Consider the following 274,921-nt stretch of genomic DNA (forward strand, 5'->3'; position numbering starts at 1 on the left):
CATCGACCCCCCTTTGGGTGCCTTTGGGGGGCGACGCAGAATGAGTTTTGATGGAAGCAGGATTAATAATGGTGTGGATTCACCTCCCTCTATCTCTTCCTCTCCCTCCTCCCTGCTCCTTGCCTCTCTTCACCTCCTCCTCTCCACCCCAGACCCTTCTCTCTGTTCCTCCCAAACGGGTTCCCCTTTCTGCTCTGCCAGTCCTCAGGACAGTCCATGCCCGCTGCTGCCTGCGCTCTGGAGCCACCTGGGAGCCGCTGCCCCTCTCCAACACTTGTCCCCCCCCCACCCCAGCCTCCCCCCCCCCCCAACCAGGCTCAGCTCTGCTACTGTCCTCCCACCTTCTCATCCATCCCCATAGGGAAAAAATCCAGGCATTCCTTGGAGTTTTCTACTTGTTGACCTAGCTCCTTGTGTGTTCTTGGCTGCCTGGCTGAGTTGTGGAGAAGAAGAAGAAGCAGAATCCGGATACTTTTTTATTTTTTGTGTGCGCCCCTGTCTGCGGCCACCTTGGCCAGGAGGAATCATGGTGCCCCTCTCCAGGACTCAGCTGGGACTGTTCTTCATCCTCCTGTGTCCGGCCAACATCATCGGGCTGTGGTGGTGAGTAGACCAGGCTGGGATAACCCTGGATGACTTCTTCTTCTTTCATTCCGCAAGCTGCCACTTGTCCAACTTCACATGCCCAAGGTAATGGCAGAGCGGGGCGAGCGGGGGGAGCGGGGCGAGCGGGGGTCTGCTCTGGGTGAGATGTGCAATGACTTCCAGTATATATTCCTCCTAGGGTGACCCCCCCCACAACTTCCAGGTATATATTCCTCCTAGGGTGACCCCCCCCCACAACTTCCAGGTATATATTCCTCCTACGGCGACCCCCCCACAACTTCCAGGTATATATTCCTCCTAAGGCGACCCCCCCCCACAACTTCCAGGTGTATATTCCTCCTAGGGCGACCCCCCCACAACTTCCAGGTATATATTCCTCCTAGGGCGACCCCCCCCCCACAACTTCCAGGTATATATTCTTCCTACGGCGACCCCCCCACAACTTCCAGGTATATATTCCTCCTAGGGCGACCCCCCCCCACAACTTCCAGGTATATATTCCTCCTAGGGCGACCCCCCCCCACAACTTCCAGGTATATATTCCTCCTACAGCGACCCCCCCCCACAACTTCCAGGTATATATTCCTCCTAGGGCGACCCCCCCACAACTTCCAGGTATATATTCCTCCTAGGGCGACCCCCCCACAACTTCCAGGTATATATTCCTCCTTGGGCAACCCCCCCACAACTTCCAGGTATATATTCCTCCTACGGTGACCCCCCCACAACTTCCAGGTATATATTCCTCCTAGGGCGATCCCCCCCCACAACTTCCAGGTATATATTCCTCCTAGGGCGACCCCCCCACAACTTCCAGGTATATATTCCTCCTAGGGCGACCCCCCCCACAACTTCCAGGTATATATTCCTCCTACGGTGACCCCCCCACAACTTCCAGGTATATATTCCTCCTAGGGCGACCCCCCCACAACTTCCAGGTATATATTCCTCCTACGGCGACCCCCCCACAACTTCCAGGTATATATTCCTCCTAGGGCGACCCCCCCACAACTTCCATCCCGTCCTGGCAGAAAGAAAATAAAATAGGATTAGGCATTTCAAAAAGTTTCCTTTTAAAAAAATTCCTAAAGGTGTTGTCCCCCCCCCCCCTTACCTGCAGTCAGGTTTGCTTCCAGATACCAGGATCAATGCGACGAGTTCATTCTGAGCTCAGTGGGGGAGAAGCACGCTGCAACTTCTATATCAGAACACGACTACATGTGACCTGACCATACAGATCCATTTGCACTACTGCGATTCCCCCCCTCCCAGTGCTAACCTGCAGTTGGGTTTGCTTCCAGATACCAGGATCTATGCAGCGAGTTCATTCTGAGCTCAGTAGGGGAGAAGCGCACTGCGACTTCTATATCAGAACACGACCACATGTGACCGGACCCTACAGATCCATTCACACTACTGCGATTCCCCCCCTTACCTGCAGTCAGGTTTGTTTCCAGATACCAGGATCTATGCGGCGAGTTCATTCTGAGCTCAGTGGGGGAGAAGCACGCTGCAACTTCTATATCAGAACACGACCACATGTGACCGGACCCTACAGATCCATTCACACTACTGCAATTCCCCCCCTCCCAGTACTAACCTGCAGTTGGATTTGCTTCCAGATACCAGGATCTATGCAGCGAGTTCATTCTGAGCTCAGTGGGGGATAAACGCGCTGCGACTTCTATATCAGAACACAACCACATGTGACCGGACCCTACAGATCCATTCACACTACTGCGATTTCCCCCCCACCCCGTGCATCTGCCAGTGTGCTGACATGTGCGACAATGCAAATCGCATTATTCCCTGTGGTGTCTGTTCTACTTGGGGTAGTGCAATTTTTTTTCTTTCGAAGAGGTGCAGGTGCAGCATGCTGCCTTTTTTTTTATTTCAATGAGAGCGCATGAAGAACACATTAGGTTAGGTTCACACCTACACAGGTTGGCTTTGAGACGTTTCTGCATTGCGTTTTTCATGTGTTCTGTTTTTCTATTTTTCTTGTTGCTAGGCAGATTTAAAGTGCAAATCGCATTATTTCCTCGTGGTGCCTGTTCTAATCAATGCAACTTGGGGTAGTGCATTTTTTTTTTTTGGAGAGGTGCAGGTGCTACATGCTGCCTTTTTTTTTATTCCAATGAGAGTTCATGAAAAACGCACGTAAGTCTAGGTTCACACCTACACAGGTTGTGTTTGAGCCGTTTCTGCATTGCGTTTTGCTGCGTTTTTGATGTGTTCTCTTTTTCTTGTTGCCAGGCAGATTTAAAATGCAAATCGCATTAGTTGCTGTAATGCCTGTTCTAATCAATGCAACTTGGGGTATTGCAATTTTTTTTTCTCGAAGAGGTACAGGTTACAGCATGCTGCTTTTTTTTTATTTCTATGAGAGCGCATGAAAAACGCAGGTGAGGCTAGGTTCACACCTACGCAGGTTGTGTTTGAGCCATTTCTGCATTGCGTTTTGAGGTTTTGCTGCGTTTCTGCTGCGTTCTGTTTTTCTATTTTTTTTTTTGTTGCTAGGCAGAATTAAAATGCAAATCACATTCCCTGTGGTGCCTGTTCTAATCAATACAACTTGGGGCAGTGCAATTTTTTTTTCTTGAAGAGGTGCAGGTGCAGCATGCTGCCTTTTTTTTATTTCTATGAGAGCACATGAAAAACGCACGTAAGTCTAGGTTCACCTACGCAGGTTGTGTTTGAGCCGTTTCTGCATTGTGTTTTGAGGTTTTGTCACACTTTTGCTGCGTTCTGCTTTTTGTTCTATTTTTCTTGTTGCTAGGCAGAATTAAAATGCAAATCGCATTATTCCCTGTGGTGCCTGTTCTAATCAATACAACTTGGGGCAGTGCAATTTTTTTTTTTGAAGAGGTGCAGGTGCAGCATGCTTCCATAAGGCTGGGTTCACACCTATGCAGGTTGCGTTCGAGCCGTTTCTGCATTGTGTTTTGAGGTTTTGTCGCGCTTTTGCTGCGTTCTGCTTTTTTGTTCTATTTTTCTTGTTACTAGGCAGATTTAAAATGCAAAGCGCAGCAAAAATGCAATATATGCTTTTCTGCAGCATTTCCATTGAAGTCTATAAAAACGCAACTTTTTGCATTCAAAAAAGTCCCCGACCCTTTCCAAAAACGCAGCGGGTGAAAATGCGAAAATGTGAACGTGTCCCATAGGAAATCATGTTAAATGGACTGTAGTGCGTTTCTGCAGAAAACGCTTAGGTGTGAACCTCGGGTGAACACATTTTTAGTGCATTTTCAGTGCATTTTTCTGTTTTGTGATTAAAAGCCAGCCTCCTCCTTCTGCCAAAAAATAAACGCATAAAGCATGAAAGCATGTAAAAATGCACTGAAAGTGCATGATTATGCAGCATCACTGGGGTGTAAACCTAGGCTAAGGGGCAGGAGCGGACTGACTATTTGGAAACTCAGGCACTGCCCGAGGGCCCGGGGTCAGTAGGGGGCCCCATGAGATGCCCCTGGTACCTTTTTCATAGGCTTTTTTGAGTTTGGGCAAGGACACAGGGGCCCCATGATCCCCTATTGCCTGGGGGCCCCAAGATCCCCTATTGCCCGGGGGCCCCATGATCTCCTATTGCCCGGGGGCCCCATGATCCCCTATTGCCCAGGGGCCCCATGAGTTGTCAGTCCACCCCTGCTAAGGGGGTTATATACTAAAACCGGAGGGTGCAAAATTTGGTGCAGCTCTGCATAGAAACCAATCAGCTTCCAGGTCTTATCGCCAAAGCTTAATTGAACAACTTGAAGTTAGAAGCTGATTGGCTGCCATGCACAGCCGCATCAGATTCTGAGGGCTCCAGTAGGGCCAGTTCACGCGACATGCGTCTCAGTTGCTTTTTTTCTGCATTAAAAATGCACAGAAAGTAGGTGATATAGTTGTCAATGTCATAGTTCACATCAGTGCTTGCAGTAAAACGCATAAAAAATGCACCAAAAAAGCACAAAAAACGCACATGTCCCTATTTGAATTGAAAAAGAGAGGGCAAAAAAATGAACTGGAATGCATAAAAAACACACTGGAATGTGTCAAAAATGCGCATGCGGAGACGAATCTGGACTGCGTTTCTATAATGTGAACGGCCCTCAGTGATTCTCCCCCAAAGCTGCGTTCACACTGATTCGGTTTTCTTCCATTTTTGCATTAAAAAAAGAAAGAAAAATGCATGACCATGTATTCCTAATGGAATGCTTCACAATGATCTGTTGCGGGTCCGGTGCGTTTTTTAAAAATCCTGCGTGCTGAATTTTTAGTGCAGGTTTGGTGCTTTAAAAAAAACAACAACTCCTCATTGAAAATAGAAAACACGACAAAAACGCACCTACGTTGTGTTTTTCGTACGGTTTTTGAGTCATCTATCCTGTAAAAAGCACAGTAAAAATGCAGCAAATATACACGTGTGAAAAGTAGCCTAAAACCCCGGTCACACTGGATGTGAATTGGCATGCCATTTGCATGCCATGCGACTTGCAAATCGCATGCCAAATCAGAGCCTACTGTCCGCAATTAGAGCGGTCATATCGGTGAGGTTCAGACTTGGTCAGAGCCGCACCGATTTCTAAAGTAGTCCATGCACTACCTTTGGTGCGATTTGCAAAGACATCTGTGTCAGACGTCTTGCAAATCGCACCTGAAATTGGCATGTCATCCGACTTTGAAATCGTGCGACTTTGCTGCAAGTCGCATGATTTCAAAGTAGGGTTTGATGTGACCGGGGGGTGTAAGTCTCATTTCAGCCGTGTGCTGTATGTAGGGCGGCTCATTCATTTTAATAGGCTGCTCTACCCGCATGAATTGCAATCCTTTGTTCGAATTGTGCCGCACTGAACAGCATTGTGCTGCGGTACCTTGTGGTGGTTTGACACGTATAAAAATGCATGTGGTTGCCAATGCATGGGGAGGGCTGGGGGGGGGGCGGTAATATTTAATGGCTCTCCCGTGTTTCTGCTGAAGGGCAGTGCATGTCAGGAGCTCGCACGGTTTTGCAAGCGCTCCCAACACGCAGTAATGGAAATCTAGCCTAATGCACACAGTGCAGTGATCCGCCTGGCAGTACTCAGGTTGTCGGTTCGAATCCCAACCACAGCACCACCTGCCTGGAGTTTGCATGTTCTCCCTGTGCCTGTGTGGGTTTCCTCCGGGTGTTCCGGTTTCCTCCCACTCCAAAAACATGCTGGTAGGTTAATTGTCCCTAGTATGTGTATGTATGAATGTAAGTTAGGGACCTTAGATTTTACACCCCTTGAGGGTTAGGGCCCTTAGATTTTACACCCCTTGAAGGTTAGGGACTGATGTGAATGTACAATATATATGTAAAGTGCTGCATAAACTGACGGCGCTATATAAGTACCTGAAATAAATAAATGCCTTCCAGCAGTGCAAAAAAGATCGATTGGAATATTACACTTGCTTACCAAAATTCAATTTAAAAAAACCTCTTGGGAAGAACTTCTGAAGGATCGGAGTTGTTGAATCCTGATATTTGTATTATTCTTCGATTGATTCTTCTACAGGATCTCTATAGAGCCAACAGCTTCACTATACAGAGGGAGGCGGAGCAGGGACAAGGGGGATAGGAGGACCCTAAGCAAGAGAACTTGCATTCTTAAGTCACCCTCCCCATTTCTGGGGGGGGTGACTTAACTACAACACCTGAGTAAGGTGGAACACTTTACAATTGTTCCAGTCCAGGCTGCGGCCTCTGGGAGGGTCCTCACCTCCTCTCCCCTGGGAGGGTCCTCAACTCCGCCCCCGTCCCAGGAGGGTCCTCATCTCCCCCCCCATCCCGGGAGAGTCCTCACCTCCTGCTCCCCTGGAGGGTCCTCACCTCCTCTCCCCCGACAGGGTCCACTTCCTCCCCCCTCCCGGAAGGGTCCTCACCTCCTCTCCCCTGGGAGGGTCCTCAACTCCGCCCCCGTCCCAGGAGGGTCCTCATCTCCTCCTCCTCTGGAGGGCCCACACCTCTGCCCCCCCGGGAGGGTCCTCACCTCTGCTCCCCACGGGAGGGTCCTCACCTCCTCTCCCCCCGGGAGGGTCCAAACCTCCTCTCCCCCCGGGAGGGTCCTCACCTCCCCCCCCATCCCGGGAGAGTCCTCACCTCCTGCTCCCCTGGAGGGTCCTCACCTCCTCTCCCCCGACAGGGTCCACATCTCCCCCCCCCCCGAGGGTCCTCACTTCCTCCCCCCTCCCGGGAGGGTCCTCACCTCCTCCTCCCCCCCCCCCCCCCCCGGAGGGTCCTCACCCCCCCCCCGAGGGTCCTCACCTCCTCCCCCCCCCAAACCTCAGGGAGGGTCTAAACCTCCTCTCCCCTGGGAGGGTCCTCACCTCTCCCCCCATCCCGGGAGGGTCCTCACCTCCTCTCCCCCGGGAGGGTCCTCATCTCCCCCCCCCCCCCCACTCCCCTCCCTGAGGGGCCTCACCTCCTCCCCCCTCCCGGGAGGGTCCTCACCTCCTCCCCCCTCCCGGGAGGGTCCACACCTCCGCTCCCCGGGGAGGGTCCTCACCTCTGCTCCTCCCAGGAGGGTCCTCACCTCCCCCCCCCCCAGGGTCCTCACCTACCTCCTCCGCGGGGAGGGTCCTCACCTCCGCTCCCCTGTCTTCCTGCGGTGACATAGTTGCTCGGGTCTCAGGGCTGTTGACAGAGAAGGGAGCGAGGCTGTGGCAGCGCCGGGATTACCTGAGATCGGCACAAGAATAACAAATGTGATGTACAGATGATGGAGAGGAAACAATCCGCCGCCACCTCCCGGGGAACAGAGGAGGAGTCATGTGATCAGAGATAAAGCAACAAGGCTGTGGCTGTGAGCGGCAGAATAATATGGATTGCACAAAGTAGAATAATAATAGTCTGTGGAGTAGTATGGGTTGCCTGGAGTATAATAATGACAACAGTCTGCAGAATAATATGGATTACACAGTATATTAATAATAGTGATAAAGGGTAAAGCAACAAGGCTGTGGCTTTGAGCGTCAGAATAGTTTGGAGTGCACAGAGTATAATGATGATAATAGTCTGCAGAATACATTATTAATAATAGTCTGCAGAATAATATGAATTACACAGAGTATAATAATAGTGATCAGAGATAAAGCAACAAGGCTGTGGCTTTGAGCGGCAGAATAATACGAATTGCACAAAGTAGAATAATAATAGTCTGTGGAATAATATGGATTGCCCGGGTATAACGACGCTAATAATCTCTAGATTATATTATTAATAATAATAGTCTGCAGAATAATATGGATTACACAGAGTATATTAATAATAATAGTGATTGGGGATAAAGCAACAAGGCTGTGGCTTTGAGCGGCAGAATAATATGGATTGCACAAAGTAGAATTATAATAGTCCGTAGAATAACATGGATTGCCCGGAGTATAATGATGACAATTATCTGCAGATTATAATATTAATAATATTCTGCAGAATATTCTGAATTGCACAGAGTATATTAATAATAATATTGCTGAGGTAAAGCAGCCAGGCTGCGGCTTTGAGCGGCAGGACATCAGGACAGTATGGATGGCAGTCAGTACAATGGAAGAGTATCTCTATCAGGGTGCGGTTTAGAAACTCCACCCACAGATAAATGTGATCAATCCTCTATATAGGACTTGATAAAGTCCCGCCCTCCTTGTCAGCAGCAGATCTGGCCAATCCCAGCACATCATGAGAAGAATGATGAGAGTGTGGATTTGGGTTGCAGAATAGCTGGGATCTGTGCTGGCCCAGCCGTCACTGAAGGATTACACCCTGTGAGGAGTTCTTATTTATTAAAGGACGGCTCCATCATTGCCCATTGAATGTAAAACACAGGGGATGATTGGTTAATAGTTACACCTGACGGTGGTCCTGGGTTCAAATCCTACCCAGGACACCATCTGCATGGAGTTTGTATGTTCTACCTGTGCTTGGGTGGGCCCTCTATCTAGTGATAAATTCCTTATTGACAGTTATCTCATTAGCACCACATTGATTTCAGCATACTGCACCATAGAAGACCGCCAAGTGGCAGCACACTAGGCTATTGCCTTACTGGTGTTCAAATCCCAATTAGTACACTATCTGCATGGAGTTTGCATGTTCTCCTTGTGCTTATGTAGGTTTCCACTAGTTTCCCCCTACACTCTAAAGACATGCTTTCTCCTGCCTTGTAGCACTGGGCTCCCTGGTTAATATCCTCATCAGGATTCCATCTGTGTGGAGTTTGTGTCTTCTCCCTGGGTTTCCTCCCGCACTCCAAAGACATGCTGGCTCCTGCTTTGCAGCACTGGGGTTCTGGTTGATATCCTCATCAGAATGCCACCTGCATGGAGTTTGCATCTTCCTTGGTTTCCTCCCACACTCCAAAGACATGCTGGCTCCTGCTTTGCAGCACTGGGGTCCCTGGTTAATATCCTCATCAGGATGTCATCTGCATGGAGTTTGCATCTTCTCCCTGGGTATCATCCCACACTCCAAAGACATTCTGGCTCCTACCTTGAACACCCTTGTTCCCTGGTTAATATCCTCATCAGGATGTCATCTGCATGGAGTTTGTATATTTCTCCCTGAGTTTCCTCCCACACTCCAAAGACATGCTGGCTCCTGCCTTGAACTCCTTTGGTCCCTGGTTAATATCCTCATGAGGATGTCATCTGCATGGAGTTTGCATATTTCGGCCCTGGGTTTCCTCCAACACTCCAAAGACATGCTGGCTCCTGCCTTGAACCCCTTTGCTCCCTGGTTAATATCCTCATCAGGATGCCATCTGCATGGAGTTTGCATATTTCTGCCTGGGTTTCCTCCCACACTCCAAAGACATGCTGACATCTGCTTTACAGCACCAGGGTCCCTGATTAATATCCTCATCAGGATGCCATCTGCATGGAGTTTGCATCTTTTCCCTGGGATTCCTCCCACACTTCAAAGACATGCTGGTAGGGTAACCTGGCTTCCACCTTGCAGCACTGGAGTCTATGGTTCATATCCTCGTCATGATGATATCTGCATGGAGTTTGCATATTCTCCCTTTGCTTGCTTGGGTTTCCCCCTACGCTCCAAGCACATGCTAGTAAGTGAATGTAGTACGCAGGTTGGTGTATATCTGTGAGATGGGGATCTTAGATTGTAAGCTCCTTGGGGCAGGGAGTGACGCGAATGTCCAATATGTAAAGTGCTGTGCAGATTGTTGGATCTTCACAAATGTACTCGGCAAACGTCCATCTTCTGTAGGACACCAAGTCCCAGCATGGGGATCACGGATCGGGATTTGGGGCGCTGAATATCGTGGATTTGGGTTCGTTTGGTGTGCAAAGAGCGCAGTTCAAACTTTGCTGAAGTTTAGGTATAAAGCGATCGATCGATCGTGTTTGCAGAAATAATTGCGCCATGGTGAGGGCCCATTTGCAGCAAAACACACAGACTGTAATACGTGAAAACGCACCACGGTACCTGTTCATGTTATCATGCGCTGCAGCGTGCTGTGTGCGTTCCGATATGAGGCGCAAAAATGCAGGGCGCACAATTTTGATTTTTAGCTCACACCATTATGCCGGCCATAGATGGGTTGAAAATCGGCCGATATTTCGGCCGGAAAAAAAATTGTCCGATTTCCGCAGTTAGTGGGTTAATTGGTCGGCCGTTTTTCGGGCTTTTTGCACATTTTTTTTATCGGGCATGTTGGAAAATTCACGGCCGATTTTGACGATCAGCCGATTTTCCCGGCAATGATGGGCAAATCGGCCGATCGTTTTACCGATAAAAAATCTGCACATGAGCCGTGACCTGCAAGAGGAAGAAAAAGAAGAATTCCAGTCCGCTATTATATTTTATATGAAAAAGTCTTGCGGTTGCAACAATGTATCTATTTGTATCCAAATAAAACCATCTGTATCTGAAATGGATACAAATGGATACAAATGGATACAAATGGATACATTGTTGCAACTGCAAGACTTTTTCATGTAAAATATAATAGCGGAGCTCTCTGCAAGGACAGAAGTAATTATGGGGTTAAATGCCGGCCATAGACAGGGCGAAAATCAGCAGATTTTTTTACCGTTGGTGCTAACATCGGCCGATTGAATGACCGATTTTTTGTTTTTTGTTTTTTTTTTAAAACGTCCGGTTTTCAACCCATCTATGGCCTGCATAAGTCTAGGTTTACACTAGTCCGTTTAGCATGATTTCCTATGGGATACGTTCACATCTCCGCGTTTTCACTTGGCGCGTTTTTTTTTGGGAAAGGGTCAGGGACTTTTTTAAACGCAAAACGTTGCATTTTTGCTTCAACAGACGTCAATGTAGACACTGCAGAAATGCATGTAGTGTGTTTTTGATGCATTTTAATCTGACCAGCAAGAAGTTGGAAAACAAAACGCATCAAAAATGCATGTGCAAAAACGTACCACAAAAAGCACTGCAGAAACGGATCAAACACAAACTGCACTGGTGTGAAGCGAGCCTGACAGCTGATTGGTGGGAATGGATCCATAGAAGTCAAGGGGCTTGTCTCGATCTTGTGTCGGGGATACATTGGGGAACACAGGGCTACATGAGCCCCATAGGCAGTGACATCACTAGGGTTGGTGTCACCGGGTGCAGTAAAATATGGTGTCACTCCCCCCACCAATTATTTATTTTTGCCCTTTTATAATTGCCCCACGACATCCCCCCCCCCCCATTATAATTACCTCACACATGCTCCTCTGCTACATAAAATCTCTATGCAATCCCCCCCCAATTATACTTTCTCTGCAACCCCCCCAACCTTTCAATTATAATTCCTCTGCAACCCCCCCTCCAACCTTTCAATTATAATTCCTCTGCAACCCCCTCCCCCCCTTCAATATTATTTTCCCTTCCCCCACAATTATAATTTCCCTGCACCCCCCCCTTCATTTATAATTACCCTCCCCTACACAACTATAATTCCCCTGCAGCCCCCCCTTAATATTATTTTCCCCTCCCACAATTATAATTTCCCTGCACCCCCCCTCTTCAATTATAATTACCCTCCCCTACACAATTATGATTCCCCTGCAGCCCCCCTCAATATTATTTTCCCCTCCCCCACAATTATAGTTGGACAGAAAGAACGCGGCGAAATGCGTGCTGAAGGAATGCTGTGTAAGTCGATGGAAATGCCTTCCTTACACTTTTGTTGGATTATCCAGTAAAGCAGCAAACTCGATTGCCCAATCAGAGTTCTTCTTTTGCTGATCTGATGAACTAGAATGAATTCTGATAGGTTGGATTTGGCAGCTTGGCTGTCATGGCACTTCATGTCCCATAATGCTCTGCGATGGGTAACTCGACCACCATATTTGGAGTTCTTTGTAAACGCACTGTTGGGCTGCGTTAACTGACGTCATGCCGCAGGTTGAGTTGCGTTGCATCAGGCTGCCTGTTCATTTTTTACATCCGTTTTTATCCATTTACATCAGTTTTTTGTCCGTTTTCATCCGCTTTTCATCCATTTACATCTGTTTTTGTCAGTTTACATCCATTGTCATCCGTTTGCATCTGTTTTTGTCCATTTACATCAGTTTTTGTTCGTTTACATCCATTTTCGTCCGTTTACATCCATTTTTTGTCCATTTACATCTGTTTTTTGTCCATATACATCCGTTTTCGTTCGTTTACATCCTTTTTTGTCCGTTTACATCTGTTTTTTGTCCATATACATCCATTTCCATTCATTTACATCCATTATTTTGTCCGTTTACATCCGTTTATTTTCGGTTCCATTTATTTAACGGAAGAAAAATAGGGTTTTCTTCCATTCAAAATAACAGATGTTAGCAGACGCGGACATTAACAGATGATCATCCGTTTACATCCGCTAGTCCATAGAAATACATGGGTGTCCATTTTTCATCCATAAACGGACAGATGAAAAACGGGTTCTGCCATTTATGTCTGGAACTGACTGCGCTGGTGTACCGGGTCCATCTGAATACACGGAAAAGGCTGCGCATGCATTTTTGATGAAGAAAAAAGGCTCTGGACAGCATCTGGATATGGAGCAGCCCAAAAGCGCGCCTAAACGCAAATGCGCTTACAAGCGTTTGGTGTTTGAATCGCCGGTAAACTCTACTCCTGAACGCGATTTTTGTGCTTTCAAAAAAAATGCCTGTAACCTCAACTGTCTTCCCCCCAGCCCGGACCCCACCCCCCATTGACTTCTCCATCACATCCAACAACGCCACCATCAAACCCGCCCCGCAGGCCAGAGTACTTGGTGTCATTCTGGACTCCAACCTATCCTTCCAGCCCCAAGTCCAATCTTTAACAAACTCATGCAGACTTCACCTCCGCAACATCGCCAAAATCCGCACGTTCCTAACCCCAGAAACCACTAAACAGCTCATCCACTCCCTCATCATATCACGACTCGACTACTGCAACTCCCTCCTCACTGGCCTGCCTCGCCGCTGGCTATCCCCGCTTCAGACGATCCTGAATACGGCTGCCAGACTCATTCACCTTTCCAACCGCTCCATCTCCGCCACCCCCCTCTGCCAATCCCTCCACTGGCTTCCGATTGCCCAACGGATCAAATTCAAAATCCTAACACTGACGTACAAAGCTGTCCACCATACTGCCCCGAACTACATCACTGACCTAATATCCAAGTACCACCCAGCACGCACTCTCCGCTCCTCACAAGACCTCCTTCTCTCTAGTTCCCTGGTCTCCTCCTCCCATGCCCGCCTCCAGGACTTCTCCAGGGTGTCACCCATCCTCTGGAACTCCCTGCCCCAACCCATCAGATTATCACCTAGTCTCCTTATAATAATAATAATAATAACTGCCTGTAAATGACTGTGTGTACATGGACACATAGGAAAACATAAAGGAGAGTTCAGGGGCTGCTGAAAAAAAACAACGCACAACTGCGCCTAAATTTCGTTTTAGCAGCTGCAGTGTACATGAGCCCTTAAGAGCTTCTCCTCCCTGAAAAGAACATGCCGTGATTGCTTTTAAGATCGCTCTCTTTATCTTCATCTGGCCGTATTAATGATTACCGAAAGAAGTGTATCAAATAGAGTTTTACGGTGCAGGCAAGTCCAGGCAAAGGCACGCAACAAACGGGTTAAGCCACATTGTAGCAGAATTAGTGGATGATCTGTTATTGGCTGGAGATGGGGTTAAATGATTGCACAACTCGGAGAGATGCAGCCGCCTGATGTTCCTGGCAGGGCTGATCTTGTGGCCCCGGAGCCGCCGAGGATTCTTCAATCAGCAGCTTTTCATATTCAAGGCGAGAGGGCTGTGCGAATCGGGATTGGCGGTGAATTGCGATCATTCGCTTAGCTTGGAGCTACACCGGCCATTGGATTTGTTTGCTACAAAGTAATGTAACCAATTTATGCATCACAGACGTTCACATCTGCGCATTCACGGAAAGCGTGGAAAATGTGCGTCGTGCTTGCCGGGTGATTAATTGTTCATGGCGAACCAAACGCAGCCAGCAGACATGCATTTTCACACACATAATAAACATTCTAAAACATGCCGTAAGAAATGCGCCAAACTACGCTCGAAAAAAGGTGCAGGAGCTCTTCTGCTGAATTTGCAAAATGAAAGGGCTGCCTTAATGTGTGTCGCATGAAAAAACGCACGCCTAGCAAATGCTAGATGTGAATGCAGACTTATATTGAGCCATCTATTTATATATCATACATTCCCACCAGTCCCTGCCCCAAGGAGCTTACAATCTAAGATCAATATCCCGCGCACACACATGCTGGGGCCAATTTACACAGAAGCCACTTAAGGCCCCTTTCACAGGGGCGTTTCGTATGTCCGTTTTTCGTTTGTCCGTTTATGAATGAAAAACGGACACCCATGTATTTCTATGGACTAGCGGATGTAAACGGATGATCATCTGTTTACATCCGTTAATGTCTGCATGCGCTAACATCCGTTTTTTTGAATGGAAGAAAACCCTATTTTTCTTCCGTTAAAAAAATGGACCCGACAAAAAACGGGTGTAAACTGACAAAAACAGATGTAAACAGACAAAAAAAACGGATGTAAACTTATGTAAACGGACAAAAAACAGATGTAAATGGACAAAAAATGGATGAGAGAGAGAGAGAAAGTGGAGAGGAAAGAACTGGGAGGAGGTGAGCTGTGTTGTGTTCTCTGGGCTCTCCCTCCTGTCATCCATCCAGCACATGAGACATGATCACGGATAGATCGTATGGAACGGTACACACACAGTATGATTACCACCCCCTACCACCTCCAAGGGCTGCTGACCTCGGGGCAGAAGGAAATGTGGGTAGGGGGTGGTAATCATACTGTGTGTATACAGTCCCATACGATCTATCAGTGATCCTGTCTCATGTGCTGGATGGACGACAGGAGGGAGAGCCCAGAGAACACAACACAGCTCACCTCCTCCCGGCTCTTTCCTCTCTGTCACTTCTCCTCTCCCTGCTCCAGGCTGTCCCCTGGTCCTGGCTCTGAGTGCGGGCGAGGGAAGGAGCTCAAAGGAGAGCGGCCACTCAGGAACACCAGGGCACCCCCTCCATCCGGCCAGGTCTGTCTGTTTGTCCAGCAGCAGAAAGCCAGCAGGAAGGAGAGGGGGAAAGACCGGCTTTCAGCTGCTGGAGGGAGAGATACACGAGCATCGTTCTTCAACTGCTCTCCCCCACCACACCGATCCTCCTGCTGTCCAGACCAGGGGTGGACTGACCATTTGAAATCTCGGACACTGCCCGAGGGCCCGGGGTCAGTAGGGGGCCCCATGAGATGCCCTTGGTACCTTTTTCATAGGCTTTTTTGAGTTTGGGAAGGACACAGGGGCCCCATGATCCCCTATTCCCGGGGGCCCCATGAGTTGTCAGTCTGCCCCTGGTCCAGACCACCTACAGGAGAACCGGTGGTACCCCTCAGATGGCGGCCATGCATGGCTCTGTCCTCTGCTGCTCTCCAGGTCCCTTCTTCCAGGGAGTGGTGCCCCTAAAAAGAAACGTGACTGCCCCAGCAAATCCAGGACAGTTGGCAAGTATAGTGTAATGCAAGATTATCATAGGGCCCCTATGAACCTGGGGCCCCTGGGCAGTGTCCATGCATTAAGATGGCCCTGCTATGCGGGTTGATTTACTAAAGGCAAATAGACTGTGCACTTTGCAAAGTGCAGTTGCTCCAGAATTTAGTAAATGAGGTGAATCTCTACTGATTTCCATTATCCAATCACGTGCAAGCAAAAATGCTGTTTTTTTTAATTTTCCTGGCATGTGATTGGGTATTCTTTGCAAAGTAAAGCTTTACCTCATTTACTAAGCTCTGGAGCAACTGCAAAGTGCATCATCTATTTGGCTTTAGTAAACCAACCCCCATGTGTGGTACATTGCTGTGTTATTTATTGTGAATGGGACTGCATGGATTTGTACATTAGAGCCCAGCACACAGAGCACGGCACTGCATTACAACACGGATACCATTCATGCATAGTGGTGCATTGGCGGCCCTGCTATTCCTTCTGTACTGAAATGCATTGTAATTGTATTGTCTCCCTTATATTGTAAAGTGCTGAGCAAACTGTTGGCGCTATATAAATCCTGTATAATAATAATAATAATATAAATCCTGTATAATAATAATAATATAAATCCTGTATAATAATAATAATATAAATCCTGTATAATAATAATAATAATATAAATCCTGTATAATAATAATAATATAAATCCTGTATAATAATAATAATAATATAAATCCTGTATAATAATAATAATAATAATATATCCTGTATAATAATAATAATATAAATCCTGTATAATAATAATAATAATATAAATCCTGTATAATAATAATAATAATAATATATCCTGTATAATAATAATAATAATAATATAAATCCTGTATAATAATAATAATAATATAAATCCTGTATAATAATAATACTAATTCATAATAAATAATTTGCCTTAAAGCTGAACTTACCGGAAACTTGAAAATTCTCCCTTGCAGTGGAGCTGTACTGGCACTGCAAGGGTTAACTGTTCATTTAAATCTAGGAAAAGTAAAAGTACGTTTGCTTGCCCATTCCTCCATGCTACCAAACCGGTCCCCAAAATGTCTTCTCTCACATGCTCCAGAGGTTTATGGTCCAGATGTCACCAAGACCAACTGTAAAAAGACACACAGGGAGTGCACTAGCCTAGTGTATTATCTCAAGGAAAGTCTATTAAAATGCTGATAAAAATATACTTACAAACAGTGTATAAAAGCTTGCATGTCAAGTAAAGGTACAATGGTGAATAAGACCCAGTGGACCTTCTGACGCCAGATAGGGGTTGTCCAGGAACCAAAAAATGGCTGACATGTTTCAAAGGTAATCCTCTTCCCCAGAGCCAGAAGAAAAGGATCCCATAGGGTCTATGGTCCTCCACACTCATACGCAGGAGAATTCAACATTTTTATTTGTCATCAAGACCAATGCAGGGTCCATAGCTTTGCACTGGACAAGAGGGCGCCGAGGGACAGTTCCCTGCCAGAGCTAAGGGGAGTGCCGTCTGCCAGAGGAGCAGAAGATTAGGTAAGTAAAAGAGCTCTCCAATATAAATTTGATTTAATCTCCTTGAGGTTGAACAAAATTACCATTTTTTTGGTCTTTGATTGCTTTATGATTTTGAAAAATCTGAATCAAAATTAGAATCAAAAATTGAATAATCAAACTTTGTATGGCCACCATTCGGCTCATTCAGGATATCCATGGACATTTAGCTGCTTGCCCCAAAAAGTTTAGCAGCTTATCTTGGGCTATCTCATGCAGTCTCATGTGGCCTACCATCCTTTCCCACACCTTCCCATCCTTTCCCACACCTTCCCACACCTACCATCCTTTCCCACACCTACCATCCTTTCCCGCACCTGCCCCTTTCCTGAAAATCTGAATCAAAATTGGAATCAAAAATTGAATTGCCTAATCCAAGTTTGAATGGCCAACTCTCAGCTAATTCTGGATGTCCATGGATGTTTAGCTGCCCCAAAGAGTTTAGCAGCTTTTGTTGGGCTATCTCATGCAGTCTCATGTGGCCTACCATCCTTTCCCACACCTGCCCTTTTCCTGCCCAATCCCAAATTTCCTTTCTTTTGACTTTCCAGAAAATGTGACAAAATAATATACGTCTTGATCAATATAAGCCTGACGTGAGCTTCAAATAGGCCTTCCCTCAGGGAATTAGATCTTTGTGATGTAGGAGTGCTGAACCTTGTGGAGATGCGTTATATCCTAATGGGTGCTTTACGCTTAGCGCTTTTCTAGAGGCTGCTCACCAGCAACTGTGGGGTCTCGCTGGACCCCCAGAAAAATTTAACAAAGTTTTGAAAGGATGGGAGAATTAGGAGGGATGCCATTGATGACCACCTTCTGAAAATTCTCGGCATGTGGCTGTTAGGTTGCCCCTACCGGCTTCAATAAGTCACTGAATCAGAACAAGTATGCAGATTGTCAGTCAGATCAAAGTCAGAAGTCCTTCTCTGCATACATACTCTAGGTCACGGCTGTCAAACTGGCGGCCCTCCAGCTGCTGCCAAACTACAAGTCCCATGAGGCATTGCAAGATTGAAAGTTACAAGCATGGCTCCCAAAGGCAGATGTATGATGGGACTTGTTGTTTTGCAACAGCTGGAGGGTGGCTAGTTTGACACCCCTACTCTAGGTCATTGTCTCAGGTATTGAATAAGAGGTCCAACATGACAGCCAGGCAGCTAGCTATTGCAGAATGAGAGGTCAGTGATGGCAACTCTGGGTTTTCTTTACGTGTCTCAGTTGATCAGCTTATTTCTTGTTTGTTTAATTTTTTGGATCCTAGAATTCAAACTTTCATGTGTCGGGTAAAATTGTTGCAATGGCAGTGGCCAAATGTAGTTGTGGACAGAGGTTAGGGGATAGGCTTTATTGTAATGCTTAGCTATAATATGATTGGAGGTCCATTTATGATGATCTAGAAAGGAACCATAATGATGATTTTGAGGAACAGACGTGAGAGAGGAGCTTCAATGTATCATTAAGAGGTCCATATTATCTGCTGCACATGTAGCACTCTTAGGTATGGCTGTAGCACTCTTACATATGGCTGTGTCTGATTAGGGCCCAATTATGATGATCTAGAAAGGAAACATGATGATAATGGTGAGGAGCAGACATGAGAGAGGAGCTTCACCTGCTATAATGTATCAGTAAGAGGTCCATATTGTCTGCTGCACATGTAGCACTCTAAAGTATGGCTGTAGCACTTTTACGTATGGCTGTGTCTGATTGGGGCCCAATTATGATGATCTAGAAAGGAACCATGATGATAATGGTGAGGAGCAGATGTGAGAGAGGAGCTTCACCTGCTACAATGTAAGAGGTCCATATTGTCTGCTGCACATGTAGCACTCTGAAGTATGGCTGTAGCACTCTTACGTATGGCTGTGGCTGACTGGGGCCCAATTATGATGATCTAGAAGGGAACCATGATGATAATGGTGAGGAACAGACATAAGAGAGAGGAGGTTCACCTGCTACAATGTATGAGGTCCACATTGTCTGCTGCATATGTAGCATGACCTCTATGATCGGTGTTGCCCTCTTCTTCTTCCTTTCAAGACTGTTCTGGCTGTGGGAAGATGTGAACCATAATGTGTGTGATGGCAGCTCATGAACAAGGTGCTCAGGCCAAGGCTAATTTGGGTTAGGCCAGCCAAGCACAAGTCCTTTCCCATCTCTGTCCACTTCCTTCTATTACAACCATCCCATTATCCTTAGAATAAAAACGGGTAAGATCACCTTGTATGACTACATCAATGGTCGGTTTAGTAAACTCGGTGGAGATTTGTCCATCTGAAAGTGGAAACGAGCTACTAGTTGCCCTCACCACCTCTTCCAGCTAGTAATTCAGTTCCAACTTGAAGTGGACTTTCTACCAAGTTTATCATATGGCCACTTTGGCCATAACATGCAGGTCTACCTTGTAGCAATTGTTTGTATTGAGCTCCACTTTAACATTACAAAGGATATCTTTACACCTGAAGGAAATTATTTTTCCAGCTGAAACAATCTGGGCCATAATGGTTCAAAATATTTTTTTTTTGCCCTTCTTTGAGTCAATCATACTTTTAGGGTCTGAGAATGCAAGGTGTTATAATTTATTTAGTTGAACTTGAGAGACTTGCATATTCCTTACAACCTTACTATGTAACCATGTAATGTGACATCATTTTGTTGATTCTAGGTTGAGTTTTTTTGATGGTGGTTACCTACAAGTGCAGTGATCCCATAGCTCCCAACTGTCCCTGATTTCGAGAGACTCTTATTCGGAACAAAGTCCCACTGTTCCTCTTCATTGTCCCTCATTTCGGTCTGGTCCATTTAGTTGTATACAAAATGCACTATTTATCTATCAAAAAGTGTTTCACAGTGCTACATCTGTAATTTTCCAAAGGCACTAAAAAGGAATAGTAATGGTCAAAAAACTACTTGTGGGCTTTTTTTTGTATAATTCTCCTTTAACCACTTCTCGTCCGGCCCATGTTGATAACGTCCCCCCACATCCATTGCCTGGGAGTGCGTGGCACCACTATAGGTGCCTGCTGTGTCCTCTGGACACAGCGGAACACAGATCGCTGTACGGGACCTCTGTGTGAGGTCCCGATTCATTTGATCACTGATTGGCCAATCAGTGATCACATGAATAGTTGTAAGCAAGATGTCACTTCCTGACATCATTGCTTACTACTTGTGAAATCTGTGAATGATCACAGAGGTCACATGGTACAAGGCTATTCACAACAGCCTTGTACCATGTGACAAGCTGTGGCCAATCACAGCTCTCACAGCATCTCTCGATGGCTGCAGGAATGCAGCCAGAGAGAAGGAGAAATTATTGCTATTATAGCCTTTATGGTTGTAAAAGCAATCAGTGTAAAAAAAGTAAAAAAACCTTGATCAACCCCCACAAGTAGTGCAGTGTTACTATGGCGACACTGTACTGCTAGGGTCACAGTATGTTAAATAAAAACAAAAAACATAAATAATAATATAAACAAATAAAATAAAAATGTAAAAAACATTTTTTTTTAAATGATACTTTTTGGTTATAAACTAATTTGGGTTATTTTTTTTTTTACTAAAACGATGAATACATTTTGGGCAAGATTTATGAAGAAAGATTATTTATTTGCAAAATTTAATAAGAAAAACACTTTTTTTTCAAAATGTTTTAACTTTTTCATTTATATAGCAAAAGAAAATCCCAGTGGTGAATAAATACCACCAAAATAATAAAGTGTTATCTGTCTCAAAAAAATGCTAAAAAATGCATACAGGTACAGTGTTGCATGGCCACGCAATTGTCATGCAAAGTGTGATAGCGCTGAAAGCTGAAAATTGGCCTGGACAGGAAGGGGGTAAAAATGTCTGGACTTGAAGTGGTTAAGGGGGACGTGGCAGGGGGTGTGTCCTATACCTACATACTTTTGCTAATAGGTGTCCCTCGTTCCCATCTCAGAAAATTGGGAGGTATGGTGTTCCCATCCCATGGTTTAGTTCCAGCTGTATCTCCAATCCATTGTTCCTCGGTGGCCTCAAGTGTGGCACCAAAGCACCAATAATTCCCCGACCATGTATACAGAAACTATAACATACCCTCACACAAACTATTGGTCAGGTCACACAGATCTACTGTATTTTCCCACTGATGTCCCATGGAGGGATCATTCTGTCCTATGCTTGAGAAACAGGGAGACTATGTTCTTCACTGAGATCTAGGTTTCTGCAGATCAGCAAGGGGCACAGCAAGCTTCTGATACACTTTAAGTGAATCTGTTAGAATAAGAACTGCCTGAAGATCCTAGTTCTAGTTCCAAGGACAACATGTCAAGGTGCAGCACCAAGAGGTGGCCAATGGCAGCTTTGGATTCTGATTGAAAACATCTTCAATGACCAATAACACGTCTGGACTCAACTTTGCCTAAAATGTGCAAATAAATTGGTTAAGTGTACTCCCCAGGCCAGAAGGAACTGCATAGTCTATTGAGGGTAGAGTTATTCCTGAACTTCAAGAGGTAACATTAGATTCAGACTGAATTTCATGAGTTCAGAAGTTTCAAGCCAAATCCTAATTTCTGTGTTATTTTTGGCAGTTCCAATTGCTAAAGACTTTTGGGAGAGAGGGACCAAAGACTGATCCAAAAGCTGTTTCTGGCTTATATCTGCTTCTGCCGTTGCTTGAGCCTCCCCATACTTGACTGTTAGTGCCACCAGGTCCCACCTTTTTATGTTATCATCCCTGGTACAATTATCTAGGACAGCCCTTCTAAACTAGGGTGCCTACAGAGGTTGTAGGGGTTTGCTTGAGCTGTGGCAGACTGATGTCCCATTTGATGGTGCCTGCATGATGCTGGAGCCAATGCCACCTGGCAGAGCCAACTACAGGACATAAATGGTCTTTTCAGCTCTTTGTAAGGGTGGCATTTGGAACCACCATTGTAAGGGGGCAACTGCAAAGCATTCTTCCCACTGACCACCAATGTAAGGGACATTCTTCCTACTGACCACCAGTGTAGGTCTCTGACCAAAAGAAGGAACAATCTTCCTGCTGATCACCAATTTTTTCACATGACTACCAATAAAAGGGACAATCTTCCAGCTGACCACCAATGTAAGGGCCATTGTTCCCACTGACCACCAATGCAAGGGACATTCTTTCCACTGACCACCAGTGTAAGGAGCATTCTTCCCACTGATTACCAATGTAAGGACCATTCTTCGCACTGATCACCAATGTAACGGGTATTCTTTCCACTGATCACCAATGTAAGGGCCATTCTTCCCACTGATCACCAATGTAAGGAGCATTCTTCCCACTGACCACCAATGTAAGGGGCATTCTTCCCACTGACCATCAATGTAAGGGACATTTTTCTCACTGACCACCAATGTAAGGGGCATTTTTCTCACTGACCACCAACGTAAGGGGCATTCTTCTCACTGACCACCAATGTAAGCAACATTTTTCTCACTGACCACCAATGTAAGAACTGGAGCACTTCCCACTGATCACCAATGTAAGGGACATTCTTCCCACTGATCACCAATGTAAGGAGCCTTCTTCCCACTGATCACCAATGTAAGGGACATTCTTCCCACTGATCACCAATGTAAGGAGCATTCTTCCCACTGATCACCAATGTAAGGAGCATTCTTCTCACTGATCACCAATGTAAGGGGAATTTTTACAAAGACATCCCAATGAATTGGTTTTAGTAGGGATTGCATGAGACCTAAAAACTATTTCAAGGATTTCTCTGGGGTAAGAAGGCTGTTACAGACTTTCCCCTGGCTTCAACTGGACCTTTGGCTTTTTGAGGATTTTTTTTGGATTTTTGAGGTTCACAAATATTTTAAAACATTTGGTAGAACTGCAAGAGATCACACTTTGGTACTTGTTATGTAATCCTTGGACTCTAGCAGTCAGTAGCGGGAGCACAGATTTGTAAAGCGACTGCAATGGCAGTAATCTCAAGCAGTCTCTTGTACCATGTTGCCAAGTATTCTGCACCATGGTCTCCAGACTCCAACCACACCTGGCCTGTAACATGTTCACAGTCTCTGACCATCTCCCGTGGTATTAGGGTGGCCACCTCATCCGTTTAAAACCAAGCACACATTAATGACACAGGTTCTGAGGCTATTTTAATGCAGAAAAGGCACAAAGTAAGAGTAATTACCACCTTAATCAGCCACAGAACCCATGTATTTAATAAATGTTTCGGTTTTAAAGGGATGAGGCGGCAACTCTACATGGTGTGTCCACAGAAAGTTTAATATGTGCATCCCTTTGATGATGTCAGGGGCCACAGTTGAGGCTGTCTATATCTTGTAAGTTTGCAACCAAGGATGAGCTTAGGTTTGGTCTGAACTGAGTCTTTGGAGCGAACTGGGAAGGAACCAGGAACTGATACGAGGCATGGAGGAGATCAGCTATGAGGAAAGATTAGAGGAACTGAATTTATTCTCTCTTGAGAAGAGGAGATTAAGGGGGGATATGGTCTCCATGTATAATACATAAGGGGGGGAATATGATCTCCATGTATAATACATAAGGGGGATATGATCTCCGTGTATAATACATAAGGGGGGGGTATGATCTCCATGTATAATACATAAGGGGGGATATGATCTCCATGTATAATACATAAGGGGGGATATGATCTCCATGTATAATACATAAGGGGGGATATGATCTCCATGTATAATACATAAGGGGGATATGATCTCCGTGTATAATACATAAGGGGGGGTATGATCTCCATGTATAATACATAAGGGGGGATATGATCTCCGTGTATAATACATAAGGGGGGATATGATCTCCGTGTATAATACATAAGGGGGATATGATCTCCGTGTATAATACATAAGGGGGGATATGATCTCCATGTATAATACATAAGGGGGGATATGATCTCCATGTATAATACATAAGGGGGGATATGATCTCCATGTATAATACACAAGGGGGATATGATCTCCATGTATAATACATAAGGGGGGATATGATCTCCATGTATAATACATAAGGGGGGATATGATCTCCATGTATAATACATAAGGGGGGGATATGATCTCCATGTATAATACATAAGGGGGGATATGATCTCCATGTATAATACATAAGGGGGGATATGATCTCCATGTATAATACATAGGGGGGATATGATCTCCATGTATAATACATAAGGGGGGATATGATCTCCATGTATAATACATAAGGGGGGATATGATCTCCATGTATAATACATAAGGGGGGATATGATCTCCATGTATAATACATAAGGGGGGATATGATCTCCATGTATAATACATAAGGGGGGGGATATGATCTCCATGTATAATACATAAGGGTGATATGATCTCCATGTATAATACATAAGGGGGGATATGATCTCCATGTATAATACATAAGGGGGGGGATATGATCTCCATGTATAATACATAAGGGGGGATATGATCTCCATGTATAATACATAAGGGGGGATATGATCTCCATGTATAATACATAAGGGGGATATGATCTCCATGTATAATACATAAGGGGGGATATGATCTCCATGTATAAATACATCAGTGGTTCATATAGTGAACTCGGTGTAGAGTTATTCCCCCTGAGGTCATCACAGAGGACAAGGGGGTGCTCTTTACGTCTGGAGGAAAGAAATGTAATCTCCAAACACGGAAAGGTTTCTTCACAGTAAGTGCTGTGAGAATGTGGAATAGACTCCCTCAAGAGTTGGTTGTGGCCAGCTCAGTGGATTGCTGTAGGAAAGTCCTGGATTCTTTCTTGGATACACAGAATATAACTGGATATAACATTTATAGGTAAAGTTGATCCAGGGAATATCCGATTGCCTCTCGGGGGATCAGGAAGGATTTTTTTCCCTGCAGGAGCAAATTGGATCGTGCTTTGCTGGGTTATTTTTGCCTTCCTCTGGATCAACTGTGTGTGTTGGATTATAACTTTTTTTTTTCTCTGTGGTTGAACTGGATGGACTTTTGTCTTTTTTCAGCCAGACTAACTATGTAACTGGCAATTTTGCCAACTGATGTTCAATAGGGTTGCCACCTCATCCCTTTAAAACTGAACACATATTAATGACACGGGTTCTGTGGTTGATTAAGGCAGTAATTAAACTTACCTAGCGCCTTATCTGCATTAAATTAGTCTCAGAACCCGTGTCATTAATATGTGTTTCGGATTTAAAGGGATGAGGTAGCAACCATAACGCCCAATCAACTGCGGCCAGGGCAGAGTATATAAGGAGGGGGGTTGCCCGTGACATGCAGCCATATTAGAGCAATGATGTCACAAGAATCCCTGCACCTTTGGGGAATGCCTTGGGTGGTAGTTGATGGGGGTGACAGCCTCCTTCCAGATTTTATTTATGGTATTTATATAGCACCATCAATTTCTACAGCACTTTACATATATATTGTACATTCACATCAGTCCCTAACCCTCAAGGGGCGTACAATCTAAGGTCCCTAACCCTCAAGGGGTGTACAATCTAAGGTCCCTAACCCTCAAGGGGTGTACAATCTAAGGTCCCTAACCCTCAAGGGGTGTACAATCTAAGGTCCCTAACTCACATTCATACATACACATACTAGGGACAATTTAGACAGGAGCCAATTCACCTACCAGCATGTCTTTGGAGTGTGAGAGGAAACTGGAGTACCCGGAGGAAACCCACGCAGGCACAGGGAGAACATGCTAACTCCAGGCAGGTGGTGCCATGGTTGGGAACTGATCCAATGACCCTGAGTACTGCCAGGCGGAAGTGCTAACGATTTAGCCACCATTCTGTCGAGATTTGGGTCAAAACCCAAGTTTGGACCAACCCAAGCCCATCCTTCTTGACAACCACTGCTTTGTATTGTAAAACATGATATTATCTGTAACAATGAGCACAGAGATATCACCTCCGGAGTCCATATATGCCAAAGATTCCATTTATCTTATTTATTTATGCTGAACGACTGCAAATTGGAGTCTAATTACTAAAAATGTCACGTTTGAGTAAATTCCCTCCAGCGATGCTGGTTAGCAGGAAATATAACTCCTTGTGAGCAGAGGAACCTTCTGAAATAGGCCGGGCTCTGTGAAGGCAATAGTCAATGAGGGGTTAAATCTCCAGCTAAGGAAGGGATGCGAACGTTTTCATGTCAGGAGTCTTGCGAGGTTCGCATTACCCAAGGCTGTGCACAGTGTGCTACTGACACAATTAAGAAACAATTCTATGACAGCTAATCTGGCGATGCAGCAAGGCGGAATCCTTCTAGAGGCAGATCTGTTTAATTATCTGTGTTAACTCTTCTCTGCCTGACATACAGATTGGAGAGTGAGTTTCTCCAAGTCCTCCATTGCTACTCACCATGTACAGCAATGGTCTCCAAACTGCTGCCCGGGGGCCAGATGAGGCCGTTTGGGCACTATTTTCATCCAGTGATACCACAAATGGGACATAATTCCCCCAATGACATCAATGATGGGGCACTATATCTGCCATTGACACCAATAATGGGGCACTATTCCTCCCACTGAGACCAATGATGGGGCACTATTCCTCCCACTGACACCAATGATGGGGAACTATTCCTCCCACTGAGACCAATGATGGGGCACTATTCCTCCCACTGACACCAATGATGGGGCACTATTCCTCCCACTGAGACCAATGATGGGGCACTATTCCTCCCACTGATACCAATGATGGGGAACTATTCTTCCCACTGATACCAATGATGGGGCACTATTCCTACCACTGACACCAATGATGGGGCACTATTCCTCCCACTGATACCAATGATGGGGCACTATTCCTCCCACTGATACCAATGATGGGGAACTATTCTTCCCACTGATACCAATGATGGGACACTATTCCTCCCACTGATACCAATGATGGGGCACTATTCCTCCCACTGATACCAATGATGGAGCACTATTCCTCCCACTGACACCAATGATGGGAAACTATTCCTCCCATCGACAGCTATGATAGGACACTTTATAGTGAATACTTGTGAGCTATTATGAATCGAGGTGTTCAATAAACAACATAGAATGAAATCTTAAAGTGTATGGGGTGCGCTGGCACTTACACTGACTCACTTGCTTGTGTGTATGAATGGTAAAGGATGGATCTAATCAAATTCCCCCTGATGAAGTCACGTGACCCTGTGACGCAACGCGTAGGGAAGGGGCTCTGACGTCACGACATTGCATTGGAGAAGCGAGCTGATCCGAGCACAAGCGCAGGCAGACAGCACTGCAGGGGCAGCTGCAGAGTGGTTTCTTTTTACCTGTTGATTGCCATCTATGCTTGTTTGGATCACATATGAGCTGTATGCCATCGAGCAATACCTTAAATTGGCAGAAATAAATCCACTTTGTGTACAAGGATAAGACACTATGGTCTGCTTTTTCTTTTTGACCAAACACCCCACGAGCTGGCATAAGGAGGAGTGAACGAGGAAACAACTCCAGGAGGGCAATTGGGAGATCCCAAGAGAGCTGGTCGGTGTACTCATTGATACACAGGGAGACAAAGGAAATAACAGGAGGATCCATCTTTATGCATGTCCACCTTCTGGGACGGCTAGAGCAAGGGCATCATCCCATTTCATCTATCCTGGAAGGATAAAAAGCGTATTTGCCTGGATTTATTCAGGCAAATATAGAGGTGAGCATATAGGGAGACCATCTAGCACTCGGAAAGAAGGAACAGAAAATTCACTTGCACATTTATTTTGAAAGACTTTAATTTATATTTTATTTGTTTATTATAAGCACGTGCACATCTGTATATGTCTTTGCACTATAAGTATGGAGTGCACACAGCAATATAGAGGTGCATTATGGGTTTACACCATGGCACCCATTAAGGCACTATCACTTTAGGATTATCCACTATGCATGTCATCTATATGTATATTTTTATATATGTTTAGTGTTATAGTCACAATTCACAATTGTTGACATTGAAATTGATATTGATATTTTCTTTAGAAGTATAAATTGAATATATAAATATATAGGAGCGCGGCGCAATCCATCCTTTATGATAGGACACTATTCCTCCCAATCACACAAAAGATGGGGCACTATTGCTACCAATGGCACCAAAGATGGGGCACTATTCCTCCCACTGACACCAATGATGGGGCACTATTCCTGCCACTGACACCAATGATGGGGCACTATTCCTCCCACTGACACCAATGATGGGGCACTATTCCTCCCACTGACACCAATGATGGGGCACTATTCCTCCCACTGACACCAATGATGGGGCACTATTCCTGCCACTGACACCAATGATGGGGCACTATTCCTCCCACTGACACCAATGATGGGGCACTATTCCTCCCACTGACACCAATGATGGGGCACTATTCCTGCCACTGACACCAATGATGGGGCACTATTCCTCCCACTGACACCAATGATGGGACACTATTCCTCCCAATCACACAAAAGATGGGGCACTATTGCTACCAATGGCACCAAAGATGGGGCACTATTCCTCCCACTGACACCAATCAGAATGCCTGCCGCAGTCCCGATCGCCGTCATTACTAGCGAAAAAAAAAACTAATTCCATTATATATACCGCGATTTGTAGACGCTATAACCTTACGTAAGCCAATTAATTTAGCAGAATAGATTTTGGCAGACATTTATGAAGAAATTTTATTTTTTTTATTTTTTTAAATATTTTTAAATATTGTTTTTTTTTCTTTTTCCAAAATTTTTTTGTATATAGCGCAAAAAATAAATACCAAATACCACCGAAAGAAAGCTCTATTTGTGCGGAAAAAAAGGACATACATTTTATTTGGGTGCAGCGTTGCATGACCGCGCAATTGTCAGTTGAAATAATGAGTGCTGTATCACAAAAAATGGCCTGATCAGGAAGGGGGGGGGGGGGTAAATCCTCTGGCGAGTGACTGGTTAATGAAGCCCATGGCCATATCTTGTCTTGCTTTGTGATCCAAACAAATCCAGCTGACTCAAGTGGAAATGAAATTTGTATCAGTTCCATGTGACGCAGCCTCGTCGTTAATTATTACCACACTGCATGATGGGAAATGCCATAGAGTCATTTAGTTGGCCACGCCCCCTTCTGGAAATTAATCTCTGACTCCTCAAATGAAAACACATGCAGACATTGCACACGTGGACTTCATTAATGAGGCGACGAGTGACAGGCAAGGCACTGCACTCCATGTTAAAGTGGAACTCCAGCCATGTTACCTGCTACCTGCCTCCACCAACCCCTGAGGATACCCCAGAATGAAAGCTGCTATGCATCCCTTTTTTTCTTGCAGTCTTCTTGTTGGTTTGATAACATCACCTGGTCCGATGACATCACCTGGTCTGATGACATCACCTGGTCCGATGACATCACTTGACCTTATGACATCACCTGGTCCGATGACATCACCTGGTCCGATGACATTACCTGGTCCGATGACATCACTTGACCTGATGACACCACCTGCTCCGATGACATCACCTGGTCTGATGACATTACCTTGTCCGATGACATCACTTGGTCTGATGACATCTGGTCCGATGACATTACCTGGCTGATGACATCACCTGGTCTGATGACATCACCTGGTCCGATGACAGTACCTGGTCCGATGACATCACCTGGTCCGATTACATCACCTGGTCCGATGACATTACCTGGTCTGATGACATCACCTGGTGTGATGACATCACCTGGTCCGATGACATCACCTGGTCTGATGACATCACCTGCTCTGATGACATTACCTTGTCCTATGACATCAGCTGGTCCGATGACATCACCTGGTCCGATGACATTACCTGGGCCGATGACATCACTTGGTCTGATGACATCATCTGGTCCAATGACATCACCTGGTCTGATGACATCACCTGGTCCGATGACATCACCTGGTCTGATGACATCACCTGGTCCGATGACATTACCTGGTCTGATGACATCACTTGGTCTGATGACATCACCTGGTCCGATGACATTACCTGGTCTGATGACATCACCTGGTCTGATGACATCACCTGGTCCGATGACATTACCTGGTCTGATGACATCACCTGGTCTGATGACATCACCTGGTCTTCTTCTTCCAGCAGCAGCAGCAGGGGGTGGGCATTCTTCCAGGACTGAATGATGTGTGAGGGATGATCAGTCCTGGAATATGAACCCACCCTGGGTGATGATGTGCCCCCTGGGTGGGGAGAGGGCGGGAAGGGGGGGGGCGGGTGTAAATGCCAAGTTGGGTTTACCGGAAATGGGTAGGATGAAAGATGTGTCGTTCTACTCTGAAGAAGACGAGGGGTGCTCGACGGTGGAAGAAATTGGGGGCAACACTGCGGCGTGTCATTTACAACTTGGGGATTTTTTATTTATACAACCAAAAAAAAACCTTGGATTTCTGTCTTAACCAATCAGAATTCAGCTTATATCAATTTTAGAGCAGTTAGAACAATGGAAGGTAAAGGCTCATTGGAGGGTTATGGGGAGCATGCTTCACATATTGTAAATGGTATATTTTGAATGATTGCTATAAAATTTACTGTAAGGCAGTGTTGACTCTTCCCCTCGTTCATATCTATAGACAGAGAAAGTAGACTGCTGGGATAAAAATCATTTGCCCACCGAGATTCTACTGTACTCAACCAGACTAAACAGAGATAAAGAATGAATTTGCACCTGTGTGCAGACAAAGAACAATAAATGCAGTCACATATTCATAGCAAAAAAAAAATCCTTACCCTCACTGACCTCACTAGCAACAGGCTCTGTGGAGTAATTCATCTTCAAAAACCACAACAGAGTCCTTGAAGTCGGGGGTTCAGTTGGTTTCTAACAGCTCACAGTTTTAAAAATTAGACATCTTACAGGCTGCCGGGATTCTGCCGTCATAAACAATGAGAGTCGAAGAGGAAAGGTTTTTCAAATCTCTGTTGAAAACTTTGAAGATTAATTTTTTTGCTTTGTAAATACTTTAATGTGTACAGTCTGGGCGGAGGTTCATTGTAAAGCGGTTGTAAAGGCTCAAGGTTTTTTACTTTCATGCCGGTAAAAAAAAATCTCCAGTGTGTAGCAGCGCCTCCAGCCTCCCCTGAAACTTACCTGAGCCCCATCCTGGCCCAGCGATGTGCACCAGAGCCTCGGCTTACCCAGGCCTCTCCCTCCTCATTGGCTGAGACAGCAGCTGTAACCATTGGCTCCCGCTACTGTCAACCACAGCCAGTAAGCTAATGAGGAGAGAGCAGGGTGGGGGGGAAGGGAAGGGAGGCACACACAGAGCATTGGCTCAGGAGCGAGCCTGCTTGAGTGCCATCATAGCAAGCTGCTTGCTATGGGGGCACTAGGTAGGAGGGAGGGCCTTGGATTGGAGACCCAAGAAGAGTACCAATATGGAAGAAAGATATATTTGAAATATATTTTAAAAACATTCTTCCCAAATATATTGACATATATTTGAAATGCTACAATTTTGGCCATATTCAATATATTTCAATAAATAAATAAATATATATATATACACTGTATGTTGAAATGCATTTTTATTACAAAATATATGAAGAGTATTTTTAAAAATACATTCCAAATATACTGTGTGTCTTTAAAAATACAGATCTACATTTTTGGAATGCATTTACAAATATATGTAAAAATATATCTTAAAATGACTTTTTTTAATATGTTAAAAAAATCTGAAGAGTATATATTTTCAAAAATATATATTTTCAAAAATATACATTTCACCGTACATTATATATATATATATATATATACAGTATATATATTTATATATATAAAAACATTTTTTAATATATTGAATATGGCCAAAATTTTAGCATTTCAAATATATGTCAATATATTTGGAAAGAATATTTTTTAAATATATTTCAAATATATTTTTTTTCCATGTGGGTCTCAATTCATATAGTGAGCACTCCGTGACCACCTCAATTCATATAGTGAGCACTCCGTGACCACCTCAATTCATATAGTGAGCACTCCGTGACCACCTCAATTCATATAGTGAGCACTCCGTGACCACCTCAATTCATATAGTGAGCACTCCGTGACCACCTCAATTCATATAGTGAGCACTCCGTGACCACCTCAATTCATATAGTGAGCACTCCTTGACCACCTCAATTCATATAGTGAGCACTCCGTGACCACCTCAATTCATATAGTGAGCACTCCGTGACCACCTCAATTCATATAGTGAGCACTCCGTGACCACCTCAATTCATATAGTGAGCACTCCTTGACCACCTCAATTCATATAGTGAGCACTCCTTGACCACCTCAATTCATATAGTGAGCACTCCGTGACCACCTCAATTCATATAGTGAGCACTCCGTGACCACCTCAATTCATATAGTGAGCACTCCGTGACCACCTCAATTCATATAGTGAGCACTCCGTGACCACCTCAATTCATATAGTGAGCACTCCTTGACCACCTCAATTCATATAGTGAGCACTCCGTGACCACCTCCAAATAGTGATATTAACCATTTGCCTACCGAGCACTTATACCCTCTTCCTGCCCAGGCCAATTTTCAGCGCTGTCTCACTTTGAATGACAGTTGCGCGGTCATGCAAGATTGTACCCATATGAAATTTTTATCATTTTTTTCTCACAATCAGAGCTTTCTTTTGGTGGTATTTGATCGCCACTGGGCACTTTAGTTTTTGCGCTATAAACAAAAAAAGTGGAAAAAAAAAAGTTTCTTTGTTTCTATTATAACATTTTTCAAACAGGTAATTTTTCTCCTTCACTGATGTGCGTTGATGAGGCGGCACTGATGGGCACTAATAGGCGGCACTGATGGGCACTGATAGGCAGCACTGATGGGAACTGATAGGCAGCACTGATAGGCAGCACTAATGAGGTGGCATGGATAGGCGGCACTGATAGGCAGCACTAATGAGGTGTCACAGATAGGCGGCATTAATAGGTGGCACTGATAGACAGCACTGATAGGTGGCACTGACTGGCATCACTGCTGGGCACTGACTGGCGGCACTTCTAGGCATTGACTAGCACAACTGCTGGCCACTGACTGGCACAACCACTGGGCACTGACTGGTGGCACTGACTGGCAGCACTGCTAGACTGCACTGATGGGCACTGGTGGGTGGCACTGGTGGGCACAGGTGGGGGCACAGGTGGGCACAGATGGGCGCACTGCTAGGCACAGGTGGGTGCACTGCTGGGCACAGGTGGGCAGAACTGGTGGGTGGCACTGCTGGGCACCGATCATCAGGGCACTGATCATCAGTGCCCTGATGATCGGTACCGATCCCTGCTTGGACAACTGCCGATTCTCGGCAGTACTTTCCTCAGGCTCTGACAGTGTGAGGAAAGTGCAGCTGAGAACCGGCAATTGCATTTCCCGGTGATCAGCGTGTCATTGGACACGGCTGATCACGTGGTAAAAGGCCGCTGTGATTGGCCTTTTACCACATCACGTGATCAGCTGTGTCCTATGGACACAGCAACCACGGAGAGTGCGTTCTGGGAGGACGTCATATGACACCCTCCCAGAACTGGCCGGCCGCAGTGTAGCCGTCATTCATCTATCTGTGGTCAGCAGGTGGTTAAATACCGTTACCCTCAGGTTGTATTCACAAGCCTATCTCCATATCATGGTAATTGTACAACTTCTAAGCTTTCATTTACTTCATAAGCCCATCCTCCATATTCCTCATAAAGCAGAGGAGACTCATGTAATAGGTATTCCAAGGATAAGGATAATTTAATAAAATATCTTACATTGGAGTATAAATATAGCAGCTCTGTGGCAAACAAACCAGCCTTGAAGTCTTTAGGGTATAGAAACCACGTTTTCCAGCAATCAAAATGGGTCGCGGCGGCACTTCCGGTTTTGCGTGCGTGCGTCAGAAGTCGCGTTTCTAACGCGATTCGTCACTTCTGGACTTTATCTGATGCAAGGTTCCTGGGAGACCAGATATAGTGAATTCAGGGTCCGGGGAGACCAGATATAGTGAATGCAGGGTCCGGGGACACCTGTAATAGTGAATGAAGGATTCGGGGAGACCAGATATAGTGAATGAAGGGTCCGGGGAGACCAGATATAGTGAATGCAGGGTCCAGGGAGACCAGATATAGTGAATGGAGGGTCCTGGGAGACCAAATATAGTGAATACAGGGTCCTGGGAGAGCAGATATAGTGAATGCAGGGTCCTGGGAGAGCAGATATAGTGAATGCAGGGTCCGGGGACACCTGTAATAGTGAATGAAGGATTCGGGGAGACCAGATATAGTGAATGCAGGGTCCGGGGACACCTGTAATAGTGAATGAAGGATTCGGGGAGACCAGATATAGTGAATGCACGGTCCTGGGAGAGCGGATATAGTGAATGCAGGGTCCGGGGAGACCAGATATAATGAATGAAGGGTCCGGGGAGACCAGATATAGTGAATGCAGGGTCCGGGAGACCAGATATAGTGAATGGAGGGTCCTGGGAGACCAAATATAGTGAATACAGGGTCCAGGGAGACCAGATATAGTGAATGCAGGGTCCGGGGAGACCAGATATAGTGGATGCAGGGTCCTGGGAGACCAGATATAGTGAATGCATGGTCCTGGGAGAGCGGATATAGTGAATGCAGGGTCCGGGAGACCAGATATAGTGAATGCAGGGTCCGGGAGACCAGATATAGTGAATGAAGGGTCCTGGGAGACCAGATAGAGTGAATGCACCAATTCACCCAGCTGCCTTGGCCCCCCTGCTGGCCTGCGCCCTGTACAGGAGGTCTGCTGGTACCCCCTTATCTACAGCCTTGATTACCAGACCCACACACATGTACTAGGGTCAGTTTAGAGGCCAATTATCCTACCAGCATGTCTTTGGAATGTAGGAGGAAACCCATGCAAAGTGAGAACATACAGACTCCATGCAGATAGGGTCCTGGCTTGGAGCCAAAGACCCCAGTGCTGCAAGGCATAAGGCATAACTACTGAGCCACTCTCATTTTATATTTTATTAGCAGTGCCAAGTAGAGGCAGGAACCTGAGATTTATTATTGTTATATTTATTATTTCTTGATTATCATTTAATAGTCTTCACGCACACGGGACGTTTTTACAGCGGCTGTTTTTGGCTTTTGACATTTTTTCCTACAGCCAGTAACCCCCCAGCATGTTATCCTATGTGTCCATCCCCGGCGTGTTGTCCTATGTGTCCATCCCTGGCGTGTTGTCCTATGTGTCCATCCCCGGCGTGTTGTCCTATGTGTCCATCCCCGGCATGTTCTCCTATGTGTCCATCCCCGGCGTGTTGTCCTATGTGTCCATCCCCGGCGTGTTGTCCTATGTGTCCATCCCCGGCATGTTCTCCTATGTGTCCATCCCCGGCGTGTTGTCCTATGTGTCCATCCCCGGCGTGTTGTCCTATGTGTCCATCCCCGGCGTGTTGTCCTATGTGTCCATCCCCAGCATGTTATCCTGTGTGTCCATCCCCGGCGTGTTGTCCTATGTGTCCATCCCCGGCATGTTCTCCTATGTGTCCATCCCCGGCGTGTTATCCTATGTGTCCATCCCCGGCGTGTTATCCTATGTGTCCATCCCCGGCGTGTTATCCTATGTGTTCATGCACACATAGACTGGAATCAACATTTTTTGGCTGGAACCTAGAACTAGTGGGCTCCTGAAAAAGGTGGCAAAACGCGGTAGCATGACGCAAACAAGCGTTTTTGGACTTTTTTTGACCAAAAAAAAATGTTTATGGTAAAAAGAAGCTAAAAAATGCAAACGTGGAAAAGTGCAGAAAAACGCGTTACTTGCATCAAAACTTTGCAAAATGCTAATGCAAAAGCGCTAAAAAAGCTGAAAAACTCATGTTTTTAATGTGACTTTGCACAGCCAATGTTACCAGTGTTATCAAAACGCCCCGCAGGTGTCTATCGCCTCTTCACAACCGCCGCAATGTACTGAGGGCAGGCAATCGCTGTCAGCAAAGCAAAATACCAGTACGTTGCTTCCAAGATTGAGGCACGCGCCCCCCCCTGCCGGCACCCGCATTAATTGTACATAGTGGGTGTCTGTCAGCAAGTCCTGGCCAATGATTCACAGCTCTGTCCAATCACAGCCCGGAGCTCTGTGTTGACATTCAACACAGAGATCTGTACACAGGGAGCGAGCTGACAGGAAGGAGGACTGTAAACAAAACAGTCCTCCTCCTCGTCGTAGATCCTCAGAAATCATTGGGCGCCGGCGGGTAATTACCAGCCGGGGTCCGGTGATTAACAGCCGCAAATGGTGGCATGGGTAGGGCGCGTGCGCGGCTCATGCACGCCCCCTACCCGGAAATGCAAAATCACGTACTGCATATAAACGTGATTTTGCACACCGCTGTCGCCCTGTAGCAGTATTTCAGCTATAGGGCGGTTGGGAAGTGGTTAATGTGACCTATAAACTGTGCAACTCAGTTGAAAAACAAACTGAAATCTTTTAGGTGGAGGGAAGTAAAAATAAAAAACTACAATAATATGGTTGCATAAGTGTGCACACCCTTACATTAATCCTTTGGTGAAGCCCCTTTTGATGTGATTCCAGCACTCAGTCTTGTTGGGGAGGAGTCTATCAGCTCGGCACAGCCTGACTTGGCAATATTTTCCCGCTCTTCCTTGCAAAAACACTCCAAATCTGTCAGATTGGAAGGGTATCTCCTGTGTACAGCCTTCTTCAGATCGCCCAACAGATTTTCAATCAGATTCAGGTCTGGGCTCTGGCTGGGCCATTCCAAACCTTTCATCTTTTTCTGGTGAAGCCATTCCCTTGTAGATTTGGTTGTATGCTTTGGGTCGTTGTCATGCTGAAAGATGAAGTTCCTCCTCCTGTTCAGCTTTGCAGCAGAAGCCGGAAGGTTTTGTGCCAATATTGACTGGTATTTGGACCTGTTCATAATTCCCTCTATCTTGACTAAGGCCTCAGTTCCAGCTGAAGAAAAACAGCCCCAAAGCATGATGCTGCCACCACCATGCTTCACGGTGGGTATGGTGTTCTTTTGGTGATGGGCAGTGTTGTTTTTGCGCCAAACATATCTTTTGGAATAATGGCCAAAAAAGTTCAACCTTGGTTTCATCAGACCAGAACACATTTTCCCACTTGCTTTTGGGAGGCTTCAGGTGTGTTTTTACACAATTTATCCGGGCTTGGATGTTTTCCTTTGTAAGAAAAGGCTGCCATCTTCCTCTCTACCCCATAGTCCAGACATATGAAGAATGCGGGAGATTGTTGTCACTTGGACCACACAGCCAGTACTTTCCAGACATTCCTGCAGCTCCTTTAATGTTGCTGTAGGCCTCTTGGCCGCCTCCCAGACCAGTTTTCTTCTCATCTTTTCATCCATTTTGGAGGGACGTCCAGTTCTCGGTGATGTCACTGTTGTGTCCACTTGATGATGACTGTCTTCACTGTGTTCCATGGTATATCTAATGCCTTGAAAATTCTTCTGTACCCTTCTCCTGACTGATACCTTTTAACAATCCCTCTGATGCTTTGGAAGCTCTCTGTGGACCATGGCTTTTGCTGTAGGATGCGACTAAGAAAATGTCAGGAAAGACCGACTAGAACAGCTGAACTTTATTTGGGGTTAATCAGAGGCACTTTAAATGATGGCAGGTGTGTACTGACTCCTATTTATCATGATGTGGAACGTGTTTGCTTAATTCTGAACACAGCTACATCCCCAGTTATAAGAGGGTGTGCACACTTATGCAACCACATTATTTTGTTTTTTTATGTTTACTCCCCCCCTAAAAGATTTCAGTTTGTTTTTCAATTGAGTTGTACAGTTTATAGGTCACATTAAAGGTGGAAAAAGTTCTGAAATTATTTATCTTTCTCTTATTTTGTTTACCTCACAGAAACCTGACATTTTAATAGGGGTGTGTAGACTTTTATATCCACTGTATATTTCAAATGATTTCTATAACTCCTGCAAAATATCTGAAGGGCACCCAGGGGCGGATACATGGCTAATAAATGGCCAACTGATCATTTGTTGAAGGGAGGCAGGTGGTTTTAGGTTGATACAATGAACTGCCATAGGGATGAGTAGGACTAACTCCACCTGGGATACGACTAATCCAAGCCTGGGTTCTATCTCCTGTAATAAAGACCGCTCACTGCCTCTCTCACACATTGTGCAGGGTGACTGGTCTTGTCTCCGCCCCCTCCTGTAGTTTTCTGCAAGTAGCCTGTAGTGGGTGGGGCCTGCTGGATCCCTCCCACAGCTCTGCTCAGGCTATGTACAGCATAGTGATGATGTCATCACTACTTTTACAAGGTAATATCTGTATTTGCAAAGTCATTTGGTGCTTTTATACATTTATTAGAAAAATATATTTGAATGAAAGTTTTTGAAAGTTTTTGTGTCTGGAGTTCAGCTTTAGCCCTGGTTCACACTGGATGCGACTTGGCATGCAATTTGCATGCCCTGCGACTTGAAAATTGCATGCCAAGTCGCACCCTATTGTCCACAATTGGAGCGGTCATATCGGTGCGGTTCTGACTTGGTTGGAGCCGCACCGATTTTAAAAGTAGTACATGCGCTACTTTTGGTGCGATTTGCATAGACATCTGTATCAGATGTCTTGCAAATCGCACCTAAAATCGGTAAGTGCCCCGACTTTGAAATCGCGCGACGTCACTGTAATTCGCACTATTTCAAAGTCGGGCTTGATGTGAATGGAGGGCTAGTGTCCGGTCACACCGGTGCGATTTCAGGTGCGATTTGCAAATTGAAATCACATCTAATGACTGTGAATGTCAGAGTCTTAACACGTGCGATTTGCTGCAGCACAATTTCTAAAGTCGTTCTTGCATGACATTTTCTGCAGTTTTGTAGCGATTTTACATACATAGAATACAATGGAATTAAATGAAACTTGCAAGAAATGGGTGAGAATCTTCACAAGTAGCAATAAAGTCTTCAGAAATCGCACTTGAAATTGCGCTGAAATTGCACACAAATCGCAGCGGTGTGACCGGTGACATAGGGACCCAGTGGACCCATTGGAGTCTACCTTCCCAAAATCTGCTGACTGGAAAATGAAGAAGAAGCAAAACACTGACAGGTCATCCAGGGCCGGTGCTTCTACTAGGCCAGTGGTGGGCAACCTTTTTTTTCAACTGAGCCAAATCTCGCCAAAACCACGAAATTTATTTTGAGAGCAACATTTTTAGTAATTCATCCCCCATATAGTAATTCATCCCCCATATAGTAATTCATCCCCCATATAGTAATTCCTCCCCCATATAGTAATTCATCCCCCATATAGTAATTCATCCCCCATAGTAATTCATCCCCCATATAGTAATTCATCCCCCATAGTAATTCATCCCCCATATAGTAATTCATCCCCCATATAGTAATTCATCCCCCATTTAGTAATTCATCCCCCATATAGTAATTCATCCCCCATAGTAATTCATCCCCCATATAGTAATTCCTCCCCCATATAGTAATTCATCCCCCATATAGTAATTCATCCCCCATATAGTAATTCATCCCCCATAGTAATTCATCCCCCATATAGTAATTCATCCCCCATAGTAATTCATCCCCCATATAGTAATTCATCCCCCATATAGTAATTCATCCCCCATATAGTAATTCATCCCCCATATAGTAATTCATCCCCCATAGTAATTCATCCCCCATATAGTAATTCCTCCCCCATATAGTAATTCATCCCCCATATAGTAATTCATCCCCCATATAGTAATTCATCCCCCATTTAGTAATTCATCCCCCATATAGTAATTCATCCCCCATAGTAATTCATCCCCCATAGTAATTCATCCCCCCTATAGTAATTCATCCCCCATATAGTAATTCATCCCCCATAGTAATTCATCCCCCCTATAGTAATTCATCCCCCATATAGTAATTCATCCCCCATAGTAATTCATCCCCCCTATAGTAATTCATCCCCCATATAGTAATTCATCCCCCATATAGTAATTCCTCCCCCATATAGTAATTCATCCCCCATATAGTAATTCATCCCCCATAGTAGCCTACACACATCCTGACAGCCAATCACTAGCTATCAGGATGTGAGTGGCAGCGAGACTGGCCAATCATTGCTGGGCTAGCTGCAGAGTCCTCGGCCGCCCGAGAGGAGGGAGGGGAGCGGGCGCCCAACACACAGAAGAGCCGCATTAAAATGTGTAAAGAGCCGCATGTGGCTCGCGAGCCGCGGCTTGCCGACCACTGTACTAGGCGAACTAGGCGGCTGCCTAGGGTACAACTAGAGCGCAGCCACGGCTGCTGGTTTCCCTACTCTCCGCCATGGCTGGATCTAGGGGGTGCTGGAGTGGGCTAGCCCCCCCCCCCAGATTTCAGTTGTGTCCCCCCAGGCCATTCTTTCCACGGACGTTGTGCCCGGCCACCGAGTTCCTTCCCCCATCCCCGCACTCACGGCTAGGACAAGGGGAGAGCTGCCTGGAGCAGTGAAGCCTGCAAAGGAGAAATGACAGGAGTGAGGTGGGAGGTGCAGGCTGTGCTCTCCTCTCCTGTCAGTGGAGTGATCCTCCATACAGCAGATGACACAGGATGGCTCGTACATCGGCATGTTCAGTGTTTGCTTCATTCCCCGGCTCCCTGCAGTTGTTGCAGCAGATAGGGGGCGGGCTAATTAAACTGTGTACAGCCCAATCCAAGAGCGATCCTGTGTCATCTGCTGTATGGAGGATCACTCCACTGACAGGAGTGAGAGCACAGCCTGCACCTCTACCTGGCTTCCCACCTGAATTTTTTTTTATTGGGGGGGGGGGGCTTACAGGATGGGAGCACTGTACACAACCAATGGGGGGGGACAATAATTTGTGCTGAGATAAGAGGTTTGTGCAGGAGGGGGGATGTGGGCTATTCGTGCTGGGAAGGGTAATGGGCAGGGCTTGTTCTCAGTGGAAACTTGGAGGAACGTAGTTCCGGCACCTCCAGTACTAAATGCATGTAAAGGAAAGAGGGTGTGGGGTGTGCTAGCAGGTCTGTTGTTGCTGGTTGCTTGGGGATCTATTGTTGTGGAGGGATCTATTGTTGCTGGGGATGTCTATTGTTTCTTGTTGAGATCTATTGTTGCTGGGGGGTATTATGTTGCTGAGAGGGGTCTATTGTTGCTGGCTTCTGGGAGTTCTGTTGTTGCTGGCAGGAGTCTATTGTTGTTTGGGTGGATCTGTTGTTACTGGGGGATCTATTGTTACTGGGCAGGGGGGGATTTTGTTGCAGGGGTCTCCTGTTGCTGGGGATAATCTACTGTTGCTGGCTGCTGGGAGATCTATAGTTGCTGGCAGGGGTCTATTGTTGCTGGGGTGGATTATTGTTACTGGAGGAGTATTTTATTGCAGGGGTCTCCTGTTGCTGAGGAGAATCTATTGTTGCTGGGGGGATCTATTGTTGCTGGCTGCAGGGGATCTATTATACTGCTTTTCTTGATATCCGTAACAAATTCTATACAAATTACTTAGCACCACAAAATGATACTTAGTTCTGTATTTTCTAAAATGAGCAGCACTGAGAGGTGGTCAGGTGGTGGAACCTAGGGACGGTGCTCGGAGGTGGGTAGGAGGTGGAACCAAGGGACGGTGCTCGGAGGTGGGTAGGAGGTGGAACCAAGGGACGGTGCTCGGAGGTGGGTAGGAGGTGGAACCAAGGGACGGTGCTCGGAGGTGGGTAGGAGGTGGAACCAAGGGACAGTGCTCGGAGGTGGGTAGGGGGTGGATCCAAGGGACGGTGCTCGAAGGTGGGTAGGGGGTGTAACCTAGGGACAGTGCTCTGAGGAGGGTAAGGGGTAGAACCAAGGGATGGTGCTCGGAGGTGGGTGGGGGGTGTAACCTAGGGATGGTGCTCAGAGGTGGGTAGAGGGTGGAACCAAGGGAGGGTCCTCTGAGGTGGGTAGGGGGTGGAATCTAGGCACAGTGCTCGGAGGTGGGTAGGAGGTGGAACCAAGGGACGGTGCTCGGAGGTGGGTAGGGGATGTAACCTAGGGACGGTGCTCGGAGGTGGGTAGGGGGTGGATCCAAGGGACGGTGCTCGAAGGTGGGTAGGGGGTGTAACCTAGGGACAGTGCTCTGAGGAGGGTAAGGGGTAGAACCAAGGGATGGTGCTCGGAGGTGGGTGGGGGGTGTAACCTAGGGATGGTGCTCAGAGGTGGGTAGAGGGTGGAACCAAGGGAGGGTCCTCTGAGGTGGGTAGGGGGTGGAATCTAGGCACAGTGCTCGGAGGTGGGTAGGAGGTGGAACCAAGGGACGGTGCTCGGAGGTGGGTAGGGGATGTAACCTAGGGACGGTGCTCGGAGGTGGGTAGGGGGTGGAACCAAGGGACGATGCTCAGAGGTGGGTAGGGGATGTAACCTAGGGACGGTGCTTGGAGGTGGGTAGGGGGTGGAACCAAGGGACGGTGCTCGGAGGTGGGTAGGGGATGTAACCTAGGGACGGTGCTCGGAGGTGGGTAGGGGGTGGAACCAAGGGACGATGCTCAGAGGTGGGTAGGGGATGTAACCTAGGGACGGTGCTTGGAGGTGGGTAGGGGGTGGAACCAAGGGACGGTGCTCGGAGGCGGTCAGGTGGTGGAACCTAGGGACGGTGCTCGGAGGCGGTCAGGTGGTGAAACCTAGGGACGGTGCTTGGAGGTGGGTAGGGGGTGGAGATAAGGAGTGACTGGGAGAAGGGCAAAGTACCTGCACCTATTCTCTGGTAATGGGGAGGTGATTTTGTGCTAGGAGAAGGAGGGAGGTTTGGGGTGGGGGGGGATTTGTGCTAAAGGGGGGGATTTGGGTATAGTGGGAGACTTTTATGCTAAGAAGGGTAATCTAGAGGAGGAATTTGTCCTCGTTGGGGGGATTGAAGGAAGACGATTGGTGCTGGGAGGGGGGATTTGCTTTAGGAGGGGGTATTTGTACTAGGAGGGGAGATTCTGAGGGGATTTGTGTTAGAAGGGGGGATTGGGGGATGGAAATTGTGCTAGGAGGGGGGACTGGGAGGGGTTGTGCTAGGAGGGGGGGGGGGTTGTGCTGGGAGGGGGGATTTGAGTGGGGAGGAAGGATTTGTGCCGGGAAGGGTAAGTTTGAGGGGGTTTGTGTTAGGAGGAGGTATTGGAGGGATTTATGCTGGGAGGGGGGATTGAAGGGAGATTTGTGTTAGAAGGGAGATTGGGGGAGCGAAATTGTGCTAGGAGGGGGGATTTGGCGGGGATTTGTGCTGGGAGGGGAGATTTAGGGGGAATTTGTGCTGGGAGGGTGGATTTGGAGGGGGTTTGTGCAAGGAGGAGGTATTAGAGGGATTCATGCTAGGAGGGGGGATTTGGCAGGGATTTGTGCTGGGAGGGGGGATTTGGGGGGAATTTGTGCTGGGAGGGGGGATTTGGGTTGGATTTGTGCTGGAAGGGGGGATTTGTGCTTGGAGAGGGGATTTGAAGGGGTGTTGATGCTAGGAGGAGGTATTAGGGAGATTAATGCTAGGAGGGGGGATTTAGGGGGAATTTGTGCTGGGAGGGGGGATTTGGGTCGGATTTGTGCTGGGAGGGGGGATTTGTGCTGGGAGAGGGGATTTTAAGGGGGTTGATGCTAGGAGGAGGTATTAGAGGGATTAATGCTAGGAGGGCGGATTTGGGGGGGATTTGTACTGGGAGGGGGGATTTGGAGGGGGTTTGTGCAAGGAGGAGGTATTAGAGGGATTCATGCTAGGAGGGGGGATTTGGTGGGGATTTGGGCTGGGAGGGGGGATTTGGGGGGAATTTGTGCTGGGAGGGGGGATTTGGGTTGGATTTGTGCTGGGAGGAGGGATTTGTGCTGGGAGAGGGGATTTGAAGGGGGGTTGATGCTAGGAGGAGGTATTAGGGAGATTAATGCTAGGAGGGGGGATTTAGGGGGAATTTGTGCTGGGACGGGGGATTTGGAGGGGGTTTGTGCAAGGAGGAGGTATTAGAGGGATTCATGCTAGGAGGGGGGATTTGGCGGGGATTTGTGCTGGGAGGGGGGATTTGGAGGGAATTTGTGCTGGGAGGGGGGATTTGGGTTGGATTTGTGCTGGGAGGGGGGATTTGTGCTGGGAGAGGGGATTTGAAGGGGGGTTGATGCTGGAAGGAGGTATTAGGGGGGATTAATGCTAGGAGGGGGGATTTGGGTCGGTATTGTGCTGGGAGGGGGGATTTGAAGGGGGTTGATGCTAGGAGGAGTTATTAGGGGGATTAATGCTAGGAGGGGGGATTTTGGGGGGGGGATTTGTGCTGGGAGGGGGGATTTGAAGGGGGGTTGATGCTAGGAGGAGGTATTAGGGGGATTAATGCTAGGAGGGGGGATTTGGGTGGGATTTGTGCTGGGAGGGGGGATTTGGGTCGGATTTGTGCTGGGAGGGGGGATTTGAAGGGGGTTGATGCTTGGAGGAGTTATTAGGGGGATTAATGCTAGGAGGGGGGATTTGGGGGTTGATTTGTGCTGGGAGGGGGGATTTGGGGAGGGGGTTTGTGATAGGGTGGAACATTTGAATGGAAATAGGATGTGAAATAGTCCAGCACCGGCCTTCAGGTCATCAAATCTGGGCACTCTGCTCTCCTCCTGTTAGCACGTGTCTGATTGGCTGCTGGCTCTGCCCCTCCCTCTCCCTGCGAATGACAGGAGGCTGATATGAGAACAGATTCAGGTACTTATTCTTGCTGCATTGAAGGTAACTATAGTACTGTGTCATCATATGGTGTTATATCTGCCCGGGGTCGGCTTTATAACCCATACATGGCCAGACAAATTCTTCAGATCAGGCAGATCTCATCGCTGTTGCCGCAGCTAAATGTCGCCAATATTTGTCATGGGATCCTATGCTGCCTATGAGTGACAGGTAGAGACGCATGACCGACACGCGCTGACATCCCCCCCCTCCCCCCGGGGCGGGATCCTATTAGATTGTGCAAGAAGGACAAATTACAGAGAAATGTTGCCGCGGGGATAACGAGGCGATCGTCTCTCCTGCCTGCGACACGGGGAAGACTGCGGCCCAATATGTACCTAGTGATAGAAAAACACGTTTCCTCATATACAGTCAGACCAAAATCGGAAAAGAAATATATATACTTCCGGTGAATGTCACGAATGGGATCAATGCAGAGTGAACAGGACAATGCAGAAATTGCTTTGATTTTTTTGAAGTCCATCCGCCATTGCCGAGTAATCAGCAGTGGTACATGGGGGGGGGGGGTTTAAATCTTGGACAGACCTGCAATACGCCTACATAAAGCTTCTGATTGCCGTCCATGCATTGCATTGAGAGACGCGTGGAGGGCGGGGGGAGGGGGCGCTAAAGCCGACATTTGCACACGGAGTGCCCCAGCGGGCTTTCTGGGATCTTAAGCTGGCCATAGAGGGTTCGTTTTTTTTTCCAGTCTGATTTCACTGCACACTGTGAGCTTCTCGCAATGTGCATTAGAAGCTGCAGCAAGCCACATAGAGCTCCGCCTCATGTCCTGGCTGGAGGACGTCCAGCATCATCTAGTGCGTTCCTCCCCAGCCTTAGGGCCAGTTCCCACTACATGCATTCCAGTTGCTTTTTATCTGCATCCAAAACGCACAGAAAGTAGGTGATATGGTTGTCAATGTCATAGGTCACATCAGAGCTTGCAGTTCCAGTGCGTTTCGGGTGCAGAAAAAAAAGTAGAACAAGCTGCATTTTTCCTGCACAGATCTGTACTGAAACGCACCAAAACCGCACCAGATGCAACAAAACGCACCAAAACGCACCAAAAATGCACCAAAATGCACATGTCCCTATTTAAATTGAAGAAAAAGACAGAGGGGAAATATGAACTGGAATACATAAAAAAACACACTAGAACAGGTAAAAAACGCATCAAAAATGCACCGGAATGCACCAAAAACACACTGGAATGCACATGTCCCTATTTAAATTGAAGAAAAAGAGGGGGGGAGATGGAATGCATAAAAAACACACTGGAACACGTCAAAAACGCATCAAAAATGCACCGGAACGCACCAAAACGCACCAAAAACACACTGGAATGAGCATGTCCCTATTTAGATTGAAGAAAAAGAGAGGGGGAAAATGAAATGCATAAAAAACACACTGGAACACTTTAAAACGCATAAAAAATGCACTGGAATACAATAAAACTCACCAAAAACACACTGGAGTGTGCATTTCCCTATTTAGATTGAAAAAAAAAGGGGGGGAATGGAATGCATAAAAAACACACTGGAAAAACGCATCTAAAATGCACTGGAGCATGCCAAAACGCATCACAGACACACTGGAATGCACATGTTCCTATATAAGTTGAAGAAAAAGAGGGGGGGGGGGAATGTAATGCATAAAAAACACACTGGAACACATCAAAAACGCATCAAAAATGCACATGCAAAAACGCGTCACGGAGCACTGGAGTCCATTCAAATGAATGGTCTCACATGCCCACGCAAAACGCAGCCTGCATATATGTGAACCGAGGGTAATCAACGTTTTTTTGGTGCGGGCATTTTTTGGCTGGAAAAAAAACGAGGACTAGTTGGATTCTAGAGGAGTTTTTTAGCTGTAAAAATGCTCTAATGCTGAAAAACGTGGTAAAAAAATGTTTTGGGTAAAAAAAAAACCTAATAATGCAAACGCAAAAAAAGTGGGAAAACTCAGCTAAACGCTAATGCAAAAATGCTAAAAAATAGCTAGAAAACTCAACTTTTTAACTCTACACAGCTAATGTTACCAGAAAGCGCACCAAACCTGCTGGATATACTAGACGTGTGCTTCCCTGGATTGAGGTCGAAGGTCACAACAGAGGGCTCCAAGGGCCACAGGCTGAGCACCCCTGCCTTAGTGGCTTCTAAGTGGACTGTACTAAGAAGTATAGACAAGACGTTTATTGTCCTCTGATTATTGTGTTTCTGCACCAGGGGCGGACTGACCATTTGGAAACTTGGGCACTGCCCGAGGGCCCGGGGTCAGTAGGGGGCCCCATGAGATGCCCCTGGTACCTTTTTCATAGGCTTTTTTGAGTTTGGGTAAGGACACAGGGGCCCCATGATCCCCTATTGCCCTAGGGGGCCCCATGAGTTGTCAGTCCGCCCCTGTTCTGGAGTATCCCACAGTTCCCTGCACCCCAAGTTCAACTTACAATAAAGCATTGAAAGCAGCCCCCAGGCTGGCCATTGAGCCAGAAGAGCGATTGCAGTAGCGTGCCCGGCTGTTTTTACCCCAACTGGGGCCAAGAACCTGGGACTGCTCAATGGGATCTTTTGGGGTTCTAATTTAAGCTGCTGCAATGACCTCCCCCCCAGGTTTCCTGTTTTAGGGTGGCTCCATTTTCTTGCAGCATTCTATGGGGCCACCCTTTCGTTCAGGGACTAGAGTGTCTCCCTACACTGTGTGCATCAATAGAAACACACAGCTGCCTCTGATGACGGCACATGTCTAAACATGTTAGGTGGAGCAACGCTCTAAGGCTGGCCATACATTATACAATTTTCTTGAGATTTTTGCTTTAGATTTACCAAAAACCATATAATAGGAGGTCAAACCTAACAACACTTTCAATTGTATCCCATTAGGTGGGCCCTTGCACTACATAGTTGAAGGTAAATCTAAAGGAAATTGGGCAGAAATTGGAGAAAAAATTGTATAATGTATGGCCAGCCTAAGTGAAGTTCCTCCGAGTACGCTTTCACCCGCAGCCCGTGTTTGTGGCTGGACCTGGCGGCTTTACTGGTCTATGTGCTTACCTCCTTAGTGTCGGGCATGACACATGGCAATGTGAGCGTACCTGGGATGGTTTTTATTTATGTATTTATTTCAGGTACTTATATAGTCAATGTACTCCGTGCTTTACATATATATTGTACATTCACATCAGTCCCTAACCCTCAAGGGGCGTACAATCTTAGATTGTAAGCTCCCAGGATCAGGGCCCTCCTATCCCTCTTGTATTGAACTGTATTGTTGCTGTATTGTCTCCCGTTATAATGTAAAGCGGAGCAAACTGTTGGCGCTATATAAATCCTGTATAATAATAATAATATTATAAATCCTGTATAATAATAATAATATAAATCCTGTATAATAATAATATAAATCCTGTATTATAGTAATAATAATATAAATCCTGTATAATAATAATACTAATAATAATATAAATCCTGTATAATAATAATAATAATAATAAAAATCCTGTATAATAATAATAATAATAATATAAATCCTGTATAATAATAATAATAATAATATAAATCCTGTATAATAATAATAATAATAATATAAATCCTGTATACTAATAATATAAATCCTATATAATAACAATAATATAAATCCTGTATAATAATAATAATATAAATCCTGTATAATAATAATATAAATCCTATATAATAATAATAATATAAATCCTGTATAATAATAATATAAATCCTGTATACTAATAATAATAATAATAATAATATAATAAATCCTGTATAATAATAATAATATAAATCCTGTATAACAATAATATAAATCCTGTATAATAATAATAATATAAATCCTGTATAACAATAATATAAATCCTGTATAATAATAATAATATAAATCCTGTATAATAATAATATAAATCCTGTATACTAATAATAATAATAATAATAATATAATAAATCCTGTATAATAATAATAATATAAATCCTGTATAATAATAATATAAATCCTGTATACTAATAATAATAATATAAATCCTGTATAATAATAATAATAATAATATAAATCCTGTATAATAATAATAATATAAATCCTATATAATAATAATAATATAAATCCTGTATAACAATAATATAAATCCTGTATAATAATAATAATAATATAAATCCTGTATAATAATAATATAAATCCTGTATAATAATAATAATATAAATCCTGTATAATAATAATAATAAGTTCCGTAACTCACATTCATACATACACATACTAGGGCCAATTTAGACAGGAGCCAATTCACCTACCAGCATGTCTCCTATGTGTGGGAGGAACCCGGAGTACCCGGAGGGAACCCACGTAGCATAAAAAAAAATCCAGTATATATCCCATAGTTTGTAGGCGCTATAACTTTCACGAAAACCAATCAATATACACTTATTGGGATTTTTTTTTTTTTTTTTACTAAAGACATGCAGCAGAATATATTTTGGCAAAAAGACCAGACATTTGATTTAAAAATTTTTTTTTTTTTGGGATGTTTTATAGCAGAAAGCAAAAAATATTGTTTATCTAGGGCCAATTTAGACCGGATCCAATTAACCTACCTGAGTGTCTTTGGAGTGTGGGAGGAAACTGGAGTACCCGGAGGAAACCCACACAGGCACAGGGAGAACATGCAATGAATAAATAATAGATTGTTCTACACTATGAAACCTTCCTTTCTGTTCTTTGACATGTTGGCAAATGGTCTGTGAACTGGGAGATCCATGCAAGCCCATTGATGAAGAGAGAAAGGATCTATGAACCCATCGTTGGCTGTTAAAGGTTGCACTGTGCTCCAACGAGATAGGAAGTAGATTACATTGTATATGATACCTTTTAAAAGAACACATTTTTTACTTTGTAGTTTAAGTTGTGTGAATAGAGGTGAGCCATTTTTGTACAAATATATATATATATATATATATATATATATATATATATTTCATATATTGCACCTAATGGTGGACATGAAGGACTTTGTTTTTGTTTATTTGTATTCAAGAATAATTATTATCTGCTTCCCGACCGCCCTATAGCAGATATACTGCTACAGGTGGCACGGGTGCACAAAATCACATATATACGTGAATTTGCACTTCCTGGCAGGGGGCGCACGAGTCGCACGCCCTACCTGCACCGTCGTTTGCAGCCGAGGCTGTCAATCACTGGGTCCCGGTAATTACTCGCCAGTGCCCGGTGACTTCCAAAGATCTCCGATGGGGATGAGAACTGTTTTGTTTACTAACAGTTCTCCTCCGTGTCAGCTCGGGCACACTGCTCTGGATGGCTGTGCACAGCAAAGCCATCCAGAGCAGTGTGATTATTTATTATTATTATTATTATACAAGATTTATATGGCGCCAACAGTTTGCTCAGCGCTTTACAGAATGAAGGGAGACATTACAGTTACAATACAATTTTGTACAAGAGGAAACAGAGGGCCCGGCTCCTTAGAGCTTACAATCTAGGAGATTGATTACAGTGAAGCACACAGAGACCACCCCTAGTAAAACACTCCCCCCCCACACACAGTTAACCCTTTGATCACCAAAGATGTCAACCCCTTCCTGCCCAGTGCTATTAGTACAGTGTCAGTGCTTTTTATTAGAACTGATCACTGTATTGGTGTTACTGGGGATGACACCAAGTCAGTTCCCGCCCAGTGTCAGAATGCCCGCCGCAGTCCTGCTATAAGTCGCTGATCGCCGCCATTACTAGTAAAAATAAAGAAAAATATCCCAGTATCTACAGGTGAAACTCAAAAAATTAGAATACTGTGCAAAAGTTCATTTATTTCAGTAATGCAATATAAAAGGTGAAACTAATATATGAGATAGACTCATTACATGCAAAGCAAGATAGTTCAAGCCGTGATTTGTCATCATTGTGATGATTATGGCTTACAGCTCATGAAAACCCCAAATCCACAATCTCAGAAAATGAGAATATTGTGAAAAGGTGCAATATTCTCGGCTCAAAGTGTCCCACTCTAATCAGATAATTAAGCCATAACACCTGCAAAGGGTTCCTGAGCCTTTAAATGGTCTCTCAGTCTGGTTCAGTAGGAATCACAATCATGGGAAAGACTGCTGACCTGACACCATCATTGACACCCTCCATAAGGAGGGAAAGCCTCAAAAGGGAATTGCAAAAGAAGTTGGATGTTCCCAAAGTGCTGTATCAAAGCACATTAATAGAAAGTTATGTGGAAGGGAAAAGTGTGGAAGAAAAAGGTGCACAAGCAGCAGGGATGACCGAAGCCTGGAGAGGATTGTCAGGAAAAGCCATTCAAAAGTGTTGGGGACTTTCACAAGGAGTGGACTGAGGCTGGAGTCAGTGCATCAAGAGCCACCACACACAGACGGATCCTGGACATGGGCTTCAAATGTCGTATTCCTCTTGTCAAGCCGCTCCTGAACAACAAACAATGTCAGAAGCGTCTTACCTGGGCTAAAGAAAAACAGACCTGGTGTGTTGCTCAGTGGTCCAAAGTCCTCTTTTCTGATGAGCGCAACTTTTGCATCTCATTTGGAAACCAAGGACCCCGAGTACGGAGGAAGAATGGAGAGGCCCAAAGCCCCCGAGTATGGAGGAAGAATGGAGAGGCACAAGACCCAAAGTATGGAGGAAGAATGGAGAGGCCCAAGGACCCCAAGTATGGAGGAAGAATGGAGAGGCCCAAGGACCCCGAGTATGGAGGAAGAATGGAGAGGCCCAAGGACCCCGAGTATGGAGGAAGAATGGAGAGGCACACACTGCAAGATGCTTGAAGTCCAGTGTGAAGTTTCCACAGTCTGTGTTGATTTGGGGAGCCATGTCATCTGCTGGTGTTGGTCCACTGTGCTTCATTAAGTCCAGGGTCAACACAGCCGTCTACCAGGAGATTTTGGAGCACTTCATGCTTCCTTCCACAGACGAGCTTTATGGGGATGCTGACTTCAGTTTCCAGCAGGACTTGGCACCGCCCACACTGCCAAAAGCACCAAAACCTGATTCAATGACCGTGGGATTACTGTGCTTGATTGGCCAGCAAACTCGCCTGACCTGAACCCCATAGACAATCTATGGGGCATTGCCAAGAGAAAGATGAGAGACATGAGACCGAACAATGCAGAAGAGCTGAAGGCCGCTATTGAAGCATCCTGGTCTTCCATAACACCTCAGCAGTGCCACAGGCTGATAACTTCCATGCCACGGCGCATTGAGGCAGTAATTGCTGCAAAAGGGGCCCAAACCAAGTACTGAGTACATATGCATGCTTCTACTTTTCAGAGGTCCGATATTGTTCTATGTACAATCCTTGTTTTATTGATTGCATGGAATATTCTCATTTTCTGAGATTGTGGATTTGGGGTTTCCATGAGCTGTAAGCCATAATCATCACAATGATGACAAATCACGGCTTGAACTATCTTGCTTTGCATGTAATGAGTCTATCTCATATATTAGTTTCACCTTTTAAGTTGCATTACTGAAATAAATGAACTTTTACATGATATTCTAATTTTTCGAGTCTCACCTGTATACCGCCATTTGTAGATGTTATAACTTTCACGTAAACCAATTCGTTTACACGTATTGGGATTTTTTTAGCAAAAACATGGAGCAGAATACATTTTGGCCTAAATTTATGACAAAATTTGATTTTTCTAAATTTTTTACTGGACATGTTTCATAACAAAAAGTCAAGAATATAGTTAATTTTTCGAAATAATTGTTTTTTTTTTATAACACAAAAAATAAAAACCGTACAGCAGGGATGGGCTGACCGAGGGCCCGGGTTCAGTAGAGGGCCCCATGAGATGCCCCTGGTACCTTTCATAGGCTTTTTTGGGTGTGCTTTGAGTGTGGGCAAGGACACAGGGGCCCCATGATCCCCTATTGCAGGGGGCCCCATGAGTTGTCTGTCCACCCCTGCCGCACAGGCGATCAAATACCACCGAAAGAAAGCTCAATTTGTGGGGAAAAAAGGACGTAAATTTAATTTGGGTGCAGTGTTGCATGACCGCGCAATTGTCAGTTAAAGTAATGCAGCGCCGTGACACAAAAAATGGCCTGGTCAGGAAGGGGGAGAAATCTTCTGGAGGGTGAGGGGTTAAGGACACATTGTTTGTAAACTGAGCGGCACAATATTTTGAAATTGAACATTTTGTTGATATGTATTATTGTAACACTTTTTCCTGTTTTTGGCAGTTCAAGGCCTCATGTACTCTGGGCGTTATAAAGACTGTAGCTGTAGAATGACATGTTAAAAAAGTGAGTTTTGTTGCTTTTTTTAGCATTTTTACATTAGCGTTTTTCAGCGTTTTTTTAAAGTTTGCATTTTTTTTAGCAAAACTATACTCCCACAAAAGCTTGAGGCTCATAAATAGCAGATAGCTGCATATTTTTACAGCTGAAAAACGCCTCTTCAAATGCTGTAGTTCTGGGGGATTTTACAGCCTGAAAAAGCCCCTGATGAAAAATCCTGATAAACGCCTATGTGTGTATGGACACATAGGATAACACACTGGGGGCTTTACTGGCTTTGGAAAAAAATGCCTGATGCCCAAAACAGCCGCTCCACGCACACGGGACGTTTTGATAACGCTGGTAACATTAGCTGTGTAAAGTCACATTAAAAACATGAGTTTTCAGGTTTTTTTAGTGTTTTTGCATTAGCGTTTAGCAGAGTTTTTTCCGTGTTTAGCTGTGATTTTTTTGTGTTTGCGGTTTTTAGCGTTTTTTTTTACCCCCCAAAAAAATATTTGGGTCAAAAAAAGTCCAAAAACGCTGGTTTGCAGCTTTTTTCAGCGTTTTTTAGCATTAGAGCATTTTTACAGCTAAAAAACTCCTCTAGAAGCCCACTAGTTCTGGTTTTTTTTCCAGCCAAATAACGTCCCAGCCAAAAAACGTTGATTCCAGTGTGTGTGTGTATGGACACATAGGATAACACGCCGGGGATGGACACATGGGATAACACGCCGGGGATGGACACATGGGATAACACGCCGGGGATGGACACATGGGATAACACGCCGGGGATGGACACTTAGGATAACACGCCGGGGATGGACACATGGGATAACACGCTGGGGATGGACACATAGGATAACACGCCGGGGATGGACACACAGGATAACACGCCGGGGATGGACACATGGGATAACACGCTGGGGATGGACACATAGGATAACATGCCGGGGATGGACACACAGGATAACACACCGGGGATGGACACATAGGATAACACGCCGGGGATGGACACATAGGATAACACGCCGGGGGTGGACACGTAGGATAACATGCCGGGGATGGACACATAGGATAACTGCTCATGAGAAAAGGTATTTAGCAGTTTATATTTACTAAAATAATTAAATTTCCATGTTGTGTGTACTGTGAGAGACCAGATATAGTGAATGCAGGGTCCGGGGAGACCAGATATAGTGAATGCAGGGTCCGGGGTGACCAGATATAGTGAATGCAGGGTCCGGGGAGACCAGATATAGTGAATGCAGGGTCCGGGAGACCAGATATAGTGAATGCAGGATCCGGGGAGACCAGATATAGTGAATGCAGGGTCCGGGGAGACCAGATATAGTGAATGCAGGGTCCGGGGAGACCAGATATAATGAATGCAGGGCCCTGGGAGACCAGATATAGTGAATGCAGGATCCGGGGAGACCGGATATAGTGAATGCAGGGTCTGGGTAGACCAGATATAATGAATGCAGGGTCCGGGGAGACCAGATATAGTGAATGCAGGGTCCAGGGAGACCAGATATAGTGAATGCAGGGTCTGGGGAGACTAGATATAGTGAATGCAGGGTCCGGGGAGACCAGATATAGTGAATGCAGGGTCCAGGGAGACCAGATATAGTGAATGCAGGGTCTGGGGAGACCAGATATAGTGAATGCAGGGTCTGGGGTTTAGGAAAACATTAAGGCATGTTCACACTAGCTTTGTTAGTAGGTGTTTGGTGTTTGGTAACCTTTTTTAACGCTCCTCAAACGCCTATGAAAATTCTACTTCATGGCAAAATTGATGCCTCATGTCAAGTCAGGAGGAGCTGAAGCCTCCCATTCAAGTCTATGGTGATGCTCCTCAAACGCCTGACAGGCGGAGCGTTAATACCATTAAACGTCAATATAGGTGGGTTTTAACGCTTGGAAACTGCCTATCAAATGCATCAAATACGCGCATAGGGCATTTGAGGAGCATTTGAGGAGCATTAAAAACGCTTCCCAAACGCCTGTCTAACGCCTATCAAATGCCATAGAGGCACTTGGCAAGAGTTGGAAATTAGTCAAGTGTGAACGAGCCGAGCCCTGACTCTTGCGTTGAACACGTACTATATAAATGTAACTAGTGAACTACGGCATGCGTACTGAAACGCCATCACTACATCATCAAGGTGCAGGAACCATGAAGAGCACATTGGTGTGGACACAACCTAATCAGGTCCTCCGCTGTCTTGCCGCAGCTGGGTGATGGGCTGCAGCTGTGCTTGGTATGGTCTCCTCCTGCTGATAATGGTGTTGAAATGCTCATTCTCTGCACAGGGGAGTAGATGTGGCCTTGGCAATGCATACGCCGAGATATCAGGAACCGGCCATGGACAGCTTTAATAAAGCCGGGATTCCCAAGGTGTGTGCGATATGTGGAAGTTGTAGAACTCCAGATGGAACTTCATCCTATATGACTCTGAACCAGGGGCGGACTGACCATTTGGAAACTAGGGCACTGCCCGAGGGCCCGGGGTCAGTAGGGGGCCCCGTGAGATGCCCCTGGTACCTTTTTCATAGGCTTTTTTGAGTTTGGGCAAGGACACAGGGGCCCCATGATCCCCTATTGCCCGGGGGCCCCATGAGTTGTCAGTCCGCCCCTGCTCTGGTAAATTTCAAGTCCTCCTCCCTCACACCTAATTCCGGGAACAATGGATGGGAATCATAGAGGCTAATGCAGCCCATACACGGGTCGAATTCTGAACAAATTTTCTTTAGAAAATCTGAATTTTCGTGCATTTTGTAATGCGGCGCTGCCACCATTGATTTCAAAATTTGACCAACCAAGTTTTCAATACAGAAAAGAATTTTTCGTGGCCAAGAATTTTCTTTTCTTACCAGGTTGCAGCTCACGGTCGTTTCTTTTTCAATTATATTTCTCCCATCATTGATTAGAAATTAATTTGTTTTTCAAAAAAATTTCTAATGCAGGCCATAGATGGGTCGAAAACTGGCCATTTTAAAAAAAAAAAACGAAAAATCGGTCGTTCAATAGGCCAACGTTACCACCAACGGGGAAAAAAAAAATCAGCTGATTTTCGTCCCGTCTACGGCCGGCATTTAATTACTTCTGTCCCTGCAGAGAGCTCCGCTATTATATTTGACATGAAAAAGTCTTGCAGTTGCAACAATGTATCCATTTGTATCCATTTCAGATACAGATGGTTTTATTTGGATACAAATGGATACATTGTTGCAACTGCAAGACTTTTTCATGTCAAATGTAATAGCGGACTGGAATTCTTGTTTTTCTTCTTCTTTTTTTCTACTTCTTCTTGTTTTTCTTCTTCTTTTTCTTCTTCTTGCAGGTCACGGCTCATGCGCAGAATTTTTATCGGTAAAAAGATCGGCCGATTTGCCCATCATTGCCGGGAAAATCGGCCGATTTTTTCCAACTTCATCGATAAAAAAAATGTGCCAAAACCCCGAAAAACGGCTGACCAATTAACCCACTAACGGTGTGAAAATCGGCCAATTTTTTTTTTTATGCCGAAAAATCAGCCGATTTTTGACCCGTCTATGGCCTGCATAACATGCTGATCACTCAAATTTGATGATTGCACAAAAATAGGATGTTTCTGTGGGCCACTAATGGTGCGAAATTCGAACGAAAATTCTTAGAAACGATTTCAAAAGAAAATTATTTCGGAATTCGACCTGTGTATGGCTGGCTTAACCTCTTCACGCTGGCCTAACGCAAATGTACAGCCTTCTGGCATCTGGGCCTAGATGCTGAGCTGCCGCACATTTGCGTTCTATTAAAAAAGAACATATGTGCTGAGAGCGCGCGCCCAGCACACATGTCCAGTACCTACGGAAAGGTCCTGATCTCCTATTTCGATTGGGACCTTTCCCGATCATGTGACCGCCGTGACAGCGTGTCACAGCGGTCACATGATCCTAAACTCTGCACCGCCTCCTGGCTTCTGAAACCCTTAAAAGGCCAGGAGGCACCAGCACGAAGGGGTTAAGGCCGGCCATACATGGATTTTTCGTCCGAAAATCAGACCTAAGAATAATCGCCCGATTTTCGCTCTGTTAGTGGGTCAATGGCACCGGACGATTTTCGTGGTTCCTCCCCTTTTCAGTAATCGGGCATGTTGGAAAATTCATGAAAAATTACCGATTTTCGACTCAAATTGTACGATCGTTTTTCTGAAAAGAATATGCACGTGAGCCGTGACCTGGAAGGAACAGAAGTTTTGCCTGTTATATGGGGTGAACTTTATGACTTGGGCGGCCGATTTTCGGATTACCAAGGGAACGGCGTTTCCGATTTTCAGACGAAAAATCGTTCAGGATTCAAACCATGTATGGCCTGCATAAGTCTACCATAGAGGCTTGGTTCACATCTTTGCATGTTGGGAACACGCTTCTCTTTAGCAGACGTGTATAGGTGCCACTAATTCTTCGTGGTATCTTTGTGCATCAGTGAACACGTGTGAAACCACAGCACCATGCGGGTTTGTACGACATGATTTTACAAAGGGGTTGGGGACTTCTTTCCCAGAATTGAAATGGGTGGGCTGTGTAATGGTTGTGCACATTAAAGTTCCAGTCCAACTGACAGAATAAAACGTAAAAAAAAGGCACTCACATGTCTTTCGGTCCCGCGGTGTCCTCCCCGCAGCCCGTTTCACTGGCCGTCCGGTGTTCCGAGCGCCAGCATCTCCTGTGTGGGCACCCGGCTGTGACAGATTCACAGCCGGGTGCCCACTGCGCATGCGCAAGTTGCGATGTGCTTCATGAATGGTTCTGTAGTCTTCAGGGACCTGACACGTGTCCCAGAAGACTACAGGGAGGGAGGAAAGGAAGACAACTTCTGCTTCGGAAGTGGGAGCGGGTACCTGTCAATTTCGAGTACTCTCTCCCCCACCCCACTCCCCAAAGGTGCCAATCCTTAATGGGGAGCGGGGAACCACTCTTTAAAGCGGAACTTCCCCTTTTGGGTGGAGCTCTGCTTTAAGCACATGGAAGCTGTAGGCGACAGCCATCTTGTCAGGTGTCAGACATTTTTTTCCCTGAGCCCAGTGGGCTTACCCCCTCATTCCTCCTGCAAACCACACATCAAAAGAGCCTGTTATCTCAACTTAGAGACAGTAGACACCAGCACAGAGGCCTTTGTCAGAGCTGTAAACCACATTTGTCACAGACTGCCCTTAAATGCAATGTGGCTCGTTGCTGCATAGAGGTGCACTCATTCACCCTTGCGGTCAGGGGGCAGTAAAACCAGATGGCTGAGCTGTGATTTTATAGCCTCCTGACCACCCCCACTAGAACACTGCCATGCAGATGCTAAGGGCTGTACACATACTGCGCCCACAATGTGGTGCTTCAGGCCAGTGCCAGTGCTGGGACAAGGTCATCCAGCACCAGGGGCAAAGATGCCAAATTGCGCCCCCCCCCCCTCCGGTTCATGCTGTGCAAGCTAAGGGGATCCCACATCCATCAGGCACCCCTTCCTCCCACCCCTTGCCCTGCTTCAGGCCTGCTGCAGAAAATAAATAATGCAGTGTGTTTCTCTTGCAGGTTAGGAACATGCATGATTGTGCATGCGTTCCCTGCATGCAATAGTGTGAACTTAGCATTAATAAAGACAGCTCCCCTCACAGTTTACATACTATGCTTCAGTTATGAATGAACTGAATGGTCATTCATTGTGTTCATTCAGGAAAGCAAGGGGCTGATTTACGGAACCCCTCCCCCACTCTCCATCCTGAAGGATCGTGTGCTTGCAGTTGCTGGAGGGAAGGAGAGGAGGGAAGCCGGCAGCACTGTGGGTGTAAGGGGCACACAGGGGGGCAGCATGAGGAAACATAATGTGCAGAGGGAGGGGCAATTACTGGAACCGATCCCCTGTATGGCTCTCTCTGCAGCAGCTGAACACCAGCGGGAGGGAGAGGAGAGGAAGCCAGATTTCAGCTGCTGCAGAGAGAGCCATACAGGGGATCAGTTCCACTAATTGCCTCCCCCCACCATGCCGATCGCCCTCCTTGCCCACATCTGTTTTACTCGCCTTCCTGGGCCCCCCTGCTGGTCTGGTCCCCATACAGGAGGACTGGTGGTACCCCCTTGTCCACAGCTCTGCTCTTAGTAGTTGCTCTGAAATAGCCTATTCATTTTCATACCAAACCATTAATTCTCTTTGGTTTCCTATCTGTAAGACCGGTGGCTGCTATGCCCCCTATTCTCACAGCCACTGGTATTGGGACATCCCTTCTGTAGTTCTTTCTCTATGAAGCGGTGATGTCATTCAGTCCCACTTGCAGTGGTGGGTGGACCGAGACTCTCAGACTCATTCAACATATACAGGCCCAGTGCACCTGCCTGCAAAAAAAAAAAAAAATACAAATTCAATTATTATTATTGTTTTTTTTATTATTTTCACCTAAGAAATGTACCAGAATACATTTTGACCTACATTTATTATTATTATTATAGAATATTTATATAGCGCCAAAGGGTTTGCTCAGCGCTGTACATTAGAATGGGGGACAAGACATGAGGGTTAGAGGGCCCTGCCCTTTCGAGCTTACAATCTTTTATGAAGAAATGTTGTTTATTTGCTAAATTTTATAACAGAAACGGAGAAAAGTGCGTTTTTATTCAAAAGTTTCAGGTGTATTTAGTTTTATTTAGCAAAAAATAAAAAACTCAGTGGTGATTAAATACCACCAAAAGAAAGCTCTATTTGTGTGAAAAAAATGATAACAATTTCATATGGGTACAGTGTTGCATGACCGCGCAATTGTCATTCAAAGTGTGATAGCACTGAAAGCTGAAAATTGGCCTGGACAGGGAGGGGGTAAATGTGCCCGGTAGGCAAGGGGTTAAATATACCATGTAAAGTGGTACAGAGAAGAGTAGAGGGAGAGATATTCAGTAGTCCTGTCCTAAGGTGACAACAGTACTTTTCCATAGATTAGGTACAGTGAGTGAACGTTGTCACTTTATCACTCTAACACAGCGGTTCTCAACCTGGGGGTCGCGACCCCTTTGGGGGTCGAACGACCATTTCCCAGGGGTCGCCTAAGACCATCGGAAAACACATATTTCCAATGGTCTTAGGAACCGAGACACCGCTGCAGTCTCCGGCGATGTGTGGGCGGGATGATACGCTGCTGTCACCTGGCCACACCTCCGGGATCGCTCAGCAGCTCCGCCTCCTCGCCGCTGATTGGCCACCGGAACTGTAGCTCAGGAGAGGCACACAGGCGGCCAATCACCGGCGAGGAGGTGGAGCTTGGAGAGGAGGAGCCGAGCGGCAGCGCGCGTACATCAAAGAAGACCGAGGGAGCTGCCGGATCGAGTGAAGAGGAGAGCGGCCAGAGAAGGAAGACAGCTGACAGGTAAGTGAGAGAGCGAGCCCAGGCTGGAGCAGGGGTCAGCAAAGTAAGTATCATTGGTGTCAGTGGGAGGAATAGTGCCCCATCATTTGTGTCACTAATACCAACGATGGGGCACTATTCCTCCCCCCACTGACACCAACGATGGGGCACTATTCCTCCCCCCACTGACACCAACGATGGGGCACTATTCCTCCCCCCACTGACACCAACGATGGGGCACTATTCCTCCCCCCACTGACACCAACGATGGGGCACTATTCCTCCCCCCACTGACACCAACGATGGGGCACTATTTCCCCCCCCCCTGACCCCAACGATGGGGCACTATTCTCCCCTCCACCACACTGACATCAATGATGGGGCACTATTCCTCCCCCCACTGACACCAATGATGGGGCACTATTCCCCCCCCCCACTGACACCAACGATGGGACACTATTTCCCCCCCCCCCTGACCCCAATGATGGGGCACTATTCCTCCCACTGACACCAATGATGGGGCCCTATTCCTCCCACTGACACCAGTGATGGGGCACTACTCCCACTGACACCAGTGATGGGGCACTACTCCCACTGACACCAGTGATGGGGCACTACTCCCCCCACTGACACCAGTGATGGGGCACTATTCCTCCCACTGACACCAATGATGGGGCACTACTCCCCCCACTGACACCAATGATGGGGCACTATTCCTCCCACTGACACCAATGATGTGGCACTATTCCTCCCACTGACACCAGTGATGGAGCACTACTCCTCCCACTGACACCAGTGATGGGGCACTACTCCCCCCACTGACACCAGTGATGGAGCACTACTTCCCCCACTGACACCAATGATGGGGCACTACTCCCCCCACTGACACCAATGATGGGGCACTACTCCTCCCACTGACACCAATGATGGGGCACTACTCCTCCCACTGACACCAATGATGGGGCACTACTCCTCCCACTGACACCAATGATGGGGCACTATTCCTCCCACTGACACCAATGATGTGGCACTATTCCTCCCACTGACACCAGTGATGGAGCACTACTCCTCCCACTGACACCAGTGATGGGGCACTACTCCCCCCACTGACACCAGTGATGGAGCACTACTCCCCCCACTGACACCAATGATGGGGCACTATTCTCCCCTCCACCACACTGACATCAATGATGGGGCACTATTCCTCCCCCCACTGACACCAACAATGGGGCACTATTCCCCCCCCCCCCACTGACACCAACGATGGGACACTATTTCCCCCCCCCCCTGACCCCAATGATGGGGCACTATTCTCCCCTCCACCACACTGACATCAATGATGGGGCACTATTCCTCTCACTGACACCAATGATGGGGCACTATTCCTCCCACTGACACCAATGATGTGGCACTATTCCTCCCACTGACACCAGTGATGGGGCACTACTCCCACTGACACCAGTGATGGGGCACTACTCCCCCCACTGACACCAGTGATGGGGCACTATTCCTCCCACTGACACCAATGATGGGGCACTACTCCCCCCACTGACACCAATGATGGGGCACTACTCCCCCCACTGACACCAATGATGGGGCACTATTCCTCCCACTGACACCAATGATGTGGCACTATTCCTCCCACTGACACCAGTGATGGAGCACTACTCCTCCCACTGACACCAGTGATGGGGCACTACTCCCCCCACTGACACCAGTGATGGAGCACTACTCCCCCCACTGACACCAATGATGGGGCACTACTCCCCCCACTGACACCAATGATGGGGCACTACTCCTCCCACTGACACCAATGATGGGGCACTACTCCTCCCACTGACACCAATGATTGGGCACTACTCCTCCCACTGACACCAATGATGGGGCACTATTCCTCCCACTGACACCAATGATGTGGCACTATTCCTCCCACTGACACCAGTGATGGAGCACTACTCCTCCCACTGACACCAGTGATGGGGCACTACTCCCCCCACTGACACCAGTGATGGAGCACTACTCCCCCCACTGACACCAGTGATGGGGCACTACTCCCCCCACTGACACCAACGATGGGGCACTACTCCTCCCACTGACACCAACGATGGGGCACTATTCCTCCCACTGACACCAACGATGGGGCACTATTCCTCCCACTGACTCCAACGATGGGGCACTATTCCTCCCACTGACACCAACGATGGGGCACTATTCCTCCCACTGATACCAACGATGGGGCACTATTCCTCCCACTGACACCAACGATGGGGCACTATTCCTCCCACTGACACCAACGATGGGGCACTATTCCTCCCACTGACACCAACGATGGGGCACTATTCCTCCCACTGACACCAACGATGGGGCACTATTCCTCCCACTGACACCAACGATGGGGCACTATTCCTCCCACTGACACCAACGATGGGGCACTATTCCTCCCACTGATACCAACGATGGGGCACTATTCCTCCCACTGACACCAGTGATGGGGCACTATTCCTCCCACTGACACCAGTGATGGGGCACTATTCCTCCCACTGACACCAGTGATGGGGCACTATTCATCCCACTGACATCAGTGATGGGGCACTATTCCTCCCACTGATACCAACGATGGGGCACTATTCCTCCCACTGACACCAATGATGGGGCACTATTCCTCCCACTGACACCAATGATGGGGCACTATTCCTCCCACTGATACCAATGATGGGGCACTATTCCTCCCACTGACATCAGTGATGGGGCACTATTCCTCCCACTGATACCAACAATGGGGCACTATTCATCCCACTGACATCAGTGATGGGGCACTATTCCTCCCACTGCAAAATTACAGTTATGAAGTAGCAATGAAAATAATTTTATGGTTGGGGGTCACCACAACATGAGGAACTGTATTAAGGGGTCGCGGCATTAGAAAGGTTGAGAACCACTGCTCTAACAGGAACTGTGGTACTGGCAAGATCATCGGGTAAAAAAAATAAAAAAGGCTTAAAAAAGAATACTAAAGCAGTCACCACATCTAAGGACTGAATCTGTCATATATTACATTTGTTGGGGAGTTTCAATACACATAGGGGCCTATTTTTTTAAAAAAATTGCTGTGTGAATGTGTCAAGGATTTGCACAGCTGCCATGAATAATCCCATAATTTGCCTCATACACTGATCTAATAGGATCGTCACCTTCATCTAGTGGCCATAATGTGTCATTTTCCTGATTGAGAGACTGCGCAAAATCACACACACATATATATATATATATATATATATATATATATATATATGTGTGTGTGATTTTGCATTCCCGGGTAGGGGCCGCGCTGCCATTGGAGGCTTCTTCTGTCGGTCCCCGCCGGCACCCGGCGATCGCCAATTATCACTGACAAGGGAGAGACCTGTGTGTAAACAATATGTCAACAGATCTTTCCCGGTCAGCTCCTGCACATTGCTTTGTATGGCTCTGCATAGCAGAGCCATACAAAGCAATGTGCTTACACGGAAAAGCACACATGCAGTAAGGCTGCTTTCACACTGAGGAGTTTTTTAAGCATTTTTGCGTTAAAAAAAAGCACCTGAAAAGCGCAAGAAAAATGCTTCCCTATGTATTTGAATGTACATCTATGTATGTTTTCACACTGAGGCGTTGCGCTTGGGGTGCGGTGTAAAAACTCCTGCCTGCAACATCTTTGGGGCATGATTGCTGAGTTAAAAAAAAGGCCCCAAAAATGCCTCTTCCTATTGTAATCAATGGAAAACGCCTGAAAAGCACCTCAAAAATGCCTCTGAGAAGCGTTTTTGGTGCAGTTTTTAAGTCACGTGTCCTTTAAAAATGCTCAGAAAGTGCGGCAAAAGCATGGTAAAAATACCTATGTGTTTTTGCGGCGGATCAGTATGAAAGTAGCGTAAAACAGCACACAGTTAACCCTTTGATCGCCCCAGATGTTAACCCCTTCCTGCTCAGTGCCATTATTACAGCGTCAGTGCTTTTTATTAGCACTGATCACTGTATTGGTGTCACTGGGGATGTCAGTGACACCAAGTCAGTTCCCCCCCCCCCCCAGTGTCAGACTGTCCACCGCAGTCCCGCTGTAAGTCGCTATTCGCCGCCACTACTAAAAAACAAATTGCAGTATATATACCGCCATTTGTAGACGCTATAACTAAAGACATGGAGCAGAATACATTTTGGCCTAAATTTATGACGAAATTTGAATTTTTACATTTTTTACTGGACATGTTTAATAGCAAAAAGTCAAAAATATTGTTGTTTTTTTCCTCAAAATTGTCGGTCTTTTTTTGTTTATAGTGAAAAAATAAAAACCACAGAGGTGATCAAATACCACGAAAATAAATCTCTATTTCTGGGGAAAAAAAGGACATAAATTTAATTTGGGTGCAGCGTTGCATGACCGCACAATTATCAGCTAAAGTAATGCAACGTCATATCACGAAAAATGACCTGGTCAGGAAGGGGGGTAAATCCTCTGGAGGGCAAGTGGCTAAAGCGAACCTTCACCCTCCTCCTGAAGTTCCCTCCTCACAACCCCTCCTCCCCAACTCCACACAAATTAGGCAGTGTTTTTTTTCTTCTGCTGTCCTACTAACACTTAGCCAACAGCTAGCTAACACAACTGACAGAAGCAGCGTTGTGTTTCCTTCCAAAACTGAATTTACTTCTGAGAATAATTCTGTAAAACTGCAATACAATCATATAAACTAAAGCTACAATATGCTTGTAGACATGTCTCTCACAAATGCAATGGACACATTTCTAGCAAACATCTACCTACAAATTACATTAAATACATTTAAATGCGATCTATCTATGTATGTGACTTTAACAAACACAATGAAAGAACTTACAGACATATATGTATCAAAGGGAGAATGGAGGAGACCTTCACTTAGGAAGCTAAAATGGCTGCAGTGGTAGATGGGACACCTTTATTAACAAGACACTCCCTATTCTTGTTAAAAGGAAACATACAAACAGGTGCAGTTGCATTGAACACCCAATAGATAGCTCCCTACTCAACACAATGATGATATACAGAACTCTTTTATTTTTCTACCTTTTTTTTCTTTTTAAAAATGCTGCCCCGCCTCTCCCTGCACGTCCAGGGCGAATGAAAGGCATAGCTCTCACCGGGCCACCTGGGATATGCGTGTCACATATCGCGGGAGGCCTTGAGTTTTCCATTCAGCTAGTAGTACGGGGACGGGCCTAGCAGCGTGTCATTGTGAGGCCCCACTGGCGGAACCTGGAAGAGTTGGCAGGCCACCCGATGATGTCTTGAGTAAGATGGCAGCGCTGGACCAAGTTGTGCCTGGTCACAGAAAGTTGTCAGCGGGACAACGTTGGATCTGGTGGCTGGGTGAGTATCCATACTGTGCCTACAACACCACCATGTAAGCAGCAGTATAGAAAAAAAAAGCGGTATAGAAAAAAAAGCGGTATAGAAAAAAGAGCGGTATCACCAACCTCATCCACAGAAACTGCCCAAATCGCCCACTCCGCTCCTCCCATGATATCCTCCTCTCTAGCTCCCTCATCACCTCCTCCCATGCTCGCCTCCAGGACTTCTCCAGAGCCTCTCCCATCCTCCGGAACTCCCTACCTCAGCCCCCACCCTGTCTGCCTTTAGGCGATCTTTGAAAACTCACTTCTTCAGGGAAGCCTACCCCACCTCCACCTAAGAACTGTACTTGAATCACCTCCACCAGATCATCCCCCGCAGCTATCACCTTTTGTATCACCTCCCCCTTCCTTTAGATTGTAAGCTCCATGAGCCGGGCCCTCCTATTCCTTCTGTACTGAAATGTATTGTAATTGTACTGTCTCCCTTATATTGTACAGCGCTGAGCAAACTGTTGGCGCTATATAAATCCTGTATAATAATAATAATAATATAGAAAAAAAAAGCGGTATAGAAAAAAAAGGAGGGGAGGGGGGAAGCTGAAGGTCCTCTGTAAGCAAATTACGGGGATTAATTGTTCAGCACATTCACACAGCAAACATTTTATGAAATAAATCTTTAGAGTCCCAAATCCACCCTAAGTGGTTTTTATTGTTTTAGTGCAATAATTTTATTTTATTTTTTGCTGAGGCTGTCTCTCACTTCCTGTCCTGGTGACTACACAGGAAGTGAGGGCTTCATCTACCCAATGGGGACACCGACGACAACAAAAACCACCTGGCAGAAAGTCAAAGCTTAGAAGAGATGGATTTTTTTTTCTGCCTAAACAAGAATGTAGTTTCCCTTAAGACCGCCTAATACAAAATCCCTAAAATATACAACGCAGTTTCGGGTCATTCCCTTTGTAGAAATGTCACTGGCCACGGAAACCTCCCGAATTTCCAAAATCCAAAGGGTGCTTCATTCTTCCAGAGCTGTGCTCTGCTGGGGACAGGGAAGTGCGTAGAGGGTTTTCATTACACGGGTCAGATCCAGGCAGGGGGAAGCAGGTATGTGTCGAAACTTGAACTCTTTAAATCTATTAAGAATTTAAGCCACCCTTCCAAATTCGCGCTATTCCAGCCAGAACCTGCAATAGTACACAATTTATTATCTAAGGTGATCCGCGATCCAGATATCCTGGCTCGGATTCACGGCTTCCCCCCTCCTCCTCCTCCGCCCCTGCCAAATAAAGCTTCATCTAAACCGTTTCGATGGCTCTTATCCCAAAATGATTTATTTAATGCCACATCGAGCTGTGTTATTGCCAGAGGCACCGTCATGGAAACTCACATATGAAGAGAGGGAACGAGGCCTTCTGCTGGAGAGCAATCAGACGGCGAGGAGGGAAGACATTTCCTATAGTTCTACAATGAAGGCATCCAATGGAGCTCTCAGGTTGAAGCAGCTAAATGTATTCCAAGTGCAGCAAAACCGAGAAGTTCAAAGACGTGCAGTTCCTTTTTATTAGAAAGCAGCCACAGCCTGAGTAGAAAAGCCAATCCTCTGCCAGCGTGTTGCAGGTAAAGACACTTGTTCTCTTTGTGGAAGCAGTGGTCTCTCTGCAGAAGTCTGACACACCCCCTGCTGAGTCAGAGCTAGACCCATGTGGAAGAAAAATATATTTGAAATATATTTTAAAAATGGTGAAGAGTTTGGAATCTGATTGTTTGATTGCTCCTGTGGACAGGTGTATTTTATACAGGTAACAAAATGAGATTAGCAGCACTCCCTTTAAGAGACTGCTTCTAATCTCAGCTTGTTACCTGCATGAAAGACACCTGGTAGCCAGAAATTCTGCTGAATGATAGGGGATCAAATACTTATTTCCCTGCATTCACTATATCTGCTCTCCCCAGACCCTGCATTCATTATATCCGGTCTCCCCGGACCCTGCATTCACTATATCCGGTCTCCCCGGACCCTGCATTCATTATATCCGCTTTCCCCGGATCCTGCATTCACTATATCTGGTCTCCCCGGACCCCGCATTCACTATATCCGTTCTCCACGGACCCTGCATTCACTATATCCGTTCTCCACGGACCCTGCATTCACTATATCTGGTCTCCCCGGACCCTGCATTCACTATATCTGGTCTCCCCGGACCCTGTACTCACTATATGCGGTCTCCCCGGACCCTGCATTCACTATATCTGGTCTCCCCGGACCCTGCATTCACTATATCCGCTCTCCCCGGACCCTGCATTCACTATATCTGGTCTCCCCGGACCCTGCATTCACTATATCCAGTCTCCCCGGACCCTGCATTCACTATATCCGCTCTCCCTGGACCCTGCATTCACTATATCTGGTCTCCCCGGACCCTGCATTCACTATATCCGCTCTCCCTGGACCCTGCATTTACTATATCTGGTCTCCCCAGACCCTGCATTCACTATATCCAGTCTCTCCGGACCCTGCATTCACTATATCTGGTCTCCCCGGACCCTGCATTCACTATATCTGGTCTCTCCGGATCCTGCATTCATTATATTTGCTCTCCTTGGACCCTGCATTCACTATATCTGGTCTCCCCGGACCCTGCATTCACTATATCTGGTCTCCCCGGACCCTGCATTCAGTATATCTGGTCTCCCCAGACCCCGCATTCACTATATCTGGTCTCCCCGGACCCCGCATTCACTATATCTGGTCTCCCCGGACCCTGCATTCAGTATATCTGGTCTCCCCGGACCCCGCATTCACTATATCTGCTCTCCCCGGACCCTGCATTCACTATATCTGCTCTCCCCGGACCCTGCATTCACTATATCTGCTCTCCCTGGACCGTGCATTCACTATATCTGGTCTCCCAGGACCCTGCATGCACTATATCTGGTCTCCCCGGACCCTGCATTCATTATATTTGCTCTCCCTGGACCCTGCATTCACTATATCTGGTCTCCCCGGACCCTGCATTCACTATATCTGGTCTCCCCAGACCCTGCATTCACTATATCTGGTCTCCCACAGTACACAGAACATGGAAATGCAGTTATTTTAGTAAATATAAACTGCTAAATACCTTTTCTCAGCAGCAGTTAGACCAGTCTTGTGACTTCTATCGGTGTCCAGCAGAGCACTGGTTAAAGCTTGTAGGAGGAGTTTTATTTATGCTTTAGAAGGATGCAGGACCCCTGACCTCTGTCTGGGCAGTGCTGACCACCAACCTAAACAAGGGTATGCAGTTTCTCAGGGCCGTACACATACAAATGTTAAATGGCATGTTGCATTTGGCAGGCGGTACTGCCGCCGAACGTGACCAAATCAAGTGTCTGGGGGCCAGGATATCACCTTCTCACTGACTTTCAAACGGCTGTGGTGGATTGCTTTTCAGAGGCAGCTAGAGAGCCCTTATTTGCCCTGGAAGCATAAACTTGGCAGCTTTCCTTCCAACTGCAACCCAGCTTCAAGCATATGTACAGTCAAACCTTTTTTTTTATTATTTTGGATAGAGTATAGAAGGGTCAAATCATCTATCAGTTCATTTTTTACTATTTCTGTCCTGATGGGGTGGTAATTCATGTCTTGGAGATGCAACAGGATGTGAGAGGAAGTCTGCCAAGATGGTGACTGCGTCAGTGTGCACCTTCCAGCTACAGTGTATAGGCTAGCCAATGAGATGTGGTAGGCTGGATCTGTAGAGTAGGGACTAGGCTGGAGCACAGTGGAACAGGAAAGTCCTGGGAGCTGGACCAGGATCACACTAGAATGAATAAGACCTGGGAGTTGGACCAGGATCACACTAGAATGAATAAGACCTGGGAGTTGGACCAGGATCACACTAGAATGAATAAGACCTGGGAGCTGGACCAGGATCACACTAGAATGAATAAGACCTGGGAGTTGGACCAGGATCACACTAGAATTATTATATGACCTGGGAGATGGACCAGGATCACACTAGAATGAATAAGACCTGGGAGTTGGACCAGGATCACACTAGAATGAATAAGACCTGGGAGCTGGACCAGGATCACACTAGAATGAATAAGACCTGGGAGCTGGACCAGGATCACACTAGAATGAATAAGACCTGGGAGCTGGACCAGGATCACACTAGAATGAATATGACCTGGGAGATGGACCAGGATCACACTAGAATGAATATGACCTGGGAGTTGGACAAGAATCACACTAGAAGGAATAAGACCTGGGAGCTGGACCAGGATCACACTAGAATGAATAAGACCTGGTAGCTGGACCAGAATCCCACTAGAAGGAATAAGACCTGGGAGCTGGACCAAGATCACACTAGAATGAATAAGACCTGGGAGCTGGACCAGGATCACACTAGAACGAATAAGACCTGGGAGATGGACTAGGATCACACTCGAAACAATAAGACCTGGGAGTTGGACCAGGATCACACTAGAAGGAATAAGACCTGGGAGATGGACCAGGATCACACTAGAATGAATAAGACGTGGAAGTTGGACCAGGATCACACTAGAATGAATAAGACCTGGGAGATGGACCAGGATCACACTAGAATGAATAAGACGTGGAAGTTGGACCAGGATCACACTAGAATGAATAAGACATGAGAGCTGGGCCAGGATTAGCTAAAGTATGAAGATGGTCCTATGTGAGAGCAAGTGATGCGGGATCCTCCAAGACATGGTGCTGAACAGCCAGGTGGTATGAAAGAGGCACCCTCATGGGGACCTAAACATAACGGCGAGTTGACCTCAGGACATGACCCCTGGGTTCACAGTGCTCTAAACACCACAGAGCTTGGATAGCACATATCAAAAAGTAGGTCTTGGAGGGGATGGGAATTGCAAGTAACAGTGGAGTGGAAGATATCAACAGGATATGGACAAGAGGTCAGGGCAGGCTGCTGACACAATATTCAGGATACAAGCCAGAGGCCAGGGGAGGCAGTGAATACAATAGCCAGGACACAAGCCAGAGGTCAGGGCAGACAGCAGACACAATAATCAGGACACAAGCCAGAAGTCAGGGCAGACAGTAGACACCATAACCAGGACACAAGCCAGAGGTCAGGGCAGGCAGTGGACACAATAATCAGAATGCAAGCCAGAGGTCAGGATGGGCAGTAGACGCAGTAACCTGGACACAAGTCAGAGGTCAGGGCAGGCAGCAGACACAATATTCAGAAAGCAAGGCAGAGATCAGGGCAGGGAGCAACCACAATAACCAGGACACAAGCCAGAGGTCAGGGCAGGCAGCAGACACAGTAATCAGAATCTACACCAGAGGTTGGTACACAGTAATCAGTGGGATAAAGATACAATCCCCTCATGTTTTGCATTGTATTGGTATTGTTCTGTCACATGTTCTGTCCCCCTCTGTAATGTACAGCGCTGAGCGAACTATTGGCGCTTTATAAATACTGTATAATAATAATAATAATAATAAATATAAAATAGAAAGCATTGTGCAAGCAGAGAAACTGCCCAGAGTTTAAATAGACTGGATAGAGGAAGAAAGAATCCTTGATTGGCGGTGACAGGGCAGAGAGTAGATGGTGGCAGACATAAGAAGGGCACTGCTGACTGGCTGCAGCATGTAGGGAGGAAGGCACCATTCTGATTAGACATGGCTGCGAAACTCTGGGTAAAATATGGAAGTGCATGTGGCCGTGTTCCATAGGAGCAGATGAGGCACTGGCCCAGAGACGATAAGAGTGCTGGCAGTGTCTCAGAAAAGAAAGGAGGGAATCCCCACTTAGAAAGTTGTCACAAGAACAGGGGTCCCGTCTGGAAGATTTACCATGACCTCTTGTTTTGCTGACAACTCCTAAAATTTTGGATTTCTGATCACTCTCTTAGTGCAGTAACAATGGTCTCCAGAACAAACAGAGAAAGTGACTCATGTTTGGAAAATAATAAAAATTTGACAGAGGTTCCAATCCTTCCCTGCCTCAGGATGAATTGCTCCACAGTGCCTGCAGCTACTGATGTCAGTGATGGCTTTGGTAGTTTTAAAGCACATTTAGTATTTGTTGAAGCTGAAATTCTGCTTTTATTTTGCGTTCCCCGGTTCCTTGGTGTTGAGGTGAATTAGGAGGTGCAGAAGTTACACCATCTCAAGGTGGCCAATCAAGATAGGCAATGTTGCTATACCCAGAAGAAGACTGTGTGAAGATTAAAGCGGCGTTCCACTCACTCTAAAAAAATAAAAGTTAGAAGCTTCAAAAACTGTAGCTGCTGACTTTTAAAAAACAGCCACTCACCTGTTGCCCCCGCCGCAGCCCGTTTCACTGGCCGTCCTGTATTCCAGGCGCTGGCATCTTCAGTGTGGGCACCCGGCTGTGACAGCTTGCGGCTTCACAGCTGGGTGCCCACTGCACATGCACGAGTAGCACTGCGATCCCTGAATGGCCCCGTTGTCTTCTGGGACCTGTCACGTGTCCAACAAGACTTCAGGGAAGGGAGGGGGGAGGACAACTTCCGCTTCCTATCGCCTAGGTTTCCATTTCCGTCCCCCCCCCCCCGATCCCCAAAGGTGCCAATCCTTAATGAGGAGCGAGAGACCAATCTTTAAAGCGGAGCTTCCCCTTTTGGATGGAACTCCCAGTTTCAGATGGCAAAACGCGGACGTTGTATCGCCGGAATATGTAAAGTCTAGCTTTAACTTTGCTTAAAGTGTATGTCCATGCGTTACCCAAGTTTACCCCCCAGCCTCCCTCCCCCCTCTAGATCTTGTTCCAACATTATTTTTTTCTTTTATCTAGTTCCTATAGCAGGAAGTAGCTTTTCTTACTCATACAGTTCTTGCAGATGCAGCTACTTGTAGGCTGGTAGTACTGATGTATTACGCCCCCAGATCTACATCTCCCAGGAGCCTTTTCCCAGCACACATTGTGCAGGCCAGTTCTTGGCAGTCAAAGCAAGAGCAGCATTGTTTTCTAGGAAAGAGGCTATGTATGCCTGTGGAGAAAGGCCACAGGGTGGAGGATAGATGGAGTTCAGCAGGCAGGGCTGACAACCCAAACAATTAAAATTCTTAGCAGTTAGGCTATACAACGTAAATGCATCCTAAGGCTATATTGTCAATTTTGACTGGAGTTTAACTAGCAACACTATGTATGGCTAGGGGGCCCACTGAGCCCTTTCTAGTTCACAAAGGAGGAGGCAGCAACTGCCCATGGCAAAGGGCAGTTCATTTTGTAGATACCCCACCTGCTGGGGCACTGGTGGTACAAAGGAAACAAATGATGTAATAAAGTAAATAAATAGTTTGGACAAAAACCAATCTACTTCCATCTAAGGTAATGTAATTTTCCTTTACCTGCCCTCTATAGCAGAACAGCTGTCTTTAGGATTCAGGACTTGGTAGAATTCACAGTTATATATGTCAAGATTTTCCACTGACTTTAGGAATTTGAAGTATTTAACGTGATAATTTTTTTTCCTCCTTAATTGTCTTTTGAGTGGAAGTGTTTTAACTGTTTGTGTTGAATGCTCTTACCTCTCTCAGAAACCTAAAATTACAGTGTAAGGATGAGGCTTCTCAGTCTCAATGTGGTTTCTTAATGCTGAGCTCCCCACTGCCTTTCTGACATCAGGTGGGTGAGGTGACGGTGGCCGATCTGTCTGAATGGTTCTAGTACAGGGGTGGGCAAACTTTTTGACTTGAGGGCCGCAATGGGTTCATATATTGGACCCGGGGGCCGGACCAAGAGTAGATGAATGATGTGTATGTGTGAATTAATATAAATTTAATTAAAATTTGTAACATTAAATGTTTAGATTAATTTAAACACTACCATGTCATCCATAGTAAGTATAGTAATATTCCCCCATAGTAAGCATAGTAATTAATCCCCCATATAGTAATTCATCCCCCATAGTAATTCATCCCCCCTATAGTAATTCATTCCCCATATTAATTCATCCCCCATATTAATTCATCCCTCATATAGTATTTCATCCCCCATAGTAATTCATCCCCCATATAGTAATTCATCCCCCATATAGTAATTCATCCCCCATAGTAATTCATCCCCCATAGTAATTCATCCCGCATATAGTAATTCATCCCCCCTATAGTAATTCATTCCCCATATTAATTCATCCCCCATATTAATTCATCCCCCATATTAATTCATCCCTCATATAGTATTTCATCCCCCATATAGTAATTCATCCCCCATATAGTAATTCATCCCCCATAGTAATTCATCCCCCATAGTAATTCATCCCCCATAGTAATTCATCCCCCATATAGTAATTCATCCCCCATAGTAATTCATCCCCCATATAGTAATTCATCCCCCATATAGTAATTCATCCCCCCTATAGTAATTCATCCCCCATATAGTAATTCATCCCCCATATAGTAATTAATCCCCCATATAGTAATTCATCCCCCCTATAGTAATTCATCCCCCCTATAGTAATTCATCCCCCATATTAATTCATCCCTCATATAGTATTTCATCCCCCATAGTACTATTCCCCCCCAAGTAGTAAGCCAAGTCCCCCCTGTGTCAATTTGCTTACCTTTGCTCCGCGCGTTCCTCTCACCGAGTTCCCGCGCCGTTCCGGTCTTCAGGGCGGACTGTGAGAGGAGCCTAGCTCCCCTCACGTTCGTCACGCTGCCCCGCCTACACACATCCTGACAGCCAATGTTTGCCTGCCCTGGCTGTTTTTTTTTCTTATCACGCTCCGCGGGCCGGATTAAAAGGTCCACCGGGCCTTAGTTTGCCCATTGCTGTTCTAGTAGCTCGAACTCGGAGGTGGAGGGTCCAAATGGTAGTGGTGCATAAGACCCAACTGTGGGTCCTTGTATACCTGGCTCCTGGAGAAACCAGCCACGGTGTTCATTCTTCAGCAAAGTAAGTGACGCTGGAGAACACCTTCTACAAGGAGTCATACAACTTGGTTCCAATATTTATTGGTAGCCACATAAAAATACAGCCAACACATTCAGGGAATAAGGCTCTCTGGCCTTCAGGGCTCTGGGGGATGATTAATGCTGGAATCTGTGCTGGATTGCCCCACAGCTGACACCGGTATACACTGGGTAAGCCAGAACAACCCAGGGGGCAGCTCTAGCTCTAACATGGATTTCACCATCAAACATTCCACAAAACCTCAAAGAAAAGGGGTGCCCTTACCTCTTGAAGCATGTTGGCAGCAGGGGCAGACTGACAACTCATGGGGCCCCCAGTGATCATGGTGATCTCTGTTAATTGCTCTCCCTGTTTGTGTCTGTCAGACCTGATCTCACCCGCAGAGCACTAGATTGTGGGATATGTAGTTTCTTCACAGGAAGTGTCAGTCCTCACACTACAGACAGAGGTCACACATTAACCTGTGCAGTGCCATGCCTCATGTTTCAACAGAAACCTCTGATGCAGCAATGTGAGGATTTGCTCTAATATAGGCTGTTTGTACAGCAGGGGCGTCCCTAGGGTTGGTGTCACCCGGTGCGGTAACACTTGGTGTCACCCCTCCAACGATCCCCGAAGGATGGATCGGATCTGCGGATTGAGCATAATGGATCGGAGTACGATCCATTATGCTCCCCAATCCGCAGATCTGATCCATCCTGTGGGGATCATCGCAGGGGTGGACTGACAACTCATGGGGCCCCCGGGCAATAGGGGATCATGGGGCCCCTGTGTCCTTGCCCAAACTCAAAAAAGCCTATGAAAAAGGTACCAGGGGCATCTCATGGGGCCCCCTACTGACCCCGGGCCCTCGGGCAGTGCCCGAGTTTCCAAATGGTTAGTCCGCCCCTGGTTGGCAGTCATTTTTTTGTGACTATCAGAAAAATTTGATCTTACACATGGTATCATACTAATCAACTGCATCCCTGCTACACATTTGCAACCTTTTTTTTTGGGAGGTGGAGGAAAATACCATTTTTCTGCAGGTACTCGCTCCTGCACATCTCAGGAGGCTTTAGGACATATTTCCTTGGTCAGTTTGAAGGCAAGGTAGGGGTTTATTGGGTTCTTCTGTGCCATGCTAGGCACTGTGGGTGGGGTCATTTGCCCTGCATATGGGGTAGCTCTGCTGTATTGCGCTCATCATTCCCCCGTGACAACGCGGGGACAGCTTTCAAGGAAAACCAATCTTAAGGCAGTCTTCCAACTTAGAGATGGACCAATACACCATGTACATCGAGTGAATAAATCAGACTCTGGTTAACCCTCTGGTCCCATATCAATGTGCATCCTGACTGTAACTGATGGATTTAGGAGGGACACTTGGAGCCTAGTAGGGACCTCATGCATGCACTTTGTTCCTCTTCCTCTCCCCTACCTGGTGGCTAGGCTGAGGGTCTCCATGGTGCTGATCTTGCTATGGGAGATGAAGCCCCAGAAGCTAACCCCCTCACAACCGGAAGACACCTCATCTAGCTCAGGTACCGCACTTCTCGACAAGCTGCTTGTACTGGATAGCCTCTAGTTGCTCTTGACAACCACTTTCTTCTCTTCCGAACCATGCTGACTCTTGAAGAGACTGACTTTATACCCCAAGCTTCAAGTGTCTATGAGGTTGATTTACAAAAGGCAAATAGACGGTGCACTCTGAAAGTGCAGTTGCTCTAGAGCTTAGTAAATGAGGTGAAGTTTCACTTTGCAAAGTATATCCAATCACGTGGAAGGAAAATAAAAAAAACTGCATGTTTGCTTGCATATAATTGGATGATGGAAGCCAGCAGAGCTTCTGCTCACTTACGAAGCTCCAGAGGAATTGCTCTTGCAACTGCACTTTGCAAAGTGCACAGTGTATTTGTCTTTAGTAAATCAACCTCTATGTGTGTTGTGCCGGTTACTTTCATAACCCCTTTAGAATGACTTCAGTCATACTAACTAACTCATGCAGACTCCACCTCCGCAACATCGCCAAAATCCGCACGTTCCTAACCCCAGAAACCACTAAACAGCTCATCCACTCCCTCATCATATCACGACTCGACTACTGCAACTCCCTCCTCACTGGCCTGCCTCGTCGCTGGCTATCCCCGCTTCAGTCCATCCTGAATACGGCTGCCAGACTCATTCACCTTTCCAACCGCTCCATCTCCGCCACCCCCCTCTGCCAATCCCTCCACTGGCTTCCGATTGCGCAACGGATCAAATTCAAAATCCTAACACTGACGTACAAAGCTGTCCACCATACTGCCCCGAACTACATCACTGACCTAATATCCAAGTACCACCCAACACGCACACTCCGCTCCTCAGAAGACCTCCTTCTCTCTAGTTCCCTGGTCTCCTCCTCCCATGCCCGCCTCCAGGACTTCTCCAGGGTGTCACCCATCCTCTGGAACTCCCTGCCCCAACCCATCAGATTATCACCTACTCTCCTCTCCTTTAGGCGCACCCTGAAAACCCACCTCTTCAGGGAAGCCTACCCCACCCCCTGCTAACTTGCCGACCTCCTCCACTCTTCCTACCACTCCATCCCCCACAGCTATCTCCTCCTGTGCCACCATCCCCTCCCTCCTAGATTGTAAGCTCCAAGGAGCAGGGCCCTCGATCCCCTCATGTTTTGCATTGTATTGTTCTGTCACATGTTCTGTCCCCCTCTGTAATGTACAGCGCTGAGCGAACTATTGGCGCTTTATAAATACTGTATAATAATAATAATAATAATACTGATAAACTCAGCATGACAGTTTTACAGGGAAAAGTCTTTTCACTATTTCACTATCTAATCCTAACTGTGGCTGCCCCAGCATACCTGCATAGATCCTCTTACTCTGGCCATTTGAAAATCAGAAAAGAAAAAAAATCATACTGTAGTGCTGGAACATCGAAAGGGTCAATGTGGGCATTGGTGGTCCCTTTGGGGAAATCCTTGTCTTCGCCTGGTGCAAGCCTAGTCTGAATGGGATAGGCAGCGAACCTGGCAATCCTGAATATCCAGGAAAATTTGTTGCGCTTTACCATGGACTTTAATTGTGGATTTTGGCCATTTTTGGAAATCTCAAGAAGACAGTGGGACAAAAAGGTTTATAAAAAGAAAAGCAGGATGATGTTCGTACATAGCTGGCAATAAATTTCTGCCTTTTTTGTTGGACCTACCCACAGGGTCTCATGTGGCTACTGGACAGGCAGCCTTGCTTGCAATGTTGGGGTCCTGGCTTTGATTCCCGTCAGGTGTATTGTCTCCAAGATGTCTGTATGTTCTCCACATGTGTTGTTTGACTTCCCTCCCATAACAAATACAAAACGACAGAACAGGTAGAACTAATATCTAACCAAAATGACCGTAAGAGTGTAGTAAGGACCTTAGCCTGTAAATAGGAAAGATTGTATGTGCTATATATTGTGTGCTCTGACCTGTTTAATTTTACTTTGGCACCTCATAAAGGCTGCAACCCCACTCATGCTGCACTTTGATAAGTTGCACTGGCGTCCAATGCATTCATCAATGCCTTAGAACAATGGACTCCAAACTGTGGCCGGTGGGCTGGATGTGGCCCTTTGCTTGCTTTTAACCCGGCCCTTGGGGCGATATTTCATTCTCTGACACAAATAATGGGGCATAATTCCCCTCACTGACACCAACAAAATGGCACAATTCCTCCTACTGACACCAACAATAGGGTACATTTCCTCCCAATAACACTGTTGATGGGGCACAATTCCTCTCAGTGACACCAATGATGGGGCACAATTCCTCCCACTGACACCAACAATAGGGTACAGTTCCTCCCACTAACACTAATGATGGGGCACAATTCCTCCCACTGACACCAATGATGGGGCACAATTCCTCCCACTGACACCAACAATAGGGTACAGTTCCTCCCAATAACACTAATGATGGGGCACTATTCCTCCCAGTGGCACCAGTGATGGGGCACAATTCCTCCCACTGACACCAACAATAGGGTACAGTTCCTCCCAATAACACTGTTGATGGGGCACAATTCCTCCCAGTGACACCAACAATAGGGTACAGTTCCTCCCAATAACACTAATGATGGGGCACAATTCCTCCCAGTGACACCAATGATGGGGCACAATTCCTCCCACTGACACCAACAATAGGGTACAGTTCCTCCCAATAACACTAATGATGGGGTACAATTCCTCCCACTGACACCAACAATAGGGTACAGTTCCTCCCAATAACACTGTTGATGGGGCACAATTCCTCCCAGTGACACCAATGATGTGGCACAATTCCTCCCACTGACACCAACAATAGGGTACAGTTCCTCCCAATAACACTAATGATGGGGCACAATTCCTCCCAGTGACACCAATGAAGGGGCACAATTTGTCCCAATGGTGTCACTAGGGATATCAGTGACACCAAGTCAGTTCCCCCCAGTGTCAGAATGCCCGTATCTATACCGCCATTTGTAGATGCTATAACTTTTACGTAAACCAATTAATTTACACGTATTGGGATTTTTTTATAGCAAAGACACGGAGCAGAATACATTTTGGCCTAAATTTATGATGCAATTTGATTTTTTACATTTTTTTACTAAACATGTTTCATAGCAAAAAGTCAAAAATATTGTTTTTTTCATCAAAATTGTTGGTCTTTTTTTGTTTATAGCGCAAAAAATAAAAAAAAGCATCAGATACCATCGAAATAAAGCGTCATTGGGAAAAAAAGGACGTAAATTTCATTTGGGTGCAGCGTTGCATGACCGCACAATTTTCAGTGAAAATAACGCAGTGCCGTAATGCAAAAAATGGCCTGGTCAGGAAGGGTGGGGGGGGGGGGGGAATCCTCTGGAGGGCAAGTGGCTAGGGTCCCATTAAAAAACAGTTTTGCTTGCCTTACACCTCGTTTTTCCAGCAGCCAGCGCTCTCCTTTTCTTTCCCACGCCTGGGGTTGTGGCTGGGGTGGCCACCTCATCCCTTTACAGTAAATCCGAACACATATTAATGACACAGGTTGTGAGGCTGATTTAATTTAGAAAAGGCACTATCAGGGCGGAGTGACAACTCATGGGGCCCCCGGGCAATAGGGGATCATGGGGCCCCTGTGTCCTTGCCCAAACTCAAAAAAGCCTATGAAAGAGGTACCAGGGGCATCTCATGGGGCCCCCTACTGACCCCGGGCCCTCGGGCAGTGCTCGAGTTTCCAAATGGTCAGTCCGTCCCTGGGCACTAGGCATGTAATAACCCTCTTATCAGCCACAGAACCCGTGTCATTAATATGTGCTTGGGTTCAAAGGGATGAGGTGGCAAGCCTAGGTGTGGGTGGCCTTCAGTGTCCCTTTTTTTTATCCCTCACTCCTGCAGGTTCCTCCTCTGCATGCAACGGGGCCCCCAAAGCCACTTCATTTCCATCGCACTCTAACGCCATCACGTACAATGCAGGTCCAGCAGTCCTGCATTGTAAGTGAAGATGCCAAGGGCCCACCCACAACCTGAGACGCAGGAAAGAAGGGGAGAGCCCCAGGGGAGTAAGGGGGTCATGCTTAAAACGGGTTTTTAAAGGCTATTTTCTCACTGATCCGTGGTAAACATGCATATTTGTGCACTTTTGCTGCGTTATTACCGCATTTGCAGTGCATCTTTAACATGACATGCGACTCAAAAAATGCTAGATAAAAGTGAGTATTCAGCCCGGGTTCACACTGATGCGGTGCGGCACATCGTATGTGATTCGCACACGAACCGCACCGCATTCCCGTGCAAATCACATGCGATTTCTCTGCGGTGCAATTTGAGCCGTACATTTTGTATGGCTCAAATCGCACCGCATCCGCACCAAAAAGGTGCAGGACTCTTTTTTGCCCGCACCAGAATCGGATCGCATGGTTGTTTACACCTATGCAATCCGATTCTGCACATCGCACCGCTTTTTACGAACTGATTTCAGGGTGTTGATAATTTAAAATGCACACCTGTAGCGATTCGTATGAACGGGATGCGATTATGATGCGGTGTAGAAATCGCACAGAAACCGCTGCGAATTCTGCACATCAGTGTGAACCCTTAAAATTACAATAATCGTCTGAAATGGAAGTGTAGGCAAATAGAACCCAGGCTTAAACTCTTACAGTATGGGGGACTGACTGCAAGGGAGTTCTGATGTGTTCCCAGAGTTCAGGTTTGGGTTCACAAACATGCGATCCGATTCTGCTCATCGCACCGCTTTGTATGAACCAGGGGCGGACTGACCATTTGGAAACTTGGGCAGTGCCTGAGGGCCCGGGGTCAGTAGGGGGCCCCATGAGATGCCCCTGGTACCTTTTTCATAGGCTTTTTTGAGTTTGGGCAAGGACACAGGGGCCCCATGATCCCCTATTGCCTGGGGGCCCCATGAGTTGTCAGTCCGCCCCTGGTATGAACTGATTTTGGGGTGTCGTTAACTTAAAATACACACCCGCAGCGATTCGTACAAACAGGTTGTGATTATGATGAGGTGCAGAAATCGCACAGGAACCGGTGCAAATTCCACACCACATCAGTGTGAACCCTTAACATTACAATAGTCGCCTGAATTGGAAGTGTAGGCAAACACTGTAGAACCCAGGCCTAAACCCTTCCAGTATGAGGGAATCCTGACTGCAAGGAAGTTCTGATGTGTTCCCAGAGTTCAGCTTTGGGTTCACACTGGTGCGGTGCAGTACATCGCATGTGAGTCGCACAGGACCCCGCACCACATTCCTGTGCAAATCACATGTGATTTCTGTGCGGTGCAATTTGAGCCGTACATTTTGTATGGCTCAAATCGCACCGCATCTGCACCAATTTTAGGACCGTTTTTTGCCCGCACCAGAATCGGATCGCATGGTCGTTCACACCCATGCGATCCGATTCTGCACATCGCACTGCGTTTTATGAACTGATTTCGGGGTGTCGTTAACTTAAAATACACACCCGCAGCGATTCGTATGAACGGAGTGCGATTATGATGTGGTGCGGAAATCGCACAGGAACCGCTGCGAATTCCACACCACCACGGGCGGACTGACCATTTGGAAACTCGGGCACTGCCCGAGGGCCCGGGGTCAGTAGGGGGCCCCATGAGATGCCCCTGGTACCTTTTTCATAGGCTTTTTTGAGTTTGGGCAAGGGCACAGGCCCCATGATCCCCTATTGCCCGGGGCCCCATGAGTTGTCAGTCCGCCCCTGGTAGTAACTGTGAGGGATGGACTGGTTGGAAGAGTAGAAGATTCCATTATTAGCTGAGGACAGGATAGGCTTCCCTGAAGAGATCGGTTTTCAGAGATCGCCTAAAAGTGAGCAGAGTAGGCGATAGTCTGATAAATTGGGGTAGAGAGTTCCAGAGGATGGGGGAAGCTCTGCAAACCCTTAACATTAATTGTCTGAATTGGAAGTGTAGGCAAACAGAACTCAGGTTTAAACCGTGACCCCCCGTTCGCATCTCTGCGGCCATGCGGGTCACGTTTAGCACAGGCACAAGAGCCCATTCATTTGAATGGATTCCCGTCCCCCGGGACACGCAGGGAAAGAAGTCTACATTACTCTGGAAAACGCAGCCCGCTCCAGAACCTCGGTTCTCAGTACGGTTGCGTTTTCCAGTGCAGGCCATTAGAATTAATGGCACCTGCCCGCGGGTCCGCATTTCTCTGTGCGGGTGGTGCGGCTGCACGGGTTTTCGTGCGGATCCACAGCGGCACCACCCACACAGATGTGAACCGGGGGTTACAGTATGCAGGAAGCCTGACTGCAAGGGAGTCCTGACGTGTTCCCACAGTTCAGCTTTGGGTTCACACTGATGTGGTGCGGCACATCACATGTGATTCTCATAGGAACCGCACCGCATTCCTGTGCAAATCACATGCGATTTCTGTGCGGTGCAATTTGAGCCGTACATTTTGTATTGCTCAAATCGCACCGCATCCGCGCCAAAAAAGCACAGGACCCCTTTTTGCCCGCACCAGAATTGGATCGCATGGGTGTTCACACCCGTGCGATCTGATTCTGCACATTGCACTGCTTTTTATGAACTGATTTCAGGGTGTCGTTAACTTAAAATACACACCCGTAGCGATTCGTATGAATGGGATTTGTATGGCTCAAATCGCACTGCATCCGCACCAAAAAAGCGCAGGACCCTTTTATGTCTGCATCAGAATTGGATCACATGCGATCCGATTCTACACATCGCACTGCATGTTGCGAACTGATTCTAGGTGTAGTTTTGATTGCGAGCGTCTTTAACTTAAAACACACACCCGCAGCGGTCTGTATGGGATGCGATTATGATGCGGTGCAGAAATCGCACAGAAACCTGTGCAAATTCTGCACCGCATCAGTATGAACCCTTAACATTCCAATATTCATCTGAATTGGAAGTGAAGGCAAATAGAAAAAAAAAAACCCCATACTGTAATCCCTGGTGCACACTGCTGAGCCTTCTGGTGCGACTTGCTGCGATGCAGAAAGTAGCAAGTTAAGAAACACATTCATTTCAGAGGGTGCCATCTTAATTGCTGCAACTCAAGTTGCAGCGACAAAAAAAAAATAGCTCCTGCACTACTTTTCTGCATCTTTGAGTGCCATCGACTGAAATGTTAAAATCCCCAAAGTCCCAAGGTAATCGTATCTTAGACTAATTTTTGCAACTCTGGCTGCGACATCAGAGGGTTTTGCAAGTCGCAAAAGCCACATTGATATTGCAAATAAGTCGCAGTGCCGTCGCACAACTTTGGGGTCGCAGCAGTGTGAACCGAGCCTAAGTGCCAAAAACGTGGCCTAACTTTCCTCCATTGTAGTTAGAGCAGCTTGGTCACGCTAGCCCAGCAATGGGCAAACTACGGCCCGGCGGACCTTTTAATCCGGCCCGCGGAGCGTGGCAAACATCGGCTGTTAGAATGTGTGTAGGGGGGGCAGCGTGACGAACGTGAGGGGAGGGGAGCTAGGCTCCTCTCACAGTCCGCCCTGAAGACCGGAACAGCGCGGGAACATGGCGAGAGGAACGCGCGGAGCAAAGGTAAGTGAATTGACACAGGGGGGACTTGGGGACTTAATATGGGGGATGAATTACTATAGGGGGATGAATTACTATGGGGGATGAATTATTATGGGGGATGAATTACTATATGGGGGATGAATTACTATAGGGGGGATGAATTACTATGGGGGATGAATTATTATGGGGGATGAATTACTATATGGGGGATGAATTACTATGGGGGATGAATTACTATATGGGGGATGAATTACTATATGGGGGATGAATTACTATATGGGGGATGAATTACTATGGGGGATGAATTACTATAGGGGGGATGAATTACTATATGGGGGATGAATTACTATATGGGGGATGAATTACTATGGGGGATTAATTACTATATGGGGGATGAATTACTATATGGGGGATTAATTACTATGCTTACTATGGGGGAATATTACTATACTTACTATGGATGACACATACACATCATTCATCTACTCTTGGTCCGGCCCCCGGGTCCAATATATGAACCCATTGCGGCCCTCAAGTCAAAAAGTTTGCCCACCCCTGCGCTAGCCTGTGATTGGATAATGAGGTCATACACTTTGATTTTTGGGGTGTCTTTGAATTCAGTCCTCTATAGGTCGATCATTTTCATTTCATTCCCAATTGTATATATATACAGTTCTGCCCCCCCACAAAAAAAAAAAAATTGTTATATAAAAACAAACAAAAATAAATAAATAATTACAGTGGCTAAATGGTTAGCACTTGTGCCTGGCAGTACTAGGGTCCTTGGTTTGAATCCCAACCACGGCACCACCTGCTTGGAGTTTATATGTTCTCCCTTTGCCTGCGTGGGTTTCCTCTGGATACTCTGGTTTCCTCCCACACTCCAAAGACATGCTGGTAGGTTAATTGGATCCTGTCTAAATTGTCCCTAGTATGTGTATGTATGAATGTGAGTTAGGGCCCTTAGATTGTACGCCCCTTGAGGGTTAGGGACCTTAGATTGTACGCCCCTTGAGGGTTAGGGACCTTAGATTGTACGCCCCTTGAGGGTTAGGGACTGATGTGAATGTACAATAGATATGTAAAGTGCTGCATAAATTGATGGCGCTATATAAGTATCTGAAATAAATATATAATACCTGAGCTCTCCTATTGGCCGACTCTGTACACAGTGCTGTATGAATTTATCGATTTTTTTTTACACATTTTATCATGGCAATTACATTCAGAGTGATGATAAGAGACTTCTCAGTCCTCATCAGCCACAATAAAACAGTCTCCAGGTAAGAAATTAGAAGCGGTAAAACCCTTTGGCTGCCCTTTGCTTGACGCCTCTTCGGTCAAAAGGAAAAAAAAAATCTGCTAAACACGATGACTCGAGACACCGACGTTTAGTCACTCAAATGAAATATTGATTAATAAGCATGCTCACTTCAGACGTCTGTTAAAACAATGTAACGTGCCAAATACAGGCAGATTCCTCTGTGATTACCGACTCTTCATTCTACTGATCTGCATGTACCTACGGAGGAAAGTATGTTGGTTTAAAGGGATAGTTCACATGGAAAGAAAAACTGCACAACTCCAGACAAGTAAAATCATTCAGCATTATAAACCTTCCTGCCTGCACATTTCACCTCTGCATCCATCCCTGTGGTTTCATGGTGTCATTTGTTGCCCTGTACACCAGTGGTGTCCCTAGGCAGGTGTGGGGGGTGCGTGCTGCACCGGGTGACACCTATTGCACGTGGTGACACCGGACCCTCTCCACAAGCTCCACGAAAAGGAAAAGATTTAAAGCAAGCCGACGATCCCCGCAGGATGGATCGGATCTGCGGATTGAGCATAATGGATCGGAGTCTGATCCATTATGCTCCCCAATCCGCAGATCCGATCAGGGGTGGATTGACAACTCATGGGGCCCCCGGGCAATAGGGGATCATGGGGCCCTTGTGTCCTTGCCCACACTCAAACTACACCCAAAAAAGCCTCTGAAAATGTACCGGGGCATCTCATGGGGCCTCCCACTGACCCCGGGCCCTCGGGCAGTCCCCGATTTCCCGAATGGTCAGTCCGCCCCTGGATCCGATCCATCTTGCGGGGATCGTCGACTTGCTTTAAAACTTTCCTTTTCGTGGAGTTCCTGGAGAGATCAGTTAACCCCATATAGGCTGCAAGCCGATGATCCCCGCAGGATGGATCAGATCTGCGGATTGAGCATAATGGATCAGAGTAAGATCCATTATGCTTCCCAATCCGCAGATCCGATCCATCCTGCGGGGATCGTCGATTTGCTTTAAAGTGTTCCTTTCCATGGAGCTCGTGGAGAGATCAGTTAACCCCGTATAGGTTATAAGCCGACAATCCCCGCAGGATAGATCGGATCTGCAGAATGAGCATAATGGATCAGAGTCCGATCTATTATGCTTCCCAATTCGCAGATCCGGTCCATCTTGCGGGGATCGTGTCGACTTGAATTAAAACGTTCCTTTTAGTGGAGAGATCACTTAACCCCGTATAGGTTGCAAGCTGATGATCCAGGGGCGGACTGACCATTTGGAAACTCGGGCAGTGCCTGAGGGCCCAGGGTTAGTAGGGGGCCCCATGAGATGCCCCTGGTACCTTTTTCATAGGCTTTTTTGAGTTTGGGCGAGGACACAGGGGCCCCATGATCCCCTCTTGCCCGGGGGCCCCATGAGTTGTCAGTCCGCCCCTGCGATGATCCCCACAGGATGGATCAGATCTGCGGATTGGGGAGCATAATGGATCGGACTCTGTGATGACCCCGCCTCTGCAGAGCAAGCATGTTGAATGCTGCTAGTGAGAGGTAGTATGCTGCCTCCTGTGACTAACAGCCAAACAGGGGAAGGACAAGAGCGCAATATGTTTGCTGAGAGCTCATCCTTTTATAGCAGTGGTCTCCAAACTCCAAACCCCGAGGGCCAGATGCAGCCCTTTGCATACCTTTATGCAGCCCTTGGGACACTATTATTCCCACTGATATAAAGCTCTATTCATACCACTGACACCAACGATGAGGCACTATTCCTCCCACTGAGACCAACAATGAGGCACTATTCCTACCACTGACACCAACAATGAGGCACTATTCCTACCACTGACACCAACAATGAGGCACTATTCCTCCCACTGATACCAATGATGGGGCACTATTCCTCCCACTGATACCAACAATGAGGCACTATTCCTACCACTGACACCAACAATGAGGCACTATTCCTCCCACTGATACCAATGATGAGGCACTATTCCTACCACTGACTCCAACAATGAGGCACTATTCCTACCACTGGCACCAACAATGAGGCACTATTCCTACCACTGACACCAACAATGAGGCACTATTCCTACCACTGACACCAACAATGAGGCACTATTCCTCCCACTGATACCAACGATGAGGCACTATTCCTACCACTGGCACCAACAATGAGGCACTATTCCTACCACTGGCACCAACAATGAGGCACTATTCCTACCACTGACACCAACAATGAGGCACTATTCCTACCACTGGCACCAGCAATGAGGCACTATTCCTACCACTGGCACCAACAATGAGGCACTATTCCTACCACTGGCACCACTGATGAGGCACTATTACTCCCACTAACACCAACAATTGGGCACTATTCCTCCCACTGACACCAATGATGAGGCACCATTCCTTCACTGACACCAAGAATGAAGCAATTTTCCTCCCATTTACACGAACCATAAGGCATTTTTCCTTCCACTGACACCAATGATGAGGTGACATTCTTCCCACTGAGACAATTCCTTCACTGACACCAAGAGTAAGGCACTTTTCCTCCCACTGACACCTCCCATGGTGCATTTTTCCTTTCACTGACACCAACAGAGGGGGATAACTCCTTCCACTGACACCGAGGATGAGGCAACATTCCTCCCACTGACACAAATCAGGAAGCACCATTCCTTCACTAGCACCAAGAGTGAAACACTATTCCTCCCACTGACTCCAACCATAGGGCATTTTTTCAGTGGGGCACTATCCCTCTCACTGACACCAACGATGGTGTGCTATTCCTCCCACTAATATCATCGATGGGGTAGCAATTCTCCTTTTACTGATCACAGGTGCTATGTAATGTTTTTACTCCAAATGACCACCACTGTACTGACCACCACTGTACTGACCACCACTGTCTACTGACCACCACTGTCTACTGACCACCACAGTCTACTGACCACCACAGTCTACTGAACATCACTGTCTACTGACCACCACTGTCTACTAACCACCACAGTCTACTGACCACCACTGTACTGACCACCACAGTCTACTGACCACCACTGTCTACTGACCACCACTGTCTACTGACCACCACAGTCTACTGACCACCACAGTCTACTGAACATCACTGTCTACTGACCACCACTGTCTACTAACCACCACAGTCTACTGAACATCACTGTCTACTGACCACCACTGTCTACTAACCACCACAGTCTACTGACCACCACTGGACCTTTGTTTAGAAAGTTTGGAGACCCCTGTTTTATAGTCCAACTTGATTGAATTATTGGCTCTTAGAGACGTAAGGGCAAGGACCAGTCAAAGGATTATGGGTTTGGGCACAAATTTGCGAACAAAAACCTCAGAGGAACCGTGTAACCAGAAGATCTACCTCAAACCCAAGGTGGCACGCCACTCCAACCCTTGTCCCTAGTCCTATATAATAAAAAACTGTGCATAGATGATAGATGACCTTTACTCTGTGTATTATCCATGTGACCCACATAGCACAACCTGGAACATGGTGCACAGCAATCCCTCTCTCTTGGGTTAGTGAGTGGCGGGACACCTGTTGGGTAGAAGGGGTTAAATCTTGATTACAGGGGTGGAAGGGCTCAGGGAGAGAGGCGTTGAGACAAGCTTGTCATGATAATTATAGATTTTGGATGGCTCCTAAAAATCGTGTCATGGAGAACAAGCTTAGACAGACCCGGAGCTACTGGTAGAGCGGGAGAAATTGGCAGCTGCACCGTGTTCCCCCCCTTTGCACACACGAGTACACTGATATCACACAAACAGCTGCGCACACATACATGCACACCACGATACGCACACGCTTTTTTTGTACATACGTCCAAATGTACTGGTAGACAGTGGCGTCCCTAGGCAGGTGCGGGGGGTGCGCACCGCACCGGGTGACACCTACCGCACGGGGTGACACTGGACCTGCTCCATGAAAAAGTAAGTTGTAAAGCAAGCCGACGATCCCCGCAGGATGGATCGGATCTGCGGATTGAGCATAATGGATCGGACTTCGATCCGTTATACTCCCCAATCCACAGATCCGATCCATCCTGCAGGGATCGTCGGCTTGCTTTACAACTTACCTTTTCGTGGAGCCGGTCCAGTGTCACCCCGTCTAGGCTGCATGCCGACGATCCCCACAGGATGGATAATTTCTGCAGATTGGGGAGCATAATGGATCAGACTCCGATCCATTGTGCTCAATCTGCAGATCCGAACCATCCTGTGGGGATCATCGGCATGCAACCTATACAGGGTGACACTGGACCGGCTCCACGAAAAGGTAAGTTGTAAAGCAAGCCGACGATCCCCGCAGGATGGATCGGATCTGCGGATTGAGCATAATGAATCGGAGTCCAATCCATTATGCTCCCCAATCCGCAGAAATGATCCATCCTGCGGGGATCATCGGCATGCAACCTATACAGGGTGACACCGGACCCGCTCCGCAAAAAGGTAAGTTGTAAAGCAAGACGACGATCCCCGCAGGATGGATCAGATCTGCGGATTGGGGAGCATAATGGATCGGACTCTGATTCATTACGCTCAATCCGCAGATCCGATCCATTCTGCGGGGATAGTCGGAGGGGGTGTCACCAAGTGTTATCGCACCGGGTGACACCAACCCTAGGGACGTCCCTGCTGGTAGAGACTTGTGTACAAGGGGAATAACCGATAGCGGCTCAGGCACACACCAGGCTTTCAAACACTTATGCAGGCCATAGATGGGTCGAAAATCGGCCGATTTTTCGGCCGAAAATAAAATCGGCCGATTTTCGGATCGTTAGTGGGCTATTTGTTCGGCCGTGTTTCGGTATTTTGGCCGGTTTTTTTAATCGGGAAAGTTGGAAAAAAATCGGCCGATTTTGACGATCGGCCGATTTTCGCGGCAATTAGTGGGCAAATCGGCCGATTTTTTACCGATAAAGCCTGCAAGAGGAAGACAAAAAGAAGAAAAAGAAGAAGAGGAAGAGGATGAAGAAGAGGATGAAGAAGAGGAAGAAGAAGAGGATGAGGATGAAGAAGAAGAAGATGAGGATGAAGAAGAAGAAGGAGAAGAAGAAGAGGATGAGGATGAAGAAGAGGATGAGGATGAAGAAGAAGATGAGGATGAAGAAGAAGATGATGAGGATGAAGAAGAGGATGAGGATAATGAAGAAGAAGAGGATGAGGAAGAAGAAGAAGAAGATGAGGAAGAAGAAGAAGATGAGGAAGAAGAAGAAGATGAGGATGAAGAAGAAGAAGAGGATGAGGATGATGATGAAGAAGAAGAGGATGAGGATGAAGAAGAAGAAGAGGACGATGAAGAAGAAGATGAGGATGAAGAAGAAGAAGCAGAAGAAGAGGATGAGGATGATGAAGAAGAAGAGGACGAGGATGAAGAAGAAGAAGAGGATGAGGATGAAGAAGAAGGAGAAGAAGAAGAAGAGGATGAGGATGAGGAAGAAGAAGAAGAGGATGAGGATGAAGAAGAAGAAGAGGATGAGGATGAAGAAGAAGAGGAAGAAGAAGAAGAAGAAGAAGAAGAGGATGAGGATGAAGGAGAAGAAGAAGAAGAAGAAGAGGATGAGGATGAAGAAGAAGTAGGATGAAAATAAGAGGAATTCCAGTCCAGCAAAAAGTGTCTCTGCAGAGAGCTCCGCTATTTCTTTGACAGTTCTCTGACAGTTCCTTGACATTTACAGCGGTTGCAACATTGTATCTATTTGTTTCCGAATAAAAACATCTGTATCCTAAATGGATACAAATAGATACATTGTTGCAACCTCTATAAATGTCAAGGAACTGTCAAAGAACTGTCAAAGAAATAGCGAAGCTCTCTGCAGGGACACTTTTTGCCAGCTGTAGACGGGATGAAAATCGGCCGATTTTTTTACCATTGGTGGTAACGTCGGCCACTTGAACGACCAATTGTTCGTTTTTTTAAAAGAAAAATCGGCCGATTTTCGACCCATCTATGGCCTGCATTAGGGTCCTTTCACACGGGGCGGAGCCATTTAGAAAATTCGCTTGCTCAGCGGGGGATCTCTCCGCTGATCCCCGCTGAGCAAGCGGATGACAGCTCTGTGTCCGCGCAGCTGCTGCAGAGCGGACACAGAGCAGCTCGCTCTCCTCAATGGGCGGTCAGATGAAAACGCACCACCTGTTTGTTTAGGTTTGACCTAATATTATATGGTTTTAGGTAAATCTAAAGCAAAATTCTCAAGAAAATTGTATAATGTATGCCCAGCCTTAGACAGAAAGCAAGGGGGAAAATGCAACACCAACACAGACAGAAAACCCTTTACTAACAGCGTAGTAGGGCAGGCTAAGAACCCCTGTCAGATTTTTTTTAATTTTTGTGTGTGTGGATCACTTTCTCTCTAGGCAAACTGTTGTCACCAGGACAGAAAGTGAGGGAGAATCTCTATATCAAGGAGCAGTAAAAATCGAATAGAGGTTCTTCCCCACCCCATCCAAACTAAAAAAAACAAACCAAATACAAAAGAAAAACATTTTTGGGCTACAGGAAAAGCATAAAGCAGCTGTCTCCAACCATTCCTCTCACTGACACCAATGATGGGGCACTATTCCTCTCACTGACACCAATGATGGGGCACTATTCCTCCCACTGATACCAATGATGGGACACTATTCCTCCTAGTGATACCAATGATGGGGCACTATTCCTCCCACTGATACCAATGATGGGGCACTATTCCTTTCACTGACACCAATGATGGGGCACTATTCCTCCCACTGATACCAATGATGGGGCACTATTCCTCCCACTGACACCAATGATGGGGCACTATTCCTCCCACTGACACCAATGATGGGGCACTATTCCTCCCACTGATACCAATGATGGGACACTATTCCTCCCACTGATACCAATGATGGGACACTATTCCTCCCACTGATACCAATGATGGGGCGCTATTCCTCCCACTGACACCAATGATGGGGGACTATTCCTCCCACTGATACCAATGATGGGGGACTATTCCTCCCACTGATATCAATGATGGGGCACTATTCCTCCCACTGATATCAATGATGGGGCACTATTCCTCCCAATGACGCCAATGATGGGGCAGTATTCCTCCCACTGACACCAATGATGGGGCACTATTCCTCCCACTGATATCAATGATGGGGCACTATTCCTCCCACTGATATCAATGATGGGGCGCTATTCCTCCCACTGATATCAATGATGGGGCACTATTCCTCCCACTGATTTCAATGATGGGGCACTATTCCTCCCACTGACACCAATGATGGGGCACTATTCCTCCCAATGACACCAATGATGGGGCACTATTCCTCCCACTGACACCAATGATGGGGCACTATTCCTCCCAATGACACCAATGATGGGGCACTATTCCTCCCATTGACACCAATGATGGGGCACTATTCCTCCCACTAACACCAATGATGGGGCACTATTCCTCCCAATGACACCAATGATGGAGCACTATTCCTCCCACTGACACCAATGATGGGGCACTATTCCTCCCACTGATATCAATGATGGGGCACTATTCCTCCCACTGATATCAATGATGGGGCACTATTCCTCCTACTGATATCAATGATGGGGCACTATTCCTCCCACTAACACCAATGATGGGGCACTATTCCTCCCAATGACACCAATGATGGAGCACTATTCCTCCCACTGACACCAATGATGGGGCACTATTCCTCCCACTGATATCAATGATGGGGCACTATTCCTCCCACTGATATCAATGATGGGGCACTATTCCTCCCACTGATATCAATGATGGGGCACTATTCCTCCTACTGATATCAATGATGGGGCACTATTCCTCCCACTGATATCAATGATGGGGCACTATTCCTCCCACTGATATCAATGATGGGGCGCTATTCCTCCCACTGACACCAATGATGTGGCACTATTTCTCTCATTGATACCAATGATGGGGCACTATTCCTCCTACTGACACCAATGATGGGGCACTATTCTTCCCACCAATACCAATGATGGGACACTATTCCTCCAACTAATACCAGTGATGGTGCACTATTCCTCCCACTGATACCAATGATGGGGCACTATTCCTCCCACCGATACCAATGATGGGGCACTATTCCCCCCACTGATACCAATGATGGGGCACTATTCCTCCCACTGACACCAATGATGGGGCACTATTCCTCCCACTGATACCAATGATGGGGCACTATTTCTCCCACTGACACCAATGATGGGGCACTATTCCTCCCACTGATACCAATGATGGGGCACTATTCCTCCCACTGACACCAATGATGGGGCACTATTCCTCCACTGATACCAATGATGGGGCACTATTCCTCCCACTGACACCAATGATGGGGCACTATTCCTCCCACTGAAACCAATGATGGGGCACTATTCCTCCCACTGACACCAATGATGGGGCACTATTCTTCCCACTAATACCAATAATGGAGCACTATTCCTCCCACTGATACCAATGATGGGACACTATTCCTCCCACTGATACCAATGATGGGGCACTATTCCTCCCACTGATACCAATGATGGGGCACTATTCCTCCCACTGATACCAATGATGGGGCACTATTCCGCTCACTGAAACAATGATGGGGCACTATTCCTCCCACTGATACCAATGATGGGGCACTATTCCTCCCACTGACACCAATGATGTGGCACTATTTCTCTCATTGATACCAGTAATGGGGCACTATTCCTCCCACTGATACCAATGATGGGGCACTATTCCTCCCACTGATACCAATGATGGGGCACTATTCCTCCCACTGATACCAATGATGGGGCACTATTCCTCCCACTGACACCAATGATGGGGCACTATTCCTCCCACTGATACTAATGATGGGGCACTATTCTTCCCACTGATACCAATGATGGGGCACTATTCCTCCCACTGACACCAATGATGGGGCACTATTCCTCCCACTGATACTAATGATGGGGCACTATTCCTCCCACTGATATCAATGATGGGGCACTATTCCTCCTACTGATATCAATGATGGGGCACTATTCCTCCTACTGATATCAATGATGGGGCACTATTCCTCCCACTGATACCAATGATTACATTACATTACATTACATCGAGTTTATATAGCGCCAAAGGGTTTGCTCAGCGCTGTACACTAGAGGGGGGGACAATACATGAAACATTACAGCAACTATAAACAGCACACGAGGGGTAAGAGGGCCCTACTCTTTCGAGCTTACAATCTAGGAGGGAGGGGTAGTGGTACAGGAGGAAGTGGCTGTGGGGGATGGAGTGGTAGGAGGAATGAAGGAGAGCAGCAGTTAGGTGAGGGTGGGGTAGGCTTCCCTGAAGAGGTGGGTTTTCAGGGAGCGCCTGAAGGTGAGGAGGGAAGGTGACAGTCTGATGGATTGGGGTAGTGAGTTCCAGAGGATGGGGGAGGACCTGGAGAAGTCTTGCAGACGTGCGTGTGAGGAGGAGACCAGGGAGCAGGATAGAAGGAGGTCCTGTGAAGAGGGAAGGGTACAGGTAGGGTGGTACTTGGGAATCAGGTTGGTTATGTAGTTAGGGGCAGTGTTGTGAACGGCTTTGTAGGTCAGAGTGAGTAGTTTGAATTTGATGCGTTGGGCGATAGGGAGCCAGTGGAGGGAGAGGCAGAGGGGGGTGGCAGAGGTGGAGCGGTTGGTGAGGTGGATGAGTCTAGCCGCTGAGTTCAGGATGGTCTGAAGCGGGGAGAGCCTGCACTGGGGTAGGCCGGTGAGGAGGGAGTTGCAGTAGTCAAGGCGTGAGATGATGAGGAAGTGTACGAGTAGTTTAGTGGTGTCTGGGGTAGGGAAGGTGCGTATTTTGGCGATATTGCGGAGGTGGAGCCTGCATGTGCTTGTAAGTGATTTGACATGAGGTTGGAAGGAGAGGTTAGAGTCCAGAATGACCCCAAGGACTTTGGCTTGCTGGGCGGGATGGATGGTGGTGATGTTAGTAGTGATGGATAGGATGGGGGGGGGGGCACGGGCAGGGGGGAAGACGAGAAGCTCGGTTTTGGAGAGGTTAAGCTTGAGGAAATGGAGCGACATCCAGTCAGAGATGTCGTTTAGGAGGTGAGTGATGCGGGCGGAGAAAGTGGAGGTGAGGTGGGGGGTGGAGAGGTAAATTTGAGTGTCATCGGCGTAGAGGTGGTAGTTGAAGCCGTGGGAGTGTATGAGTTTGCCAAGGGAGGAGGTGTAGATGGAGAAGAGAAGGGGCCCGAGGACAGAGCCCTGGGGGACCCCAACAGAGAGGGGGAGGGAAGGGGAGGTGGCACCATTGTAGGAAACGCTGAAGGAGCGTCGGGATAGGTAAGAGGAGAACCAGGAGAGAGCGGTGTCTCTGATGCCAAGGGAGAGTAGTTTATTAAGGAGGAGGGGGTGGTCAACTGTGTCGAAGGCCGCGGAGAGGTCCAGGAGGAGGAGGACAGAGTAGTCGCCTTTGGCTTTGGCGGTTAGTAGGTCGTTGGTGATTTTGAGGAGGGCGGTTTCGGTGGAGTGTAGGGGACGGAAGCCGGACTGTAGTGGATCAAGGAGGTTGTTGTCAGTTAGGTGGGCGCTTAGGCGGTCGTAGACTAAGCGCTCCAGGAGTTTGGAAGTGAGTGGCAGCAGGGAAATTGGTCTGAGGTTGTTTGGGTCAGAGGGGTCCAGGGAGGGCTTTTTGAGTATGGGGGTGATGTGCGCATGCTTTAGGAGGGAGGGGAATACGCCGGTAGAGAGGGAGAGATTGAAGATGTGGGTGAGGGAGCAGATGAGGGAAGAGGGGGGTGACTGGAGGAGTCGAGAGGGGATAGGGTCCAGGGGGCAGGTAGTGAGGCGGGCTTCTGAGAAGACCCTGGTGACTTCCTCAGTGGTAGCGGGGCTGAAGGAGTGCAGAGCTGGGGGGGTTACGGTAAGCGGGGTCTTGGGTGTGGAGGGGGGCAGTGCGGTTGCGAGGTCAGAGGAGGGAAGAGATGAGGGGGAGATAGGGGGGGGGAGGCTAGGTGGGGAGGTAGATTGCGAGTTGACTATGTTCTGACGGATTGCATCAATCTTGTTGTGGAAATGAGTGGCAATTTCGTGGGCGGTGAGTGAGGTACTGAGTGGAGGAGGGCACTATTCCTCCCACTGATACCAGTGATGGGGCACTATTCCTCCCACTGATACCAGTGATGGGGCACTATTCCTCCCACTGATACCAAAATGTATGAGCATTACAGGTCAGCAATAATCCCCTCCTCCTCCCTAAAATTTGAGCACTAATCTATTACCTCCTAAGCATAAATTCCTCCTTTTCCCAACACAAATCCCACCTTGCTGAAATCCCACCTCCCCAGCACCAAATTTGTGCCCACCTCACCCCTGCTCCCATCAGATTGGGACATTATTGGGTTTGCTTACCCGTCTCCTACCAACATTCTATGCTAGGAGGGGATGGGGGCAGGTAAGCAAGCCAAGCACAGTCCTGATCTGACAGTCATGATCCAGGAGTGCTGCAGTAGCTGGAGAGAGGAGCTAGAAGGAAGAGAGAGAGCACAGCCCACACCTCCTCAAGGCTCTTTCCTCTCTTCCAGTGCTAAGCTGACAGGAGTAGTGATGTGGTTCACTCCTTTCAGCTTATAGTGGCAAGAACTCTCACTACAGTCCCACCCCCACCTCAAATGACACTAGAGCACCCAGGGCAACCACCCCTCCCCACCCCCTTGTCCTGGCCCTGCTTGTAATGATTAGCCCTAATCACCAATCCATTCATATACTTCACATACATTTACAAAATGTTTTCTTTGATGGTCATGTGACTGCCAATACTTTGCTAAAACTCCTCACTTTAAACATTTCATATGTATAATAAAAATAAGACATGGATGGATACATAAAAGTGGAATATACAATGGGTGACACTTAAAGAGGAACCTCACAACCTTTAATGCCGGCCTCTCCCTCCTCACTGGCACTGCCATCTTTGAGGGTCTGACGAGTGTGCAGATGTGCCGAAGAGCTCTGGCCAGCCTATGGGACCTGCTGAAGATTTATGCAGTTTTGTGCACATTTGCAGACAGAGGTCGGAGACCTCCTGAACTGTGCCTTCAGTAGACCTCCTGAACTGTGCCTTCCATAGACCTCCTGAACTGTGCCTTCCGTAGGCCTCCTGAACTGTGCCTTCCATAGACCTCCTGAACTGTGCCTTCTGTAGACCTCCTGAACTGTGCCTTCCGTAGACCTTCTGAACTATGCCTTTCATAGACCTCCTGAACTGTGCCTTCCATAGACCTCCTGAACTGTGCCTTCTGTAGACCTCCTGAACTGTGCCTTCCGTAGACCTCCTGAACTTTGTCTTGCATAGACCTCCTGAACTGTGCCTTCCATAGACCTCCTGAACTGTGCCTTCTGTAGACCTCCTGAACTGTGCCTTCTTTGCATGTGCTTCTAAATCCATACCTTGCTATCTTGCGTAATACAAAAAATAAAGTGATAGGTTTACTATATATGCACAGTATATGATCTGAGAGCAGGATTGGGAGAAATGGGGTGATAATATGAATGGAAGTGGCGTATTATTGGAGTACTCAACAATAATGTGTAGCTAAGATACTGTATGTCATGGTTACTTTATGGGTGTTTATGTATTTTTGACTGATTTTAAGAATCTTTAAACAAAAGACAGCTTCATTAAAATTTCTTTCCAAAAAGACATGGTTTGATGAGTTAAAGGTGGAGGAACCCAAGTGTCCTGCACAGAACTCTGACCACAGCCCTACTGATCACCTTTGGGATGAATTGGAATGAGCCAGGTCTTCTCATCCAACATCTCCATAAAAACATGGTTTTATAAGTTTGGGTGGGGAATCTTGAGTGTCCTGCACAAATCCCTGACCCCCAACCCTGAATACCTTTGGGATGAATTGGAATGAGCCATAAAGACGTGGTTTGATGAGTTTGGAAGGGAAACTTGAGTGGCCTTCACACATTTCTGAACTCAACCCTTCTGGCTACCTTTAGGATGAATTGGAACTCTGATTATGAGCCAGGTCTTCTCATCCAGCATCAGTATCAGCATAGTTCCTATGGCTCAGTGGGCCCCAAAATTCCACCAGACACACTCCAAAACCTTGTAGAAAGATGGATTTAGAAGATTGCTATAGACACAGAGGGAGCCAACTCTATATTAATAGCCATAGTTTTGGAATGGGATGTCCAACAAGCTTGTAGAGGTATGATGGTTGGGTATCCACAAACCTTTGGTCATATAAATGTACTTTTCTTTACTTTGCTCCTCACTGCTTTGTTTGGCATTAGTAGCTGAAGGAAACACTTCATATTTTAGGTATGGAAGAGCAATTGACTCACTCCACGTGACAGCGTTGGGCCAATCATAGCTCATAGCCCTATGTAAACTACAACTCCAGTGACTTGTGGTTTATACAGGACTTGCCTTTGCTTGTGACAGTTGAAAGGAGCAGCAAGGGATCAAAAAGAAAGTAAATATGAACTGATGAAGACAGGGGCAGCGAAGAGAGCCTGGTGCCTTACCGTGCATTGACAGTATGGGTTCACTTTAAGGAGGCCATTCACTGCAGGATGTGGAGTTCAATGACAGGTGGGAAATCATTCATCTGTGTTTCTCTCTGGCTTCAAGTCATACACCAAATTGTGGTAACTGGCAATTATGTAAACGCAAAGCCCAGTTCTTAAATCTGACCTCCGGCCTTACCTTCAGTCTTGCAGAGTTGTACAGACTCCTCTCCTGTATTGAAATTGCCCTGATTTCACTGCACACTGCGAGTTTCCCACAATGTGCATTAAAAGCTGAAGCAAGTCAGATACAGCCCACTTCATTTTCTGACCGGAGGACATCCAGTATCATCTAGCCTGCATCTCATCTTGACTGCCCCTGGCCCGCTGTTACTACAGCAATAGCAGCTGTATTCCAGATCCCAAGCCGAGCGCCTGTCCTACACACACACATGGAAGAAAAATATATTTGAAATCTATTTTAAAAATATTCTTCCCAAAAATATTGACATATATTTGAAATGCTACAATTTTGGCAATATTCTATATATTTCAAAATATATTCCATTATATATATATATATATATATATATATATATATATATATTATTTCAAATACATAAAGCAAAGGCCAATTGTGGACTTTATAGGCACTGCGACAAAAATATATTTTTTATTATAGGAGTATATACCATACACATCAGTTACATATATGTTGTTCAGCTAAGAATACAGGACTCCCATAAAGGGACGTATGTAACTGATGTGTATGGTGTTATGTGTTTGAATTATTATATTTAATGTTATAGGACATGGCACATAGGAGCCTATCATATATTTTTACATATATTTGTAAATGCAACCCAAAAATGTAAATTTGTATTTTTAAAGACATACAGTATATTTGAAATGTATTTTTAAAAATATTTTCATATATTTTGTAATAAAAACGCATTTCAACATGCAGTATATATCTATATCTATATATATAATATATATAGATATATATATATATTTATTGGAATATATTTTGGAATATATTGAATATGGCCAAAATTGTAGCATTTCAAATATATGTCAATATATTTGTGAAGAATATTTTTAAAATAGATTTCAAATGTATTTTTCTTCAATATGGGCAGTAACCACAGGGGGTTGCTAACATGGCACTCTCATCTCAATGAATACAAGTGTTCCCCGATTGGATGAGATGGAGATTGTGATGTCACCCATGTCATCCAACCACATAAAAAAAAAAATGCAAGGTGTCTTATGAATGGTGGCAGTGCCAAGCAAGTGACCCCCTCCCTCCTAGGTTACTCTGCAGAATTGTATCTGCTCTGCATTGGACCAGAAGACTGCTCTTATACAGCAGTAGCAGCAACTACTATAGTGATTCTCCACTTCTCTATATAGCGCCAACAGTTTGCTCAGCGCTGTAAAATATAAAGGGAGACAATACAGCAACAACACAGTTCAATAAAAGAGGATTAGTCCTCATGCACACTGGGGGGACGTTTTGATAATGTTGGTAACGTTAGCTGTGTAAAGCCATGTTAAAAACGTGAGTTTTTCAGCTTTTTCTAGTGTTTTTGCATTAGCGTTTAGTGGCGTTTAGCGGCATTTTCCCGTGTTTTTCCGCATTTGCGTTTTTAGCTTTTTTTTTTACCAAAAAAAAATATTTTTGGGCTCAAATAAACATCCAAAAATGCCGGTTTGTGGCGGTTTACCACATTTTGCTGCGTTTTTCAGCATTGGTGCGTTTTTACAGCTAAAAAACCCTTCTAGAATCCCACTAGTCCTGAGTTTTTTTTCCAGCCAAAAACCACCCCAACCAAAAAACATTGATTCCAGTCTATGTGTGTATGGACACATAGGATAACATGCCGGGGATGGACACATAGGATAACATGCCGGGGATGGACACATAGGATAACATGCCGGGGATGGACACATAGGATAACACGCCGGGGATGGACACATAGGATAACACGCCGGGGATGGACACATAAGATAACATGCCGGGGATGGACACATAAGATAACATGCCGGGGATGGACACATAGGATAACACGCCGGGGATGGACACATAGGATAACACGCCGGGGATGGACACATAGGATAACATGCCGGGGATGGACACACAGGATAACACGCCGGGGATGGACACATAGGATAACATGCCGGGGATGGACACACAGGATAACACACCGGGGATGGACACACAGGATAACATGCCGGGGATGGACACATAGGATAACACGCTGGGGATGGACACATAGGATAACACGCTGGGGATGGACACATAGGATAACACGCCGGAGATGGACACATAGGATAACACGCTGGGGATGGACACACAGGATAACACGCCGGGGATGGACACATAGGATAACATGCTGGGGATGGACACACGGGATAACACGCCGGGGATGGACACATAGGATAACATGCCGGGGATGGACACATAGGATAACAGGCCGGGGATGGACACATAGGATAACATGCCGGGGATGGACACACGGGATAACACGCCGGGGATGGACACATAGGATAACATGCCGGGGATGGACACGTAGGATAACATGCCGGGGATGGACACATAGGATAACACGCCGGGGATGGACACATAGGATAACACGTTGGGGATGGACACATAGGATAACACGCCGGGGATGGACACATAGGATAACACGCCGGGGATGGACACATAGGATAACATGCTGGGGATGGACACATAGGATAACACGCCGGGGATGGACACATAGGATAAAATGCGGGGTATGGACACATAGGATAACATGCCGGGGATGGACACATAGGATAACACGCCGGGAATGGACACATAGGATAACATGCCGGGGATGGGCACATAGGATAACATGCCGGGGATGGACACATAGGATAACATGCTGGGGATGGACACATAGGATAACATGCCGGGGATGGACACATAGGATAACATGCTGGGGATGGACACATAGGATAACACGCCGGGAATGGACACATAGGATAACATGCCGGGGATGGGCACATAGGATAACACGCCGGGGATGGACACATAGGATAACATGCCGGGGATGGACACATAGGATAACACGCTGGGGATGAACACATAGGATAACATGCTGGGGGATTTACTGGCTGTAGAAAAAAAATGTCAAAAACAGCCGCTGTAAAAACATCCAGTGTGCATGAGGGCTTATAGGGGGGCTCAGGAAATTAAGGGCTCATTTACATATGCAGTTTGGGGGGACAGTAAAACCCCATAGTTGAGATCTGTTTTTATCCGCCACCACCTCCACTGGTCTAGCGCCCCATTCTCCAGGGGGCCCATGCGGCCTCCCTGTCACTTTCTGTTTTATAATTTGGCAGGAGGAGCGGTGGAATACACATACTCTATTTTCCTCCTACAATGGCTGAAACCCATCTTCTCCTCCTCTCCCTCCTGCCGGCATTCAGCAGCTGCAGGAGGTAAATATCTATTATGCTATTCAAAATAAAAAAAAAAAAACGAAATTCTGATCCATTTAATTTCAAAAGCCAAAAACAGTCGCTGTAAAAACATCCGGTGTGCATGAGGACTAAGGAGGGCCCTGCTCCTTGGAGCTTACAATCTAAGAGGGAGGGAGTGTATACTTACAGTACATTGGTCCAAGCTGGACCAATGGAACGATGCAATAAAACTTCAGCTTAAAAAACATTTTTATTTGTCGACAGTGACGGCTGATCAAAGTAGAAAAAGGCTCCAGTCCATAAGGGGTATACGGGTGCAAGCAGGGGCGGACTGACAACTCATGGGGCCCCCAGGCAATAGGGGATCGTGGGGCCCCCGTGTCCTTGCCCAAACTCAAAAAAGCCTATGAAAAGGGTACCAGGGGCATCTCATGGGGCCCCCTACTGACCCTGGGCCCTCGGGCAGTGCCCGAGTTTCCAAATGGTCAGTCCGCCGCTGGGTGCAAGAGATGAAGCAGTTAATAATGGCTGACAGGTTCTCTTTCCCTGTACATTGTTCTGTATGGGTTATCAGTGACCTTGATTCAGGTTGCACCGTGATGAATGTAATACAGCTCAGCTGTAAATTAAAGTCATCCGATGCTGGAAAACCCCTCTAAAGCCACACCCACTTCTCGTATCACCCATTCTGGCTCTACAACTGATGCAATACCTTCCAATCGTTTTCTCATATATAAATCTTATTTCCCTCCAGGTTACATTTTGTCTCTTAACATCTGAATGTCAAATCCTCCTATTTATAGAAGAAAGAAAAAAGTTTGGCAAACTCACAAAGAAAAAAAAATATTTTGTGATTGGATCCTCAGTGTCACAGTTCGCCCCCTTTCTAGCTAAAATATGTAAACCCAATCACCTAAATCTTATTCAAGTTTTTTTTTTAATCAATATTAGCAAAATGATCATTTCCAGACTGACGGCAATACTAAACCTGCCTATTTATTAATGTCATATTATTCTGAGTATTATTATCAGAAGTCGTAGTAGTTATAGTAGTATCAGGGATTTATTTCAGCAGGAACGAGGGGGAACGCCGTTGCGGCACCTCCAGCACTGAATGTAGTTTATGGCAAGGGGTGCTGGGGTGTGCTGGAGGGTCTATTGATGCTGGCTGCTGGGGGAATCTATTGTTACTTGGGGATCTATTGTTGTTGGGGGGACCTATAGTTGCTGGGGAGGTCTACTGTTTTTGGGGATGAGGTCTTCTGTTGCTTGGGAATCAATTGTTGCTGGATGGGATCTACTGTTGAGGGAGGGGTCTATTGTTACTGGCTGCTGTAGGGTCTATTGAAGGGCCCACTTGGTTCTGTTTTCTCTATAAGGGTTGGTAGTGGAAGGTAAGTAGGGGGTGGAACCAAGGGACATTGCTCAGAGGTAGGTAGGGGGCAGAGACAAGGGGTGAGTACCTGCACCTATTCTCTGCAAAGAAAAAGCCCTGAGTAGTGTACTACTATTATTATTATATCCTTATTTTATGATATATTATTATTATTATTATTATTATTAATAATAAAAAGTTATAATTATTATTAGCAGTAGTAATAGTAGTATAGCACTATTATTATTATTAGTAGTAGAAGAACACTATTATATTATTATTTTTTGCATTATTACTATTAATAGTAGTAGTAGTAGTATAATGCTATTATTATGAAAGTAGTACAAAATCATCATACTAACGTTGTTGTTATTATTATTATTAGTTGTAGTTTAACACTGTTGATATTGTAATATTCTTTTTTTCGTGATATTATCATATTATTATTATTATTATTAGTAGTAGTATAGCACTATTATTAGTAGTAGTAGTAGAACACTATTATATTATTATATTTTGTATTATTATTAGCAGTAGTAATAGTAGTATAGCATTGTTAATATTAGTAGTAGTAGAACACTATTATATTATTATTTTTGTATTAATATTATTATTAGTAGTAGTAGTAGTATAACGCTATTATTATGAAAGTAGTACAAAATCATCATAATAATATAATTACATTGTTATTATTATTAGTAGAAGTAGTAGAATAATACTGTTGATATTGTAATATTCTTTTTTCATTATATTATCATATTATTAGTAGTAGTAGTAGTAGTAGCAGAACACTATTATATTATTATTTTTGGCATTATTATTATTATTAGCAGTAGTAATAGTAGTATAGCATTGTTAATATTAGTAGTAGTAGAACACTATTATATTATTATTTTTGTATTATTATTATTATTATTATTATTATTAGTAGTAGTAGTAGTAGTAGTAGTATAACGCTATTATTATGAAAATAGTACAAAATCATCATAATAATATTATTACATTGTTGTTATTATTATTATTAGTAGTAGTTGTAGTATAACACTGTTGATATTGTAATATTCTTTTTTTCATGATATTATCATATTATTAGTAGTAGTAGTAGTAGTAGAACACTATTATATTATTATTGTTTGTATTATTATTATTATTAGCAGTAGTAATAGTAGTATAGCATTGTTATTATTAGTAGTAGTTGAACACTATTATATTATTATTTTTTGTATTATTATTAGTAGTAGTATAACACTATTATTATGAAAATAGTACAAAATCATCATAATAATATTATTAAATTGTTTTTATTATTATTAGTAGTTGTAGTATAACACTGTTGATATTGTAATATTCTTTTTTCATGATATTATCATATGTTTATTATTTTTATTATTATTATTATTAGCAGTAGTAGTAGAACACTATTATATTATTATTTTTGTATTATTGTTATTATTAGTAATAGTAGTAGTAGTATAACGCTATTATTATGAAAATAGTACAAAATCATCATAATAATATTATTACATTGTTGTTATTATTATTAGTAGTAGTTGTAGTATAGTACTATTATTATTATTAGTAGTAGTAGAACACTATTATATTACTATTGTTTGTATTATTATTATTATTAGCAGTAGTAATAGTAGTATAGCATTGTTATTATTAGTAGTAGAAGAACACTATTATATTATTATTGTTTGTATTATTATTATTATTAGCAGTAGTAATAGTAGTATAGCATTGTTATTATTAGTAGTAGAAGAACACTATTATATTATTATTTTTGTATTATTATTAGTAGTAGTATAACGCTATTATTATGAAAATAGTACAAAATCATCATAATAATATAATTACATTGTTGTTATTATTATTATTAGTAGTAGTTGTACTATAGTATAGTAGTACTGTTGAATTTGTAATATTCTTTTTTCATGAAATTATCATATTATTAGTAGTAGTAGTAGTATAACGCTATTATTATGAAAGTAGTACAAAATCATCATAATAATATAATTACATTGTTGTTGTTATTAGTAGTAGTAGTTGTAGTTGTAGTATAACACTGTTGATATTGTAATATTCTTTTTTCATGATATTATCATATTATTATTATTATTAGTAGTAGTATAACACTATTATTATAAAATGATTATGATATTGCTATTATACTAATTTGTACTAGTAGTATATTATTAGTAGTAGTGTTATAACAATATTATATTATTATGATTACTATTTGTATTATTATTGTAACTAGTTATACATTATCTATTGTCTCTTTCTCTGCCTGGGCCATTTTCCATGGTTTTTTTGTGCCCATGTGTTAAAATGCACAGGTACTTAGCACCCCTAAAATATATTTGTCTGATAGCAGATACCCCTTTTACAATAACAAGGTGACAGTTGCAATTTTTTTGTCATGCAATTTGAGATACTGTTTATTAAATATATATTTTCAGTAAGAAAAAAAAATTTAGTGCTTGAAAAAACAATATGATGTTCATTTTTTGGGGGTTAAAACCTAAAAATGAGGTTGCATTTATTTAAAAAAAAAAATACAATATATGTCAAGCATTTGTGTGCTACCGTCAAATGGCAAAAAACTACAGTGCCCCAAATTGTGCATAGACAATACTTTGGAAGCCTTTGCCTTTCACCAATATTGGGTTAACCGTGGCCGAAGGTCCTTTAATTATTTCTCTGATGTTGGCATATGCGACAATACGGGATGTGGGTGGGGCAACTGTCTTTTTCATACATGTGTGCACCCGACATGCACATTGGAATTTGTATGTGCATATATGTGGGGGGCAAGTAAACTTGGGGTGTTTTTTTAATGTATTTTTTTAAACTTTAATGTTTAAACTTTTTTCAAACTTGACTTTATTACTATCACAAGGGGGCTGAAAAGCCCCTTATGTCAGGGGTGGGCAACTGTGGCCCTACGGCTGTTGTTGAACTACAAGTCCCATGAGGCATTGCAAAACTGACCGTTACAAGCATGACTCCCAAAGACAGAGGACTTGTAGTTCACCAACAGCTGGAGGGCCACAGTTGCCCACCCCTGCCCTATGTGATAGCATAGTACACACAACAGGTTCTCTTTAAGGAGACTTCAGGGCTCTATTAGACCCATAGGGTTTTGTTTGCTACAACTGGAGAGTGCAGAATCTGGTGCAGAAACCAATCAGCTTCCAGGTTTTATTGCCAAAACTTGGAACAATCTGAAGTCAGAAGCTAATTGGCTCCCATGCACAGCTGCACCAGATTCCGAGTGCTCCAGTTTTAGTAAATCTTCCCCAGTATGTCACCCCTGAACGCTGTTGAAGCTGATCAAGTACAGACTCCTCTTGTTACATTCTCCATATTAAAGAATAAATAGAAAATCCTGCAGAGATGGTGGGAACCCCTCATAATGGGCACAGCTGGTGTGCAGACCTGGGAACTCAGCACAGGGATGGTGGGAACCCCTCATAATGGGCACAGCTGGTGTGCAGACCTGGGAACTCAGCACAGGGATGGTGGGAACCTTATGTCAGGGGTGGGCAACTGTGGCCCTCCAGCTGTTGTAGAACTACAAGTCCCATGAGGCATTGCAAAACTGACCGTTACAAGCATGACTCCCAAAGACAGAGGACTTGTAGCTCACCAACAGCTGGAGGGCCACAGTTGCCCACCCCTGCCCTATGTGATAGCATAGTACACATGATAGGTTCTCTTTAAGGAGACTTCAGGGCTCTATTAGACCCATAGGGTACAGACCCGGGACCTCAATGCAGGGATGGTGGGAACCCCTCATAATGGGCACAGCAGGTGTACAGATCTGGGAACTCAGCACAGGGATGGTGGGAACCCCTCATAATGGGCACAGCAGGTGTACAGATCTGGGAACTCAGCACAGGGATGGCGGGAACCCCTCATAATGGGTACAGCAGGAGTACAGACCCGGGAACTCAGCACAAGGATGGTGGGAACCCCTCATAATGAGCACAGGAGGTGTACAGACCTGGGAACTCAGCACAGGAATGGTGGGAACCCCTCATAATGGGCACAGCAGGTGTGCAGACCCAGGAACTCAGCACAGGGATGGTGGGAACCCCTCATAATGGGCACAGCAGGTGTACAGACCTGGGAACTCAGCACAGGAATGGTGGGAACCCCTCATAATGGGCACAGCAGGTGTACAGACCCAGGAACTCAGCACAGGGATGGTGGGAACCCCTCATAATGGGCACAGCAGGTGTACAGACCTGGGAACTCAGCACAGGAATGGTGGGAACCCCTCATAATGGGCAATGCAGGTGTACAGACCAGGGAACCCAGTGGGGATGGTGGCTTGTACAGACCAAGCAGGGATGGTGGCAACTTTTCAAATTGGGCACAGAAGGTGTACGGACCCAGGAACTCAGTACATGAATGGTGGGAACCCCTCATAATGGGCACAGCTGGTGTGAAGACCCAGGAACCCATTGCAGGGATGGTGGGAACCCCTCATAATGGGCACAGTAATTGTAGAGACCCAGGAACCCATTGCAGGGATGGTGGTAACCCCTCATAATGGGCACAGTAAGTGTAGAGACCCAGGAACCCATTGCAGGGATCCCACCAATAGAATCCCTGATACACAGCATAGACTGTCAGGTGGGCTAACTATCCAAAGCTAAGATATCAGTTTGAGTGAACTGACCCTTTCCATGCCCCAGAGCTCCCCTGTGTTCCCAGAATGGGGAACGTTCCCGGACGAGTGATGTGCGGCGCTCGCCCCTCTGGGAAAGGGTTAATACCGGGGCTGGCGTTCAGGCTGAGCGCCGCTCCTGGTCTTACGGGAAAACAGATGCATTTGTTATTCTGTAGTGGGCGCCCTGCCCAGCACCAGGCATGGGTAATTGAGTGAGAACACACGGCTGCGCGGCACACAAACAGATATGTAGTCACCATTACTCACTGCGAGGCGGAATCATTTCATACAGCGCTGAATCATTAAACAGAGGATAGAAGAGATCACATCACATAATCCCTGGCAGCGCCACCAGCCCAGTGATGAATTGCAGGGGGGCGGCAGGACCTGGGAGAGGGAAGGAAAGGGGTCTGAGCTGGGGAACCCTGGAGCGAGGTTAAGAGGTGACTTACGCAGGCCATAGACGGGTCGAAAACCGGCTGTTTTAAAAAAAAAAAAAAAAAACTAAAAATCGGTCGTTCAACAGGCCGACGTTACTACCAACGGAAAAAAAAATCGGCCGATTTTCGTCCCGCCTACGGCCGGCATTTAATTACTTCTGTCCCTGAAGAGAGCTTCGCTATTATATTTGACATTAAAAAGTCTTGCGGTTGCAACAATGTATCCATTTGTATCCATTTCGGATACAGATGGTTTTATTCGGATACAAATAGATACATTGTTGCAACCGCAAGACTTTTTCATGTCAAATATAATAGCGACTGGAATTCTTATTCTTCTTCTTTTTCTTCTTCTTTGTCTTCTTCTTCTTTGTCTTCTTCTTCGTCTTCTTTTTCTTCTTCTTTTTCTTCTTCTTCGTCTTCTTATTTTTCTTCTTCTCCGTCTTCTTTTTCTTCTTCTTTTTCTTCTTCTTGCAGGTCACGGCTCATGCACAGATTTTTTATCGGAAAAAAGATCGGCCGATTTGCCCATCATTGCCAGGAAAATCAACCGATAGGCAAAATCGGACGATTTTTTTCCAACTTCACCGATAAAAAAAATGTGCCAAAAACCCAAAAAACGTCCGTGTGAAAATCGGCCGATTTTCGACCCTTCTATGGCCTGCATTAGTGCTGGTGGCTGAGGAACTACTAGTCCCAGTATCCCTCGTCAGCCGAAATACAAAAATGTGTCGCGCTCCACTAATATAAAATAAAATATAATTTGCTCCCAAAATATATAAACCATAATAAATTCAAATATATATATATATCTCAAACAATATAGTTTTTATACAGCATACATGCTGCAAATCCCTCGTCAGCCGCTTTGTACTTTATTGCCAAAATGTTTCTTTTTTCCATTTGGAAAAAATAAACATTTCGGTATATTCTTTGCTGTCTGTGTCCCATTGGGGTGATTTCTCTTCACTTCCTGTCTTGGAGACACAACAGGAAGTGAGAATTAATTTCTTAAAAGTTGGGGGAGGGAGCGGATCTGCTCTTGCTACCAGACCAGGGGCGGACTGACCATTTGGAAACTCGGGCACTGCCCGAGGGCCCGGGGTCAGTAGTGGTAGTAGTTTGCTGTGTCTCCCAGCACAGTCTCAAGAGCATGGAGGAGATTCCAGGAGACAGGCAGTTACTCTAGGAGAGCTGGACAGGGCTGTAGAAGGTCCTTAACCCATCAGCAGGACCGGTATCTGCTCCTTTGTACAAGGAGGAACAGGATGAGCCCTGCCAGAGCCCTACAAAATGACCTCCAGCAGGCCACTGGTGTGAATGTCTCTGACCAAACAATCAGAAACAGACTTCATGAGGGTGGCCTGAGGGCCCGACATCCTCTAGTGGGCCCCGTGCTCACTGTCCGGCACCATAGAGCTGGATTGGCATTTGCCATTGAACACCAGAATTGGCAGGTCCACCACTGGCGCCCTGTGCTTTTCACAGATGAGAGCAGGTTCACCCTGAGCACATGTGACAGACATGAAAGGATCTGGAGAAGCCGTGGAGAACATTCTGCTGCCTGTAACATGGTTCAGAATGACCGTTTTGGTGGTGGGTCAGTGATGGTCTGGGGAGGCATATCCATGGAGGGACACACAGACCTCTACAGGCTAGACAATGGCACCCTGACTGCCATTAGGTATCGGGATGAAATCCTTGGACCCATTGTCAGACCCTACGCTGGTGCAGTGGGTCCTGGGTTCCTCCTGGTGCAGTGGGTCCTGGGTTCCTCCTGGTGCAGTGGGTCCTGGGTTTCTCCTGGTGCAGTGGGTCCTGGGTTCCTCCTGGTGCAGTGGGTCCTGGGTTCCTCCTGGTGCAGTGGGTCCTGGGTTCCTCCTGGTGCAGTGGGTCCTGGGTTCCTCCTGGTGCAGCCAATGTCCGGCCTCATGTGGGGAGAGTATGCAGGCAGTTCCTGGAGGATGAAGGATTTGATACCATTGAATGGCCCCCACGCTCACCTGACCTAAATCCAATAGGACACCTCTGGGATGTCATGTTTCCATCCATCCGACACCACCAGGTTGCACCTCAGACTGTCCAGGAGCTCAATGATGACCTGGTCCAGATCTGGGAGGAAATCCCCCAGGACACCATCCGTGGTCTCATTAGGAGCCTCCCCCGACGTTGTCAGGCATGCATACAAGCACGTGGGGACCATACAGACTACTGAGGACCATTCTGAGTGGCTGCAATGACATTTCAACAAAATGGACTCGCCTGCTGCATCATTTTTTCACTTTGATTTTTGGGGTGTCTTTGAATTCAGTCCTCTGTAGGTCAATCATTTTCGTTTCATTTCCAATTGTATATATATACAATTCTGCCCCCCCACAAAAAAAACAAAACAAAATTGTTATATAGAAACAAACAAATGAATAAATAATCACAGTGGCTAAATGGTTAGCACTTCCTCCTGGCAGTACTAGGGGTCATTGGTTCGAATCCCAACCACGACACAAACTGCCTGGAGTTTGTATGTTCTCCCTGTGCGTCAGTTTTCTCCAGGTACTCCGGTTTCCTCCCACACTCCAAAGACAGGCTAATTGGCTCCTATCTAAATTGTAAAGTGTATGTATGAATGTGAGTTAGGGACCTTAGATTGAGGGTTAGGGACTGATGTGAATGTACAATATATATGTAAATTGGCGGTGCTATATAAGTAATAAATATAAGGGTCTCTTTTTTTTCAAGCTCATCTCTTGCAATCAGCTCAAGCTCCCACTGGGACAACATCATATTCCCTGAAAAAACTGGTCTTATATATTAGTAAAGATGAGCTAAGGATCAGGGGCCACTTTGGAGGCCTCCCCTCCCCCCCCCCCCCCCCATACAGGTTCCTTCTACTTTACGTCAATGTTACGTAAAATCCTGCGATAACGCGACAAATAATTTCATCACAATGTCAGCTGGACCCAAACAAACTTTTATTTTCCCGTGTTCCCAAACATCTAATCTAAGATCAGTGCAGCTCGGGCTGACCATTCATCGTTCTGCTACGCTCGGCAGAGAAAGAGTTAACCCGGCAACCACTTATTATACCGAAATACAGAACAAAGGGCGAGTTCAGAGGAAGGGGAACCAGCTCCGGAAAATAAATTGTTTTTAATATACTGGGAGCAGTTTATCTCTGGCCAGAGTCGCGCTCCCAGCATTTGTTTTCCTCGTGGTTACAGGATTTTGCACAACGTCGTTAACCCTTTCCAAGCTGGCCGTCACAAACGGGAAAAAAACACTCAGGCTTCCTCCATGGCCGAAACTGGCTCAGCATTCTTCTTCTTTGTTTTTCTTTTAATTTAAAGTATATTATTATCATTATTATACAGGATTTATATTATTATTATTATTATTATTATTATACAGGATTTATATTATTATTATTATTATTATACAGGATTTACCGTATTTTTCGCTCCATAAGACGCACCTGACCATAAGACGCACCTAGGTTTTTGAGGCGAAAAACAAGAACAAAAAATATTCTGAACCAATGGACTGCAGACACAGTACAGGAGATGACCAGAGACTGCGGACACAGTACAGGAGATGACCAGAGACTGCGGACACAGTACAGGAGATGACCAGAGACTGCGGACATAGTACAGGAGATGACCAGAGACTGCGGACACAGTACAGGAGATGACCAGAGACTGCGGACATAGTACAGGAGAGGACCAGAGACTGCGGACACAGTACAGGAGATGACCAGAGACTGCGGACATAGTACAGGAGATGACCAGAGACTGCGGACACAATACAGGAGATGACCAGAGACTGCGGACACAATACAGGAGATGACCAGAGACTGTGGACACAGTACAGGAGATGACCAGAGACTGCGGACACAATACAGGAGATGACCAGAGACTGCGGACACAGTACAGGAGATGACCAGAGACTGCGGACACAGTACAGGAGATGACCAGAGACTGCGGACACAATACAGGAGATGACCAGAGACTGCGGACACAATACAGGAGATGACCAGAGACTGCGGACACAATACAGGAGATGACCAGAGACTGCGGACACAGTACAGGAGATGACCAGAGACTGCGGACACAGTACAGGAGATGACCAGAGACTGCGGACACAGTGCAGGAGATGACCAGAGACTGCGGACACAGTGCAGGAGATGACCAGAGACTGCGGACACAGTGCAGGGAATGACCAGAGACTGCAGACACAGTACAGGGGATGACCAGAGACTGCAGACAGTGCAGGTGATGACCAGAGACTGCAGACAGTGCAGGGGATGACCAGAGACTGCAGACAGTGCAGGGAATGACCAGAGACTGCTGACCTTTGGGGAGGGAGGGGGAGCGGGTACCTGAACTTGACAGGTACCCGCTCCCACTTCCGCGGAGTTGTCCTTCGCTCTTCTTCCCGGGCCGGCTTCTGTGACATCCGGGTGCCCACTGCGCATGCGCGAGAAGCGCTGCGCTTTGTGAATGGCCCGGCGCCTTCTGGGACCTGTCATGTGTCCCAGAAGACACCGGATCATTCACAAAGCGTAGCGCATGCGCAGTGGGCACCTGGCTGTCACAGAAGCCAGCGCGGGAAGACTGTGCAGCGCTGGAGGGAGGAACAGGTAAGGCCCTGCAGGAGAGAACAGCTGAGCGGTCGGCCCGGTATTCTGACATGGTGGCGGCAGAAATACCGGACTGGCCGCTTTATATTCGCTCCATAAGACGCACTGACATTTTCCCCCCTTTTTTGGGGGGAAAAAAGTGCGTCTTCTGGAGCGAAAAATACAGTATATAGCGCCAACAGTTTGCTCAGCGCTTTACAATATAAAGGGAGACAATACAGCAACAATACAGTTCAAAACAAGAGGGTTAGGAGGGCCCTGATCCTGGAAGCTTACAATCTAGGAGGATATGTAAGCCCCCACCTTGTAAAACCACCCATTCAGTTTAAAAATAGAAATGAAAGACAAAACACTTGTGTACAGATATATAAAAGCATAAATACCTCTTTTCCTGTTTTTATTAGTGGTGATGTTCCCTCTGTTCTCAACTGCAATAGAGAAGGTGAGGGCGGAGGAACAGCAGCACACTGGTCTTCCCACTAACCCCTGGTTTACATATGTGCGGGTCGCAATTTGCGCGGGCACGAGAGCCCATTCATTTGAATGGACTCTCATGCCCCGGGACATGCAGGGAAGAAGTCCCTGCACTTCATCTGAAAACGCAGCCCGCACGGGAACCTCAGTTCCCAGTACGGCTGCGTTTTCCAGTGCGGGCGGCGTGCCATTAGAAGTAATGTAAAAATGTAAAGTCATTATCAGGGGCAGACTGACCATTTGGGAACTCGGGCACTGCCCGAGGGCTGGGGTCAGAAGGGGGCCCCATGAGATGTCCCTGGTACCTTTTTTTGGTGTGGTTTGAGTGTGGGCAAGGACACAGGGGCCCCATGGTCCCCTATTGCCCGGGGGCCCCATGAGTTGTCAGTCCGCCCCTGCGGGGTTCGGGGAGATCAGATACAGTGGATGTGGGGTCCGGGGAGATCAGATACAGTGAATACGTGGTCCAGGGAGACCAGATATAGTGAATGCAGGGTCCGGGGAGACCGGATATAGTGAATGCTGGGACCGGGGAGACCGGATATAGCGAATGCAGGGCCCAGGGAGACCAGATATAGTGAATGCAGGGTCCAAGGAGACCAGTTATAGTGAATGCAGGGACCGGGGAGACCGGATGTAGTGAATGCAGGGTCCGGGGAGATCAGATATAGTGAATGCAGGGACCGGGGAGACCGGATATAGTGAATGCAGAGTCCGGGGAGACCAGTTATAGTGAATGCAGGGTCCACGGAGACCAGATATAGTGAATGCAGGGTCCGGGGAGACCAGATGTAGTGAATGCAGAGTCCGGGGAGACCAGTTATAGTGAATGCGGGGTCCGGGGAGACCAGTTATAGTGAATGCAGAGTCCGGGGAGACCAGTTATAGTGAATGCGGGGTCCGGGGAGACCAGTTATAGTGAATGCAGAGTCCGGGGAGACCAGTTATAGTGAATGCAGGGTCCACGGAGACCAGATATAGTGAATGCAGGGTCCGGGGAGACCAGATGTAGTGAATGCAGAGTCCGGGGAGACCAGTTATAGTGAATGCGGGGTCCGGGGAGACCAGTTATAGTGAATGCGGGGTCCGGGGAGACCAGTTATAGTGAATGCAGGGACCGGGGAGACCGGATGTAGTGAATGCAGGGACCGGGGAGACCAGATGTAGTGAATGCAGGGTCCGGGGAGATCAGTTATAGTGAATGCGTTTTCTGTGCGAATTCCACACCACATCAGAATCACACCCCAATCATACGAACCACTGCAGGTGTGTATGTTCAGTTAACAACACCCCAAAATCGGTCCGCAAAATGCGGTGCGATGTGCAGAATCAGATCGCATAGGTGTGAATACCCATGCCATCCGATTCTAGTGCTGACCCAAAAAAGGGTCCTGCCCCTTTTTTGGTGCGGACGCGCTGCGATTTGAGCTATACATAATGTATGGCTCAAATCGCACCGCACAGAATTCGCATGTGATTTGCAGAGGAATGCGGTGCGGTTCCTGGGCGACTCACATGCGATGTACCACATCGCATTAGTGTGAACCTATCCTGAAATGACAAAACGTGGATTTTTCCCAAACTGCTGCGCAAATACAGTGTGACATAAAAAACTGCAAGACCCACCATTCTATTCTGCTTTGGAAAAAAATATATGTTTGTGGATTCTAAGTAATTTTCTAGCAAAAAATTAAAAATTGATTGTTTCACGTGAACAGAAAAAGCCTGAGGGTTGAGACCGTATAATCTGAATTTATATCGGAAATAGGAAAAAGAAACTCGGCATTAGTACATGACTCTCATGGTGGCACACATTGTGTTTTCACTAATCTTTGCACCCTGATAGGTGATGTATTGAGGGCTGATGAGTGTGAGTGATGGCATGTGCCCCTGCAGGAGGGATTATCGCCTTGCAGGTGGTCCCTGGAGAGCGCACAGTGCCTGCAGGACAGTCACTTCAGATTGATTTGCCAAGTTCTCATTTTTCTTTCCAGAAAATGTAACCCTTTGGAGGGGCCAAGTTTTCACATGCCTATAAGCCACATTGTACTACTCCACTTATTCCATACAGCAAAGAGCAATGTATGAGTAGTGACCTGAAGCAACCAATAAGAAACCAGCTTTCAGAACTCCAGCAGAAGGAAATATGATTGGCTAGAGCAGGAGTCTCCAAACTTTCCAAGAAAGGGTCAGCTTTCTGTTCTTGAGACTTTGGTTCGGGGGTCTCTGTCCAGTGGGAGTAAACAATGCCTGATCAGTGGTATTGAGAAATAGTTGGTGTCAGTCAGAGGAACAATGCCCCATCGTTGGGGTCAGTGAACGGAATAGTGCCCCATCGTTGGGGTCAGTGAACGGAATAGTACCCCATCATTGGGGTCAGTGAACGGAATAGTGCCCCATCATTGGTTTCAGTGGGAGGAATAGTGCCCCATCATTGGTGTCAGTGGGAGGAATAGTGCTCCATCATTGGTATCAGTGGAGGAATAGTGCCCCATCATTGGTATCAGTGGGAGGAATAGTGCCCCATCATTGGTGTCAGTGGGAGGAATAGTGCCCCATCATTGGTATCAGTGGGAGGAATAGTGCCCCATCATTGGTGTCAGTGGGAGGAATAGTGCCTCATCATTGGTGTCAGTGGGAGGAATAGTGCCCCATCATTGGTGTCAGTGGGAGGAATAGTGCCCCATCATTGGTGTCAGTGGAAGGAATAGTGCCCCATCATTGGTGTCAGTGGGAGGACTAGTGCCCCATCATTGGTATCAGTGGAAGGAATAGTGCCCCATCATTGGTATCAGTGGAAGGAATAGTGCCCCATCATTGGTATCAGTGGGAGGAATAGTGCCCCATCATTGGTATCAGTGGAAGGAATAGTGCCCCATCATTGGTGTCAGTGGGAGGAATAGTGCCCCATCATTGGTGTCAGTGGGAGGAATAGTGCCCCATCATTGGTGTCAGTGGGAGGAATAGTGTCCCATCATTGGTGTCAGTGTTTTTAAAAGAAGTGCAGGGTCTTCTTCCTTGTGTGTCACGGGCATGGGAGTCCATTCAAATGAATGGGCTCTCGTGCCCGTGCAAAACACGGCCCGCACGGCCGCATAGATGTGAACTGGGGGTCAGGCTGCAGCAGGTGGCTGATCTGTGTCAGATATTTGTGATCACCAGGGGCAGACTGACAACTCATGGGGCCCCCGGGCAATAGGGGATCATGGGGCCCCTGTGTCCTTGCCCACACTCAAACCACACCCAAAAAAGCCTATGAAAGGTATCAGGGGCATCTCATGGGGCCCCTTACTGACCCCGGGCCCTCGGGCAGTGCCCGAGTTTCCACATGGTCAGTCTACCCCTGTTGATCACTGCAAAGATTTGCCAAGGTTCCTGGATTTACATGGCTGTGTCATCTCTGAACGAGCATCTCAGTCCAGTTAGAAGATGGTGACCCTGGATGATGCCCAAACAGAGATGGCTCTGCCCTTCTCGGTTCTCAGTACAGTTGCGTTTTCCAGTGCGGGCGGCGTGCCATTAGAATTAATGGCACCCGCCTGCGGGTCCGCATTTCTCTGTGCAGGTAGTGCGGCTGCACGGATTTTCGTGCGGATCCGCAGCGGTACCACCCACACAGATGTGAACCGGGGGTCATAGCTTGTGACATCCCAGAAAGTTACAGTTTTACAGTGCAATCACCGGGGGAGAGGAGACTGAGGAAATGCTTCCTCCTGCCTGCAGCAAACTTACTAGACTGGATCTCACCCTAGGTTCACACCTAAGCATTTTCTGTGGCATTTTTGCAGAAACGCACTACAGTCCATTTAACATGATTTCTTATGGGACACGTTCACACCTGTGCGTTTTCACCCGGTGCGTTTTTTGGAAAGGGTCAGGGATTTTTTTGAACACAAAACGTTGTGTTTTTGGTTCTATAGACTTCAATGGGAACGCTGCAGAAAAGCATGCATTGCGTTTTTGCTGCATTTTTGCCGCGTATTTGATGCGTTTTGCATTTAAAATCTGCATAGCAACAAGAAAAATTAAAAAAATGCAAAACGCATCAAAAACACAGCAAAAACGCAACGCAAAACACAATGCAGAAACGCCTCAAACGCAACCTACATAGGTGTGAACCTAGGGTAAGAGAACACTCATTTCCTTACAGGTGGGTGGAGGGGTGGTCTCTGTTAATTATCTGTCTGGTATGTTACCTGGCTGCTAAAAATAGGACTTGTTGGTAATGTAATTATAGGAAGAGATCACATGGCTGCTATTTTTATCCATCAGTGTTTCCAGCAGAAGGCCCCATGCACAGCTCTTCTGAACGCCTTTCTGCTGGCAGGAGAAAATCCACATCAAAGAAGGACCTTGGGCTAGGCTCACATCTATGCAGGTTGCTGCGTTTTTGCGGTGTGTTTTGCGTTTTTGACGCACTCGTGTTTTGCAAGGGGGGGGGGGGTTGGCTAATAGGAAAGTATGACATTTCTTTTCCTGTAGTGTGGCTTGGATGCAACTTTGATGTGACGTTATGCTCATTGGCACTTAAGTAGCATCAAAGTCGCACCGCCATACGCAGCCGCGGATGTCTATCACTGGGTTCCGGCCGGTGATTACACGCCGGCGCCTGGTGATTACTGAGGAGTAAGACTGTTTTGTTTACAAACAGTCTTCCTCCCTGTCAGCTTGGGCACACTGCTCGGGATGGCTGTGCACAGTGGAGCCATCCTGATCAATGTGCTTACAGTGAAGCACACCCCCTAGTAAAACACTCCCAGCACACAGTTAACCCTTTGATCGAACCTCACATTAACCTCTTCCTGCCCAGTGTCAGTGCTGTTTTTTAGCACTGATCACTGTATTGGTGTCACTGGGGATGTCAGTGACACCAAGTTAGTTCCCCCCAGTGCCAGAATGCAGTCCTACTTAATGTCGCTGATTGCCGCCATTACTAGTAGGAAGAAAAAATCCCAGTATCTATACCGCCATTTGTAAACGCTGTAACTTTCACAGAAACCAATTAATTTACACGTATTGGGATTTTTTTTTCGCAAAGACACGGAGCAGAAAACATTTTGGCCTAAATTTCTGACGAAATTTGATTTTTTAAATTTTTTTACTGGTTATGTTTAATAGCAAAAATTCATAAATATTGTTTTTTCTCAAAATTGTCAGTATTTTTTTGCTTATAGCACAAAAAATGAAAAACGCACAGGCGATCAAATACCACCAAAAGAAAGCTCAATAAGTGGGAAAAAAGGCCGTAAATTTCATTTGAGTGCAGCGTTGCATGACCGCGCAATTGTTAGTAACGTAGCAACGTAACCAGGGGCGGACTGACCATTTGGAAACTCGGGCACTGCCCGAGGGCCCGGGGTCACTAGGGGGCCCCATGAGATGCCCCTGGTACCTTTTTTCATAGGCTTTTTTGAGTTTGGGCAAGGACACAAGGGCCCCATGATCACCTATTGCCCGGGGGCCCCATGAGTTGTCAGTCCGGCCCTGGACGTAACACAAAAAATGGCCTGGTCAGGAAGGGGGGTAAATCCTCTGGAGGGCAAGTGGATAAAATCAGTTTTATTGAAAGTACTAATAAATATATCTTTAATTCTATCAGCTATTTGTACTTTAATTCTTGAGAGTAAGTGCGTAAATTGGGACAGGCTTGTAGGGGCCCCAGTGCATAAAACTTAGCCCAAGGGCCCATGATGCTATGAAGGTGGCCCTGTATTCACCCCTTCTGTTTGTCCTGGTGACATATGTCAGGCAGAAAGTGATGGCCAATCCAAAATGTTACAGTTGTCACTTAACAAAGAAAAGAGTGAAAATCTTCCATTGGGGACACGTGTTTGGTGACCCCTTATAGAATTGTTACCATTCATTGACTTTACAATTTTTGCTTTTTGAAAAATGTCCATTGGCAGGGTCAGTTCTTCCTTCTTTTCAATTAAAAGAGGAAAGGAAGGTGTTAACTGCATGTGTGCCACTTCAGCCTATCAGGTGGGTCACAAAAGAAACAGTTCTATGATAGACGTGTTAGTTGAGTGCCAGACCAAAGGTAACAAGAATAGGGCTTTCCATCGAAATTTTAGAGCAGCTCTCTGCCAGCTGAGGTCTACTCTGGAGGAACCTTAGGGTTCCTTCAGAGATTGCTAGGTGTTCCTTGAGCTGTGGCTGATTGACATCCCATTTGATGGTACCTGCATAGTTCTGAGGCCAATGCCACTTGGCAAAGCCAACTACGGGACACCAATGACCATTTGGCTTATTATGAAGGTGCCCTTCTGACCCCCACTGTAAGGGGGGCACTCTTTCCACTGGCCACCAACGTAAAGGGTGTTTTTTTCCTCTAAACTCCAATGAATTGGTTTTAGCAGAGGTTCTTCAAGACCTAAAAATTATTTCAAGAGTTCCTCTAAGGTAGCCTCTCTCAACCTTTTTTTTTACCTAAGAGGAACCCTTGAATTAAAGAGGACGTACACCAACAAATGGAAGCTCTGCCTATCTGCCTCCAAACCTCTCCCCCCCCCCCCACTGCCACATTTGGCACCTTTTGGGGGGGTAGGGGGGAGCGGGTACCTGGTTTTGACAGGTACTCTCCCCCACTTCCGGCTCAGTTTGCTGTTCCCCACCACCACCACCCTCTGGGAAACTCAACAGGTCCAAGAGGACTGCGGCCCATTCACAAAGCACATAATGCACATTAGGAGACCGGTTGTGAAGCCACAAGGCTTCACTGACGGTTTCCCTTAGTCAAGATGGTGGCGCCAGCACCCAACAGCTGATTAAAAAATCAGCTTGGGGTGAGGACATCACCGGACCCCTGGACAGGTAAGTGCCCTACTATTAAAAGTCGGCAGCTACAGTATTTGGGGGCCTGAACTCCTCTTTAATTTTCAAGTCTTGGGAAACTCCTGCTAAAACCAATTCATTGGCGATCAGTGGGAATAATGCCTCTTATGTTGGCTGTCAATATGAAGTATGACCTCCCCTGCCTTACAGTGATGATCAGAGCACTACCCTCACATACAGCTAAATAGGCCATTAGTGTCCTGTAGCTTGCTCTGCCAAGTGCCATTGGCTCTGGAACTACAAAGGAACCATTAAATGAGAGGAAAATCAGTCACAGCTCAAGAAACCTCTGTAGGAACCCTAAAGCTTCTTCAGAGGTTGCTCGAAGTTCCTTGAGCTGTGGCTGATTGACGTCCTATTTGATGACACCTGCATAGTTCTGGGACCAGTGTCACTTGGTCAGTGAGAATAATGCCCCTTACATTGGTAGTCAGTGGGAAGTTTGAGCCCCCCCACTTCCCCTCCCGGCCTTGCAGTGATGGTCAAAAGGCTACCCTTATATACAGCTAAATAGACCATTGGTGTCCTGCAACTGGCTCTGCCAAGGGGTTTTGGCTCTATGAAGGCATCATTAAATGGGAGGGCAATCAGTGACAGCTCAAGGAACCTCTGTAGGAACCCTAAGGCTTCTTCAGAGGTTGCTAGAAGTTCCGTGAGCTGTGGCTGAATGACGTCCCATTTGATGACACCTGCATAGCTCTGGGGCCACTTGGTCAGTGAGAAAAATGCCCCTTACATTTGTAGTAAGTGGGAAGTACAACCCCTCACTTCCCCTCCTGGTCTTGAAGTGATGGTCAGAAGGCTACCCTTATATACAGCTAAATAGACCGTTGGTGTCCTGCAGCTGGCTCTGCCAAGGGCTTCTCGCTCTATGAAGGCACTATTAAATGGGAGGGCAATTAGTCACAGCTCAAGGAACCTCTGTAGGAACCCTAAGGCTTCTTCAGAAGTTGCTAGAAGTTCCTTGAGCTGTGGCTGATTGACGTCCCATTTGATGACACCTTCATAGTTCTGGGGCCACTTGGTCAGTGAGAAAAATGCCCCTTACATTGGTAGTAAGTGGGAAGTACGACCTCCTACTTCTCCTCCCAGCCTTGCAGTGATGGTCAGAAGGCTACCCTTATATACAGCTAAATAGACCGTTGGTGTCCTGCAGCTGGCTCTGCCAAGGGGTTTTGGCTCTATGAAGGCACTATTAAATGGAAGGACAATCAGCCACAGCTCAAGGAACCTCTGGAGAAAGCCTAGGGCTCCATAGAACCCAGTCTGAGAATGGCTGGTGTATAAAAGCATATATAAATATGGGGGTGAAGGAGCTGGAACGGCACAGGCGATAGTTAGACACTGCCAGAAACGGGCTAGGGCATACCGGGAGGGAAAGGGCTGTACTTGGGAGCTTAATCTTCATGGAGTAGTCAAATATTCTAGAAAGTTAAGAGACACATTGCAAGTAAGTCAGTCAGTAAGAAATTGCTTATGGAAAGGAAAAATGCTACAAGCAAGCAATTATTATTTCCTGGTTTTCTGTACGTTTAACTGACATTTGGTGACAGGGTCTCTTTATAGTCCATTAAGTACAAACAGCACAATCCATGGATCTACGGTGACTCGGAATTCCAGCACTTGTAGAGTTACCTGCGAAGAATACAAACAGCAGCTGGAGCTGATGTCTCATTAACGCTTTGTCTGCTGTCTGCCCATCTGTCATGTGCTGTCAGTGTCAGCGCTGGCCTCAGGGATCAGACAGTTTGTATGCATTTTTTAGAGGAAAGGTGACACAAAAAGCAAAAAACGTGAGTATAGAGCGAGGGGGGCAGGCAGACGGTACATTAAAAAAATAAATATCCCCTCCAGTGCAGGATTTTCAGCAGCTGACTGGCAGGTGAACACTCATCACTGAGATCCTAACTTACAAAAAGTTTATCTCGCTTGATAGAGTTTAAACTCCAGGAGGATATTCAGCCTAAAACCAAAAATATATTGCAGCTTACCAATCATTAGATGTAGTGACTGCATTAGATTTCTTTTTTTTAAGGCTCCCCCCCCCCCCTCTGTTCTCACCTGGTGATCTGGCCAGCAATGCACCTCCTGTATTAGAGCGTGCACACTCTGGATGAAGGAGCACAGGAGCCACAGCGGACAGCAGCATTGTCATTCTGGAGGGGAGTATTAGACCGGCCATACATGGGTTGAAATTCAACCAATTTTTCATCCGAAAATCAGACCTAAGTATTATTATTATTATTATACAGGATTTATATTATTATTATTATACAGGATTTATATGGCGCCAACAGTTTGCTCAGAGCTTTACAATATAACAGGAGACAATACAGCAACAATACAGTTCAATACAAGAAGGATAGGAGGGCCCTGATCCTGGGAGCTTACAATCTAGGAGGATAATCGGCTGATTTTCGCTCTGTTAGCAAGTCAATGGCACCGACCGATTCTCGTGATTCCTCCCCTTTTTGCTGATTGGGCATGTTGGAAAATTTGTGAAAAACTACCGATGATGGTCAAATCGTACGATCATTTTTCTGAAAAGAATATGCGCATGAGCCGTGACCTGGAAGGAGCAGAAGTTTTGCCTGTTATATGGGGTGAACTTTATGACTCGGTCGGCCTATTTTGAAATCATTGATGGCACCGTTGGATTACCGAGCGAACAACGTTTTCGATTTTCGGATGAAAAATCGTTCGGAATTTGAAGCATGTATGGCCTGCATTCGTGTATCTAAATTTTCTAGTACATCTAACATATTGAGGCTCCATGCATACTAGCACTTTTTTTTAAGCTCCTAGAAGCTAAATAATGTTATCCTTTGTGTCCGTTCACACTACTTAAGACTAGGTTCACACCTATGCAGGTTGCGTTTGAGTCGTTTCTGCATTGCGTTTTGGCACTTACATTTTTGCCACTTTTTTTGATGTGTTTGATGCGAAAATGCAAAACGCAATGCAGAAACTCCTCAAATGCAACCTGCATAGGTGTGAACCTAGACTTAGTCATGATGACAGCACTGTTTTCTGCAACATTACTTACCCCAGGTTCACACCTAAGTGTTTTGTGTTTTTAATTTTTTACATTTTTGTTGCTAGGCAGATTTAAAATTCAAAACTCCGCAAAAACACACTACATGCTTTTCTGTGGCATTTCCATTGAAGTCTATAGAACCAAAAAAGCAACTTGTTGTGTTCGAAAAAGTCCCTGACCCTTTCCAAAATACGCACCGGGTGAAAACGTGAACCTGTCCCATAGGAAATCATATTAATTGGACTGTACTGCGTTTCTGCAAAAAAACGCTTAGGTGTGAACCTCGGGTAAGGCAGGTAATCTGGAGGCTGGAGTTGGGCCTAGGCAAAGTCACTGGCCTGCAGTGCCAGGCTGGAAGTCTAGTGACTGAAGATGGAGCCAGGGGCAGACTGACAACTCATGGGGCCCCCGGGCAATAGGGGATCATGGGGCCCCTGTGTCCTTGCCCAAACTCAAAAAAGCCTATGAAAAAGGTACCAGGGGCATCTCATGGGGCCTCCAACTGACCCTGGGCCCTCGGGCAGTGCCCGAGTTTCCAAATGGTCAGTCCACCCCTGGATGGAGCCTTTGTGGCAGAAACACGGAGAGGTTCACATCTCAGCCTAGAAGACGGAGGACACCTTATGGTAGAGAAGAGGTACTGCGAGGGGCCAACTCTATATTGAAGGTAAGTATACATCAACTGCGATTTTTTTTAATTTTTTTTTAAAGAACATCTTGGGGACATTTTTCTAAATAAGTTGGACTTAAAAGAAGAACTCTAGCATAAAGCATTTCATTGCAGAATTTGTGATGGAGTTGCTGCCACTAAATCTCACTGTCTGCAGGTTTCCAGTCCCTGAGTTCTGTGGGGTTTTTCAGAGGTGTACGTGTAACCGGCAGTTTGTACTTCCTGATTGTTGCAGCAATAAGCAGAGGTCATTATCCATTGCTCAGGATATGACTAATTGACGAAAAAAATATTGAAGCGCCTATGTGTCTAGACCGGCCTTTGTCAACTAGGGTTCATCCTGAGTAGGGATGAGCCAAAGGTACCTGGGTTCAGTTCAAGGTGGATTCTGCAAATATTGCCAACGTTCAGGTGCTGAATCCAAACCCCTTAAAATTGATGGGAGCTGAATGTTAAAAAAATCAGTAATGGACATTTTCTAGACCAGTGGTCTCCAAACTGTGGCCCTTTGCTTGCCTCTATCCAGCCCTCAGGGTATTATTCCTTCCACTGGCACCAACAAGGAGTCACTATTTCTTCCACTGGCACCAACTATGGGGCATTTTTCCTTCCACTGACACCAATGATGGGGCACAGCTCCTCCCACTGATATAAACAATTAGGTACTATACCTCCAACTAATACCAAGGAGGGGCACTATTCCTTCCTCTGATACCAATGTTGGGGTACTATTCACCCCCCTGATACCAATGATGGGGCACTATTCCTCCCCCTGACATCAATGATGGGACACTATTCCTCCCACTGATACCAACAATGGAGCACTATTCCTCCCACTGATACCAATGATGGGGCACTATTCCTCCCACTGACACCAATGATGGGGCACTATTCCTCTCACTGACACCAACGATGGGGCACTATTCCCCCCACTGACACCAATGATGGAGCACTATTCCTCCACCTAATACCAATGATGGGGCACTATTCCTCCCCCTGACACCAATGATGGGACACTATTCCTTCCACTGACACCAATTATGGGGCACTATTCCTCTCACTGACACCAATGATGGGGCACTATTCCCCCCACTGACACCAATGATGGGGCACTATTCCCCCCACTGACACCAATGATGGAGCACTATTCCTCCCACTGACACCAATGATGGGGCACTATTCCTCCCCCTGACACCAATGATGGGACACTATTCCTTCCACTGATACCAATGATGGGGCACTATTCCTCCCACTGATACCAATTATGGGGCACTATTCCCCCCACTGACACCAATGATGGGGCACTATTCCCCCCACTGACACCAATGATGGAGCACTATTCCTCCACCTAATACCAATGGTGGGGCACTATTCCTCCCACTGATACCAATTATGGGACACTATTCTTTCCACTCACACCAATGATGGGGCACTATTCCTCCAACTAATACCAATGATGGGCACTATTCCTTCCACTGACACCAATTATGGGACACTATTCCTCCCACTGATACCAATGATGGGGCACTATTCCTCCCACTGACACCAATGATGGGGCACTATTCCTCCCACTGACACCAATGATGGGGCACTATTCCTCCCACTGAAACCAATGATGGGGCACTATTCCTCCCACTGATACCAATAATGGGGCACTATTCCTCCCACTGATACCAATGATGGGGCACTATTCCTTCCACTTTTACCAATGATGGGGCACTATTCCTCCCACTGACACCAATGATGGGGCACTATTCCTCCAACTAAAACCAATGATGGGGTGCTATTCCTCCTTCCACTGACTACAAGCACCACGCCATTGTTTTACTCCTGCTGACACTGGGACATTTTCTACTCCCACTGGCCACTCTGGCCCTCCTAAAGTTTAAAATACAGTAAACCGGCCCTTTGTTTAGAAAGTTTGGTGACTCGTATTCTAGACTAACAGGCAAGGGATTGTCAAACGAATGGTGCTGGGTGGATATGTATCAAAACAATAGAATATTTTAAAAATAACATTTAGCAGGGAGCAGGGATTTCCTAATATTTTAAGGACAAAATTAAAGTGGAACGTCACTCTGTCAATCACCATTGACTATTTCTAATCCTGATGCTGCTAGCATTAGTAAATGGATAAGAAAGTATATCATATTTACTTGTTTTAAACTTTTTTTATTATTTCTTCAGTTACTTCCTGGTTTCCATGCCTAAGCAAATTATGTCATACATCCCAGGAGTCTTTAGGAGAGGAGGAGGAGCTTTCTCATCTAAGCACACCCTCCTGCTTGCATGCCTGAGCTAAAGGTAAATGGTTTCCAGGAAGTAAATGCTATATGAATCATCTGCCCTTACTCAAGATGGCCACGATCAGAAATGTTAGGGGGGTGTTTTTGTAAGTGATTTCCCAGTAAAATAAAGCATGGAGGCATGGATGGATGGAGGAGTTTGCGTTGCATATTAAAATGAATGAAATAACGGTTTTGGTTTGTAGTGCTGCCCTGCCCTTGAAGTGGACCATTGGTCTGATGAATAAAACTACAGCAAAACTGAAATTTAGAAAGAAAAAAGATCAATCATTGTCAATGACAGCTTCAGCCGTGTTACTTTCCTGAGTTTTTTGCCTTCCTCTGGATCAACAGTGGGTGTAGGATTAAAACTGTTTTTTTTTCTATGGTTGAACTGGATGGACTATTGTCTTTTTTCAGCCAGACTAACTATGTAACTTCTAATTGTGAACAAAGCAGCCAGGGATTTGTTTCATCTATTCCAGACCCTTATCTTAGATCAGTGGTCGGCAAGCCGCGGCTCGTGAGCCACATGCGGCTCTTTACACACTTTAATGCGGCTCTTCTGTGTGCCGGGCGCCCGCTCCCCTCCCTCCCTCCTCTCGGGCGGCCGCCCCAAAAGTCAGGACTCTGCAGCTAGCCCAGCAATGGGCAAACTACGGCCCGCGGGCCGTATACGGCCCGGCGGACCTCTTAATCCGGCCCGCGGAGCGTGGCAAACATTGGCTGTCAGGATGTAGGCGGGGCAGCGTGACGAACTCCTCTCACAGTCCGCCCTGAAGACCGGAACGGCGCGGGAACACGGCGAGAGGAACGCGCGGAGCAAAGGTAAGTGAATTGACACAATATGGGGAATGAATTACTATAGGGGGGATGAATTACTATAGGGGGGATGAATTACTATAGGGGGGATGAATTACTATATGGGGGATTAATTACTATGGGGGATGAATTACTATGGGGGATGAATTACTATATGGGGGATGAATTACTATGGGGATGAATTACTATATGGGGGATTAATTACTATGGGGGATAAATTACTATATGGGGGATGAATTACTATGGGGGATGAATTACTATATGGGGGATTAATTACTATGGGGGATGAATTACTATGGGGGATGTATTACTATGGGGGATGATGGGGGATGAATTACTATATGGAGGATGAATTACTATGGGGGATGAATTACTATATGGGGGATGAATTACTATATGGGGGATGAATTACTATGGGGGATGAATTACTATATGGGGGATGAATTACTATGGGGGATGAATTACTATGGGGGATGAATTACTATATGGGGGATGTATTTTTAGTTTTAAAAATGTGGCTCTCAAAATAAATTTCAATCGTGGTTTTGGCGAGATTTGGCTCAGTTGAAAAAAAAGGTTGCCCACCACTGTCTTAGATGAATGTCTGGGATAGATGTTAATGTGGGACCTCTACACAGAAATAAAAAATGGCATGGGATTGCCCCTAAAAATACATACCTTTATATTTGATGAGGGTCTGCTATGAATGTCAAGGGGGACTCTAAATTAAAAAAGAACAGCACAGAGACTCCCCAAGAGCAAACCCTATACAATAAACAATGGAAAAAGCTGAAGTTCCCCCCAAACAATCCAAACCAAACCCTTAGGTGAGCATGCAACTTGGGAAGCCAGGAAAGGGAAGGGGTGCCAGCATGCCCCTCCCCATTTTGAACCATACCAGGCCATGTGGCCTTAACATTGGAGGAGCCCCCTGGCTAAACTACCTTGTCCTCGTGTTGATGAAGATAAGGGCCTCCTCCCCACAACCCTGGCTTGGTGGTTGTAGGGGTCTGCAGGTGGGTGCTTAATGGAATCTGGAAGCCAACAGATACCAGTTCCCCTTATATAAATGAGTAGGGACTGATGAACCCAACCTATCCTAACAGCTGCTTTTGCCAAATTACATCATTTGGGCCCCCGACGCTAAAAGTGAACAAAAAGGGCAGGATCTCTCGGGTGAGGTCCTTGGCCAAATACAGCCATGGCTATATTTGTATGTTTGGTCACTGTCATTACCCAGATATGACCATGTGGCCATATTTGGACAATGATCTCAGACCTATCCCCACCCCTTTGGTTGCATGGGACGGTTTCAGGTGACATCACTGGTTGCCAGCACCCGCCGCTTGCTTATCCAAGAATGACAGGAAGCTGTCAAAGAAAGTAATGATGGAAATACCACTACTAAGCATAAGATTAAGCTCCTGCCAAAGAGATAAAAAGTCTGGTATCTGAACGCGTGCCCAACCAGCCAAAGTTTGGTCGCTGAGGCTGCTAGAAATTCCTTGAGAAGGTTCATTGGTGACCTGATCTTCTACCTACTCTGACAATGTAGCTACACTAATGTGAGGAGACACCACAATTTTATTGGCTGCACTTCTTTTCTGTTCTTATTCATTTAATTTCAACTGTATTGCTTGCTCACAGCAGGAGAGTGTAAAAAATGATCAACCCAGGGTGTCAGATATGCTAGGTATGCCAAACTATTTATACTTAGACATTCTACAATTTAGCAATCACATTAATGTACTGTGAACTGTAGATATAATCATTTATAGCAGAGGTTCCCTGGGACCACAAAATATTTCAGGGGTTCCTTGGGGATAAAAAGGTTGAGAAAAGTCTGTTCCAGACAAACCCATTTTGACCAAGGTTGGACTGACCATTCGGACACTTGGACACTGCCCGAGGGCCTGGGGTGAGTAGGAAGCCCCATGAGATGCCCCTGGTACCTTTCATAATCTTTTTTTGGGAATGGTTTGAGTGTGGGCGAGGAAACAGGGGCCCCATGATCCCCTATTGTCCGGGGGGCCCATGAGTTGTCAGTTCATGTCAGGAATCTGGGTATGACCAGAAATGTGTGGACTGACACAGGGAAACGCAGGCTTACGGTATAGTATAAACAATACAATTTATTAAAGACTAACAATACATAAACACAGTGCAAAACATAACACAGTGCAACAAACCAAACCTCCAACAAACAACCATACATACAACACTAAACGTAGTCGGGCAGGCCGGGTCGGTAGCAAACGGGCAAACAAGGTACCAGGAGCAGGCGGGAGAGTGGTCAGGACTAGCCGAGGTCAGTACAGGCAGAGTTCGTGCAGAATCAGGATAGAAGCAAGCAGGATCAGGATACCGGGGCCAAGCGAAACAGTACAACAAGGCACTGACTGCAGATCTGGCCATTCCTTAAATACACCTCCTGCAATCAGCCTCAGGTGATGGCTGATTGCAGGAGTGAGCTTCTGGTTGCTGAGAGCACCCGCTGGCTAGCCCAGGTACTGCAGCCCACAAGGCAGGTGAGTCCCACCACCATTGGCGAGTCCATTCCTGACAGTCCGCCCTTGGTTTTGACCATCTATGTTTGGGCTTCCTTCTTAAGTGCCCTTGAAGGTAATTCTCTTTCTGTGTATCCAGAACTGGATCCACTTCTGTCTTACCTATTTAACTTCAACCATCTGCCAGGCTCACTTACTTTCCAAATTTCAGAAGAATAATTAGAAGGATGTGTAGAATTAGGGACTTTTGGGTATATAAGAATTGGGGGTCAGAACCATCAATTTACCAGTCTGGCAGAACTAGGTTTTCTTGCCAACGGCATAAAGGTATATGACTGCAACCAGCTAAAGAATATGATTATTGCCAACATGTCACTTACAATCTGTGAGTGGGAAATGTTTAGCACTTTACCGCAGAGCAGTGCTTTATCCTGTCCTCATTTCCTCTCCACAATTCATGCCTTGTGCATATTCACACATTGGTCCTACATGCCAACTGTCCTGGATTTGCCAGGACAGTCTCTCATCTTGTACTTTCAATGCTGTATCCCGGGCCATGTCCTGCGACCACAGCATCAGCCTTATTTCATTTACTGCCCATGCATGAAGGCATTCATTGCAGGAATAAGGGCTGCAAATTAGTGACCCCCCCACAGGACCAACCCATGATGCATATATAGAGGTAGGGTATATGTGGAATCGACCAGTAAAGTAGACATGGTAGGCAGTCCCTGCATGTAGAGGAGGGTTTTGAGTAGGACCAACCCATAAAGTGGCCATGATGGGCAATTTCTGCATATATACAGGTACGGTCTGTGTGGAATCAACCAGTAAATTGGGCATGGTGGGAGATCCCTGCATATTTAGCGGTGAAGTCTGAGTAGGATCAGCCCATAAAGTGGCCATGATAGGCATTCTCTGCATATTTAGAGTCGGTCTGTGTGAGATGGAGAAGTAAAGTAGGAATAGTGGGCATGGTGGGAGATCCCTGCATATTTAGAGGCGAAGTCTGAGTAGGATCAGCCCATAAAGTGGCCATGATAGGCATTCTCTGCATATTTATAGGCAGGTCTGTGTGGGATGGAGCAGTACAGTGGGCATAGTGGGTGATTCCTGTAGATTTAGAGGTGAGGTCTGCATAGGACCAACCCATAAAGTGGTAGTGATGGGCAGTCTCTGCTTCTATAGAGGCAAAGTCTGTGTGGGCTGAACCAGTAAAGGGTGCATGGTGGGCAATCCCTGCATATTTAGAGGTGGGTTCTGGGCAGGACTAACCCATAATATGGCCATGATGGGCAGTTTTTGCAAATTTAGAGGCAGGTCTGTGTGGGATGGACCAGTAAAGTGAGCATAGTGGTCAATCCTTGCATATTTAGAGGCGAGGTCTGCATATGGCCAGCCCATAAAGTGACCTTGATGGGCATTCTCTGTATATTTAGAGGCAGGTCTGTGTGGGATGGAGCAATAAAGTGGGAATGGTGGCCGATTCCTGCATATTTAGAATCAAGTTCCGCATAGGACCAACCCATAAAGTGGTCATGATGGGCAGTCTCTGCATCTATAGAGGAGGGGTCTGTGTGGAATCAACCAGTAAAGTGGGCAATCCCTGCATATTTAGAGGAGGGTTCTGGACAGGACCAACCCATAATATGGCCATAATTGGAAGTTTTTTAGAGGCAAGGTCTGTGTGGGATGTTCCAGTAAAGTGGGCATGGTGGCCGATCCATGCATATTTAGAGGCAATGTCTGCGTAGGACCAGCCCTTAAAGTGGCCATGATGGACATTCTCTACATATTTAGAGTCGGTCTGTGTGAGATGGAGAAGTAAAGTAGGAATAGTAGCCAATTCCTGCATACTTAGAGGAGAGTTCTGGGCAGGACTAACCTATAATATAGTCATGATGGGCAGTTTTTGCAAATTTAGAGGCAGGGTCCTTGTGGGATGGACCAGAAACTGGGCGCAGTGGCTGATCCCTGCATATTTGGGGTTGAGGTCAGTGTAAGACCAACCCGTAAAGCGGACATGGTGGGGTCTGTATGGAATCAGCTGATAAAGTGGGCATGGTGAGGTCAGTGTAAGACCAACCCATAAAGTGGGCATGGTGGGGTCTGTGTAGAATCAGCTGATAAAGTGGGCATGGTGAGGTCAGTGTAAGACCAACCCATAAAGCGGACATGGTGGGGTCTGTGTGGAATCAGCCAGTAAAGTGGGCATGGTGGGGTCTGTGTAGAATCAGCCAGTAAAGTGGGTATGGTGAGGTCAGTGTAAGACCAACCCATAAAGTGGGCATGGTGGGGTCTGTGTGGAATCAGCCAGTAAAGTGGGCATGGTGGGGTCTGTGTGGAATCAGCCAGTAAAGTGGGTATGGTGAGGTCAGTGTAAGACCAACCCATAAAGTGGGCATGGTGGGGTCAGTGTGGAATCAGCTGATAAAGTGGGCATGGTGAGGTCAGTGTAAGACCAACCCATAAAGTGGGTGGGGTCTGTATGGAATCAGCCAGTAAAGTGGGCATGGTGGGGTCTGTATGGAATCAGCTGATAAAGTGGGTATGGTGAGGTCAGTGTAAGACCAACCCATAAAGTGGGTGGGGTCTGTATGGAATCAGCCAGTAAAGTGGGCATGGTGGGGTCTGTGTGGAATCAGCCAGTAAAGTGGGCATGGTGGGGTCTGTGTGGAATCAGCCAGTAAAGTGGGTATGGTGAGGTCAGTGTAAGACCAACCCATAAAGTGGGCATGGTGGGGTCAGTGTGGAATCAGCTGATAAAGTGGGCATGGTGAGGTCAGTGTAAGACCAACCCATAAAGTGGGTGGGGTCTGTATGGAATCAGCCAGTAAAGTGGGCATGGTGGGGTCTGTTTAGAATCAGCCAGTAAAGTGGGCATGGTGAGGTCAGTGTAAGACCAACCCATAAAGCGGACATGGTGGGGTCTGTGTGGAATCAGCCAGTAAAGTGGGCATGGTGGGGTCTGTGTGGAATCAGCCAGTAAAGTGGGTATGGTGAGGTCAGTGTAAGACCAACCCATAAAGCGGACATGGTGGGGTCTGTGTGGAATCAGCCAGTAAAGTGGGCATGGTGGGGTCTGTGTGGAATCAGCTGATAAAGTGGGCATGGTGAGGTCAGTGTAAGACCAACCCATAAAGTAGGCATGGTGGGGTCTATGTGGAATCAGACAGTAAAGTGGGCATGTGGGTGGTTTTTGCATATGTAAAGGCAGGGTCTGGGTTGGACCAACCCATAAATTGGCCATGAATTGGGCTAACACCCAACTGGAAAGTAGGCAGATGAACTGTGTCCTATGGACAGAGTTAATAGTGTCTGCAGGTCTGGGACCATAATGTTGGTAAGCATGAGTAGTGATGAAAGTACTACTGAAAAGTTTGATCAGCTGTGGTCCCAAATAATGCTGTCAGCCCTGCTCAGTTTTCTACTCCTGAACTACAGTACACCTACCCCTCTCTTCCTTTCTTTATCAGAAGGAGGAGGTGTTCTGTAGTCCGGCAGGGGAAAACCGAGCAAGCGTTTGAGGTTTCAGTACAGCAGAGACATTGGGGTTTATTTACTAAAACTGGAGAGTGCAAAATCTGATGCAGCTCTGCATTGAAACCAATCAGCTTCCAGGTTTTATTGCCAAAACTTAATTGAACAAGCTGAAGTTAGAAGCCAATTGGCTGCCATGCACAGCTGCACCAGATTCTGAGTGCTCCAGTTTTAGTAAATCTCCTCCCACTGTGTTATCAGTTCAAATAGGAATGTAGGAGCTCTCTGGATTTCTGGCAGATCAGGTGTTTTCTGTACTTGAAATGTGCAATGTGTTGTAGAGATGGACTGGATGTGTGTTTTTTTTTCGTTTTGCCCAGACATACCCTCTACACCAAGCACAGACAAGAAATGTTTAGAATGATCTAATTTAGGAGATCATCTCTCTAAGCAAATAGATCTCAATGATTCATCATCATAAGCCAAAACCCATTTAAAACAAAATGCAGTTGTAACACGGCTCAAATGATCTGATGCGGTCACATGGAGAAAACAATGGCTGGACCGTTGGGACAGGGAAAATATTGCTTTGTGTTGATATATTCCGCTAATATTATTGCACTGCTCCCAAATAATACAGCGCTCTGTCTGGTTTGTTGTGCTTTCCTCCGTTCACAGAGGAGAGGCGGGGCGGGGTGTCGGGGCGAGGAGGAGAAGAGACAGCGGGGATCGCTGTTCCTCCGGCCGCAGAGATCGGAGGTCCTTTGGCAGCGTGCACGATAGTAAAACACTGGCCAGCTTGTAAAGAACATTCCAAAAGATACAATAAAAAAAAAGTTTAGATTCCTTTTTTTTTTTTAAAAGGTAAAATAGCTTTACCATAATGATTGCTAACTGCCTATAGAGGAGACTTGCCAAGAGTAAGGATGGGCCAACTTGTGAAGAATTTGATCGGCTGTAGTTTGGGCAAACTTTTTAAAAAATCGTGGAACCTCCGTAATTCTGAAAAATGGAAGTTCAATTCAGGAGAATGAAAATCCAAACGCATATTACAGGGCGGCAGATGGTTTGGGAAGCTCCTGGCATGACTCAAGCTCTGGAGATGACGAAAAAAAAAGATGGTCCATGTAAAAATGTTACCAGGAACAAGATAGAAGGGTGGGAGCTGGAGATACCGGTGGTCAAGTTAATATATCACAATCATATATATATGATCCATTAAAAGCCCCCCTGCCATGCCGATTACCCTCCCTGCCCACATCTAATTCTCCCAGTTGTCTGGGCCCCGTACAGCAGGACTGGTCAGCAATGTATTTACCACAAGACAAACAAGGCATTTGCCTAGGGTGGCAATTTTTAGGGGGGCAGCACCGCTCCCCGGAAGAAGGGACCTGGAGATCAGCGACGGACTGAGTTATGCAGGGCCACCATCTGAGGGGTACCACTGGTTCTCCTGTAGGTTGCCTGAACAGCAAGAGGATTGGTGTGGTGGGGGAGGGCAGTTGCAGAGCGATGCACTGTGTATCTCTCCCTCCAGCAGCTAAAAGCCGGTTTCTCCCCCTCTCCCTCCTGCCGGCTTTCTGCTGCTGGAGGGAGAGACAGACCTGACCGGATGGAGGGGGTTCCCTGGTTTTCCAGAGTGGCTGCTGAGCTCCTTTCCCCACCCGCACTCAGAGCCAGGACCAGGGGACAGCCTGGAGCAGGGAGAGGAGAAGTGGTGGAGAGGAAAGAGTCAGGAGGAGGTGAGCTGTGTTGTTTTCTCTGGGCTCTCCCTCCTGTTGTCCATCCAGCACATGAGACAGGATCACTGATAGATCGTATGGGACTGTATACACACAGTATGATTACCAACCCCTACCCACATTTCCTGCTGCCCCAGGATGAGCAGCCCTTGGAGGAGGTAGGGGGTGGTAATTATACTGTGTATATACAGTCCCATACGATCTATCTGTGATCCTGTCTCATGTGCTGGAGGGATGACAGGAGGGAGAGCCCAGAGAACACAACACAACTCACCTCCCCCCGGCTCTTTCCTCTCCAGTTTTTATAGGAAGTGTAATGAGGATTTGGGGGGGGGGTATTTTCTAGGAGGAATGGGGGGAATAGAGAGAGAGGGTGGAAGAAGGAGAGAGAGAGGGAGGGAGAAGGAGAGAGGGAGAGGGAGAGAAAGAGAGGGAGAGAGAAGGAGAAAGAGAAGGAGATGGAGAGGGAGAGAGAAGGAGAGGGAAAGAGAGAGAGAGGGAGTGAGAGAGAGAGGGGGGAGAGAAGGAGAAAGACAAGGAGATGGAGAGAGAGAAGGAGACGGGGGGACAGAAGGAGAGGGAGAGAAAGGGGGAGAGAAGGAGAGGGAGAGAGAGAAGGAGATGGGGGGAGAGAAGGAGAGGGAGAGAGAGGGGGAGAGAAGGAGAGAGAGAAGGAGACGGGGGGAGAGAAGGAGAGGGAGAGAGAGGGGGAGAGAAGGAGAGGGAGAGAGAGAAGGAGAGGGAGAGAGAGAAGGAGAGAGAGAGAGATAATCATATACATACACACACTTAATGAACTCTCTCGATCTCTCATGGGGGTGGGGGGGGGCACAATTTTTGTATTGCCTAGGGCAGCACAAGACCTGAATACACCACTGAGAAAGGTGTTACCCCCTTATCCATTGCCCTGCCTCTAGATATCCTCAGTCTGATGTCCAGCTATTCATCTAAGCCTAGGTCATTTTGGACCCACCCCCAATCTTTGAAAAGACAGTAAAAGAAGAAGCCATGCAGTGATGAGCTCATCTTTCTGTCACTCTGTGCTCTCCTCCTATCAGCAATCTTCTTGTCAGCACTTGATCCGATTGGCTCTTTGTGCTGCTTCTCACACACACCCTGCTGCACAGGGACTGCAAGAGGCTGATATCGGGTCACATTCAGGTACTTGCACTGCTGGTATTTTAAAAACTTTTAGAGCTGTGTTCATGATTACAGAGTTGCATTAATCTGTGTCTTTTATTTTTTTTTTTTTTCCAAGAAATTTTTATTGAGATATGAAAGGCATAACAAGTCATAAACAAATACGGATCGCAGTCCGCGCAAGTCTTTAAGCATGTTCTCCCGTAACGCAGACGGGTTCAGGACATATAAGTAAATCGTAGCACAACCTGAAATAATCTGTGTCTTTTATATGTGCCTAGAGTTTAGTTTCAACTTGTTGCTTTGCCCTACATGGGCACTACTATGGCACGATCAGCACGCATCTCATTTTTTGTCTTTCTTTTACGGATTTGGCAGGGCAGTTGGAAGCCCCCTGGTGATGGACCCCAATAGCATATGTCGCAAAACCAAGCGCCTAGCGGGTAAGCAGGCGGAGCTCTGCCAGACTGAGCCGGAGATCGTCAACGAGGTGGCTAAGGGCGCCAAGATGGGAGTGCGCGAGTGTCAGTACCAGTTCAGGTCACGGCGGTGGAACTGCACCGGTCACAACAAGTACTTTGGAAAGATCCTTCAGCAAGGTAAGCACATGTCATCACCACCCCTGAGAGGTGTCAACAATGAGGATTAGGAAACGAGCCAAGTTGCAGGTCGATGGTGTTAATTAGCAGCAAGGTAGAACTCAACATTATTTATTAGGGAGTTCGATGTAGCCCTGAGCTAGAATAATTCAAACTCTTTTTGCAGTGCTTGTTATCGTGCTTTCATGTTATCATAATTAAGGGCTAGAAGAGCCAGCGATGACATGAGATATCTGCGGCACATAAAATGATATTGAGGTGAGAAATGTCACCACAAGATGAATGAAGATGTCATGATATATTTAATCTTGTGCATTTACAGCAGATGTCGGCCAGTGGCACACTAGCAATCCTGTCACTGGTGACAACTCAATAGTAATCCTACCTCTGGTGACAACTCAACTTTCTACCATTCCATGTGTAGGATGAGAGCAGGTCAAGACCCCGTTGGTGAACCGAATGGCAGAGGTGCCCAGTGTGATGTGTTTAAGGATGAGTCAGAGTCACCAAGTTTGGCAAACTTCGAAAAGTTTTATTTCACCAAAAGAAAAACTATAACTTGCCACTTGCACATTTTATGGTGATACAGTGATGTTTGACATTTCTCAGTTTATTGGCCCACTTAAGTGTGTCCGTGTGAGTTGAAATACTTTTCTCTCTTTCTACTGCTACTCACATAATGAAAAGCCTAGGCATTTGGTTGTGTGACCTTTGCTGAAAGGAAGGTGAAATTTAGAGTGGCTGATGCTCTACTTGATATCATGTGACCAGATGCCTAGGCATCTATGTGACCAGCACGGGAGGGAGCACTAGCTCATATTTCAAACCTTCTATTAGTCTATCCCAGCCTTTCTCAACCAAGGTTTTGTGGAACACTAGGATTCTTCCAGAGGTTGCTAGGGGTTCCTTGGGGAATTTTTGACTCTCAGTTAAGCAACCACTGACACCAGTGATTGTTCCAGGTATCAATGAAAGCTGATATATGGAACAATCTTCCCAATGTCCACCAATATATGGAGCATTATTTCCATTGATCACTATGTAAGGAGCATTCTCTCCAATGACCACCAATATAATGAACACTCTTTCCACAGACCACCAATGTAAGGGACATTCTTCCCAATGACCACAGATGTAAGGGACATTCCCACTGATCAGACCAACAATATCGGGAGATTTCTTCACACAGATTACCAATATAAGGGGCATTCATCCTAATGAGCACTAATGTAGGAGACATTATTCCCACAGACCAACAATATAAGGGGCATTCATCCTTATGACTACCATTGTAAGGGGCATTCTTCCCAATGACCATCAATGTAAGGAACATTCTTCCCAATGATCACCAATATCCACCAATATATGGAGCATTTTTTCCATTGATCAACATGTAGGAAGCATTCTTCCCAATGACCACCAATGTAAGGAGCACTCTTCCCAATGACCACCAATATAAGGAGCACTCTTCCCAATGACCTCCAATGTAAGGGACAATCTTCCTAATGACCACAGATGTAAGGGTCATTCCCACTGATCAGACCAACAATATTAGGAGATTTCTTCCCACAGACCACCAATGTAAGGGGCATTCATCCTTATGACCACTAATGTAAGGGGCATTCTTCCCAATGACCACCAATGTAAGGAACATTCTTCCCAATGATCACCAATGTAAGGAGCATTCTTCTCACTGATCACCAATGTAAGGAGCATTCTTCTCACTGATCACCAATGTAAGGAGCATTCTTCTCACTGATCACCAATGTAAGGAGCATTCTTCTCACTGATCACCAATGTAAGGAACATTCTTCCCAATGATCACCAATGTAAGGAGCATTCTTCTCACTGATCACCAATGTAAGGAGCATTCTTCTCAATGAACAGCAATGTGAGGGGGTCCTTCTTGCACTAATAGTCATGTAAAGGAGGATTTCACTGACCACCAATATAAGTTGGCTCTTTGAACACTGGTCACAAATGTAAGGGTGCACGTTGATATTGACCATCAGGCAGGCATCTCTACACTGACCACCAAAGTAACAGTAAAAAATATCAATATCTGCTATCATTAAGTGTCGATTATTATTCTTTTTAATCCATTATTATTGCTGGAAATAATTGTGTCATATAGAGCAGCCCCGGGAGTTAAATACACTAGGTTTACCAGATTATTTATTCTATTATTTATTATTATATCGCAGCTTACTGGTCATGCTAATGTACCACATGCTTTAGATATAATAATTATGAGCATTGGGTTCCCTGAGATCTGAGAGTTATTTCCAGAGTTTCCCCATGTTATAAAGGCTGAGTAAATCTGATCTATCATTCTAGTGAGTCTGTTAATATAGCTTGGATAGAGTCATCATTAAAGTTTTACTAAACCAAAACAATAAAATCAGTCTGTATTTGCAGTAAAGCATGCTTGTTATAGGGTTAATCCTCTGCATTGTGTTAGTCAGCTGTTTGATCCTGTCTTCTCTCATCCTCCCCTTCTTCTACTGTCTCCAATCCATCTGCTGATAGAAAAGGGCCTTGGTGGCAAGTTGCACATGCTTAGTTCGGTGTATTTTTCGAGAGTTTTATTTTTGCATGTGATCAACACAGGGACAATCAGCACTGTCCAGACAGAGGGTCGGGGGTTATGCAGCCTCCTAGGACAGTCAGAACAGAATGAAAACTTTAACCAGCGCTAACCAGTGCTCTGCTGGACACTGAAAGAGATCACAAGACTGCTATATACTGCTGATGAGAAAAGTTATTTAACCATTTATATTTACTAATATAATTGTATTTCCATGTTCTGTGTACTGTGGGAGACCAGATATAGTGAATGCAGGGTCCGGGGAGAGTGGATATAGTGAATGCAGGGTTTAGGTAGAGCAGATGCAGTGAATACAGGGTCCGAGGAGACCGTATATAGTGAATGCAGGGTCCTGGGAGAGCGGATATAGTGAATGCAGGGTCCGGGGAGACCGGATATAGTGAATTCAGGGTCCAGGGAGACCGGATATAGTGAATGCAGGGTCCAGGGAGAGCAGATATAGTGAATGCAGGGTCCGGGGAGACCAGATATAGTGAATGCAGGGTCCAGGGAGAGCAGATGTACTGAATGCAGGGTCCGGGGAGAGCAGATATAATGAATGCAGGGTCCGGGGAGATCAGATATAGTGAATGCAGGGTCCGGGGAGAGTGGATATAGTGAATGCAGGGTCCGGGGAGAAAAGATATAGTGAATGCAGGGTCCGGGGAGACAAGATATAGTGAATGCAGGGTCCAGGGAGAACAGATGTAGTGGATGCAGGGTCCGGGGAGAGCAGATATAGTGAATGCAGGGTCCAGGGAGAGCAGATGTAGTGGATGCAGAGTCTGAGGTTTAGTAACACTTTAAGGGACAACTTGGCTTTTGTTTAAAAAATAGATCTACATTGCTGCTCTAGAAATGCTTTTGTCATTTAATATTGGTATCCATCTAAAATCACAAAAAGAGAGCCTGCACTGGCCTCATGCACCACCTTTGGCACCACTTTATTTAAAAAATAAATAAATAAATAAAATTCACAAAAGTTCTAAAATAACAGACATAAAGCAAAATAGAAGAGACATAAAATAATAATCCATCAGGCCCCATAGACAGGACCTCCTCACATCTTTATCAGATACATGTGTGATAATGATATTGTCAAACTGACAGCTTGGTCCTGCAGATTACACAGGAATATCGGGGTTCTCCCAGTGTAACCAACGGCACTCCAATGTGACAACCGCCGACTCTGTATTTGGAGCTCTGTACACTCCTAATAAACAGAGCACAGCTCCTGAATGTCACAGAATTCTGATGATTACACAGTGAGAGCTGCATTCTCCCTGTGTAATCTGCAGGACTGAGCCACCATTGTGACAGTTCAGGTGCTGCTCTGCATTCATTTATGTATGAAAGCTTGTATTGAATTGTTTATTCATCTAGTAGGTTTAAAGGTCCTTTAGCCTTATCCATCCCTACCGCCATCTTGTTTTTTATTGTTTTATGAAATAAAAGTTACAAAACGTAGCCTCTGGGCATTCCCCGGCTCAAACAAAAAAAACAGACAATCACATTAACCCCCGTAGTCCAGACCAACCCGAACAATCCTCAGTGTTGATGGCAGGAGTATACTCGGTGGGATTGGAAACAATCAGAAACAGAAATTTGGAAATATTCAAGAAATACCCTTAGAGAGATCAGGTACCTAATGAGTATATTGGACCATATTATTATTATTATTATTATACAGGATTTATATTATTATTATTATACAGGACTTATATAGCACCAACAGTTTGCTCAGCGCTTTACAATATAAAGGGAGACAATACAGCAACAATACAGTTCAATACAAGAGGGTTATGAGGGCCCTGCTCCTGGGAGCTTACAATCTAAGATCACAAAGAGTACGGAGAATAAGTGCCCCACTACTTCCTCCCACAAAGGGGTTGGGTATGGCCAGGGGCGGACTGACAACTCATGGGGCCCCTGGGCAATAGGGGATCATGGGGCCCCCGTGTCCTCGCCCACACCCAAAAAAGCCTATAAAAAGGTACCAGCGGCATCTCATGGGGCCCCCTACTGACCCCGGGCCCTCGTGCAGTGCCCGAGTGCTCAAATGGTCAGTCCGCCCCTGGGTAAGGCAGGAAGGGGACATATAATGGAGACCCCAGACAACAACCCTTCACCAATCTCCCACCATGTAGGGATATTTATGTAGGGTTGAGCATGAGATTAAGCAAAAACGACACGCCGCTCTTCAGCATTGGCAGTAGAGGAATATTCCAACCAGATATCCCAAAGTTTATGAAATTTATTTGGGCAACCTCGGGAGGGGTATGTCATTTTATATTGGGGAATTACTGCGTTGACCTGCTTCTCCCAATGGTTTAAGGTGGGAGGGCTATCAGATTTTGCAGGTCAACACAGTGGCCTTCCTAGAATAAAAAGGAGTAAACTTAGTAATATTTTGGAAGCCCTAGAGAAAGCCAGCTGGTCGACCAGACACAGTAGGCAAACTGATACCGTTGAGGGGACAGAAATTGTGGTGACCAAGCAAATGAAGCATCCGTTCAAAATGTTTGAATAAGGGGGCAGGACCAAAAAAATCTGGAAGAAGTTCACAGGGGAGTCTCCACACCTTCAACAGTTTGGCTTTATGGTATGGTAAATTCTATGGAGGCACTGCGTGGTGAAGTATGCCATATTAAGTATTTTGAACTGAATTAGCTTGTAGCTACCAGGTGGGAAAAGGGGTATTCCCAAATGTCTTCCCAATCTTCCCCATCCTGCTTCGGCACCTCCGCCCACCACCTCTGTTGAAGGGACTCAAAACCAGTATAGATGGAGGGCAGAATAGCTTTATAGACTGCGGATAGAGGTTTAGTTAGGTCATCAGCCCATAGTAGGGTCTCCATATCGTCAGGAAGTATATGGAGTGTGTCAGCCTCAAATTGCGAAGAGTAGGCATGGCGCAGTTGCAGGAATCATAAAAGCAAAGAATTTTGGAGGACATGGAGTTGTTTCAATTTATCAAAGGTGATAATATTACCTCTGTCACAGATATCTGTCAAATATTTAATCCCCCTAAAGGCCCAAAGAGAGGGGTCTGGGATGCAGAGAGTTGCGGGTTGAACCATAGGGAAGTATATGGCAACCAGGAGGTGGAGGCCAGAGGGGCCGGAGGGACGACAAGTTTCTAGACCCAGATTACAGCCTTCATGAAGACTGTGAGGCGATGAAATGGGAGTCTAGGACCACGATAAGAGCTTTGTGTGAGCCAAGGAAAGAGGCTTCGAGGACCACTGATGCATTAGTGTCGTTAGTGCTGACCCAATTATGTGCATGAGTGAGTAAGGCCACCAAGAAATATTTGTACAGATTTGGATACGCCAGGTCTCCTTGCGTCCAAGGCCAACAAAGTATTTTTTTTACCAAATCTCAAGGGGCAAGCTCTCCAAATAAATGAACTTATTAGAGAGTGGAGATGACCAAAAAATGTTTTGAGGATCCAGATCGGAGAATGCCACAAGGCATATAGTAACACAGGCAATACTTTCATTTTGACTAGATTTATACACCCGATTATGGTGAAGGGGAGATTATCCCAGGCCCTTAGCCTCTGCCTAATGGTCTGCACAGCTGGTTCTAAATTTAATCGGCAAATGTCTTGCACGTCAGGGGAAATAATGCCCAAATGCTTCATGGAGGTAGTCCACTGTAGGGGGAGGTCTGGGTCAGCAAAATTAGCGATTTGTCCCTGTTAGTGTGGAGCCCAGAATAAGTGGCAAAGGTGGAGAAAGCCTCCTGCAATGATGGGACTGCATCTTGCAAAAATAGTACTAGGTCATCCACATATAATGCCAATTATTCAGTGATATTAGCTACACATATATCCATCACTTTGTCAGACTGACAGAGCCTCTCAGCAAGTGGTTTCATGGCAAGCGTGAACAGTGCAGGGGCGAGAGGGCACCCCTGCCGTGTCCTGCCTTGGATCTGAAAGCAAGGGGAAAGCTCCCCCACCAGTCTGATCCTCACAACAGAGAACCTTAAAGCAGCCAAATCCATTTCTGGAATACTGGGCCAAAGCCAAAGTAGTTCAGTACCTCACCCATGTACCTCCGGGAGACCGAATCAAAGGGCTTCTCAATATCCAAGGCTACCAGTATTCTGGTGGTATAATCCTCAAAAGGGAGCTGCAGGTGGGTACATACCCTTCTCAAGTTGATGTCGGTTGATTCACCCTGCATAAACCTGGTTTGGTCAATATTAATTAAAAAGGGAAGAACCTTCATAAGGACGACTGCCAAAACCCTGGTCAATATTTTGAGGTCATAATTTAATAGGGATATAGGCCTGTAGGAGGCACAATGATGTGGATCTTTGCCTGGGCTGGGAATCAGGACAATGCCTGATACATGGATGGTGGCAGGTCATCTTGATTCCAGACAGGCCAAGAACAACTGTTGTAGTATAGGTGCTATAAGGGAGTCAAGCTCCTTGTACCACTCCCCAGGGAAACCATCTGGGCCTGGAGATTTGTTGTTAGGAAAGGAAAAGATGGCAGTTTCTATTTCCAGGGGGGATATCGGAGCCTCCAAACTCTCCACCTCCTCATGCAAAACTTTTGGTAAAGAAAGTGAGGTCAACAAATCATTAAAGGCATCGTCTAGGGCTACCCCTGAGTCAGTGTACAGGGAGCTAAAATAGTTGTTCCAATCGGATCTCTGAGGGAACCATGGTACTAAGGCCTGTTGACATAATCAGTTCTGGAACCACTGTTTGGTAACATGGGTCTGCCACTAGATTTGCCAGACGTTTTCCATTCTTATCCCCAACTCAAAGAGCTTGCCAGCAAAATTTTTAAGGTCGGAATGAGTCAAATGGATCTGCAGTTCCTGTCTAGCCTGTTACCAGAGAAAGTGTCGGCGGAGCGCGCGCCGCATAGGCAGCAGCTACCTCCATTTCTGCCCCCTCCAGCTGGCCGGTGAGAGAAATATGATCTCTGAGTGACGTTCTATGGCAGAAATATATTCACCTCGAGACATGGCCTTAAAAGCCTCCCACACCATTGAAAATGAAGCAGAAGACTCATTATCATCCCAGTAACTGGAAAGATTTGAAGACACAACTTCCTGTACCTTGGGGTCCTGTATCCAGCACGGGGCTAGCTTCCAGCAACCAGGGTCTTTCCACCCCCCCACCCCCAGAACCAATGCTAGGGGGGAGTGGTCTGAGAGATAAGCCGGAATGTAGGAGACTGAGTCCACCTGGGCTAAAACAGGAGTAGTACCAAATACCTAGTCCTTTCTAGATCCAGACCTGTGAGCAGCAGACAGATGAGAACAGAATTGACTTGACAAATTTTGATTAAAAATAAAACAACGACTTCAGCCAATCAGATGCAGTCTTTATTCAGGTATTCTGACAGCCCTGGCCTAACTGAATGCAATTGCTGGCAGGTGAGATTTCTGTTTAGCGTCGATGTTTTAATCCTTTAGAAGTCTACACATGTATGACTTGCATTAGGACTAGTATGCACTATTAGAACATTGGATGAAGATGTCCATATTTGGATGTTCTGTTCATTAGTACACTGCTTTCGAGAGCCAATATGGACTGTTCAGACGAAAATGTCTGATAGGACATATTGGAAAATTGTTCTCAATAACTAGTATAATGTCCGATTATTATTTAATTAGCACAGTATTCGTCCCATAAAAAAATTAATGAGCAAGTCTGAGCATGATCAGAAAGAAAGTATGTCCATAGAGTAGACAAGGCTTTCTCAACAATTTCAACACAGAGGAACCCTTGAAAAAACTTTCGGGTCTCAGGAAACCTCTGCTAAAGATTACTTTATCTACAGCTAGAATGTTCCTTAAATTGGTGGTCATTGTGAAGAGTGTCCTTTACATTGGTGGTCAGTGGGAAGAATGCTGCTTACATTGGTGGTCAGTGAGAAGAATGCCTCCTACACTGGTGGTCAGTCGTAACAATTACCCCTTAAATTGGCGGTTAGTGGGACGAATGTTCCTTATATTGGTGGTCAGTGGGAAGAATGCTCCTTACATTGGTGGTCAGTGAGAAGAATGCCCCCTACACTGGTGGTCAGTCGTAAGAATTCCCCCTTACATTGGTAGTCAGTGGGAAGAATGTTCCTTATATAGGTAATCAGTAGGAAGAATGCTCCTTAAATTGGCGGTTAGTGGGAAGAATGTTTCTTACATTAGAGATCAGTGGGAAGAATGCTCCTTACATTGGTAGTCATTGGGAAGAATGTTTCTTACATTGGCAGTCAGTGGGAAGAATGTCCCTTACATTGGTGGTCAGTGGGAAGAATGCCCCCTATATTGGTGGTCATTGGGGAGAATGCTCCTTATATAGGTGATCAGTGGGAAGAATGCTCCTTAAATTGGCAGTCAGTGGGACGAATGTTCATTGAATTGGTGGTCAGTGGGATGAATGTTCATTATATTGGTGGTCAGTGGGAAGAATGCTCCTTACATTGGTAGTCAGTGGGAAGAATGTCCCTTACATTGGTGGTCATTGGTAAGAATGCTCCTTTCATTGGTAGTCAGTGGGAAGAATGCCTCCTATATTGGTGGTCATTAGGGAGAATGCTCCTTATATAGGTGATCAGTGGGAAGAATTCTCCTTAAATTGGCAGTCAGTGGGACGAATGTTCATTATATTGGTGGTCAGTGGGACAAATGTTCATTATATTGGTGGTCAGTGGGAAGAATGCTCCTTACATTGGCGATTTATGGGAAGAATGTCCCTTACATTGGTGATCAGTGGGAAGAATGTTCCTTTCATTGGCAGTCAGTGGGAAGAATGTTTCTTACATTGGTGGTCAGTGGGAAGAATGCTCCTACCATGGGTGGTCAGTGGGAAGAATATGGCTTAAATTGGTGGTCATTTGAAAGCATACTCCATTTTTTGGGGCTTTTGGAAAGAAGTGCCCTCTTACAGATAGCTAAAAAGATCAAAAGTGTCAGTGAGAACTTATCTAAGAGGCAAAAAGTGCTCCTTGCTCAAGGAAATCTAGCAACCTCTAGAGGAAGCCTGGTTGAGAAACCCTGCAGTAGACATAGACTGTAGCTATATAAGTTGTCCTCCGTCGCTCGACAATTTTTGTACCATTTCAGGCATTCTCATTTTCAGCATGGGCTGAGGACATGGGAAAATGTGAATGATCATTCGTCCAATGTTCTGTAGTAGGCTTTTGTTTTTTAGCACACTTTGGCATCCTCACATTGGGTGTCAGAGAATCTTGTCCAGGCTTTGAGCTACGTCATATCTAGTAAGCCAATTTGGCCATTGCCGTTCGGGAATCGGAGGTCACTTGTTCTTCAGCCCAGACAGCTGTAAACACAACAGGCAGCTTGTTCCGGGATCTCGGGATGTTTTCGGAGTTTGTTGTTGGAGGGGTAGAAGAAGTTTCTCCGCACGCTGCGTTCTCTCTCCCCTGCAGGCAGAAGTCAAATTATTGCTCCGTTTTACATAAGTCCCTGGCTTTATTGCTTAGACATGTTCCCCTGGTGTGTAATGAAGTCATTATGAATGCTCCAAGACAATGTGTGGGTTTAATAAAGAAAAAGAATGTTTTCTTGTCTGACGCATGATTTACTGTGCAACCCCCCTTCCCGATCAGAAGCCTCGGTGCTCCCGATCTGTGTCCTTCATGGTGTCCCACACCATGTCTCAGCATTCCCTGGGAGCTAGTCATTATGGCTTCCCATATCTAATGGGACTAAGTGCAGTTTAGCCACCATTTACACATCAAAAAACACTCATTGGGGATTTATGGCTGTCTGATGTGTAAACGCACATCTCCTTTAATGATTGACTTTTGAACTTGAAGCAATTAGAGCATTAAAAAAAAAAAAAGTTCAACCCCTTAAAGGCTTCTGAAGTACTTATTTCAAGGAGGACCACCCTGAGCTCCATAGCTTTGTACAGTGTACAGAAGGTCCAACGGGAACTCTAGGGCTCATTTGGATGTGCAAAGAAATTTGAGTGCCAATTAACGCAGCTAATGCATTAACAGGCGTTGACGGTGCGTTGTTCTCGTTGCATTAAAAATGCTTGCCAAGCACCCCCTCTGTGTTGGTTTTCTATTGTATGGATTTTTGTATTAGGCTAAGTTTACACTAGCTTCAAAAGCAGGCATTTCATAAGCATTTCTGAAGCTCCACTAACGCCTGTCAAAATTGTGTGCATTTCAGAGCCTGGTGTTATTCACATGCAGGGGAGGACTGACAATTCATGGGGCCCCCGCGCAATAGGGGATTATGGGGCCCCTCTGTCCTCGCCCACACCCAAAAAAGCCTATGAAAAAGCCAATAAAAGGTACCAGGGGCATCTCATGGGGCTCCCTACTGACCCTGGGCCCTCGGGCAGCGCCCAAGTGGCTAAATGGTCAGTCCGCCCCTGTTCACATGGTTGCGTTAGGATCACATCATGTTGCATTGTGTCGCAATTGGGGCGGACTGACAACTCATGGGGCCCCCGGGCAATAGGGGATCATGGGGCCCCTGTGTCCTTGCCCAAACTCAAAAAAGCCTATGAAAAAGGTACCAGGGGCATCTCATGGGGCCCCCTACTGACCCGGGGCCCTCAGGCAGTGCTCGAGTTTCCAAATGGTCAGTCCGCCCCTGGTCGCAATTCACCCAACATGCGTCATTTGTCAGGCTTTGCTGCTTCCCAAACACTTCCAATGATGTCAATGTAAAAGTGCTCCAAACACACTGCAAAAAAGTACAACATGCCCCTGTGGCATTTGCAGTATGTTTGAGATGCACTTCAAAAGTGTTACTATCCAAGATAATAATGAAAAAATCCATACAATAAAAAAACGAATACAGTTTTTTAACGCTATGCAAATGCATAAAAATGCACCACTTGCTTGCCTGGAGTTCCCTTTGTAAGCACGACCCTGGCAATTATTTTTGTATATTAAATAACACTCCAATAGGTGTCAAAATTAAAAACTTCAGCTCAGTTTGCCATACCCCTCTTCAGTCTAAAGATGTCTGCCCTGCAGTACCTCTTTTTCACCATAAGTTGTCCCCAGTCTTCTGAATTAATTGACACAGTTACTCATCCTAAAAGACTGAGGAAATACTGTGAGCGCAGGGTGTCATGGAACCGCCCCCAAGGAGGTGTCTCCAGGATGTCCTTCGCAGATACTCTGATGCTCTCCACATTATTCAGGACCTTTCAACCCTACATTTCATGTGACCGACCCAAAGACTTTGAAAAAGGTTAAAGTGGTTGTAAACCCTTACATATACCCAGTGAAGTGACTAGCCTCAGGTGATACACAGAGATGAAAGCTTGTCTGAGAGTTCAGAAAAAAAAAGGGCGGGAGCTGAAATTAAACACTGCAGAGCTCAGTGAGGAAAGTTCTGAGAGCTGATTGGAGGGAAGGGATACCCCCCCCCTCCACACAACTCACAGGAATAGAATTGAGGCCGTCAATCTGGTGTAGCTTTCTCCCCCATCACCTTTCTTCTCTTGGTGTCAGGAAAACTTTTCAGAAGTGCCTCATGCTGATAGCAGAAGAAGGAGGCAGCAGACAGAAATGACACTTAGTGTTCTTAAGTACACACTATAGAAAACAAAAGTCTAGTAGACTGTCTTTCAGACTGTGGGGGGCTGGACTGAGGCCAGTGGGAGTAGAACATTTCCTGGTGTCAGTAGCAGTAAACAGTATCCCATCATTGATGTCAGTGGTAGGAATAATGCCCCATCATTGGTGTCATTAGGAGGAGTTTTGTCCCTTCATTGGTATCAATGGAAGGGCATATGTCCCATCGTTGGTGTCATTGGGAGGATTTGTGCCCCATCGTTGGTGTCATTGGGAGGAGTTTTGTCCCTTCATTGGTATCAATGGGAGGGCATATGCCCCATCGTTGGTGTCATTGGGAGGAGTTTTGTCCCTTCATTGGTATCAATGGGAGGGCAAATGCCCCATCATTGGTGTCATTAGGAGTTTTGTCCCTTCATTGGTATCAATGGGAGGGCATATGCCCCATCGTTGGTGTCATTGGGAGGATTCATGCCCCACTGTTGGTGTTATTGGGAGGAATTTTGTCCCTTCATTGGTATCAATGGGAGGGCATATGCCCCGTCATTGGTGTCATTGGGAGGAGTTTTGTCCCTTCAAAGGTATCAATGGGAGGGCATATGCCCCATTGTTGGTGTCATTTGGAGGAATTGTATCCCATTGTTGATGTTATTGGCAGGAATTTTGCCCCTTCATTGGTGACAGTGAGAGGGCATATGCTGAATTGTTGGTGTCAATGGGAAGATACACGCCCAATTGTTAGTGTCAGTGGATGGAATAATGCCCCATGGGCTGGATAAAAGCAAACAAAGGCTGCATTTGGCCCCTGGGCCACAGTTTGGAGACCACTGCTATAGAGGGATATGCTTTGTTCATATTTGATGTCTGAGGTTTACAACTACTATGAAATAAAAAAACAAACTCTCCATGGGGGGGGGGGGGGGCACTGGGGGGTTCTTACTTTTATTTCACACAGTCCATCTTGAAATTTAGTTTTTTTGATCTTTTAAAAGACAAGATATCCAAAAACAAGTAATGTTGTATTGTACAAGAAGTAGAAGGGGAAAAAGAAAACTCAACCATTTAAAATAGACTGACCTCAGCTGTGATAGGATCTTTGCACCTTATCACAGTTATCAGTGGCAGTCCCTGGAAAACAGCCTGTGAGTTATATTGTAGTGCCCCTTTAATAAGGACCCCAGGCCTGTGCACACATCGGGCTCCCAGGTTAGCCTGACCTTGGAGTTTTGGATGGCACAGCTTTTACTATGGCATTTAAATAGCTTAATAGCTCCGTAATGGAGGGAAACCACTCACTTTTCAAGCTGCCGCTTCCTCCACTGATCCCTGAAAAGCAATAATTTGGGATATTTTTAGCAGCATCTACTAAAGGATTTGGCAAAGGTAGTATTTGATTTGGATGACAAAGCAAAGGTGCGTGGTACAGCGGAAATGCTCCCCGTACACCGGGAGACAGGAAAGATCGCTCTAATGAGCAGAGATGGCTTCCATCCCACAACGGCCAAACTATGTCATTTTATACAGTGACAAGGGAAGACGGGGCATTTATTAAATCTGATAGACTGACCAAGAACAGCAAATGTCTCCTTAGAAAACACAAAAGATATTTCTGTAGATGACAATTACTTTAATGTCAGTGTTTATTTAAAGGTTCATATTTTTTATAAATAACAAATATGTTATACTTACCTGCTCTGTGTAATGGTTTTGCACAGAGCAGCCCAGGTCCTCCTTCTGGGGTCCCCCCGCCAGCGTTCCTGGCCCTCCCCCCTGCTGAGTGCCCCCAGAGCTTACACAGAGCACGGCTCAGTACACACAGAGTATGGCTTGGTCCTACCCCTGCTTCTTCCTCCTCACTGGCTATACCTCAGCCAATGAGGAGAGAGAGGCCCGGGAGAGCTTCTACTCTTGTGCACATCGCTGGATCGGGATCAAGCTCAGGTGAGTATTGGGGGGGGGGGGCTGCACACTTAAAGTTTTTACCTTCATGCATAGAATGCATAATTGTGAAAAAACTTCAACCTTTAGAACCACTTTAAAATACTATTTATCTATCTATCTATCTATCTACCTATCTATAGTCTATCTATCTATCTATCTATCTATCTATCTATCTATCTATCTACCTATCTATAGTCTATCTATCTATCTATCTATCTATCTACCTATCTATCTATCTATCTATCTATCTTTCTATCTATCTATAGTCTATCTATCTATCTATCTATCTATCTATCTTTCTATCTATCTATAGTCTATCTATCTATCTATCTATCTATCTATCTATCTATCTATCTATAGTCTATCTGTCTATCTATCTATCTATCTATCTATCTATCTATCTATCTGTAGGGCTTTGCCCCTAAGAAGCCATGGATGTTGATGTAGCACCCACCTAGTGTAGCGCAGGCTGTTAGGTAAATTTAGTTGGCTCCTCTGTAATCAATGGAGCAGGGGTTGATTGCCTAGGGCTGCTCAGTGTCTCACAGTCTGCTGCTCCCATTCCTTTCCCCTGTATTCTAAAGGATTCTAGAAATATAGTAGGAGGAAGGACAAAGCATGTAGCCTGAATATTTATGGAACCCCAGCCAATTCTTGGGGAGGCGTGCCCAGTAGGTGGTGAGGGATCCCATAAATATTCTGAGACATGAGGCAGCTGGTACAGAGTTCCTGGGTCCAGTCCTGCTGGAGGAGACCCCTGTGTAGGGGTCTCTGCCTCTGGGGCAGAATACCAGTAGGAGCCATCAGGAAGACACCAAGGTCCCATCTAGGCTTAACTGGGGGGCCTACTTCCATACTTAAGCCCTAGAATCAAGTTGGGTCTGGAGAAGCTAACTGGAGAGATCCAGAAGGAAGTTGGTGGAAAGGAGTCCAGCTGTCCTATGGTGGTGTGAGTCTGCATCACCTTCACTGAGAAGAGCCTGGTGGATATCAGCAAGATGCAACCAAAGATCCTGTGGCTATGTGAGTAAGTGACCCCAGTGCTGGAAAGCCAGTGACTGTGTGTAGCTTTTAACTTCTGGAAGGAGTACTAGTAACTGTCAACAGAGATTCAGTGGGACAAGATAGCTAAGGAATCCTCAAGTTATCCAGCTCTTCCATTTATCGGGGTATCCCATGCTCCCCTAATCCCATCCAGGTTCTAAGTTCCAATAAAAAAAAGACACCCCTAGACTGTTCCTCTGAGGCAGTGGAAAAATGAAGAAAATGCTGTGTGCCTGGCTGTGAGTGCTCTAACTGGGAGAATGGGATCATGTTTACCAGCGGCATATTAGAGGGTGTGCTACATTTGGACTCCTTTGACCCACCAGGCAGTATCACACTCTCTTACACAAAGAGAAGTCCTGCATTCCGTGTATTCATCTCTGAACGCATGGGGACCTGAACGTGAAGAGATCAACTGCAGCCTGCCATAGATTAGACACTGCACCTGCCCCCTCTAGGTGCACTAAAACCTTGGGAGGGATGCACTGCTGATAGATGGCCATGTGTGCAAGTGGCCTAGTGGGTACCCAACAACCTACTTCAGGTGCAAAGTTCAGACCTCCTAGGCCCTGCCGTAAAGGGCCCCCTGACTATGGGAGATACACACAGGACTATAAAACACAGTCCCTACTAATTCTACTTCCACTGGCCATTGGTAAATCTCTGTTTTGTTGTACCAATAGAAAAATCTCCAAAGAATAAATCTCTGGGGGTCTCAGAAAGGGGTAGTCCTTTTAGACAGTAATGGTGGCCAAAGGCCATCCCAAAGATTCCTCCCTCTCTCGGGACATATGACAAGGACATCGTGACACTTACAGTTCGTGGTGGTGAAGGCAATGGTCCTGAACACAGCAACAATGACTCAGGATGGAGCAGTAGATGTCCTGGTTGTAGATGTTCTCCCTTGCAGCAGGCTGAACCTTGCGGTCCCATAGCAATGCAGATCTGGATGCATAACTTCAGCAGGGGCCCACATGGGCAGGAAAGCTGGGAAACAGTCTCTCTCTAACATTGTCCTCTGCCCCCAGCATTGTGGGTTCCTCTGTTCCCAGGCACTGTCCTCATGGCAGAAGAGATCTCTGAGCGTGTGCAATAGTTCACCCTTTAACATCGTTAAATCTGCAGCTCTCATTAAAATAATACCTTTTGATCCTGCCATGAAGGTCCTGGCTCAGGCAATTCCTGTTATAGGGTGGCATTGCTCTGTCCATGTCTCCCATTTGCTGTCCTGCATTGTCACCAGGTCACAAGGAGACTGCAAGCAGCCATGCTCACACACAATGCGCAGGCATGGTCTTCCGATGTGACCTCGGGAAAGCTAGTCCGGAACAATGATGTGCAGCTAACACTCCAGGTGATCGTGGGGGCCATCTTGGGTCAAGCAGAATCTATTTAACTCCCTGTCCCCAGGTTTTGGCTTGCTTCGGTGAAGTGGGTAGTATAGGGAGAGCACCCATACCTGTCAGGGACAGCAATAGCGATAGGGATTTGTTCCAAACGAGCAGGAAAAGAGGGCCTTTCCTCACACCTCCCCAAGCTTCCTCTTGTGTTGGACCAGGCATGCTGCACTCCACCTCTCTTGGCAATCACTCTCTTTGGCTTGGGCCTCTCTACCTCTGACCCTTCGTTGCATTGACTGTGAGTTCCCGGTTGGGCGTTCCACCCTGCCGACTGTTCTGCCAGTTCTTCAATACGCCTTTTTCTGCACTCCGAGCCTCCGTGAGATTAATGGTGTGCACCGCGCTGCACCTATTCCACATGTTGCTCTACATAAATGGGGATCTAACAATCGCTATTGCCTGGAAGAACCCAGTGACCTCTTAACCTATGGTCAAAAATAGGGGGTCTTGGATAATGACCTATGAAAATTTAGCCAGTACACTAAAAGACAAACAACAACATTTCAAAAATATATGAAACCCCTGGATTGAATTCATTGCTGGTGCTTGAAATCATAGCATTGTGTTTACTCCTGGGCCCACTTCTTTCCTCCTTCAAGATGGGGCACTGCACATTCTTCTTCTTACTGGTCTTTCTCCTTTGTTTTTCCTTTCTCTTATTCTTGGGCTACTGGCCAATCTCAGTTCTCCCATGGTTCTCTCCTCTGACAATCATGCTTCCATTGAACTGATCAAAACCTGTATTGCCTTAGCAATGCTTCCTAGGCATCTTTTTGGTTGCACTGGGCAGAGAATAGGTGCAGGTACTCTCCCCTTCCATGTCACTCCTTGTCTCCGCCCCCTACCCACCTCTGAGCACCGTCCCTAGGTTCCACCCACTACCCACCTCCGAGCACATCCCTAGGTTCCACCCCCTACCCACCTCTGAGCACTGTCCCTAGGTTCCACCCCCTACCCACCTCTGAGCACCGTCCCTAGGTTTCTCCCCTACCCATCTCCGAGCACCGTCCCTAGGTTCCACACCTACCCACCTCCGAGCACCGTCCCTAGGTTCCACCCCCTACCCACCTCCGAGCACATCCCTAGGTTCCACCCCCTACCCACCTCCGAGCACGTCCCTAGGTTCCACCCCCTACCCACCTCTGAGCACCATTCCAAGGTTCCACCCCCTACCCACCTCCGAGCACGCCCCTAGGTTCTACCCCTACCCACCTCCGAGCACCGTCCCTAGGTTCCACCCCTACCCACCTCTGAGCACCGTCCCTAGGTTTCTCCCCTACCCATCTCCAAGCACCGTCTCTAGGTTCCACACCTACCCACCTCCGAGCACTGTCCCTAGGTTCCACCCCCTACCCACCTCCGAGCACGTCCCTAGGTTCCACCCCTACCCACCTCCGAGCACGTCCCTAGGTTCCACCCCCTACCCACCTCTGAGCACCATTCCAAGGTTCCACCCCCTACCCACCTCCGAGCACGCCCCTAGGTTTCACCCCCTACCCACCTCCGAGCACGCCTCTAGGTTCTACCCCTACCCACCTCCGAGCACCGTCCCTAGGTTCCACCCCTACCCACCTCCGAGCACTGTCCCTAGGTTCAACCCTCTACCCACCACTGAGCACTGTCCCTAGGTTCCACCCCCTACCCACCTCTGAGCACGCCCCTAGGTTCTACCCCTACCCACCTCCGAGCACCGTCCCTAGGTTCCACCCCCTACCCACCTCCGAGCACCGTCCCTAGGTTCCACCCCCTACCCACCTCCGAGCACCGACCCTAGGTTCCACCCCTTACCCACCTCCGAGCACCGACCCTAGGTTCCACCCCCAACCCACCTCTCAATGATACCCATTTTAAAAAATATAGAACTAAGTGTCATTTTGTGGTGCTATGTAATTTGTATAGAATTTGTTAATGATATCAAGAAAAAAAGTAAAATAGATACCCTGCAACCAGCAACAATAGATCCTCCCAGCAACAATAGATTCTCCTCAGCAACAAAGAACCCCCCTCCTCCCAGCAACAACTGATCCTCCCAGCAACAGTCGACTTCTTCAATAAAATACCCCCCCTCAGTAACAATAGATACACCCCAGCAATAATAGACCCCTGCCAGTTACAACAGATCTCCCAACAGCCAGCATCAATAGACCTTCCAGCAGCCAGCAACAATAAGACCCCCCAGCAACAATAGACCCCCATCAGAAAGAATAGACCCCCCCAACAATAGATCCCTCCACAACAATAGATCCCCTAGAAGCTATCAATAATAGACCCCTCACTCAACAGTAGATCCTCCCCAGCAAGATAAGACCCCCTAGTAACAATAGATCCCCACCAGAAACAATAGACCTCCCCAGCAACAACGGATCCCTTTGCAACAATAGATTTCCCAGCAGCCTGCAACAAAAGACTGTCCAGCACACCCCATCCCCTCTTGCCTTTACATACATTCAGTACTGGAGGTCCTGGAACCTCCAAGTTCCCACTGAACAAAAGCCCTGGTACTGGGTCATATACAGGGGCAGACTGACAACTCATGGGGCCCCCGGGCAATAGGGGATCATGGGGCCCCTGTGTCCTTGCCCAAACTCAAAAAAGCCTATGAAAAAGGTACCAGGGGTATCTCAAGGGGCCCCCTACTGACCCCGGGCCCTCGGGCAGTGCCCGAGTTTCCAAATGGTCAGTCCGCCCCTGGTCATCTATGGTTATTGTCACATCTTTTTATACAAAAACTGCGTTAAAATCATTGAAATAAAAAAAAAATGTTGGGGTTTATATGAACGATCCGTGGCCCCTTGGCACACTTTTGTGATTCTGCATTTCACAGACTGAAGTCAGTTTTCCCTTTACCTCCCCTTCATGTAAACCCATTCTGACGCTGTAGAGGATTTTCGCCTTTTCAGCACGGAATTTGATGGACACGCAGAGTGAGTCTCTTAAGTGAGCATGATGTGTGTGGAATGTCCCTGACGCCTTGCGATATGTCTGACTCCTGAGTTATATCTTTGCCTGGGGCACCTGCTGAAGGATCCCTGCAAGACTGAGAACCTTTCAGAGGCAAGAAACACAAACAGGGCCAGAAGATGAGGGCTGTCCAGACCCTGATCACCGGCACCTCCACCAAGGTCGGCCCGTAAAGAACACCGTGAGGTCCTCATAGGACAGTCTTAGGCAGGGGCGGACTGACAACTCATGGGGCCCCCCGGGCAATAGGGAATCATGGGGTCCCTGTGTCCTTGCCCACACTCAAAGCACACCCAAAAAAGCCAATAAAAAGGTACCAGGGGCATTTCATGGGGCCCACTACTGACCCCAGGCCCTCGGGCAGTGCCCGAGTACTCGAATGGTCAGTCCGCCCCTGGTCCTAGGTGTTTGCTGGGTGCTGTAGGATAGTAAAAAGGCACAACGTTCAATGTTCTAAGAAACGTGATTCGAGTTGTTTTTCTGCCTAAGGCGTCAACTGGAAAAGGCAGCTTTCTGATCACCTTGCTGTGATATTTGCATGATCATGGTGTGAAACAAGGAAAACAGAGGTAACATTAGGCCTGGTTCACACTTATGCAGTTTGCTTTTAATTTGTTTTTGCGGTGCATTTTGCCTTTTTGCACACGCGTTTTGGATTCGTTTTTAACGCGCTTTTTGATACGTTATGCATTTTGTAGGTTTTTTTTTTGGCCAAATTATTGTTGTTGGGAAGATTAAAAAACATAAAACGCATAAAAAATGCACTGTGTGCTTTACTGTAGCGCCTCTTTTGAAGTCTGTTGAACTAAAAATGGACCATTTTGTGACTCTAAAAAAACGCAGCAGCTGAAGAGCAGCAATTTATAGGCCACATTAAAGATGGAAAAAGTTCTGAAATGATTTATCTTTGTTTAATTTTTTGACATCACAGAAACTTGACATTTTAACAGGGGTGTGTAGACTTTTTATATCCACTGTATATGTTAAAGCATAACTCCAAGCAAACCATCAAATACACGTATAAAGCTTTACCTGTCAACAGGGTCCTCCCTAGGGTTGGTGTCACCCGGCGCGGTAACACTTGGTGACACCCCCTCCGACGATCCCCGCAGGATGGATCGGATCTGTGGATGGAGCATAATGGATTGGAGTCTGATCCATTAGGCTCCCCAATCCGCAGATCCCATCCATCCTGCGGGGATCGTCAGCATGCAACCTATACGGGGTAACACCGGACCCGCTCCAAGAAAAGGTAAGTTGTAAAGAAAACCGACGATCGGATCCATCCTGCGGGGATCGTTAGCATGCAACCTATACGGGGTAACACCGGACCCGCTCCAAGAAAAGGTAAGTTGTAAAGAAAACCGACGATCGGATCCATCCTGCGGGGATCGTCAGTATGCAACCTTTATGGGGTAACACCGGACCCGCTCCACGATAAGGTAAGTTATAAAGAAAGCCAACGATCCCCGCAGGATGGATCGGATCTGTGGATTGAGCCTAATGGATCGGAGTCCGATCCATTATGCTCCCCAATCCGCAGATCCCATCCATCCTGCGGGGATCGTCAGCATGCAACCTATACGGGGTGACACCGGACCCGCTCCAAGAAAAGGTAAGTTGTAAAGAAAGCCGACGATCCCCACAGGATCTTTTGGCCTTCCAGTCCTGAGATTTACACAGACCTGATTTTTCTTTGCTGAAGTTAAAGAGGATCTTCACCCTGGAAAGAAAAAAAAAAAAAGTACAAATACTGTAGCTGCTGCCTTTTAATAAAAGGACACTTACCTGTCCAGGGATCCAGAGTTGTCCTGAACTGAGCTGGGTCTTTGCCGGTCTTCGGGTCCCCGGCGCCGGCATGTTTACTGTGGGTGGCCGCTGTGACTCCTTGCGGCTTCCTCACGAGCCTCACTGTGCTTTGTGAGGTGTCCCTCTGGAAGAAGTTCCACTTGTAAGTAATGTGCAGGTTTTGTCCCTCCCCCAGCGTGTGATTGGACAGTGAAGGAGAAGCAGCAGATTGATGAGCTCTTCCCTCTGTCACTCTGCTTTCTCCTCCTATCAACCTGGCAGATGACTCCACTTACTATGTTATAATTATAGACTGTAGAATGGAAACAGTGTTTTCCTCTCTCCAACCTGAACCTGCTAATTAGACAGGGAAAGAACAGCAGAAGATTGATGTGGTCATCTGTTCACTCTGCTTTATCCTCCAATCAGCATGCTCCTTTTATTAATATGCAGAATATGTGATTGGCTCCTGGTTCGATCCTTCCTCTCCCAGTCTGAGCTGTGCTGTATAGGGACTGCAAGAGGCTGATACCAAGTAAAACGCAGGTACTTAAAACTCTTGCATCATTAAAATACATTTATTGGATGAATGAAGTGGCCATACCTTGTGTATATAATGACAGCACAGAGTACAATAGTGGTGTGTAATGTACAGCATAGTGTATAAAGGGACTGGTGTGGATAATATTATGCACAGCAAAGTGCATGGAGAAGTGTGGAGTATATGATATACAGCACAGTGTACGGAGTGGAGAGGTGTGGAGTATATGATATACAGCACAGTGTACAGAGTAGAGAGGTGTGGAGTATATGATATACAGCACAGTGTACGGAGTGGAGAGGTGTGGAGTATATGATATACAGCACAGTGTACAGAGTAGAGAGGTGTGGAGTATATGATATACAGCACAGTGTACAGAGTGGAGAGGTGTGGAGTATATGATATACAGCACAGTGTACAGAGTGGAGAGGTGTGGAGTATATGATATACAGCACAGTGTACGGAGTGGAGAGGTGTGGAGTATATGATATACAGCACAGTGTACAGAGTGGAGAGGTGTGGAGTGTATGATATACAGCACAGTGTACAGAGTGGAGTGGTGTGGAGTATATGACATACAGCACAGTGTACGGAGTGGAGAGGTGTGGAGTATATGATATAGAGCACAGTGTACGGATTGTAGAGGTGCGGAGTATATAATATACAGCACAGTGTACGGAGTGGAGAGGTGCGGAGTATATGATATACAGCACAGAGTACAGAGTGGAGAGGTGTGGAGTATATGATATACAGCACAGTGTACAGAGTGGAGAAGTGTGGAGTATATGATATACAGCACAATGTGCAGAGTGGAGAGGTGTGGAGTGTATGATATACAGCACAGTGTACGGAGTAGAGAGGTGTTGAGTATATGATATACAGCACAGTGTATGAAGTGAAGAGGTGTTGAGTATATGATATACAGCACAGTGTACAAAGTGGAGAGGTGTGGAGTATATGATATACAGCACAGTGTACAGAGTGGAGTGGTGTGGAGTATATAATATATAGCACAGTGTTCGGAGTGGAGAGGCGTGGAGTATATAATATACAGCACAGTGTACAGAGTGGAGAGGTGTGGAGTATATGATATAAAGCACAGTGTATGGAGTGGAGAGGTGTGGAGTATATAATATAAAGCACAGTGTACAGAGTGGAGAGGTGTGGAGTATATGATATACAGCACAGTGTACAGAGTGGAGAGGTGTGGAGTATATAATATACAGCACAGTGTTCGGAGTGGAGAGGTGTGGAGTATATGATATACAGCACAGTGTACAGAGTGGAGAGGTGTGGAGTATATGACATACAGCACAGTGTACAGAGTGGAGAGGTGTGGAGTATATGACATACAGCACAGTGTACAGAGTGGAGAGGTGTGGAGTATATAATATACAGCACAGTGTTCGGAGTGGAGAGGTGTGGAGTATATGACATACAGCACAGTGTACAGAGTGGAGAGGTGTGGAGTATATGATATAAAGCACAGTGTACAGAGTGGAGAGGTGTGGAGTATATGACATACAGCACAGTGTACAGAGTGGAGAGGTGTGGAGTATATGACATACAGCACAGTGTACAGAGTGGAGAGGTGTTGAGTATATGACATACAGCACAGTGTACAGAGTGGAGAAGTATGGAGTATATGATATGAAGCACAGTGTACGGAGTGAAGATGTGTGGAATATATTATATACGTACAGCACAGTCTATAGAGTGCAGTGTATAATGTACAAAGTGGTGTACAAAATGGAGAGGCTGACTTTTAAAATGTACAGAATAGAGAGGTGTGAGGTATATAATGTATAGCGCAGTGTACAGAGAGGTCAGGTTAAGGTTTATAATATACAGAACTGTGTAAAGAGTAGATCAATGTGAATTATATAATGTACAGCACAGCGTACAAAGTGATACAGTGTGATTTATAAAGTATATTGCACAGTACACCATACACCATGAAGCTGTCCAGAGTATATAATATTCAGCACAGTCTAGAGAGACGAACCATGTTATATATACAATGCACAGTACAACATACAGAGTAGAGCCAAACCACGATACAGTATACAATGTATAGCACAGTATACAGAGGGGAACAATGTAAAGTATAAGTGCACAGAGTGAGGTGATATTCCGTATAATGTACAGGTTCGAGCTTTTATATTGTATTCTGTGCATTATAATCACCCCACTATATACGAGGGGCGTTCAAGTCAAACCGGGACTTTTCATTTTCCAGGTTTAAAAATGGATGCTAGCGTGGCGGTACTACACGCCGTAGTAAGTGGCAAGTGTGTCCTATTACTGATAGGCGGCGCACATGTCGCGGGCCAGTCCAGAGACCGCTAATCAAGATGGCAGACAACAGTGTTAGTGCGTGCATGGAACAGCGTGTGGGGATGAAGCTTCTTGTGAATGAAGACTCGCCGAGATCTCCAGAAGACTTCAAGCACAGTACGGGGATGTGATCTTCTGCCGCAGTAAGACATTTGAATGGTGGAAACATGTTAAAGATGGCCGTGTGTCTATCAGTGATGATCCCGGCTGTGGTGGTTTCCAGCCTACAGCAGTCATTCCTGTGAACATTCGGTGCGTGGAACGCCTGATCCTGGATAATCGACTCATAACCTGTCGAGAAGTCGCACGAGAGACAAATCTTTCTGTGGGAATGGTGAACATAGTGATGAGGAAGTGAAGCCGGCTGTCCAAGGATGGTTCAGGCGTACTGACAAATCTTTCATGTCGAAGCTTTCCAGGTATTATTTAAACGCTGGGATAAGTGTATAAATGTTTCCACTCCTTGAAATTTGTTCTTTTATCATAAACTCAAAAGATCGGGTTTGACTTGAACGCCCCTCGTATATCCTGAAAGTTTGATTCAAGTGGGACACCAGCCTAAACATTTGGGAAGATTTCCCATCACATCCTTTGTGAACGCAGATAAAACAGGGAAATATCCCCAATGGGCCTAGGCAGCATAAAAACCTGGTAGAGCAGCCTTTTTCAGCCAGGGTTTCCAAAGAACTTTAGTGACTTCCCTCAGGTTTCTAGGGGTTCCTTGAGCAAGGAGCAAGTTATGCCTCTCAGATACATTTTCACTCACACAAAAGATCTTTTCAGCTATCTGTAGAGGAGGATGCTTCCCAATGACCACCAACGTAAGGAGCATTCTTCCCACTGATCGCCAATGCAAGGAGCATTCCTCCCACTGACCACCAATGCAAGGAGCATTCTCCTTATTGACCACCAATGCAAGGAGAATTCTTCCTGCTCACCCCAATGTAAGGAGCATTCTTCCTACTGACCACCAATGAAGGCCATTCCCTTCATTGACCACTGATGTAAAAAGAATTTATCCCGCTGACTCCAATGTATGGTGCATTCTTCTTGTTGACCCCAGTGTAGGATCATTCTTCCCACTGACCACCAATGCAAGGAACATTCTCCTGATTGACCACCAATGTAAGAAGCATTCTTCCTATTGACCACCAATGCAAGGAGAATTCTTCCCACTTATCCCAATGTAAGGAGCATTCTTCACACTGACCACCAATTAAGGCCATTCTCTTCATTGACCACCAATGTAAGGAGAATTCATCCCGCTGACTCCAATATATGGTGCATTCTTCTTGTTGACTTCAGTGTAGGAGCATTCTTCCCACTGACCACCAATGCAAGGAACATTCTCCTCATTGACCACCAATGTAAGGAGCATTCTTTTTATTGACCAGCAATGCAAGGAGAATTCTTCCCACTGACTCCAATGTAAGGAGCATTCTTCACACTAACCACCAATGAAGGCCATTCTCTTCATTGACCACCAATGAAAGGAGAATTCATTCCACTGTCTCCAATGTATGGTGCATTCTTCTTGTTGACTTCAGTGTAGGAGCATTCTTCCCACTGACCACCAATGTAAGGAGCATTCTTCTTGCTGACCACCAATGTAAAGAGCATTCTCCTCACTTACCACCAATGTAAGGGGTGTTTGTCTCACTGACCATCACACCAATGCACAGTGAGCTGTACCCCAAGCCCAGAAAGTTATTTCAAGGGTTCCTTGAAGTGCTAAAAAGGCTGAGAAAAGCTGTGGTAGAGGTTCCAACTAAAACTAAAAAAAGAAGAGATTTGACTGGAGCTCTGCTGTAATAAAACTCATTATACAAGAAATGGCGGAAGCAGTTACACTAAACTGCACTTGATTATATAGAGTCGGTTAGGATTCAGTTGTACAGGACAGCGAGTCTTTGTTTAGTTTTAGCAATCAATCAGTTTCAAGATCCTAATTTTCAACATAACTTGTAGCTGCAATTTACACATTGCTCCCTGGCTTGTAAATAAAGCTCTGGTGTGATATTCCAAATTCCATCAATTGCTGTAACATATTCATTTGACTGTTCAGATAGACGCCTTTGTCTTCTCCAAATGAACAAAGTGTTATTAGGGGGGAGATGAAATGAGGGAGTCAGTGGATTGTACTATATCCTGTTACATTTACTATACTCCGTGGCCCACAATGGCCTCCAGTTGGCAAAACCAAAACCCAAAAGCGTATGGACTCCGGCCAAGAGAGTGGAGCTATCGCATGACACAAGAAAATTAGCAATTTGCTCCCGTTTAGTTCGGAGCTTGTAGAGAACATATCATTTCTACGAGATGATTAGACTGAATGACAGGTGAATATTTCCAAATGTCTCCAGCATGTTATAAATTTAATTTCACTTTCTGTGATCTGTTGCCTGCAGATATCCGGGAGACGGCGTTCGTCTACGCCATCACCGCTGCCGGAGTGATCCATGCCGTGACCCAGGCCTGCAGCATGGGAGAGCTGATGCAGTGCGGATGTGAGGTGACTCGAAACTGGGGGCCCCCTCCGCCGCTGGCCATCGGACCGGGGGCTGACGGCTCGGCCTGGGAGTGGGGGGGCTGCGGAGATGATGTTGAATACGGCTACGAAAAGTCTCGCCAATTCATGGATGCCAAGCGGAAGAAGGGGAAAAGTGACATAAGGACCCTCATAGACCTCCATAACAATGAGGCTGGACGACTGGTGAGTGTGAAAAAGTGCAAATGGGAAAATCAGTTCATCCTATTAGACGTGCCAGAAAATTATATAAGAGTGGCATATTTTGGTAAAGTAATCTGGTCACAAACCTGGAATATTCAAACTAAAAGGTTGCCTCCCGAAAAACCCATAAATTCTAGAGATGGATCCAGAAATACAGGCAGCTGAAGTTGGGCTCAAATTTTGACATTTTCTGTAAAAGTCAAGCTTAGCTCAGCCCCTTCCACCTCCAAGGGTTTTCTATTGGTCCTTTAGTGTGATAGGCAGCCTTACTGACCAAAAAGGAGGTATTTACCTACTTTGTACATATATATATACATATAGGGGCAGCACAGTGGCTAGCACCACAGGCGTTGACGGTTCGAATCCCAAGCATGACACCACCTGCCTAGAGTTTGCATTTTCTCCCTGTGCCTGCGTGGGTTCCCTCCAGGTACTCTGGTTTCCCCCCACACTCCAAAGACATGCTGGTAGTTGAATTGGCTCCTGTCTAAATTGTCCCTAGTATGTGTATGTATGAATGTGAGTTAGGGACCTTAGATTGTACACCCCTTGAGGGTTAGGGACTGACGTGAATGTACAATAGATATGTAAAGCACCGTGTAAATTGATGGCTCTATACAGGTACCTGAAACACCTAAATATAATTTTATATATATATATATATATATATATATATATATATATATATATATATATATATATGAGAGAGAGAGGTTACATTCTGAAAATCCATAAATTCAATTTGTAGATCCAAAAGTATCTGCAGCAGAAGTTGGGCTCAAATCTTGACTTTTTCTGTAAATGTAAAACTTGGTTCAGCCACCTTCCACCTCCCAGGGCTTTCTATTGGTCAATTGGTATGATGGCCAGCCTTACTCACAAATAGAGATTACCTTCTGAAAACCCATAAATTCAATTTGTAGCTCCAACAATGTCAGCAGCTAAACTTAGGCTCAAATCTTTTTCTGTAAATGTCAAGGTTATCTCCGCCACCTTCGACCTTCCACGACTTTCTATTGGTTTTTACTGTGATCACTGGCTCACTGATCAATAGGGAGGCATATATACTGAGATTCTCTTCCGAAAACTCATAAATTCCTTTAGCAGATCCAGAAATACCGGAAGCTGAAGTTAGGCTCAAATCTTAACTTTCGTTGTATAAGTCAATCTTAGCTCAGCCACCTCTTAAGGCTTTCTGTTGGTCCTTCAGTTTGATGGGCATCCCTACTGACCAATAGGAAGGTATATATATATATATAAATGAGGTGGTATCAAAAAATTTCAAGACTAGTTTTGCAACACTCCAACAGATGGCAGCACAAGGCTGCACGCACAGTCACAGAGAGCCTGCAGCATTTCACATTCTCTTTCTACTAACTTGCTGCCCGTGATGAAATAGCACACGTGGTAATGCACATGGTCAGATTAGCACCAGTTGCACAGCTCCCGATGTACACAGGATGATGTCTTTTGGCACACTGACTTATGAAGGTCGGTGCTCCCTGTGACTGTGCAAGCAGCCTTGTGCTGCCATCTGTTTGTGTTGTAAAAAACTAACTTGAAACTTTTTGATACCACCTCGTGTATAGAGGTCACCTTCCAAGAATCCATAAATCTGATTAGTATATCCAGAAATACCAGCAGCTTAAGTTACGCTCAAATCTTGACTTTTCCTGTGAAAGTCAAGCTTAGCTCACACACCTTCCACCTCCAAAGGCTTTCTGTTGGTCTTTTTAGGTGATAGGCAGCCTTACTGACTAAAATGGAGGTACATATCTATCTATCTATCTATCTATCTATCTATCTATCTATCTATCTATCTATCTATCTATCTATCTCTCCATCTATCTCTCCATCTATCTATCTATCTATCTATCTATCTATCTATCTATCAATCTATCTATCTATCTATCTGTTCTGCATGGAACCTGTCCTATTAAACCGCTGTATGGTCTTGGCCACCATGCTGCAGCTCAGTTTCAGGGTCTTGGCAATCTTCTTATAGCCTAGGCCATCTTTATGTAGAGCAACAATTCTTTTCTTCAGATCCACAGAGTTCTTTGCCATGAGGTGCCATGTCAAACTTCCAGTGACCAGTATGGGAGAGTGAGAGCGATATCACCAAATTTAACACAGAGTTTGGAAAAATTTTAAACAATCTTTGTGGACTCATAGGTCTATGAGTGGGTGAACCAGCTGGTGATGAATTTGCTGAGCAAAATTATCCAAATAAAATCCAATTATAGATTAATGAGTCCACTTATATTGTTTCACTTTTTCCAAGCCCTGATGAAGGGGAAGTATAGGTCCTGAAACGCGTTGGCTATACAAGCAATTTATCACTGGAATATTGCTCACCATTTCAGTTTGATCGCTTTTGTTCAGCCCTTGGGCTAACCAAGATCAGAGTCCTTCTTCTATGATGAACTGCAGTGTGCACTGCCAGATATTGAATTTAAGCGACTGCAGCAGCCATGGCTGCCTAAGTTCCCGAATAGTGGCTGAATCTGATAGTATGCAGTCCTGGCTCCTTCAGTTACTCAATCAAGTTTACTCAAGCTGGGTGGTACCAGTGGGGCCACTGAAAACTTGCATTTTGGCCAATTCCTGCTGAATCGTATGTATGGCCATTTTTTACCTGTATTCAGACTTTATGGTGTGGAACTTCAATCCAAATGACCTATCCTTTGTTTCCAGCATCAATGCATGTTTAAAATGTCACGGAAATCTTCATCTCCCTACTCCTGTACGATGTGCATGAGAGCAGAAGCTTTCCTGGGTCTATGACTCCTCATTGGCTGAGACACAACAGCGGCAGCCATTGGCTCCCACTGCTGTCAATCACAGCCAGTGAGTAGAGAGCAGGGGGCAGGGCATCACCATGCTCTATGTATCTCATAGATATACAGAGGTGGCTTAGGAGCGAGCATGCATAAGTGCCCCCAGAGCAAACAGCTTACTATGGGGGCACTCAGCAGGGGGGAAGGGGCCAGGAAAGGTCAGTGCCTGACCTCACAAATGCACTTCTGGAAGAATGGTCAAACCTTCCTAAAGCTTGTGGACAGACTTCCCAGAAGAGTTGAAGCTGTTATAGCTGCAAAGGGCGGGGCCAACTCAATATTGAACCCTACGGACTAAGACTGGGAGGCCATTAAAGTTCATATGCTTGTAAAAGCGGGCATCCCAATACTTTTGGCAATATAGTGTATATACTCTGGCATAAATGGGTGTAGACACCTTAATTTGAACAATAATGGCTTAGATGCGAAGAGGTCCCTTTAACTAGAAATAGCAACGTTTGTCCTTAGATGTTTAAAGTTACTGATGCGATAGCAGCTGTTGTCTTCTGCTAGCAATGGTGGGGCCCATAAACAGTATTGAGCAATGGTAATTCGATGAAAAAAAAATGGTAGATTCTGGTGCTGGTCAAAACAAAGATCTCTTGGCACTGAGGAGTAAAGGTGTCTGCATGCAGTGTCTCTAGAGTGATGGCAGAAAGAGGTTGGGCATCTGTCTGCTCACCAGTCCAATGGATAGCACAGCCTCCTAGGAACAGGGCTCTTGCACAGGCTTCTTGGCTGCTCACAAAGAAGTACAAAGTTACCACCTGATAGCATGTTGGTGCAGCAAGCAGAGATGACTGACTGAAGACTGGATAGTGACAGTCCCGATGCAGACAACCTGATGTGATCCTGGTTGGAGCCCAATCGATCCTAGTTTTTGTCCAATCAGCACTCAGGAACACAGGATGTACTGGCTATAAATCTACAGATCCCAGAATGCTCAGCTATACAAGAGCTGTATCCACTCTGCTAACAGGAAGTGATGTAGCAGTCCAAGTGCAAGTGGGCAGTAGGGGGAAAAAAGGATTAATTGTAGTCCCATTTATAAGTGTCCTTAGATGGCATAATGATATAAGAAGGAATAGTGCCCTATCATTGGTGTCATTGGAAGGGATAGTACCCCATCATTGGTGTCAGTGGGAGGAATAGTGCCCCATCATTGGTGTCATTGGAAGGGATAGTGTCCCATCATTGGTGTCAGTGAGAGGAATAGTGCCTCATCATTGGTGTCATTGGAAGGGATAGTGCCCCATCATTGGTGTCATTGGGAGGAATAGTGCCCCAACATTGGTGTCAGTGGAAGGAATAGTGCCCCCTCATTGGTGTCATTGGACAGAATAGTACCACATCATTAATGTCATTGGGAGGAAGAATGCCCCATCATTGGTGTCATTGGACGGAATAGTGCCACACCATGGTGTCATTGGAAGGAAGAATGCCCAATCATTGGTGTCATTGTGAAGAATTGTGCCCTATTATTGGTGTCATTGGAAGGAATAATGCCCCATCATTGGTGTCATTGGTATTGGAGGCATAGTGCCACATCATTGGTGTCATTGGGAGGAAGCGTGCCCCATCGTTGGTGTCATTGGGAGGAATAGTGCCCCACTGTTTGGTCAGTGGGAGGAGTGGTGCCACATGGGCTGGATAAAGGCAAGCAAAGGGCCGCATTTGGCCCACGGGCTGCAGTTTGGAGACTGCTGCTCTAGAGGCAGGATGGAGTATTTCTGCAACAACACAGATCTGAGAAACTGCAACCCTGTGTCCTTAGGTCCCATTTACACTAGTGTAATGCTACATTGAGCATTATGCATATGTATGTGTTTTTGTGTGTTGTTGCACTTCACAAGTAGGGTAGTTCATTAATTTCAATGGGCTTCCATACATACAACATTAGGGCTCATTCACACTTGCTTTGGTCTCTGAAGAGCAATCAGTGTTTGGTTCGCTCTTCAGAGAGTATTTCACAGACAGTGAGGAGATTTGTATCATCTCCCCGCCACCTGCTTTAACCTGTAGAGTCCTGCACTACCGTGGCACAACCACGTGCCTTGTGCTTGGTCCTGGGTATTTGCAGAGCAGACCTTTTCACTTAAAGTGTCACTAAATGCACATCATTAAAACCTATCAATAAATTCTGTATCACATGCTGATCACACTTACTCAGTCACTATGGGATTTATTTTCTGTATTCTGCAAAAAACCTGGTTGATCCTGCTGTTCTCTATCCTCCTCTTCTGTCCATGTCCCCAATGCAGTTGGGGATTTTGCAGAGCAGTGTTGGCAGCTACTGCACATGCTCAGTTTTCAGTGAGTTTTTATGCAGATCATTTCCTCCCTATCACATCTGAGCAGTTCATGTGACTATAGAGTCACACATGTGGGTGTATACAAAGTGGTAAAATGACAGGCCACTCCCCCATTCCTACTCCATGCTCACTAACCAGCTAAACACAATGGTGGTGGGATATTACATCTTCATTGATGGCAGCTTCACCTCCCTGTTTTTCTAAGACACAGGCTGGAGGGGCGTGACTGGCAGAAATCCATCCACACCATGTTATTGCCAAAAACAATAAAGATTTGATTTCAAACATATATTTCTATGATGATGTAAAACAGTTTATTGATATCCGTTTATTAATTTTACTCTGTATCTCAAAGGCTTCTTCTTTTTTTCTTTTTTCCTTTTTGAACATGTGACCAGCAGCAGAGGACTAGAAGCTCCTGCTGCCACTGTTTCCCTGCAGACAGGCTGGGAAAGAGCTGGGTCATGTGACAGATATATATCAATTAGGAAAAAGGTACAGTGCATGTTGGTTGGGGGGGGGGGCAGGCTAGGCGGCTGTAATGACATTGGGTATAATTCCAGTGGTGTCTTTTGGTTTTGTACTGCCCTAGGCAATAGGGCAGTACCCCCAGAAAGACAGCCTGACACTGACCCCCAACACCACCCCCTTCCCCCCGGGAAAGATACTGATATTGACCAACACCACCCTTGCCTCTCCCCCACTCGAGAGCCTTCCACTTACATACAACTCCCCCTTTCCGGGGAGAGAGAGAAAGACACTCACCTTCACAGCACCGGACATCCCTGAGAAGAAAAGAGTTGGGCTCTGCATACACCATCAAGGAGCCTGCAGCCTCTCTCAGATTCCACCTGGTCCCCATGCTGCATGTGTCCCTTCTTCTGTCCCTTCTGCCCCCCAAAAAATGCAGCCCTAGGCAAATGCCTTGTTTTCCTTGTGGTAAATACGCCCCTGTATAATTCAGCAATGAATGCAACCGCAAACCTGACAAAATGTTTGTTGCACATATAAAATAGCGTGATTTTGTTATCATGCTACACTCGTGTAAATGAGGCTCTAATGCAGGGCTTCTGACTGAATCTGTTGGATGTACAATCAGCCACCAAATGCAGAATCCACAAAGCAGTACATGAAACACAGCATAAAATATAGAGAAGCAAGGCAGTAAAAAAAAAAAAAATGAAAATGAAAAATTAAACTTTTCAATGATAATGTGCATTCTATAATATTCCCTACAGTTCTTCTTTAAAACTTAGTACATTGATATCCTGGATATACGCTGTTTTTCCATATATGTATGTCATTTTTGCCTCTGTCCATTTGATACATTCCACTGTCAAATGCTGTCAAAATAGGTGATGTCATGACAAGGGGCGGGCGTGTTTGTTTGGTACTAGCAGACAACTATGTCAAGTATTTCGTTTTCTGTTTTCTCTAATGTACTTTATACATTCTATACATAGAAGTCTCAACTTTTCCTATCACCTTTCTATATGCCCGAATGTGACACGCTATATCCAGTTTCCCGACACAAGATTAATCTGTGTACATATCAGCAGTGCTCGGCTTTTACAGCATGGCTTCATTAAGTAAAGAGTTCTTATCATAAGTGCTAAGTCTTAAAGCTGAACTCTGGTATTCTGGGACAAAATCTACCCTTTGCAGGGAACACCCCCCCCCCCCCCACAGCAGAGGGTTAAATTCCCCTTGGGGTCTAGGCAGTGGTGTAACTAGAGCCTCCAGGGCCCTGGTGCAAGAGCTGACCCCTGGCTGGGGCCATTCCCTACAAGCCCTGTGGCCGAATACCAGGTCCCGGTCGGTCGCAGGTGTGACCTTTGTGGCCCTGGTAGTTCCACCACTCGTGTCAGTAGTTTTTAAAAAAAATTTTAATCATTTAAAAAAATATTTTTTTACAATATTTAAATAAATTATTTTTACAATTTTGTTTTAGGAGCCCCAAGGGCTTTGGTGAAATATCAGGGGTCTAAACAGACCTCTGATGTTCCACCTTTGGAACAGAGAAAAAAGATTGAGGATACAGCCCTCAATCTCCATCTCTGCATCCTCAGCTGTACAGAATGAATGGACAGGAATAGCTGTGTACAGAGCTTTCTGTCCATTCATAAACTGAAGCATAGTAAGCACCAGGGGCGGACTGACAACTCATGGGGCCCCCAGGCAAAAGGGGATCATGGAGTCCCTGTGTCCTTGCCCAAACTCAATAAAGCCTATGAAAAAGGTACCAGGGGCATCTCATGGGCCCCCTACTGACACCGGGCCCTCGGGCAGTGCCCGAGTTTCCAAATGGTCAGTTCACCCCTGGTAAGCACTATGTACTATGTATTTGTTATGAATGGACAGGATCAGTGATTGGTACCGATCACTGACTGTCCATTCAGAAAAAGAATAGACAGATACCCTGCAGCAGCCAACGGGAGAGGGGAGGGGGAAATCGGCAGAGCTGCAGGGGAGGATGGAGGGGGGAGTGTGGGGAGCAGGGGAAAGGCCAAGAAGCACAGAGGCAGAGAACACAGGGGGCTGGAGGGCATGAGGAGGAAGAAAGCACAGGGGGCCTGAGAGCATGGGGGGGCAGAGAGCATGGGGGGGCAGCGAGTACAGGGGGCCAGAGAGCACAGGGGGCCAGAGAGCATGGGGGGGAGCAGAGAGCACAGGAGGCCAGAGAGCATGGGGGGGAGAGAGCACAGGGGGCCAGAGAGCACAGGGGGCCAGAGAGCATGGGGGGCAGAGAGCACAGGGGGCCAGAGAGCAGGGGGGGGGGGGCAGAGAGCATGGGGGGGCAGAGAGCACAGGGGGCCAGAGAGCATGGGGGGGCAGAGAGCACAGGGTGCAAGAGAGCATGGGGGGGGCAGAGAGCACAGGGGGCCAGAGAGCATGGGGGGGCAGACAGCACAGGGGGCCAGAGAGCATGGGGGGGCAGAGAGCACAGGGGGCCAGAGAGCATGGGGGGGCAGAGAGCACAGGGGGCCAGAGAGCATGGGGGGGCAGAGAGCACAGGGGGCCAGAGAGCATGGGGGGGGGCAGAGAGCACAGGGTGCAAGAGAGCATGGGGGCAGAGAGCATGGGGGGGGCAGAGAGCATGGGGGGGCAGAGAGCATGGGGGGGTAGAGAGAGGGGGGGGGGAAGGGGCAGCAAGAAAAAAATCCAAACCATACCCAAACCTTGTGTGGTGTAGTTGATCCTCAAAGAGGAATGGAGGGGATATCTTCCAGTGGAGACACGTGTTCCAGTGACAACTGCTAGGGTTGAGCGTTTTCTTCATTTTGGGGAGATTTACTTCCTCGACAAGAAATGCACTGAAATCCTAAACTTAGAATATCAATTTGATAATAAATAAAATGACTTTAACCACTTCAGTTCTCACACTTGTGCACCCCTATGGAGCAAAACAGTATTTACATTTCTGCTCTGGTCCTGTTTATTTGGGAATAACTGTCATTGCTTAAAGTGGCTCTAAAGCCTCAATGTTTATTATCTTAAAGCGGAGTTCCGGCCCCCGCCACCTCCCAAAAAAAAAGTAAAAGTCAGCAGCTACGAATACTGTGACTGCTGACTTTTAATAGAAAGGCACTTACCTGTCCATGCGTCCAGCGGTGTCCTCACTCTGAGCCGATTCTTCAATTGGCTGCTGGGTGCTGGTGCTGCCATCTTGACTAAGGGAAACCACAGTGAAGCCTTCCGACTTCACTGCCGGTTCCCCACTGCACATGTGCAAAGCGTGCTGCACTTTGTGAATGGGCTGCAGTTGTCTGGGACCTTGAAAGTGTCCTAGAGGGCTGGGGGGGGTGCCAAACTTCCGGCTCAGTTTGCTGCGAACCTGTAAAAACCAGGTCACTGCTCCACCCTCCACCCAAAAGGTGCCAAATGCGGCAGCGGAGGGGCAGAGGAAGCAGAAAAGCAGAGCTTCCACTTTTGGGTGGAACTCCACTTTAATTCATTCTATGCATCAAGGTAAAAAACCTTCTGTGTAACAAACTCGCCCCCTCACCCCCCCTTATACTTACCTAAGCCCTATTGCTATCCAGTACCGTGCATGAGAGCTGCAGCACTCCTAGCTTTGTCCTCCCTCACTTGGCAGATTGATATCAGAGGGAGCCATTGGCTCATGCTCCTGTCAATCAACTCCAGTGACGAGGGAGCAGAGGCCGGGGCCCAGTCCCGCTGTCTGTGTCAATTGATGCAGCAGCAGGGCTAGGGAGCAAGCCTGCACAAGTGCCCCCATGGGAATTGTCTTCCTATTGGGGGCACCAGTATGAGTGGAGGAGAAGGATCGGGCCACACTGTGCAATTCTATTGCACAGAGCAGGTAAGTATAGACATGTTTGGGTTTTTTTAATTCCTTTACAACCCCTTTAAAGTAGAACTGAAGGCAAAATTTTTCATTTTGGATGGAGTAATGGAGGGTTATAGGCCCTGTCAGTGTTGACTTTACCATTTGTGTCGCACTGGAGAGATTTCCCTTTACTTCCTGTCCCATAGCCAAAACAAGAAGTGAGAGGAAATCCCTACAAAATGAGGCAATCCCTGGTTATCACCAGAACTAGTGTCCCCATCAGCAGATTTCCACTCTATTCCTGTTCTGATGACAGCACAGGGGTTCTAATCCCTCTTCATGCTATCCAAGAAAGAAAAAAAAGCTTCAGCATGCGCTGACCCCGCTCTGTCATGTGACGTGGCCTACCACTTAGTGGCTGAGTGGCTGTTGCTCCCAGTTGCTTCCACTTTGTTATAATACCACTAACAGTTGAACGTGGAATATTTAGTAGCCAGGAAATGTCACGGATGGACTTATTGCACAGGTGGCCACCTATCACGGGACCACGCTTGGAGTCACTGAGCTCCTGAGAGCGACCCATTCTTTCACCAATGTTTGTAGAAGCAGTCTGCATGCCTAGGGACTTGATTGTATACACCTGTGGCCATGGAGGTGATTGGAACACCTGAATCACATGATTTGAGGGGAGGTTCCCAATACTTTAGGCAATAGTGTATGTAAATGGGGGGCTTAATTTTAAAAAAAACTGTGGATAAGCAGTATACATTTTAGGTTCCTTTCACATGGGGCAGACTTGTTTAGCAGATCCTCTTGCTCAGTGGGGGATCTCTCCGCTGATCCCCACTGAGCAAGCGGATGACAGGTCTGTGTCTGCTCCACTGCTGCAGAGCGGACGCAGAGCTGTTCGCTCTTCTCAATGGGTGGTCAGATGAAAATGAGCTGCCAGTCCGTTTCCATCTGACCCAATCCAACGGACAGAAGGGAATTGTATCCCCATCCGTCCCTTTTTTGTGGGTCATATTGGATTGGATGTCAGCGGGTGTAAATAGACGCATGTTTGTGTATACTCGCCACTCCATAGAGGAGAATGGAGGTTCCGAACAGGTCCGCCTGAGAAATGTGGGCAGGCGGACCCTATCAGAACGTCCATATGAAAGAGCCCTTACTCTACTGACACTAAAATTATGATCCTGGTACAAAGCGTTGCAAGTTATTTACAAATTAAATAGCTTTTTTTTGTTTTTTTCCCCAATTTTGCACTTTTAATAATGTAACACCAGAAAATAAAACAAATTAATTTTTTTTTAATATTGTCAGGTTGCTTTAGCTGACATATGCACATGGAGCTCATCCCTTTGATCTGCAGATGAATGAGACTTAAGTAGATACAAAAGTAACAATTGATACTTTGTATCTTTCTCTTTTCTCTCTGAACAATGTTGATAAACAATCAGAAGGGAAGTTCACACCACGTGGGTTCCAGTGTTTTTTTTATTTCTGCATCCAAACATAGAAAGTAGTTTACATGATTTCCAATGGCATAGTTCACACTAGTGCTTGCAGTTCCAGTGCGTTCTTGTTCCAGAAAAAAAAAAGGAAGGACATGCTGCATTTTTCCTGCTTACAGCTGCACTGGATCATGGTAAAGTGCATCAAAAATGCACCAGAATGCACCTACATGCATCAAAAATTCAACGGACCCCTGTACAGTGGGAAAAAAACAGGAAAAAAAGAAGAAAAAAGCATAAGGAATGCATCCAAAAACATAAACCATAAAAAATGCACTGGCACACATCAAAAATGCATTAAAAAAATGTACATGCAGAAACGCATCAGAATGGATCTGGAGGATGTTTGTTTTTGTGGTATAAGCTAGCAAGTCAGACTTTTATTTTAAGCACTTAACCTCCACAATGTCTTACCCCCCTCATGATCAGGTCATTTTTTGCTATTCCGCACTTTAAGTGGCAATTGCTCGGTCATGCAACACTGGACCCAAATTCATTTTATATCCTTTTTCTCCCGACAAATAGAGCTTTCTTTTGGTGGCATTTGATCACCACTGTTTTTTTTGTATTTTTTATTACATAACCAAAAAGACAGAAAATTTTGAAAAAAAGGGTTGCACCAATACCTGCATTGGTATTTTCACAAGTACTCGTTTTCAGCCAACAGCGGGCTGAAGTCCACTGTCCACTGATGTTACTCAGCTGATCCAGGCTAGGGAAAGATCCCGACTTTAATGTCGGGATCCACCCAGATGTCTGGACCAGCAGCTGGCTCAGTCTCTCAACAAGCATCTGAGAGGCTGAGCCAGCTGCTCCTGCCCCCTCCACAGCTCCTTGCTCTAGTGAGCGCTGGTGGGCAGAGCAGAGAGCCAGTGATTGACATTCACTTCTCTCTGCTCAGTGAAGGTGGAGAACTGAGTGATCAGTGGTGTTTGATCACTTAGTTCTCAGTCTTAGAAGCAGCGTTGGGACAGATGCAGCATCGGTCTTATGCAGGGGCGGACTGACCATTTGGAAACTCGGGCACTGCCCGAGGGCCCAGGGTCAGTAGGGGGCCCCATGAGATGCCCCTGGTACCTTTTTCATAGGCTTTTTTGAGTATGGGTAAGGACACAGGGGCCCCATGATCCCTTATTGCCCGGGGGCCCCATGAGTTTTTCAGTCCGCCCCTGGTCTTATGCTGCATCCATCTGGGTAAGTATGATTTTTTAAATTAAAAAAACCCTCATATTTCTCAATGTACTTACGTATGTTCATACAAAGCATTAAAATCCATGCTGTATATTCATAATGTAAAAACATTATTTTAAAAATGAAAGAAAAATCTATAAAAAAAAACAAACAAACAATGTTCTAATAACTCCATGTAAAAAGCAATCTTCATACTGTTATAACATACCATGAGGTTAGGGTGACCAAAATATCCAATATTGTTTACAAAGACAATAAAAGAAAATTGATAAAGAGAAAAATAAAAATAAAGGAAATCTGTTTTATTTATTTTATTGCATTTGTAAACAATATGGTATTGGTTATGGTATTACAACATCCTTTTTTTTTTATATTAACATTTATATCACACTAACAAGATCGTAGGGCATAGCCCCATAGGGTGCACCAAGCTGGGGATGGAGAGACTGCAAAAGACAGTTTAGCCATTCAGCCATTGGCAAACCTACAGCTAGCAACTAGAACAGAGAGGTGAATGAACACGCCTCTCTGATAACAGGTTGTTCTCATTGTATGGAGCGAGAGTGGTAGAACTGTAAGCAGGGGTGGACTGACAACTCATGGGGCCCCAGTGCAATTGGGGATCATGGAGCCCCTATGTCCTTGCCCACACTCAAAACACACCCAAAAAAGCCTATAAAAGGTACCAGGGGCATTTTATGGGGCCCCCTAATGACCCCGGGCCCTGGGCCAGTGCCCGAGTGCTCAAATGGTCAGTCTGCCCCTGACTGTAAGTACACAGGATATTATTCCACCAATGAAAACTGTGAGGGAAGATTGAGGATCTGTAGTTTACAGCACAGGAATTGGCTGCTGATGGGCAGCTGTCCTGGATCTAGCAAGACTGTCCAGGTATCTCAACAGGACTTTGTGAGTCTTGGGCGAGTCCTGCCACAGATTTGAATGGCCAGATGCCAAGCCATGCTACCTGCTATAGAAGTGAATGGGTGGCTACAGAGCCATGCTATCCACCATAGAAGTGAATCATCAGCTGCCATGTAATGCTATCCAGCATATAAGTGAATGGGTGCCGGCTGAACCATGTTATCCACAATAGAAGTGAATGGGTGGATGCCGAACTATGCTATCCACCATAGAAGTGGATGGCCAGCTCCCAAGCAATGCTATCTACCATAGAAGTGAATGAGTGGATGCTGTACCATGCTATCCACCATAGAAGTGAATGGATGGCTCAAGATCATAGTTTTCTCAGACACCCCTACCTTTCTTCAATGTAACTGTCTATCACGCAGTTGGGTGGAGGCCAAACTGATGAGAGGCTTTCCCTTACATTTCTGGTCCAATTACCCCTGGAAATGGTGAAAGGGCACAACATGGCACAGATGCCGAGAGTTCAGTTCACAGGTGATCATTTCTGGTAGGTAATTTGGCAGATAGGTACTGTTGAAGACTGCTGAGAAGACCACTGGAGAACTGGGTGAAGTAGCCATGGATAATCACACTGGTACAACAGCTCACAGAGGCACCAGAACCCATGACAGGCTGGAGGTAAACTCTGGCCAGTGGTTGCCAACCCAAAATGCAGGTATCATCCAAGATGGAATGCATAGTCGGGGGCAAGCCGAGGTCAACAAGGGGAAGGCAGCAAGAACATTGTCAGGAAGCATGGTCAGCAGTGGGTAATCAACAGGGTCATGGTCAAGAGACAAGCCAAGGTCAGCAACAACTAGTCAGCAGAGCAATGATCAGTATGCAAACCAAGGTCAACAATTGGTAATCAATAGGATCATGTTTAAGAGGCAAGCCAAGGTGAGCAATGAGAAGTCAGCAGGATCATGGTCAGTAAGCAAGCCAAGATCAGTAATGACAAGATAGATGAGCCAAGGTCATTCTCTTCTCATTTTCCTTTCAACAGTCATCAAGACACTCCTCCCCCCCACTCGAAAGCAGGAAAAGATGCTACCCAAAATTTCAGAAAAAAACTTTTTTCCCCAAAGTTTCTATAATATCATAGTTTTCTCAGACACCCCTGCCTTCCTCCAATGTAACTATCACGTAGTTGGGTGGAGGCCAAACTGATGAGAAGCCTTACATCTCTGGTTCAAACACCCCTTGAAATGATGACAGGAAGTGAAAGGGCACAACGGGTTACAGATGCTGAGCGTTCAGTTCACAGGTGATCACTTCTGGTAGGTAATTTGGCAGATAGGTACTATTGTAGATTGTTGAGAAAATCATTGGAGAACTGGGTGAAGTAGCTATGGAGGATCACACTGAAACAACAGAGGCACCAGAACCCATGACAGGTTGGAGGCAGAATTGGAGTTCACCAGTGGTTGACAACCCAAAAGTCAGGCATCATCCAAGATGGAAGGCATGGTCAGGGGGCAAGCCTAGGTTAACAAGGAGTAGGCAGTAGGAATGTGGTCAGGAAGCAAGGTCAGCAACAATCATGGTCGAGAGGCAAGCCAAGGTCAGCAACAACTAGTCAGCAGAATCATGGGCAGTTAGCAAGTCGAGGTCAGCAATATGTAATGAACAAGATTGTGGTCAAGAGGCAAGCCAAGGTCAGCAAAGACTTGTCAGCAGAATCATGGTCAGAAAGCAAGTTGAGGTCAGTAATGGGTAATCAACAGGATCATGGTCAAGAGGCAGCCAAGGTCAGGAAACAAATAGTAAAGATAATAATGGTTAGTAAGCAAGTCAAAGTCAGCAATGGGCAATCAACAGAATAAAGGTCAATAAACAAGCCGAGGTCAGCAAGGAGTAGACAGATGAGCCAAAGTCAGAATCAAGCTAGGTCACAAAAGGAGATCAGAGCAGAGAAAAATCCAGAAAAAAGCAACAGGAATTTAGAAGGAAGCACAGATTCGGGACATAGGGAACAGCTGAAGATTATCTAGCAACCTCTAGTACTCCTCTTAAAATCGGCTATCTGGTACCAAGTCTAGAATCAGATGCGTGTGCCCTTGCGTCTGCACGCATGGACGTGCATGCAATATCCCCTCGCACACGCACAGGCAAATGCCCACATAACCATGGTCCTTGTTCTGAATATTTCAGAACATCTCTTCCTGATACCAACCTGACAATGTCTCTTGACATTGTATTGTCAAGTTTGAAATGGAATGGAGGCACCACTTTTTGTAACCATGTTACCATTTATGTTGGTCTGACTGGAAAAACATCAATTAAATATTTATCAAAAAAAATAGGAGTGGAGGCCACTGTGACCTCTCCAACGTCTGATCATACCAAAGCCAGAATCCCCCAGGAGCACCCCTAACCATTGTGTTTGGCTGCGGTCTCCTGGGCTTGTGGTTTCCCATTTACTGTTGCAGATAACTATTTTAATTAAAGAGCCAGACAAGGAGAAGGCCTTCCATGAATCATGAATTAATTAGCGAGGAGCGATAGATGGAGAAGGAGGCAGCCTTGTAGAATTCCTGGGGGTGGCGAGTTTGTGCCTGCAGGGAAGGAAGACACATTCCAAGGGGAGAAGCATCTAGTCTTATCTAACCCATCTATCTTCCTCTCCACCTCCTCCCCTGGCCCTCGCCATCTCTCCCTCGGTCTCTCCTTGTTCCTGTCTCTTCCCTAACACTTCTTACCTTCTGTCAATTATCCTTGTCTCTTCCAATGCATCACACTGCTCTGGCCTAAAGGAAAAAAAAGGTTATTGTTCTCAGTGCATAAGGCCAAACTGATTGACCTCCCTGCCCTGAAAAAAAATCAGTATATACCGGGGTGGACTGACAACTCATGGGGCCCCCGGGCAATAGGGGATCATGGGGCCCCTGTGTCCTTGCCCAAACTCAAAAAAGCCTATGAAAAAGGTACCAGGGGCATCTCATGGGGCCCCCTACTGACCTCGGTCCCTTGGGCAGCGCCTGAGTTTCCAAATGGTCAGTCCACAACAGCTAATCTCTTAAGCTTCATTTTTTAGGGCGTGTCTCCCTTAAAGTGCACCTATTATTAGGTCTTCTTGAGTACATCCACTTGAAGGCCAAGCATTTTCTGGCCATTTTGTTCACAAGATTAAATCAGTATTTTTTGGTAGAAAATTACTTGTAACCCCCAATCATTATATATATATATATTTATTTATTTTTAATTTTTATTTTTTTAGCAAGACCCTAGAGAATGGAACAGCGATCATTGCAATTTTTTTATGTCACATGGTATCTAAGCAGCGGTATTTCAGACACAATTTGTTGGAAAAAAATACACGTGAATGAATTATAAAAAAACCAAAACACAATATATACCCCATGTTTTTTGTAAAATATGCTAGAGGATATTACGGCACGTAAATACATACCTAACATGTCACACTTTAAAATGGTGCGCGCTCATGGAATGGTGACAAACTACGGTACATGAGCGTACTTCAGCGCTGAGCAAACCCTTTGGCGCTATATAAACTCAATGTAATAATAATAATAATACTTAAAAATCCCCATGGGCGACGCTTTAAAATTTTTTACAGGTTACCTGTTTAGAGTTATGCCCCATACACACGATGAGATTATCGGACCAACGAGCGGCCGTTTTTTTCCGCCTGCTAGTCTCACATCGAAAGGGAAAAGGTTACCAAAGATACGAAAATTCTCCTATGAAAGAAAAGAAATTCGAAAGTGATGTCATGTATTGCGTTGTATTTGTATTGTATTTTCAGATGACTACTGTACAAGGGCGGACTGACAACCCATGGGGCCCCCGGGCAATAGGGGATCATGGGGCCCCTGTGTCCTTGCCCAAACTCCAAAAAGCCTATGAAAAAGGTACCAGGGGCATCTCATGGGGCCCCCTACTGACCCCGGGCCCTCGGGCAGTGCCCGAGTTTCCAAATGGTCAGTCCGCCCCTTCTACTGTACTGATTAAACGAAAATCATGCAATCTGGTGTTGTACGAGAAAAATGTTTGCGCTTGTCCCTTCGGATATTGTCGTACGAATTGTCGTGATCGGCTCTCGAAAGCTGTGTACTGACGATCCGATTATCGGACGATCGGTCCTCGTATGAACATTTTTGTACGATTTTCTGATAGTGTGTATGAGGCATTACAGAAGAGGTCTAGCACTAGAATTATTGCTCTTACTCTAACGTTTGCGGCGATGCCTCACATGTGTGCCGTGAACACCGTTTACATATGCATACGCGACTTACTTATGCGTTCACTTCTGTACGGAGGGCGCTATAAAAAACAATTTTCTTATTTATTTTATTTGTACACTTTATTTTTTTTTGGTTTATTAATTTTTTACCTGTTACATGGAATGTAAACATCCCTTGTTATAGAAGTAAGCATGACAGGTCCTCTTTAAGGAGAGATCTGGGGTCAAAAAGACCCCAAACCTCCCCTTTATCTTTAAAAGCAAAATATAATAAAAAAATGTTTTTGATCTTTTGCTTTAAAAAAGAAAAAAAATGGTTTACATCTGCCCCGGACCGAAAGTGCAGACCAGGATATTACCTTGTAAAAGTAGCATCACTATGCTGGACATAGCCTGTGCAGAGAGAAGAGCTATGGGAGGGGTCCAGCAGGCCACACTCACTATATAAAACTACAGGAGGGGGCGGAGACAAGACCAGTCCCCCTGCACAAGGAGAGAGAGCAGCAGTGAGCGGTCTTTATTGCAGGAAGGTAAAGCCTCACACTGGATTACTGCACAGATCTGCAAGAAATACACAAAGCATGCCAAGGCTCAAGAATACACATGAGCAGGGCTTTTTTTTCAGTGGGAACTTGGAGGAACGCAGTTTCGACACCTCCAGTACTGAATGTATGTAATGGCCAGAGGTGGTGGGGTGTGCTGGAGGGTCTATTGTTGCTGGCTACTTGGGGATCTATTGTTGCTGGGGAGGTCTATTGTTGCTGGGAGATATCTACTGGTTAGGGAGGGGTCTACTGTTGTTGGAGGCTCTATTGATGCTGAGTGCTGGGGGAATCTATTGTTGTGGAGGGATCTGTTGTTGCTGGGGGGTCTATCATTTCTGGTGGGGAGCTATTGTTGCTGGGGGGGGTCTTATGTTGCTGGGTGGTATCTACTGTTGAGGGAGTGGTCTATTGTTGCTAGCTGGTGGAGGGTCTAGTGTGGCTGGCTACTGGGGGATCTAATGTTGCAGAGGCGTCTATTGGTGCTGGGGAGGTCTATTGTTTCTGGTGGGATCTATTATTGCTGGGGGCCTAAATATGTTGCTGGGAGATATCTACTGTTTAGGGAGGGGTCTACTGTTGCTGGGGGGGTTTATCATTTCTGGTGGGGAGTTATTGTTGCTGGGGGGGTCTTATGTTGCTGTGAGGGATCTACTGTTGAGGGAGTGGTCTATTGTTGTTGGCTGCTGGAGGGTCCATTGTTGCTGGCTACTGGGGGATCTATTGTTGCAGAGGCATCTACTGTTGCTGGGGAGGTCTATTGTTTCTGGTGGGGATCTATTGTTGCGGGGGGGATAAAATATGTTGCTGTGAGATATCTACTGTTTAGGGAGGGGTCTATTGTTGCTGAAGGGTCTATTGATGCTGACTGCTGGGGGGAATCTATTGTTGTGGAGGGATCTATTGTTGCTGGGGAGTTCTATTGTTTCTGGTGGGGGGATCTTGTTGCTGGGAAGGGGTCTTACGTTGCTGGGAGGGATCTACTGTTGAGGGAGAGGTCTATTGTTGCTGGCTGCTGGAGGGTCAATTGTTGCTGGCTGATGGGAGATCTATTGTTGCTGGGGGGTATTTGCTACTGGGGAGAATCTATTGTTGCTGGGGGGAGATATTGTTGCTGGCTGCAGGGGATCTATTATACTGCTTTTCTTAGTAACAAATCAGTAACAAATTCTATACAAATTACTTAGCACCACAAAATGATACTTAGTTCTGTATTTTCTAAAATGAACAGCACTGAGAAGTGGTCAGGTGGTGGAACCTAGGGACGGTGCTCGGAGGTGGGTAGGGGGTGGAACCAAGGGACGGTGCTCAGAGGTGGGTAGGGGGTGGAACCTAGGGACGGTGCTCGGAGGTGGGTAGGGAGTGGAACCAAGGGACAGTGCTCTGAGGTGGGCAGGGGGTGGAACCAAGGGATGGTGCTTGGAGGTGGGTAGGGGGTGGAACCTAGGGACAGTGCTCGGAGGTGGGTAGGGGGTGGAACCTAGGGACGGTGCTCAGAGGTAGGTAGGGAGTGGAACCAAGGGACGGTGCTCGGAGGTGGGTAGGGGGTGGAACCTAGGGACAGTGCTCGGAGGTGGGTAGGGGGTGGAACCAAGGGACGGTGCTCAGAGGTGGGTAGGGGGTGGAACCAAGGGACGGTGCTCAGAGGTGGGTAGGGGGTGGAACCAAGGGATGGTGCTCGGAGGTGGGTAGGGTGTGAAACCAAGGGACGGTACTCGGAGGTGGGTAGGGGGTGGAACCTAGGGACTGTGCTCGGAGGTGGTCAGGTGGTGGAACCTAGGGACAGTGCTCGGAGGTGGTCAGGTGGTGGAACCTAGGGACAGTGCTCGAAGGTGGGTAGGGAGTGGAACCTAGGGACGGTGCTCAGAGGTGGGTAGGGGGTGGAACCAAGGGAGGGTGCTCAGAGGTGGGTAGGGGATGGAACCTAGGGACGGTGCTCGGAGGTGGGTAGGGGGCGGAGACAAGGAGTGACTGGGAGAAGGGGAGAGTACCTGAACCTGTTCTCTGAGAAAAAAAGCCTGGCCCATGAGGAATGGATTTAGACAATATTCAGGAATTCAGCTTAATAGAGCAATAATATTTTTATTTTGGGAACTGCTCCTTTGTAACGGCAGGAAAAATATTTCTCCACGGTTTTGCTTGAATGGGTCATGTTCTCATGGCCGCCCCTACAAATAATCCCCAACATTTATCATATTTATAATACAATGTTACATTCATTAAAGGATAACTCCGCTTTTTTGGGTTTTTTTTATTTTTAATTAAATTTTTAAAAATACTATAGCATATACAAAGGAGACACAAGTCCTTCTGTAATTAAATGTTATTAAAACATTCCTTATCAATCTGAGGCACCGTAATTTTCTGTAAAATGCAATATGGCTACCTGGAGGAGTTCTGTACACAGATGGTGTATGGAACTCTCCCCAGGAATGTCATTACCTGCTTGTGTGATTGGCTGACTGATTTCCCAGAAGTCTGCACTAAGATACAAGTCAGATATTAAGCATCCCCGGCAGCAAAAATGTCATTATTGGTGCGATACTCCCAAAGGGAAAAACACGTCTAAAGGGATGCAGACCCTGCCACTTTCCTCATTAGAGCCCTGCAGGTACAGCAGCTGATTGACAATTGTGAAGTCACTCCCATACAGATTCATTCTGCATATGGACACAAACAGCTATTTCTTCAGAATAACAAAAGCTAAAAATATGCAGCAAAGCTTGTCACATCCTTGCAATATAGACCATATAGAATATAGACCAAACATAGATCACCCAGAGGGGAATGGTTTTTTTTCCCAACAAAAGTGGAGTTACTCTTTAACGTGATTTTAAAGGATCAATAAAAAAAATGTTCTACTTACCTGCCCTGTGTAATGGTTTTGCACAGAGGTGCCTCAATCCCCCTTTTCTTGGGTTCCCCCTTGTCTCCTCCTCCCTGCCGAATTCCCCCATTGCAAGCTGCTTGCTATGGGGGCACTTGTGCGGCTTGCTTATGAACCACGCTCTGTGAGTCCATTGACACACAGATTGTAGCTCAGCCCCACCCCTGCTCCCTCCTCTCTGGCTGTAATTGACAGCAGCGAAAGCCAATGGCTCCCACTGCTGTATCTGAGCCAATGAGGAGGGAGAGAGCAGAGAGAGCTGCTGCTGTCGGTCACAGCACTGGATCAAGATGGGGCTCAGGTAAGTATGGTGGTGGGGGGGCTGCATGTCTTATATCTTAATGCAGAGAAAAAAACTTCAGCCTGTATAAGCACTTTATTGGTGATCCACTGTTAATCTCTATAAAACCTTAACCACTTGCGTACAGTGGTGATTTTTTTACACGCATTAGAAATCTGCCTTTTTGCTAGAAATTACCCCTAAAAAATAGTGTGGGAGGCAGGAGGAGGATTCAGGCTTGACTTTTACAGGAAAAGTCAAGATTTGCATATAACTGCAGCTGACTGTATGTGAAGATCTACTGATCATTTTAGCATGCTTTATTCAGTGAAGGCCTCTAGTTTGTTCTTTATTATTGTGTTTGTGACTTTGTGACAGGTGTACTGCACTGAAAATCATGGCCGTTTTATTAGCATCATGGGCCCCTGGGCAAAGTAATGCTCTGGGGCCCTTGCCAGCGTGTCCTAATTTACACACCTACTCTCAAGAATTAAAGTATAAATAGTTGGTAGAAATAAACATATAATTGTTAGTACTTTCAATAAAATGGATTTTAAACGAGAAGAAAACATGCCATAAATCAAAAACAAACACAACACAAAGGGCACAGTAAGGGGGGCTTTGGCAGCAGAGCACAGTACAGGGGGAGTCAGGAGGGCACAATACAGGGGGAGTCAGGGGGGCACAATACTGGGATCAGGAGGGCACAGTACAGGGGGAGACAGGGGGGCACAATACTGGGATCAGGAGGGCACAATACAGGGGGAGTCAGGGGGGCACAATACTGGGATCAGGAGGGCACAACACAGGGGGAGTCAGGAGGGCACAATACAGGGGGAGTCAGGGGGGCACAATACTGGGATCAGGAGGGCACAGTACAGGGGGAGACAGGGGGGCACAATACAGGGATCAGGAGGGTACAATACAGGGGGAGTCAGGGGGGCACAATACCCAGATCAGGAGGGCACAATACAGGGGGAGTCAGGGGGGCACAATACCCAGATCAGGAGGGCACAATACAGGGGGAGTCAGGGGGGCACAATACTGGGATCAGGAGGGCACAATACAGGGGGAGTCAGGGGGGCACAATACTGGGATCAGGAGGGCACAGTACAGGGGGAGACAGGGGGGCACAATACTAGGATCAGGAGGGCACAATACAAGGGGAGTCAGGGGGGCACAATACTGGGATCAGGAGGGCACAATACAGGGGGAGTCAGGGGGGCACAATACCCAGATCAGGAGGGCACAATACTGGGACCGGGAGGGCACAATACTGGGATCAGGAGGGCAGAATACAGGGAACGGGAGGGTACAATACTGGGATCGGGAGGGCAGAATACAGGGAACGGGAGGGTACAATACTGGGATCGGGATGGTACAAGGGCACAATACTGGGACCGGGAGGGCACAATATTGGGATCGGGAGGGCACAATACTGGGATCGGGAGGGTACAATACAGGGATCGGGAGGGCACAATACTGGGATCGGGAGGGTACAATACTGGGATCAGGAGGGCACAATACTGGGACCGGGAGGGCACAAACATGGGATCGGGAGGGCACAATACTGGGACCGGGAGGGCACAATACCGGGATTGAGAGAGCACAATACCGGGATCGGGAGGGCACAATACTGGGATCGGGAGGGCACAATACTGGGACCGGGAGGGCACAATACCGGGATCCGGGATCAGTAGGGCACAATACAGGGATCGGGAGGGTACAATACTGGGACCGGGAGGGCACAATACTGGGACCGGGAAGGCACAATACAGGGATCAGGAGGGCACAGTACAGTTTCCGGGATTGCTGCCCAGGCCATCCTGCGACAGCTTAGTAAAAAACATGACTGACTGTCCCGGCAAATACGGGGCAGTTGTTGGCAAGTATGTTGTAATGCAATGTTATCATGGGCGTGCCCGGGGGGGGGGGGTGCATTAAGACTGCTCTGTTAAAATGATTCTTTTATCTCATTGTTATCAGTGAACATTCAAAATTGCTATTTCTGTCTTTTGCCTCAGTGCACCATGTCTCCCTCTAGCGGCTAACATTGTTTACAACAACAAATACTTCCCAAGTCAGCTGAGCCAATCTGGTTTGCCAATTGCAGCAAACAAATAAATATCGGGAGTTCACGGTCTGCCACCAACCGATGGATGGAACATTTCATTGTCATACTAACTCTAAAGCAGTGATTGACTGCACAGTAATCTGAAAGGGCTGCGACCTAACTCACCAATGACCTAACCTACCACTGCTCTCCTAGTAACATCCTTAATGGGACAGAAACCTTGAAATTCTTCTTATATATAGAAACCAAAAAAAAAAGTTCCTTACTGGTGCAGAAATTGGCAACACTTTGAACGCAGTGCATGCCGTCCAATAGAGAACGCAGTGCATGCCGTCCAATTGAGAACGCAGTGCATGCCGTCCAATAGAGAACGCAGTGCATGCCGTCCAATAGAGAACGCAGTGTAAGTCGTCCAATAGAGAACGCAGTGCATGCAGTCCAATAGAGAACGCAGTGCATGCCGTCCAATAGAGAACGCAGTGCACGCCGTCCAATAGAGAACGCAGTGCACGTCGTCCAATAGAGAACGCAGTGCATGTCGTCCAATAGAGAACGCAGTGTACGTCGTCCAATAGAGAACGCAGTGCATGTCGTCCAATAGAGAACGCAGTGCACGTCGTCCAATAGAGAACGCAGTGCATGTCGTCCACTAGAGAACGCAGTGTACGTCGTCCAATAGAGAGCTCAGTGCATGTAGTCCAATAGAGAAGGCAGTGCATGTCATCCAATAGAGAACGCAGTGCATGTCGTCCAATAGAGAACGCAGTGCATGTCGTCCAATAGAGAACGCAGTGCATGCCGTCCAATAGAGAATGCAGTGCATGCCGTCCAATAGAAAACGCAGTGCATGTCGTCCAATAGAGAACGCAGTGCATGCCGTCCAATAGAGAGGCATCCTCATTGTTGGGAGGAAGTACGGCGTTGCTAGTTATACAGAGTGATATTAGAGTCAGGGGCTCAGGAGAAGATCCAGCTAGAGCTATGTCATTATTTTTTTTCAGTTTTGGATGGAACAAGGAAGGGTTAGAAACATCTGTCATGCTTTTCCCCACTGGTGAGTTCCTGTCACATTTTACCCTTATTGTAGGTGTCACCTTGGCAGGAAGTGAGAAAAATTTCCACAATGGGGACACAGCAATAAAAGCCTGGCAAAGGTTCTGTTCCTTCCCACTGATGATCTGAGACTAAACATGCACAAAGCACAATGCAGGATTCCTAAAAAGAATTTAAAAAATGAATTAAATAAAAAAAAATTAAAAATGTCTGATACACCATCACAGATACTAAAAATAAGGGGAGTATTCTTCATTTCAGGGTAGTGGCCCTGCACAGCACAGCATAGTGGATTAGTGGTTAGCCCTTGTAGTTAAGTCGTCTTTGGGTTTGAATTCCAACCAGGACCGTGCCTGCATGGAGTTTGCATGTTTTCCCTTTGCATGGCCTGCTGGATCCCTCCCACAGTTCTGCTCTCTGCACAGGCTATGTACAGCACAGTGATGATATCCCTGCAACTTTTGGCCAGAGGAGAGATCTGGGGGAAAATAGACCCCAGATCTCTCCATAAAGAGGACCTGTCCTGCAGCCAGTGGCATCCCTAGGCAGGTGCGGGAGGTGCGCGTTGCACCAGGTGACACCTACCACACGGGGTGACACTGGACCCGCTCCACGAATAGGTAAGTTATAAAGCAAGCAGACGATCCCCGCAGGATGGATCGGATCTGCGGATTGGGGAGCATAATAGATCGGACTCTGATCCATTATGCTCAATCCGCAGATCCGATCCATTCTGCGGGGACCGTCGGCATGCAACCTATACGGGGTGACACCAGACCCGCTCCACGTAAAGGTAAGTTGTAAAGCAAGCCGACGATCCCGCAGGATGGATCGGATCTGAGGATTGGGGAGCATAATGTATCGGACTCCGATCCATTATGCTCAATCCGCAGATCCGATCCATTCTGTGGGGATCATCGGAGGGGGTGTCACCAAGTGTTATCGCACCGGATGACACCAACCCTAGGGACGCCCCTGCCTGTATGCCTATGTAAACGGTGATCGCATCACACATGCGAGATATCGTCGCGAATGTCAGAGTGAGAGCGGTAATTCTAGCGCCAAACCTCCTGTGTGACTCTAAACTGGTAAACTGTAAAAGGTTTTAAAACATCACCTATTGAGATTTTTAAGTACCGTAGTTTGGCGCTGTTCCACAGATGTGTGCAATCAAAACCATGACACGTAAGATATCTATTTACTTGGCTTTTATATTTTGCGAAACCATTGAGTGTTATATTGTGTTTTTGTGCATTAAAAGTAGAGTGTATTTTTTCCAAAATAAATGCGTTTGAAAAACTACTGCGCAAAGACCGAGTGACATAAAAGAGATAAAATTCAAAACATTAACAATCACATATAAAGCCATTTATAACTCTGCCCCAAATTACATCACCGATCTTGTCTCCAAATATCACCCAAACCGTCCTCTCCGCTCCTCCCACGACCTCCTGCTGTCTAGCTTCCTTGTCTCCTCCTCCCATGCTAATCTCCAGCACTTCTCCACAGCCTCCCCCATCCTCTGGAACTCTCTACCCCAATTTATCAGACTATTGCCTACTCTGCTCACTTTTAGGCAATCTCTGAAAACTCTTCAGGGAAGCCTATCCTGCCCACAGCTAATAATGGAATCTTCTACTCCTCCTACTAGTCCATCCCCCACAGTTACTACCTTTTGTACCACTAGCCCCTCCCTCTTAGATTGTAAGCTCCCAGGATCAGGCCCTCCTATCCCTCTTGTATTGAACTGTATTGTTGCTGTATTGTCTCCCGTTATATTGTAAAGTGCTGAGCAAACTGTTGGCGCTATATAAATCCTGTATAATAATAATAATATATAAATCCTGTATAATAATAATAATAATATATAAATCCTGTATAATAATAATAAATATATAAATCCTGTATAATAATAATAATATATAAATCCTGTATAATAATAATAAATATATAAATCCTGTATAATAATAATAATATAAATCCTGTATAATAATAATAAATATATAAATCCTGTATAATAATAATAATATATAAATCCTGTATAATAATAATAATAATAATAATAATAAAAAATTGCAGCAACAACTATTTTATTGTCCAGGGCCTTTGCTTAAAAAAATATGTAATGTTTGATACTAAGTCATTTTTTGGCAAACAAATGCTGAGAAAGGTCAGAATTGGCCCAGATGGGAACTGGTTAAAAAAAGAAAAACGGCAGGTTGTCTGCAGGTAGTGACCGGGCTGAGCCTGAATGCCAGACAGCTCAATGATAATGACTTGACATATATATCTTCTCCATGGAACCTTTGCTGTAGCTTTCAGTATTCCACCGAATGTCCTGATAGTTTATCATTCAGGCAAATTCTGCCCTAAAGAGATCTGCGTGTTTTCTTTTTACTGTAAGAAACATTTTGGAAGACGCTCACTTGGCACGGCCGCCGTACCCCCCTGCAGGCTGTCTCTCTCTTCCAGTTCTAAAATTTGTATGTCAATATAATTGTAGGTTTAGCACTGTTCAAACTTGTTCGACTGAGAATATAAAAAGTGCAGGAACTCGACTTTCCAGGGGACACGGCACAACTCTGCTTCTCAAAGAATGAAGGAAGGAATGGACGCCGTAATAATGGATCCCATCCTTCACTGCCAGGGTGTACTGTACTTTTATCGTATGCAGGGTTAGGCCTCTCAAAATTAGAGGTTTTTGCTTCCCCAAAACTCCAGGTTAAAATTGAAAGATTTCTGTGAAATTTTGCCATGTAGGCTTTGGAGTCAAGGAATGGGCAGGAGGGGCGGCTGCCCTGGGCGCAGTGGTATCATGGGAGGTGGAGGAGGGCAACGCTTACAGGGATTCCCTTCCTCTGGATAATGGTTCAAACTTGTGATCTCCAGCAGGGGCGGACTGACAACTCATGGGGCCCCCGGGCAATAGGGGATCATGGGGCCCCTGTGTCCAGACTAAAAAAAAAGCCTATAAAAAGGTACCAGGGGCATTTCATGGGGCCCCCTACTGACCCCGGGCCCTCGGGCAGTGCCCGAGTGCTCGAATGGTCAGTCCGCCCCTGATCTCCACTGGCTTTGAAAAGTTAATGGCTTCATAAAGAAGCCATAAGAAAGGTGCCCATAGTGTAGTACTTTTAAAGTGAATTTATTTAATCCAAGAAATGACAGTAGTAAAAACAGGTACACTGACCATGAGTAAAGATGGCCGCCGGACCAGCACGTGGCTCCAGCGGCGTGACGTCACAATGCGTTGAGGGAACCTGTAAGCAGGTGGCTGACCCTATCCATCCTAAAGGGGACCTCTGGAGTAAGCAGACGTCATCCATTGACCGCAGAGCTGCCCATTCCTAGACGGATGTCCTACATATACCTACCGTACCTCATAACCTAAGTGCCCTATATTATATGGATGGATATATTAATGCGCATCTGGTAAGTGCGCATTCCTATGCGCATCTGGTAAGTGCACATTCCTATCATTTCTTCAAAACATCAGCATATTGATATCTGCTCACTTCTGGATTCATCTCACTATATATGCATAGACTTATTCGCATTTGGATTTTATTATTTTTATTGTGACTATATTTATTTGAGCGCTGCACTTCATGATTTATATTGTATATCTATGTATGTTTTCACACTGAGGCGTTGCGTTTGCGGTGCGGTGTAAAAACTCCTGCCTGCAGCATCTTTGGGGCATGTTTGGGGAGTTAAAAAAAAAGCCCCAAAACTCCTCATCTCATTGAAATCAATGGAAAAACGCCTGAAAAATGCCTCGGAGAAGCAGTTTTGGTGCATTTTTTCAGTCACGTGACCTTTACAAAAAAGCCCAGAAAGAGCGGTAAAACCTTGCTGTGTTTTTGTGGCGGATCAATGTGAAAGTAGCCTTAGTCACCGCTCTCCGTTCTGCTCCTCCAGTGCTCACTGGAGCGCCAGGCTGGCTCTGGCTCTCAGCTGAACACTGAGAGGCGGAGTCACCTGTCAATCAGGCAGCCAAGTGGAACCCGACATTATTGTCGGGATACTTCCCGAGCGTGGTGTGGCTCTGCCCAGTCAGCTAGTAGTGGACAATAGCCCACTATCAGCTGACTCTGGGTCACAAGAGATTAAAAAGTAAATGTAATCCTGTAACCCACAAGAGAAGTATGGTCAAAAAATGGATTGCCATTTGTACTTCGTCTAAAATCAGGCTTACAGCTTTAGGTGGAGCTCTTGTTAAAGGGATGTATTCAATAAAAAAAAAAACTGCCCTGTGGAAATATATGTGCAATTGTGCTGTGTGAATAGGAGCAAAAACAGATGTTATCAGGCTATTTTCCCTCAAGGTCAAATGTTTCTCAATTTTGCAGAATCAAGAAAATACCAAGTTATAGCCACTAGATGGTGCTGATGATTCTTTGAAGTCAATACTTATTTGCAGTGATCATCAGCTCCATCTAATGGCCATAATGTGTGCCCACTGTTGTCACCATCAGGGAACCCTCCGGGAGACATCGCTGGAGTGCATGTAGACAGGAAGTAGCTATAAAGAGGTGGCAGGAGATCCGCAGCACTGAAATGCAATGCATATAAAAAGGTGAAAATATGTAATTTTGTGTATAAAAAAGGGATACCTGTTTATATTATAATTATTATTATTATACAGTATTTATATAGCGCCAAAAAGTTTACTCAGCGCTGTACATTATAGAGGGAGACAGTACATGAGACAATACAGTAACAATACAGAACGCGAGGGGTTCGAGGGCCCTGCTCCTTGGAGCTTACAATCTAAGAGGGAGGGGATAGTGAGGATGATATGCTGTGGTTTAGAAAACAAAAGGGTTTACATTTACTTTAAAGTGGTTGTAAACCTCAGACATGAAATATGAACAAAGCCTATCCCTCTATAGAAAGCACCATGTTTTCGCACTAAGCGTAATTTCTCTGTGTCTCATTCTTCTGCTCTCAGCATGAGTCACTTCTGACAAGTTTTTCTGACACCAAGACTAAAAAAGGTGACAGGGGAGGGAGTGCCAGCTGATTGACAGCCTGAGCTCTGTCCCTGTGTGAAGGGGGTGTGTCCCTTCCCTCCAATCAGCTCTCAGAGCTCTACTCACTGAGCTTTGCAGAGTGTGACATCAGATCACCGCCCACTGCTTCTGGAAGATGAGAAAAGCTGTGTAAATTCTGCACTTTAAATGGATGTAGAGGAGAGAGAGCTGCAGATAAACAGGTACAACTTAGGTAGGAGCAGGTCGGACTGACCATTTGGAAACTCGGGAGCTGCCCGAGGGCCCGGGGTCAGTAGGGGACCCCATGAGATGCCCCTGGTACCTTTTTCATAGGCTTTTTTGAGTTTGGGCAAGGACACAGGGGCCCCATGATCCCCTATTGCCCGGGGGCCCCATGAGTTGTCAGTCCGCCCCTGGGTAGGAGGAGTTGTTTCCTCTCTGTGGCCGGTCACTTCACTGGGTATATGGAAGGGTTTACAAACCACTGTAAGTCATCTCTTACACTTTCCTGTTTTCTTGACCGCAGGCAGTGAAAAATTACATGAGGACGGAGTGCAAATGCCACGGCCTGTCCGGCTCCTGTACCCTGCGCACCTGCTGGAAGAAGATGCCCCACTTCCGGGAAGTCGGAGACCGACTCCTAGAGCGCTTCAACGGAGCCTTCAAGGTCATGGGTGGGAATGACGGCAAGACCATCATCCCCGTCGGGCACAACATCAAACCCCCCGACAAACAGGACCTCATCTACTCCGCCGACTCTCCCGACTTCTGTCAGGCCAACCGAAAAACCGGCTCGCCAGGGACTCGGGGCCGCGTGTGTAACAGCACGGCGATGGACGTGGGAGGATGCGACCTCCTGTGCTGCGGCAGGGGGTACCGGGAGGAGACTGTGGTGGTGGAGGAGAGCTGCCTGTGCCGCTTCCACTGGTGCTGCGTGGTGAACTGCAATAAATGCACGGTGAGAAAAGAGCTCAGCATGTGCTTGTGAGACGGACTCCGGAAAATGCGAGCGCGGCGCGCGTCTAAGTGGACCGCCAATATGGACTCCCGCTCCGCCCCCTCTACGTTTATAAAAAAGGAGGAAAGCTTTTGCTGGATGTCGCGTGATCCGCCGTGGCGCGGATCATACCTGAGCAGTCACTTGACCTCTTCAGCCTTGGCGGGACGCAGATCAAAGTTGATCAATAAGGGGGCGATCAATAACTTTTTATAGGTTATCTCCAGGACAGCACATATATACAGAACCGTATCCATAGACAAAGACAAAATATTTTTGTGGATAAAGCTGATTTCGATCACTTTCACAGAGTTGTTCCAAGGCGTTCAGACCGTTTTCCTCCATCACATGGCAGAATGAAAAAAAAAAAAACCTCCATGTGTAACCACATTACTCCATCCAAAATAGAAATGTCAGTTGAAAATGGACCTATATTGGTATTCTGCATTTTTGTAATCTGCAATGGGGCTCCCTGCTGCATATCCAACCTTACAGAATAGAGGGGGGCTGAGGACTCCTGCACCCCCACTCTGCTGCATGTCCAACCTTACAGAAGAGAGGGGGGCTGAGGACTCCTGCACCCCCACTCTGCTGCATGTCCAACCTTACAGAAGAGAGGGGGGCTGAGGACTCCTGCACCCGCCACTCTGCTGCATGTCCAACCTTACAGAAGAGAGGGGTGCTGAGGACTCCTGCACCCGCCACCCTGCTGCATGTCCAACCTTACAGAAGAGAGGGGGGCTGAGGACTCCTGCACCCGCCACTCTGCTGCATGTCCAACCTTACAGAAGAGAGGGGGGCTGAGGACTCCTGCACCCGCCACTCTGCTGCATGTCCAACCTTACAGAAGAGAGGGGGGCTGAGGACTCCTGCACCCGCCACCCTGCTGCATGTCCAACCTTACAGAAGAGAGGGGGGCTGAGGACTCCTGCACCCGCCACTCTGCTGCATGTCCAACCTTACAGAAGAGAGGGGGGCTGAGGACTCCTGCACCCGCCACTCTGCTGCATGTCCAACCTTACAGAAGAGAGGGGGGCTGAGGACTCCTGCACCCGCCACTCTGCTGCATGTCCAACCTTACAGAAGAGAGGGGGGCTGAGGACTCCTGCACCCGCCCCCCTGCTGCATGTCCAACCTTACAGAAGAGAGGGGGGCTGAGGACTCCTGCACCCGCCACTCTGCTGCATGTCCAACCTTACAGAAGAGAGGGGGGCTGAGGACTCCTGCACCCGCCCCCCTGCTGCATGTCCAACCTTACAGAAGAGAGGGGGGCTGAGGACTCCTGCACCCGCCACTCTGCTGCATGTCCAACCTTACAGAAGAGAGGGGGGCTGAGGACTCCTGCATCCCCACTCTGCTGCTGGCCCTGTGTTTCTGTGCTTTAGCAGTGTGCTAAAAGCCTGTAGTAGACATGACTGGGAGCCATCCAGATCTTACACTGCATAAGGAACTTTAGTTATCTCACATGTATTCTGGGTACTCCATCTAAAATCAGACTTACAGCTTTAGGTGGAATTCTTGTTTAAGGGGTGTATTTATTAATAAAAAAAACCAAAACAAATGCACAGCTATTCGTCTTCTAAAAATGTCATGTTCTGTGCAAATGGGGCAAATGGGACAAATGTTATTAGGGTATTTTCTCTCCAGATCAAATATTTTTCATTCATGCAGAATGGAGTACATGGGGAACAAATTGTATTATGGCCAATAGATGGCGCTGATCATTGAATATAAATGCTCATTTACTATGATAATCAGCTCCATCTACTGGATGTAATGGGCGCTGCACTCTGGGGAAAAAAAGGGACGTTCTATTTATGTGTAGTGTGTTCTGGCGCGCTGTAACAGGAAAAAGATTAACATAGATGAAAAAAAATAAAAGGAAAAAGAACCAGAATGAATGGAGTGCAACACTGTGCCACACCCAGGGGCGGACTGACCATTTGGAAACTCAGGCACTGCCCGAGGACCCGGGGTCAGTAGGGGGCCCCATGAGATGCCCCTGGTAACTTTTTCATAGGCTTTTTTTGAGTTTGGGCAAGGACACAGGGGCCCCATGATCTCCTATTGCCCGGGGGCCCCATGAGTTGTCAGTCCACCCCTGGCCACACCACATGGCATTGCACATGCATTATGTGCATGGTAATGCAAGCTTTATGGTGTAAATGAGCCCTAACCAGGGGCGGACTGACCATTCCATCACTCGGGCACTGCCCAAGGGCCTGGGGTCAGTAGGGGGCCACACGAAATGCCCCTGGTACCTTTTATAGGCTTTTTTGGGTGTGATTTGAGTGTGGTCAAGGACACAGGGGCCCCATGATCCCCAATGGCCCGGGGGCCCCAGGAGTTGTCAGTCCTCCCCTGGCCCTAACCATTCCACACGCTATCCATAAATATTATTAATGATCACAATAAAAAGATTTGGATTTACCCCAGGTTCACATTTAAGCGTTTATTCGCCGCATTTTGCAGAAATGCACTACAATCCATTTAACATGATTTCCTATGGGACACGTTCACATCTGTGCGTTTTTACCCAGTGCGTTTTTTGGAAAGGTTCGGGGATTTTTTTTAACGCAAAAAGTAGCGTTTTTAGTTCTATAGACTTCAAAGGAAACGCTGCAGAATAGCACATAGTTTTAAATCTGCCTAGCAACAAGAAAAACAAAAAACACAAAACACGGCAAAAACTTATGTGCAAAATAAACGCAAAACGCACTGCAGAAACGGATCAAACACAAACTGCATAGGTGTGAACCTAGCCTTAGATAGGCGTCATATGGAGGGACTGATTTACTAAAGGCAAATAGACGGTGCACTTTGCAAGTGCAGTTGATCCAGAGCTTAGTAAATGAGCAGAAGCTCTGCTGATTTCTATCATCCAACCACGTGCAAGCAAAAATGCTGTTTTTTATTTTCCTTGCATGTGATTGGGTATTCTTTGCAAAGTCATGCTTTACCTCATTTACTAAGCTCTGGAGCAACTGCACTTGCAAAGTGCACCGTCTATTTGCCTTTAGTAAATCATCCCGCAAGGCTTTGTGCACACAGGAACGTGCATACATTGTTATTTTGCATCCAGGAGGCCGGCGAGCTGCATACAGCTGTCTATAGAAATGAATGCCCTGATATACTCGCACCACTTCCAGCGACATCCTTCTCCGACTTGTAAAAAAAATCTTTTTTTTTTGTTTGTTAGAAAACTAATTAGAAACCCCAAACATAATATTTTGTAAGCAGAGGCCCAAGAGAATAAAATGGTGGTTGCTGCAAATTTTTAATGTACATGATATTTACCCAGTGGTTTTTCATACGCATTTTTTTTTTGAGCACCATCCCTTGGTCCAACCCCCTACCCACCTCCAAGCACTGTCCCTTGGTTCCACCCCCTACCCACCTCTGAGCACCATCCCTTGGTTCCACCCCCTACCCACCTCTGAGCACCGTCCCTTGGTTCCACGCCCTACCCACCTCTGAGCACTGTCCCTAGGTTCCACCCCCTACCCACCTCTGAGCACCGTCCCTTGGTTCCACCCCCTACCCACCTCCGAGCACTGTCCCTAGGTTCCACCCCCTACCCACCTCCGAGCACCATCCCTTGGTTCCACCACCTACCCACCTCCGAGCACCGTCCCTTGGTTCCACCCCCTACCCACCTCCGAGCACCATCCCTTGGTTCTCCGCCCTTCCCACCTCCGAGCACCGTCCCTTGGTTCCATCCCCTACCCACCTCCGAGCACTGTCCCTAGGTTCCATCCCCTACCCACCTCCGAGCACTGTCCCTAGGTTCCATCCCCTACCCACCTCCGAGCACCGTCCCTTGGTTCCATCCCCTACCCACCTCCGAGCACCGTCCCTAGGTTCCACCCCTGCTCAGTATTTCTCCTTTTAGAATAGACAGAGCACAGTGATATTTTGTGTTGCTAAGTAATTTATATAGAATTTGTTAATGATAACAAGACAAGCAGTAAAACAGATTCCCCGCATGCAGCAGCAATAGACCCTCCCCCCCAAGCAACAGTAGATTCCCTCAGCAACAATGCCCCCCTGGCAACAAAATACAATCCTAGAAACAGTAGACCCCCAGCAGTAATAACAGATCTCTCCAGCAGCCAGCAACAATAAACCCCTCCCTTAATAGTAGATCCCTTCATGCAATAATTTCCCCCCAGCAACAGTAAATCACCCATCAGCAACAACAGACCTCTCCATCAGCAATAAACCCCCCATGCAAAAAGTAGATCCCCTCCATAAACAATAGATCCCCCAGCAGACAGCATCAATAGACCTTCCAACACACCCCAGCACCCCTTGCCATTACATACATTCAGTGCTGGAGGTGCCGGAACCGCGTTCCCCCATGTTACCGCTGAAAAACAGCCCTGCGCACAGCCATTCATTTGTATGGGCAGCTGTACACAGCACCTGGGTGCCTGGTTTTCTGCTGTACGCAGCCCTATGCACCCGTGAGCATTAAAGTGTTACTAAACCCACAACAGTACAATCAGTCTGTAGATGCAGTAAAGCATGCTTGTTATACTCACTGTGGAACCTAAGGGGTTAATCCACATTGTGTAAAAATACTTTTTATGATCCTGTCTTCTCTGATCCTCCCCTTCTTCTACTGTCCCCAATCCATGTGCTGATAGAACAGAGCCTTGGGGGCAAGCTGCACATGCTCAGTCTGGTGTGTATTGCTAGAGAAGTTTTTTTTTTTTTTCTTGAGAGACAGCATGTGATTAGCACAGGGCCAATCAGCACTGTCTAGACCGAGGGTCAGGGGTTTTGCAGCCCATAGGACAGGCAAAGCAGAATAAAAACTCCTACAAGTTTTTAACCAGTGCTCTGCTGGACATTTCCATGTTCTGTGTACTGTGGGGGACCAGATATAGTGAATGCAGGGTCCAGGGAGACTGGATATAGTGAATGCAGGGTCTGGGGAGACCAGATATAGTGAATGCAGGGTCTGGGGAGACCAGATATAGTGAATGAAGGGTTCTGGGAGACCAGATATAGTGAATGCAGGGTCCAGGGAGAGCGGATATAGTGAATGCAGGGTCCGGGGAGAGCGGATATAGTGAATGCAGGGTCCTGGGAGACCGGATATAGTGAATGCAGGGTCCTGGGAGACCGGATATAGTGAATGCAGGGTCCGGGGAGAGCGGATATAGTGAATGCAGGGTCCGGGGAGACCGGATATAGTGAATGCAGGGTCCGGGGAGACCGGATATAGTGAATGCAGGGTCCTGGTTTAGTAACACTTTAAAACCTCATCCCCACAAAAAAAAAAACTATAGCACCCCCTACTTTCTATGCAGAATATGACCTGGTCTGAAAGGTGACCAGTGCACTTTAAACCCCATCATTTAGATTTCAGACCACACAGGAGACCGGAATTCTCATTAGGAGGCTGAGCAAGTCAGGACAGAGGTAACCTTCGACCTTCGTTTAACCTGAGAATGTTCAGGTCACCTGATGGAAGATTTACAGCCAATAAAATGACATAATTTGTCTAGAAAGATATAGAATCTCCAGTACAGGCCCGTCAAGGAGTTCCATTTAATGGAGGGAGTTATTCTGTTCATGTACAGCAAGGGGGGGTCTGAAATGATTTCTGTATCAAGGTCTGATTTGGCAAGGGAGAAGCAAAGGAAAAAAATATTTATAATAAAATAATAAATGCAAATTCCAGGAGCCCGACCGCCACAGACCTCAACCTGATGCCAAACTTTACAACTTGATTATAATATACTGTAAAAAATACAGCTCATCTATGCAATACATGCAGATTCCCCCATGTTTTATGCTTTACAGACCCTTACAGCTAATACCCATTGATTGATCTGAAATGCACTCAGCTAATAAAGAATAATTTAAAAAAATTTAAATAAAAAAAATGCATACACTGCATTGCACACACCCAGTGCAATGTACATTCTCGGCTCAATCCTGGCATTTGTTGGGTACCTGGAGGGGATGATGTAACTTCTGTGCGCATGCACAGGAGTCACGTCACCAGTGGCCGCCCAGTGGCCAAAGAGGGTAATTGCAGGACCCAGACGTATAAACAGCAGCAACAGGGGCCGCAGTGGTGACAGGTGCCTTAACCCATTATCACTGGAGGACAGCACAAAAGGAGGTAGGCATTCACTATGATCCAAAAGTATGCTATGCATAGTTGTAGATCATGGCAAAAAGACAACCCTAACAATGCCAGCATTTTTTGTGGATGAAATGGTGTCAGCCCTGCCCATTGTTTTTTGCTATACTACTCAACCACTCTCGGATCTGTCCAACATAAAAGCTAATACTTCTGTAGTCCAAGAACTAGGAGGGTTCTTTGAGATCACATACGAGATGTGCATATCAGGAGAGCAGCCTAGGGTGACAACCTTACACCTATATAGATACAGTGCCTTGCGTAAGCGCTGTCACCCTAGGACAGGAACTCTGTTACTGGTAGGGTCACCAGGTGAAAGTATAAGAAATGTACGCTCATGCAGTCACTCCATCTAACGCGTATATACAGTGACCAACAAAACACCTGTGCAATGATGCACCACAGTGTACAGATGTGGACGCATGCGTTGAGGTACATTTCCCACTTCAAATTAATGCAATTCCATATGGAAGAAAAATATATTTGAAATATATTTAAAAAATATTCTTCCCAAACATATTGACATACATTTGAAATGCTACAATTTTGGCCATATTCAATATATTTCAAAATATATTTCAATAAATAAATTAAAAAAATAAAATATATATATATATATATATATATATATACTGTATATTTGAAATGTATTTTTAAAAATATTTTTCATATAAATTGTAATAAAAACGCATTTCAACATGCAGTGTGTGTGTATATATTTTATATACATATATATATATATATATATATATATATATATATACATACATACACATACATAGACATATACACACACTGCATGTTGAAATGTGTTTTTATTACAAAATATATGAAAAATATTTATAAAAATACATTTCAAATATTCAGTATATGATATATATATATATATATATATATATATATATTATACTGTATATTTGAAATGTATTTTAAAAAATAGTTTTCATATAAATTGTAATAAAAACGCATTTCAACATGCAGTGTGTGTGTGTATGTATATATATATATATATATATATATATATACACATACACGCAGACATATACACACACTGCATGTTGAAATGCGTTTTTATTACAAAATATCTGAAAAATATTTTTAAAAATACATTTCAAATATACAGTATATATATATATATATTTATTTATTGAAATATATTTTGAAATATATTGAATATGGCCAAAATTGTAGCATTTCAAATATATTTCAATATATTTGGCAAGAATATTTTTAAAATATATTTCAAATATATTTTTCTTCCATGTGGGATGCAGTGAATGCAGAAAAATAATGTGAATGGGTTCAAAAGCAGTGTGAGCACTTTTTAAAACTGTTCAAAGCCCGACTTCTGGAATCAAGCCAGGCTTACCCACCCAGTGCAGCTTATGTTTCTACCCAATCTATATATTATATATGGACACACAGCTGTAAATTGGGATCTGCTTTGTTTTGTAGGTTATGCTTAGACCAGGGCAGGGGCGGACTGACAACTCATGGGGCCCCCGGACAATAGGGGATCATGGGGCCCCTGTGTCCTTGCCCAAACTCAAAAAATCCTATGAAAAAGGTACTAGGGGCATCTCATGGGGCCCCCTTCTGACCCCTGTCCCTCGGGCAGTGCCCAAGTTTCCAAATGGTCAGTCTGCAACAGCTAATCTCATAAGCTTCATTTTTTAGGGCGTGTCTCCCTTAAAGTGGACCTATTATTAGGTCTTCTTGAGTACATCCACTTGAAGGCCAAACATTTTCTGGCCGTGTTGTTCACAATTTTAAATCAGTAGGGGATCATGGGGCCCCTGTGTCCTTGCCCAAACTCAAAAAAGCCTATGAAAAAGGTACCAGGGGCATCTCATGGGGCCTCCTACTGACCCCGGGCAGTGCCCGAGTTTCCAAATGGTCAGTCCGCCCCTGGACCAGGGAACATCACAACTCCTATTTTTCCGTTTTAAGCAGGGCTGGGACAAAGGAGGGGGCAGGAGGGGCAGCTGCCCCTGTTGTAGTGTTTTCATGTGGGGAAGGAGGGGTGGGGTACATGTTCTGTCTTCAATTTTGCCTGTGGCCAATCCAGCGCTATTCACAATCAGTGCAAGGAGACCAACAGAGGCAGAGAACACAGCAGGAAGGTCCCACAATGTCACTGTGCACTTCCGGATTCACATAAATCACAGTTGGCTGATCCAGAGCTACACAATGATGCTGAGACAAGCGTGTGCAGGTGGGGCAGCTGCCCCGGATTTCTATAGGTTGGAATAGATTTCATTTGGTAGGTTATCCTTCCATAAAGGAACATCACAACATCTATTTTTCCTTTTAAGCAGCACTGGACAAGGGAGGGGGCAGGAGGGGCAGTTGCCCTGGGTGCAGTATTTTCATATTGGACAAGGAGAGCATAGCCTGCCTTTTGCTTTGCCTTCACCTGGACCGGTGCTATTCACAAGCAGTGCAGGGAGACCAACAGAGAACGCACAGCAGGATGGTCCCACAATGTCACTGCGCACTTCCAGGTCCATGTGAAAGCCATTTGGTGGACCTAGACACTGGGACAAGCACATGGTGGCAGCTGGGAGTGGGATCCCAGCTACAGAAGACAATCAGGCATGCACATCATAGAGTGGGGATGGGGGAGTTTGGCATCTTCATCCCGGGCACTCGATGGCCACTGGTCCCGGCACTGGTTCTAAGCACTTATAATTCAGAGTCAGAGGTCTATTTATACAGAACACTGTGTATTGGAGTCACCTTGATTTTAGTGGCATCCTCCACCCTTCTGTTATGATCGATGCCATTGACTGTGAATACAAATACTTGTAATATTCATTTTCTGTATTTCCAGCCCTGGGCCCTCTGTATATTTTATCTACAGATTTGTAAGCCATTGTTGTTTATTGTCATATCATAAAACAGTCAAACAAAATCTCCACATGGATGTAAGAATAAAAGGGAAGCAAACAAGAATAATAAATGTTGATTCAAACGTCAATGAAATGCATTTGGAGGTGGAAACCACCTTAAGGAGGACTTGTCTGTTCTAGTCGAAACACTTCATAAATCGCGATCGATGTACAGCTTCACAAAACAGCGCTAGGAGGAAATGTGTGTATCATAATATTTTATTTTTTACTAATAAAGTTATTTAAGATGGTGTCTCTGATATTCACTGGTGTCAGTAACCCAAAAATATTTTTTGTGTCATTGGCTCTATACTTGGTTGATCCCGCTATTTCCCTTTACTTCCATAGTCCTAGTGGCAATGCTATTCTAGCATTCAGCATTGCTCCTCTCATTGAGCATCCCCTGGTAGGAAGCTCTGCTCTGAGCCTGAGCGTTATATAAAAGAACACATCCATGGATTCCCTTTAGAGGTACATGTTCCTCCCTGTGGCAACTGAGTGTTGCAGACATTAACTGTTCAATCTGCTCCAACAGCAGGTCCAAAAGTGTAGTTAAGCAACTTCTTAGAAGATTGCACAGCTAAAGTCTGTAGCACCCAACATCTAACAGCGAAGAGTGCGTAAATCCAAAGGGATGCTGGGATTTGTTCTTTCATATAAGGCTCAGGGCTCAAGCAACTGATCAACAGATTTCCCAGCTGTTTCTTTTCCTCTCATGTCTGCTGCCTTGGGAGGGTGTGCTGTGTTACAGAAACCCAGGGGGAGGGGGGCATAAACACAGCAAAAACACAGTCAGGGGTTATAATAAACATCCAAAAGTGTCTTCCATGCTACAAAGAGTCAAGGAGGTGAAATTCAAGTCCATTGAGTTACCTAGGGGAGCTATACAATGCCAGGCAATAAATGGGCAATATGTTAGCACAAAATGGGCAACTGTTATTGTATGCAGGCAACAATTGGGCAAATATTACTATATGAATGTAAGCCACTGGAGGTCATTATGGCCACATTTGCGGCTAGAGGTCTTACCTGGAGGAAGGCTTCAATCTGCTATAATACCTGTGCCAGGCTGCAAAGCGGGGACTTGGCTCCATTATGTATTGCATTTCAGGAGGCAAATTGTAGAGCCCAAAATTTCCTTCCAGTTCCCAGTTACAAGAGCAGGGTCCACACTAGCACAAGGTCAGTAGCCAAACATTAAACATGAGCAGATGCAAGGCCATGCAAATCTTGTGGTTACAGGCTGGGTGCCTATGTAGGGTCCTTGGCCATGGACGATTACTGGTAACAGTAGCCCAGGTGAGATGCATCTTGGACCTCACAGAGCACATCTCCATCAGAGCCCACCATCATCCTTGCACCACCACTCCTGTGCTGAGCTGGCTGCGTTCCCCCTGCCCAACCTCCAATAGTCAACTACAGGTTCAGTATGCTTTCCATGTGAACTGGAGGGGGCTTTGCTGCGGTGCACTACCGTTCTCCCAGACTCAACTCAAGTCCATATAATGAAATCTCAACCCCCATAAGAGAGGGCTTGCAAAGGGGAGACAAATGTCCATGCCCATACTTACCTGTTGTTTCCAGGAGACTCCCACCTTCCCATGTCTCTCTCCCCCCTCCCTAGTTCCTACCCCGTTAATACAGTCTCAGCACAAAGGAGAGGAGGAGACCCCTTTGACATACAGGCAACAAATAGGCAATTGTAGCTCTAGGTGGGAAACAAATGGGCAATTGTTACTTTATGCGGCCAAAAGAATGACAATTATTACAATATACTGGCAACAAATATGCAGGCCATAGATGGGTTGAAAATTTAGATCGTTAGTGGGTTAATAGGTCGGCCGTTTTTCGGTATTTTGGCAGATTTTTTTTAGCAGTAAAGTTTGAAAAAAATCGTCCGATTTTGCCGATCGGCCGATTTTTGCGGCAATGATGGGCAAATCGGCCGATCTTTTCACCGATAAAAAATCTGCGCATGAACAGTGATCTGCAAGAGGAAGACAAAAAGAAGAAAAAGAAGAGGAAGAAGAGGAAGAAGAAGAAGAAGAGGATGAAGAAGAAGAATTCCAGTCCGGCAAAAAGTGTCCCTGCAGAGAGCTCCGCTATTTCTTTGACAGTTCCTTGACATTTATAGCGGCTGCAACAATGTATCTATTTGTTTCCGAATAAAAACATCTGTATCGGAAATGGATACAAATAGATACAATGTTGCAGCCGCTATAAATGTCAAGGAACTGTCAAAGAAATAGCGGAGCTCTCTGCAGGGATACTTTTTGCCGGCTGTAGACTGGATGAAAATCGGCCGATTTTTTTTACCGTTCCTGCTAACGTCGGCCGATTGAACGACCGATTTTTCATATTTTAAAGAAAAATCGGCCGGTTTTCTCCCCATCTATGGCCTGCATTACTCTATACAAGAAGCAGTTAGACAATTGTTACTATATGCAGAAGACAAATGGGCAGTTGTTACAATATGCTGGAAATAAATGGACAATTGTTACTCTATGTAGGAAACAAATGGGCAATTGTTATTATATGCAGGAAACAAATGGGTAATTTTTAGTTTGAGTGGGCAAAATATTGGCAATTGTTACAATATATGGGAGAGACCACTCTTACATGCAGACAACAAATGGGTAATTGTTACTCTAGGCAGGAAACAAATGGGCAATTGTTATTATATGCAGGAAACAAATGGACAATTTTAACATTATGTGGGCAACAAATGGGCAATTGGTTCTCTAGGCAGGAAACAAATGGGCAATTGTTGCTTTGTACAAGAAACAAATGGGCAGTTGTTAATATATTCAGCAAACAAATGGAGAATTGTTACTATATTCTGGAAACAAATGGGAAAGTGTTGCTCTGTTTAGGAAGCAAATGGGCAATTGTTACTCTATGCAGGAAACAAACAGGCATATGTTTCTATATTCAGGTAACAAATGGGCCATTGTTACTTTATGTGGGCAACAGGTTGGCAATTGTTACAATATAGGAGCAACAAATGGGCAATTGTTGCTCTATACAGGAAACAAACGAGCAATTGTTATCATATGCAGGAAACAAATGGACAATTTTAAGATTATGTGGACAACAAATGGGCAATTGCTACTCTAGGCAGGAAACAAATGGGCAATTGTTGCGTTATACAAGAAAATAATGGGCAATTGTTAATATATTCAGGAAACAAATGGAGAATTGTTACTATACGCGGGAAGCAAATGGGAAATTGTTGCTCTATTTAGAAAACAAATGGGCAATTGTTACTCTATGCAGGAAACAAACAGGCATATGTTTCTATATTCAGGTAACAAATGGGCCATTGTTAATTTATGTGGGCAACAGGTTGGCAATTGTTACAATATATGAGCAACAAATGGGCCATTGTTACTTTATGTGGGCAACAGGTTGGCAATTGTTGCAATATAGGAGCAATAAATGGGCAATTGTTGCTCTATACAGGAAACAAACAAGCAATTGTTATTACATGCAGGAAACAAATGGACAATTTTAACATTATGTGGACAACAAATGGGCAATTGCTACTCTAGGCAGGAAACAAATGGGCAATTGTTGCGTTATACAAGAAACAAATGGGCAATTGTTAATATATTCAGGAAACAAATGGAGAATTGTTACTATATGCGGGAAGCAAATGGGACATTATTGGGAGCCTGAGGACAGTAATTGGGGGGAATGAGGAGAGTAATGGGGGGGACTGAGGACAGTAATAAAGGGCTGAGGACAGTAAAGGGGTCACTGAGGACATCAATAGAGGGGGACTGAGGACAGTACTGTGGTCACTGAGGACATTATTGGGGGGGACAGAGGACAGTAAAGGAGGCTGCTATGACCGGCTGCTATTCACCTCCCACCAGTCCTTGGTTACCTGTGACAACTACTCCACCAGCTCTGGCTCTTGATCCCACTGTGGACATCAGCGGTTTAGGCTCCTCCTGCCACTCTCTCCGTGTGATGGTGCTGACCAATCAGAAGTCGTCTAGCCCATACTGTCAGCACTGCAAGGAGAGGAGAGAAAGCCATGGGTATTTCAAATCCCCCGGACCTGTGAAGCAGCTTTTCATTGTCTGACAGCGGGGGATTGACAGTCTGGTGCAGCTGGACCAGAATGGATGGGGAGGGGGTCAAGTGGATGGCTGGAATCGCTGGAGTCTGGGGGAAGAGAGCTACTGGAGGCTGGGGGAAGAGAGCTACTGGAGGCTGGGGGAAGAGAGCCACTGGAGGCTGGGGGAAGAGAGCCACTGGAGGCTGGGGGAAGAGAGCCATTGGAGGCTGGGGGGGAGAGAGCCATTGGAGGCTGGGGGAAGAGAGCCACTGGAGGCTGGGGGAAGAGAGCCATTGGAGGCTGGGGGGAGAGAGCCACTGGAAGCTAGGGGGAGAGCCACTGGAGGCTGGGGGGGAGAAAGCTACTGGAGTCTGGGGGGATAGAGCCACTGGATGGTGGGGGAGAGAGCCACTGGAAGCTAGGAGAGAGAACCACTGGAGGATGGAGAGGAGAGAGCCACTAGAGGCTGGGGAGGAGAGAGCTACTGGAGGCTGGGGAGGAGAGAGCCACTGGAGGCTGGGGAGGAGAGAGCCACTGGAGGCTGGTGGGAGAGAGCCATGGGTGAGGCAGGAGGAGCCAAGCAACAGTTGCTGATGTCCACAGTGGGAGCGCTAGCCAGAGATGGTGGAGCCCGTCATGCAGGGAGGGTTCCTGCACCACTCCAGTGTAAACTGAAAGTCACTATGACAAGCCTGGGTTCACACAGGAGCTGTGCAGGAAACTGCATGCAATTCGGACAGGAATCACACAGCATTCCTCTTCAAATTGCAGGCAATTCTTTGCAGTGCAGTTTGAGCCCATTCATTTTGTACGGGCTCAAATTGCACTGCAAAGGTGTTGGTTTCAGGATCGGGAGTATTTGCATGAGACCTTGTGCAAGTACTCGGTATCGGCACCTGTACTGTATGGACCTTACAGGCCCTGTTCTTTCATACAGTGATGTGAAAATGGAAATCCCAAATACTCCTGCACTTAGGGATAGTCCCTATGTCATAGGGATCACACAACGAGTGTCTTGGAATATGCGCGCCTTGTTGCCCTCAAAGAACCGGGGAGTCCAAAAGTACTAATAGAGAAAAACAAAACAGAGGGCGCACCGGCCTTGTGCATTACCTTTACAAGTATGATTATTAAATATAAAAGAAGGTATTCTACTCACAGAAGTACATGAATATAAGCACATCATATGAGACCGCTCTAAATTACACTGCGTTTCTGAATGGTGATGAGAATGATGGACGTCCAAAATGGCTGACGCGTTATGAGGACTAGGCTCCTCCTCAGGCTGGTGGCCAGTGTCCACGCTCTGGTGGTAGTGTCCACGCTCAGGTGGTAGTGTCCACGCTCAGGTGGTAGTGTCCACACTCCGGTAGTAGTGTCCACGCTCCGGTGGAAATGTCCACGCTTCAGTGGTAGTGTCCACGCTCCGGTAGTAGTGTCCACGCTCCGGTAGTAGTGTCCACGCTCCGGTGGTAGTGTCTACGCTCTGGTAGTAGTGTCCATGCTCCGGTGGTAGTGTCTACGCTCCGGTGGTAGTGTCCACGCTCCAATGGTAATGTCCACGCTTCAGTGGTAGTGTCCACGCTCCGGTAGTAGTGTCCACGCTCCGGTAGTAGTGTCCACGCTCCGGTGGAAATGTCCACGCTTCAGTGGTAGTGTCCACGCTCCGGTAGTAGTGTCCACGCTCCGGTAGTAGTGTCCACGCTCCGGTGGTAGTGTCTACATTCTGGTAGTAGTGTCCATGCTCCGGTGGTAGTGTCTACGCTCCGGTGGTAGTGTCCACGCTCCAATGGTAGTGTCCACGCTCCGGTGGTAGTGTCCACGCTCTGGTGAATCCCTTCCAGAACTCCAGTCTTCTGTGGACCTACATGGTGCAGCAGCCCCTCTGCAGTAATCCCATATGCAGGATCCTTTCAGGCCTGGCCTTCCCTCTATTTATATCTGAACAAGGAAGGAAAGCAAGACCCAAAAAGCCTGGGAACCTAGAAATCCCCACACTTAACCCCTTCTCAGCCTAGTCAGATCAACTAACTCAATTACACACAAAATCCCCCCATGTAGAGGATGGGAACCTCTCCCATCCTCTGGAACTTCTTACCCTAGTATGTGAGGTCAGCTACTATCCTGTCCACCTTTAGGCGATCCTTGAAAAACTAATTTATTCAGGGAAGCCAACCCACCTCCACCTAAAAAGCCGCACTCGAGTCACTGCCATCAGATCATCTCCTGCAGCTATTAGCTTTTGTACCACCTCCGCCTCCCTTTAGATTGTAAGCTCCACGAGCCGGGCCCTCTGATTCCTTCTGTATTGAACTGTATTGTCCCCCTGTATATTGTAAAGCGCTGTTGGGGCTATATAAATCCTGTATTATAGTAATAGAGAAGGCACCTGACTACATGGAGAATTCTGGGAAAATCAGGAAGCCAATGACACAAGCAGGAAATAACATTTTAAGGGGTGTTCTGTCCCCCCAAGTTTCCATATTGCATTGAACAGAAAATGACAGCGGCCATGAATTGAAAAGGAAAGGTCATTTTTAATAACAATATGACTTGTGTAGCAATTGTATATGCTACAGTTGCAAGAAAAGGTTTGTGAACCCCTTGGGACTACGTGGAGTTTTACATGAGTTGGGCATAAAATGTGCTCTGAACATCATCTAAGTCACAACAATAGAAGAACACAGTCTGCTGAACATAATACTACACAAACATTAGATCTTGCCATGGTTTAATTGCACATAACATGTAAACATTCACAGTGCAGGGAGGAAAAAGTATGTGAGGCCCTAGCTTAATGACTTCTCCCAGAGCTAATTGGAGCCAGGAGTGAGCCAACCTTGACTCCAATCAGTGTGATGATATTGTATGTGTTGCTGACAGCTGTCCTGCCCTTAAAAAACTTACACCTGTTTTGGGTTTACTGGTTTCAAGAAGCACTGTCTGATGTGAACCATGCCTCGCAGAAAAGAGCTCTCAGAAGACCTACGATCAAGAATTGTTGACTTGCATGAAGCTGGAAAGGGTTACAAAAGTATCTCCAAAAGCCTTGATGTTCATGTGTCCACGGTAAGACAGACTGTCTGCAAATTCCTCTTTACCTCATGCATCATTCTGCGCTGTGCTCTGGTAGTCATTTTTACAGGACGACCACGCCTAGGGAGAGTAGCAACAGTGCTAAACTTTCTCCATTTGTAAACAGTCTGTCTTACTGTGGACACATGAACATCAAGGCTTTTGGAGATACTTTTGTAACCCTTTCCAGCTTCATGCAAGTCAACAATTCTTGATCGTAGGTCTTCTGAGAGCTCTTTTCTGCGAGGCATGGTTCACATCAGACAGTGCTTCTTAAAACCAGTAAACCCAAAACAGGTGCGTGTTTTTTAAGGGCAGGACAGCTGTCAGCAACACATCCAATATCATCACACTGATTGGAGTCAAGGTTGGCTCACTCCTGGCTCCAATTAGCTCTGGGAGAAGTCATTAAGCTAGGGCCTCACATACTTTTTCCTCCCTGCACTGTGAATGTTTACATGTTATGTGCAATTAAACCATGGCAACATCTAATGTTTGTGTAGTATTATGTTCAGCAGACTGTGTTCTTCTATTGTTGTGACTTAGATGACAATCAGAGCACATTTTATGCCCAATTCATGCAAAACTCCACGTAATCCCAAGGGGTTCACATACTTTTTCTTGCAACTGTATGTGTTTTTTTTTTACTTGCTATTTGTTCCTAAAAAAAGACACTGGTTCTGCTCCATCTCTTTTCTTCAGCAGCATTATGACCTTTTTTTAAAAATATTTACAAATTAGACACTTCTTTAACAAAAAAGTTATCCCTTTTGTATAGAGAAGCGGGGCGCAGTGTTTGAGCGAACGTGTGATTCCTCTTCTGGAGATAGAGGCACTATATCAAACATATATAAATTATTAAACAAATACAACCTCCCAGCCAAATCTTCTGCAATGTTGACCTGTGAGGCCAAGAATTCTCAGCTGAGGATTGGGTTGATATGCTTTCCAACATGCACACGAGTGCTCGCTCTATTGCTATAAAAGAGACGTTGGTCAAATTACACACCGGATGGTATTATACTCCGGCTAAATTGCATAAGAGGTTTCCTCTGGTTTCAGAGGTTGCCCTGACAGGAGGACACATCTCCATATCTTCTGGAACTGTAACGCCCTCAAACCCCTTTGTGTGGCTTCGGCCACAGTAGCTAAGGCCTCTGGGATTCAACGTACCTACTATTTGCCGACCTACCTGAGGTCTCACACCCTACTCAGAAACTAGCCCACACTTTGATTTAGTGCGATTCATTGGGCCATCGCCTTAAACTGGCGCTCCCCAACAGTTCTGTGGTCCCAAGTTATTCAGCGTATGGAAGCGATCCAACTGATGGAAAGGATTCACCATGCTCTCATGGATACTTTGCATGTTCACCACCGAAAATGGTCCTCCTGGTCTTCATTTTGACATGATCATGACAATTGGTATACTAGCTGTACTGTATTTTGATCCTATGACCTTACCATTATTTATTATTATTTATTCCAGGTACTTATATAGCGCCATCAATTTACGCAGCACTTTACATATATATTGTACATTCACATCAGTCCCTAACCCTCAAGGGGCGTACAATCTAAGATCCCTAACTCACATTTATACATACACATATGACGAAAAATTTAGACAGGATCCAATTAACCTACCAGCATGTCTTTAGAGTGTGGGAGGAAACCGGAGCACCCAGAGGAAACCCACGTAAGCACAGGGAGAACATGCAAACTCCATGCAGGAGGCACCATGGTCGAGAATCAAACCCATGACCCATTTACTGCAAGGCAGATGTGCTAACCACTAAGCCACTGTACCATAGCTTTTACATATCTATGTTTTTCCTTACTGTATGATTATAAGGCATCATTTTTTGTTTCTAAATGTATAGAGTTCTACTGAGTTCCCTTTTTTATTGCATCTTACTATGGAAAACTATGGTTGAACTTTTGTCTTTTTTCAGCCAGACTATGTAACTATATGTAACCATGCTGTATTAGGCAGCTTGTTTGGTTCTTTTTTCTGCCTGCACACACTTTACCTATACTCTGTATATATATGTATTTAGTACAGGTACTTATATAGCACCATCAATGTACTCAGTGCTTTACATTTATATTGTACATTCACATCAGTCCCTGACCCTCAAGGGGTGTACAATCTAAGGTCCCTAACCCTCAAGGGGCGTACAATCTAAGGTCCCTAACCCTCAAGGGGCGTACAATCTAAGGTCCCTAACCCTCAAGGGGTGTACAATCTAAGGTCCCTAACTCACATTCATACATACACATACTAGGACCAATGTAGACAGGAGCCAATTCACCTACCAGCATGTCTTTGGAGAATGGGAGGAAACCCACGCAGGCACAGGGAGAACATGCAAACTCCAGGCAGGTGGTGCTATGGTTGGGATTTGAACCAGCGACCCTAGTACTGCCAGGTGGAAGTGCTAACCATTTAGCCACTGTGTTTTATATATGAAATAATAACTCTCTCTATGTAATAATAACTCCCAAACAAAAAAAGGCATAAGTTATCTAAAATAAATTCACTTTTTGAATTAAATGTTTATTATTAAACAAATGAGACTAACAATGGTTTTTTAAGAGTGTTAACAGGTTTTAATTATTGAAAATTATCATTAATTAATTATAAATGCAAAGAATAAACAGAGAACGTGATTGACGAGCCCAAGTTCTTAATCTACGCACGTGTAATTTTTGTTTACTTTAATAAAAATCTACAATGTAAAAAACTTATGTGAATGTACAATATATATGTAAAGCGCTATGTACATTGATGGCGTTATATAAGTACCTGAAATAAATAATATAAAATGACTGGGAGTTATTATTTCATATATAAAAATGACTGGGAGTTACAGGGGTGGACTGACAACTCATGGGGCCCCCGGGCAATAAGGGATCATGGGGCCCCTGTGTCCTTGCCCAAACTTGCAAAAAAGGTAACAGGGGCATCTCATGGGGCCCCCTACTGACCCCGGGCCCTTGGGCAGTGCCCAAGTTTCCAAATGGTCAGTCCACCCCTGGGGAGTTATTATTATTTGGGAGTTAACATACTACACCAGCATCTGAAATCCCCAATGTCATTCCTATATCCACCACCAGAGGGAGCTTTCCACCTGCTTATATACCTAACTGCCATTTCCTTCTCCCTTACATTGGGTGTTGCTAACAATCCGAAATCTGTTTTTTTTTGTTTTTTTTTTAATTTAACTCTACATTTCCATGGCGCAGCGTTTTAGCCCAATGCCCCCGAATAAAGCGATATATTAAGCTGTCCCCTCCGCGTCAACCCTTCCTCGGGCTTCTGGAAATAAATATGGATCGCCGTTTTAATAAATGTAATTGTGACCCTGAATATTGGCAGGGGAGAGGGTTACACAATAGAATGGGGAGTGCCAGAGGAGAGCCAGCAAACACAATCTCCTTCTAATGTCACAGAGGGAGTTTTCGGCTGCGGCTGCCAAATCGCAGAAATCATACAATGAGAAAAGTGACATGAGCTGGATTCCCGCAGAGCCCGCTGTGAGCGCTGGGCCGATCAGGACATCGCGGTCCGGCATCTTCCATAGGGTGGGTCCTGTGTGATTTACAGGCATGTAGGGGTGGGTCCCACCGATGGAATGAATGCACTTCATGAAGATAAAGCTGAGGTTCTTGGCAAGGTCACTGGATGTCCCCAACGCACTAAGGCCGCGTCCGCAGGTGCTGGGCGCAGATTATCCGAGGTTGGAGCAGGGGCGGACTGACAACTCATGGGGTCCCCGGGCAATAGGGGATCATGGGGCCCCTGTGTCCTTGCCCAAACTCAAAAAAGCCCATGAAAAAGGTACCAGGGGCATCTCATGGGGCCCCCCTCTGACCCCGGGCCCTCAGGTAGTGCCTGAGTTTCCAAATGGTCAGTCTGCCCCTGGGTCGGAGTGAGTCCTTCCTGAGGTTATCATCTGTAATCTGATGCCTGGGAGATTGTAGGGTGCAGTGAGGGTCTACCCATCTTCATATGGTCTCCTATACTGCTGGGGGGCACGGGGAGAGCCTGACACCAACCAACACCACACCCCCATGTGAGAGAGCCTTCCACTACCACCCCCCCAGTGAGAGAAAGACACTCACCTTCATAGCTCCAGACATCCCCTGGAATGAGGGTCAGGCTCTGCATACACCGTCCACTATCAAGCAGCCCGCAGCCTCTATAGGATCCCACCTGCTCCCCGTGTGTCCCTTCTTCTGTCCCTTCTTCCGTGGAGCGGTGCTGCCCCCCTGAAAAATGCCACCCTAGGCAAATGCCTTGTTTGCCTTGTGGTCAGGGGCAGACTGACTATTTGGAAACTCGGGTACTGCCTGAGGTCCTGGGATCAGTAGGGGGCCCCATGAGATTCCCCTGGTACCTTTTTCATGAGCTTTTTCAAGTTTGGGCAAGGACACAGGGGCCCCATGATCCCCTATTGCCCGGGGGCCCTATGAGTTGTCAGTCCGCCCCTGCTTGTGGTAAATACACCCCTGGGGGGGGTCCCTGTTTCTTCTTTGCCAAATAATGGTTTGGTAACTTGGTTCTTTCTGGATGTTAGTGAAATTTTTAAATAAATTCCTGCCATTTTCCCTACATGTTTTATTTAACTACTACCCTTGTCATCACTGGGTCTCTGTTGTTCTCTGTGCAATGCAGGCACATCATGGCTGGTGTGGGGGAGGGGGGCAGCAGGGTGCTGTACATAGCTTCCTTAAAACGGAACAGCATGCTGCCTTAGTACTCCTCTCAAGAACCTTCAGCCCTAGTGCAAGAAGTTGGCTGGCCCCTGGGAGGATTTCATTCCCCTGCTATCTGCATGAATAACTTCTGACAAGTTTCCTGACACCAAGAGAATAATGGTGACAGGGAGGGACCTCCAGCAGATTGGCAGCTTCGGCTCTGTTCCTGTGTGCTGTGTGTATGTGTGTGTGTGTGTGTGTGTGTGTATATGTGTGTGTTTATGTGCGTGTATGTGTGCGTGTATGTATGTGTGTGCATGTATGTGTTTGTATATATATGTGTGTGTGTGTGTATGTGTATGTGTATATATGTGTGTGTGTTTGTGTGTGTATATGTGTGTGTGTGTGTGTGTGTATATGTGTGTGTGTGTGTGTATACGTGTGTATATGTGTGTGTGTGTGTGTGTATATATGTGTGTGTGTGTTTGTGTGTGTATATGTGTGTGTGTGTGTGTATGTGTGTGTGTGTGTATGTGTGTGTGTGTGTGTATATGTGTGTGTGTGTTTGTGTGTGTATATGTGTGTGTGTGTGTGTATGTGTGTGTGTGTATATGTGTGTGTGTGTGTATATGTGTGTGTGTGTATGTGTGTGTGTATATATGTGTGTGTGTGTGTGTGTGTGTGTATATGTGTGTGTGTATGTATGTGTATATATGTGTGTGTATATGTGTGTGTATATGTGTGTGTTTATGTGTGTATATATGTGTGTGTGTGTATATATGTGTGTGTATATGTGTGTGTGGGGGGGGGGGGGAATTTCCTTGAATCCTGGACAATTCTTCTGTCAGTTATGGCTGCAATCTTTCTTGGTCTACCTGACCTTGGCTTGGTATCAAGAGATCCCCGAACTTTCCACTTCTTAATAGGTGATCTAACAGTACTGATTGACATATTTAAGGCTTTGGACATCTTTTTATGTCCTTTTCCATCTTTATAAAGTTCCATTACCTTGTTATGCAGGACTTTTGACAGTTCTTTTCTGCTCCCCATGGCTCAGTATCTAGCCTAGTCAGTGCTTCCATGTGAGAGCTAACAAACTCATTGACTCTTTATACACTGACATTAATTGCAATTGGAAAAGCCACAGATGTGGGACATTAACCTCTAATTGGCATTTTAACCCGTGTGTCCCCTTGTGTGTCTGTACCAAGGCCAAACATTCCAGGGGGTGGAGACTTCTGATCCAGGGGGCGGAGACTTCAGATCCAGGAGGCGGAGACTTCTGATCCGGGCCATTTGGGTGATTTCTGTTATCATTATGATTTAAAAAAGAGCCAAACAACTATTGGATAATAAATGGCATCACATGATCATCATCCTTCAATAAAAGAGCATTTTTTGGCATGATCAGTCATATTTTCAATATCAATGCCAAAATTTCACAATTTCTGCCGGGGGGTGCAAACTTTTGAGCACAACTGTATAGACGCCACACATGGTCCCTACAAGGACACGATCACTATACATTCCTGCTGTGTGATGTCAGGCTGCGGCTGTGAGCTGCATACACGCTGTGCTCTATGGTGTGTGTTGTGTCAGTATTGGAGACAGTTAATGATGAATCCCCATCGTCCTGGGAGGGGATGAGCTCTGCGTTCCGTTCATCAAACAATTAAATATGTATTTCTAAATGAGGGTCGTGACACGGGACCACCAGCCTCCATACTGCAGGAATAACCAGGATTAGACCTACACAGCTGCTGAATTCCACCATTCAAAACATTCAGACATTTATGTCCTCAGAAATCCCCCCAATTCTGTACAAACCCAACTCCGGTACCAACTCTTTTTTTTGAATAGAGTAAAATAGTACGGAGGGTCTTCAAAACGTTTCACCTCTTCTGGGAAGGCCGTCCACAAGGTTTAGGAGGGTGTCTATGGGAAGGTTGGACCATTCTTCCAGAAGCACATTTGTCAGGTCAGGCACTGATGTCGGGGGAGGAGGCCTGGCTCACAGTCTGCCCTCTAATTCATCCCAAAGGTGTTCTATGGGGTTGAGGTCAGGACTCTGTGCAGGCCAGTCAAGTTCCTCCACCCCAAACTGGCTCCTCCATGTCTTTATGGACCTTGCTTTGTGCACTGGTGGGCAGTCATGTTGGAACAGGAAGGGGCCATCCCCAAACTCTTCCCACAAAGTTGGGAGCATGGAATTGTCCAAAATGTCTTGGTATGCTGACGCCTTAAGAGTTCCCTTCACTGGAACTAGGGGGTCAAGCCCAACCCCTGAAAAGCAACCCCACACCATAATCCCCACCTTCACCAAACTTTACACTTGGCACAATCCAGTCAGGCAAGTACCGTTCTCCTGGCAACCGCCAAACCCAGGCACGTCTATCGAATTGCCAGACAGAGAAGCGTGATTGGTCCCTCCAGAGAACATGTCTCCACTGTTCTAGAGTCCAGTGGCAGCGTGCTTTACACCACGGCATCCGACGCTTTGCATTGCACTTGGTGATGTAAGGCTTGGATGCAGCTGCTCGGCCATGGAAACCCATTCCATGAAGTTCTCTACATACTGTTGTTGTGCTAATCTGAAGGCCACACCAAGTTTGGAGGTCTTTAGCTATTGACTCTGCAGACAGTTGGCGACTTCTGCGCACTGTGCGCTTCAGCATGCGCTGACCCCGCCCTGTCATGTGACGTGGCCTACCACTTGGTGGCTGAGTGGCTGTTGTTCCCAGTTGCTTCCACTTTGTTATAATCCCACTAACAGTTGAACGTGGAATATTTAGTAGCCAGGAAATGTCACAGATGGACTTATTGCACAGGTGACCACCTATCACGGGACCACGCTTGGAGTCACTGAGCTCCTGAGAGCATTGTGATCCTGCCTTCTCTGATCCTCCACCTCTTCTACTGTCTGTAATCCATCTGCTGATAGGACAGAGCTCTAGGAGATACTCTGCACATGCTCAATTTAGTGTGTATGGTTAGAGAGTTTTTTTTCTCTTTGGGAGGGTGCATGTGATCAGCACAGGGCCAATCAGTGCTGCCCAGACAGAGAATCAAGGGTCATGCAGCCTCAAAGGACAGTCAAAGCAGAATGAAAACTCCTCCTACAAGCTTTAACCTGTACTCTGCTGGACACTGATAGAAGTCACAAGGCTGCTTTATACTGCTGATGAGAAAAGGTATTTAGCAGTTCTTATTTACTACAATAATTGTATTTCCATGTTGTGTGTACTGTTGGAGACCAGATATAGTGAATGCAGGGTCCGGGGAGGATGGATATAGTGAATGCAGGGTCCGGGGAGAGCGGATATAGTGAATGCAGGGTCTGGGGAGACCAGATATAGTGAATGCAGGGTCTGGGGAGACCAGATATAGTGAATGCAGGGTCTGGGGAGACCAGATATAGTGAATGCAGGGTCTGGGGAGACCAGATATAGTGAATGCAGGGTCTGGGGAGACCAGATATAGTGAATGCAGGGTCCAGAGAGACCGGATATAGTGAATGCAGGGTCCGGGGAGACCGGATATAGTGAATGCAGGGTCCGGGGAGACCGGATATAGTGAATGCAGGGTCTGGGAAGACCAGATATAGTGAAAGCAGAGTCTGGGGAGACCAGATATAGTGAATGCGGGGTCCGGGGAGAGCGGATATAGTGAATGCAGGGTCCAGGGAGACCGCATATAGTGAATGCGGGGTCTGGGGAGACCAGATATAGTGAATGCAGGGTCCAGGGAGACCGGATATGGTGAATGCAGGGTCCGGGGAGACCGGATATGGTGAATGCAGGGTCCGGGGAGACCAGATATAGTGAATGCAGAGTCCGGGGAGACCAGATATAGTGAATGCAGGGTCCAGGGAGACCGGATATGGTGAATGCAGGGTCCGGGGAGACCGGATATAGTGAATGCAGGGTCCGGGGAGACCAGATATAGTGAATGCAGAGTCCGGGGAGACCAGATATAGTGAATGCAGGGTCTGGGGAGACCAGATATAGTGAATGCAGAGTCCGGGGAGACCAGATATAGTGAATGCAGGGTCCGGGGAGAGCGGATATAGTGAATGCAGGGTCTGGGGAGACCAGATATAGTGAATGCAGGGTCCGGGGAGACCGGATATAGTGAATGCAGGGTCCGGGGAGACCAGATATAGTGAATGCAGAGTCCGGGGAGACCAGATATAGTGAATGCAGGGTCTGGGGAGACCAGATATAGTGAATGCAGAGTCCGGGGAGACCAGATATAGTGAATGCAGGGTCCGGGGAGAGCGGATATAGTGAATGCAGGGTCTGGGGAGACCAGATATAGTGAATGCAGGGTCCGGGGAGAGCGGATACAGTGATGCAGGGTCAGTGGTGTATTTAGGTTTTGTGCTGCCATAGGCAACATAAAAATCGTCTGCCCCCACAAACTTAAACCAACACCCCTCCCGTGGAGACAGCCTGACATTAACCAACACCCCCCCTGATAGAGAGAAAGACACTCGTCTTCACAGATCCAGACATCCCCAGGAACATGAGTAAGGCTGTACATACACCATCAAGTAGTCCGCAGCCTCTCTTGGATCCCACCTGGTTCCCTTGGCATGCATGTCCCTTCTTTCATCCCTTCTTCTGGGGGGAGGTGCTGTCCCCCCTGAAAAATGCCGCCCTTGGCAAGAGCCTTGTTTGCCTTGAGGTGAATACGCCCCTGTGCAGGGTCCGGGGAGAGCAGATATAGTAAAAGCAGGGTCCGGGGAGACCAGATATAGTGAATGCAGGGTCCGGGGAGACCAGATATAGTGAATGCAGGGTCCGGGGAGAGCGGATATAGTGAATGCAGGGTCTGGGGAGACCAGATATAGTAAAAGCAGGGTCCGGGGAGACCAGATATAGTGAATGCATTTGAAGATTTCTCCTCTTTTCCTATTCTGGTGACAACTCAAAATCTCTTACTTTCTGTTATTTTTGTTGATGTGGTCACCAGGAAAAAATAGGGATCACTTAAAAATGAATAATAGTTTTAAGAAAAGTAATGCTAAAATCAAAGCACGCCTACACTAATAACAACAATAATAATCATTTAATAATAGTACAATCAATTATTAATAATATATATTATTATTTATCATATTAATCAATTTGGGTTTTTCTTTTACTTTCACTTTTAATGATGGTGGTCACCAGGAAACATAGGGATTCATAATAAATTAATAATTGTAATAATAATAATAATATTCAATATACAATCAATATACAAATGATAACAATAATAATATTCATCATCATCATCATCATCAATATAAAATGATAATAATAATAATAATTAATAAATTGATAATAAATGAATAAAACTTGTGTTCCCATTGGAAGATTTCTCCTCTATCCTTGTTCTGGTAAAAACTCAAAATTTGGGTTTATACCTTTTACTTCCACTTTCAGTGATGGTGGTTACCATTAAGGAAATGGAGATTAATAATAAATTAATAACTGTAATAATAATAGTAATCATGATTAATAAATTACTAAAACCAGTGTCCCCATTCGAAGATTTCTCCTCTATTCCTATTCTGGTGACAAGTCAAAATTTGGAAGTTTCTCTTACTTTTTGTTATTTTTGGTGATGGGGGGGTCACCAGCACCAAGAACCTGATGTGGGTTTTAATACTTGAATTTCTGAATGGATGCAAGGAGTTACAAGTCATGGAGGAAGCATCTTTCACCAGGCTGGGGTTAGGTTGGCACAGGTAGAGTAATCCTTTGCCTGCCTTCCTGTTGGATGTGTGCGGGTTGAAGTCAGGCATACTGTACATGTAATCCCGTCCTCAGCAATGAGAGCTCACACTGATGGAATCAGCCAATCCTCCCACTGTGCAAACAGAAATATCACACGAGAATGGCCTTGGCAGAGGGTCATGGCTGACGTAACCCCTTCGGTGCTGGAGAGGCATGGCATGTAATGGGCCGGCTGTACATCACACAAGCAGGGGCGGACTGGCAACTCATGGGGCCCCTGGGCAATAGGAGATCACGGGGCCCCTGTGTCCTTGCCCACACTCAAACCACACCCAAAAAAGCCTATGAAAGGCACCAGGGACATCTCATGGGGCCCCCTACTGATCCCGGACCCTGTGCCGGAATGGTCAGTCCACCCCTGCACATAAGTCACCTAATATCCAGATAGCGGGCAGAGAGCACCCAAAATTTGAAGAAAAGGAAAAACAAAAACAAAAAGGATTTTGAGTACTGGCATGTACATGAAAAAAAAAATGTGTGTTGCCCAATCAGCAATCCCTACAGAAGGAGCAGAGAGGGCAAAGAGATTTCTGTCCCCCAGCCTGGTGACCGTTTACAAAACTTGGCCGGGTTGGTCCATAAATTGAATGCTGTTATAATTATTTATTATTATTTCAGGTACTTATAGCGCCGTCAATGTACGCAGCACTTTACATATATATTGTACATTCACATCAGTCCCTAACCCTCAAGGGGTGTACAATCTAAGGTCCCTAACTTACATTCATACATACACATACTAGGGACAATTTAGACAGGAGCCAATTCACCTACCAGCATGTCTTTGGAGTGATGGAGGAAACCGGAGGACCTGGAGGAAACCCACGCAGGCACAGGGAGAACATGCAAACTCCAGGCAGGTGGTGCCATGGTTGGGATTACGAACCAATGACCTGAGTACTGCCAGGGGGAAGTGCTAACCACTTAGCCTCTGTGCTGTCCATTTATATTCATGGATAATATCCGGCCCGTAGAGAAAAAAAAAGGGGAACATTCAATTTTGTCCGAGTCACACAGAATGAATCTACCAGCAGTTTTCCTGCACAAAAAACTATGCAAACTACAGGGGATCAGGAAGGATTTTTTTCCCTGCAGGAGCAAATTGGATCATGCTTTGCTGGGTTTTTTTTTTTTTGCCTTCCTTTGGATCAACTGTGGGTGTAGGCCAGGGGTAGGCAAGCTGCGGCTCTCTAGCTAATGTGGAACTACATTTCCCATGAGGCATTGCAAAGATTACAAAACTGACAGTTACAGCTATGACTTGCAGAGGCATGATGGAACTTGTAGTCCTGCAGCTCTCAGGTTTCCTACCCCTGGTGTAGGATTATAACTTTTTTTTTTTTTCTATTGTTGAACTGGATGGACTTTTGTCTTTTTTCAGCCAGACTAACTATGTAACTATGTAACAATTTTTAAATACAAATAAATAAATAATTTTTTTTTAACCTCTTCATGCCGGCATCTGGGCCTAGACGCCGAGCGGCCGCACATTTGCGCTCTATTACATGTGCTGAGAGCGCGCGCCCTGCGTGCTCCCAGCACACATGTCCGGTACTCACGGAAAGGTCCCGGTCTCCTCTTTCGATCGGGACCTTTTCCGATCATGTGACCGCTGTGGTCACATGATCCCTAAACCCCGCCCCGCCCGTCCCATCTCCCGGATTCTGAAACTCTTAAAGGGCCGGGAGGTGCTCGCGTGAAGGGGTTAAACTGCAAGAATTGTTTGTACTATAATCCCCTATTCTCATCAGCTCCATCTAGCGGTGATAATGTGGTATTTTCCTGGAATATCTGAATTTAAAAAAAAGTACCATACTATGACCCATAGATGGTGCTGACGATCATAGGAGATAATCATATTACAGAAAACACGGAGATCATTGGAATGCTTAAGACATTCGAACAACAGATTTTTTTTTTTTGAATACACATTAAAAATAATAATAATAAGGGATCTGATTGGCTGCCATGGGTGACATGGACAATTTATCTGTCAGCAAGCCTGTGTGTAGGCTGAAATGTCCAGAGCCAGGAGCAGGGTGAGGATGGACCCGCTCTGAGGTTCCCCCGATTCTTCCGATTCTATTTTTGTGTCTGCAGGTTTGGATCAGAGATCTGCTGAAGTCGGCAGGCCAGGCACCCCTATAATTGTGGTCGGAGCATCTGCTTCCACCATCCCACCGGCACAGCTGTGTCCCCGGCACAGCCAAATACATGAAATCCGGGGAGAGTCTGCCAGAGGATGGCGGGGGAGGGGAGATGAAAGGGGGGACATGCCGCCTCTGGCGATATTAAAGGTGCAGTCTGGATGGTTTGCAATCGCTGGCAGGAGAGAGATCTGCGCACTTCGCAAGAGAACCTGTATAATGGCAAAACTCCGTCTGTGATCACAGAGAATCTATCTTTTCTGTGCACCCAGAAGTGACATTTTCCTGTTGAGCAGACGCTGGAGAGGGAAACCCCCACCTTTTATATTTCTGTGGGACTCTATTGGTGAAATCATCGTGCTGAGTTCTCAGGTCTGTACACCTGCTGTGCCCATTATGAGGGGTTCCCACCATCCCTGTGCTGAGTTCCCGGCTCTGTACACCCGCTGTGCCCATTATGAGGGGTTCCCACCATCCCTGTGCTGAGTTCCTGGGTCTGTACACCTGCTGTGCCCATTATGAGGGGTTTCCACCATCCCTGTGCTGAGTTCTCGGGTCTGTATACCTGCTGTGCCCATTATGAGGGGTTCCCACCATCCCTGTGCTGAGTTCCCGGGTCTGTACACCTGCTGTGCCCATTATGAGGGGTTCCCACCATCCCTGTGCTGAGTTCCCGGGTCTGTACACCCGCTGTGCCCATTATGAGGGGTTCCTGTCATCCCTGTGCGGAGTTCCCGGGTCTGTACACCCGCTGTGCCCATTATGAGGGGCTCCCACCATCCCTGTGCTGAGTTTCCGGGTCTGTACACCCGCTGTGCCCATTATGAGGGGTTCCCACCATCCCTGTGCTGAGTTTCTGGGTCTGTGCACATGCCATGGGTATATATGGAATTACACCCCAAAACACATTCTGCTACTTCTCCCAAGTATGGGGATAACACACGTGAGAGACTGTCTGGCAGCCTATCCACATACAGGTCCCCAAAATCCAATGAGTACCTTCAGCCCTTTAAAAGGCATAATTTCCTCCTATCACTTCCTCACTACCTCTCACAGTTTTGGATGCCCTAAAATGCCAGGATAGTACAACCCCTCCCCCCCATTTTGCAGATCTCATTTGTTTCCACAAGTTTTTGAAAAATGAAGAATGAAAATGTATTTTTCTTTTCTTTTTCAAAACCCTGTGACAAAAACGATATCTGCAAATCACTCACCGTGCCTCTTATTCCTTGGGGTGTCTGTTTTCCAAAATGGGGTCATTTGGGGGGGGGGGGTGTTTGTACTACTACTACGTACTATCCTGGCATTTTAGGGCCTCCAAAACTGTGATAGGTAGTGAGGAAGTGATAGGAGGAAATATGCCTTTTAAAAGGCTGAAGGTGGTCATTGGATTTTTGGGGCTTGTATGTAGTTTTAAATTCAGAAACCGTGATCGGTTTCCATGCGAATTGTCTGACAAGAGCTGAATTTGGGTGGGCGGCCATGTATTGTGCCTATAAATTGCCTTGGCCCACAATCAATTGGTACAAATCTTCTGTGAAAACCAGTGGAGGGGCTAAATGCTAGTGCCGGCAGCGAACGGGGGCTGATCCTGCTAATGCCGGCCATACATGGGTTGAAATTCGACCGATTTTTCATCCGAAAATCGGACCTAAGCATAATCGGCCGATTTTCGCTCTGTTAGTGGGTTAATGGCACCGGCCGATTTTCGTGGTTCCTCCCCTTATCGGCGATCGGGCATGTTGGAAAATTCGTGAAAAACGACTGATTTTCGACTCAATGATGGTCAAATCATACGATTGTTTTTCCGAAAAGAATATGCGCATGAGCCGTGACCTGGAAGGAACGGAAGTTTCGCCTGTTATACGGGGTGAACTTTATGATTCGGTCGGCTGATTTTCTAAATCAATGATGGCACCATCGGATTACCGAGCGAACGACGTTTTCGATTTTCGGACAAAAAAAAATCGCTTGGAATTCGAACCATATATGGCCTGCATAACTCTGCGGTTTTTGGGACACTATACAAAGGAGCCACTAGTATAATTCTGTTCATGATCAGTATATTGATCCATACAAACACTATACTAGTAATGGCGGTGATCAGCGACCTATAGCGTGAGTGCGATAGTGTGCGGGCACACTCTACTCATCTTTTCTGACTGTTTTTCACTAGTTTTGCATTTGGCTAGGGTCAGTGTCACTACTGGTAGCATGAGGAGATACCTGGACCCCACAGAGGTTGCACAGGCAGTCCAACTCCTCCAGGATGGCACATCAATACGTGCCATTGCCAGAAGGTTTGCTGTGTCTCCCAGCACAGTCTCAGGAGCATGGAGGAGATTCCAGGAGACAGGCAGTTACTTTAGGAGAGCTGGACAGGGCCGTAGAAGGTCCTTCACCCATCAGCAGGACCGGTATCTGCTCCTTTGTACAAGGAGGAACAGGATGAGCCCTGCCAGAGCCCTACAAAATGACCTCCAGCAGGCCACTGGTGTGAATGTCTCTGACCAAACAATCAGAAACAGACTTCATGAGGGTGGCCTGAGGGCCCAACGTCCTCTAGTGGGCCCTGTGCTCACTGCCCGGCACCATAGAGCTGGATTGGCATTTGCCATTGAACACCAGAATCGTCAGGTCCACCACTGGCACCCTGTACTTTTCACAGATGAGAGCAGGTTCACCCTGAGCACATGTGACAGACGTGAAAGGGTCTGGAGAAGCCGTGGAGAACGTTCTGCTGCCTGTAACATGGTTCAGGATGACCGTTTTGGTGGTGGGTCAGTGATGGTCTGGGGAGGCATATCCATGGAGGGACACACAGACCTCTACAGGCTAGACAATGGCACCCTGACTGCCATTAGGTATCAGGATGAAATCCTTGGACCCATTGTCAGACCCTACGCTGGTGCAGTGGGTCCTGGGTTCCTCCTGGTGCACAACAATACCCGGCCTCATGTGGGGGGAGTATGCAGGCAGTTCCTGGAGGATGAAGGAATTAATAACATTGAATGGCCCCCACGCTCGCCTGACCTAAATCCAATAGAACACCTCTGGGATCTCATGTTTCGGTCCATCCGACGCCACCAGGTTGCACCTCAGACTGTCCAGGAGCTCAGTGATGCCCTGGACCAGATCTGGAAGGAAATCCCACAGGACACCATCCGTTCTCTCATTAGGATGCTCTGATTCATACAAGCACGTGGGGGCCATACAGACTACTGAGGACCATTCTGAATTGCTGCAATGAAATTTCAGCAAAATGGACTCGCCTGCTGCATAATTTTTTCACTTTGATTTTCGGGGTGTCTTTGATTTCAGTCCTCTGTAGGTTATTCATTTTCATCAAACGATGGGGCATCCTTACATTCCTAACACATTACCCCGTCCATATCAGTATAGAGATCCAGCAGGAGATTCTTCCCCATTGAGATCTGTTTTTTCAAAGTGTTCCTTTCATTTTTTTGAGCTGTGTATATACTGTACACCACAGTTTTTGGACTACACAGACTAAATAATAAACACTGATTTGGGTTATTTTCACCAACGAAATGCAGCAGAATATATTTTGGCCTAAATTTATGAAGAACAATTATTTATTTGCAAAATTTTATAACAGAAATAGGAAGCCTACTTGGATGTTGCAAAAAAAAAAAGGAGCTGAAGGACTCTTAGTGGGCTTTCATGTGTGTTGCATGGAGGAGAGGCTTCTGCCTAGTCACCCTGCCACAAAGCCCAGATGGAGGGCTGTAGTGATGGTTGTCCTTCTGGAACTTTGTCCCATCTCCACACAGGATCTCTAGAGCTAAGAGTGACCATAGGGTTCTTGGAGGGCTGCAGTGATGGTTGTCCTTCTGGAACTTTGTCCCATCTCCACACAGGTTCTCTAGAGCTAAGAGTGACCATAGGGTTCTTGGAGGGCTGCAGTGATGGTTGTCCTTCTGGAACTTTGTCCCATCTCCACACAGGATCTCTAGAGCTAAGAGTGACCATAGGGTTCTTGGAGGGCTGCAGTGATGATTGTCCTTCTGGAACTTTGTCCCATCTCCACACAGGATCTCTAGAGCTAAGAGTGACCATAGGGTGCTTGGAGGGCTGCAGTGATGGTTGTCCTTCTGGAACTTTGTCCCATCTCCACACAGGATCTCTAGAGCTAAGAGTGACCATAGGGTTCTTGGAGGGCTGCAGTGATGGTTGTCCTTCTGGAACTTTGTCCCATCTCCACACAGGATCTCTAGAGCTAAGAGTGACCATAGGGTTCTTGGAGGGCTGCAGTGATGGTTGTCCTTCTGAAACTTTGTCCCATCTCCACACAGGATCTCTAGAGCTAAGAGTGACCATAGGGTTCTTGGTTACCTCTCTTACCAAGGCCTTTCTCCCCCGATTGCTCAATTTGGCCAGGCGACCCCCTCTGGGAAGAGTCCTGGTTATACCAAACCACTTCCACTTGAGAATTATGGAGACCACTGTCCTCTTGGGAATCTTCAGTGCAGCAGAAATTTTTTATAGCCTTCCCTAGATCTGTGCCTTTCAATAATCCTGCCTCTGAGCTCTGCAGGCATTTCCCTTGATCTAATGGCTTTAGCTCTGATACAGTATGCAGTGAGGTCTTTTATAGAGAGCTGTATGCCTTTCCCAATCATGTCGTCAGTTTAATTTACCCCAGGTGGACTCCAAGCAAGGTGTAGAAACATCTCAGCAACGATCAAGAGAAAATGGAAGGCTCCGGGGCTAAATATCAAGTGTTGTTACAAAGGCTCTGAATGCTTATACCAATGTGATATTTCAGATCTCTATTTTTAATAAATTCACAGACATTTCTAAACTTCTGTTTTCACTTTGTCATAATGGGGCACTGAATGTAGATTAAAGAGAAAAAAAAATGAATTTAGAGAACTGTAGTATGAGGCTACAATATGACAACATTGAAAAAAAGTGAATGGGGGTCTGAATACTTTCTGAATGCACAGTAGTTGAGGTAAGGTCCATTCAATGCTGTATGATGGGTTCTCTTGAAGGCTGGGTTTGCGTCTGAATGTTTGCAAACTGGAGGGAGTTGTTCTATAGTCTCCGCGCCAGGCAATCACTGAGAACTATGTAACCTTTCTGAATGTTTATCTAATGAGATTAGCCAGCGGGAAAGGCAGATCCGGTCTAGTTTACATGGCTGAGAGGAGACAACAAACAGGAGAAGCCGACCATCCAATCCTACCGACAGCATTCACTACCGCCTGCTAGCAGGGTGCAGGACACCCACATCGATGGGGCGATGAAAGCATTGATGCTGCTTTGGAGTGTTCTCTGGCCAGCTTGGCTTGTATTTATTTATTTATTTATTTGATTTGATTCAGGGCCCATTCAGAATTTGGCATCCTGGTGCATTGCCTAATTGCATGTGGGTAAGGATGCACCAGGATGTCAAATTCTGAATGGGCCCTGAATCAAATCAAATAAATAAATAAATAAATACAGGCCAAGCTGGCCAGAGAACACTCCAAAGCAGCATCAATGCTTTCATCGCCCCATCGATGTGGGTAACGATGCACCAGGATGTCAAAGTCTGAATGGGCCCTGAATCAAATCAAATAAATAAATTAAAAAGGGTGGCCCTTTCATCCCAGGTTCACACCTAAGAGTTTTCTGCAGCGTTTTGCAGAAATGCAGTACAGTCCATTTAACATGATTTCCTATGGGACACGTTCACATCTCCACGTGTTCACCCGGTGCGTTTTTTGGGTAGGGTCAGGGACTTTTTTGAACGCAAAAAGTTGGGTTTTTGGTTGTATAAACTTGAATGGAAACGCTGCAGAAAAGCATGTAGTACGTTTTTGCTGTTTTTATATGCATTTTTGATGCATTTTAAATCTGCCTAGCAAAAAAAAAAAAAAAAACAGGTGCAAACACGCTAAACACAATGCAAATCTGCCTAGCAACAAGAAATAAAAAACGCAAGTGCAAAAACGTAAAACACATTGCAAAAAGTTGCGTTTTTGGTTCTATAGACTTGAATGGTAATGCTGCAGAAAAGCATGTAGTGCGTTTTTGCTGTTTTTATATGCATTTTTGAAGCGTTTTGCATTTTAAATCTGCCTAGCAACAAGCAAAAAAAAACGCAGGTGCAAAAACGCAAAACACAATGCAAATAGTTGCATTTTGGTTCTATAGACTTGAATGGAAATACTGCAGAAAAGCATGTAGTGCGTTTTTGCTGCGTTTTTATGCATTTTTGAAGTGTTTTGTGTTTTAAATCTGCCTAGCAACAAGAAATAAAAAAACACAAGTGCAAAAACGTAAAACACAACGCAAAAAGTTGGGTTTTTGGTTCTATAGACTTGAATGGAAATGCTGCAGAAAAGCATGTAGTGCGTATTTGCTGTTTTAATATGCATTTTTGAAGCGTTTTGCATTTTAAATCTGCCTAGCAACAAGAAATAAAAAACGCAGGTGCAAACACGCAAAACACAATGCAAATAGTTGCGTTTTGGTTCTATAGACTTGAATGGAAATACTACAGAAAAGCATGTAGTGCGTTTTTGCTGCGTTTTTATGCATTTTTGAAGCGTTTTGTGTTTTAAATCTGCCTAGCAACAAGAATAAAAAACGCAAGTGCAAAAACGCAAAACACAACGCAAAAAGTTGCGTTTTTGGTTCTATAGACTTGGATGGAAATACTGCAGAAAAGCATGTAGTGCGTTTTTGCTGTTTTTATATGCATTTTTGAAGCGTTTTGTATTTTAAATCTGCCTAGCAACAAGAGATAAAAAACGCAGGTGCAAAAACGCAAAACACAACTCAAAACGTGATGCAGAAATGGTTCAAACGCAACCTGCATAGATGTGAACCTATCCTCAGACCTTGGAGTCCTGGTGCATTGTGTTATTGGATGCTTTTTTGTAGCGTTTTGACTTGCATTAGGGCAGCCTATTCAACGTCCCCCCCCCCCCCCCAAAAAAAAAAATTTTGCAATACAGCGCACCACAACACATGGCTGCGAGTTGTAGTATTTTGGGGTGCTCTGCAAAGCACGTGTATTGAACTGCATTGTCTAAATGCACTGGAGTGCCGCTTAAAATGATGTGCACTGCAACACGCTAACGCATATGGTGTGTTTTAGCACGTGCTGCATTAACGTGCGCACTGCCATGGAAAAGTGTGTGTTTCACCCTGAACTGGCCATGAAATATCCAAAAAAACAGGTATGCACCATTTTTGCCCCTGCAGTGCACCACAACCTATTGTAGTGAGTAGGGGTGGACTGACAACTCATGGGGCCCCCGGGCAATAGAGGATCATGGGGCCCCTGTGTCCTTGCCCAAACTCAAAAAAGCCTATGAAAAAGGTACCAGGGGCATCTCATGGGGCCCCCTACTGACCCCGGGCCCTCGGGCAGTGCCCGAGTTTCAAAATGGTCAGTCCGTCCCTGGCAGTGAGTTAGTGGGCACTGTGCATTGGAGCTGTTTCGCCCAGTGTTGGAGCGCCATTCAAAATAAATGGCATGCAACGTGCTGACGCTTATAATATGTGATATCGCGAGCCACATTCGCTGCGGTGGAAACATATGTTTCACTCCTCAAAGTCTGCCCCAAATTCCAGAGCAATTAAAAATTCCAAAAAATGATTGTTTCAAGCGTCTATTTCATCTAAAAGCAAACATTTATTATATCGCAGCTTACCAATTCTTAGATGTGACAGCTGCATTAGAGCTCATGTACACGAGCAACTGCTAAACTCCAGTTTAGGAGTTTTTGGCATTTTTTTGCCAAAGCTCCTAAATTCAACTCCATAAAATACACATAGGCTTTCAGCTGCCGCAGTTAGGTGAGGTTAAGTCCTCATGCACACGGGATGTTTTTACAGCTGCTGTTTTTGGCTTTTGATGTTTTTTTCTACAGCCAGTAACCCTCCAGCATAGAAGACGAGCTGTTGCACGGAGCTACATGCTGACATCTTTATACTGGCTTACACCCTAACTGTATACCTGGAGAGGATATCGCCACCAATATGCACATCCCTGAGAGGGAGATCGTTGCAGGGAGAGGTATCCTGTGACAGAGGAATCATATGCATGGAGCATCCGGTTTTGTGATCCCAAAAGTGTTTTGACCCCTGCGGGTCGAAGCAAGGAGGTGAGCGGTTAATCCGGCTACTTACGGATACTTACGGATGGCTCACTTTAATACAAATCGTTTGAGATATTACATTCCCTAGCTGAGATCAACAGGAGAGCAGAAAATAATATCTCCTTAACCATCCCAGCAGGTATGACATATTTCATATGTAGACGTTCAGCAGATGATTCTGCGTATTAATCTACCCGTTGGTGGAATGTTACATGTACCTAAGAAAAGTTATTGACCAAAGTATAATTTCTGAGGGCTTTGGTCAGAGCCTGAGCTCCCCGCCTACAACTCCCTGCCCAAATGAGGAGATTGGATCGCTGCTTCAGGGAGACACCCTGCTGAGTTCCTAGAAAAGCTAAGCTAAGCTGGGTTGAGAAAAGTTGAAGATTCTCTCTTTTAACATCGGAACTAACTTTGTGAGATAAAGCATCCTTTTGGCTCATGAAACCTGATCTGCTTAAACCAGGACATTTGGCAAGTACTTTACCTCCGTAAATTTATTTCTGTTATCTCTTTGCTGTGTTATTGCTCTCTGTATATTTATATATATATTGGCTACATCTTTTTCTGTAAATATTTTTATTGCACCCTTTTGACCTTTTAGTAATAAATCTTACTTTCTGAAAGTGTTGAACTGTTTCTAAAGCTCTTTAATGCAAACTAAGAATCCCTGTCTCTGAAGAGCACTACTGTGTGTTTTAATCTTCGGTATATCTCTGCCTGCAGTGACAGTGGTATACCGACGCTTATGCAAACATCATAGTGTTATTGCTGATATTGCCGAGTTTCCTCTTTCTCTGTACAAAAAGGAGGGTTAATTGCGTAATTAACCTGACCCAGTAACAATTGCTCTGAGGCTGCAGGTACACAGGTTGTGGTCCATTAGCTGGAAAATCAGTGTGCAGGGTGCAGCTGGGCGTTTCATTGTGACAGCGCGGTTTTAGATTGGCTAATCCTTCAGTCATGCGTTTGGTGACCGCGCGGTTTTAGATTGGCTAATCCTTCAGTCATGAGTTTGGTGAGAAGGGCTGGGGTCTGACGCCGCGATCGTCACAGTCAGCACCATTTTTTTGGACTTTTCACACATATATTTTTTGCTTTTGGTCATGTGTTTTTGGCATGTTCATTGTCAGATATAGTCACACGGATATTTTCACTATTGTATATATTCATTGTTCATTGGATATATATCTGCTTTATATATCTGTTTATGGAAACACTATGTAGAGTTTGGGGTTCATTAATTTTTTATGTATTGTTTACGCACTTTTGATATACACTTGCATGTTTATGCGTTTTCCTCGATTTCAGTCCTAATTGTTGGACATATCACTTATTAGTCCCCATTTGGACTAGTTTTTTCTTTTTATTTTATTTATTTTTCATTTTATATCCACCATAACTTCAGATCCCAATCAGGATCTATTCACTTTTGTACCATACTTTTTAGTATTGGCTCACATATCTCTGCTATTACCATCATTGTGGTGGTTTAGTATCCACTTTGTTCACTTCTGGATCTGTTGAGAATCAGGTCACGGCAGGGGCGGACTGACAACTCATGGGGCCCCCAAACAATAAGGGATCATGGGGCCCCTGTGTCCTTGCCTAAACTCAAAAAAGCCTATGAAAAAGGTACCAGGGGCATCTCATGGGGCCCCCTACTGACCCCGGGCCCTCGGGCAGTGCCCGAGTTTCCAAATGGTCAGTCCGCCTCTGGGTCACAGTTAGACATTTGAAAATCCCAGGAGGATCAGGGCACATTTATGTTCTTTGCATGTTGTGTCACTTTATGTATCGCTTTCAAATTTATTTATATTATATATATATTAGGTTGTATGATGTGATTTATAGCTTTGGAGTAGCGCTGAATCAGTTCCTTCTTATCTCATTTCATTTGATCATTTGGTATATGATTGGATGTTAGCAGCTTCTCCCTGTTATTTGTATTTATCATAGGCAGAAGCGCAGGAGGTTCACACCATCATTAAACCCCCCAGCATGTTATCCTATGTGTCCATCCCCAGCATGTTATCCTATGTGTCCATCCCCAGCATGTTATCCTATGTGTCCATCCCCGGCATGTTATCCTATGTGTCCATCCCCGGCATGTTATCCTATGTGTCCATCCCCGGCATGTTATCCTATGTGTCCATCCCCGGCGTGTTATCCTATGTGTCCATCCCCGGCGTGTTATCCTATGTGTCCATCCCCGGCGTGTTATCCCATGTGTCCATCCCCGGCGTGTTATCCTATGTGTCCATCCCCGGCGTGTTATCCTATGTGTCCATCCCCGGCGTGTTATCCTATGTGTCCATCCCCTGCATGTTATCCTATGTGTCCATCCCCGGCGTGTTCTCCTATGTGTCCATCCCCAGCATGTTATCCTATGTGTCCATCCCCGGCATGTTATCCTATGTGTCCATCCCCGGCGTGTTCTCCTATGTGTCCATCCCCAGCATGTTATCCTATGTGTCCATCCCCGGCACGTTATCCTATGTGTCCATGCACGCATAGACTGGAATCAGCATTTTTTGGTTGGGACATTTTTTGGCTGGTAAAAAAACCAGGACTAGTGGGTTTCTAGAGGAGTTTTTTAGCTGTAAAAATGCTCTAACGCTGAAAAATGCGGCAAAACGAGGTAAAACACCACAAACCAGCGTTATTGGACTTTTTTTTGACCAAGCCCAAAAATGCTAAAAAAACGCGAACACGGAAAAACGCTGCTAAACGAGGCAAAACGCCGCTAAATGCTAATACAAAAATGCTAAAAAAAGCTGAAAAACTCACATTTTTAATGTGACTTTACACAGCTAACATTACCAGCGTTATCAAAACGTCCCGTGTGCATGAGGACTACCTCCCTCTCCTGAATGCAGAAGAATCGCTTTCAGGATAGGAACGTTTTGACTGCCAACCGCGAGTAAATGCAAAATGTGGCAAAAACATGGCAACCACGGTACCGCAATTTGCATTTTCCCACGGCCGGCGGTCAGGGTAGGCTCGTGTACATTGAGCCAGGGGCGGACTGACAACTCATGGGGCCTCCGGGCAATAGGGGATCATGGGGCCCCTGTGTCCTTACCTAAAAGAACAAATTTCAAGGGGTAGAAACTGAATTTATTTTTTGACACACTCCCCTGCTACATTTATACAATTATCCCAGCGTGTAACTAATGCCTGGAAAGCTTCAGCATAGAAAGATTTGTCAGTTCGCCTGAACCATCCTAGGACAGCCGGCTTCACTTCATCATCAGTGCATTGTTGACCTCCAAGCAGGGGCAGACTGACAACTCATGGGGCCCCCGGGCAATAGGGGATCATGGGGCCCCTGTGTCCTTGCCCAAACTCAAAAAAGCCTATGAAAAAGGTACCAGGGGCATCTCATGGGGCCCCCTACTGACCCCGGGCCCTCGGACAGTGCCCGAGTTTCCAAATGGTCAGTCCACCCCTGCATTGAGCCTTTAGTTTTCTTTGTTAGACTTTCTTTCATTTATACTTTTAAACACTCCACAGTGCAAATAAATTATATATAAAAATTAAACTGCCATACCAGCGAAGAGTCCACTCCATCTGGCGAGTGGGGACAGAGCATTCATCACAGATGGTGAGAGCACATTTGTTTGAAGAATTTTGGAGCACTTTTTTTGGGGGGGATTGAGCACAATTTATATATATTTTTGTGGACTTTTATTTTTAGTAGTTTTATTTTAATATATAATTTATTTGCGCTGTGGAGTGTTTAAAAGTTTATTGGATTGTTTTATAGAACAGCTGCATTTACATTTCTGAAAGATTATTTTTCTGTGGCGCAAGTTTATATCTATTTTCTTTCTTTTATCTGCACCTGGTAATAATACCAGTGATCAGCCTTACAATGACCAGCCTTTACTTATTTATATAAAAATCTTTATCCCAAAAGGGAAAATAAAACCTGTTTGTTGTAACTGATTATAAAATGTGAGCTGGAGTTCAGCTTCAGTTTGCTAGTATATTTAAATCTGCTAGTCCATCTAACATTCCCCTCCCCCTACTGACAATGCTGCTGTCTGCTGTGTCCCCTGTGTTCCTTCATCCAGAGTGGGGGTGCTCTAATATAGGAGGTGTGTTACTGGCCAGATCACCAGGTGAAACCAGAGGGGGGGAAATGCCTAAAAAGAAAACGAATGCAGCCATCACATCTAATGATTGGTAAGCTGCAATATATTACATTGGATTTGAATTGGTATCTGTTGTGTTTTTATACTGTAAACCAGCCTTTCTTAAAGGAACCAGAGGAAACCTTGAATTTATTCTCAGGTCTTGGGGAACCCTGCTTAAACCAATTCAGTGGGGGTCAGTGGGAACCAGGGGCGGACTGACAACTTATGGGGCCCCTGGGCAATAGGGTTTCATGGGGCCCCTGTGTCCTTGCCCAAACTAAAAAAAGCCTATGAAAAAGGTTCCAAGGGCATCTCATGGGGCCCCCTACTGACCCCGGGCCCTCGGGCAGTGCCCGAGTTTCCAAATGGTCAGTCCGCCTCTGGTGGGAACATGTCCCTTCTAGTGGTGGTCATTTCCAACTTTAGGACTGGCAAGGCATGCTGGGATTTTTAGTTCCACGGCAGTGGAAGAGAATGCCGCACTCCAATGGGCAATCCACTGAGAGAACGCTGAAGACTGCAGAGGATGAAGGAACATTTGGGGTCAGTTTGGCGCGGTTCCCGCACACCCAGACATAATAAGCACCCTCCGACTTCTTCTGAGCCTCACACCCAATGACCAATCAAAAACCTGCTATTATGTGACTTCAAACGTTGCGTCTGTCTCAACTGATGCCAGAATTCAGCATCTGCAGAGCCACAGATGGCAGGCGGGGGCCACAGGGAGGAGAAGAAGCAGAGAATAGCAAACATTATGTAATGATGGGAACTCTCAGTGAGGGTTCAACAACTCCAACTGATATCCCCGGATGACACCTCCTGATCGCTTTCCGACCCTCCAACAGAAACCCCCATAACATGTAACTCCACACAAGGAGACCAGACACAAGGATCAGTTATTTAAAAATGTAAATAAAAATCTTTTAACTGATATTTAAGTTTAAGTGGACTTAAACCGCCTTGCAGTATCCTGAGTCTGTACCTCCGCTGTGCCCATTATGAGGGGTTCCCGCCATCCCTGTGCTGAATTCCCAGGTCTGTACACCGGCTGTGCCCATTATGAGGGGTTCCCTCCATCCGTGTGCCGAGTTCCCAGGTCTGCACACCTGCTGTGCCCATTATGAGAGGTTCCAACCATCCCTCTGCCGAGTTCTTGGGTCTGTACACCTGCTGCGCCCATTATGAGTTGTTCCCGCCATCCCTGTGCCGAGTTCCCGGGTCTCTACACTCGCTGTGCCCATTATGAGGGGTTCCCGCCATCCCTGTGCTGAGTTCCTGGCTCTGTACACCGGCTGTGCCCATTATGAGGGGTTCCCACCATCCCTGTGCTGAGTTCCCAGGTCTGTACACCTGCTGTACCCATTATGAGGGGTTCCCGCCATCCCTGTGCTGAGTTCCCGGGTCTGTACACCCGCTGTGCCCATTATGAGGGGTTCCCACCATCCCTGTGCTGAGTTCCTGGGTCTGTACACCCACTGCACCCATTATGATGGTTCCCGCTATCCCTGTGCTGAGTTCCCAGGTCTCTACACCCGCTGTGCCCATTATGAGGGGTTCCCTCCATCCGTGTGCCGAGTTCCCAGGTATGTTCAGCCTCTCCTCTGTGCCCATTATGAGGGGTTCCCACTACCCCTGTGCTGAGTTCCCAGGTCTTTACATCCGCTGTGCCCATTATGAAGGGTTCTCATCATCCCTGTTTTTGTATTTATCTTATGTAGAATAGAGGAAACACAGAAGTGGGCACGAGCACCCAAATTTCACGGATGGACAGGAACAGATTCAGAAATGACAGCAGGGAGATCTCACGCAGGGGCGGACTGACCATTTGGAAACTCGGGCATTGCCCGAGGGCCAGGTGTCAGTAGGGGGCCCCATGAGATGCCCCTGGTACCTTTTTCATAGGCTTTTTTGAGTTTGGGCAAGGACACAGGGGCCCCATGATCTCCTATTGCCAGGGGGCCCCATGAGTTGTCAGTCCGCCCCTGTTTGGAGGTCAACATTGCACTGATGATGAAGTGAAGCCGGCTGTCATAGGATGGTTCAGGCGTACTGACAAATCTTTCTATGCTGAAGCTTTCCAGGCATTAGTTACACACTGGGATAATTGTATAAATGTAGCAGGGGAGTGTTTCAAAAAATAAATTCAGTTTCCACCCCTTGAAATTTGTTCTTTTATTATATAAACTCAAAAGGCCCAGTTTGACTTGAATGGCCCCCCATAAAATCACTGCTCTCAACAAAACTTTTTTGCTTTCGTACATGTTCCCCCTGGGAGTGCACAGCCCCTCCCCTACCCCCCCCCCCCCTACCACTGAAACTCCCTTGCCTATTAGTCTAGAGAATAGCCAGAACTGACATATGGCTCCCATTGACCTCAATGGAGTTTGTATTTAGCACCCAAATATTAGTTTTGTTTGCAGAATCCCACCAAAAAAGTGACATAGTGTGGCTGAAAAAAGACAAAAGTCAATTCAGTTCAACAAAAAAAAAGTTATAAACCTACACCCACAGTTGATCCAGAGGAAGGCAAAAAACCCAGCAAAGCATGATCCAATTTGCTCCTGCAGGGGAAAAAATTCCTTCCTGATCCCCGAGAGGCAATCGGATATTCCCTGGATCAACTTTACCTATAAATGATATATCCAGTTATATTCTGTGTATCCAAGAAAAAATCCAGGACTTTCCTACAGCAATCCACTGAGCTGGCCACAACCAACTCTTGAGGGAGTCTATTCCACATTTTCACAGCTCTCACTGTGAAGAAACCTTTCCGTGTTTGGAGATTAAATCTCTTTTTCTCCAGATGTAAAGAGCGCCCCCTTGTCCTCTGTGATGACCTCAGGGGGAATAACTCTACACCGAGTTCACTCTATGAACCACTGATGTATTTATACATGGAGATCATAACCCCCCTTATGTATTATACATGGAGATCATATCCCCCTTATGTATTATACATGGAGATCATATCCCCCCTTATGTATTACACATGGAGATCACATCCCCCCTTATGTATTATACATGGAGATCATATCCTCCCTTATGTATTATACATGGTGATCATATCCCCCTTATGTATTATACATGGAGATCATATCCCCCCTTATGTATTATACATGGAGATCATACCCCCCTTATGTATTATACATGGAGATCATATCCCCCTTATGTATTATACATGGAGATCATATCCCCCTTATGTATTATACATGGAGATCATATCCCCCCCTTATGTATTATACATGGAGATCATATCCCCCCTTATGTATTATACATGGAGATCATACCCCCCCTTATGTATTATACATGGAGATCATATCCCCCCTTATGTATTATACATGGAGATCATATCCCCCCCTTATGTATTATACATGGAGATCATATCCCCCGTATGTATTATACATGGTGATCATATCCCCCTTATGTATTATACATGGAGATCATATCCCCCTTATGTATTATACATGGAGATCATATCCCCCCTTATGTATTATACATGCAGATCATATCCCCCCTTATGTATTATACATGGAGATCATATCCCCCTTATGTATTATACATGGAGATCATATCCCCCCTTATGTATTATACATGGAGATCATATCCCCCCTATGTATTATACATGGGGATCATATCCCCCTTATGTATTATACATGGAGATCATATACCCCTTATGTATTATACATGGAGATCATATCCCCCCCCTTATGTATTATACATGGAAATCATATCCCCCCTTATGTATTATACATGGAGATCATATCCCCCTTATGTATTATACATGGAGATCATACCCCCCCTCATGTATTATACATGGTGATCATATCCCCCCTTATGTATTATACATGGAGATCATATCCCCCCTTATGTATTATACATGGAGATCATATCCCCCCTTATGTATTATATATGGTGATCATATCCCCCCTTATGTATTATACATGGTGATCATATCCCCCTTATGTATTATACATGGAGATCATACCCCCCCTCATGTATTATACATGGTGATCATATCCCCCCTTATGTATTATATATGGTGATCATATCCCCCCTTATGTATTATACATGGTGATCATATCCCCCCTTATGTATTATACATGGTGATCATATCCCCCCTTATGTATTATACATGGAGATCATATCCCCCTTATGTATTATACATGGAGATCATATCCCCCTTATGTATTATACATGGAGATCATATCCCCCCTTATGTATTATACATGGTGATCATATCCCCCCTTATGTATTATACATGGAGATCATATCCCCCCCTTATGTATTATACATGGAGATCATATCCCCCCTTATGTATTATACATGGAGATCATATCCCCCCTATGTATTATACATGGAGATCATATCCCCCCTTATGTATTATACATGGAGATCATATCCCCCCTTATGTATTATACATGGAGATCATATCCCCCCCCCTTATGTATTATACATGGAGATCATATCCCCCCTTATGTATTATACATGGTGATCATATCCCCCTTTATGTATTATACATGGAGATCATATCCCCCCTTAATCTCCTCTTCTCAAGAGAGAATACATTCAGTTCCTCTAATCTTTCCTCATAGCTGATCTCCTCCATGCCTCTTATCAGTTTGGTTGCCCTTCTCTGTACTTTCTCCAGTTCCCCAATGTTCTTCTTGTGAATTGGTGCCCAAAACTGAACTGCCTATTCCAGATGAGGTGTTACTAATGATTTGTACCGGGGGGGGGGGGTTGATATCTCTCTCTCTGGAGTCTATACCTCTATTAATACAAGAGAGGATTTTGCTCGCTTTAGAACCCGCAGCTTGGCATTGCTGCCATTATTAAGCTTGTGATCTACCAGAACTCCCAGATCCTTCTCCACCATTGATTCCCCCAGTTTTACCCCCTCCCCCCCTAGTTTGTATGATGCATGCATATTGTTAGCCCCCAAGTGCAGAACCTTACATTTATCAACATTAAACCTCATTGTCCCCATAGTCCCCCAATTACACAGAGCATTGAGGTCGGCTTGTAAATTGAAGACATCCTGTAAGGACGTTATTCCACGGCACAGTTTGGTGTCATCTGCAAAGACTGAAATGGGATTTATAATCCCTGACCCTATATTGTTTTTAAATATAATAAAAAGTAAGGATCCCAACACTGAACCTTGGGGTACACCACTGACACCCCGAGACCACTCAGAGTATGAATCATTAACCACTAAAAGTGAGCTGTAATTCTCAGTCCTGCCAGTAGGAGGTGGAATGCAAGAAGGAACAATCTACAGTCAAGTTGCAGCGCACAGAACAGCCATCATTCTCTACTTCTGCCTACAGAGGTCCTTGTAAACATCTCTGAAGGAGTAACTGTCTGTTCTGCCTAAGAGTGACCAGTTAGATTGCTTCTCTAGGAAACTTTGCAACAGAAATCCAGGGCCCATGTACACCTTCGTCAAGTGTGATAACGCACGTCAATGCAATTTATTTTGTGCATTGCATGCCAACCACTTTCTTAAAGCCAATGCTCCCCCTCCCTCCTGGAGTCCTCCTCCCCCCCCCCATTTTTTACTTTTTAAAAAAATAAATGTTATACTTATTTTTTTTCAGACTGGTTACATGGCACACAGGGTTCCCTTTCTTTGCATCTTTTTCCGCCAGTGGATGGTCCTCAGTAATGTCATCAATATACTTCCAGAGCCCCTTCATACTGTGCATTGTGGCCAATGTGCAGAAGGACTCCCCGATGCATTGCACAGTAGAGCCCAACATACTGCATGCGTTATGGTGTGCTGCATTATTAACAAAAGGGTCATGTCGCTTTTTTCTTTGGTTGCGGTGCGCTGGCAGCCCCTTTAGAATGAATGAACCGCCTTAACGTGTTAACCTGTGCTATAACGTGTGTTAACACATATGTATTGGTGCACCTCAACACAATTGTTAAGAGCTGGTTCACATCAGTGTTTGCCGTGTGTTCCACAACGCAGTTTTGTGTGGTGAGATTTCAACCCATTAATTTTATTTATTTATTTCAGGTACTTATATAGCGCCATCAATTTACACAGCACTTTACATATATATTGTACATTCACATCAGTCCCTAACCCTCAAGGGGTGTACAATCTAAGGTCCCTAACTCACATTCATACATACACATACTAGGGACAATTTAGACAGGAGCCAATTCACCTACCAGCATGTCTTTGGAGTGTGGGAGGAAACTGGAGCACCTGGAGGAAGCCCACGCAGGCACAGGGAGAACATGCAAACTCTTGGCAGGTGGTGCCGTGGCTGGGATTCAAACCAACGACCCGAGTACTGCCAGGCGGAAGTGCTAACCATTTAGCCACTGTGCTGTTCAATCCGTTTTGAATGGGCTGAAATCGCACCGCACAGGACTAAACGTAGTGCATGCACTACTTTTGGAAATGCGCTGCACCTGTATCACATCGCACTTCTATACTATGCGATCCGGTACAGGCAAACGTTCTGCGTTTGCGATCTGCGTTTGGGGTGTCATTAACAAATTATTCAAATGCACTGCAGATCTCAAATAGGGTGCATTTTAAATGCGGTGCTGGAAACGCATGGAACATGGGTCTCCTGCACCGCTTTCTGGTGTGAATAAGTCTTCAGTGATAAACCCCCCTCCCATCAGGGGTCCATGCTGCCCTCCACTCATGGCATGTCCTCAGTTCTCTGACTTAAATGTCAATCAACCTGGAAGACTGCCACCTAGTGGAAGAAGTGTATATTGCAGCCAAAGCTGATCTGTTGTTTAAACCCCTGCTGAGGAACTAATAAAAAAAAGTGCCCTAAGTTGGGTTTACCAAACCTCAGTGCACAAAAATGAGTACCTACGTGCTTCTTGGCAACTCACATGGAGGGCAATGGATATGTAGAGGGGTTGGACAAAATTATGGAAACATCAGTTAAAAGAATAAAATTGTTGTCCTATATGTTGGACCTCCCTTGGCATCCAAGACAGCCTGAATTCCCCTGGGAATTGACAAATATAAGTCCGGGATGGTGAATAATGGAATCTGATACCACTCTTCATTCAGGGGCGGACTGACAACTCATGGAGCCCCCAGGCAATAGGGGATCATGAGGCACACTCACACCACACCCAAAAAAGCCTATGAAAGGTACCAGGGGCATCTCATGGGGCCCCCTACTGACCCTGGGGCCTTGGGCAGTGCCCTCATAAAAAGAAATCAGATTTGTTTGACAACGTCTGTCTTTCATGAATCCATGATGTCTGTTGCTTAAAATATATTTTTCCAGCAAGAACTCATCTATGTGGTCTTTTATTAAACTCTCCAGTATCTTCCCAACTATAGAAGTTAAACTAATAGGTCTAAAATTACTTGGTAAAGATTTTGGCCCATTTATAAATATTGCACTTGAAAAAAAACACGTATAAAAAAACCACACTAAAAACGTATCGTGGTAGCATTATTCAAGTGTGAACGGGAGGATCTCAGACTTTGTTACTTGAGCTGTATTTATATATTGTATCTTTTTGCTCTGTATTTATATATTGTATCTTTTTGTTCTGTATTTATATATTGTATCTTTTTGCTCTGTATTTATATATTGTATCTTTTTGTTCTGTATTTATATATTGTATCTTTTTGTTCTGTATTGATATATTGTATCTTTTTGTTCTGTATATATGTATATATATATATATATATATATATATATATATATATATATATATATATATATATATATACAGTGGGGATCGAAAGTTTGGGCACCCCAGCTAAAAATTTGTATTAATGTGCATAAAGAAGCCAAGGAAAGATGGAAAAATCTCCAAAAGGCATCAAATTACAGATTGGACATTCTTATAATATGTCAACAAAAGTTAGATTTTATTTCCATCATTTACACTTTCAAAATAACAGAAAACGAAAAAATGGCGTCTGCAAAAGTTTGGGCACCCTGCAGAATTTATAGCATGCACTGCCACCTTTGCAAAGCTGAGACCTGCCAGTGTCATGGATTGTTCTCAATCATCGTCTGGGAAGACCAGGTTATGTCAAGCTCAAAGGTTTTAAATGCCCAGACTCATCTGACCTTGCCCCAACAATCAGCACCATGGGTTCTTCTAAGCAGTTGTCTAGAAAACTGAAACTGAAAATAGTTGACGCTCACAAAGCTGGAGAAGGCTATAAGAAGATAGCAAAGCGTTTTCAGATGTCAATATCCTCTGTTCGGAATGTGATTAAGAAATGGCAGTCATCAGGAACAGTGGAAGTTAAAGCAACATCTGGAAGACCAAGAAAAATATCAGACAGAACAGCTCGCAGGATTGTGAGAAAAACAATTCAAAACCCACGTTTGACTGCACGATCCCTCCAGAAAGATCTGGCAGACACTGGAGTTGTGGTACACTATTCCACTATAAAGAGATACTTGTACAAATATGGTCTTCATGGAAGAGTCATCAGAAGAAAACCTCTTCTACGTCCTCACCACAAAATTCGTTTGAACTTTGCAAATGAACATATAGACAAGGCTGATGCATTTTGGAAACAAGTTCTGTGGACCGATGAGGTTAAAATTGAACTTTTTGGCCGGAATGAGCAAAGGTACGTTTGGAGTAGAAGGGGCACAGAATTTAATGAAAAGAACCTCTGTCCAACTGTTAAGCATGGGGTTGGATCAATCATGCTTTGGGGTTGTGTTGCAGCCAGTGGCACAGGGAACATCTCACGAGTAGAAGGAAAAATGGATTCAATAAAATTTCAGCAAATTTTGGATGGTAACATGATGCCATCTGTGTATAAGCTGAAGTTAAAGAAAGGATGGCTTCAATAAATGGATAATGATCCTAAACACACCTCGAAATCCACAGGGGATTGCATCAAGAGGCGTAAACTGAAGGTTTTGCCATGGCCTTCACAATCTCCTGACCTCAACATAATTGAAAATCTATGGATAGACCTTAAAAGAGCAGTGCGTGACAGACAGCCCAGAAATCTCAAAGAACTGGAAGACTTTTGTAAGGAAGAATGGGCAAAGATACCTCAAACAAGAATTGAAAGACTCTTGGCTGGCTACAAAACGTGTTTACAAGCTGTGATACTTGCCAAAGGGGGCAGTACAAGATATTAACTCTGCAGGGTGCCCAAACTTTTGCAGACGCCATTTTTTTGTTTTCTGTTATTTTGAAAGTGTAAATGATGGAAATAAAATCTAACTTTTGTTGACATATTATAAGAATGTCTAATCTGTAATTTGATGCCTTTTGGAGATTTTCCATCTTTCCTTGGCTTCTTTATGCACATTAATACAAATTTTTAGCTGGGGTGCCCAAACTTTCGATCCCCACTGTATATATATATATAGTATCTTTTTGCTCTGTATTTATATATATATATTGTATCTTTTTGCTCTGTATTTATATATTGTATCTTTTTGCTCCGTATTTATATATTGTATCTTTTTGTTTTGTATTTATATATTGTATCTTTTTGCTCTGTATTTATATATTGTATCTTTTTGCTCTGTATTTATATATTGTATCTTTTTGCTCTGTATTTATATATTGTATCTTTTTGTTCTGTATTTATATATTGTATATTTTTTGCTCTGTATTTATATATTGTATCTTTTTGTTCTGTATTTATATATTGTATCTTTTTGTTCTGTATTTATATATTGTATCTTTTTGTTCTGTATAATGGAATCATGTGTTCATTCAACTCCCTTTCATCATCTCTTACAAGGATACAATCACATTTTGGTGACACGACAATGTGAAAGATGCTTTTTGCCCCCCAGTAACATTGTTACAATAGGAATTCCCATCATGTGACGCACATAAAAGCATATTTTCAGGGGAAAGTCTGATTTATGAGCACTGTGAGTCACCTGGTGACAACTGGGTATGACAGAATGAGGCTCTGTACATAACTTGGCGATGAGTTCTAAGAGACATAAAACAGAGGGTGTCACCTGCTGCATGAAATAATGCGGAGAATGTGCAAAATATTCTGAGAGAGCGCAATGGTCTGTGTGGCTGATACAGATGTCAGGTAACTGCTGGGCGTGTATCTAAAACCAAACTGACCTTGAAAGTTTTCTTTGGGCAGGTACTGGCAAATAGAAATACATTCACACCTTCTGAAGGGTCAGCAGTAGGGATGAGATTAGTGTTGGGGTCAAACTAATGTTGTCTGTTCACAGTTCGGTGAGCCACCAAGCAAACTGGTCAAATTTGTCCAGTTTACCAGCATGACTCCATAGTTGTACTCAGAAACTGGCTGAATATCTGTAATTTTAGCGGTGGTAGCACTATGGCTGGAGATCTTGGGTGATGTCTGTCACGGTCGCCCAATCGCCACCCTCAACATGCGACAATCGCACGACCACGACCAACAATAATACGTCACGCCCGCAGCGTCAGATCCCAGACCTTCTCACCAAACTCGTGACCAAAGGACCGGACGATCTAAAACCGCGATGTGACGTGCATAACAATGCCACACTCAGCTGCGCCCTGCACAACGATTGTCCAGCTAATGGAACGCAATCGACGCACCGGGTGGAGGGGCTCTGCATTAAAACTGACAGCTTCATTATCCATGATATGAAACATAGGTGACAGCTGACCTGAGGAATGTTCATTTAACTTCTGTCACCTGCCTGGTAGGGTTCATGAGGTTCCAACTTCTTTCAAGTCCTGGGAAAAAACTATCTTATCTTGATTAGGAGGTGTGATATTTTACACAGATTGTCTGCTGTCTCTATGGGGCGGCTTGGTAGCTCTGGGCCCCCTGCTGCTTCAGCCTGCCAGCAACTTTTAACACTTACACATCTGTCCCTGTGCCTCTCAGGAAGGGAGGGGGTAGGGAATAAAGGATTGAGGAATATTTCCAATAAAAAAGGGGAACTCCGCGTCCAACTTTGATGAGCAAGATTGCTACAATGTCATTGGCCAAATATGTTCATGAGTGTATTTAGTCAATAACATCACCAAGGAACCCCAACTAATTTGTTTACAAATACCTGCCAGCTGGTGATCTGTCATTTAGTGTCAGTAGCACTACTGCCAGGGATCCTGGGTGACATCTGTAACCAAATATAGTTATGACCATTCTTGGACAATGGCATCACCCAGGAACCCAAACTGATTTGTTTGCAAACACCAGCCAGCCAGGGATATGTCATTTAGTGGTAGAAGCACCTCTGCCTCGAATCCTGGGTGATATTATTGACCCAATATGGTCATGACCATTTTTGGTCAAGGATGTCACCAGGGCCGATGCTAGACAATTTTGTGCCCTAAGACCAGATACTTGCACCTCCTCAAAAAAAAAACTTCACCTGTAGTTCTACTTCACCCCTCCTAGCACACATCCTGTTTCCCCTCAAATGTTCCACCCTAGCACAAATCCTCTCGCTCAAATCTCCCCTGCTAGCATAAACCTCTCCAATCCTACCTCCTAGCACAAATCCCCCTAAATCCCTTCAGAAGAAGTCTGGAAGTGACGAAACGCATCAGGGACGTGACGTCTGACGTAATTGCTCAAAACCAGAAGTGGTGGTGCGGCCATTTTGTTTACTGGAAAATGTGGTTTTGATATCAGGAAGTTTCTGTGGCTGGTTCATGGGAATTTATGCTGAATATTTCAAGTCCCCAATGTAAGATGCTGCATTAAATGTTTTTTATACTCATTGTACATGCTACATGGGTCTTTTCTATTTTATGAGGATTATGGAGAATTGAAGGTGTACCCTATATACAGTGAATGAGAGCTTGGAAGTGACTGCTAAAAACATCAGAATATCCCTTAACCTCCCTAGCGGTCTCATTATGTCCATATTTCTGTGCTCAAAGCGGTACTTTTTTTGCATGGAAATATGTTTTTTTTTTATTGTAGGCCTGTAATTTTTAGGAATAACTCACTGAAATCTGTCCGAACAAGAGTCTAGTAAACATCCCCGGTATTTTACAATTTGAAACACGAAATCAAAAATTATTTTTTAATAAATAACTATAAAAAATAATAATATAATAATAAAAAATGTAATTCAATAATATAATCAAACCAAAAACACTGAAATTTGAAATAGAGCACCAAGTTCGCACATCGCTGATCTTCTACATGGAGATCATATCCCCCCTTATGTATTATACATGGAGATCATATCCCCCCTTATGTATTATACATGGAGATCATATCCCCCCTTATGTATTATACATGGAGATCATATCCCCCTTATGTATTATACATGAAGATCATATCCCCCCTTATGTATTATACATGGTGATCATATCTCCCCATTATGTATTATACATGGGGATAATATCCCCCCTTATGTATTATACATGGAGATAATATCCCCCCTTATGTATTATACATGGAGATCATATCCCCCTTATGTAATTATACATGGAGATCATATCCCCCCTTATGTATTATACATGGTGATCATATCCCCCCTTATGTATTATACATGGAGATCATATCCCCCCTTATGTATTATACATGGAGATCATATCCCCCCTTATGTATTATACATGGAGATCATATCCCCCTTATGTATTATACATGAAGATCATATCCCCCCTTATGTATTATACATGGTGATCATATCTCCCCATTATGTATTATACATGGGGATAATATCCCCCCTTATGTATTATACATGGAGATAATATCCCCCCTTATGTATTATACATGGAGATCATATCCCCCTTATGTAATTATACATGGAGATCATATCCCCCCTTATGTATTATACATGGTGATCATATCCCCCCTTATGTATTATACATGGTGATCATATCCCCCCCTTATGTATTATACATGGTGATCATATCCCCCTTATGTATTATACATGGTGATCATATTCCCCCCCCCCTTATGTATTATACATTGAGATCATATCCCCCCCTTATGTATTATACATGGAGATCATATCCCCCTTATGTATTATACATGGAGATCATACCCCCCTTATGTATTATACATGGAGATCATATCACCCCCCTTATGTATTATACATGGAGATCATATCCCCCTTATGTATTATTTATGGAGATCATGTCCCCCCTTATGTATTATACACGGTGATCATATCCCCCCCTTATGTATTATACATGGTGATCATATCCCCCCTTATGTATTATACATGGTGATCATATCCCCCCTTATGTATTATACATGGAGATCATATCCCCCTTATGTATTATACATGGTGATCATATCCCCCTTATGTATTATACATAGTGATCATATTCCACCCCCCCCCTTATGTATTATATATGGAGATCATATCCCCCCCTTATGTATTATACATGGAGATCATATTCCCCCTTATGTATTATACATGGAGATCATATCCCCCCCCCCCTTATGTATTATACATGGTGGTCATATCCCCCCTTATGTATTATACATGGAGATCATATCCTCCCTTAAGTATTATACATGGAGATCATATCCCCCCCCTTATGTATTATACATGGAGATCATACCCCCCTTATGTATTATACATGGAGATCAAATCCCCCCCCCTTATGTATTATACATGGTGATCATATCCCCCCCCTTATGTATTATACAAGGTGATCATATCCCCCTTATGTATTATACATGGAGATCATATCCCCCTTATGTATTATACATGGAGATCATACCCCTCCCTTATGTATTATACATGGAGATCATATCCCCCCCTGCCCTATGTATTATACATGGAGATCATACCCCCCCCCCCTTATGTATTATACATGGAGATCATATCCCCCTTATGTATTATACATGGAGATCATATCCCCCTTATGTATTATACATGGAGATCATACCCCTCCCTTATGTATTATACATGGAGATCATATCCCCCCCTGCCCTATGTATTATACATGGTGGTCATATCCCCCCCCCTTATGTATTATACATGGAGATCATATCCCCCTTATGTATTATACATGGAGATCATACCCCCCCCCTTATGTATTATACATGGAGATCATATCCCCCCCTGCCCTATGTATTATACATGGAGATCATATCCCCCTTATGTATTATTTATGGAGATCATATCCCCCCTTATGTATTATACACGGTGATCATATCCCCCCCTTATGTATTATACATGGTGATCATATCCCCCCTTATGTATTATACATGGTGATCATATCCCCCCTTATGTATTATACATGGAGATCATATCCCCCTTATGTATTATACATGGTGATCATATCCCCCTTATGTATTATACATAGTGATCATATTCCACCCCCCCCCTTATGTATTATACATGGAGATCATATCCCCCCCTTATGTATTATACATGGAGATCATATTCCCCCTTATGTATTATACATGGAGATCATATCCCCCCCCCCCTTATGTATTATACATGGTGGTCATATCCCCCCTTATGTATTATACATGGAGATCATATCCCCCCCCTTATGTATTATACATGGAGATCATACCCCCCTTATGTATTATACATGGAGATCAAATCCCCCCCCCCTTATGTATTATACATGGTGATCATATCCCCCCCCTTATGTATTATACAAGGTGATCATATCCCCCTTATGTATTATACATGGAGATCATATCCCCCTTATGTATTATACATGGAGATCATACCCCTCCCTTATGTATTATACATGGAGATCATATCCCCCCCTGCCCTATGTATTATACATGGAGATCATACCCCCCCCCCTTATGTATTATACATGGTGATCATATCCCCCCTTATGTATTATACATGGAGATCATATCCCCCTTATGTATTATACATGGTGATCATATCCCCCTTATGTATTATACATGGTGATCATATCCCCCTTATGTATTATACATGGTGATCATATTCCCCCCCCTTATGTATTATACATTGAGATCATATCCCCCCCTTATGTATTATACATGGAGATCATATCCCCCTTATGTATTATACATGGAGATCATACCCCCCTTATGTATTATACATGGAGATCATATCACCCCCCTTATGTATTATACATGGTGATCATATCCCCCCCCCCCTTATGTATTATACATGGAGATCATATCCCCCTTATGTATTATACATGGAGATCATACCCCCCCCTTATGTATTATACATGGAGATCATATCCCCCCCTGCCCTATGTATTATACATGGAGATCATATCCCCCTTATGTATTATTTATGGAGATCATATCCCTCCTTATGTATTATACATGGTGATCATATCCCCCCCTTATGTATTATACATGGTGATCATATCCCCCCTTATGTATTATACATGGTGATCATATCCCCCCTTATGTATTATACATGGAGATCATATCCCCCTTATGTATTATACATGGTGATCATATCCCCCTTATGTATTATACATAGTGATCATATTCCACCCCCCCCCCCCTTATGTATTATACATGGAGATCATATTCCCCCTTATGTATTATACATGGAGATCATATCCCCCCCCCCCCTTATGTATTATACATGGTGGTCATATCCCCCCTTATGTATTATACATGGAGATCATATCCTCCCTTAAGTATTATACATGGAGATCATATCCCCCCCCTTATGTATTATACATGGAGATCATACCCCCCTTATGTATTATACATGGAGATCAAATCCCCCCCCTTATGTATTATACATGGTGATCATATCCCCCCCCTTATGTATTATACAAGGTGATCATATCCCCCTTATGTATTATACATGGAGATCATATCCCCCTTATGTATTATACATGGAGATCATACCCCTCCCTTATGTATTATACATGGAGATCATATCCCCCTTATGTATTATACATGGAGATCATATCCCCCTTATGTATTATACATGGAGATCATACCCCTCCCTTATGTATTATACATGGAGATCATATCCCCCCCTGCCCTATGTATTATACATGGTGGTCATATCCCCCCCCCTTATGTATTATACATGGAGATCATACCCCCCCCCTTATGTATTATACATGGAGATCATATCCCCCCCTGCCCTATGTATTATACATGGAGATCATATCCCCCTTATGTATTATTTATGGAGATCATATCCCCCCTTATGTATTATACATGGAGATCATATCCCCCTTATGTATTATTTATGGAGATCATATCCCCCCTTATGTATTATACATGGTGATCATATCCCCCCCTTATGTATTATACATGGTGATCATATCCCCCCTTATGTATTATACATGGTGATCATATCCCCCCTTATGTATTATACATGGAGATCATATCCCCCTTATGTATTATACATGGTGATCATATCCCCCTTATGTATTATACATAGTGATCATATTCCACCCCCCCCCTTATGTATTATACATGGAGATCATATCCCCCCCTTATGTATTATACATGGAGATCATATTCCCCCTTATGTATTATACATGGAGATCATATCCCCCCCCCTTATGTATTATACATGGTGGTCATATCCCCCCTTATGTATTATACATGGAGATCATATCCTCCCTTAAGTATTATACATGGAGATCATATCCCCCCCCTTATGTATTATACATGGAGATCATACCCCCCTTATGTATTATACATGGAGATCAAATCCCCCCCCCCCTTATGTAATATACATGGTGATCATATCCCCCCCTTATGTATTATACAAGGTGATCATATCCCCCTTATGTATTATACATGGAGATCATATCCCCCTTATGTATTATACATGGAGATCATACCCCTCCCTTATGTATTATACATGGAGATCATATCCCCCCCTGCCCTATGTATTATACATGGAGATCATACCCCCCCCCCTTATGTATTATACATGGTGATCATATCCCCCCTTATGTATTATACATGGAGATCATATCCCCCTTATGTATTATACATGGTGATCATATCCCCCTTATGTATTATACATGGTGATCATACCCCCCCTTATGTAATATACATGGAGATTATACCCCCCCTTGTGTATTTTACATGGAGATCATATTCCCCCCCCCCTTATGTATTATACATGGAGATCATATCCCCCCTTATGTATTATACATGGAGATCATATCCCCCCTTATGTATTATGCATGGAGATCATATCCCCCCTTATGTATTATACGTGGAGATCATATCCCACCTTATGTATTATACATGGAGATCATATCCCCCCTTATGTATTATACATGGTGATCATATCCCCCCCTTATGTATTATGCATGGAGATATATCCCCCCTTATGTATTATACATGGAGATTATACCCCCCCTTGTGTATTTTACATGGAGATCATATTCCCCCCCCCCCTTATGTATTATACATGGAGATCATATCCCCCCTTATGTATTATACATGGAGATCATATCCCCCCTTATGTATTATGCATGGAGATCATATCCCCCCTTATGTATTATACGTGGAGATCATATCCCACCTTATGTATTATACATGGAGATCATATCCCCCCTTATGTATTATACATGGTGATCATATCCCCCCCTTATGTATTATACATGGAGATCATATCCCCCTTATGTATTATACATGGAGATCATATCCCCCCTTATGTATTATACATGGTGATCATATCCCCCCTTATGTATTATACATGAAGATCATATCCCCCCTTATGTATTATACATGGAGATCATATCCCCCTTATGTATTATATATGGTGATCATATCCCCCTTATGTATTATGCATGGAGATATATCCCCCCTTATGTATTATACATGGAGATAAAATCCCCCCTTATGTATTATACATGGAGATCATATCCCCCTTATGTATTATACATGGAGATCATATCCCCCCTTATGTATTATACATGAAGATCATATCCCCCCTTATGTATTATACATGGAGATCATATCCCCCTTATGTATTATATATGGTGATCATATCCCCCTTATGTATTATGCATGGAGATATATCCCCCCTTATGTATTATACATGGAGATCATATCCCCCCTTATGTATTATACATGGAGATCATATCCCCCACTTATGTATTATACATGGTGATCATATCCCCCTTATGTATTATACATGGAGATCATATCCCCCTTATGTATTATACATGGAGATCATATCCCCCTTATGTAATTATATATGGAGATCATATCCCCCCTTATGTATTATACATGGAGATCATATCCCCCCTTATGTATTATACATGGAGATCATATCCCCCCTTATGTATTATTCATGGGGATCATATCCCCCTTTATGTATTATACATGGAGATCATATCCCCCCTTATGTATTATACATGGTGATCATATCCCCCTTATGTAATTATACATGGAGATCATATCCCCCCTTATGTATTATACATGGTGATCATATCTCCCCCTTATGTATTATACATGGGGATCATATCCCCCTTATGTATTATACATGGGGATAATATCCCCCCTTATGTATTATACATGGAGATAATATCCCCCCTTATGTATTATACATGGACATCATATCCTCCCTTATGTATTATACATGGAGATCATATCCCCCTTATGTAATTATACATGGAGATCATATCCCCCCTTATGTATTATACATGGAGATCATATCCCCCCTTATGTATTATACATGGTGATCATATCCCCCCCTTATGTATTATACATGGTGATCATATCCCCCTTATGTATTATACATGGTGATCATATTCCCCCCCCCTTATGTATTATACATGGAGATCATATCCCCCCCCCTTATGTATTATACATGGAGATCATATCCCCCCTTATGTATTATACATGGAGATCATACCCCCCTTATGTATTATACATGGAGATCATATCACCCCCCTTATGTATTATACATGGTGACCATATCCCCCCCTTATGTATTATACATGGTAATCATATCCCCCTTATGTATTATACATGGAGATCATATCCCCCCTTATGCATTATACATGGAGATCATACCCCCCCTTATGTATTATACATGGAGATCATATCCCCCCCTGCCCTATGTATTATACATGGAGATCATATCCCCCTTATGTATTATTTATGGAGATCATATCCCCCCTTATGTATTATACACGGTGATCATATCCCCCCTTATGTATTATACATGGTGATCATATCCCCCCTTATGTATTATACATGGTGATCATATCCCCCCTTATGTATTATACATGGAGATCATATCCCCCCTTATGTATTATACATGGTGATCATATCCCCCTTATGTATTATACATAGTGATCATATTCCACCCCCCCCCCTTATGTATTATACATGGAGATCATATCCCCCCCTTATGTATTATACATGGAGATCATATTCCCCCTTATGTATTATACATGGAGATCATATCCCCCCTTATGTATTATACATGATGATCATATCCCCCCTTATGTATTATACATGGAGAACATATCCCCCCTTATGTATTATACATGGAGATCATATCCTCCCTTAAGTATTATACATGGAGATCATATCCCCCCCCCGTATGTATTATACATGGAGATCATACCCCCCTTATGTATTATACATGGAGATCATATCCCCCCCCTTATGTATTATACATGGTGATCATATCCCCCCCTTATGTATTATACATGGTGATCATATCCCCCTTATGTATTATACATGGAGATCATATCCCCCTTAGGTATTATACATGGAGATCATACCCCTCCCTTATGTATTATACATGGAGATCATATCCCCCTTTGCCCTATGTATTATACATGGAGATCATACCCCCCCCCCCTTATGTATTATACAAGGTGATCATATCCCCCCTTATGTATTATACATGGAGATCATATCCCCCCTTATGTATTATACATGGAGATCATATCCCCCTTATGTATTATACATGGTGATCATATGCCCCTTATGTATTATACATGGTGATCATATCCCCCCTTATGTATTATACATGGAGATCATATCCCCCCTTATGTATTATACATGGAGATCATATCCCCCCTTATGTATTATACATGGAGATCATATCCCCCCTTATGTATTATTTATGGAGATCATACCCCCCCTTATGTAATATACATGGAGATTATACCCCCCCTTATGTATTTTACATGGAGATCATATTCCCCCCCCCTTATGTATTATACATGGAGATCATATCCCCCCTTATGTATTATACGTGGAGATCATATCCCACCTTATGTATTATACATGGAGATCATATCCCCCCTTATGTATTATACATGGTGATCATATCCCCCCTTATTTATTATACATGGAGATCATATCCCCCCTTATGTATTATACATGGAGATCATATCCCCCCTTATGTATTATTTATGGAGATCATACCCCCCCTTATGTAATATACATGGAGATTATACCCCCCCTTATGTATTTTACATGGAGATCATATTCCCCCCCCCCCTTATGTATTATACATGGAGATCATATCCCCCCTTATGTATTATACGTGGAGATCATATCCCACCTTATGTATTATACATGGAGATCATATCCCCCCTTATGTATTATACATGGTGATCATATCCCCCCCCTTATGTATTATACATGGAGATCATATCCCCCTTATGTGTTATACATGGAGATCATATCCCCCCTTATGTATTATACATGGAGATCATATCCCTCCTTATGTATTATACGTGGAGATCATATCCCCCCTTATGTATTATACGTGGAGATCATCTCCCCCCCTTATGTATTATACATGGTGATCATATCCCCCCTTATGTATTATACATGGAGATCATATCCCCCCTTATGTATTATTTATGGAGATCATATCCCCCTTATGTATTATACATGGTGATCATATCCCCCTTATGTATTATACATGGAGATCATATCCCCCCTTATGTATTATTTATGGAGATCATACCCCCCCTTATGTAATATACATGGAGATTATACCCCCCCTTATGTATTTTACATGGAGATCATATTCCCCCCCCTTATGTATTATACATGGAGATCATATCCCCCCTTATGTATTATACATGGAGATCATATCCCCCCTTATGTATTATGCATGGAGATCATATCCCCCCTTATGTATTATACATGGAGATCATATCCCCCCCTGCCCTATGTATTATACATGGTGGTCATATCCCCCCCCCTTATGTATTATACATGGAGATCATACCCCCCCCCCTTATGTATTATACATGGAGATCATATCCCCCCCTGCCCTATGTATTATACATGGAGATCATATCCCCCTTATGTATTATTTATGGAGATCATATCCCCCCTTATGTATTATACACGGTGATCATATCCCCCCCTTATGTATTATACATGGTGATCATATCCCCCCTTATGTATTATACATGGTGATCATATCCCCCCTTATGTATTATACATGGAGATCATATCCCCCTTATGTATTATACATGGTGATCATATCCCCCTTATGTATTATACATAGTGATCATATTCCACCCCCCCCCCCTTATGTATTATACATGGAGATCATATCCCCCCCTTATGTATTATACATGGAGATCATATTCCCCCTTATGTATTATACATGGAGATCATATCCCCCCCCCCCTTATGTATTATACATGGTGGTCATATCCCCCCTTATGTATTATACATGGAGATCATATCCTCCCTTAAGTATTATACATGGAGATCATATCCCCCCCCTTATGTATTATACATGGAGATCATACCCCCCTTATGTATTATACATGGAGATCAAATCCCCCCCCCCTTATGTAATATACATGGTGATCATATCCCCCCCCTTATGTATTATACAAGGTGATCATATCCCCCTTATGTATTATACATGGAGATCATATCCCCCTTATGTATTATACATGGAGATCATACCCCTCCCTTATGTATTATACATGGAGATCATATCCCCCCCTGCCCTATGTATTATACATGGAGATCATACCCCCCCCCTTATGTATTATACATGGTGATCATATCCCCCCTTATGTATTATACATGGAGATCATATCCCCCTTATGTATTATACATGGTGATCATATCCCCCTTATGTATTATACATGGTGATCATATCCCCCTTATGTATTATACATGGAGATCATATCCCCCCTTATGTATTATACATGGAGATCATATCCCCCCTTATGTATTATTTATGGAGATCATACCCCCCCTTATGTAATATACATGGAGATTATACCCCCCCTTGTGTATTTTACATGGAGATCATATTCCCCCCCCCTTATGTATTATACATGGAGATCATATCCCCCCTTATGTATTATACATGGAGATCATATCCCCCCTTATGTATTATGCATGGAGATCATATCCCCCCTTATGTATTATACGTGGAGATCATATCCCACCTTATGTATTATACATGGAGATCATATCCCCCCTTATGTATTATACATGGTGATCATATCCCCCCCCCTTATGTATTATACATGGAGATCATATCCCCCTTATGTATTATACATGGAGATCATATCCCCCCTTATGTATTATACATGGTGATCATATCCCCCCTTATGTATTATACATGAAGATCATATCCCCCCTTATGTATTATACATGGAGATCATATCCCCCTTATGTATTATATATGGTGATCATATCCCCCTTATGTATTATGCATGGAGATATATCCCCCCTTATGTATTATACATGGAGATAAAATCCCCCCTTATGTATTATACATGGAGATCATATCCCCCTTATGTATTATACATGGAGATCATATCCCCCCTTATGTATTATACATGAAGATCATATCCCCCCTTATGTATTATACATGGAGATCATATCCCCCTTATGTATTATATATGGTGATCATATCCCCCTTATGTATTATGCATGGAGATATATCCCCCCTTATGTATTATACATGGAGATCATATCCCCCCTTATGTATTATACATGGAGATCATATCCCCCACTTATGTATTATACATGGTGATCATATCCCCCTTATGTATTATACATGGAGATCATATCCCCCTTATGTATTATACATGGAGATCATATCCCCCTTATGTAATTATATATGGAGATCATATCCCCCCTTATGTATTATACATGGAGATCATATCCCCCCTTATGTATTATACATGGAGATCATATCCCCCCTTATGTATTATTCATGGGGATCATATCCCCCTTTATGTATTATACATGGAGATCATATCCCCCCTTATGTATTATACATGGTGATCATATCCCCCCTTATGTATTATACATGGTGATCATATCTCCCCCTTATGTATTATACATGGGGATCATATCCCACTTATGTATTATACATGGGGATAATATCCCCCCTTATGTATTATACATGGAGATAATATCCCCCCTTATGTATTATACATGGACATCATATCCTCCCTTATGTATTATACATGGAGATCATATCCACCTTATGTAATTATACATGGAGATCATATCCCCCCTTATGTATTATACATGGAGATCATATCCCCCCTTATGTATTATACATGGTGATCATATCCCCCCCTTATGTATTATACATAGTGATCATATCCCCCTTATGTATTATACATGGTGATCATATTCCCCCCCGCTTATGTATTATACATGGAGATCATATCCCCCCCCCCTTATGTATTATACATGGAGATCATATCCCCCCTTATGTATTATACATGGAGATCATACCCCCCTTATGTATTATACATGGAGATCATATCACCCCCCTTATGTATTATACATGGTGACCATATCCCCCCCTTATGTATTATACATGGTAATCATATCCCCCTTATGTATTATACATGGAGATCATATCCCCCCTTATGCATTATACATGGAGATCATACCCCCCCTTATGTATTATACATGGAGATCATATCCCCCTTATGTATTATTTATGGAGATCATATCCCCCCTTATGTATTATACACGGTGATCATATCCCCCCCTTATGTATTATACATGGTGATCATATCCCCCCTTATGTATTATACATGGTGATCATATCCCCCCTTATGTATTATACATGGAGATCATATCCCCCCTTATGTATTATACATGGTGATCATATCCCCCTTATGTATTATACATAGTGATCATATTCCACCCCCCCCCCCTTATGTATTATACATGGAGATCATATCCCCCCCTTATGTATTATACATGGAGATCATATTCCCCCTTATGTATTATACATGGAGATCATATCCCCCCTTATGTATTATACATGATGATCATATCCCCCCTTATGTATTATACATGGAGAACATATCCCCCCTTATGTATTATACATGGAGATCATATCCTCCCTTAAGTATTATACATGGAGATCATATCCCCCCCCCGTATGTATTATACATGGAGATCATACCCCCCTTATGTATTATACATGGAGATCATATCCCCCCCCTTATGTATTATACATGGTGATCATATCCCCCCCTTATGTATTATACATGGTGATCATATCCCCCTTATGTATTATACATGGAGATCATATCCCCCTTAGGTATTATACATGGAGATCATACCCCTCCCTTATGTATTATACATGGAGATCATATCCCCCTTTGCCCTATGTATTATACATGGAGATCATACCCCCCCCCCTTATGTATTATACATGGTGATCATATCCCCCCTTATGTATTATACATGGAGATCATATCCCCCCTTATGTATTATACATGGAGATCATATCCCCCTTATGTATTATACATGGTGATCATATCCCCCTTATGTATTATACATGGTGATCATATCCCCCCTTATGTATTATACATGGAGATCATATCCCCCCTTATGTATTATACATGGAGATCATATCCCCCCTTATGTATTATACATGGAGATCATATCCCCCCTTATGTATTATTTATGGAGATCATACCCCCCCTTATGTAATATACATGGAGATTATACCCCCCCTTATGTATTTTACATGGAGATCATATTCCCCCCCCCTTATGTATTATACATGGAGATCATATCCCCCCTTATGTATTATACGTGGAGATCATATCCCACCTTATGTATTATACATGGAGATCATATCCCCCCTTATGTATTATACATGGTGATCATATCCCCCCTTATGTATTATACATGGAGATCATATCCCCCCTTATGTATTATACATGGAGATCATATCCCCCCTTATGTATTATTTATGGAGATCATACCCCCCCTTATGTAATATACATGGAGATTATACCCCCCCTTATGTATTTTACATGGAGATCATATTCCCCCCCCCCTTATGTATTATACATGGAGATCATATCCCCCCTTATGTATTATACGTGGAGATCATATCCCACCTTATGTATTATACATGGAGATCATATCCCCCCTTATGTATTATACATGGTGATCATATCCCCCCCCTTATGTATTATACATGGAGATCATATCCCCCTTATGTGTTATACATGGAGATCATATCCCCCCTTATGTATTATACATGGAGATCATATCCCTCCTTATGTATTATACGTGGAGATCATATCCCCCCTTATGTATTATACGTGGAGATCATCTCCCCCCCTTATGTATTATACATGGTGATCATATCCCCCCTTATGTATTATACATGGAGATCATATCCCCCCTTATGTATTATTTATGGAGATCATATCCCCCTTATGTATTATACATGGTGATCATATCCCCCTTATGTATTATACATGGAGATCATATCCCCCCTTATGTATTATTTATGGAGATCATACCCCCCCTTATGTAATATACATGGAGATTATACCCCCCCTTATGTATTTTACATGGAGATCATATTCCCCCCCCTTATGTATTATACATGGAGATCATATCCCCCCTTATGTATTATACATGGAGATCATATCCCCCCTTATGTATTATGCATGGAGATCATATCCCCCCTTATGTATTATACGTGGAGATCATATCCCACCTTATGTATTATACATGGAGATCATATCCCCCTTATGTATTATACATGGTGATCATATCCCCCCCCCTTATGTATTATACATGGAGATCATATCCCCCTTATGTATTATACATGGAGATCATATCCCTCCTTATGTATTATACGTGGAGATCATATCCCCCCTTATGTATTATACGTGGAGATCATCTCCCCCCCTTATGTATTATACATGGAGATCATATCCCCCCTTATGTATTATACATGGAGATCATCTCCCCCCCTTATGTATTATGCATGGAGATCATATCCCCCCTTATGTATTATACGTGGAGATCATATCCCACCTTATGTATTATACATGGAGATCATATCCCCCCTTATGTATTTTACATGGTGGTCATATCCCCCCCTTATGTATTATACATGGAGATCATATCCCCCTTATGTATTATACATGGAGATCATATCCCCCCTTATGTATTATACGTGGAGATCATATCCCCCCTTATGTATTATACGTGGAGATCATATCCCCCCCTTATGTATTATACATGGAGATCATCTCCCCCCCTTATGTATCATACATGGAGATCATATCCCCCTTATGTATTATACATGGAGATCATATCCTCCCTTATGTATTATACATGGAGATCATGTCCCCCCCTTATGTATTATACATGGAGATCATATCCCCCTTATGTATTATACATGGAGATCATATCCCCTCTTATGTATTATACATGGAGATCATATCCCCCTTATGTATTATACATGGAGATCATATCCCCCTTATGTATTATACATGGAGATCATCTCCCCCTTATGTATTATACATGGAGATCATGTCCCCCCTTATGTATTATACATGGAGATCATATCCCCCTTATGTATTATACATGGAGATCATATCCCCTCTTATGTATTATACATGGAGATCATATCCCCCTTATGTATTATACATGGTGATCATATCCCCCTTATGTATTATACATGGAGATCATATCCCCCCTTATGTATTATACATGGAGTTCATCTCCCCCTTATGTATTATACATGGAGATCATATCCCCCCTTATGTATTATACATGGAGATCATATCCCACCTTATGTGTTATACATGGAGATCATATCCCCCCTTATGTATTATACATGGAGATCATATCCCCCCCTGCCTTATGTATTATACATGGAGATCATACCCCCCCTTATGTATTATACATGGTGATCATATCCCCCTTATGTATTATACATGGTGATCATATCCCCCTTATGTATTATACATGGAGATCATATCCCCCTTATGTATTATACATGGAGATCATATCCCCCCTTATGTATTATACATGGAGATCATATCCCCCCTTATGTATTATACATAGAAATCATATCCCCCTTATGTATTATTCATGGAGATCATATCCCACCCCCTTATGTATTATACATGGAGATCATATCCCCCCCCTTATGTATTATACATGGAGATCATATCCCGCACCCCTTATGTATTATACATGGAGATCATATCCCCCCATATGTATTATACATGGAGATCATCCCCCCCCTTATGTATTGTACTTGGAGATCATATCCCCCCCTTATGTATTATACATGGAGATCATATCCCCGTTATGTATTATGCATGGAGATCATATCCCCCCTTATGTATTATATATGGAGATCATATCCCCCTTTATGTATTATACATGGTGATCATATCCCCCCCTTTCTTGTATTATACATGGAGATCATATCCCCCCTTATGTATTATACATGGAGATCATATCCCCCCCCCCTCTTATGTATTATACATGGAGATCATATCCCCCCCCCCCTTATGTATTATACATGGAGATCATATCCCCCCTTATGTATTATACATGGAGATCATATCCTCCCTTATGCATTATACATGGAGATCATACCCCCCTTATGTATTATACATGGTGATCATATCCCCCCTTATGTATTATAAATGGTGATCATATCCCCCCTTATGTATTATACATGGAGATCATATCCTCCCTTATGTATTATACATGGAGATCATATCCCCCTTATGTATTATACATGGAGATCATATCCCCCCCCTTATGTATTATACATGGTGATCATATCCCCCCTTATGTATTATACATGGTGATCATATCCCCCCTTATGTATTATACATGGAGATCATATCCCCCCTTATGTATTTTACATGGAGATCAAATCCCCCCTGCCTTATATATTATATATGGAGATCATACCCCCCCCCCTTATGTATTATACATGGTGATCATATCCCCCTTATGTATTATACATGGTGATCATATCCCCCTTATGTATTATACATGGAGATCATATCCCCCCCTTATGTATTATACATGGTGATCATATCCCCCCTTATGTATTATACGTGGAGATCATATCCCCCTTATGTATTATACATGGAGATAATATCCCCCCTTATGTATTATACATGGAGATCATATCCCCCCTTATGTATTACACATGGAGATCATATCTCCCGTTATGTAGTATACATGGTGATCATATCCCCCCCTATGTATTGTACATGGAGATCATATCCCCCCTTATGTATTATACATGGTGATCATATCCCCCTTATGTATTATACATGGAGATCATATCCCCTCCCCCTTTTGTATTATACATGGAGATCATATCCCTCCCCCCTTATGTATTTATACATGGTGATCATATCCCCCCCTTATGTATTATACATGGTGATCATATCCCCCTTATGTATTATACATGGAGATCATATCCCCCCTTATGTATTATACATGGAGATCATATCCCCCCTTATGTATTATACATGGAGATCATATCCCCCCTTATGTATTATACATGGAGATCATATCCCCCCTTATGTATTTTACATGGAGATCATATCCCCCCTTATGTATTATACATGGAGATCATATCCCCCCTTATGTATTATACATGGAGATCATATCCTCCTTTATGTACAGTTGCAAGAAAAAGTATGTGAACCCCTTGGGATTACGTGGAGTTTTGCATGAATTGGGCATAAAATGTGCTCTGAACGTCATCTAAGTCACAATAATAGAAGAACACAGTCTGCTGAACATAATACTACACAAATATTAGATGTTGCCATGGTTTAATTGCACATAACATGTAAACATTCACAGTGCAGGGAGGAAAAAGTATGTGAACCTTTGGACTTAATAACTGGTTGACCCTCCTTTGGCAGCAATAACCTCAACCAAACGTTTCCTGTAGTTGCAGATCAGACCTGCACAACGATCTGGAGTCATTTTGGACCACTCCTCTTCACAAAACTGTTTCAGTGTAGCAATATTCTTGGGATGTCTGGTGTGAATCGCTCTCTTAAGGTCATGCCACAGCATTTCAATCGGGTTGAGGTCAGGACTCTGACTGGGCCACTCCAGAAGGCGTATTCTGTGCTGTTGCAGCCATTGTTTTGTTGAATTACTTGTATGCTTTGGGTCATTGTCCTGTTGCATCACCCATCCTCTGCAGAGCTTCAGTTGGCGGACAGATGGTCGTACGTTTTCCTGCAAAATGTCTTGATAAACTCTGGAATTCATTTTCCCATCAATGACAACAATCCGTCCAGCCCTGAGGCAGCAAAGCAGCCCCAAACCATGATGCTCCCTCCGCCATGTTTTACAGTGGGGATGAGGTTTTGATGTTGGTGTGCTGTGCCTTTTTTTCTCCACACATAGTGTTGTGTGTTCTTCCCAAACAACTCAATCTTGGTTTCATCTGTCCTCAGTATATTTTGCCAGTAGTGCTGTGGAACATCCAGGTGCTCCTTTGCAAACTTCAAATGTGCTGCAATATTCTTTTTGGACAGCAATGGCTTCCTCCGTGGTGTCCTCCCATGTACTCCATTCTTGTTTAATGTTTTCCTTATTGTAGATGTGTCAACAAAAATGTTAGCATGTGCCAGAGATTTCTGTAGGTCTTTAGCTGACACTCTGGGATTCTTCTTTACCTCATGCAGCATTCTGCGCTGTGCTCTTGCAGTCATTTTTACAGGACGACCACTCCTAGGGAGAGTAGCAACAGTGCTAAACTTTCTCCATTTGTAGACAGTCTGTCTTACCGTGGACACATGAACATCAAGACTTTTGGAGATACTTTTGTAACCCTTTCCAGCTTCATAAAAGTCAACAGTTCTTGATCGTAGGTCTTCTGAGAGCTCTTTTCTGCGAGGCATGGTTCACATCAGACAGTGCTTCTTGAAACCAGTAAACCCAAAACAGGTGTGTGTTTTTTAAGGGCAGGACAGCTGTCAGCAACACATCCAATATCATCACACTGATTGGAATCAAGGTTGGCTCACTCCTGGCTCCAATTAGCTCTGGGAGAAGTCATTAAGCTAGGGCCTCACATACTTTCTCCTCCCTGCACTGTGAATGTTTACATGTTATGTGCAATTAAACCATGGCAACATCTAATGTTTGTGTAGTATTATGTTCAGCAGACTGTGTTCTTCTATTGTTGTGACTTAGATGACGTTCAGAGCACATTTTATGCCCAATTCATGCAAAACTCCATGTAATCCCAAGGGGTTCACATACTTTTTCTTGCAACTGTATTTTATATGGAGATCATATCCCCCCTTATGTATTATACATGGTGATCATATCCCCCCGTATGTATTGTACATGGAGATCATATCCCCCCTTATGTATTATTCATAGAGATCATATCCCCCTTATGTATTATACATGGAGATCATATCCCCCCTTATGTATTATACATTGAGATCATATCCCCCCCTTTATGTATTATACATGGAGATCATATCCCCCCCCTTATGTATTATACATGGAGATCATATCCCCCTTATGTATTATACATGGAGATCATATCCCCCTTATGTATTATACATGAAGATCATATCCCCCCTTATGTATTATACATGGAGATCATATCCCCCTTATGTATTATACATGGAGATCATATCCCCCTTATGTATTATGCATGGAGATCATATCCCCCCTTATGTATTATACATGGGGATCATATCCCCCCTTTATGTATTATACATGGAGATCATATCCCCCTTATGTATTATACATGGAGATCATATCCCCCTTATGTATTATACATGGAGATCATATCCCCCCTTATGTATTATACATGGAGATCATATCCCCCCTTATGTATTATACATGGAGATCATATCCCCCTTATGCATTATACATGGAGATCATATCCCCCCCTTATGTATTATACATGGAGATCATATCCCCCCTTATGTATTATACATGGATCATATCCCCCTTATGTATTATACATGGAGATCATATCCCCCCTTATGTATTATACATGGAGATCATATCCCCCTTATGTATTATACATGGAGATCATATCCCCCCTTATGTATTATACATGGAGATCATATCCCCCCTTATGTATTATACATGGAGATCATATCCCCCCTTATGTATTATACATGGAGATCATATCCCCCTTATGTATTATACATGGAGATCATATCCCCCCTTATGTATTATACATGGTGATCATATCCCCCCTTATGTATTATACATGGAGATATATCCCCCCTTATGTATTATACATAGAGATCATATCCCCCCTTATGTATTATACATGGAGATCATATCCCCCCTTATGTATTATACATGGAGATTTTAAACGCGTGCAAAAAATGCAAAAATTGCTTTGGCAGCGAAAGGGTAAAGGTGTAACTAAAAGCATTTTTTTTTTTACATTTTTTTTTTTTTTTTAGTTTTGGACAGAGCGGAGAGGAATTAGAACCCCTGTCAGGTTTTTCTTGCTGTCTGCGCCTTTGTTAGGGAGATTAATCCTCTCTATTTGTCCTGCTGACCTTCATCACTGGGAGTAAAAGAGTCCTTTTTCACGTGGGTGGCCAGGGGGAGGTAAAAACAGGTGGTTGAGCTGCAGTATTACTGCCCTCCCAACCTCATACCTAAAGTCTAAAACAGAGTCAGAGAGGACTGTCCCCATGCTGAGCTGTGATGCATCTATAGTTGACAGGCGGCACCTCTTGTCAAACTCAGCCATTGAAGTCAATGGGGCTACGTTGCTACCGAGAGCAGGATCGCTTCCCGAATGCCTGACATAGCCACACGCTTAAAAGTGATCCACCACGGATTGCTTTTGAGATCATGAGCTACCGTGCTGTGATCCTGTGTTGTCACACACATAGAACATGATGGTATAAACGGGCCCTCTAATTACTGCGACGGGCTGGCAGCGGTGGAGTTAATGGGAATCTCTGGGGCGCAGGTCCTGCATCCCCGCAGATCTAGCTGTGAATTCTTAGGAAATTACCCATGACAAATGTGCGGAGCTCGTCCCATGCTCTGCTCCACCTATATCCGCTTCTCCCATCGCTTAACCCCCTCACCGTCAGAATGGCGAAGGGGGTCACATGATGCTCCCAGCCAATCCCCCTGCTATGACAGAAAATTCCCCCCCCCCCAAGAATGGCAGTTTGCCTGGCTGTCTCTGGCTTCAATCATTCCGAGTCATAGATCTGGAACAAGCACTGATAAAAAATGAAATTCAGAATTCTCTTTTATTACAAAAAATAAAGTTACACCCAAACACACAAAATCCCCCCCCCCCCCCAAAAAAAAAATGTTTTCAGCCCCTCATCCCCATATATATGCACGTACGAAGCAGGGGCGGACTGACCATTTGGAAACTCAGGCACTGCCCGAGGGCCTGGGGTCAGTAGGGGGCCCCATGCGATGCCCCTGGTACCTTTTTCATAGGCTTTTTTTTAGTTTGGGCAAGGACACAGGGGTCCCATGATCCCTTATTGCCTGGGGGCCCCATGAGTTGTCAGTCCGCCCCTGGTAGCTGCCAATAGCGGCACTGGTAGGGCCCCCTATCTGTAACTACGAATCACGTATACAGGAGTGGACTGACAACTCATTGGGCCCCCTGCAATAGGAAATCATGGGGCCCCTGTGACCTCACCCCCACTCAAACCACACCCAAAAAAGCATATGAAAGGTACCATCTCATGGGGCCCCCTACTGACCACGGGCCCTCGGGCAATGCCCGAGAGCCTAAATGGTCATTCCACCCCTGCCCGTATATATATGTGAGCTTGCGCAGACCTGCCGCCCTGTAGCAGTACTTCTACTATATGGTGACGGGCAACCGGTTAAAGTAGGTCTGACCCAGGGGCGGACTGACCATTTGAAAACTCGGGCACTGTCCGAGGTCAGTAGGGGGCCCCATGAGATGACCCTGGTACCTTTTTCATAGGTTTTTTTGAGTTTGGGCAAGGACACAGGGGCCCCATGATCCCCTATTGCCCGGGGCCCCATGAGTTGTCAGTTCGCCCCTGGTCTGACCCCAATCACTAATGTCTCAAATAAGATTTACCACATTTACTGTACACCCTGGTCACATGGGGTGCGACTTGGCATTTAATTTGCAAATCGTATGCATAGTCACACCCTATTGTCCGCTATTAGAGCGGTCATATCGGTGTGGTTCCAACTTGATCTGAGCCACACCGCTTTCTAAAGTAGTGCATGCGCTACTTTTGGTGCGATTTGCATAGACATCTGACACAGATGTCTTGCAAATAGCAAGTGAAATCATCAGGTCACCGATTTTGAAATCGTGCGACTTCACTGTGAGTCGCACGATTTCAAAATCGGCTTTGATGTAACGGGGGGGGGGGGGGGGGTTAAGGCCCGTTTACATTTGTGCAGTGAGTTAGGCCACGGTATGTCATGAACTCATGTTGGCTGCATTAAGGTAACACTTTGTAATCAATGGGTTTTGGAAGCACCAATACATCTCCAAAACTTTGGGGTTCTATTCAACAATGAATGATGCCACAAGACGTTAATCCGTAACGTGCATTGCCACACTTTGCCGTAATGCGTGCGTTAACAGTGCGTTACCTCAATGCATAGATGTTGAATTGCGAATTGAAACCGCACCTGAAATCGCATCTTACGAATGTGAACGTCAGCGTCTTAACATCGATTTGCTGCAGCGCGATTTCTAAAGTAGTTCCTGCATTACTTTTCTGCAGTTTTGTTGAGATTTCACCTACATAGACTAGAATAGAAATCGCAATGCAAATGGCAAGAAATCATTGGAAATCTTCACAAGTTGCAATAACGTCTTCAGAAATCGCACCTGAAATTGCACTGAAATTGCACACAAATTGCTTGATTTTAAATCGCAGTGGTGTGACCGGTGACTAAGTGATTTTCAAGCTTTTTAAATCTGCAGGTTTCCTTTCAAGCGATTGTAAAGGTATTCTTTTTAAGTAAAGTGATATTAAAGGTTTCTTTTATTTTTTTTTTTAATAACAAACACATCATACATACCTGCTCTGTGTAATGGTTTTGCACACATCAACTCAGATTCTCCTCTTATTGGGCCCCCATTGGTGCTCCTGGCTCCTCCCCCCTGAGCAGTGCCCCCAGAACAAGTTACTTGCTCTGGGGGCACTCATGCGTGCTCGCTTCCGAGCCCTGCTCTCTGCGCTCCTAAGACACAGAGTTGCAGCTCAGCTCTGCCCCCCCCCCCCACTCACCTCTCACTGGCTGTGATTGGCACCAGTGGGAGCCAATAGGTCCTGTTGCTGTGTTACAGCCAATGAGGAGAGGGAGACTCGGGAGAGCCAGGGCTCCCATGTACTGCATTGGATTGAAATCAAACTCAGGTAAATATTAGGGGGTCTGTTGGGGGGAGCACACAGGGAAAGTTTTTTTTACCTTCATGCATAGAATGCATGTAGATAAGAAAAACCTTCAGCCTTTGCAGACACTTTAAAATAACAAATATTGTTATTGGCTTTGCACAGAGTGGCCCCGAACCTGTCAATAGTGGCCTTTTGGCTTTGCACAGAGTGGCCCCAAACCTGCCAATATTGGTCTATTGGCTTTGCACAGAGTGGCCCTGAACCTACCAATAGTGGTCTATTGGCTTTGCACAGAGTGGCCCCGAACCTGCCAATAGTGGTCTATTGGCTTTGCACAGAGTGGCCCTGAATCTGCCAATAGTGGTCTATTGGCTTTGCACAGAGTGGCCCCAAACCTGCTAATAGTGGTCTATTGGCTTTGCAAAAAGTGGCCCTGAACCCGCCAATAGTGGCCTATTGACTTTGCACAGAGTGGCCCTGAACCTGCCAATAGTGGTCTATTGGCTTTGCACAGAGTGGCCACAAACCTGCTAATAGTGGTCTATTGGCTTTGCAAAAAGTGGCCCTGAACCCGCCAATAGTGGCCTATTGACTTTGAGTGGCTCTGAACCTGCTTTTCTGGGGTCCCCCGCCAGCACTCCAGACTCCTCCTCTTCTGAGCGTGCCCCCATAGCAAGCAGCTTGCGGGCTAACTCCTGATCTGGGCTGTGTGCATCTATTGACACACACAGTGTGGCTCAGCCCCACCCCCTGCTCATAGAGGAAGGAGAGGGAGAGGAGAGCAGCACTGGATCGAAAGAGGGTTTAGAAAAGTATTTAGTTTGCTTTCACACTGAGGAGTTTTTGAAGTGTTTTTAGAGCACCTGAAAAGCTCAAGAAAAACGCTTCCCTATGTATGTGAATGTATATCTATGTATGTGAATGTATATCTATGTATGTGAATGTACATCTATGTATGTGAATGTACATCTATGTATGTGAATGTATATCTATGTATGTGAATGTACATCTATGTATGTTTTCACACTGAGGCGTTGCGCTTGCGGTGCGGTGTAAAAACTCCTGCTTGCAGCATCTTTGGGGCATGTTTGGGGAGTTAAAAAAAAACACCCCAGAAATGCCTCTTCCCATTGAAATCAATGGAAAACACATGAAAAACGCCTCTGAGAAGCGGCTTTGGTGCAGTTTTAAGTCACATGTCCTTTAAAAAACGTGGTAAAAACACGGTAAAACACCTTAACTACCTCTCTACTGTGCCATAGCAGAATAACAGCTACAGTGCGGTCATCCAGTTCTGGGAGGGCATCCCAGAACACGCCCCCAGTGGTGCACACCCGGTTCTGTCTGTGATCGCGGTGTCGTTTGGATACAGTTGATCACATGACATGGTAAAAGGCCAATCATAGCTGACCAACATGAAAATGCAGTTGCCGGTTATCGGCAGTACTTTCCTCACAATAAACGGCAACTGTCAAAGGAGACACGTGCACTGATAATCAGGGCACTGATTATCAGTGTCCTGACTATCAGTGCAGCCCCAAAAGTGCCCATCAGTGCCCAACAGTTCTGCCCAGCAGTGCCCAACAGTGCTGCCCAGCAGTGCCCAACAGTTCTGCCCAGCAGTGCCCAACAGTGCTGCCCAGCAGTGCTGCCAATCTGTGCCCATCAGTGCTGCCTATATGTGCCCAACAGTGCTGTCCAGCAGTGCCCATCAGTGCTGCCCAGCAGTGCTGCCGATCTGTGCCCACCAGTGCTGCCTATATGTGCCACTAGTCAGTGCCCTAACTGGCAATTGTCAAAGGAGACATCTGCCCTGATAATCAGGGCACTGATTATAGTGTCCTGATTATCAGTGTAGCCCCAAAATTGCCCATCAGCCCTTTGGGGCTGGTATGGATTTTGAGGGGAACCCCCATACCAAGATTTAAAAACAAAATGGCATGGGGGTCCCTTCCACAATCCATACCAGACCCTTAACGGAGCATGCAACTCGTCAGAAAAGGGGGGGGGGAGTGAGTACCCCCTGTCCTAAGCCATACCAAGCCACATGCCCTTAACATGGGGGGGCGTGCTTTGGGGTGGGGGGCTCCATCCCCAAAGCACCTTGTCCCCATGTTGATGAGGACAAGGGCCTCTTCCCCATAACCCTGGGCTGTGGTTGTGGGGGTCTGTAGGCGGGGGTCTTATCGGAATCTGGAAGCCCCCAGATCCTGCCCCCCCCCCATGTGAATGAGTATGGGGTACATTCACACAAAAAAAAGTGTTGTGTAAAAACAACAGGGTCTTTGACGAGTCTTTTATTAAAAATAAAAATTTAAAAAATGCCCCCCAAAGTAGATCCAAAGTCAATTATGTTGCCCGCTGCCACCCGAAAAAGGAAAAAAAAATCCACTCCGTCTGACAGCTGCACCCCGATGACAGCTCTTACATACTGTCATGACGTCACAAGGAGGCGGGGTTCACCGCTTACAATATATACAAGCAGAGAGATTACACTGACAGTCTGCAGGAGCCCGGCCTTGCACCATCAATCTGCTGACTGCTAGTGCAGTGCTTTCCAGGGTTCTACTAAACAAAAAAAAGTACAGTAAATGCAAAAAAAAGGGCATTTGTTATGTTTTGTTATACAGTGAATCAGGGGCGGACTGACAACTCATGGGGCCCCCGGGCAATAGGGGATCATGGCGTCCCTGTGCCCTCGCCCAAACTCAAAAAAGCCTATGAAAAAGGTACCGGGGCATCTTATGGGGCCCCCTACTGACCACAGGCCCTCGGGCAGTGCCCGAGTTTCCAAATGGTCAGTCCGCCCCTGCGGTGAACTTATCCTTTAATCCCTTGACGCCGATTGCATGCAAATATGTGGCCTCTCGGCATCTGGACCTTGATGCCGAGCGACCGCATATTTGCGAGCAATTCGAAATTACATATGTGCTGAGAGGCCACGCCCTGCGTGCTCCCAGCACATATGTCCGTGACTCCTGGAAAGGTCCCTATCTCCCTTTCAATCGGGACCTTTTCTGATCATGTGACCGCCGTGATGGCGAATCACAGCGGTAAACCCTGCCCCGCTTCCCGGCTTCTGAAACTCTTAAAAGTCCGGGAGGCACCGACGCCAAAAGGTTAATGCAGAGAATTGAAAAAAAAACATTTGCCTTTAGATCCACTTTAAAGGGGAACTTCAGCCTCCGTTTCCCTTAGCTCCACCCCCCACCTCCTAACACCGCCATGTTTCTTCTTTTTTTGTTGCCCTGCACATTTGCCCGTACGGAGATTTCCCCCACATGTGCAAAGAAGGCAAAGTTGGGAACTGCCATAAAAGGGGTAGGGGGAAGAGGCAGGGCAAAATTCTAGTTCAGGGTAAAGATCTGAGATTCTAAACCCAAAATCAAAAATATAAAATGTACACCTTTTCAGTCTTTATACTGTATCTGGTGGCTGCATTAGTTTTCATATTCTCAGGCTTTTTTCAGTATTTTCTGTTTTGTTTTTTTTTTCACCTGATGATCCTGCCGGTTTAGGACACCTCCTGTCCTGGGGTGACAACTCTCACTGCACTGTATCTACAGAGGGGCAGCATTGTCACTCTAGGGCAGGGGTGGGCAACTGTGGCCCTCCAGCTGTTGTAGAACTACAAGTCCCATGAGGCATTGCAAAACTGACAGTTACAAGCATGACTCCCAAAGGCAGAGGCATGATGGGACTTGTAGTTCACCAACAGCTGGAGGGCCACCATTGCCCACCCCTGCTCTAGGGTGTTATTGCTTGGGACTACAAACACCTCCCCCTCTCTGTTAACTGTGAAGGAGGTGTTTTGTAGTTCAACTAATTTAGCTGGGAAAGATGACAACATTCAGCTGGATTTCTAACAGGATCAACAGAGATTTTCTGAACTGTGTTGTCACCCTGTTACATATGTCCCTGACCGACCACAAGTGGCCATACCAACACACATTGCACAGGTGTGGCGCTCTCTCCAGATCAATGATGAGCAGCTAACAATGGAGAGATTGCATGTACATAGGAAGTGGCTAAAACAGGCTGGAGGAGATCAGCAGCTTTGAAAAAAAAGATAAAAAACAGTATCCAAAGCAGAACTCCAGTCAATCCAGATATCTCCTCGCAGTACCTGTTTCTGCCACTAGATGTCCTCTGGCTGATGGTCAGTATCATTCAACCCACTTCTTCTGAGCTCAGGTCATCCTGGATCCAACCTGTGATTGGACAGTGAATGGAGAAGTAGCACAGTGATGAGCACATTTCTTTGTCTCTCTGATTTCTCCGTCATCATGCTCCTTGGAACTGATTGGCTCCTTGTGCTGTTTCTCCCTCTCACACTCCAGCCCTCCTGTACAGGGGCTGCAAGAGGCTGAAGCCAGGTCAGATGTTGGCATTATCATTATTTTTATTGTTATTATTTTATTATTATTATTACTTTTATAATGTATTATTATTATTGGCATTATCATTATTTTTATTGTTATTATTATTTGTATTATTATTATTACTTTTATAATATATTATTATTATATAATTAATTGTATTAGTATTAATAATACAATTATTATTAGAATTAGAATTATCATTATTAATAATAATAATAATAATAATAATAATAATAATAATAATAATATTATCATAATAATAATAATTATTATTATTGGTATTATCATTATTTTTATTGTTATTATTTTTATTATTATTTTATAATTAATTATATTAGTATTAATAATGTAAATATTATTATTATTATTAGTAGTAGTAGTAGTAGTAGTAGTAGTATTGTATTTATTATTAATAATAATATTATTGTTATCATTAATTATTATTATTATTGTTGTTAATTATTATTACTACCATTAATTGTATTATTATTATCATTATTATATTGGTATTAATAATGTTAATATTATTATTTTTAATATTGTTAATTGTATTATTATTAATATTAATTATTATTATTATTAATAATAATAATAATAATAATAATAATAATAGTACTAATATTATTATCTTTTTAAATTATTATGATTACTATCTTTCATATTATTATTATTATTATTATTATTATTAATAATAGCAACAACAATAATAATAATAATTCTATTTTACATAATGCCTTTAAAGGTACCTTCTCAGAGCACTTAAAAAAACAAAAACAAATGATACACAAGAAAAGCTACAATAATAAAGGTGAAAGGTTGTCTAAAGAATAAAAATGTCAGTTTTGATTTGAAACAGTTTAAAAAAGAATAATAATGTATTATTATATACCTGCTTAGAATTCACCTAAAAAAAATGGCTGTTGTTCATGATATATAGTTATTTAGCAAACTAAAGGCTCAGTTCACAAACCTATACGTAAGGAAAGGTACCTTTATTTTCATTCATTATTAAATGTATTGGGCTCAGTTGAAAATAACTGTCACTGTATCAATATTTGTACCTTGATCTCTGTATTTTACCTTTGTGCCCTGAGCCTGTAATCCAGTTCAGGCGTATCTATCTATATCTATCTATCTATCTATCTATCTATCTATCTATCTATCTATCTGTCTGTCTGTCTGTCTATCTATCT

At 45.3% G+C, this 274,921-nt stretch overlaps 1 protein-coding gene across 1 annotated transcript; it reads left to right on the forward strand.

Moving 5' to 3' along the window:
• Nucleotides 1-203: 203 nt before the first annotated feature.
• On the forward strand, nt 204-197,784 carry WNT6 (Wnt family member 6). Its single transcript, XM_089683575.1, has 4 exons — nt 204-603; nt 136,600-136,820; nt 163,366-163,670; nt 193,309-197,784. Exons 1-4 carry the CDS (start codon nt 527-529, stop codon nt 193,768-193,770), a joined length of 1,065 nt encoding a protein of 354 aa, XP_089539701.1. The 5' UTR covers nt 204-526; the 3' UTR covers nt 193,771-197,784.
• The last annotated feature ends 77,137 nt before the right edge of the window (nt 197,785-274,921 follow it).

Source organism: Staurois parvus, unplaced genomic scaffold (genome assembly GCF_062004578.1).
Source record: "Staurois parvus isolate SC_StPar_1 unplaced genomic scaffold, SC_StPar_1.0 ptg000315l, whole genome shotgun sequence".
In the NCBI taxonomy this organism is placed as follows: domain Eukaryota; kingdom Metazoa; phylum Chordata; class Amphibia; order Anura; family Ranidae; genus Staurois; species Staurois parvus.

Excerpts from the sequence above, each read along its gene's own strand:
- WNT6 (XM_089683575.1), top strand. The coding sequence starts at position 527 with ATGGTGCCCCTCTCCAGGACTCAGCTGGGACTGTTCTTCATCCTCCTG. Across the intron at positions 604-136,599 it reads AACATCATCGGGCTGTGGTG|GGCAGTTGGAAGCCCCCTGG; the intron begins GTGAGTAGACCA and ends CGGATTTGGCAG. Across the intron at positions 136,821-163,365 it reads TGGAAAGATCCTTCAGCAAG|ATATCCGGGAGACGGCGTTC; the intron begins GTAAGCACATGT and ends TGTTGCCTGCAG.